Raw genomic sequence first — 288,358 nt, forward strand, 5'->3', positions numbered from 1 at the left:
GACCAGCCTGATCAACATGGTGAAACCCTGCCTTTACTAAAAATACAAAAAACTAGCCCGGCCTGGTGGCAGGTGCCTGTAATCCCAGCTACTTGGGAGGCTGAGGCAGGAGAATTGCTTGAACCCGGGAAGTGGAGGTTGCAGTGAGCACAAAATGCACCATTGCACTCCAGCGTGGGTGAAAGAGCAAGACTCTCTCAAAAAAAAAGAAAGAGAGAAACTCCATATTTTCTGTTCAATCTTTTTCTGAGCCTAAAACTACTCTAAAAATACGCTCATTAATTTTTTTAAAAAATGAAGGAAAATTATAATTCTAAATAAAATAAAATATTTTTTCAGGAAAAGGAGAAATTGCTATACTAGATTTTTAAAAAGCAGGCCCAAATACATGCTATTTATAGGTGATGCACTTTAAATAGATGCACAAAAATAAGTTGAGAGTACAAAGACGAAAAAAGACACCATGCAAACCAGTAAGATTTAGAAAGCTGCTGTGGCTAAAATTTACATCAAAAGACATTTCACAATAATAAATGAGCAATTCCTCGGAAAGATGTAGCTTCTTTTCTCTTCTTTACATGGGTGTTGATCACTAAAAAAAAAAAATTTCATCCCAAAATCCATGTCAGCATTGGCGGCTGGAGAGCTCTATCTGAGACAGCAAATTTGACTCAATATATAAAAATTAATAAATGCAACTCTCCACAATAACCAAATAAAAGAGAAAAATCAGATGCTCACCAAAGTAGATGCAAATGTTTGGCAAAATTCAATACCTGTTAACAAGTTTTAAAAATTCCACAAACTAGGAGCTTGGTACTCCTACACTTAGTTCGAACTGTGAGTGGGAAATTATAGCAACCAGAGCCTCATGAGGTCATGATGACTACACGATGATTGTTATGAATGAAAGTCTAGGTTGTCCCACCAGCCAAGCCATCTGAACCAACAGAGGTGCTAGCTAAAAAGGAGAGGAATTTAACACAGGGGAGAGGAGAATAATTCTAAAAATCAGTTATGGTGTTGGGATCAACAGCAGCAACAAGCACTATAGCTCATCCCAATAATGTTTATAAAATTTTTAAAGAACTTATGATGAATGAAGCTGTGGCAGGGTAGAGTAAATAATGTGAGATGCAAACTGCAAACTAACAGAGCAGTGCAAGGGGAGGGACAGTAATGGAAAATGCTCCTGTTATGCATAGATCCCATCCGATCACTTTCTCATTTCTGTTCTCCCTGATCGCAGTTTCTATAAATTTTTGCACCAATGGGCTACACCTGCAACCGGTCTTTGCCTATTTCCCTTAGGTTGCCAGAGCCACTTGTGCAGAGAACTAGAAGCGTCTGGACCTTACATTCCCACATCCCCATGCCTACACTGTCTCCTCATTTGGTCCTTCACACTTGAGAGAGAGCATGGCAGAATGAAGTCCAATCTTACCTGCTCAGGACAAACTCTGAGGTGCCATTTACACTCCATAGTTTCCTTACAGCATCAGGCTGAAGCTACTCTCCCCAAATTTTACTCTTGCTTGGATTCTTCCCTTTCCTTTCCTACTTCCCCCACTTCCTTTCTGGTTTCTCTAGAGAGCACTTCCCTTGCATAAGAGGAGATTCTGCTATGGGGACACCTAACCTAAAATATTTTGTTATAAGCCTCCATACCACCTTATATTTCTACTTAATATCACTCAACCGATGAGCAGTGATTTGTTCAAAGCCTATCTTCCCTGCTAGTTTGTAAACTGTGTAAGTAAAGGAACTGGGCTCTCTTGCCATCCCTAGTGTCTAAACTACTCTGTGGCACACAGATTCAAACCCATGTTGTATGATATACGAATGAAAACAAACCTAGAGTATCACAATTAATTAGGGGACTGGCAATATGTTTATGTTTTAAAAATAAACATTATTTGTTTCTTTTTAAATAAAAAGGGTTTTGTACATAAAAAATGCTTTATTGCTTTTAAGTGGATTTAGCACATTGACCTAACATAGATAAGCAAACAACAGCACTGAAAATAGAAATCCTTAGCAATCCACTTGTGATTTTTCAACCCCTCTGGGCACCTTTCTGTAACTATTATTTGTTTGTTCTCTATTTTCTAGAGTGATCAGTCTTTTTAAAAGACAAGACAGATTCAAAACAGAAGCAAAGTCAGTGGTAATTATAGCCATCACCAAAGTTATCCTAGGCATTCTTCTCCGTGGGTTCCATCCTTAAAGTTACAGTGAATTGTATGATGTTCAGAACACCTGATTATTTGAACAACATCAGCAGGGCACAACACATGATGTGAGCTTAAAATCACCACAGCTGCTGTTCACATCTGCTAAGCGGGGCCTCAGCAAATTGTTTGGGTCATTAGAGAGGTAAATTTAGAAAAGAAAACGTGTACATTACACACTGGGAGATCTTCATTGAAGAAGGAACTGACTGGTGAGTGCTCTCAGTCACCTAATGACATCAAATGGCTGCACGTAGCATTTCAGAATAACATGAAGGTAAAGAATACAGAAGAGATGAACAAATGAAAAAAAATCAGAGTCCATTTTCTACGTTAGCATGCCTAGAATTTTAACTACCAAACTGAACCAATTTGAATTCTTTGTTTTTAAAATCTTTTCTCAAGACCTCTTTTTCGTCTGTGAGCTGAATACACTTCATCCGATCTAAATGCCAATTTTAGGTTGTAACATGGAAAAAGACATGTGCATTAATCATGACAACTTTGCTCCACTTGTACCATCTTCCCTTCGGGAGCAAAAGAAACTTTTCTTAAGAGAAAATAAATTAGCCCCCCGCCATAAGTTGAAGTTCCCGGTAAGGAAAAAGTCAGTGTGCACTGTGCGTAGAGGTATCTTCACGAAGGCCTCATGCTAAACTTTTAGAGGTTGTTATGCCATCTGAGAAAAGAACAAAAACCATGTTTCACTTTATTCACTAAAGGAATAAATTGTTGGGATATTTTTTAACTCAATTACTAAATCTGTTTAACCATAAATGCAAATTCTTAAAAAATATGTATGTGTGTGTGTATATATATATATATACTTACTATTTTTGATAATTTAAAACTATAATTAAACTATATATATAAACACACATACATATACACACACACATGCACATATATACGACACATTTATTCCAAACTTTAGATGAAAAGTTTATTCACAACAGCAAATGCAAAAAGAAGGGGAAAATGCAGGTTGTTTTTTTTTTAATTTTGGTTTTGTTTTTATTGTGGTTGGCTTAGTATTTCCTTAATTCCCCTCCTGTGGCATGACAGTCATTTTTAACTCCTGCATGTATCGATACTACAGCTTTTTCAAAAATATTTAGGAAGCTTATAAAACTAATATGATATCATAGCTAATAGAGCTTAGTAAATTAGAAAAGCAAATAAGAGACTAAGGAAAAAAAGTAGGAATTCAGATACCAACCATGGAGGCCAGTCCTGATTATGTGACTGAACTTCTAACGTGGCCCTGGACTTCCTGACAGCGAGACAAAAGGCTGGTAAGTCTAAACACACCAAATGAAAGAAGAGGGAGAAAACCTCAGTATTTCCTCACATGAAACAACCGTTCTCCAATTATAAATTATATACTAAATTTTTCACTGGATTGCAGTTAAGAGACCTATTTTATCAGTGAAAATTACACTTGGCAACATTTTTGTAGCAAACATATGGTCATTTCATAAAATGGTACTTGATGAAATATTTAGTGTAATTTAGTGAAGGTGATTCTATAAGTCAAGTTTAGATGTTAAACTCTGGTATCTAATATGTTTTAATACAGTTTTAAATTATCAAAAGTAGTGAGTATCTCATTTTCCCTAAATGAAACTATTCTCAGTCAGGCTTTTGTAAAGAGGTGGATGATAGAAAAATTAGATCATACTCTCTGAACAGTGATTGAAACACACATTTCTATGCTGACTGTGCATTAAAGAAAGCTCCAAATGCTTTGTACACCAAATGAACAGGTGGATACATGGATCTTTTCTTGTTAACAGTTGATGAACAATCTATAATTCTCCTTTGGATGGGAATTTGTTAGCAAAGCCAATAATTTTGTAAGGAGAAAAATTACAAATCTGACCCAAAACTTTAATAAGCTATAAAGGTTGACAACCTCATTTAGTAAAAAGTAGTTTTGGCTTAGTACTCCTTTTTTAAGGTAAATGAATCTATAATGAGACCTGTGATCACAGCTCCTACTTCTATATGAAACTGAGGCAAGAGATGAGACTCAACTCCAGAAGCAGGCTCAGACAAGCAGCCAGATTGAGGACTAGCGAAAATAGAGGAGAGGGCAGAAGCAGCTTTCCAATCAGATGTGCCCACCCATCTGCCATGTCAATCTGTTATTGCCATGGCAACACCAGAGAGTTACCACCTCTTTCCATGGCAATGACCCAATGACCCAAAAGTTACTACTACATCCCTGGAAATTCCTGGATAAACTACCCCTTAATCTGAATGCAATTAAAAGTGGGTATAAATATGGCTGCAAAACTGCCCTGAGCTGCTACCATATGCCCATGGGGTAGCCCTGCTCTATAGGAGCAGTCAGGGAACTGTAACACTGCCTTTTCCATAAAGCTGTTTTCTTCTACCTACGACTTGCTCTTCTTTTACATATATATAATATATATGTTTATATAATACAGCTTTATGGAAGAAGCATACACACACACACATATGCACATACACACATGTCATGGAATACCACTTAGCCATAAAAAGGAATAAAATAATGGTATTTGCATCAACCTGGATGGAGTTGGAGACCATAATTCTAAGTGAAGTAACTCGGGAATTTAAAAAAAAAAAAATCTCTGTTCTCACTCATAAGTGGGAGCTAAGCTATGAGGAACGCAAAGGCATAAGAATAATATAATGGACTTTGGGGATATGGTGGGGAAGGGGAAGAAGGGGATGAGAGATTTAAAAAACTACACATTGGGTACAATGTACACTGCTCAGGTGATGGATGCACCAAAATCTCAGAAATCACACCTATAGAACTTAGTCATGTAATCAAATACCACCTGTTCACCAAAAACTATTAAAATAATAAAATAAATAAATAAACCAACAAAGAAATAGTGCAATTAAAACACAACTAGGAAATGAGAGAATGAAGAGCAAAGGCAAGAGACTGAGAGAAAGCACTGTGGGAACTTACGAATGCAGATTCTATTTCCCTTCATTTTCAGACTTTAAATAATCTTCTGCGAATTCTAAAAACGGAGACCATTGTATGAAAATATTATATTTTTTTTTTTTTTTTTTTTTTTTTGAGACAGAGTGTCGCTCTTGTTACCCAGGCTGGAGTGCAATAGCGCCATCTCGGCTCACCGCAACCTCCGTCTCCTGGGTTCAGGCAATTCTCCTGCCTCAGCCTCCTGAGTAGCTGGGATTACAGGCACGCGCCACCATGCCCAGCTAATTTTTGTATTTTTAGTAGAGACGGGGTTTCACCATGTTGACTAGGATGGTCTCGATCTCTTGACCTTGTGATCCACCCGCCTTGGCCTCCCAAAGTGCTGGGATTACAGGCTTGAGCCACCGCGCCCGGCCAGAAAATATTGTAATTTTAAAATCCATTTTCTTGCTGACAAATGCGGTAGGCAGCCTCTGTCATGGCTTCCAGTGATCTTCACTTCCTGGTATTTACACCCTGGTGTCATCTCCTCCCTTTGAGGAGATTTGAGGATGGCTTCAACCTAGTCAGTTTTTTTTTAAGCCACCAATATCCACAGCAACATAGATGAACCTCAAATATTTTACTCAATTATGTTGCACAAAATATGAATTCCCCAAACAGGCAAAATTAATCTGCAATGATAGAAATCAGAACATTGCTTAACTCTGAGGGTTTAAAAGATGTCTTCATTTGTTTGTACTGCTATAATAAAATGCCACAGACTGAGTAATTTGTATGAACAGAAACTTACTGGCTTACAGTTCTGGTGGCTCAGAAGTCCAGTATCAAGATGCTAACACTTGGCAATGACCTTCTTGCTGCATCATCACAAGGAAGAAGAGCAAAAGGGCAAGAGAGGGAGAAAGTGCATGACAGCATCAACCCATTCATGTCTTAATCACCTCCTAAAGGTCCCACTTCCTCATGTTGTTAGAAGGGCAAGTACATTTCAACATGAGCTTTTGAGGGAGCAAACATTCAAACTACAGCAAAGAGTATTGCCTGGGAAGAAGCAAGGCATGGCATAGCACCACCTGTGGAATGTTTCATGTATATTTGAAAAGCATATATATTCTGAAGTTGTTGGGTATAATATTCTATAAATGTCAACTAGGTCTGCATGTTTGATAATTGATAATGTTATTCAAGTTCTCGGTATCTTTATCTTCTTGTTCTAGCAACAACTGAAAGAAAATTGATAAAATTTCTAACAATAATTGTGGATTTGTCTGCTTCTTACTTTAGTTCTGCCATGATTTTTTCTTGGATTTTGAAATTCTACTTTGTTATACCCTATTAAGATTATGTCTTGTTACAAATTGGCTTTTCTCAATAAAATGACCATTTTTGTATGTGTTAGTAAAAAAAGTGATCTGCTGAATTCTAGCAAAATGTATTGTCCTCAAGGTCTCTAACTCGCTCTTCAGCAATGTCCTTTCTGCTGTATAGCAATGTATTTTTTAAACCAATGTTTTACTTCCATTACATAAAATTACTTTTAACAAATGCAGTATTTCCATCTTTCTGAGAATATATTCCATCTTCCTGAGAACATCTTAATTCTTTTTCTTAGTACATATTATTATCTTTGTTGAGTTTTGTGTTTCTGATTCATAGTCATGACTTTCCTAAAATGTTGAGTGATACTCTGTTACATACTCATTTTAGTAGTGAAATTTCCTTATCAGCCTTCTGTGTTTATTCCACAATGTGCTAGTACAAGAAATAGGACAGGCCAGGAATGGTGATTCACACCTGTAATCCCAGCACTTTGGGAGGCCAAGGTGGGCAGATCATGAGTTCAACAGATCGAAGACCATCCTGGCCAACATGGTGAAACCACATCACTACTAAAAGTACAAAAAAAAAAAAAAAGCTGGGTGTGGTAGTGCACGTCTATAGTCCCAGCTACTCAAGAGGCTGAGGCAGGAGAATCGCTTGAATCCAGGAGGCAGAGGTTGCAGTAAAGTAAGATTGCATCACTGCATTCCAGGCTGGCAACAGAGCAAGACAGACAGACAGACATAAAGAGAGAGAGAAAGAAAAGAAGGAAGAAAGAAAAAGGAAAGAAAAAGAAAGAAAGGAAAGGAGGAAGGAAGAAAAGGAAGAAAGAAAGAAAGAGAAACAAAGAAACGGAAAGAAAGAAGGAAAAGAAAAGAAAGAAAGGAGGGAGGGAGGGAGGGAGAGTCTGCTGGGCATGGGAAACTGTTAAGCCTCTTTAAGTGTAAAGGAGATGGAAGGACTAATTTCTAGTCAGGATGTGCCAGTAGCTAATGACCGGGGAACAAAGGATCCCTTTTCCCCTCGGTGTTACCAATTCTGAAAACTTTGCTGTTTCTCCAATTCAAATGTCCTTCTCTCCTCTGACTTCAGAGAATCTCTTTATTGTCATCTTCCTGAATCAAGGACAGAGCAGTTTATACAGGAATCAAAATGCCTGGGATATCACACAACGCATGTAACAAATTCTTCCTGGTTCCGAGCACCCTCCTAGCCATCTTCCTTTTTCAACAACATCCTTCATCATGTACTTTGAATTATCAATTTGTTCTTCATTCATATACTGTTTGTCTCCCTTCTTTCCAAAAGTCATCATAACTGCTGGCCTATGGAGCGCATTATTTCTTATGGTCTAGTGGGATTATGGTTTTATTTATTGAAATACTTTTTAAATTATTTTAAAGGTTTGAGGCAAGAGGAAGCTGCAGCAGGTACTCATCCTGCCATTTTGAAATGAAAGTTTCTTGTTTTCTCAGTGAGATGAAAACCAAATACAAAGAATTAAATAGTTGCAGGGATTTTGTTGGTAAAATATACTGTTCATATGTGAATATCAGAGCAATGTCTTCTTCCCCTCCATTCACACAATCACCATCTGTGACTGGCCATGAAAAAGCCTGTGGTAACCTGGATGATGTAAAAAGGACAGAACTTCATAGCATTTAACTGTGCAGCTAGAATTTCTTTACCCGGTAGTGACAGACCCTTCAGCCCTGATGTGATATTTCTTCCCCAGCCTAATAGTATAAAACTGCCCCAGACCATGAGGTCTGGGCTCCTATGTATTGGAGTACTTGCTATTATTCCTCATTCACTGTCAAGACCATTGAACTTTAAGGCAGCAATAAGAACCTTACAACAACTCAGCAATATAGTTGTTGTCTCTATACAGCATGTGAGAAAACAGTCTCAGTGAAGTTAAATTGCTCAAACTCACGAAGCTAATTATAAAGTCAAATGCCAAACTTGGCTGGCCCAAATTCTGCCTCTCTAAAGTCAAATGTTCTTCATTCAATCCCTTCCAAAGGGAACCAGAATGCCACTCCATCTCCCGGTATCCCATGTGAAAGTTTAAGATATGTGGAGGTTCCAGACAGAACCAACAGAACTCTTCACTTTATCACACACACTCTGTCTTTCTCTCTCCCCTTTCCCTCTCCCCCTCTTCCTCTCTCCCTTTCTCTGATGAGAATCCTGGCTGGGCACGGTAGCTCTCATGTGTAATCCCAGCACTTTGGGAGGTCAGTTTAAATATAATTCTAAAGCTGGTATTATAATAAATTATTTTCATAAAAATATTCATAGGATCACTTGAGCCCAGGAGTTCAAGACCAGCCTGAGCAACAGAGACCCCATCTCTATACAAAATAAAACAATTAGCCAGTGTGGTGGTTCTTGATGGTGGTCCCAGCTACTCAGGCTGAAGTGGGAGTATCACTTGAGCCTGGGAGGTTCTGGCTGCAGTGAGCCGTGATCACGCCATTGCACTTCAGCCTAGGCAACAGAGTTAGAGCTTGTTTAAAACAACAACAACAACAACAACAACAAAACCACACAAAAATAAAAATAAAAATAAAAATCATGCTTACTTAATACAGCATATTTTAAGATAGCTCCAGCCCAATGTGGTAACTCTTTTGTAAATTTGACTGTATTCACTCTGTAATTCCCACAAAAAAAAAAAAAGAAAAAAAAATCTTCATCATGTAAGAGGTTGAACCATATGAAATTACTGTTTTAATAATCCAAAAGTGGTCAAACATTGGCAATTTCCTATGGTTCAACCTGATACACTGTCTTTAATTGTTTAACAGGGTGGACAATTTTTATACTTTAGAAGGAACAGAATTAGGTGAAACCCTGTCTCTCCTAAAATACAAAAAACCAGCTGAGTGTGATGGTGTGTGCCTGTGGTCCCAGCTACTCAGGAGGCTGAGACAGGGGAATCGCTTGAAACTGAGAGGTGGAGGTTGCAGTGAGCTGAGATCACGCCACTGCACTCTAGCCTGGTGACAGAGCAAGACGCGGTATGAATTCCTCATATCAGTGCCCTGAGCTTTGTTGAGGATCTGCCTTGGTAAGCCAACTTGAGGTAGGCAGATCCTTTCCAGAATTAGATTCAAGTGTTTCTACTGGAGAAATCAGTTTGCCCCTGATATAGAGGTAGAATGAGGCAAGGAGAAGCTTACCACAGAGTGCAAATTCTGGAAATTTGTGGAAATCATTTGGATACTGCTTACTCAGATCAAGAAACTAGATGTTTGAGGTAATCCTGTCTTGATCTCAAGGATCAAAAAGCTCCAGGTAGCATCTCAGATACTGCTCTTCCGCGTACTTCTTCAGAGTAGTCCACACTATGAGTAAGGAACCAAAGCTGTGTTTACTCACATGGCAGTGATAAGCATTCATTAAACATCCATTGACCTAAGGAACATCACCCCAATTAGGCTGTCACTATTTTACTGGATATTATGTAAGATGATCTGAATTTCCTACGGTGCCATAAGCATGTGTTTGAAACTTGAAAGGCATTCATTTAAAAGCTCAGATTCTGATTGTCAATCAGCTTGAAGGCTGGTAAAAATATTCTGCCAAGATAGGTATATTAACCTTTGTCCCAGGTAAGATAAGATCATAAACTAATAACCTGGTCACATAAGGGAACAGTGCCACTCATTTTGATTGATAAATGTATTAGGCAATAGCAAGATTCAGGCACTGAGCTGTCCCTCTTCTCTGTCATTTAAAGTTGAGGCTAATAGTAAATGCAGAAAGCCTTATTCCACGATCTCATTAGTGACATCCAAGAGGTATGTGAATTCTCAGAGCATATTTGTGTGTGTGTTTTCCTGCTTATCTTAGTTACATGTATAAATTATACCTTTCTCAATAATGTATAAGTTTCTTAGATAAAGATGCCAAGTTTTCCATTTATTTGTTATTTCCCCTCCAAAATATTTCCTTCTAATGACTGTTTAAAAAAATAAGTTGATAATAATTGAATTGTTGAATTTTAATCTATATAAATTAAAAGACTAAGAGGATTTTATAACAGAAACATTTTAAAATATTTAAAATACCATTTGAAAGCTTTAACTACATCATAATAGACAATGGTACAAGTTGAGGAATATCTGAATATTTAATCCCTCATTATGAGCATATTTTAAAACATGCCTTTGGTTTATGTTTAAGATAATGAATCATCTGTATTACTATTATTACCACCATCACACAGGAGCATTAAGACATGTAATGACTATTACAAATGGACTCAATTTAGGAAAGATATTTTGAAGAAGACAAAAACACTGAGATTAAATAATTTATTACCATTGCTAAGATGAACACATATACTTAATACTCAATTTTATGCAGAACTTTAAAAAAATAGTTTTAATACAGTATCAAAATTTACACAAGTTTATTTTGTCAAAAGACCAGTGTCCCTTGTATTAGCTTCTGCAAGCTCTGCTGCAGGCACAAAAGCTTATTTTAAATGTCTTCGGAGTGTAGGAATACAACAATTTAAGAATGAAAGCTTTCCTAGGAAAGAAGGTGTAAATATAGCAAGCAATTTTCTTTTATAGAGTAATAATATTTTAAAATATAACATTTTAAAAGGGAAGCTTAAGTTGTAACCCAATTATGATAAAGAGATAATTCTACAGTAAATTAATTCATAAATATTTTCTGAAAATAGAGGGATGATTTTTCATCACAGTAACAATTTTGAAACTATAGCAAAACTCCTTCACATTCTCCTACTAGTGACAATTAATTCATTATGTAATGAGCCCATTTAAAACAACAACAGAGAATATCTGCTATGAATCAAATCTCAGAAATTTAGAACCTATCTGAAAACTGGGAATTGTTGCATTCCTACTTTTATAATGTTAAACTACCATAAAAACGTAGCATTCGGTCACAGGCCTCTTGCACATTCATACAAGAAACTATCATTGCATTTGAATAAACACAAAATACCTATCATAGCATTTCCAGTACACACATTCTAATATTATATATATATATATGTATATGTATACCAAAAATAAGAAATAAACTAAGCAAAGCTAGCACACCTCTTTTTCAAACCTCAAGCAATCTGAACAAGAGCTTTTAGCCTCAATAATGGACATGCGTCAGTATCATAAAATGTTAGATAGCTGCAATACGCAAAGAAAGCTTTTTTCATAAATGCAGTGCAATATTTTAAAGTTTACATAAAGTTTATTAAATATACAGCATGTCTAGAAACTAATTTGTAGAAATTGACATCTCACAGGTCGAAACACCTAGAAAAATTATGTTTGCTTGTTTTTTAGTTGAAATTGTTAATATTAACATCAACGGATACACTGAATGAATATGAAGGTTGGTATGCCCCAAGATGTGTCTTTATGAGAAACTCATTAAGATGAAAAAAACCACACCTTTATAATGATCAGTTGAAATAAATGGTACGCTCTGATAAGCACTCTACAAAGTCTTGCTATCCTTCTAGCTGGTAGGGAGAATTTACGTGGTATTTTTTAGCACCTCAGAAGTCAAAACAAAACTCCAGAAACTTAGTCTTATCTTGCATCTAAACTAATGATGCATCAGGAATTCGTATTTGGTTTGTCGACTGAAGTATTAAGAGGTAGATGCCTAATTCTCAGACTTGGGAAGCTGGAAAATACCTCTTCATATCTTCAATATGACATGGTAGAAAACTCCCACCATTAGCTGCAATGAGTCAGCTCTATCCAAACTACTGAGACTCCACTGAACTCTTAAAACTATGCAGGTTTCCCAATTACAATATTAGATCTGGGGCATTAAAAACACTTAGTTCTAATGAAAACACTGGTACCAAAATGGTGATTTTCAAAGCTACTCTGAGATTTTCAAAGCTACCTTGTTTGAGATTGACTGTTGTGGACATTGAGGTGAGAGACACAGAATATCAGCTTGAGGGGATAAGCAGTACTACAGGTTTTAGAGGGAAGATATGTGCAATGTACAATCACTTTACGTTTTTCCATAAGTCCAGGTTTGTGGAAACCCACTCTTTCCTTTTTCTTCTTCTTGTCATCTGTCTTTTTCTGGCAGTGGTGATCTCCTGTTTGAAAAACAATGCATCTCACATTGGTCCTTTGTACTGGTTTCCTGACAAATGTTGCCTAATTCCAGGACACGAACCTGCAGCATCTCCAAGTTTCCTCCACACAACCTTAAAAAAAAGAAGAAGGAGTGAGTATCTTACTTTTCCTCTTCTACACGGAGATTTGTGTTTTTTAATGGGAAATTAAGAGAGGAGCAAAGATGAAGTAAAGACAAGAGACAAAATATCCACATGAATGAGTTTAAACACAAAATAAAATGTGATGACAAGCTTCTTAAAACACAAGAATGGCTTAGTCGTTGGGACTACTACTCCTTGTCAGTAACCAGGGTCAAAATTTCAAAATGACATATTAATTCTAGTTACAGAAGTGGTCACCAACTCTGACTGCACACTAGGCACTTGAGGAACTCTTAAACAGTAACCCCCATCCTCTAAGATTCTGATTTCACAGGGATAAGTGAGGCACAGAGAACTGCATGCATTTTTTAAAAAGTTCTCAAAGTAATTCTAATGTGTAGCCAGAATTAAGAACACCTTAACAAGATCATCCTTGCTCCTATATCATATAGCCATAACAAAGGATATCAGTGTTTAATGTGCTGAGGAAAATAAAGGAGCTTTTGTTATTGAGCTATTTAAGTCCTGAAGTGGTAGTCTTAGGGCTACTAGTGAATTTCTCTGGCTTTTTCTACAGAGTGGGGTCACCAGTTGCCACAAATTAGCTATCAAGCAATATGATCTCTTGGATTTCCAAAACAGAAAGCATCCAAATGTAGGAAAATGACAAGAATCAATTCAAGAATCACTGAAAGAGATACAATTACAATATGTTAGAAGCTGGGCCACAAAGAGGGACAAAACGTGCAATCAAGAAAAATGTAAGCATAAAAGTAAAACTACTGAATTCACCAATAATATATCAATATACTAACACTGACTGTAATACACATATATGCACATGCATGTATGTGCACATGCAAGGTAACAGCCACAACCCTCCCAGATTATTTCAAGGACTATGACTATACTGACTGATTGCACAAAACTTTATAATACTCTAACATGAACACAAAACTAGTTAATTATAGTTAATTATAGTTAATAATAGTTAATTATTCATAAACTATTTCTTTTGTTTGGTTTCGTTTTTGCTTTTAAATAGAAGCAGACAAACCAATATCAGGGAAACCCAATACCACTCATATTAATACACAATATAGGGCTCTGTTTACCTTCATCTCTAAGCCAAAGGAACTATTAATCTCAATGTATCAGCATATACCATTCTATGGCATAAATATCATGTTGTATTCAAAAGGAGTTGAAGTTAGGGTTCTTAAATATCTAGAAAGGAATTATTAATATATAACAATGAATGGCTCAAGCTATACACAATAGAGTTAGGACAGTCTCATTTCTTAATTAATTGACAAGACATAAACATTGAATCAAGGAGACAAAGGATGCTACAGACTTTCTTTTTCTAGCCCTTAAATAGAATTACATCTATCCAGAAAGCTGAATGTGGTTTAGAAGCACAAGCTAGACTGAAGGACTTTACAAGGATCATAGACACCAGCATTAGATGGTTACAACTGAAAAGTGCAACTTCTCTTCAAATATTGAAATGTATAACATAATGAGCTTAACCCAGATATAACTATGTGGTGAACAATACTAAGGTTGACACAGGAGTAGTGACTTATTCACTAAAGAGGAGTAACAGGTGTGCGTTTGAGAATGCTGAGATGACTAAGTATTTCAACTGTCCTCAGGGAATTTACAAGAGCAAAACAGACAAATCTAAAATAAAACAATTACTCCACAAAGACAGATTTACTATTTCTTAGGGGGCATATATTTATTTCTGTAGCACAGTTTGGGACTAGAATAACTCACTGCATACTAACCCACATGACGGTAGTATGAATAATAATCCTCGTTGTGTAGATATCAAAAAAATCTTATCTCTAGAAGGAATACTAGAAACTACAGCAAAACTTCTATTGTCCCAAGTTCTTTTTGAGTCTCATAACCCATCACATATCATGAGAAAGCTTTATTTTTCTGTGACATTATTATGAAGGCATATAATTTCTCTACTAGAAACTAAGCCTTCATAATCTTCCCTTATCTATGAAACTGCTTTACAGTCTGCATTTTTATTTATTCTGTGGCATTTACTATGTGTTTTTGATCATATAATTTATAATGGTGACAATCTTATTTTTTAGTTATTTCCCAATATATAAAATTGCTTAAGAATCAGAATTGGATTTGTTTGCATTTTTTCCTCCAATTCTGAGGATCAAAGACAAAAGTAGACAGAAAATGTACGGATAGAGAACTTTTAAGGGTAAACAAGGAGGCTAAGCTTTTGGCTTTCTGTATCTTATATAGTGAAAAAGAAAAATAACACACTGTATGGTGTCTTTCAATTCATTTTTGAAAATGCAGGTAAACAAAAAGATCAACATAAAACTAATCAAAATCCAATCCAGTAATGGGTCTCTTACTGAGACTCAGATATGAATTTTCTAATGTCCAGAAATTGAAAGGAAGTAAAGGGAAAGGGAAAGAAGCAATCCTAGATGGTTTTTTTTTTGTTTGTTTCCACAGAAATTCTGGCATTAAGCACCGTGGAGATGGCCCCCTCTATAAGATACAGTGCTTTTCATTCTTTAGGAAAGAAAATGGAAGTCCCCAGATTTACCACACTTCAGGAAGTGGAGAGAAGTGGTCCTCAAAGGAAATCTTGATATACTCCTGACTTCACTATTCATTAGAAAATAGCTTGAGCAAGTAACGTAATTTCTGGATCTTAGTTTCTTCAAACATAGAATTTGAGTGTTTGGGTTTTTACCCAGGGGTTCATATCTGAATTGCCTGAGGTCTGATGTTAAACTCAGACATCTGAATTATGAAGGAGGTCCACATACTATTCTTTGGACAAACACTGGAGAATGACCTCTGGCCCCTTCTAGTGTGACAGTTTCTATTATCTAAACTTTCTCTCTCATTCCATAGCCAACATATGGGAAGCAACAAGCATTCCTAGGTATGTGGCTCACTTTTAAAAATTTATCTAAGGGAAATATTCAAATTGAAAATCTTAAGCACAGGTTGAAAAGCTACAGAAGGTGAATGGTGGTGCATTTAGGAAACATGACATCTAGAACTAGTGACCTTTTGAAAACAGACAACAGATATGCAGGGGAAAAAAAAAAACAAACAAATTAGAAAGGGTTGGAAGAGAAAAATTAGCCACAACACAGGCAAGCAAGAGACCAAAATCTCATTCCAGCACATAAAAAATGCCCAGGGCATTTATGTAACATTTACTGGATTCCAGAAACATCTCAAGGAGGTAGATGAGTAAGTGAGAATATCTGGTCCTAATTGATCTAAAGCTGAAGGGTATTTCCTGGCAATTTTCACATCCTGATAGGATAAAGAATATAAGGATAAAAGTATAATGTAAAGCCAATTAAAATCAGTGTTTAACATGATCAGTCCTTAACCATAATTTCTTGCATTTAACAGTGGCTTCCTCTATAATATTTAGATATTTAAAGCTTCACAATTTATATTCTTGATTAAATGATACATCTCATGAATATTACTCAAAATATTAAAATTTTGTCAGGGATTAATAGTAAAATTCAAGCCATATTAATGATTGTGTTGAATATGCATCATAAAAATAACTTTTTTTTTTTTTTTTACTGTGTTCTCTGACTTCATGGATTGATTTCTATTTGTCTACCCTCTTTTTTTTTATTTTTTAAATCTGAGACAGGGTCTCATTCTGAACCCAGGCTGGAGTGGAGTGGTCATTGCTGGAGAGGATCTTTGCTCATTGCAGCCTCAAACTCCTGGGCAAAAGCAATTTTCCCTCTTCAGCTTCCCAAAGTGCTGGGATTATAGGTGTGCACCACTGTGCCTAGCCTATCTTTTAGGTTCTCATCTAGCTAATCTCGACTTACTACATTCTGATCTTGGGTCAACAACTGAAAGCTAAAGATAATACTTTGCATGACATGAAGGACAAATATAAGATATATGAAGAACTAAGCAAAATTACCTAGTAAGGTGGTGATTTTTTCCAATAAGAGTTACAAGTAAATCTGAAGGTGGCTGTATTTTCTTTATCATAGGTTCTTAAACACTGATGTTTAATGAACTTTTTAGAAGTAGAAAAAAAGGAACCCATTTATTTTATCAAAATTAAAACACATTTAATTAAATTGAATATTTAGAAATGTTCATAGATTCTTCTGGAATACAGAATTGGCTGATCATCTCTGAATTGAATATTTTGTAACATGATTGTGTTAATAAAACTACAATAAAATATACTGAATATAAAAACAAGAGAAATTGGTTTTTCATATAAAAATGTAAAGGCATTTGGTCAGCATTTAAAAAATATTCATAAAACAACAGCTAAGCTACGATGTGGCTTTCAACACAGAATACACAATAAAGCACATTAAACTTACATTGCACATTTCTCTGACTATAGCTTTTTCTGTCTCACTAAGGTCATGTTCATACTCTTTACCCTGCTGACGATCTATAGTTTCCTGAACATCCAAGACCTGGATTTGTTGAAAAAAGAAAAGCAAATTTCACATGGAAAAAAGCTTGTTAGTTATGATAAAACCATCAAGGAGCTCCATGTTGTAAAACCTTTAGTTTTCTCCATGTCTGCATATCAGAGTGGATTAGTATATGGCAAAATATTTTTTAAATAGCTGATTGTTCTGAAATCTATTTGGAATGAATTCTATTTGATTTTAAAATGGCCATTAAAAGCAATCCATTGCATCACTCATAATCAATGGAATTCATTAATGTCTAAAATAAGTATATGCATTTACTTTGGTCATTAAGATAACCTCACTGTGTCAGCCATTTGGAGATAATCAGTAACTCTTGCTCCATGTAATGTTGGCCAATACAATTAACTACGTGCCAAATAGTCCAAATGATATGTAGACATGGCCTGTATAAAAGATGACTAAAAAAGATGATAGTGACAGGTGAAACTGGTCAAAACCCAGGAATATGCACTTAAGAACTACTGACCTCGCAGTTCTTGCCTGGACATGTTCCCAGTACCTGAGAAAAGGCATGTGGAGGTGGCTCTTTGACAGCATCAAAGAGAAGCACTGGCTCCTTATGGTGAAAATATTTGAACAACACTTTAAATATCTTTCATGAAAGCAAAACGTCTTGGAATAAAATGCCTTTTAAACAATTTTAGAAGTTTATGTTTCCACTTCTCTAAATTAGCCCAAAATAGGTTAAAAATAATATTCCTTTAAGAATATCTAAAGTTTCCTTGTGGCTACTTTTTATAGTAAAAAAGGAGAAAAAATTTTGGCTTTCTGTGCTGTTTGCTGTTTTTATCTATATCAGTTTATAAATCAAAGTGTTGAAGTAACACAGTAAACTAAGGCTTTTCCTAGAAGTTCCGATAGAATCCACACCAACTGCAACCCTGCTAAGCTAATTAACTCTATCATCATCATGGTCAATGTTGACGGTCACATCTAAAGGTGCTACCCGAGAATTTCCAACAATTGAGCCAAACTAAATGACTTAAGCATGAAGTAGGACCTTCATGTCATGTTCATAGACACTATCTGAGTCTAACTAGAGTTCAATCCTGTAATAAATAATCTGATCGCAAATGACTTTCATTAATTTGAAACTTCTAGCAATTATTACTATATAAATACCTCTTCTGAGTCCTGATACTCACCTCAGATTATGGTTAATTTACCTTCTTTACATATTTAGAGAAAATCACTGACTGTGCTTGGTGAATATTCATAGAAAACATAAAGTGCTCCTTGAGCAGGCTCATTTACCTAAGAATTTGATTTGTAATGCACCTCAGAGAAGTGTACTTCAAATCAGTTAATTTTTACTAAATGAAGTGAAGCTCCAATTAATAGTTATTATAAATTTCAAAACAGGAGAAATATAGTGTATTACAGATGTGCTAATTTCTTACAGTGATTTACATTCCCCCACAAACCATGACCAGAGATTTTCCAATGCCTAGAGTTTTCTATAAAATCTATCAGAAAGTGAGGGACTAAGAATAGACATATCTCATGATAAAAATCAGCTCCAGATAAGTATCTCTCAAAAGCAAAACATGTCAAGTGACCACAATTTCTTTTTCTTATATTGAAATCTTTTTTAAGATCCATTTTCCAAAAATGATGTTTGCACATGTTTCTGTGTCTTAACACAGTTAAATCCTGGAAACAAACATATTTTATATTTAAGGGGCCCCAGTTATCCAATAAAGATGTTTCAGTTGCTCAGTATGATTCAAGTGCCAACCGAGGACACTTATGTGTACTGAATATAACATAATAACTCCCTCTCTGGAGATACATTTATTTATTTATTTATAAGATGGAGTCTCAAACTGTCACCCAGGCTGGAGTGCAATGGTGCGATCTTGGCTCACTGCAACCTCTGCCTCCTGGGTTCAAGCAATTCTCCTGTCTCAGCCTCCAGCATAGCTGGGATTACAGGCACCTGCCACGCCCAGCTAATTTTTCATATTTTTAGTAGAGATGGAGTTTCACTATTGGCCAGGCTGGTCTCGAACTCCTAACCTCATGATCTGCCAGCCTTGGCCTCCCAGAGATAACATTTTATATGAAAATTAGAACTAAATTCAGAGAAAATTAAGAAGCTCTTCCTTGCCCTCCCCTTCTTTTTAAGTCACACTAACAGCTGCATTGAGAAATCTGGAAAAAATTTCAGTGTGACCCACTATGCTAATCTGATTCAAATAGCAATTGCCATTTAATAAGGCAACAGGCTGGAATGGCTTTCAAACAGTTTGAATAGGAGGACAAGTTGCTGCTTTCAGAGTGTGTATACAGGCTTTAATACTACAAGATTGAAGCCAATCTCTGTTCCATTTTCTGCTTATAAAATGCTTTTCAGATAGCTAGTGCCTGATTCATGCTACAGTTCATCCAAGTGCTGCCACAGAGACCAACATATTCAATCATCCATAAACCAACATTCATCAGAGGCAAAGCAGTGCCCCTCACACTGGCTGTGTCTTCCCAGGAATTCCTCTCAGTTGCTCACTTTGTGAATTATCCCAACAAAGACAGAAAATGCCAAGTGCATTGCCACTGGCCACTCACATGGTTGCCCTACCTTCCCTCATCAATAATCAGTATATGTTTAGGAAAAGCAAACTCATTTTATATAAGCTAACGAAAAATATGCTAAGGGAGCAAAATCTTTGCTAAAACTTAATTATCTCAAAATGAAATAAACACTTTGAAGTTCTCATCTATGTATTTGTTTTGTACACGCCACAGAAAGTGTGGCCCATTCTAAAAGAGAAGTGCATCTCAGTCTGATGATAAATCATTTTGAAACTGAAACAGTTTTAAGAAGAGTTGTGAAACTCACATGATAAAAGTAGAACTGAAACTCGCATGATAAAAGTAGCACTCTACCTGTTTTATGAGTCAGAGAGGTTTGACCAAAGTTACATATTAGAAATTATAGGCCAGGTGCGGTGGCTCAAGCCTGTAATCCCAGCACTTTGGGAGGCCGAGGCGGGTGGATCACGAGGTCAAGAGATCGAGACCATCCTGGTCAACATGGTGAAACCCCGTCTCTACTAAAAATACAAAAAATTAGCTGGGCATGGTGGCACATGCCTGTAATCCCAGCTACTCAGGAGGCTGAGACAGGAGAATTGCCTGAACCCAGGAGGCGGAGGTTGCAGTGAGCCGAGATCGCGCCATTGCACTCCAGCCTGGGTAACAAGAGCGAAACTCCGTCTCAAAAACAAACAAACAAACAACAAAAAACAAAAAACAAAAAACAAATTATAGATAGCTTTGGTAGACAGTGTTTCATACTTCAGAACTGATAAAATTTTAAGAAACTGTCTCGGTTTTTAAGATGATTTTTATTGCCTGCAATAGCTTCTTGTCTGAGATAGGTAAGTATTTATATTGTTTATTTATTATTAATTGTACTTATAATATTAATTTTTCATTAATTTTACTAATTGGAAAGCTCATTATTGGTAAAGAAAATATATGACAAATTTTAGGCAAATTTTTGTGAAATCACTGCAAAATGTGAAGAAAGACACAGAAGTAAATTAGCTTTATGTATAAGTCCATATATCTATTTTCTAGTCTTCTATAATGGAGCATTAACTGGAGTTTGAGAACCCAATTTCTACTTAGAAGAGGAAAGAGTAGGTTTTTACTTATTTTAATATTTGATTTAAGTTGTATAATGTACTTCAATTGCATCAAAAAAGAATAATGTGGTATCCTTCCTTATTCTGGCCAACTACTAACTCCCTATGTTTGAAGACATCCATGCTACAAACATTGCACATAAAATACCTATCACAATTTTTTACAAATATGGATATACATGCACAGACTTCAACTTCGATGCAGATAGATATGAATCACATTACTCAAAACAAAATGATAAAACTAGAGATTCAACCATAATAAGTACTCAAACTCACTGTCGGTTTAGAACAATTAAAATCATACTTCAAAAGTTAAGATTTAAAAAGTTACACCATAAGGAGTCAAAAAATAAAGTATCTATGGTTCAAGCAAGACTGTGAGGACTACTAGACTACAGCGAACAAGCCACAACACAACTGAAGCTCTGGAGAATGGTTGCACACAGTTGGTTACCTTAAGAGAATGTACCACAGGTTCAGGCTGCTGGGAAGGTGTGGCATGTCCACTGAAGCTAGCTGCGGAGTTGGGTGAACTGTTACTCCCATCAGCCCCTGATGACAACCTAAAAGAACCCTTAGTAGAAAATCAACAACTTTGTTATTAAAACAAAAGTCGTTTATGACTACAAAGATGTCATTCAATATTCAATTTCACTGCCAAATGAGAATTAGCCATTTTGGTACTTTTCCCTAGCCTATCCTACAATGCTATCAACCTGTTCATTGGATAACACGCTTGCTGCTTGACTAGCAAGGTAACATAATGAAAAGCGACCTCAAAACATTGCCAGATGCCATCTCTGACTTACAAAGAGAGCAATGCCCCACCCCCAAGGAACGGCCCTTAAACACATTTCAAGAATGATTTTTGAAACTCAGAGATACTCAAGAGTAGGAAATTCATGAGTTACTCCATAGCTGAGTTAAACATGCTCACTCAGCAAACCAAATGCCATATTCCATATGTCTCAGAATATGTAGACACATCACATTCTTGTGTTGGAGAAACTGTGCCTTTTACAAAACCCTTCTTTGAGGGAAAGACCTATAATAAAGCATTTTCCAAAAAGATTTATCCAAATTGAACATTTTCTTTGAAAACTGAAAACTGTTCTTTTCTGGTCTTTTTTAAAAACGAAAAACGCAATAGATACAAATTACGTATTTTTAGTTTACTGATTCTTCAACTTAATTGGTGAGAAACAAGAACCTGGACATGATTAATTTGACATGTGCAGGCCACATTCATCTGTACAAGAACTAGAAATTTCCCTAAGGATCTGTGCTTCTTCTAAAGGGTGCTTGAGGGAAGATTAATGAATCAACAAAGAAAAAGAGAGCATCAGTTGTCTACTCTCCTAGAAAAAGCAGTCAAACGGGAATTTTCCAAATCTATTTTTATGTAGGTCATTTCGCTATTAGAGAACCTGAGAGGTTTTTAATTTCTGGCTATCAGCCTATTTGCAGATGTTTTTCATGTCTAATTGATTAGTAATTGCTCCATTCAAGTTGATTCTATCAATCTAATATCTCAAAGAGGAGCCACTGAAGGTATATCATGTGAATTCATGAAGAGAGAAACAACTGTAGTTTGGAATATTAATTTGCAGAATCTCTCCATCACCCAGGCTGGAGTGCAGTGGCACAATCATTGCTTACTGCAGCCTTCAACTCCTGGGCTTGAACAATCCTCCCACCTCAGCCTCCTGAGTATCTGGGACAATAAGCATGTGCCATTATGCCTAGTGACATTTTGTCTTTTCCACAGAGACAGGGTCTCACTATGTTGCCCAGATTGGTCTTGAACTCCTGGCCTCAAGTGATCCTCCTGCCTCAGCCTCCCAAAGTACCGGGGCTTACAGGCATAAGCAATCATGCTCAGCCAAGAGTAATTTTATGCTGTGTATTTTAGAGATAAGAGGAGAAATCGGCACATAAAAATTATAGGTATAGATTACATGTAAACCATGCTTTATAAGGAAAGTGTATTATTATTAACTTAGTATTATTGCAGATTATTATTTTCACAATTTGGAAGATTTTCTCCCTATCTTTCTTGCTGTCCTATGTCCTCAAAATCTCCCCTTGTCACCTCATAAACTTACTGAGGCCACATTCTTTTCCCTGCTCAATCCAGTCAGGTCCTGCCCCCAGCCTCACTACCCAGCACGGAGAGGAAGCAATAGAATATAGCACGAAGTTGGCTTCCTCAGCTTCTGTTCTCCACTTCTACTAAAACTCAAATGTACAGCAGGTGATGAAACAGGATTGTCAATTAGAACAGCCCCAAGCCCCTCTGGGAAAACAAATTAAGTTTGTTTTCCTGTATTTGTAATCAAATCAGACACAATAATGCCTGATACACCTAACAGAAGGGAGATTATCTGAAGTTGAAGTTGAAGCTAGTCAAGGGACACAGCCTTCCCCCTACCCTCACATTTTGGAATCTTCTTCCTCTGTACTTCGGATCTTTTGGAATCAAATGGTTCTAACACTAAGGAAGTACAAAAGGAAGCTCCTCTTTCCTGAGTAACTCTGGTCCTCTACTCCTTTCCTCCTGGTGCCACTGTTATGACCTCTTTTCAAAAGACTTCTCAGATTTTACAGAATTCACTTCAAACCTCTTGTTTAGGATCCACCATTGCAGTGCCATATTTCCTCTGACTTGTAATCTAATTTAGAAGGCAGTAAACCTTCCCACTCTGAGCTACCTCCTTTCTGTTTTTACTTTCAAATCCTTTTCTGCCCACCCTTTCTGCTTCAAAGGTTCTCTTTCCAGATCTGGCAAAAAGACAAGCATATCAATAGTACCATCCTTTGGCTTGGACACGGGCCTCTATTGTTCAGGGCATTTTGCTTTAAGAAAACTTCTCAAATCAATGTTAACAATATCCTTAAATCAAATCATCTGAGCCATTTACCATTGTTTAAACTTAAACATTAAGTCCTGTTCTGGTCCTATCTATTCAGAAACAGACTTTTTTTTTTTTTTTTTTTTTTTTTTTTTAATGAAAGTAGTTTCCTTAAACAAACAAACAAACAGGGCTACAATAGTATCTTGCCTAGAGTATGCAGTGGGGGGAAATTCATCATTTAGGGTGAAGTTATACTTCAAACTGGCTTTGGGCCATGGACTAGAAATCAATCAGAAAGATCAAGGCTTACATTTTATTTTGTTTTTGTGAAGCCACAAAGGTAACCAAATGCCTGGTGAAGTTTAGTTCCAACAGATACTAAATAATTTTCTAGATTATAATAACAGAATGAAGCACCTCATTCTACTATATCTCATTTAGTACTATAACATAAATTGTTTGTTTTCTATGCACTTAGCAGAATCAGACCAATATTTGGAGAATTACGTAGGTTCAATTTACATGTACTCTTAGTTGACTAATACATTCTCACTGAATGATTTAAAAAAATATATGCTACTGAGCCAAACAGGGCATTTAAAAAGAGAAAAATCTTACTAAAACTGGAAATGTGATTTCCAGTTTGAGTGGCTTGTTTTCAGGCTACACATGATCACACAGTGCATGCATCACCTCTCAGTCAGTAGTCAATTTTAAAGGGCAAGGAGCACTTTTCTGAGCTGATCTAGAGACCTATGATTTTCAAGACCACTGATCTAAACTCCTTTTATCATGAAAGGTCCAGGGTTCCTTTGTTCTTCTCTCCTGTTCAGGGTTGCTCAACTTTCACCCCAAGATGTGGGGAGAAAAAAACACTTAAGACAACTGTTTAGGAGGTGAAAAATTCTACTCCCATCCTCCCTCCCCAGATTTAGACATACAACTTTCTTTCATGTATATGAACTTGTTTTCCAACCCCCCGTACAACTTTTTCTCTAGCAACAGAAGCCATCTGGTTATGCATAAGCAAATGCAGCCAGCTGACTCATCTTCACTCACCGGGAGAGTGGGCAGGCATCGTCCTATTCCTCGGCACCCTTGCCACCACTGCAAGACCCGCCGGGCTCTGGGCCCCCAGCCTTTCTCCATATTTGAGCTGTTTCTAGTTGGAGGTTGCCTTCTATTCTGGCTGGCCTTATATTTGGAACAATATGGTACAATCACTCAGAAAAATACTGTTTCCCAAGTCTCAAGAAAGCAGATAGAACATGAAGCTTAATGAAATGAACCACAATGACCACAATGGCAAGCTATAACATGCACCTGTAGCTAGGGAAAACATAAAAATAAAAATAAAAACAATCTAAAGTCCTGTATATTAGAGCTAATCCTGATTTAAGTTTCTGGTAAACATACAACTACATTATCAAGTCTATCAGAAAATAGATGATAAAGTCAAAATTACAAAAAAATTGAAGCTACTTAAACAACTTTATTTCATGGGTTTTACCTGCATAACATAGTATATTTTACCTGGATATTAAGCAGAAATAAAACTGTATAACTTCAGAACTAAACAAAATTCATTTGAAAATACAATTGGGAGCACTATGCCCTTTTATTAAAAAGTGTAATTTGGATATATATATATATTCAATAATACTCAGAAAATTGACACTGCATCAAATTTTTAACAAAATTTCTGCACATTGAAGAATATGTTATGAGCTGAAAGGTCATCACTGCATTAAAATAAATATTTTACATAGAAATCTACATAATTATCAAACTTTCTATTAATCAGTTAACTCTCAATTTTTTATACTTGTTAGAACTAGAGATGTCACATAATTGAAATGAAAAGAAAAAAATCCTTAATTTTAGCTTTTTTCATCACCAAACTGTATAATCCTATTAAAATAATCAGAAACAAAATAAACTTGTTAGAACATGATTTCTTCTCCTGTCAACTTTCACTAAGGCTAATAACTAAAAATATTATGTCCCAAGGAATAAGAAAATAGTTTTAATAATAATTTAAATTATGAAAAATCCACAAAATAATCCCAAAATTCTAGTGTCTAAATGTTAAGATTGACTTTAGAAGACTGAAAATAAGAACATAAAATTTTAGTTCTCATCAATTCATTTTCCTAGAAATTAGTGCTCTATATCAATAGTACTGGTCTAATTTTCACTCTAACTTTCACTCATTATGACTATTGGTCATTATGCCTTCTCTCATTATGTCTTCTCTTTCTCACTTCACTTACAAAACTCTTTTCTGAACCTATTAAATTGGCACCAGTTACCTATCAAGTAAATCACACATACTCTACTTCTCACATACACCAGAAGCAAGTATATATTTGCACTTGGATCATAATGATAATTTAATCATAGCAACATTAATTTGAACATTGCTCTTTTGATAATTATTCCATGCGTAGTGTCTAATTTGTTTCCATCATCAAAAGAATTATCTCCAAAAATTTATAACATAGTTCACAGCCTAATACTCACCTCCCATCCCAATCTGCATAGTTCTGTTTCTGAGATGATCATTAATATGTAATGCAAATTTTATAGTTATTTTTATAAATGAGGAGACCTAGTATCTGACCTTGATTCTTTCTATAACATGCATCTCTCAGATCTTATGCTTTTTGGATTTAATAACTGAGTAATACATATAGGAATTCTACTTTCACTCCTCCTTAATGTGTAACAAGGCGAAATCCCAATGCCTCTCCATTGTAACAAAGCTTATTATTATACCCATGAAATCTGAAGTAGCATCTATGCCCATTTAAAAGCCAAGTGGTAAGAGTATCATTTAACTACTATGTTGAGAATTCACAATAATTTCCCACTTTCAGAAAGTAGATAAAACAATAGCTATAATTTAAGTATTGTAAAAGTATTTAATATGTTCATTTAAAAACATATTAAATATATATTTTATAGTATTACTAATCTCACAAGGGGGACAATAAACAGGAGCCAGATCTTTGTGGAAGAATAAACTGATGATATAACCATTTTAAAGGAAAAATTACTCTTTTAGAACTAGGATTAATTAACTTTCTTGCCATGTTTGCATATATATATAGATATATAGATACAGATATAGATATAGATATAGATAGTTTTAATCCAAGTACATAATTAACTTTCTTGCCATGTTTGCACACACACACACACACACACACACACATATATATATATATATAGTTTTAATCCAAGTACATAGAAAAATGTGTTCTGGGCCAGCCATTGTCTTTGACCTTCAAATAAACTACATCAAAATTGTATTTATATACTAATGAAGGCTTAGTACTTCGCCAGGCCTACAACTGCCAATCATAATATTTTCTGAAGACAGTTTCATAAAACATAAGATGCCTTCCGTAACTCAGTCGTTGGACTTGTTTCTGGCAACTTTGGGGCTCAAAATCATAGAACTCAGATTCTGGCCACTAAGTGGGAGAACAATTCCAAAGAATCTTAAGATTGTCACTTTCTATTTTCTGAGGAATTTTGTTTTGCTTAGTTTTCTTTTCAGCAGTTTTCTTAAATTTCAAGTTTTTAAAAAAGAATTCCTGAATGACCCTAACACTCTCATTGTGTGGGAAGTAAATTATAGATTACTTACTATGTGGTAAGTACTCACAGAAATCATAAAAGAATGTGAAGAATTATGAATCACTGAGTCTCTTTAAGTTTCAAAATAACTGTACTATAGTCAATAGTTTTTATTCCTTGAAAACTCTGGAAACTTCTATAGAGGTAATAGCGTAGGGCTTTTCAGTAAATGAAGCATTTCCAAAATTTGTAAGGAGGGATTAAAAGTGAAAATCAAGTACTGATAGGAAGAAACGGGAAAATTCAAGCTGTACTTCTTACTCACCAGGCATCTCAACAAACTTCAGACACACATAAAGCTTCCTCTTGAAAGATGAATTTAAAAAGTCCCCAAGAACTATTTGTTGGGAATCTCAGTAATAATGAAAGTAAAAAGTGACCTATGTTTTTTTTTGTTTATTGCATTTTAGGTTTTGGGGTACATGTGATGAACATGCAAGATTGTTGCATAGGTACACACTTGGCAGTGTGGTTTGCTGCCTTCTGTCCCCTCACCTGTATCTGTCATTTCTCCCCATGCTATCTCTTCCCATCTCCCCACCCCCCCGCCCCTCCCCCATTTGACCTATGTTTTAAGCTAAGAAGAAGTCAGCCTGACTTGAAGACTTTTATCTTGCTGACTTTGAAAGGCATAAAGATGGGCAAATGAATTCTCACATGGGCATTTGCGTGGATTTGCATGAGAAGAGCCTTTAGTCCTCAGGACTTTCAGGGTCGGATTCTGGTTAGTTCTTCAAACTTCAACAGGGTATAAAATTCTCTTAAACACGAAATCAACATAAATTTTTCAACAACTATGTATGCAGCATTTTCTCTTCAAACTATGATGATTCTAATAATAAAAGTTCTCATCTATTTAAAGATGTACAAGGTCCTCTAAGACATTATAGTTTATCTTTTCCTTGTTACTCACAATGAGTTATACATGTAAATGAAGGAAATAAAAACCAATTTTGCAAAAAAAACAATTTCGCGGAAAAAAAAAAAAAGAAAAATAGACCCTTTAACTTTTTTACACTGACATTATGTTTCGTTTCTCAAATTTGGGTGAATTAATTAAGTGTTACTGTTCCTCAGAAATAATGAAAAATACTAAGAAATGTCCAATATTATATGTTATCTAAAATACATGAATCACAAAATGATGATCACTCAGAATTTGATACGTGATCTGTACAATAGATAAAATTGCCTAACAAAATAAAGCTTCTAGAAAAATCCTTTACAACTTTTTACTTAGTAATGAAGTCAAGGAAAGTTTTTAATTAGATGAAAATGCTTCCTAAAAAAGTTTTGTCTGCACTCTAGAAAAATGGAAAACAAATATACTGGGTTTCTTATTGAATATAAACATATGCATATATGTACATATGTACATAAATGTATGTGCATATATAAAAATATATATGCACTATATATGCATTTCCAATTGGCTAAATATCGTATTCAATAGAGTATTATTGTAGTTACATAAAATACTTTCTCACTTTGATATAAATCAGATGCAATGCACTCACAGCAAATTTGAGAGCCCAAGCCTCTCATTCACTATAGAAAGCCAACTATGGAAGCCTGAAGATTAATCAGCTAAAGTAATTTCCTGTTACTTAAAGATGCTTAATTTTTTGTAACTCCTGAACTTAGTTAAACTATCATACACTGCTTAATTCTGCATCACAATGTATGCCTAGTTTAAGAGGGAGGATAAATTCAGGTTTTCCCTTATTACAGGGGAAGGCAGATGCTTGCTTAATCTCATCAGGGAAATATTTTGTTCAGTTTGGGCAATCTTCATTCTGACATACTGTAAAACTGTCCTAGTACATAAACAGAACCTGTGATTAGAAGAGACTTTAAAGGTCACCTTGGCAAACCCTTTCCAAGAGATTCTTGTGCACAAGCTTAGAAATGCTGAGACCTTCTTGCCTTACTCTAATGATAATATTCAGTTGGTTATATCCAAAGAAAAGTACATTTTTCACTTAAATTAACTAAACAATCTATTCAATACTGATTTAAAATAAGTAATTTCCTGGATTTGTAGTCATTCATTTATTCACTTAACAAGCATTAACATAGTAACTATCAGGGGTGATACTGCATGCAAAGCCATGTAGATATCTATCAGAAGAAATTTTTGTTGAAAGAGAAACACAGTGAGTTCAAATCACAGACTCCAGTGTCACACTGCCTGAGTTTAAATTCTTGATCTGACTCTTACGAGCTGCATGACTTTGGACAAGCTATATGACCTTTCTGTGCCTTAGTTTTCTCATCTATAAACTGTGAGTAATAATGGTAAAATGGTATGGTCACTCTATGGGTTTGGAAACTTATATGAAAAGAACTCTTAAAATAGTATCTGGCCCATTTAAGTGCTCTATAAGCATTTGCTGTCATTATCATGAATGTTTTTGCTTTGCTTGTCAACATATTTTATAACTTGTCAATTTATGTCCACCTGTTTATTACTGAAAGTAGCAGTTCTCAATGGGGGTGGGGGTGATTTGGCCCCCAAGAGAAAACATCTGGCAAAAATGCCTGCAGACATTTTTACTTGTCAAGACTATGTAGTTTCTACTGGCATTTAGTGGGTAGAGACCAAGGATGTTGCAAAATATCTTAAAATGCACAAGACAGTCCCCTCACAAAGAAAGGATTATCTAGCCCAAAATGTCACTATAACTGAAGTTGAGAAACCCTGATTTAAAGAAAGAGAACTATGTTGGAAAACTGCAAAGCAAAATTTCAGGTGACAGCTGTGTGGCAGATTTTGCTTATGAGGACATGTTACCCATAGGATTTGGAGCTTGAAAGGATTTAGAAGGAAACTCCTTAAGCTTCAGTCCTCCAGTGGTCTAAGTATAAAGGCAGCCACATTTCCACCCCAAAATAAGAAATTACTCTAACAAAAGAAACAGAATTGAAAATACCCATATCATCCTTCTATAACAACACTGGCAGAAAGAGAATATACTGTGGGCAGGCACAGGGCAGTGGTCCAAAGAAAAGAGTTCTTGAGATAGAGACATATAGTATGCTAGAGTACCTTGAAAATCGTGACACCAATCCCACTTAGAGAATACAATCGGCAGAAGGGGCTCTGTGGAAATTATGGAGGATCATAAAGCTTCCTTAACAATTTGCTGTGCGAAGATTCTGCACTTAACTTTAGGCAGTCACATAAGAAAAGAATAAAATTGCCAGCAAATAAAAGTGGGGACCCTGACACATGAAACATCCCAGTGCCAATGAGAGCCTTATGAGATAATCACAGAAGATTAAATAGATGAAAACGTAAAAGGGAGATTAAATCATAAAAGATAAAAGAAGTAAGAAGTCTTCTCTCCAGCACATGGCGAAAGGTTGTAGCCTACATACAGACTCCTCAATGGGCAGAGGACTTCTTGAGGGCATGTTTTGACATAACAGCTCTCAATCACTAAGCTCCTACCACTACCACGTTAGGACTACCTTAAGCACTGTGCATTAAAAGATTACTAAAACTGGCTAATCTGAGCTCCTAAGATACTAACCGTGAGCATTCAAAATATAGAAATAATTCAAACATCTCAATAGCAAGAACAAATAACCCAACTGAAAAAGAGCAAAGGACTTGAATAAACATTTCGCAAAAGAAGACATACAAATAGCAAAGGGATATATACAAAACTTCTAAACAGTTCTAATCATGAAAAAAATGCAAATTAAAACTGCAATGAGATACCACTTCATGCCTTTTAAAATGACTATTATCAAAACGACAAAAGATGTGTTAGCAAGAATGTGGAAGGTGGAGAATCTTTGCACACTGCTGGTGGGAATGTAAATAACTATAGCTAATATAAAAAACAGTATGAAGTTTCCTCAAAAAATTACAAGTAGGACTACCATATGATTCAGCAATCCCACTACTGGATATACATTAAAATTAAACAAAATCAGTATGTCAAAGAGATATCTGTACTCCCATGTTAATTGCAGTATTAGTCATAATAGCCAAGAAACAGAAACAACATAAGTGTGTATGAATGGGTGAATAAAGAAATGTGCCATTCCATATACAATAGAATTCTAATCAGCCTTAAAAATGAAGGCAGTCCTGTCATTTGCCATAACATGGATGAACCTGGAGGACATTATGCTAAGTGGAGTAAGTCAGGCACCGAAAGATAAATACTGCGTTTATCATACTCATATTTGAAATCGTAAAAAAGTTGATCTCTACTTAGAAAGGAGAAGGGTGGTTACTAGGAGTTGTGGGGATTGGGAAGGAGGAAGAGATGTCCGCCAAAGGATAAAAAATTTCAGTTAGACAGGAGGAGTAATTTCAAGTGATCTACTGTACAGCTGGTGACTATATGTAATAATATATTGCATTCTTGAAAAATGCTAAGAAAGTAGAAGTCTTCTCACCCAAAAATGATAACTATATGAGGTGATGTATATGTTAATTAGTTTTATTAAATCTTTCCACAATATATATATTCTTTAAAACATCTTGTTGTACATGGTAAAGACACATAATTTTATCTATCAATGTAAAAAAAATTTTTTTAAGATACTAATTGCGGGCCTGGTGATGTTTTCAATAATTTATACCCCTGAGTGATTCTTCTTTCTTTGGGTCCCAGAAGTATCCTATACATAATAGCCAAGAAACAGAAATGACCTAAGTGTCCATAAATGGGTGAATAAAGGAAATGTGCCATCTATATACAATAGAATACTATTCAGCCTTAAAAACAAAGGAAATCCTGTTTTTAAGGCTGAATAAAAATTTGAAGGCTGCATAACATGGATGAACCTGCAGGACACTATGCTAAATGGAGTTCTATGCACTCATTCTTTAGCTCCTGGTTTGCAGAGAGATCCAGATGATCCTAGGGAGGATCAGTTTGGCTGGAATGGCTCAGCAACCTTCGAAGGAATTGGATTGGAAGCATGTTAATATTAATAACTGATACACATGAACCGCTACCCACCAGATTAACATCAGCTCTGTGCTCACTTGACCTTCTCCACTCCAGGTACATAACTGTGGCTACAACCAGCGCATAAAATTTGTATCTATCCTAATAAACAAATGAAAATAATATTAATTCACACATCCCTCATTTATTATGCCCAATAACGGCTGAGACTGATGTCTGGAGAGTCACAGTGGACGTGGTAAGCAGCTTCCATTCAGAGGACCTAAAATCTTGGGCTGCTGACACGTGCAGGAAAAGAAAATTAGTTCTATCTTCCTGTAGTAGAAGGATGTGAGGTCCAGAGTAACAAGAGCTGAGTCTGACATGACATGCAGCAGTCACATGGGGAATCTTCCACACTATAAGGAGGATTTGAAATTCTAAGTGGAGCCACAGATGTAACATGAACTGATTGGTGGTGGACAGATTGATCTGTTAATAATGTGGAGAATGATTTGGGTGGGGCCAGACTAGCTGAGATGAAGTTCCAATTATGGGATCAACAAAGCAGCTGAAGAGAAAAAAAATAGTACTTATTGCCTACACTGGAAAATAGCAGAAGAAATTAAAAGGGCAATATTGACCGATTAGACAGCAAGATCCTCTGAGCTTCAATGTCTATCGGAATGTAAGCGTCGAGGTTGAAGGAGTTATCCAGGATGACTCTCAGCTTTCTGGTTAGGTACTAGCTAAATGGTCATGCTATTAACCAGGATAGAAAATACCCTGGGAAGTAAAAGCTCTAACTCCTTCATCAGATTTTTAAAATCAAGATCAAAGAGATAATTAACAATGCAAAGCCCTGAAGCATTCTTCATCACAAATACCCTCCAAAAGGTTTTCTTCTGACATCTGAAATAGAAGTTTGCAAAATATTTAAATTTCAAATGATTTTAACTTCATGCAGTGCTTACTGTCTCACTGAAGAAAATATCTCTGCAAACAATAAAATGTTCTTAGAAGGAAAAGAAAATAATTTTGAACTATCTGTTACTCCAGGTAAAACATACATAGAAATATAGTTCCCAGAAAAAAAGTAATATGAAAGGAAAGTAATTGCAGAAGGTTAGCAGGATGCCTTTTTACAAAAATCACAAAGGGCAAACCCCAGGAAGAAAAGAATTAATGTCTTTTGAAAGGGCTAAGACAGCAAACACCTAGTGTCTCTGTAGCTAGAGTGACAGCAGACAAAGAATAACAATGAAGGCCTGGTTGAAAAAAAAGAAGACAGAGGCTGTTAAACAATACCTAGGAAACATAGGCAACTGGTTCTAGGCAATGAGCCTACGTGCTTAATACCTGACTTTTATTAACTATAAAACTCCCAGCGAGAAACTCTGAAATTCCTACAGAAGAAGACTGATACTTCTAAATTGTTTTTCAATCAGGCTGCTACTAAATAGTAAAAGGTTATGGCACTGTTGTTGAGAAGAACATATCTGAATACTTTCAGGTCTTGGGCTTATTTTTAAAGAGGGAGAAAACAAAAGCACAAGTAAGAGAGTGTAAGGGCATGAGACTGAATTGCCAGTATAGATGGAATGGCAAAGAAATAATGCTAATTAACGTTGCATCTGACTTGCAGACCAGAGCTGATTAAGGATTGTGTTAAACACCTCAGCATGCTATCAGGGCCCAGTGGAACACATGCACAGAGCTAGAACCCCAGGAACTAAACAATGACTTAAATATTTGCTGAGTCAACTAAGAAATATTCCACTGTGAGGCAGTGTTTGCTGCCCTGGTTTTGGCAAAAAGAAGGACCTTAAGTTCTTCGATGAGTCTTCCAGTATGTGAAACTCCCATGCGGAATGAGAAGGTCAAGACAAGAGGGAATCAAGAGAAGCAAGAAGAGTCAGCTTCGTAGAAGGACAGCTACCTGTCTCGGATACATATCAATAATACAAACAAGCACAGCTACCCATTAGGCTGTAGGTCCACCCATGCCACCTGCTGAAAGATCTTTCATGGAGCGTTAACAATGATCTTATGCTTAAATGTTTACAAAAGTGAGAGCAGCCAAAATGAATCCAGGCAGTGTAGCCTCTGCATACTTGGTAGTAATAAAATCTCCAGCAGAGAAAAATGAAATTCACCATCAGCAAAACCATTATCAAAGCACAAAAGAAAGCATAAACTCTTATCGTCACAAACAGCTCTTACTGGGAGGGAAGAAAATAAAGAGATTTAAAAAATATGTTTATCTGTGCCCTATCTTCTTACAAAAAAAATATGATGGAAAACAAAATTTATAGATTCAAAATATATATACACTCATTTAAGTGAATCATATTTAAACAGATAAGTCTAGGATATACAGAGGTAAAACAAAATATAAAGTATCTTTGCAGAGTTAGTCCATGAAGTAAGTTCCAAAATCATCCATACCTCCGGGATACTAAAAAAGCTAAATGGGGCTGGGAGCAGTGGCTCCACAACTGTAATCCCAGCACTTTGAGAGGCCAAGGCAGACAGATAACCTGAGGTCAGGAGTTCGAGACCAGCCTTGCCAACAGGGCAAAACCCAGTCTCCACTAAACAAAAAATACAAAAATTAGCCAGGTGTGGTAGCACATGCTTGTAATCCCAGATACTCGTGAGGCTGAAGGAGGAAAATCACCTGAACCCGGGCAGCAGAGGTTGCAGTGAGCTAAGATCACACCAGTACACGCCAGCCTGGGTGACAGAGTGAGACTCTACCTAAAAACAAAAAAAAAAAAAAAACAAAAACAAAAACAAACAAAAAAAAAGCTAATTGGGTCTCTCTTTGCAATCCACATTTGGCTCCTTTCTTCTTCTCTATCTTTAAATCTTGGGGTTCCCAGGATACAGTCCACAAACCTCTTTACTTTTTCTCTGAACATTCATTCACAGAAGTTCCCATTCGGTTCCCTAGTAAAATATATATATATTTCAGTCTTCCAAATTTTTTCTCCAGATCTGCTGTCCACCTGAGTTTGAGATGTACACATCCAACTCTATGTGGCATCTCCTTGTTGATGTCCGACACCTCAAACTGACTACGTCCAGAATAGAACTTGATTCCCCTGCACCTCGTAACCTGTTCCTCCCCGTCTTGCCTATCTCAATAAACAGTACCACCAATCATATGATTGCTGAGATCAAAATCCAAGGAGTCATCCTCAATTCTTCCCAGAGCTGCCACTGTGTACCACCCCATTCACTGCATAGTCTCTTAATAGTTCCTTCTGGGGCTGTCAGTGCCCAACCTATGGAGCCATACGCGGTCCCTTTTCTTTACAATCCACATCCCAGCACTCTTAGCTCTACTCGAAAACATGCTGTGACTCTAACCCCTCCTCACTATCTCCACTCCACCACTTAGTTCAAGCCACTGTCAGCTCTTAGACTACTAAGCTAGCTCCCTAATAAGTGTACCAACGTCCCCTCTCCGTTCTCTACCTTCTTCAATCTGGTCTCTACTCAATATGGAGAGTGATCCCTCAAAAATGTGAATTGATGATATCACATCCCTGCCCAAATCTTCCAATTGCCTTCCATCAACTCATATCCAAATCCACACGTTTGAGCTTGGTTAACAGAGCACACAGGGTCTTCCTGTTTCTCCAACTTCATCTCCTGTTATTGTCTACCTTACTCACTCTGTTCAAACCACATTGGCCTTGTTCCTGTTTCTGAAACATGTGCCTAGTTCATTCCTAATTAAGGCTTCTATCCTTGCTGTTCCCACTTACAGGAATACTCTTTTCTATGCCATACTTTTATTCAAGTCTCTTCAGAGGAGGGGCCTTTTCTAAATATTCTCCCACTCTAGTCACTCTCTTATTCTATGCCCTGCTTTTGTTTTGTTCATAGTGATTACCTTCTTTGGGTAATGTATTATGTATTTATGGTTTTGAAAATAATAATCTAGCTACTAAAATGTAGGCTGCATGAGACAAAGGCCTTAACTCCTTCATTCAAGACTGTATTCTCTAACAGTATATGTATATAAGAGATACTGAAAAAGGTTCAGGGGTAAAAGATTAAATGAATGGCCAATGAAGCCATCAGCCTTCCACGACCTACAGAAATTCTACTCGCTATTGTTAAGGGATGTTTTGCTTGTGCTAAGAAAAGCAGTGGAAGCCCACTGATTATCTACTCCTGAATAAATATTATTTATTCCAACAACAAATGTTAACATTTCTCATTCCAAATAGCAAGGTCACTGCTTCTGTCTAGCCTAATGAGGTTCTGTGGATAAAAAATAGTAGAGGTAACTGGAAGAAAAAATGGTTTCATCTCATCTCTCCATACAAATTTTGACCACAACTATTGTCACAAACTAAGACTTTTTGCTTAACACATTTTATTTTTTTTAAAGAATCTGAGTGATAGGAAGAAAATGGCCAAAATTTTGAGAGCATTACACAGGTAAAGGTAACCTTTAACACATACAGCCAAAACGTTCTGAAAAGGTAACAGAAAAGTTCTGAGTGACACAGTAAAGCTTTAGGAAAGGCAAAATTTTAAAGGAAACTTAAAAACTAGAAATTTTTCGAGATCCGACTTTCAAGATGGCCGCCTAAGAACAGCTCAGGACTTCAGCTCCCAGTGAAAGTGCAGAGGGTGAGTGGACGCCGCATTTCCAGACGAACTCTTATTGCCCACAGACCAGGAGATACCCAGGCAGAGGGGTCGCCAGCGTCGCAGTCCCAGCCGGTGCGGCTGTTTTGGCCCCCACGGGGCTGATTCCGCCCGCGCGGCTGCTGTGACCACTCCCTGTTGCTGCCGTTCTCCGTAAAAAAGCCACTGGTCTGGGAGCCCTCTTAGCTGCCGAGCAGAGCCTTGAGACGGCAGAATAGCCCATTCATCCGAAATAGCGAGTCAGGCCAGGAGATTCCTAGGCAAAAAATCCGCCAGGAGCCGGCGCCGCGGTTCGAGCCGACTCCGTGAGTCGCAGCATGGGAGATCCCGGCGCCTTTTCAACAAGCGACCGGAACGCGGGGTCGTTCAACTTAAAAGAAAAGACTCTGAGTCAGGGAGCCAGGTGATCAGGCTCGGTTGGTCCCACCCCTCCACCCCCAACAACAACGAAAACAAAAACAGTAATTGGAAACCCTCTGGGTTAAGCCCTTCAAATCAAGCACAGCTGAACCGGGACGGTCCGGCTCCGTGGGGGAGGGGCTTCCGCCATTACTGAGACTCTCCACCGCTACGGAGGCAGGCTGCCATTGCCGAGGCAACCCGCCGTTGCCGAGGCAACCTGCCACAACAGAGAGAGTCCGCCATAACAGAGGCGGGGCCACCATTGCCCAGACAGTTCTAACTACGCCCATATAAAAAGGACTACAGGGAAGAGCTCAGGGCAGCTGGGCGGAGCCCACAGCAGCTCAGCAAAGCCCCTGCGGGCAGGCAGAGGCTAGGCGTGCTGCTAGCTGGGCGGGTCCGACCTGAAAAAAAAAAATCAAAAAAGGCAGTAGTGCAACGGAAACTCATAAAGCTCCAACTCCCTGGGACAGAGACAGACAACAGGTGGATAAACCCACAAAAATGGGTAGAAACCAGCGTAAAAAGGATGAAAACTCCCGAAACCAGAACACCTCTCCTCCTAAAAGTGATCACAACTCCTCACCAGCAAGGGAACCAGACCGGATGGAGAAGGAGGGTGATGAAATGACAGAATCAGACTTCAGAAGATGGGTAGTAAGAAACTACAATGAGCTAAAAGAACATGTTCTAACCCATCGCAAAGAAAATAGGAACCTTGAAAAAAGATTGGACGAACTGCTGACGAGAATGGACAGCATAGAGAGGAGAATAAGTGAATTGATGGAGCTGAAAAACGCAACACGAGAACTTCGTGAAGCATGCACAAGCTTCAACAGCCGAATTGACCAAGCAGAAGAAAGGATATCAGAGGTCGAAGACCAACTCAATGAAATAAAAAGAGAAGGCAAGAACAGAGAAAAAAGCGCAAAAAGGAATGAACAAAATCTTCAAGAAATGTGGGACTATGTGAAAAGACCTAATCTACGTCTGATAGGGGTACCTGAATGTGATGAAGAGAATGAATCCAAGCTGGAAAATACTCTTCAGGATATTATCCAGGAAAACTTCCCCAACCTAGCAAGGCAGACCAATATTCAAATCCAGGAAATACAGAGAACACCACAGAGATATTCCTCAAGAAGAGCAACCCCAAGGCACATAATCGTCAGATTCACCAGGGTTGAAATGAAAGAGAAAATTCTAAGGGCAGCCAGAGAGAAAGGTCAGGTTACCCACAAAGGGAAGCTCATCAGACTCACAGCAGATCTCTCAGCAGAAACCCTACAAGCCAGAAGAGACTGGGGGCCAATATTCAACATCCTTAAAGAAAAGAACTTTCAACCCAGAATCTCCTATCCAGCCAAACTCAGCTTCATAAGTGAAGGAAAAATAAAATCCTTTGTGAACAAGCAAGCACTCAGAGATTTCATCACCACCAAACCTGCTCTACAAGAACTCCTGAAAGAGGCTCTACACATATAAAGGAACAACCAGTACCAGCCACTCCAAAAACACACCAAATGGTAAAAAAGCATCAACACAATCAAGAATCTGCATCAACTAACCAACAAAACAGCCAGGTAGCATCAAAATGACAGCATCAAATTCACACATAACAATACTATCCCTAAATGTCAATGGACTAAATGCCCCAATCAAAAGACACAGACTGGCAAATTGGATAAAAAGCCAAAACCCATCAGTGTGCTGTATCCAGGAAACCCATCTTACATGCAAGGATACACAAAGGCTCAAAATAAAGGGATGGAGGAAGATCTACCAAGCAAATGGAGAGCAAAAAAAGGCAGGAGTTGCAATTCTCATCTCTGATAAAATAGACTTTAAAGCAACAAAGATCAAAAGAGACAAAGAAGGACACTACATAATGGTAAAAGGATCACTGCAACAAGAAGAGCTAACGATCCTAAATATATATGCACCCAACACAGGAGCACCCAGATACATAAGGCAAGTTCTTAATGACTTACAAAGAGACTTAGACTCCCACACAATAATAGTGGGAGACTTTAACACCCCATTGTCAATATTAGACAGATCAACCAGACAGAAAATCAACAAGGATATCCAGGACCTGAACACAGACCTGGAACGAGCAAACCTAATAGACATTTACAGAACTCTCCACCCCAAATCCACAGAATATACATTCTTCTCAGCACCACATCACACCTACTCTAAAATTGACCACATAATTGGCAATAAATCACTCCTCAGCAAATGCAAAAGAACAGAAACCATAACAGTCTCTCAGACCACAGTGCAATCGAGTTAGAACTCAGAATGCAGAAACTAACTCAGAACCGCACAGCTTCATGGAAACTGAACAACTTGCTCTTGAATGTTGACTGGATAAACAATGAAATGAAGGCAGAAATAAAGATGTTCTTCGAAACCAATGAGAACGAAGACACAACATACCAGAATCTCTGGGACACATTTAAAGCAGTCTCTAGAGGAAAATATACAGCAATGAGTGCCCACATGAGAAGAAAGGAGAGATCTAAAATTGACACCCTATCATCAAAATTGAAAGAGCTAGAGGAGCAAGATCAAAAAAACTCAAAACCTAGCAGAAGACAGGAAATAACTAAGATCAGAGCAGAACTGAAGGAAATAGAGACACAAAAAACTCTTCAAAAAATCAATAAATCCAGGAGCTGGTTTTTTGAAAAGATCAACAAAATAGACCACTAGCCAGATTAATAAAAAAGAAAAGAGAGAATAACCAAATTGATGCAATAAAAAACGATAAAGGGGATATCACCACAGATTCCACAGAAATCCAAACCATCATCAGAGATTATTACAAACAACTCTATGCACATAAACTAGTAAATCTGGAAGAAATGGATAAATTCCTGGACACCTGCAACCTCCCAAGCCTAAACCTGGAAGAAGCCGAAACCCTGAATAGACCAATAACATGGTCTGAAGTCGAGGCAGCAATAAAGAGCCTACCACCCAAAAAAAGCCCAGGTCCAGATGGGTTCACAGCTGAATTCTACCAGACATACAAGGAGGAGCTGATACCATTCCTTCTGAAACTATTCCAGACAATCCAAAAAGAGGGAATCCTTCCCAAATCATTTTACAAGACAAACATCATCCTGATACCAAAACCCGGCAGAGACTCAACAAGAAAAGAAAATTTCAGGCCAATATCCATGATGAACATAGATGCAAAAATCTTCAATAAAATACTGGCAAACCGATTGCAACAGCATATCAAAAAGCTCATCCACCATGATCAAGTAGGATTCATCCCGGGGATGCAAGGCTGGTTCAACATACGCAAGTCCATAAACGTAATTCACCACATAAACAGAACCAAAGACAAAAACCACATGATTATCTCAATTGATGCAGAGAAGGCTTTTGACAAAATTCAACAACCCTTTATGCTAAAAACCCTCAATAAACTAGGTATTGACGGAACGTATCTCAAAACAATAAAAGCTATTTACGACAAACCAACAGCCAATATCATACTGAATGGGCAAAAACTGGAAGCATTCCCTTTGAAATCTGGCACTAGACAAGGATGCCCTCTCTCACCACTCCTATTCAATATAGTACTGGAAGTTCTAGCCAGAGCAATCAGGCAAGAAAAAGAAATAAAGGGTATCCAAATTGGAAAGGAGGAAATCAAACTGTCTCTATTTGCAGATGACATGATTGTATATCTGGAAGACCCCATCATCTCAGCCCAAAATCTCCTGAAACTGATAAACAACTTCAGCAAAGTCTCAGGATACAAAATCAACGTGCAAAAATCACAAGCATTCCTATACACCAGTAATAGACTTCAAGAGAGCCAAATCAAGAACGAACTGCCATTCACAATTGCTACAAAGAGAATAAAGTACCTAGGAATACAACTAACAAGGAACGTAAAGGACCTCTTCAAGGAGAACTACAAGCCATTGCTCAACGAAATAAGAGAGGATACAAACAGATGGAGAAACATTCCATGTTCATGGTTAGGAAGAATCAACATCGTGAAAATGGCCATACTGCCCAAAGTAATTTACAGATTCAACGCTATTCCCATCAAGCTACCAATGACCTTCTTCACAGAACTGGAAAAAAACACCTTAAACTTCATATGGAACCAAAAGAGAGCCCGCATAGCCAAGTCAATTCTAAGCAAAAAGAACAAAGCGGGAGGCATCACACTACCGGACTTCAAACTATACTACAAGGCTACAGTAATCAAAACAGCATGGTACTGGTACCAAAACAGAGATATAGACCAATGGAACAGAACAGAGGCCTCACAGGAAATACAACATACCCACAACCATCTGATCTTCGACAAACCTGACAAAAACAAGCAATGGGGAAAGGACTCCCTGTTTAATAAATGGTGTTGGGAAAACTGGCTAGCCATGTGCAGAAAGCAGAAACAGGACCCCTTCCTGACACCTTACACCAAAATTAACTCCAGATGGATTAAAGACTTAAACATCAGACCTAATACCATAAAAACCTTACAAGAAAATCTAGGCAAAACCATTCAGGACATAGGTGTAGGCAAGGACTTCATGACCAAAACGCCAAAAGCAATGGCAACAAAAGCCAAAATAGACAAATGGGATCTAATCAAACTCCACAGCTTCTGCACGGCAAAAGAAACAGTCAGTAGAGTGAATCGGCAACCAACAGAATGGGAAAAAATTTTTGCAGTCTACCCATCTGACAAGGGGCTGATATCCAGAATTTACAAAGAACTAAAGCAGATCTACAAGAAAAAAACAAACAAGCCCATTCAAAAATGGGCAAAGGATATGAACAGATACTTTACAAAAGAAGACATACAGGAGGCCAACAAACATATGAAAAAATGCTCATCATCACTGGTCATCAGAGAAATGCAAATCAAAACCACATTGAGATACCATCTCACACCAGTTAGAATGGCGATCATTAAAAAATCGGGAAACAACAGATGCTGGAGAGGATGTGGAGAAATAGGAACACTTTTACACTGTTGGTGGGAATGTAAATTAATTCAACCATTGTGGAAGACAGTGTGGCGATTCCTCAAGGACCTAAAAATAGAAATCCCATTTGACCCAGCAATCCCATTACTGGGTATATATCCAAAGGATTATAAATCATTCTACTACAAGGACACGTGCACACGAATGTTCATTGCAGCACTGTTTACAATAGCAAAGACCTGGAACCAACCCAAATGCCCAACGATGATAGAATGGATAGGGAAAATGTGGTACATATACACCATGGAATATTATGCAGCCATCAAAAACGATGAGTTCACGTCCTTTATAGGGACATGGATGAACCTGGAAACCATCATTCTCAGCAAACTGACACAAGAGCAGAAAATCAAACACCGTATATTCTCGCTCATAGGCGGGTGTTGAACAATGAGAACACATGGACACAGGGAGGGGAGCACTACACACTGGGGTCTGTTGGGGGGAAATGGGGGAGGGGCGGGGGGGTGGGGAGGTGGGAAGAGATAGCATGGGGAGAAATGACAGATACAGGTGAGGGGACAGAAGGCAGCAAAGCACACTGCCATGTGTGTACCTATGCAACAATCTTGCATGTTCATCACATGTACCCCAAAACCTAAAATGCAATTAAAAAAAAAGAAAAAAAAAAAAAAAAAAAAAAAACTAGAAATTTTTCCAATAGCATTATCCTGAAAAACAATCTGGTTAACCAGTAGTAAGCTCCCCAAGGCTGATTAGAGATGTCTTTTTTAAAAAAAGTGAAAAGCATTTTTGCTAACTCAAGAGAGAAATGACCCAGAGACTAATGAGCTCCATAAACCACTCACTGCCTGACCCTCAGCAAGTCACTTGTCCTCAACGCTAAAATGAAGAGACCTATCAATTAGCTTCACGTGGCAGTTGTAAAGGGAGACTAATAAGCCTGATTGCAAAACATTCTGAAAACATTAGGCGGTGCAGAGAGGCTTTGAAAATTGCCAGGTTGACATCAGTCACTGACCCAGCATTGAGAATGCATTTGGTTAATCTTTTTTTTAAAGTGTATTTTATTTTTAATTGACCAATAGTAATTATATGTATCTATAGCATACAGTGTGAACATCACATTGGCTAATCTTTTTAAGCTCTCTTCCACCATTTGGCTCTTCTCATGTCAGTCAGTCCTGGTGACAAGGGCAGGTAAGTAAGGATTCTTCTCACTTTCTTCTAAGTCTTGTCCTGACTCACAGAAAACATGCTGAAGATGTCAACTAGTCTTTGTTCTCTGTTCTTTCCAAAGCACCTTGCAGATCCCCAATGAATAGATGCTGCAGAAACAGCCAACTAAAAAACTTTTACTTTTCCTTTAAAAGAACACACACATATTGGCAAAAAATCACATATATGACAAAGGTCATGTGAAGGGAGAATATTAATATGAAGAACCTGAAAAATGCAGAATTCACTTACTTCCTACTTTTTTTCTGCTAGTTTCTCCTTTTTTCATGAAATGCCCTCACTTAAGAGAAAAGGGAGATTGATTTCTGACTCCTTCTTAGCCAGAAATGGTTTTCTTCATCCATCGGTAATCATAGATTTAGCATTTCACTTGTCTGAGAAGGTCTATATAGAAATTCATGTTCCTTTCAAGCTGCTGCCTAGGTGGTATCTATTTTAAAGATAAGTCTGTGCCATTTTAGGTTCTTACCAATTGCTCTAAAACATGTAAGAATTGCCAAGGCACAAGAGTAATATAATCAGTCGCTCATTAAAGGGCACCTACAGTCACCATAGATAAATGTTTCAGAAAAGTACCAATTTCCTATTCAATGATATCACAACAATTGTCCCTTCTATGTGGGAGGATCTTGCCTTTTCAAATAAAATGCAAGCATCCTGGTTTCCAAAAAGTTTTCAGCCTAAAGCTAAAAGATTTCTTAGGAAAAAAAAAAAAATACCTTGCCTCTTGCTCAACTACTACTCTGTTTCAATCACAGCACACTTTAAAACCCAGTACTGATAAGTCAGGGAAGGTTTTGGGATGACAGGACAAATAATTTGAACTGATGCCAATGTAAGTAGCAAATACTTATTGGGAAAGTATTTTTATAAAGTTTTTATGTACAAATGGAAGCTTATGTAACAATATGAGAGGTCAGTGTTTTAAAAAGACAGTAATGTAAAAGATAACCTGGAGTCACGGATGAATAAATTATTTTAGTGTCAAGCAGGGGTCAGCAAACTACTGCTAGAGTTAAATCCAGGCCACTGCCTATTTTGTAAATAAAGTTTTCTTCTAATAAAGCAACACCTGTTCATTTACATGTTCTCAATTGCTGTTTTCTGTTCTTCTCACACTACAATGGCAGGCGTGAGTAGCTGAAGCAGACCATATGGCCCATAAACATGAAAATATTTACTACCTGGTTCTTTGCTAAAAAAAGTTTGCCAACTCCTGGTATAGATAATAAAGAAGTCTTTCCAGATTGGAATAGTCTGGGACACTTCTGGAGAAGGAGAAAAGGTGCTTAAACAGAAGCTGTAAATGAACCAGACAATAAGTGATAAATAGACAAATGTTCTTTCCTGAGCAACTGTTTATTCAGAGGCTAGAAATTTCTTAAGATTTCTAAAAGGATAAGACCTCTTCATGCTGGATAAATCATTATTAAAGCAATGAAATTTCACGGTAAATATCAAAACAGATGGACTAGAAACTAAACCAAGCCTCTTGGCTAAATCTCCATTCAGACCCCAATACTACAACAGAGGTTTGTTTAGGCTGATGGTGGTGGAGGCAGTGGTGGGAGTGCTGTTTTCACAGCTATCTTGCTTCAAGAGATGCACGAGCGCCACGTGACAAGTCTGAGCAAAATAGGAATACTGGACCAGAGGTAACAGAAAATCTGGACATGAACCTTGCCTTACCCATTAATAGGTGACATTCCCTCACCTGCAAAACAGAATAACCATGGGGCGCCAGGGTCATAACGGGAGTCATCATCAAGATGGACTCAGTGCTGGGCCAGTATCCAGGACCCCAGCTGATACTCAGGATGTGGTTAGTGCTTGAGGCAGAAACAAAGCACCAGGTTGGAACTGGTAACACACTGGTCTCCATATTGTTCTCTGCACTGTCCACTGTCTGTAACCTGAGTTAGACCCAACTGTAAGGGTTAGAGACTCTTGTCAATAACCATCCTGCTCTGGCATAAGCTCTGTTTCTCACAGAAAGAAGGGTCCATTTGAGGCTGCAACCTCATCGCTTAAGAGAAAACAGCATAGCTAAAAATAAAATTTTTTTAAAAAGCGGAAATGGACACTATCCCTTCCATGACCTACAATGCCTCTCCTTGGGCCCTAAAGACTTAAAGTACTGAACACACACTGAAAACCCAGTAGGACTGATACCTTCAAAAAACATTAACACAAAAGATATATCTGAAATAAAAAGCATAGTTTAATAAGGCAATAAAAGTATTTAAAATCAGTGTGATAAAATATTTTCAAATATTTTAAAGACCAATCATTACTAATAAATTATTATGGCATCATCTGTAGCCATGAGAAACTACCCCAAAATACTTTTATCTAGAATTGAAAGATGTCTTACTATGCTCTCATGACTGATTCTTATAAATTTTATTAATATAAATATCCTGTGCATGGTGGGTATATAAGTGAACATTTGAGAGGCATCTACCCCTACTTGCTCTCATGCCTAGCTTGACTTCTTCAAGTGACAACAGCTCAGTATTACCAGTTTCCCTAACCCAGAGAATCCTCTCCAATAAAATTAGTGACCAGAAGTCTGCATGAGACACCTTATTCACAAGTGACTATTTAGGGCTCAATCTTAAACTGACCTCTCCAAAGTCCTTTATTTTTTTTCTTGAGATGGAGTCTTGTTCTGTCACCCAGGCTGGAGTGCAGTGGCTCAATCTCAGCTCACTACAACCTCCGCCTCCCAGTTTCAAGTGACTCTCCTGCCTCAGCCTCCCTAGTATCTGGGATTACAGGTGTCCACCACCATGCCTGGCTAATTTTTATACGTTTAGTAGAGATGGGGTTTCACCATGTTGGCCAGGCTGACCTGACCTCAGGTGATCCTCCTGCCTCGGTCTCCCAAATCCAAAGTCCTTTGCAATTGGCAAAGAACCTAGGCTACCATCACCAACTATCTGACCATTTAGAGAATTTACTAACAAAAGCATGTGAGTTTCACTGGTTAAAGAATCATGTATTAAAATGGGAGTGTGGTAGAAACAGGAGTAGAAAGTGAATGGGGCTGGTTCCAAACAAAAATTGCAAAAGACAAAGTTGATGAAGACCCCTTTGTTTAAAATGCTTTGTCGGAAATATTTCATCCACATTCTAACTGCAGCTTTTGTTAACTTTTGGCATTCAATACTTGCTAGGCACCCAAAAGCATTAACAACCAATCATTCTCACACAATTTAGTTGTGATCAAATTTACTCAGTTAGATTTACTTCTGAGTGTCCCTTTTATCTTTTCCTCTTATTTCCATAGTTATAGATATTAAATTTCATCACATATGAAAATGCTTCTATTTTAAAAATTACCCCCATTTGACATTAAGACATACCTGCCTTAGGTGTCACAAACAATTGATAGAGCTCGGCTATTTAAAAGCCTCCCTTCTTAGAGCCAGCTTTTATATAAGTCCAGAATGGCTCCCATCTGGTCCTGGGTTTATTAGTTATTTGTTATCTGTCAAACATTAGAACTCCTGCCTTGCAAGTTGTTCTATAGCACATGAGAGGCATTTTAGGTCATGAAAAGACAATACCCAATTCCTTTACTTGCTGTATACTACATTTGAGTCAGACTGACACTTCTTCTGTAATCTGTACATTTCTCAATCCAATCTTTTTCCTAACATAGTTGCTAAGAGCAATAGCTAAATTAATAAAACTAACGAAAATATAATCCAAGGGTTTTAAGTGAAGAGGTGAGCTGTATTATTTTACTCTTTTTTAAGTATAATAATTCAAAGGTTGCTTCTATACCACTAACCTATATTACAGAAGTTAAAAAAAAAATCGTGAAGAGAAAAAAATTCTGAAAGAGAGCTTCATTACTGTGTCTCAGTTAAGCATTCCTGAAATCAAAAATACCTGAGGTGAGTAAATTTCGGTGAGATACTACGAAGTTTGAGGACAAGGAGTTCTCCCAAATGGAAGAAATAGACTAGCGAGACATGTAAATTAAGGAGATTAGAGTGCTTTCAAGGGGAAGAAAAATTCTGAATAGACTTGTCTCTTGACCAATAGCAAGTATCCCTTTCCACCTCCATTTCCTAGGCTTACCACTGAACCCCTTATCTACTTTTCCTATGGGTTTGTGGCCTGGAATAGGGTAGAACCCAAGTAAGGTTAGGGGAATTTTCTCATCCCAGAGAATATTGGAAAACTTGGGTGCTCCAATCCTAGGAGCTGTGGGGAATGGTCAGAATATCACTGTGGCAGCCAGTCAACAGCCAAAGTCAGTCTCAGGAAGGGTGAAGTGTGGAAACCCACAGGACTAGACTTAAGACAGTAGGTGAAGACGTGTATACCTGATGGGGGAACAGCTCCCAAAAGCAGACTCATAGGGCCTGGGCCAATGGAGAACAATGTTATCATCTCTGTGACCCCAATCTGGGTTGGTGTGGCATGAGAAAACACAGTCCACTCAGTAACGCTATGTTTACAATTGCGGCTGGGCTATTGTTGAAAAGACTCCATTACTTATAGATGTTAGAATGCTTTGTAGAATTTTTAAATTCTAAAACAAACCCTAAATCATCTTCTAGAAGGAACTACTTACTAAGCCACTGAAGGCCCTTAAGTAGTGAAACAATTAAGCTAAAGCCTATAATTCATTTAATATGCTCTTTTTCTTCATCCTGCTTCTCCAGCACCATGTGTTTACATGCTAACAGGTTAGACAGGCTCAGCAGCACTCAACCTAAAAGATCATGTACAAGAGCTTCTTCTAAACTGTAAAAGCTAAACTCATTACTGTCTCATTGTGTGCCTCCTACAATTCTTTCATTATGTCAACAAGAAAATCTAAAGAAAGGCCTCATCCACTTCTTGGAGACTATTTCAGATGCTTCAGTCTACAGAATGAATCCAATAAATCAGGTATCCTTTGAAAAAAACATTTTCTTCCTCTGTATATTGTTCTTTATGTGCACCACAAGCACAGATGACTTTGATTTATATGCAGCTTCTCTTTCATTACTCTCCTCAGTGTAGCTACACTGCAAAAAACTAATGTGTGACACCTCATGCCTTTGTCGTCTCTTTGTCATAACAATTTATTTTGGCCAGTCTCAGAACTGAATTCTTGAAAAGTATGCTGCATTTTAAAATGAAGAATATCTATTGTTGGGCATAAATTAGACTTAGATAAAAGTTAATTTTTAGCATTTCCTATGTTAGCTTTCTCTTTTGTCATAATTTCTTAAATTCCCTCTGTGAAATGTTATGCCTCCTTTTATTGTATGCAATATGAGAAATGGCATGCCTTCATTTATTATCTACAATATGAGATATGTGGTCCCTTTAAAATATGCTTAAGTGTGATATTTTTTAAATTTTCACATTAGTTCATGAACTCAGGTGAGAATATCCTAAGTTCAGGTGACCTTTACCATTTATACTACCCTTTGAAAGGCATTTTCTTCTCAAAATAATGCCTAATAAATAACACCACATCTCTTGAAAATAATAAGACTGTTCCTAGTTTGGGGCTCTCTTTAAAATGTTGCATTGGATTTAAAGGACAGCTTGGTGATCCTCATCGGGTATCATAGAGAATATGGCAGTGCCAAGAGCTCTGCATTCCCTAGGTGATGACCTGCCATGATGGCTGTACCAGCATTCCATCTGCACTTCCTGTGGGCTCCTCTTCACCAACTGGATGCAGTCAATTCAATCTTCACTGTTTTTCTCTGTCTGTTCTTGAATAAACCGTCCTTCATTCTCAGACTTGCTAGCTTTGCAAATGTGTAAGACATGAGCCCAAGCCCTTACTTACACCTGGTCTCAGAATGTTCAGGGCTGAAAAGAACCACACTTAGGCATGAAGGAAACTTAGCTCTTTGGATCTAACCAGAGAGAAATCCACAAGCCTTTAAAACACTCATTTTATTTTTCAATATGTATATTGTTAGGGAAAACCAGTACTTTTATCTTCATTATATATGATTTTATATAAAGAATAGAAAGAAACATTAAGGGGACTGCATATTATCTCTCCAAATACACATAAAGCCAATACCGATTAGACTAATGTATAAGCTCACTATCTGTGTATCTGATATGATTTGAGCCTTAAACATACATGGCCATGACTGTATGTTATTTAAATAGATTTAATAGCTATCTAATGAAGTTTTATTAACTTTAGAATCCAGTGAGGTAGAGTAACCCCCCATGATGTAAGTAGGCATTTGTATATTAAAGACCCAATATGGTGTAAAGTTGTTGTTTTAAGGAATCTGAGTATCAAAATAAAAAGAACACACCTGTCTTGTGTATTCATTATACATAAATGCAAACTTTCTCTGGATAAATAGTCATAGATTTGCAGAGCTGAGTAGGACTTTCCATATCACCTGTGACAACTTTCTTTTATAGAAAAGCTATATAAGGCTTAGAGAAATTAGGGTTGTCTACCTGGTCTAACAGCTAATTAAAGACAGAGCCAGGCAAAGAACTATTTCTTGTAACCCCTATTCAGTGTTATTTCTAGAAATTCACAGTGCCTCTTTGAATTACTCTCAGAGTCCAAAGTCACTTCTGACTCCGTCTCAGCTTCCTAGACATGGCTCAGATATGTTTTGCTTATTTTTCATACAATGACAGCTTTCAAAATGTAATTTAAGAAAGTCTTGCCAGGCACATTGGCTAACTCCTGCAATACCAGCACTTTGGGAGGCCAAGGCAGGTAGATCACTTGAGGCCAGGAGTTCGAGACCAGGTGAGACCCCATCTCTACTAAAAATACAAAAATCCGTGGCAGCGCGCATCTGTAATCCCAGCTACTCGGGAGGCTGAGGCAGGAGAATCACTTGAACCCAGGAGGCAGAGGTTGCACTGAGCTGAGATTGTGCCACCGTACTCCAGCCTGGGCGATACAATGAGTTCCTGTCTCAAATAAAATAAAATAAAGAAAGAAAGTCTTAAATCACTTACGAATTTATTTACTTAAACCGTCTTATTGACAAAATAAGACGGTTTAAGTGAATATTTCTGATCTATATTATGTTTATATTTAGGCAACATAGATATTGCCTATATTATATTTATATTTGTCCACTTTATATGTAAAGGATATAGGTAATTACCAATCATTAGAAGGCACCAACTTTAATTATTAATGTGTCATGAACGTGTTCACTTTGCTGAGGCTACAGGAAAGAAAAGATCAAAAAGTAGAAGACTTTTAAATGAAAAGTGCCTAAATCCCATTGTAGGAAAGGTCTCTGAACCATAGAGGAGGGCAGCTTAGTTTAGATGCTTCTTTTCCATTAGTCAGAGAGGTAGTGACCTCCAACAGAAAATGGAGATCAAAATAAGACTGCTCTACTGGGAATCACAGCATCTTTACAAGCTTCCTAGAGGCCAAGATTTCATAATTTACTGCTTTTTTGGTATCTACATTTCAATGATATTTATATTTAATTTAATTAACTACATTTCACAAATTATACAATGTTTTCCACTTTCTGTGAGCCTGTTACCTTACCTTATTAGAAAACAGAAGACTGGATTACAAGTGCCCACCACCATGCCTGGCTAATTTTTTTATTTTTAGTAGAGATGGGGTTTCACCATGTTGGCCAAGCTGGTCTTGAACTCCTGACTGCAAGTGATCTGCCTGCCTCAACCCCCAAAGTGCTGGGATTACAGGTGTAAGCCACCATGTTTGAGAGGCTGAGGCAGGAGAATCACTGAAAATCCAGGAGGCAGAGGTTGCAGTGAGGCGAGATCACGTCACTGCACTCCAGCCTGGGGGACAGAGCGAGCCTCTGTCTCAAGAAAGAGAGAAAGAGAAGGAAGGAAGGAAAGAAGGATGGGAGGGAGGAAGGGAGGGAGGGAGGGAAGGAAAACAAGACTGTTTCATCTTTAACTTTTTATTTTTGGAATTATTTTGGATTTTTTTTAAGCAAAAGAAGAACAGAAAACCATTTCTACAAGTTCAAGGCAACATTAGTTTCTCTTATAATTCCCTTTTAATTTTTTAAAAAATATTCCTTAGTATTGCTTCTCATAAGTATCTACATTTCTAGTTGATATTACTATACAGTCAAACCTAAGACTGATGAAGTCCCATCATTTTTTGTGAAAAATTCTGTCAAGGGCAGGTAACAATAATGCTACATTTTTATGGCTATTACAAATCAAAAAATGTTTTGAATGTCACCTAGTGATAGAATTATTAATATAACAGTGTAGATATAAAAAGACAACACTGTTAAATATGAATTACTGATAACACAGTCCCAAATAGTTCAGTACCTTTTAAATCATTCTATTAATAAGTTTAATCAGCAGCATGGCCATATTTTGTTTTCATTTCTCTTCCATCTATATTCTCTCATTAGAATGAAGATTTTTCATCATGTATCAGAGATTCTCAAACAAGAACCCTCAGATATAAGGAAATCTCTGAAGAATGTTATGAACCCCCCTCACTTTGAGAGCCTCCACGTTGCCTTAGACCTTTTTCTTGTGAATTACACTCTCTCTGACATTTTTCTCTGACAAACTTTAGCTTTTCCCTTAATCCAGTCTCCATTTACTTAGGTTTCCCAGTATGATTTTTTCTCCATAAATTTATTTTTCATATCTAATTACCTCTTTTATTCCAACACACCCACACCACTTGTGCTGCTCCCATCTGTCCCCTGAAAGCTCTATTGAACTACACATAAAAGCCTTTTTCCTTTAATTACAAAAAGTATGGCAATTTAGAGAAAACAGTGCTCCATAAGCACTATTCATCTGGTGGAGTCCATTTTTTCCCAAGTATGACTCCAGCAGCAACCAATCCTTAATGGATTTAACTAATTTTTCCTATCAGTAGCATCCAGATTCTACGCAGGCTGGGCAACATAATTAGGGTTGCTCTTCATGAGAAAAAAAAAGTATAATCCTGCACAAGTTTCTCCTCAGGAGTGCCAGAATGGTAATTTCTATGCATATAACAGTTGAGGAATACCACCACTTGCTTTAAGGAGCCTGGAAAGCCTTACTCTGTGACAGTTTTGTACAACAGTTACAGATTTTTTTTTTTTTTCAGAGCAATTCCAACCCTAAAAGAGCCATATATCTTATGGCCCTATGAGACTAAAACAAACCAAAGGCAAAACAAAGTCAAAAAATGTGAAAAGGATAAAGAGGCAAAATGATTCATATCTAACTCCACAGCAAAAAAGGAAACACACATAAGGGGAATCATGTGTCTGCGAGAAGCCTCCCTTCTCTGCCCCCTTGCTGGTAATTCTGCATAAGCAGGGAGGTGAGGTAAGGGAGGCATCCAGAGATGTAATGCTGGACCTGCGGTGTGTTGCCATGGAAGTGAGAGCTTGATTTCTTTAGTTTCTACATAGGAACCCTTCTCAGCACTTCTGGCAACAGTGACAGGTTCTTTTCCTTTGTTCAGAGACTGCTCTGGCAACTGCCTTGCCTCTTTTCAAGGCAATGAAAGACTGCATTGCAAGGCCACATTGTAACCAAATTACTTGAGAGGGAGACTTTGCATTTCCCTTCCTAAAATTAGGAAGGGAATTTGTGTGTGCTAGCTCTACAGAAATAGAAACAGTTGCTGGAAAGGGCTCATTCAGGCGTGATCTGAGTTACTATGCCTTTCAAACAGGTTTGCAGAGCCACAGCCCATGTGCAGGTATATGACAGCAGACAGTGTGTCGGGTGCCTTTGTGGATTTGGAAACTGGCTTGCAAATGTTGGCTTCAAAAGATGGATGGTTTGTTCTGGGGAGGGTCTCGGGGACACAAGGAATATATACTGCTTTCCAAGCAGATTAGTTAGTGCCAGAGCATTTGATCAAAAAGAATAGATTTCCCAATAGGACTTTTAACAAATGTACTTAATTGACTTTGCAGCTACAGCAAGCTGCTTATTCACGTCTCTAGTCAAGTCTCTTTATGACACAAAATCCCAAGTCAGCACAAAATAGGTGAGAATAGTTTAATAATAATAATTTTACATCAGCTTTACATCTGAATAGTAACTGATGTCTTAAAGGGTAGCACTATTTATTTATAATAAAATCATCAGGTAGGTATCCTGTATTATCCATTTAAAGACATTTTCTAGTTTTAACAGACTTCACCGCAGATGCAGCACATAAACATATCAACTACGTCTGGATTAAAAAAATCTTTGTGACCATCAAGGCAAGAATAATGAAATGAGTAGAAAGAGCTAAGCAAGCTTTTTGAATTTGGGCTAAAAATCAAATTTTAATTTCAAAATTTCAATTTTCAAACCATTACTGTAACTTATAATTTCCCCCACCACCCTCCTTCAGTTTACTCTACAGCAAAAGGCCCCCTCTCACCACATTTTGTCAAGCATGAATTTTCCATGCAGAGGTGAGTATTTGTGTATATATAATAAACCTTTAGGATTCTCAAGTACTTTGGAGATGTGTCAGGGAGAAGACCCTGTAAAATGCAATTTTTTTCATTTATATTGTATACCACAGGGTTAAGAAAAATTGAACATTTCTTGTACAAGCAGGGATAAAATAAATGTCTAACAAATCTCACATGCCTAAGCAGATCCAATGTTAGTTTTTAAGATAAATGTTTAATAAAAACAAATTTGACAATAAGATAAAAATAGGTTAATTAGCTTAACTACACTGAATCATACTAATGATCTGAACCGATTAAGGGAGGCACTGTGCCTATGATGGAAAGAACATTGAATAGGGCCAGGGGCGGTGGCTCACCCCTATAATCCCAGCACTTTGGGAGGCCAAGGCGGGTGGATCAGGAGGTCAGGCATTCAAGACCAGCCTGGCCAACATAGTGAAACCCCATCTCTACTAAAAATACAAAAAGTTAGCTGGGCATAGTGGCATGTGCCTGTAATCCCAGCTACTCAGGAGGCTGAGGCAGGAGAACTGCTTGAAATGGGACCTGCTGGGAGGCGGAGGTTTCAGTGAGCCAAGATCACGCCACCGCCCTCCAGCCTGGGCTACAGAGTAAGACTCCATGTCAAAAAAACAAAACAAAACAAAACAAAACAAAACAACACTGACTAGGCCTACCTCTTATGTCTGACCTTAGTTAGCTGCCTGACAGGAGGATGTTCCTGACCTCTGTGAACCCAATAAACTTGACTAAAAGAGGAGGTTATCCTGTATGACATGTAAGGTTCTATCCAGCTCTGGAAATCGATGATTCTTTATATAGAGAAAGCCCGTATTTATTTGTAAGAACGTGTAGAAGATAGGCGTGTTCCTTTTTATTTTGATACAAAACTCCTTAAAACTACTTTACACCCTACTATGTCATCATTTTCAAACACCTACTTACATTATTGAGAGTGACACCATGTCACTGGATTCAAAAGTTAGGAAAATCTCATAGAGAGCAGCTACATTTGTTTAAATAACAAACAATTTTTGTTTGAGGCTCACATCACATCCCATATGCATGCGGTGGAACTGACGGCCAGTGTGAGCAGTTTAGCATTATGTGTATTATGTGTATTGTAAGAGATTATATGCAATTCTTTGAAAAATATTTAATTGTGATCTTTAAAAAATGTTTCCATTTGTTTATGTGCTCAGGAAGAATATCCAAAAGTTCAAGTGACTTTTAACTATCATTTGTGCTAACTTTTTTTTTTTTTTTTTTTGAGATGGAGTTTCGCTCTTGTTACCCAGGCTGGAATGCAATGGCGCGATCTCGGCTCACCGCAACCTCCGCCTCCTGGGTTCAGGCAATTCTCCTGCCTCAGCCTCCTGAGTAGCTGGGATTACAGGCACGCGCCACCATGCCCAGCTAATTTTTTTGTATTTTTAGTAGAGACGGGGTTTCACCATGTTGACCAGGTTGGTCTCGATCTCTCGACCTTGTGATCCACCCACCTCGACCTCCCAAAGTGCTGGGATTACAGGCTTGAGCCACCGCGCCCGGCCTGTGCTAACTTTTAAGAGGCATTTTCTTCTCAATAATAATACCTAGCACATAATACAGCATTTTCTAAAAATAATAAGACTAGTTCTTACCTTAGGACACCTTTGAAATGTGTTCACAAACTGGATTTAAAATACTGCTCAGTGATTCCTGTAGGACACAGTACACACCACGGCAGAGCACGGAGCTCTGCATTCACTGGGGTGACCTGCCGTGGTGGTGTACAGAAACTCCATCAGCACTTCCTGCCGGCTCCTCTTCACCACTGGATAAAACCAACTTAATCTTCACTGCCTTTATCTGTTCCTGAATAAAGAGCCCCTCATTCTGGGACTTGAAAACTTCACATATGTATAAAACATGGGCCCAACCTTTTATTTACACCTGAGCCCACAAAATATAAGAGCTGAGAAGAACCCCATCATTCACAAATGAAAAAACTGAGGTCTTTTCATCTAACCAGGGAGAAATCCCCAAGCATTTATTATACTCATCTTGTTTATTTTTAAATATTTACATTGCTAGGGCAAATTTGTGACTTTCTGTTCATTATACACAATCTTATATAAAGAATAAAAATGAGCACTGAGGAAGACTTCTTCCTCCAGGACAATGCTTTATGTAATTAGTCTAAACTCTAAACTAAAAGCAAAAAACCTGGCTACAGCTTCAAAAGGTATTTTATATACTTGGGATTCCAACTACCAATTCCTACTTCTGTTTATTCAAAGACAAATGGACACGCATTAATAAGCTTGGGAGTGATAAGGAATACCTTCTAATCAAGGCACAGCAAACAAACTCTTATAATGGAAAATCAAGAGTTCAAATACTGAGATTAATTTATGCTAGGATGTCAGCTTATCTCATCGAATTGACCTTGCAAATCAGCTAACATCATAGTTAGAAATAGTTTCTGTGGGGAAATCTCATGACACATTATTTATAATAGTATCAATAACATCTAAGAACAAGTAGTACAGGCAAATGCCTTTAATACCGCCTAAGTCTCAGTCTCCCACAAGAATTCTCTTTATATAATGCTCGCTGTTCTGAGATCCATTTATTGTGTTCCATCCTAGGGTCTTACCTACTGTCTGTGTTCATTTTAGCTTGTATTAATAGGAGTAATTGCAACTGGTACCTCTATTATGTCTCAGTAGTAAATGAAGGCACCACTCTCTGATACAGAAATTTAACAGAAATACTGCTTTTGAATTGATAAATCTGTTGCATTCTTTGCATATGTCCAATAGCATACTTCAAACAATGGGTTCTCTTTGCATTAAATTACTTTGACAAGTAAATAGCTGTTTAACTAAAACTAAAACATTGTTTTGCCATTTGTAACACTGCTGAAATCAGCAAGAATCTGGCATGGTATAACTGATACCATTTTTCTTTTGTAATGCTACTTATACTGATGGTGAACCCCACATCAATAACATCTTAGAATCGATAAAACATGATCTTTCTTAGCCATTTCTTGGAGAGAAAACAATGAAGCAAAACAAAATGAACCAAAACCTTCCTTGGTAGCAAAACAGTAATGTATTTAAAAGGATGTAACTGAACACTTTAAACTGGGTAGTTGTTTAATCTTGCTTAGTCTTAATTATGCAAGTACTAAGTATTCAAATATACATGCACATATCAACTATAAAGACTCTTCTGATTTTCTTTCAGGACTTCTAACACTCACTTTTATAGATTTTATAGATTTTTAAAAATCAACCTTGTCATCATTTTCACATTTGTTGTGCCTCTTTTATTTTTTGTTTAAGATGGCATACATACTATTATTTTGCTGTTTGATGTCAGCCTCAATTCCTTCTCAGAAGGAAACTAAGAAACAAAAATCATTTGGATTTTTGTTTCTATTTCTTTTACATTCCCAGTTGCCTGAGAAATGGCATAACCATGCATAATAAACTAACTATATTTTATAGGTTTCTTTGTAACAAGTAAGAAGTTAGACGTTTTTCAGTCAAGAGCCTTAGCACAGTCATACTGTGAATTTAAAATAAAAGGCAAAAAGGAACACAAAAAAATTTTAAAAGGAAAATAATGAAGAGCAAAGAAACAACAAACCCACCAGTAGTGTTTTATTTCATGACACAAATAACCTCTTTAGTCATCATGAATTTTAACACATGTACAGTTTGAGAAGAAAGAGAAATACAGAAGTCTACCTTTAACCTCAGCTTCTGTTACTTGTAGTCAACCAGGGCCCAAAAATATTGAATGGAACATTCCAGGAATAAACAAGTTTTAAACTGCAGGCTGTTTTCAGCAGCGGGATGAAATCTCATGCTGTCCTTGCTCCATCCCACCTGGGATGTATCTACACTGTCTACACTTCCTGTCTGTTAGTCACTTAACGGTCATCTCAATGATCAGACCAATGGTCACAGTAACTCAGTGCTTGTGTTCAAGTAACCCTTATTTTATTTAAGAGTATAAATAAGTTACTAATAATAACTTTGTTATTAGTGTTGTTAATCTCCTACCGTATCTAATTTATGAATTAAACTTTATCATATATACTTTTGTAGAGGAGAAAACACAGTATTGTAGGGATTGGTGCTACCCATGGTTTCAGGTATCCACTTGGGGTCTTAGAATGTATTCCTCTTGAAAAACAGGGTACAACTGCTATAGGTTTATTTCACTGAATCTCATGAGTTCTGGGCAGACTGTTGGCCAGTGGAAGAAAGAAAAAAGGCATTCTTACGTGCAGTATCTGATAGCGTAAATCATCATTAATGAGCAAACGTAGTTCAAAAACAAAACAAGATTAAAAAGACCTAAAATATCTTTCTAAAAGATCTTTGCATTAATGCTCAAATTTCTTCTCCTGATATATAACCAGTCTTTGATATTTTATTTAAACTACTGCTTACTAATGGTTTGTGGTATAATTTTCGCTTAGTCACTTATGAAATAGAAATAATCACCAGAATGTAGAAAGAACCCTAGTGACTAATTTCTTAGAAAACTTCTTGTGATAAATATTAAAATATATTGTTGTCCACATGCTTGGAAAGGAAACCAGCCTAGAATCAGATCTGTTCAACTCCTCAACAAAACATTTTCTGATAACCACCTCCACAAAAAACCAGCATCATTCTCATAAAGTTAACAGCCCATGGAAAGAATTTTATAAGTGAAATGTATGGGAAGACATTAAACATTGTGGAAAAAGTGTCACTTTAATAAGGGGAAAGAAATGAAGTCCCAAAGTAAAAACCGTCAATTACTGTCATCGCTTTATTGCACTGAAAGAGTTCAATTATACCGCAAAGAATTTTAGAATGTACTAATTTAATTAAAATGTGAAATATTCCAACTACCTATGGCTTTGGCTAGTTCAGAAATAAGCGAATTTTTGATTTAAATAAGAGTACCTTCCCTATATCCACAAACTACATGCATGATGTGTATGAGTAGTGCTATCAATGTGTCTTTATTTTTTACTTCTCATTATTTTATCCTTTTCCTTTGTTGTTCCTCTCAAAATTACTTCACATTCTCATTTCAGACATCTGCATCCTTTAGTAACACTTAGAAATCTGGGTAAGATGATGGCCATCATGGAACATAATCACACTCTACATTGATGAATGACTATTTACAAAATGAGTTCTATCATTTAAAAGAGAAAACGTCATCGAGCTTTTAAATTCCAAATAAAATGCTACAACTCAAATGGCACTGACTAGCTATGAGCTTCTGGAAGTCACCCACCTGGGGCAGCATGCGATTTTCTTCCTCCAGCTGTCTTACTCTTGCCTCCAGCTGCCTAACATAGGACAAGGTTGATTCTAAAATTAAAAAGAAAGAACTCACATTATACACACAGGTCTTGTTTGGTGCACTGTCAGGATATTTCTGGCTTGATTTATTCAAATCAGATAGTGACTATTTAGTCTGTTATTTAAAATAAGAAAAAAAATTATCTCCCAGAAAAACAAGAAGCCACTGAAACTACAAACAATTTTGAACAATTTTACGATGTTAAGAAATATTAGACATGATACAAACTGGCATATTTACAGGTGGTAGTACACACAATTGACAGATGATTAGTATTAAGATTCTATAAAGAACTCTTACAAACCAATAAGAAAAGACAAGTAAAGGTATGAAAAACATTTCTCAGAAGTGGAAACACACAAGACAAATAAACCTAAGAAAAGCAGTCCAACATCATTATTAATTAGTAAAATCACACATACTTAGAACAGGGCAAAAATCAGAATTCAAACCCAGATCTAATACCAAAATCCAGTCTCTCTACTGCTCAAAGTCCTTTTAGCTATTTCTAATCACTAAGAATTGAGGTATTTCAGAGGGAGACTTTTAAAAATATTTCTGAAATTTGATCCTCTTAAGATGGAACAAATCCCAAAGTCAAATCGTTTTTTATAAATCCTTCTTAAATATTTAGTATTTCCTCTTCTGAAATAAAGTGTATTGAGGTCAATTAAAAAAAAAGTATTAGAGAAAATTATAGGTGGTGAGACTGCGGGCTTTTGCACACCAACCAGCCTCAGAATAATAGCATCTTGAAGACAATCATACTTTCTTTTCTCCATATTTTGTACATTTTGAGTTGTCAATGAGTTGTTTCACATATACAAGGCTATTTTGTAATGTTAACTATAACCAAAATAAACTACAAAGCCCCATTTAAAAATAAATAAATAAAACAAAATTTTTCAAACATCCAGTTCCCTTTATTTCACCCAATAAAAATTTCAAGTCTTAAGAAAAATATTTGTCCTTTTCAAAAACCTATAGTAATTGACAGAAAAAACATTAAAGAGCTTTTTAGAGTTAGAATGAATTTTGACTGATTCTGGCTGACTGTGACAGAGATCCAAGTTTTTCACAAATTGTTACATAAACCAGGGGCAGACCTGAAATTGATTCTTGTTTTCATTTCTTCATGAGCTCAGGCATGTGCTGAAAGCTCAGAATCATTATCATGCTTAGTCTCTGTTCCATACTGAAACTCTAAAGTTTACAGCTTTATGTCAGGAAAAGGGGTCACAAGTCAAGAGTGAAGTTTTATTTCTACAAACAATCTGATAGTAACTCAGCTTCATTAAAGTGAAAATATTCAAAGTCATCACATAGTAACATAGTTGCAATTCATTCATTATAGAAGAACAAACATATTTCAGGTGCAGTGAAAGGTACATAGCAATAGAATTTCTCCAGAGCCCACTTCTGCTATATTAGTAGCTAGTCAAACATGAGCAGGACAGGAGAGGGCTCCCTCCAGCCCACCCACCAAGAATGTCAGGCAACCAACAGGCGATGGTCAGGTGGTTGCTAACTGTCTCTCTAAAACAATGATTAGTTGCAGCCACCACCACGGAAAGACTGTCTCCTAGTAGATAGAAAAAAAACCTGGTACTGGTGATCAGCAGTATCCCAATAAGATCTCTGGAGTTGGGTGAGTGGGCTCAAGCATGGGCTAAGTGGAAAAACAGCAGGTTTGACTGGTATATGACTTTCCTCTGGGAATGCTAGACTGCTAAGGGAAGAATGCCTAAGTGAGCTTGCATACATCTCCAGTAAACCCACTGCGCATGCTCCCCTCCCAAGTGCTAGCAGGTCACTGCACATACCGACAGCCCACCTCAAGGGAAGAATCAAGGGAGAAGGGACATGAGACTCCTGAAGCAGGCCAATGTATAAAATCCCAGGTCAAAAGATCAAACAGTGCACTAGATCTCTCAAGCTGCCCACCTGACCCTCTTCCAAGTGTACTTTCCTTCTTTTCATTCCAGCTCTAAAGCTTTTTAATAAATGTTCACTCCTGCTCTAAAACTTGCCTCAGTCTCTCCTTCTGCTTTACGCCCCTCAGTCAAATTATTTCTTCTCAGGAGGCAAGAACTGAGGCTGCTGCAGACTCATATGGTTTTGCTGTCAGTAACACTTCCATAGTTAATATTGAAGCAGAAGAACCTCTTCAGTGTTCATGTTCTTCAGCCTCAGACACATGAAAAGGGCAAGAAGCAATACAGTAGTGCACCTAAGTGTTTGGAGCCCCTAAGGATCCACAGTTAGAAAAATATTGATGCCCTGATCTTAAATGCATCATGAAAACACAATTGTTTTCATGTGGAAATAGTTTATATGAACCCAATCCCATATTTGTGACCTCCAAAGCAATGACCTAATATTTTCTTTTCTAAAATATATAATATCAGTCCTTAATTCATGAATACAACAATTAAGCTCATTTCTGACTAGTTTAGAGCAGGCCTATTTTCCAAAATTGTGTGCAGAAAGCCCCCATCCCTAACATTAACATGATGAACCATAGACCTCACAACATTGGAAAGGATTAGCTTTGAGCATTACTCATATAATAGAAACATAGGTAAAGAAAATTGAAGACATTTGCTAAAGCTATCCTCTCATTTTTTTAGCTTAATAAAATGTTAAAACTCTGTTTTGTGGACTCTTCCAAAGAGGGAAAAAAGTATGCAGCATAAATGAATAGCAAAGTTATTGATTTCATGAGTCTGCTTTACTCTTGCAAATGAATTAAGTGATTTGCAGATCATCAAGATGTGAATGTATATTGCCTGATTTACAATTTTGCAAGCCCTGCTCTTTCCTCTGGAAAAACAACCACTTGATAAGGCCATCCAAGTGAAAAGTTTATCAGCAATATTCTATTTAAACTACACAAAAATAAAGTTATTTTCTTTTTTGTTCACAATTTACACCTTATCTTTACTGCCCCTATGATGCACTATCTCTAAGGCTGTGATACTTAAAGCAGATGAAAAGACTGCACAGATTGATTCAGGTGATCTTTGAAAAATGCTATTGAATGGAATTTGTTTTAATTCAGTGAGTATCTTCTGTACCTTTATTTCTCTTTTCAAAATCTTTGCAGTTTATATATCTGGTGTTTTCACTAAGTCTCTACCTACATTATGAAAGTATTATGTCACTTCAGAAAAAAAAATGCGGCAAATTCTTGAGTTTGGAAAAATATTCTCTAACTCCCATCTTTAATGTTGAATTTCAATAGATCATGTCTATATCATTTTTCTAAAGCATTCACTGCAAATATGGTCTGGGACAAGAAGAGACAGAATATTTTTAAACAGGTGAAATAATGAAAAACAGCTTTACAGTGAAGGCAAGGGCAAAAACACTTTGAGTTCATTCATTCAACAAATATTTATTGTGTCACTGATTTGTGTCAGGCAGTGTTCTAGGGTTAGGATGAGGCCAGTTATTTCAAGCCTTAGTAAGTTTCTGAGAACCCACATTCCCTTTTAGATTACAAGTGTTTCAGAAGGTCCTATTAATTGTTTCAGGCTCTTAGCCTCTGTTGCAATTATTACTTAACAATTAATGGACACCCGAACAAAAATTCACTCTTCCTGGGGGTAAAACACAGGAAGAATATCTGATCTACATGTATAAATAAGAGTACTCAGGCTGTTTTGTTTTATTCAGAAAGAAACTGATTACACCATCCTTTAATGGGAGTGGAGTAGAAAAATACTTTTCTGGAATATACTGTGAGATCATCATTGGGTCCCCAAGTCCCTACAGGAAAATCCATTTAAAAAAAAAATCCAATCCCCCAACTGTGACATGAGAAAAAATGAAGAAATACTTGTTTAGTTAAAACCTTGGGATTTCAAGGTTTGTTACTGATCATAGGTCAGCTGAGCCTGACTAGTAGTGCATAACCAATAATTAGTTTTTTTTAATGTAAGCTATATTTTAAATAAAACAGAATAAAATAAAATATAGGAAACTTTTTTTATTGCATTTTAGGTTTGGGGGTACATGTGAATAACATGCGAGATTGTTGCATAGATACACACATGGCAGTGTGATTTGCTGTCTTCCTTCCCTTCACCTGTATCTGGCATTTCTTCCCATGCTATCTCTCCCCAACTCTTTTTTAAAAAGATACATCCAAGTCCACATCTGATAGTTAGTCATTAGGAAAAATTGATAGAATTTTCTCACAGTGTGAGGAAGAGAGGAAGAAAGCCTTTTGGATGCTGGAACACATTTGACCACATCCACTACGACCCCCTTCCCCATGCTGCTTTTTCCCGTTTTTTCCTTTTTCAAGGGTGTCAACTATAAAATAAGCCGATCTCCCTGTGCACTCAGGGGATGGGATGGACAGCTGCACCGAAGGGAAGTGTCTGACAAAAATTGGCATTCATTTTATTATAAAGTCATTAATAGAAAGCTGCATTTGAATGTACTACAATTTAAATTGAACATTACATTTTATGCCAGTAGCTGACAGCTTCACAAAACTGAGACTTTAGAATGCCATTTTGGCTTTTAGAACTAAGAATGAGGCTCCAAAAGAGCAACAAAAAAATAGCCAAATTCTCAGCTACAAAGTACATAAATATATAATGCACTATAAAAGGAGCCTATATTCAAGAAACTTATAAGCAGTTGGGGTATATAATAAGAGAGAAAAAAACAATATGGTAATTTGAAATTTAGTGCTAAATCCTGTTAAAGGGGAGCAAAGAAAAAAATCAACATTGGCAGTAGTTCTTATGAAGGAGAAACTCAAGCTTAAAATGCCTCAATAGAATTTTGATAGGCCAGAGAGATATGAGTGGAGCCACAGGTGGACCCGGGCCAGAAACCAAAAATGATCCTATTGTAAACACAGAAGGAAAGCAATCACGTGACGGAAAAGAAAGGGACATCGGGGTACAGGAAGAGAGGCCAGGTTATTTCCCACAGTCACGCACCTGAAAAAGCAAACATCAAATCATGGTAATCCAATAGTTATTTGCTTTAAACCTCCCAAAAGTTATATTGTTTCTCTTTCCACCCTGGGAAACCTATGGGCATCTAGACATTAGAAAAGTAAGGTGAAGCAAACAAAATTCTTGTGAAAATCCAATGACATCTTCAAGATGTTCTCTAGGTTAATCTCAGGCCCATTTTCAAAGGAGAAACCATTCTTTGAACCTACATGTAAAAGTTCACAGCATCTCTTACAAGAAAAACAAATTAAGAAACATTCATAAGAATTCCACTGAATTGCGCATCTTCTAAATTCCAATCTTAGAGGTAGAATGTACCTTACAGGTTTTCTTGTTTGTTTGTTTTTTGAGATGGAGTTTCACTCTTGTTGCCCAGGCTAGAATGCAATGGCGCAGTCTTGGTTCACTGCCTCTGCATCTTGGGTTTAAGTGTCTCCTGCCTCAGCCTCCCCAGCAGCTGGGATTACAGGCACTGCCACCAAGCCTAATTTTAGTGTTTTTAGTAGAGACGGGGTTTCACCATGTTGGCCAGGCTGGTCTTGAACTCCTGACCTCAGGTGATCTGCCTGCCTCGGTCTCCCAAAGTGCTGAGATTACAGGCAGTGGCATAAGCCACTGCGCCTGGCCCCTTACAGGTTTTCTAATTCAATTTGTGACACAATCCTCTGACTTATTTTGCAGATGAGAGAACTAAAACTTTGGTGGCTTGCAACTGTAATGCTGGCACTTTGGGAGGCTGAGATGGGCAGATCACCTGAGGTCAGGAGTTTGAGACTAGCCTGGCCAACATGGCGAAACCCTGTCTCTACTAAAAATACAAAAATTAGCTGGGCATGGTGGCACATGCCTGTAATCCTAGCTACTCAAGAGGCTAAGGCAGGAGAATTGCACCTGGGAGGTGAAGGTTACAGTGAGCTGTGTATAGGAGGAAAATTATCTGGAAGACTATAGTGGCCATGAATTTATAGATGTTAGTTTTTATGTGACCCTCTAACAATTAGTCTCTGTGTTGGCTCAATTGTTTATCCCCTTCAAAAATCATGTTGAAATTTGTCATTTTAATAGCATTAAGAGGTGGGGCCATTAAGAAGTAACTAGGCCATGAGGGCTCCACTCTCTTGAGTGGGACTGGTGCTGTTATAAAAAGATGTGTTTGGGCTTTGCCCAGTGGCTCACGCTTGTAATCCCAGAACTTTGGGAGGCTGAGGCAGATGGATCACCTGACATCAGGAGTTCGAGATCAGCCTGGCCAACATGGTGAAACCTCATCTCTACTGAAAATAGAAAAATTAGCCGGGCGTGGTGGCAGGCGCCCGTATTCCCAGCTACTCCGGAGGCTGAGGCAAAAGAATTGCTTGACCCCAGGAGGCGGAGGTTGCAGTGAGCTGAGATCGTACCACTGCAGTCCAGCCTGAGCAACAGAGCAAGATTCTGTCTCCAAAAAATAAAAATAAAAAAAAACCAAAACAGGTGAGTCTGGCCCCCTCTTGCTGTCTTACCTTCTGCCATGACATGGTGTAGCAAGAAAGCCCTCACTGAATACCAACTCCTTGATCTTGGACTCCTCAGCCTCTAGAACTGTGAGCCAATAAATTTCTGTTCACTATAAATCACTCAGTCTGTGATATTCTGTTATAGTAGGAAAAAGTGGACTAAGATAGTCTTTCTCAGCAAAACAGTCCAATAGCCACGTGTTTTCCAATTCATAGACAAACTTTTAATAAACCTCAAGCTCTAAAGACCTGACACTCATTCCATATGAATCCCACTATTCACAGACTTTTTCACATCCCTAAGGAAATTACTTCAGAACTGTACATTTTTTAAATTATTACTGTTCTGAAACAGTGTTTTTCTTTTTCAGGCAAGCAAAGGTCAGCCTCCTACTTAGAATCCATATTAACTCCACAAGTATAAGTGATTATATTTCTCAGTAAAATTTGATGCTTTTCTTATTTAAAAAAAAAAAAATCTTGTTGGAACTAGCACTTTCAGATTTGCCTGGATGTTTGATTCATATCACCTTATTAACAGAAATAGAATTTTTAATGGGGCTTTAATTGCCCTAAATAAGCTAAAATTGATATCAGATCTTGCTCTAGTCTACTATTTTTGAAGAAAATTCTACTTTTCTCAGAACCTTTTCTCTCTGCCCACCCACAAGAGATGAGAGTTATTTCCTGTCCCTTTCCTCCCATGCAGAAACCCTTTCAGTGGCCCAGAGCTCTTAACGCTGTCTCTGCCCACACATTCCCCGAGCCAGAAGTACTTTCCTCATTCTTCTCTGCCTAGTCAAAGACTGCCTATTCTTCCTTTCGTAAAATGAAAAATAGCTTTCCAATAATTAGAAATGCCAAAGATTGGAACATACTGCTTTGTACCCTAATGTGCTCATGTTGTTGGAGGTATTCAGAGAAAGCTCAGTGAGATTTTTGCAAAGCTCTCTACGTCTGTATACTGTTAGGCTGATCCCTTTAATTCTGAAGGCCAATAATTCTACAATATCAAATTCTCCCACTCTATGTGTCTGTTTCAATTTTCCTTTTCCTCAACTTGTTTTGTCATTGAATCACATACTGAATATCTGTCACTTCTCTACCTATTTCTTATAGTGTTGTTTTCAACGTTTGTCCCAAAATGCTACATGAAAATATTTCACTAACCCTCAAACACCCACCAGTTGTGTTCCCTGCAGGAGTTTAATGAATATTTGGTAATTTAATATTAAAACACTTCTTCACCCATTACTTATTATCTGCTATGTACCAGATATTGTTCTAGGTCCTGGGGACATAGTAGCAATAGGAATGATATGATCTGGGTGTTTATGGAGCCCATGTTCCAGTGGGGAGGACCAAAGCAGTAAAAAGCAAATAAGATATTTTATGAAGGTGATTTGTACAACAAAGACATCAAAACAAACCAAAGTACTAGGACAGATGACAGATTTGGGGAAGACAGCTACTTCAGGAAGCATGGTTTGTGAAGAACTCTCTCAGAGAGAGATCCACACGTGAATAAGCCAACTATGCAAAGATCTTGGAGAAGAGAGTTTTAGGCAGAAGGAAAGGCGGTGCTGAGAAGCACTTGCTGGGAAGACCCATATTCTGGAATCTAGTCATGGAGAAGGAAGTGACAGCAGCTTGAGATAAGAATCTGTTTGTCTTGTCACCTTCCTCCACTGCTGAAATTTTTAAAGACTTGTGCTCTTTTTGGATGTTTATACTTAGACCTAGTTTTAGATTCCTCAGATAGTACGCTTGCATTTTAACAAAAATTTTAGCATTATGCGTGGTTCCTCTCTCTCACACCCCACTTCCCTTCCATTGGGCAATTTTATTGACCCTACCTCCAAAATATCTTGAGAATCCAACCTCACAATAGTTTCCTGCAAGGGACCTGCTTCTATTCTTGCCTCCTCTTCCCCCAGGGCTATTTTCACTCACCGTCTATTCGGTCTATTCCAAACCCGTGGCTGCCAGAGTTTGGAATTTCTAAAATGCTAACTCTGATCACATCATTCTTTATTCCAACCCCTGCAGTAGCTTCACCATTTGGCTCCAAATTAAAGCCAACGTTCTTAAAAAGTCCATCAGCGCCCTGTGTGATCTGACTACCTGTTCTCTCTGTGACCTCAAGCTCTCATTCACTCTGCACCAGCCACAGGGCCTCCTTTCTGCTCCTGAACACCAGAGGTGTCTTCTTGCCTCAGGAGATTTGCCTTAGTTGTACCCTCTTCCTGGAATGCTCTTCCTCCAGACAGCTGTTCAGCTAACTTCCTCACCTCTTACAGGTCTTTGTCCAAATCACAAGTTCTCCCTGGGACTTGCCCAGTCCTCGCATTGATCCTGCCACCTGCCCCGCCTCCCCCAACTCCTGATCTGCTTTATCCTGCTGTACTACTGTACTACTTTATTTTCATCAAAATACTTCACCACCTTCTATTATACAAATTAGCTTGTTCATATGCTATGTGTATTACATAAGGTCTGTTTCTCCCTACCAAAATGTAAACTCCACAAGACAGGGATCTTTGTCTATCATGCTAAGTGACATAGTTGAGTGCCTAGAATAGTGTCTGGCACAATAAAATTCTACTGAATGAAGGAATCAACCAGTTATGTAGAAAGTCCCCTAAAAGAAATTATTTCATAGTACAGACCTATACTTTTCCATTATTTCAGGCAGAACAGGATTTGTATTTAAATGGGGCCTAATACCAATTCTGTAATGCCATTTGAAAATCACTCTGTGGAACATTAAACTGCGGATGGAAACTTTGGACAGGTTCTCAAATGATGTCAGATCCTATCATTTGTGGGTAATTTCAGTAAAAAGTCTGAAGTGTTCACCAGGCTCAAAAACATGGAGGAGGGAGAGAAGAGGGAGAGAGGGGGAAAAGGGGGGCAGTGAGAGAGGGGAAGAGAGACAGAGAGAGAAACAGCACCTGCTGGGGAGCGCTATGGCCTGAGTGCTGTGTCCCTCCAAAATACTTATGTTGAAACCTAACTCCCAAGGTGAGTGTATTAAGAGATGGAGCTCTTAAGAGGTGGCTAAGTCATGAGAGAATGGGATTAACACCTTTATAAAAGAGGCTTGCAGGAGACCTTTTCCCTTCACAGCAGGTGCTACCTATGAAGACTGGGCCTTCTCCAGACACCAAATCTGTGAGTGTCTTAGTCTTGGACTTTCCAACTTCCAAAACTGTAAGTAATAAATTTCTGTTGTTTATAAATTGATCAACCTAAGGTATTCTGTTGTATCAGCCTGAAAGGACTACACTGGGATGGCAAGGAGAGAGAGAGAGACACACGCAGAATTGGGTGCTGGGGAGTCTACACAATATGGACTATTTCTACTACTGAAGTCCTGGAATATAGTCTAAATGCCCCTCAGCTAGAAATCTGCTTAATTTTCTCTTTTGGTTACAAATGCCCAATGGAAGGAAGTTAAACTTCACCTGAACATCCGCCCCACCCACCTCCTATCCCAGCTCCCTGGAGGGGTCATGAGGGAGCAGGAGCAGGCACAGCTGTGAGCAATGCACGGGGCAGGTGCCAGTTAGACACTGACGGAGGGCTTTGCGGTGCCAGAGAGCAGCCTGAGGTGGGGGACAGTGGGCAGCTGTCTATATCAAAAGGGCATTTTTTTGTGAAGAGAAAACTCTGTAATTTCAAAGGAAAAGAAAAGCAGAGCTATGTGCTGTCCTGTATAACTATAACGAAGGCTGAAAATACTGAATCATTTTCTAAGATGGGTTTGATGTAAAAATCATGAGTGCTGTTCTTTTTTTTTTTTTTTTTTGAGACGGAGTTTCGCTCTTGTTACCCAGGCTGGAGTGCAATGGCGCGATCTCGGCTCACTGCAACCTCCTGGGCTCAGGCAATTCTCCTGCCTCAGCCTCCTGAGTAGCTGGGATTACAGGCATGCGCCACCACGCCCAGCTAGTTTTTTGTATTTTTAGTAGAGTCGGGGTTTCACCATGTTGACCAGGATGGTCTCGATCTCTCGACCTCATGATCCACCCGCCTCGGCCTCCCAAAGTGCTGGGATTACAGGCTTGAGCCACCACACTCGGCCCGAGTGCTGTTCTTTTACTGCCATGCGAGTGCTGTGTTTTTTGAAACAGCAGTGATTTTTGTTTTATTTAGTGTTTTCTATAAAAGAGTAAATAAGTGAACATCTAAAACTGATGGTTTGGGCATAAATCAATATAGAAACCAGAAAAAAATTATTAGGGTCTATGTATGTCCTAACTTTCGTACCAGAAAATAATCACCATAAATTTGTTCAACCTCCCAATGTTTGGAAAGCAGAGTTTTTTGGTGTTTTTTTTTTTTTTTTTGGTATGAATTTAAAAGGTACAAGTGCAGTTTTGTTAAATGGATATAATGCAGAGTGCTGAAGTCTGAGTTTTTAGTGTAACCATCACCCAAATAATGTATATTGTACTCATTAAGTAATTCGTTTTTAATTTTAAGTTCCGGGATACATATGCAGAACGTGCAGGTTTGTTACATAGGTATACATGTGCCATAAGGGTTTGCTGTACCTATTGACCTGTCATATTGGTGTTAAGCCCTGCATGCATTAGGTATTCCCATTAAGTAATTTATCACTCATCCCTTCTCCCACCCTCCTCTTCGCCCCAGTCTCCAGTGTTTATTATTATTCCGCACTCTGTCCATGTGTACACATTATTTAGCTTCCACTTCTAAGTGAGAACATGTAGTATTTCCCTTTCTGTTTCTGAATTATTCCATCAAGACAGTGGCCTCCAGTTCCATCCATGTTTCTGTGAAAGACATGGTTTCATTCTTTTTAAAGGATGAACAGTATTCTATTGTGTATATACATATACTCCATTTCCTTTATTCAATCATCCATTGACAGACACTTAGGTTGATTCCATATCTATGGTATTGTGAAATGTGCTACTATAAATATACAAATGTAGGTGTCTTTTTGACATAATGATCTCGTTTCCTTTGTGTAGATACCCAGTAGTGAGAGTGCTGGATCAAATGGTAGTTCTGTTATTTGTTCTCTGGGAAATTTCTATACAACTTTTCATAAAAGTTGCACTAATTTACATTCTCACAAACACTATTTAAGTGTTAAAATGGGGAGAAAAGGCATCTTGTCACATATGTGTTGTCATTCACCTATTTACTTGTTCCTTGGGAATTGGTACCTCGTGGTTTCAGCTTGCATTTCTCTCTCTCTATGAGTCAGGGACTCTATGTGGTGAAACTTTGCCTTTCAGTTCGTTTCCAAACTGCCCTATGACTAGTACAGTGCTATGTGCTAGAACATGTAAAATAATGGAAGAAAAGAAGGAGGGAGGGAAGCCCTCATCAGTCTATTACCAGATGCTACTGAAAGTTTTGTGCTCCCAGGACAGTTTGAAGCTGTTACTCAAGATGCAGTTAAATTTCTGCCCATAAAACACACAATAACAAGCAATCTAAACAGAAGCCTGGCTCAGAGGAACTTTTTAATGCCCTAAAATTGCCTAAACTTTTACTCTTCCCTTTGAAGGCATCAACCCCACAAAAGAGGTACTAAGTAAGTGGCAATAAATTGGGCTACAGAACTGGGGACTATATGAAAAATATTTCAATCTCTGAAGAGCTATTTAGCATGAACACCATTTTAACAGCTATTCAGGGTTAAAATATGTCTCACTTTCCACTATTACATTGCTGCTGTTATTGTCATTTCCCAGAGAAAATAACTGCCTTTTCCTAATGCCAGAGGATAAAAGTGTAATAAATGTAACAATTTTAATAAATGTAACAATTTTCTTTAATGTGTGTGGCCCTCTTATAAGTGCATCTAGTCAGTATTGTCAATGAATGCACAAGGAAGGAAACCAGTAACAAACAGGAAATCTGTAAAAAAACAATTTTTCAAAAGACAGCAAACCTATAAAAATGTTATTTTCTCTTAGAATTATGTGCATTTTATGCATATTTAGATGCTTTTAAAAGTCTATGTATGGATACCTTTTAGTTATACATTTCAGAAAGACAAAAGTAATTTTTATCAAATTATCCAGCAAATCATCATTACTTTGAACTTCATCAATTGGGAATTCATAAACAAATTCATTGAATTTAGCCAGAATATACTCTGTACTGGCTATAAAACAACAGATGGCAAAACAAACTCATACATAATGTAATAGTCGAGGAATGTTCCCTATACAAGAAAAGCAAAGTTTTCACATTTCACTTAACATCTATCTGTACACAAAGTGATTATTTCAGATAAATCCAATTAGTTTAGATAAACTCAATTTGAAAGCATATACTTTGAATTTTTTTGTACATTAGTATTTTTCATATATTTATCAACAAATACTTTGTAATTACTCTGTTAACATATATTTATTAAATATTAACTATGTGCTGGGGATACTCCATTGAAAAATAAGCAAACAGGGCTCTTCCAGGAACATTCTAGTAGGAAAAACAGACATATAAATAAGCACACCACTACCTACCCTGTATGCCCCACCACCACTTTAGCTTAGATCTACATTATCGGAGAGGATCTGGGGCATCCAAATTGAGACCTAAATATAAAGATTAGGGAATGAGCTTTCCAAGCAGCAAGAATAGAACTTGAAAAGTCCCCAAGATGGCAATGAGCCTGAGAGATTCAGAGAAGAGACAGAAGGCTGAAGTGGTCAACGTGAAGTGAAGGAAATGGAGGGAGAAGGGAGAAGACACGGAGGATGCAATTGTCTCCTCGAAAGGAGACAAGTCCTGGAGCATCAGTAAACTAACATAAGGAGCTTGGATTGTGTGCTGTTTACAGGAGGGACCCTTTGGGGAAGGGCGGATGTGGTGCACTGAGGCAACATAATCTGATTTGTATTTTAAAATGATCATTCTGGCTGCCCTATGGCACACAGAGAGAAGAGACACAAGAGTGGAGAGAGGATGACCACTGAAGGAGCTGCTGTGGGACCGGACCAAGAAATGACTGTGGGCTGTGCACGAGCCAGGGCAGTGGTGCAAAAAGTAGCCAGATTCAATATGTCGCCAGGAGGTAGAGCCAACAAAACGTATGTATAGTGGAGATGTAAGCCATTAAAGGGGGAAAAAAATCAAAGATTTTTCTATATTTTTGGCATGAACTAGGAGATGGTAACAATCATGCAATGGCTTGGAGAAGGAGCAGAATTGGGTTTTGAAAGCAAAAGTTCTATTTTGTTGATGTTAGGCTTAACATTTCCACCAGACAAGGAAGGGAGATACAGTGTAAGCAGTTACACACGTGGATCTGGAGCTCAGAGAAGAGACCTGCAGTCTTGGCTTAAATGTGAGGTCCACAGCGAAGAGCTGTTGAAGGAAAGTATGGGGATGGAGAAAGGGCTGATGACAGAAGTCAGGTGGAAGAGGCAGAGCTACAAAGCAGAAACCCTTCCCTAATTCATTTCTCCCATTCTTCCCAGCCTCGAGCCTCAGAAAGCTGAGCAAGTATCCAACCTCCCTCAAGAGACACAGACACAAATCTCCTATGTCTTCCACTTGGGTGCATTTCAGAGTTCTCTCTATCCTTCACTCTCACCTCTGTTCTGTTCCTAATTCCATCCCTCTCATTGTCTTGCTTATCCCCTGCTGCTTCCTTTTAGCATGCTTTTCTCATTCTTCTTCATTTGGGACCCCTTGCTCTTCAAGGGAAATTTTGGAAAGAGTGAATTATGCAGTGACTATGAATATGGGCTCTGTTAGACTTCCTGGGTTCAGATGACAGCTCTAACTCTTCCAGTTTGTAACTTTTAGCCAGTTTCTTAACCTTCCTATGCCTCAGTTTCTCATCTGATAAAGGGGATAATAACAGTAGCTTCCTTACTAGATTGTTGCAAGAATTAAATGAATTAATAATGAAAAGTTCTTTAAGCAAGAACTAGCACAGAGCAGGCATTCAGTAAATATTAGTCTAAATAGTCAAAGTGAGAGCTGGGCAACACTTAAAACTCTTTCTTTGCCTTACTCTACTCATCCCCAGTAATTATTGAATATTTCTCAGTACTTGCTCCTTGCCTTTCCTGATTTACGTCAAGGAGAGACAAAACTCTGTCCAAGAGTGCAGATATTTTATTTCATGTATTCCTATAGATCTCTGTGTTAAAGAACTGAGACATACTAACTGGGTGAACTATGCCATGTTGAATATTATGTCCACTAAAATTAGATTAATCATACTACGAAGACACTTTATGCTGGGATATCATTTGTCACAGCTTAAATTTTTTAAAAATTTAACAGCCATACTTATTTAGCATAAAAGGCAAATATGACAAATCTTTAGGAGCTATTCTAAATAACTGAACATATACACAAGGAAAGAAGAAGTTATTTTATCAGGGCACTGTAAGGGACCAAAGGCCAAATGCATACCCACAGCAGGAAGCGATTTTACCAGTTCAAACAGCTCTGGGTTGGAAGTGTTTCTGTTTTTGTTTTTAACTCAAGCTCTGTGACTGTCCAGGCATATTAACATCATTGAGTTTTAACTTTCAATAATCGAACATCAATACTGAAGTAGATGATCTTTCAGACTCTTTAACACTCACAATTCCCGGGTTACAATTGCCATGTATTTTGTAGTAAGCCTTATTAGTAATTTAACTGTTAAAGGAAGCTAAGATAGTCTTTCTAAAGGCATTTGTATATTGGGTTGCTACTCTTTCATTTCTTCATTAAACAAACATTTATGGAACATCTGCCATGTATAATGTAAGGCCTTGGGAAAGCAGAAAATATTTAAGACAATGTTACAATGTTCTGAGAAAAAGAGTAAAGAACACCCATGTGATAGATGTATACCAGTTCTGATTATGGCAGTTAAATATGCTTAGCTAAGGCTTGTTTATATTTCAAAACTCTTCTTTAAAAACACTTCCTTACAGATGTCTATCCTAAACTCTGTATACTTAAACTCTTTGCACTGAAAAAATTATCTGATTAAGAAAAAAATAATCCTTCACCTTAACCCTAGTATAAAGGAATATTACTTGACACCAGTAAGAATGAATTACTGAATGCTTGCAAAAAAAAAACCAGTCAAACAATTATGAAAGAACGACGTACCCTAAGAATTTTATTTGATAAAAGTATTCTAATAATGTATCAGTTAAAAAAAAAACTTTCAGTAGTAAAATTGAAATCAAAAATAAATCTCAAAAGTCCTCTTAAATCCAGCCAATACGGGGCAACCTAAATGTGTTCACCCAGTTCTTTATGATTTTTAATTTTAGAAACACTTCACAATAATGTGGAAGAGAAGAAAAGTTCTGGTCAGGAAAATTCCTGCTGACCTTGAAGTTCATTTGGCCTCTTCTGGTTTCACAAGGATTCCATCATTTTATCTTCCCTAAAGAGTTAGTAGGCAATAACAACTAGTCAATCTGGTCAAGCATGCAAATCAGATGACACAAAATAATGCTAATGACATTTATTTGATTTATTATGTATCAAGCACTTTGCCTAAAAGCACATGCATATTTTACATGTATTTAATCTTCACTGCAAAACTAAGAGGCAAGTATTACTATCCCCAACTTACTGATGCAAGACTGACAGCTTAGAGATGTTAAGTAATTCCTCAAAGTCACAAAGCTAGTAGGTTGCAATTCTGGAACTTAACCTGAGGTGTGCCCAGCAAAGCCCAATTCTGCAGCATTATAAATAGTCCTCACTGCTGAAGAACATAGACACTGCAGAGAGAGAAAGTAAAAGCCAATTAAGCAAATCTCAAAGAATTTGATCAGCACCAAGTCTGCTGGATTTAAATCCTCTTCTTATCATTATACTTTAATGCAACATTATCCCTTAGTTGATGCATTTGCTGAAGGAATGAAAACCATATTTTGCCTAAGACACAATAACTGCATCATCTCCTTGATGAATTCAGTGGTGCCTTCAAATAAAAACAAGAGTCAGCCAAAGTGAAGATGGCAAGTTTCAGTCAACAACCAAGCCATCCAAAGCAAAGTGCTTGGATCTGCTAAGTCATTAGTAGGTTTAATAAACACAGAGGTCACTCACAGTGGAATCTGCAAACAATTTCCCCAACTTTTTACAACCCACCTCTTAGAGGTAGACAGAAGAAAATGACAGACACAGGCAAAGTGCAGTTTCTTCTGGCTTGTAAATGTCTAATTTTAGTTTTCAAATGAGCTGCTTTCCTGAATCTCTCCTGGATTCTCTCTCTCTGGACAACTGAGGAGCCCAGGGAAGTGTTCACTCTGTTCAATTTAAAGTCATGGCTGTCGATACTGTTAACATTATTCCTGGTTGCTAACAAAACATAATTTGATGTATATCACCTAACAGAAGTCATCACAAACATTAGAACAGAAGTTGCTTATTCCCCACAAATGAATTATCTCAATGTACTATTTCTAAAGTAATCCATTCTTGTCCACAAACACTTAGGGACTCTGAGAATATATATCAATATGTATGCTACCTGAGAAACTGGGGTAAACACAATCAACTTCTACACCTAAAATAACTACAATCTTCAAATAATGATTTCTTAAGCTAACTACATCTCCATACAGCCTACAACTATACATATAATGACCAAAAGTATATTTTAAATTTATGCTGGCCATACAATGAATCTGTTAAATTCTGTTTTGCTTATACTAAATTTCAGATTGATTTTATATTATCACAGATATATTGTGTGCTATATTATAAAATGGCATTCTTAAATCATAATCTTTATTCACCCTCACAAAATACAAGAGTGTTTCTTTAACTTTCAAAGCAGATAAAATTGAAAATCATTAAATTTTCATGTTAGTTATCCCTTTTCAGTGCATGGTCATTTCAACTGTTTAGAGAAAACTTTAAATTATAAATGAAAAAGAAAAGTATAAATAAAAAGTGAAGAAACAAATAGAATAGACTATTATACCCATGTCCCATGGGGAAAGAACTGTGATTTATTCATGCTTGTAAGCCCAAGTCTGACACCAATATTTTACCCCAAAGAGTTGCTTAACTAAGGTGCATGCTTCTTGGACATAAAAATACTATCTTTGACTATTTTAAGAGTTAAAAATATCTTTGTAAAATTCAAGACTAGGAGAGCTGAAAGAAAATACAAGCAGTTGACTTTATGGAATAAACACAATTGCGAATAAAGTAAAAGTGCAAATAACAACAAAAACATTCCCCTTTAGAACACATTAAGATTATTTTTTAAAAGTCTACCTGGTCCCACATGGCTTGAGTGAGACATTCTAATTAAAAATAATAATAATTAAATGATGTTTTAATACACTTGGGAAAACTCCATTCTAATAAGATATCTCAGGGCATGCTGGGTGGAGGGAGGCTGGCCAGAGGAGTGTCTAGGGCTTGTATTTCTTTAATTAATAATTAACATTATTCTATCCTGGCTCCTCAGGGAGTATATAGCTATAGGGAGCATTACCACTGTAGAAAAAGAATTGTGAATCTATTTCCCCCTTGAGAAAGGACAAAGTCATGCAAGATTTTAAACAATGCAAGAAATGGAGGGTCTGCTAACAGAACTGTCTATAAATACACCCTTCTCCCCTCTGTTGGCAGCTCAGATTTCTGTCATTAGCACCAATGACCCAACTGGGGCTTCTGTTTGAGGCTACTGGCTTAGCAGATTTACTGACAAAGCCTTCTTAAATCATCATGTTATACACAGGACAAGATGAATTGTTTTTAATTTGTAGTTTATTCCTAAGACGTACCCAGGAACATTAAGATGGAATAAAGCAATAGGCCCATGGACCCTGTAAATTCAAATCCATGAAAAATGATGGACACCTCTTAAATTTACAAATGTATATATCTTTCCATAAATGACCATTTTAATGAACTGATCTATATACAGATTAATCTTCTTAGTCTAAATAACAATTTATTTGAAATGTATTCTCCTATTTGCTCTCTATGTGGGGGTGACTGAGAGGTCAATCTATCAACAAGAGACAACAACTTGTCATACCCTATCATTGCTATCAAGCTAAGAATTTAGTTCCTAATACATATGGAGAAAAATGAATTGCTTGGAAGGGGTACACATAATAAGTCTGAACCTACAGCTCCTCAATCTTGTTCTAGTAAGATTCAATCAGCCTTCTGTATAGAGGCTTAGAAAAATACCTGCTTTATGATAACTAACATGATTGTGTATTTGATAAGTTTGTAGGGAAGATTCAGAAGCTCAGCCAAATAACCCACATAAGCTTAGAGAAGGGTCTTCCCCAGCAAGAAGCATCAAAAAGGGAGGCATTTGGAACTTTCTCAAACCCACGGGGTCAGAAACTTTCTATCATTATCTTCTGTTCACTCAGACCTAAATAGCAAGCAGATGATAGAGTAGCACCAAACTTACCCTGAACACAAAATCTCCCTGGAGCACTAAGCCAGTCATCCTTGCATTGGTTAGATTCAGCCCCCATTTCCTATACCTTCAGAAGCTAAATTCTGTCTTGCTATTCAATATCTCTGCACCTGAGGTCTAAGTTGACTGCCTAGACATTTTGTGTGTGGTGTCCAGTGAATTATCCAGTCAATTTCCAAGACATTACACAGGGTCCTGTTCTGTGAAGCTTGGGTCTTTTACTGAACTTCAACTGCTGAAACTCAAATATCAGAGGTCTCTCTTAAGATGCATGTATAGCTGGTACATGCATAAAATGCAGTTTTAGTTGGTATCAATTCCTTATACATTCAGCGTCATTGTGCTATCAGCTATAACCATTGTTTATTTATTCTATTGTCTTTTCCATATGTTATAGTCTACTTTTATCAGAATCTAAAAACAGTGTGAAATATTTATTTACTTCAAAACAGCATTTACCAGGAGTTAATAAGTTCTTTTTGAAATTTTTTCTGGCGCTTAAGAGTTACCCTGTCTTTGCAAATATTCCCTTTATGCTACTTTAAAAATCAGCTCCTTGAAAACAATTATCTTGGTGTAGACTAACAGTTAGAAGCACAGATATGAACACTAGACTGCCTGGGTTTGACTCCTGTTTCTAGTACCTACTCTGTGACATTATTAAACTTCTGTGTCTCAGTTTTCTCATTTGAAAAATGGGTTAATAATAGTACCTACCCCATAAGGTTGTTGTACAGATTGAGTTGCTATGTGTAAATCACTGAAGACAGTTCCTGGCATGTAGCTCCTTCTAGCTATTTATTATTGCCTGCCTCCATTCTAGTGCTAACAACAGTTTTGATATCACCCGCTCCCCCCACGTTTCTGGCTTTCTTTAGTAGAGTTGGTTGCTTGCTTTACTCTACTCCTGCTCTAGCACCATGATGGCAGATCTAGGACTACGCTCATCATTGGTACAAAATCTTCTACCCGTGGCAGGTTCCTTCTTCAGACTAGCTTCCTATCCTTGGCTATCATGTGCTGCTGTGACACTCAGCCATCTATACTTGACACCAGCAAGAAAGGGCAGTTTTCAATGAATGCACTGACTACTGCGTGGAGCACTAAACATAAGCATTGGGAATCCAAAATGGAAGTAAACCAGATAAATACAAATTAAGAAGATTCAAAGGGAAATGAATGCCTTATGTTTTGGAGTGCCATTGAATAAATGACTGTGCACACAAATGTGTTCAATTTGTATCAGTAAACTAATTACACTCTAGCTGTTAATAAACATTTAAATTTGGCCAAAAAGGTCATCAATAAACAGCATATTCATTTATGCAATAAATATTTGAATGTTCTAGATATATAATGGAGAATAAAAGATAGGAAACAAGAAAATAAACAAAAATATTTGTAAATGCGTTAAGTACACTCAAGGAATGATTGCATGGTCAGGGTAGGCCTCGCTGAGAAAATGACAATTCAAATTGTTAACTAATGAATGAATGAAAACCAGCTGTGGTTAGAGGATGAGCATTCTAGACTGATGGGACAGCTCATGCATAGACCCTGCAGTGGGGATGAGCTTAGCACGACGGAGGAACTGAAAGACGGCCTTACTCATTAGGGTCTGGCCTATGAAACAAGAAGGGAAAAGGTCACACAGTGTTATAGGCCATGCCATAGAAGAACAGCGAAGTATTTTTCAAATAGTACAATAAGAAAGAAGAGTGTTAAACATTAAGTTTTTTTTTTTTTTTTTAAGTTTTATATCTGTCTCAAACCAGCTGGGTGATCAGGGTATGTGATTCCATCTCACTCTAAAACTCATATTAAGAATCTGTAGGAAGTGATGTATTAATAGGCACAGATAAGACAAGTTATACTGGCTTTAACATCCTGGACTATACAAAAGTGCTAAAAAAAAAAAAAAAAAAAAAAAAGCGGGGTGGGGTGTTTGAATAGATGTAATGCATACCAGATGTCAGCCTTTACTGCAAGAATAAAGAAGATAGGTTTGATTTTGGAAACTTTGTGGTAATCTGGTTAGTCAAAGAGAGAGTGAAGTGATCACAGGTAATCCCTCAACTTCATAAATAAAGGCTCCACTTGAGAATAGAGGTGGTGTGAATAGAAAAAATCGGAACTGGAGATTATTACATAGCAATAGGCAAGCAGTTTTGTGAACAACTTAGAGTTTAAAACACGATTTTCATTCCTTTTTCCAAACTAAAATGGAGATTTCTAAAAGTTTAAACTCCAAAGATTTGTTCAAGGGCATCCATCAAAATAATCTGTAGGGGAGCTTTGAAATAAGCACCTCTTTCCAGTCCCTTCTGAAAAACTCATTTCCAATTATGAATACAATTCTAATATTTCAGGTAAAATTTCCTCTTAATGAGGAAAAAGAAGAGTCTAGGGACAGATGAATTGAGTTGCCTGGCTAAGTATTTAATTTTCCACTTAGCTTTGCAAGACAAGAGAGACAGCCTTAGTTCATACATTAATATTTATGAAAAATGTTGTAATGTTTCATTTGGAGAGAAGATCTCAGAGAAATGCTATACTGGCAATGCCAGTGCAGACTTTTGGATCACTCCATACAAGTGTAGGTGTGTTCCTTAATACAGAAAGTAAACCTCCAATTAACATGGAATTTATTTTGTGAAAATATATTTACAGATAAATTGCTTAAATGGATAGCGAGGAAATCAGAGTAACTATACATTTGCATTAAAGTTTGCTGCTTGAAATAAAAACCTAAAATAATTGGTGCCTTCACGTCTTAACTGAATTGACTTGGCTATGAGAAATACAGGCCTTTAATGATAAGAAAAATCTCCCACTTTGCCATCTTCCATTTACAGGTGCATCGCTTATAACATGAGATAACCTTAGTTAATTTCCCAATATTTGAAGCTAAAATTTGTCCTCTGAATAGAAAGTCCACTTTAACAGAAAATAGAAGAAAAATCACAGCCCTGGTTTAGGAATTTTTTCTAGCCATGTATGATAAGACACATAAAAAGAAAAAGATATATAAAAAATCTCTGTGAGAACTATTGTTAATATTTTCAACTTAATGAATGTCAGTGATGACTGCTTACAATAAAAAAGTGACATGTTGCCATTTTGTGGCACAGAAGTGGGAAGCTTCAACCACACATTTATTTGGCAAATGTTTATGGGCACTCAACTATGTGTCTGTACAAAAATTAAAATTCTTAAGAGTATATTTAAGAGAACATCCTCTTACTAAAAAATTTCTCAACACCTTTTGCTTTATCCTCACAATAGTTATGGTCTCTATTCAACCGACAGGGCAGATGGGATCTAGCTAAGTGAACTGAGTTTTTTCAAGTACTAAGATCATGTCTACACCAGTAAACCACTTCGATGGCTTCCAAAGAATTGACCACTAAGCTTCAAAAATAACCTGTCAATTTTGTGAATAACAACGTTAAAAATAAATTCAGGTAAATCACTGGACTCTTCTCCCTATGCACTTAACAGGACCAAAATTCTTTTGTGTGGGTCCTCAAACCCAGTGTAAAACAGAACATTCTGAGGTTTTGTCTAAATTTATAAGAGAAAAAAGTCTAAGAGAGATATAAATTGGTTTTCCACTGATATGCAAAAATAGTTTATAGGAGAATTATATAAGCCAACTGTGTCCTGACAGAGATTAATAGTTAAAAGCTGTCCAAACCAAATGTTTTGCTGGGGCAGTTCCTCAGATGATTCCAAATGAAAAGTGCCAACATTTTATTTGAAATGTATAATCTCAGCTGTTAACTAACCCAAACCTCTATTTAAGTTATTTTAACAAATATGTCTCAGGGATAACCCTGACATTATGTTCCTTGCCAACATTCTATGTGAATCCAGGTGTCCCAACACCAAGCTGATCCCCTAGTCTAGCTGGCCTACAGAATTACACTAAGCTGGGAAAATTCTGACTTTCAAACTAAGCAGAGAAGTTGGAATTAGTTGTTCTCTCAGTTAGTCTAGTTATATACATTCTCACAGGTACTACATACCTACTTCCTGCCCCAAAGAGGAAATTCTCACTGTTATCCGTAATACGAAATGCACAGCCTAGCACATGGCAGAGTCTCAAATACATTTTATTTGAGAGGTTTGATGTGCTTGTGTGTGTTCATCCATGTAAACACCATTCTTTTGCAAAATTTGCAAATCCACCTATCTTTCAAGAGCTATCCTTTATAGCTTTCTATTTTGGCAGAGCCCCCACTGACTAAATCAGCCTGTAAGGGTCATTCCACCTCTGAATCATACCATACTTTCCCTCAATTCAATGGAATACCATACAGATTAACACTGAATCCCATTCCAATTGATTCCATATGCTGGTCTTACTTACTCAGTTACAGGCATTCCTTGAGGGCCATTTGGTTGATATCCCACAGTGTCTGGCACAATATTACACTCATGGTATAAACTGCATATGTACTTGCTATTTGAGTAAATATCTTCAGTCTCAAAATCATTACCATAACTTGATTCAACCACTAAAAAAGTCACTTTTATTTGCACCAAGTTTATTTTATAAAATCTTCCCATTCCCAAAAGGCGGGTGGGGGGATAGGGGAGCAAGCTGTTCTTTGGTTATTTATGCAAAATGAGGTCTGACAAAACAATTAGTATTTTTTTTCCTACTCTTGATAACAAAATGTTTAAACAGATTGTATGTAAGGAATTACCTCAGTCAACCTCATGGGAGGTGAAGTGAGATGGGCAGAACTCCAAAAGTTTATTTGTAAATGAGTTGTTCGGAAAGAGGAAAACACATTCCCAGTGGCAAAAATAATGCTCTATGTGGAGGTTAGTTTTCCAGAAGCCTATGACAGATGAAGCAAAGGGGGATGGGAGAAAGAGAAGTTCTTTTAGTAAGGGAATAGAAGCAGATATGGGGAGGCTGACTTTAAGACCAACACCAAGGCTCTGGGAGGGAAGGAGGAACAATTACAGACACACCCTTTCCTCTAAGTGATGATCTGGGAACCAGGAACCAGTGCTCCAGTGCTGGGAGACAGGAAACTCCAAACAGCAGCAGGGCAACACTATGACTCTTAAGAGGAAAGGGAGAAGGAAATACTAAGTTAAAGTTGTAGGAGGGGAACGAACCATCGGTAGCCACCCAACTGAACAGATCATTAGTGTATCAACAGCCTCATAAATGCATGGGTATGCTCAAATGGCAGGCATCTGAAAAATCAGTGAGTCCAGTCTTTTCCAGGCTATATTTCTTCCAATTCCAGAATCCCTCACCAAATCAACAGCTGTATCGGGGGAAGAAATATTCCATGGTCAATCAGTTTCAGAATTACTAGACTAAATAAAATCATAGTGGATCACTGGCTACTTTAAGATAATAATAAGCATTATAAATCTAGGCAATGTTGGGGGAACATATACTATTTTAACACAAAATGCTTTTTGGAAGGGAAAACTCTGTATAGGTCATAGCCTGCAAAATGCACATCAACCCACCCTTCTCATTCTACATATGAGGAAACTGAGGCCTAGAGAAGAAAAAAAAATTCCTAAAGATTGCAGGATTAGTATGTGGAAGAACTAGGAACCAGAAGTCAAAACTTCCCACTCTAGGTCAGTACTATCTCTTCTACACATCTGACTCCATCACATATCTGACTCCAGCACTGACCACAGGTTCACTTCTGCTAGGCAGCTATGCCTTAGCTCTGCCTTCTCTCCTGACAATCTTGAGGGCTGTTTCTGCCCTCCCACTATGGCTAAGTGTCCGAGCTCATTCAAGACTGCCCTTGACTCCTGTCCCTGGTCTATTCTATGTCATACTAGACCCAGTATCAACTCCTAGCTCACCTGGTCTCTGCAGGTTACCTGCTTCCAGAATCCCCATGACCACATGGCTGTTCACCAGCCAAAACTTCACCTATTGCCCTTAATGTTAACTACCTTCTTCCAACAACACTACCTCCTGATATCACATGCTCCCTGAACAGACTCAGCCCTGACTATCTGACTAGAATGCTTCTTATAGCTTCTCCTGAGTCCAAACAAAGTCCCTGCCCTCCCTGTGAGTACCTGGTACTCCCATCCTACCCCTGTTCCTTCTGCCGTCCACTGAGCTATTTGTTGCCACAGACAACATGTTCCAGTGCCTGTAGGACAACTTTATGCCACAGCATGTATCCATGGCAACCATTTGGGGCTGGCAAATAGAAGTAAAGTCCCTTGGCAAGTCCCCAAAGTTAGCTTAGCCACTAGATGATTTATTAGACCAGTGAATGTTTGGCAAAACTGAGTGTACAGGGCTCCAAATCCTCTTTGTTGCACCATGGTCTGCTGTGCAACGACATGGCATACAGCAAAAGCCTAGAAAAAGGGAGGTCCCAGGCTTGACCGGTCTAATGCAAAAATACTGCCCAAGAATGAAACAAATGAAGGTAGGATGCAAATCAAGCTATCAGTTCTCCATATTCCCACTTCAGATTCAATTAAATTTACTAAGGGCCTACAGTGTGCCAGGTGCTATAAAGAAATAGTTAATATTTCCTTATGAGGATAAGGAAATATTGCACACATGATATTTGCAGGCTAGTTGGGAAAGTAAAACTGAAATGTGTAAAAAGATAAATATTAAAGACTATTAAAAATAGAAGACAGAGTTATAACAAAAAAGAACATGATTAATTGCCAACTGTATTGTACAAACAGTATCAGCCATGAATGTTCAGGACATTACAATTCTTCATCTATAAACATAATAAAAAACTTTCAGGATGCAAATGGCAACAAGTTCATCTAATGCATCATCTATCCTTCCATAAAATGAGCATGTTAAGACCTAACAAACGTGAGAATTAAATAGACAGTGTATATAGAAGCATTTTAGAAACATAAAGTGCTCTCTAGCTAGTTATCCTGCTTTTGTATGTCAGTATTATAGATTAACAAGCCTATCCTTAATATACAAAACTAGAAGTATTATATCAAATCGGTTTTAAGATTTGTAAATGCTAAGATTTTCAAAATCAGAGACCAATTTACTTAGCACATAGTAGCCACTGAATAACTATCAAAAAATGAATGTTAAAATAAAAGTGCTGCACAGAAAGTACTTCCTTTTTGCCAATCCTCAAAAATCATTTTATAAAGTAGATACTTTCCTACTGGGACTGTACTGTAATTGGGTGTTTGTTTCTGACCAAGGATTTGATATTATAGCTGTCACAGATAAGATCTATAATGTCACAAAAGCAAAAATAAAATCATCATAAATCTTTATAATCATGTAAAATAGTAAAGTTTTTCTTCAAAACCTGTATTTATGGCCATCATGCATAGTGCATACTGATTATTTCAAGGGCCCTAATGCATCATAAATTGTAACTACCTCACAAAATACAACTTTACTGCATTATACATTCAAACCTAAACTACTGGAGTCACTATAATAAACATTAAACATTTAATTATTAATGATTTCTTGCATTTTTAGCACTGTCTCCAGGTGTTCAAACACAGTCCAAAAAATTCTGATATAGGTCACATTTTCTCCTGATAAATTTAGAGTGCAAACAGGCACTCTAAATCATTTCATAAACTGAGAGCTGCCCTTAGGGTGCTTGATAGATGTTTGCTGTTATTAATGATAGTGACAGTCATGTTCCTATACCTCAAAAATTAGTCTGTGAGTCACCATTTACTCAATGCTTCTCTTCATTTTTTCCTATCCTGTGCTTCACTCAAAGATAGAAAAGCAGATGTCCAGTATTACAGCCAAGCAGTGCCTCCTGGAAGCAAGTGCCCCTGACCCTCCTTATCTACTGCAGCCTGCAGTTTATCCGAACTTCCAAGTACAGCTTGTCTCCTCAAACTTTAATATGCATTCAAATCACCTGTGGATCTTGTTAAACTGTGATGTAAGTTCAGTAGGTCTGTGCTGGGATCTAACTCCTGCTGCTGCTGTTCCATAGACAACCCTTTGAGAAGCAGAAATAGAGTACTATGAAAGCCTGAATCCCTGCACCAATGGTGAGACCTTGAACAAGTTACACAGCCTTTAGAGCAGGTTTTACATCTGCAAAATGGAAATTATATTGCTACATTTGGGGGTATTATTATAAAGATAAATTAAACTCATAGAAAAGCTCTTAGCACAGTGCCTGAACACATGGTTAGATTCTAACTAAATGTTAGTTACTTTCTCTTCATTGCAAAGTCATTAAAAACAACAACGATTAACAGATCATTAGCTTAAGCTTTTAAAAGCAGTCTCAAAACAACTCTCACCAGAAAAGCTAAAAGCCACCAAAAGCCAAAATCCTATGTTTGAGCATTGACGGAAACTGTCAAATAAACAGCGTAAGGCATTGAGACCCGAGGAATGGTATGAATTATGCAGTGTTAATGAGGGCAGTAGGGAAACAGGAAGCAGTGGAAGAGGAAAGCTTCTCCAAATAATTGACTATAGAATTCAAGACATTAAAGTGTGTGTATTTCCCTCTCTCTCAGCCTTATCACCAGGGAACCAAGAATTCTAAAGAACTTTTAAAACTGGAACAAAATAAGAATCAAAATCACTACTTATAGTTTATGTCGTAAGTCAAAATACCAGCATGTACGAGTAATATATCCATGGAAAGGTCGAAGGACACTGTCATTGAACTAATGGGAAATGTGAATGTCAAAAGTCATGTTATGTATTTTCTCGCCAAAAGTCACGAGTATTGCAAGGATCAAGAGTTCCTTGATGGTGTGAATTCAAGACAGACAAATGGGCTCAAGTTCTGGGAAGAATAAGACTTAGCAGTCTTCATGGTTTCTGTCAATTCAGATCTACCAAACTGAAGTGGAAAATCAGATGGAACTACTCCTCCTTCCTGAAAAGCACATGCAGTTGTCCATATAACCTTGCTTCCATCTAGCATCCTGAAAGAATTCTGGGTGCTTTTTTTTCTTAACAGTACAGAGTGCTGTAGGCCTTATATAATTAGATGTCAGGGGAACAGCACTGACAACAGAAATTCCATTTTTCTTTTGTCATCTTTGGGGCACATTCTTAAATGGGCATTCTCAAATGCTGAAGTAGATCAAATTTTTTGTTGTTGTTTGCTTGACTGGTCTGGTCTGGACCAACTTGTTTCATAATACATAAACACACTGCAGTACAAGTTTGCTTAGGCCATGTTGTAAGTTGGAATAGAGGAAAGCCATTTTGTCTAAAGACATTATTTTGAAATGTCTTTCATATCCAAGATAAACACTGAGATTTCTTGTTGCTGCTAGTAGCTGCAACTGACAGGACTGAGTGCCAGAAAACTAAATTCCTGCAAGAATATGAGCCAACCTCCTCAGTATCCTAAGCTGGCCCTTAGTCAGTCAGAAACGGTCCTGTATTGGGGGACAGCTCTCCTGCTTAGACTTCCCCCTCGTCAAAATAAGCCAGCATTCACTCAGGTGCATCAGTGAACATGGTCATGGCATTTTACCTAAGGTATGTCCCTGTCTCACTGCAAACTCTAAGTGTGGGTTGAACAGTGGTTAAAAATGAAGACAGAAAATGGCTCTACCCCTGTCACAACTGGATGAGACCTGGAGAAAGTAATTTATTTAGATATTTCATTCCTCACATCTCATATGAAACAGGTAAAAGGTGAGGATGTGAATAGTATGACTCCTCTAGGGCCTTGTGCAAATATATAAAGGGCAAAGAACAGAAGAATAAGGAAAAATAATATTTTTCTCTCTTGGCCAAAGTGCACACTGTATTATAATCACTTAAGATGCAGCCATAAAAAGTCTGCACATGAAGCTGACATTCACCAACTATGCTGTGATGCAGCCAACCTCAAACCCCACTGCCAAAACCCCTGAGCATTCTCAAAGGCATTCAACTGTTTAGCACGCTTCCTTTTACATCCTCAGCACAACAGTCAAAGTCAATGACAATCTTTTACAGTGGGATATACAGTAGCTTCTTTATTTGTTCAAAAACCTTCCTAAAGCTGTTTTCTAAATGTGACTGTCCAAAAACGAACCATTACCAAGGAGATTCCTCTTCCCCAGTTCACTAATCTGTCCTAACTGCTCCAAACTTTATTTTAAAAATCACTTTTATTGTTCACCAAACACTACACACAATCTTGTCACATCTCACTTCAGGACCACCATTAGTTTCTGAGCAATATCTTATGCTGTGACATTAAATAAACTATCACTATACCATATAATATTTTAGAAACCTAGTCTGTAATGCCAACTAGGGTCTGTGAAGCTTTTATTATAATTAAGCTGGCAGTGTCATTTAAAGTGCTGCAAGCTGAAGTCCATAAAACATATTTATAAAACTGCTACTATCTGTGTAGCTGCCTATTAGATTTAAGAGCCAGCTCTGATGTCAAGAAATCTAATTTGAACAATCACAGAAAGGTCTCATATCACAAACTGATTATTTTCTCCTTGAACAAGAAATACCACTTTGGAATTTTACTCTATAGATGGTTACCCTTCTTGTGAGAAGTTTAATTCTTTTTACATAGAAATAATGCCCATGTTCCCATATGGCCAATATATATCATATTTAACTCTCATTATAGCAGAACTATTATATTAATAATGGCATTTTCCTATTATTTCTATAGAGAGCACAATCCCAAGTCCCAGTTGGGGAACTCTGGAAGCTAAAGAACCCACAGATCTCCCTTCCTCCAAAAGAGAGGCTTCTAGAAGGGCTGCCCCTCACTTTTCCCAGATCACCCTTGACAAAAGGTGCAACCTTCACCTTCTTTCTTCTTCATTCAACAGTGTAATTTACAAGGCCAGGATTCAATCCTAAGCCTATGTGACTCCAAAACCAGTCACTTTCTCTCTATTACAGTGCAGAGATCAAATGAGCCAGTGTATGCAGCAGATCTGCCCAAGGAGTCAGGCCAGGGGACTTTCAGTAAATATGTTTCCTTTCTTCCTCCTCATAAACAAATGTCATTTGGGTTGAAGTTTCCTCTTAAATTTCAGAAAATGTCAGTATCAAGAAGAAACAGAATCTTTCAACAAACACTCAAGGTTGGTATTATTAGGTCCTATTTTTCAGTTGAGGAAAACCAAAACTTATAGATATTGTGTTGTTGTTTTCCATGTCTGCCTGCATAGAAGGCAACAGAGCCAGATTTTGAACTTTAGTTCATCTGAATCCAAAAGAAAGCTCATCTTGCCACCTCCAACATTAAGTTGATCTAAGTTTAGCAGCTTCCTAAATAAATCCCACTCCCTCAAATGCATGCTGCATGGGTCCAGACTACTTGGATAAATCTATTGAGGAAAGTTCCTCCAACACTGTCTTCCATTTCAGTCCAAGATAGTTTGAGTGGGAGGAAGGGAGGGGTTCTTTCTATAGAGGCACAGACACTCAAAAAGTGGGTTTCAGAACAGAAACATTTTGACAAATATGAAATGTCTTATTTGATCAAATGTCTGAAAACGGTGAACTGTACTGGCTTCTTAACTAGTTTGAGGATGTATCAAGAGTTGCCTGAAATGGTTTGGTACTGTCAAATCACCAACTCTCCAGGTATTCTCCTTAAAGGTCAACTCATGCTATGAGAGTAAAAATAGGATGATATTGAGGTAAATGAACTTCAGATTAGAGTGACACATGTAAAACACACTTCCTAAAGACACTTAAGTGTTTACTGTTGACAACATATCATCATGGCTGTGTTCAGAAGGCCTTTCTTTTCTGCATTCTCATGCAGAGCCTAGCTCACTAAACGGCAGTAGACACTGCTCAAAGTACTCAGTCCTATCTATGTGTCATATCCACTTGTCCATACCCACCATCTTGCCTTGCCAAGTAAAACAACATAGCATGAGAAAAAGACGTGAATATTAAAGTCATGGAGACATGCGCTTTAATCCTGGTGCTGTCAATTTTCACGTACATTATTTTAGGCATCTTTAATTTCCCTGAGCCTCAGTTTCCTCACCTGTAAAATAAAGATAAGAATACCTTGTAGAATTACTAGAAGGATAAGAAATAACCAAATTAAATAACTGGCACAAAATAAACATTCAATCAATAATATGCTAATTATTACATCAATAAAGCAGCAAACCCAGTTCCATGTGTCAGAGTCACTCAATACATGAAAAAGGACCATTTACTCAACACAACTTATTAGTTCATTAAATTTCTACACTACCTCCCCTCACTGAGTTAGGCACTAGAGTTATTCCTGTCAATGAAGGGAAACTCCAAGGAGCTTGACTAAAACAACCTGATTGCACTGGGACTTGAACAGGGTTTTTTTTTTTTTTTTTTTTTTAAGCGTATATGATAATTTCTGTACTCCAGAATTAATATATTTCATCCTGACAAACTTTATCACTTTTTCTTGCTTTGCATACTTAAAAGCAGGAAATTCCTCTAACTGATAAGACTATATTGTGCAGGAAAATAACAAATGAGTTCAAAAACAGTTTATTCATAAGAAACAATTTCTTTATAAAGACTTGTATCTATTCAAAGCATAGGAACTAAATTATAAAGATAATCTCCTAGACTTTTCTGATTTGGGCTTCAGCTCCTAAATTTTCATAAAATGCTTAATCTTGTCTCTATCTAAAATTGGCAGAGGGTCACATAAATTTTGGATGAAGCAAAACTACTATTCTGAATTTTCAATCAATCATTCCAAAATAGGCTAAAATTTCCTGAACTAAAAAAAATGTCTTCCTAACATGGTAACAGCTAGAAAAAAAAAAATTAACTCATATCAGACAATAACCTTATCAAGTCTGGCAGTATCCTTCCAGGTTGTCTCATCCAGGAGGACAAGCATTGCATCTTTCACGCTGCTGTAACTCAACTTCTAGCTTACGCCTGGCAGGCAGGGGTTCAAAAAACAGCTATTCCCTAGCCACGTGATGGAAAAATTACTTGAAATTTTAGCATACCTAGAAGATCTCCAGATACGAACAGTATGGGTCGTTAACTGCATGAGGCTACTGTGTACAATAAACATCAGTAATAAAGCATTTAGAATTCATACTCATATGACATAACCACTTACACAACCATACATCCAAATGTCATTAATTGAGAAACCCCACATTTTTTCTGACATTTGGAACTATGATTGTATAAGTAGTTATATAATGTGAATTAAAATTTGAATATTTCCATAAAGCATTTTCAAGACAACTCAAAAATAGTTGTTGTTTAAAAAGATCTGGGCCGGGTGTGGTGGCTCAAACCTGTAATCCCAGCACTTTGGGAGGCCAAGGTGCACAGATCACCTGAGGTCTGGAGTTTGAGACCAGCCTGACCAACATGGTGAAACCCCATCTCTACTAAAAATACAAAACTTAGCTGACTGTGGTAGCAGACGTGTGTAATCCTAGCTACTTGGAGGCTGAGGCAGGAGGATTGCTTGAACCCGGTGGGCAGAGGTTGCAGTGAGCTGAGATTGCGCCACTGCACTCCAGCCTGGGTGACAGAGCAAGACTCCATCTCAAAAAAAAAAAAAAATCTGATACAGTGGAAGTCACACAGCACTTACAGTAAAAGGAGAGACAGGCACAGCCTTCCTATTATATTCATCACTGCAGCCGTTACACTTAGCATAGTTCTGGCACTTAGCAAGACTTAGTATGATATTTGTCAAGGCAATGAAAGAAGGAAGAGAGCAAGAGACAACAGAATCACTTCTTGGAATGAATTTATAGTTCAATTAAAAAGAAATGTGTCAATCTTCAAATTGTCATTTTGGGTACCTAATGTCATTATCTTGGAAGCAGAAGGACTTGATTATTAAATCAGCAATGCTGATTACACAATCAGAAGTACTCTGTACTGAATTAAATTCAGCAATTAATCAAAGCCAATGTGCCCACTTGTAAATATCAATATTGAATTTTAAGCACATAAACCAGCCAATCAATTAAACCAAGACCATGACTTTAATCAGCAAATGCTGAGATACAATTTGCTGGATTCTGCCTGTAATGAAACTTATGTCATTGTTGAAACCTAATCCTGCTGCCTGCAAGGCAAATATACAAATTATAAAATCTCTTGAAAACACTATTATCTATGGGCTGTGCCCTTGCCTTCTGAATAACCTCTCTGGCAGTAGAGGTTGCATACTACAGAGTCTTCCAACTTCAAACACAGAAGGATTATAGTGTTTAAAAGCACAGGAACAAAACGCTGCCCAAGTTCAAATCTCTACTTTACCACTTACTAGCTGTTTGACCTGGGGCGAGTTACTTAACCTCTCTGTGCTTCATTGTACTCATCAGTAAAATGGGGATGATAAATAATACTTACCTCACATGCTTGTTTAAAGATCAAATCAGTTTACGCAGTATTTGCTAAACTAACTGCTCAGTAAATACTAGCCATTACTAGTAAACATATGTATTCACCTCCATTTCTTAAAATGATCATGTATCAGTAGCATAATGTCCTAAATATAATCAGGACCACCACTATACTTTTCCATTTTCCTAACAATCCTGAAGATAATAACCCTCCCCTGCCAACCCTGCCTTTTTTTTGAGACAGAGTCTTGCTCTGTCACTCAGGCTGGAGTGCAGTGGTGTGATCTCAGCTCACTGCAACCTTCGCCTCCCACATTCAAGTGATTCTCCTATCTCAGCCTCCAGAGTAGCTGGGACTAAAAGTGCACACCACCAAGCTAGGCATTTTTTTAAATTTTATTTTTAGTAGAGATGGGATTTTGCTATGTTGGCCAGGATGGTCTCAAACTCCTGACCTCAGGTGATCCGCCTGCCCTAGCCTCCCTAAATGCTGGGATTACAGGTGTGAGCCACTGCACCCAGCCTAATCCCATACATTTTTATTGTAAGCATATTCAAAGGAGTATACTGAGGTCAGAAATTTTCTTTAAATATTTTGAAACTCTATCTCCCAGATTCCCCGATGGATACGAATTTAGAGAGTGAGTACTGGGTGAACACTATTTTTTGTACATTTACTATTCTAACATTTCTCAGTTTTACTTTCATCACAATATTATTGTAGGTGGTCCCACAGTTCTTCTCACAATTTCAATTTTCTATTCTGCCACTGGCACAGATGCTAATAAAATCACTTAGTGTTCTTTCACCTCATAATTAAGTCTACTTGGCCCAGTGAACTCTCACATAAATGTACCAGTGCTAGAGAAAATTTTTGATCCCACTGCACAAAAGTCAAATTTTTATGCATATCATATTCCTCAGATTTAAAATTCTACTCAGAATACATTTTCAGTGCCATTGTTCAGCATGAGAGCATTTCAAAAACACTATTTATGGGAAATGTCAGTTCTACGAATTCTCTGTAAGTCAAGAAACCCCAAATAACAGGTGCTATATCCAATTAAAACTACAGAGTCAAGGTCAACCTTATTGCAAGTGGCATTAGTCATGAAATGGCTTGGGATTTTAGTTAACATGCCATATTTCCTAGTAACAATGTACTTACAACAGCCTCATTCATAGATATGCAAGGAAAAATCACAATTGCCACCTAACTGAAATAACTTATGTAATTACTTTCATTTGATGAAAATCACTAGGACACAGAGATCCGACATCCACCCTTTCATCATTTTGTTCCAATCCTTATCTCTTTCACAGATCCTTCTGGCTTTACCTGATATGACGAACTTCCTCAGCTTTTAGTGTCAGTTCCCAAAAATGCCGATGCAGACTGTTAGCTCCTAACCAATTTCCATTAGGAGACACTCACATCAACCAACACATTGCTTGTCCATTAATGATCCAAAACATAACAGTATAAACTACCTGTTATACTTATCAAAAAGTTGATCCTTGCATTCACCAAGGACATTTCACAACCTTTATGGATACAATAATTTTCTACTCTCAATTAAAAAAATGTGTCTGGTAGTTTCTCATCTGCATTATAAACACAGCATCCATTCAGAGACAAAAACTAATGATTTAGTTCTCATAAGGACCAATTACTCATTCACCCAAGCCTTCTGCTCACAGCAATGACTATCCTTAGAATCCCTTTCCCGCTTAGTACCCTTTAGGAAATGCCTACTTATTCTATCAGGTTCAGGGTTCAAATCAAGTTCTTTTCTACCTGTGACAGTCCTTGCTCATCTTCCTCCATTTCTTCATGCAATATATACTGATTAAGAACTTAGTCCGTGCTGTATTGTGCCAGGAATTGAGAATACAAGAGAGAAAAATAACAACTGATGCCCTCTGGGTTCTCATAGTCCAGTATTATGTCTTTGACTATATTAGTTTTAACCATAAAATTATATACACTCTTTCATTTAATAATACATCATAACTATTTACTACATGCCATGACTGGGGATATACAGAGGAAAGAGACATATCCCCAGGCCTCAAAGAGCTCACTCCAAATCAAATACAGGGGATAGACAAGTTAATGAAGAATTGCAATGCAGTGAGATGGGTTTGTAAAAGATTCTCTCTGGGATAAGGATGAGGATGGAGAAATCAGCAAGTCCATTCAAAGAAGTCATGGCATGTAAAGAGATGAAGCGCTGACTTGGGGATCCAGAAACCTGGCTCGACCTGCTTCACGGAGCCAGGCATGACACTGAGCACATCACTGAACTACTTTCTCTGCTACTTGGTTTTCATAGCTAAAATGCCCTAATGAAGCCTGTTGATTTGCCTCACAGCGTAAACATGAACATCAAAGGAGAGGAAAAGGAAGAAATGGTGATTTACTAAGGGCCCATTCTCAATTCTTACACTAGACTGGCTACAGACAAGGAAATAAAAGAAAGGTGGAAAAGACCTTATGTAACATATACAAATACATATAACACATACACATAGTGACTCTGACTTAGATATTTTTTAAAATGAGCTGTATGTTGAAATCACAACATGAGGCTATGACTGGAAAGATGGTGTCTGGACAGATTAATTTCTATTCCATATCTCTGTGCTAAGCAAATAGTATAAAACCAAATATACTGTTCCCAAATGGTTTTCCTCCTATAATTATGTAGGTTCATTTTTCTGTTCCAAAATTCTAGAGATCATGCCCATTTCTGTCTTTGACAGGAGATAGAAAAAGAACTCATGTGGGCCAAATATTACATGTTACATGTTACAAGTGCTTTTCCCCTTGAGCTCAACTCCAGTAAATTTTTCTCTCAGAAGCCCCTCATTACAGCTTGCTTCATCTTACTCATACAAGTATCTCCTTCTACTACCCTAGCTGAAACAAATCTTTCACTTTAATGAGGCAGATAATCATTGATTGATTGACTGTTTGGAGATAGAGCTTGCTCTGTTGCTCAGGCTAGAGTGCAATGGTGCAATCTCAGCTCACTGCAACCTCTGCCTCCTGAGTCCAAGTGATACTCCTGCCTCAGCCACCCCGAGTAGCTGGGATTATAGGTGCCTGCCACCATGCCTGACTATTTTTTGTATTTTTAGTAGAGACAGGGTTTCACCTTGTTGGCCAGGATGGTCTCAAACTCCTGACCTCAAGTAGTCCACCCACCTCAGCCTCCCAAAGTGCTGGGATTATAGGCATGGGCCACTAAGCCTGGCCTGGTCTATCTATGATCCATATATATATATATATATATATATATATATACACACACATACACACACATATATACATACACACACATACACACACACACACACACATACATGCTCTAAGTTCTGGAATACATATGCAGGTTTGTTATATAGGTATATATGTGCCATGTTGGTTTCCTGCACCCATCAACCCATCATCTAGGTTTTAAGCCTTGCATGTATTAGGTATTTGTCCTAATGCTCTCCCTCCCCTTGCCTCCCACCCCTCAACAGGCCCTGCTGTGTGATGTTCCCCTCCCTGTGTCCATGTGTTCTCATTGTTCAACTCCCACTTATGAGTGAGAACATTCAGTGTTAGGTTTTCTGATCTTTTAAATTCTACCTTTTGTTAAGCATTTTTTTTTTTTTTTCAGATGGAATTTCACGTTGCCAGCCTGGAGTGCAATGGTGTGATCCTGGCTCGCTACAACCTCCGCCCCCTGGATTCAAGCAATTCTCCTACCTCAGCCTCCCGAGTAGCTGGGATTACAGGCACGTGCCACCATGCCTGGCTAATTTTTCTGTATTTTTAGTAGAGACGGGGTTTCACCATGTTGGCCAGGATGGTCTTGATCTCTTGACCTCGTGATCAGCCTGCCTTGGCCTCCCAAAGTGCTGGGATTACAGGGATGAGCCACTACACCCAGCCCTAAGCCATTCTTTATGCATAAAATGCCTCTTGCCTTAGTGCCTAGAACATTTCAGATTCTGCATTCTCTGTAAAGTTTTCCTCCAATATCCTAAACACTATGACCTTTCCCTTCTTACTTCCTATTCACTTAGTATTAATCACATGTTATTGAAAAAATAATTATTCATTCTTATTTACCTCTGTATCAGAATCACTGGAGGGGCACTTATAGAAAATATAGATTCTCAGATTTTAGCCTCAAAAATTGTGATTGAGATCATGGGGCCAAAATAGTTATATTTTAACCAGCACCTAGGTGATTCTGTCACAGATGGCAGGAAGGTCAGACTTTAAGAAATATTGCCTTATCACAAATCCATGTTATGACAGAACTCTGAACAATCACATATTCAAGGGCACATATAACATAAATTTACACATAAACAGACAAACATATTTAGTGACCACTGAGAGATTTGATCTGCTCCATAAATACTTCATACAACACAAATACTATTGTGATTAAGAAAAGGTTTTAGGGTAAAACTTTGTATTATTTCCATAAAAGAAGCATCCAAAACCTAGAAGTTGACTTTTTTTTTTAATACAGAATTTGAGGTGCAAATTTATTTTATTTGCAGCTTGGAAAGACTGCAAAAAGAAAGTGTAATATCACTCTTTCCATTCATCACTGCTTATAAAATAGAACTAGGGTTTCGCAATCCAGATTACTTAGATGATACTTAAGACTAAATTTGGGAATATGTGTTTGCAGGAAAAATAAATATGATTAAATGTGACTCAAAACAAATTTGTAAAGCAAGATTCATTGACCTTGCCAGGCAAACATCACAAAGGCAATCATGCTTAGTAAAAGCACTGTTCCCAAATGCGAGATTACAAAAGTAGGCCAGTCTCTCATATTGGCTTGTCATGCCCAAGATTCTACCTGTTTTTATCATGTGGGGTTATGCTGTATATACTTTGGACAGCTTCCTTAAATCCTCTGCGGGAGTCGGGGAGGAATGGGAAGGAAGAGTATAAATTCACTGAGTTTACAAACTCGAAGGTACTCCCTTCTTGAAAGTCAGGCAGCAGCATGCCTGGGCATACAATGGCATCCCTGTGTTTTCTGCTTCTGTGTTTCTCTTGCATCTAACTAGTGTCACTGGATCAGATTCTAGAGTAAGCTTCTTCTCTACAAACTGGGTTCAGCAAGAACCCTACGTGACTAAAATTGCACTTTTGGTGGAAGAAAGGGAGAGAGGGGATTATCAACTCACCAACATATATAGGTAAACTTACCAACAAATCAACATTAAATTGCCCTTGCTAATGACCTATATCGGAATCCATTCTTAGTATTCAAGAAACAATTTTTCCATGTTCATTCACTTATTCAACAAGTATTAATTTAGACCTACTTTGCATGGTACAGGATATTTACCCTGAAGGATCTAAAGTCCAACTCTATCCATTCTTTCCCCATAGGAGAGCTGCGTCCCTATCTTACTTCCCCAGTGTCTGAGGCTGTGCACTGATATCCTGACAGGTCAGCTCCTCTAGGTTTGGGAATCTCAGTTGCTTTGGAAGGGCCTCGTTTGCCTAGATCTAGGTGTACTGTCTGTTTCTGAATGCTGGCTGCCCCTCAGGCCACCTCTAGTATACACCGTTTTGACACCCAGATGCCTCCTGCTCACCTCCCACAATTTTCTCTCCTTTTCTAGACCAGGGCCTGCTACACATGGCAAAGCTCACATTACTTGCACAGTTGCTCACTTCCTATAGTTTTCCTTGGTAAAAACTCACTCTCCAGTCCATGTCAGACTTTTTCGGACAGTGATAAAAAGAAATGGATGGAGGGGAAGGTAAGCACCAGCTGATTTTCTAAGGACAGTAGCAGGGAATCACGGGTAATTTTACTTCAGGGATTTTATTTAATCTGTCTTTTAGCTTAAAATGACCTGTCCCTTACTTTACCCGGTTCCTTGATTCAGGATGTGTATTCACCAATGACAGCTCTTTCTAATGTAATTCCAGTAGCTGGAATGTCGTTTTCTGAGTCAGACTGTAACTGACCACCCTCCATTCCCCACATTTTCTTTCTCATGTTCAATGCTGCTCATCCAACCATCAGCCAACGTGCCAGGAAATCTGGTTTCAGTGGCAAAGCAAGGAAACAAAAGACGTCTGGGCTCCAGAACAGAGTACAGCCTCGGGATCCCAAGCAGAGATTATAAATTTTAATTCTCTTATTACAGCACAGATGCATCCAGGCAAGAACAATAGAAAAGACTAATCAAGGAAGAAATCAGCAGGGGGCATCTATACAGTAGATCACCGACAGCACTCTAAACTTAGCAAAGCCAAGGCTAATAGCCTCCTCAAATCCTCTTATCTCATTAAAGATGTCCTGAAAACAAGCTACCCAAGAATGTTGCTGCAGTTATCACAGTTACCAAATTGGTAGGCAATATTCTTTAAGTGCACTGGGCCAGGAGCTGAGGATTTCCTGTGTACCCTTTACTCTTCCAGATCAAGTGCAGCTGTAAGAGGAGTAAGAGCGGATGTAACAGAAATAAATAATGCATGAGAACTACTGATGAGGAAAGCTTTATTCAGGCCTGCCACGCTAATGCATGCCTAAACCCTGCATTTGCTACAAGGTGACTAGATTTGCTACCCTGTGTGTCCCAAATGGTAATGAGAATGACAGGTTTGAAGGAGAAGCTGTACCTTTGATCCTGTCCTTAGCCTCTCTCCGGCTGTTATTGCCCACCATGTGTCTCAACCCCCTCCTAGGCCTCTGCCCTCCAGACTCTTGAAATTTGTCTAGCTAATAAAATCACAGCATTTCAAAGGCCACAAAAGTAAACAGAAGTGGTATGCATGGTCAAATACGTCCTCTAACAGTAACAGCCCAAATTTCAAACTTCCTATCACTGTCTCTCCTAATTCCTACCTATTCTCTGATCTCTAGATGAGTGATGTCATTACAAACCATTTTAAGTGATCTCTTAGATTTTAGCAGCTAGAAAAGTTTTAAAACATCAAACCTAGAAAAGGGATCGTAATTCCCATCTATTCTCCAATCTTTAGATTAGTGATGTCATCACAAACCATTTTAAGTGATCTCCTGATTCCAGTTACCCTAGAAAAAAGATTTTTAAAAATTGAAACTAGAAAAGGGATAGTAAGTTTAAAACATTTCCTAAATTCATCAGATGCTCAGGGAATGCATGATACCACATACATCACAAAGGTGTTTTTTAAGAACTTCTTGACTAAAATTTAGCTGAGCCCTGACACAGAATTTAGGATCTAAATACTCATTGACAGTGTTAAAATGTTCCTTTAACCAATGCTGGAACAAGATCACTTTTTTCCCATAATACAGCCTACAATTTGGTTGAAATGAGGGCTCCCCTTCATTTAAATTACTTTCCAATCTGAAATTCCATGTTGCTTCCTAGGCAGTGCAGGGGTATGTCTAGAATTTATTCACCCAGAACCTTCACTTCTGCAATTATCTTATATCAAACTCAGAGTATTGGGCATCATTTTGGTCTTACACATTCCCTCTCCTGCTGCCACTTCTCAACCAGTGCTATTCTATCAGCTTCAAATGACTTGAAAAAACCTCCTTGGCACAAACTGCCAATCAGCCAGTGCATCCACTAAAGCAGAATCATTTCTCAACGTAACATCGACCCCAGGAGGTTCGTTGGCTATGCAAGATGGTTCTGATGCCTGGGGCATGACCTCATAAATCTCTTCTGCAGTCTGTGTGGGATGGCACTGCCAGGAATAACAGCTGTAACCATTTGCAGAGATGAATATGTCATTGATGGCATATCATGGTGTCTCGAACATGGAACAGGTTGGAAGAAACTACCACTTCACAACCCTGTCTACACCCCTGCACACTGCCAGTGGTTGGTGGCAAGCTCCAGCTAACCATCTGCCAAATACCACCCACTTTGGCCAAATGGCCTGAAGACGAATGAAGCCCTATACCCAGTTCCACACCAATATCCAAGTCCCCAACATCACCTCACACGGCAAGCTCACCTGGATTTAATGACCAAATACTTTGTCCACTGCCTTTTGTTATTAAACTTCACTGATCTTACTGAGGAAAAGGCTTTCCTTTGCCCTTCAGGACTCATAACTTAATACAGAAAATCTACAGTGAAGGGCTCCTTTCCATGGCACTGCACTGTGATTCCACTTGATATGTAGCATCATTCGGTCAGTGAACTCTTGACTACTAAAAAGCTACGTCACAAATGTTCCAACTCTTGGCCCCAAACCTTGAACAATCAAATATACATGCTCTGGAAACAGAAAAAATATAGTTATTTCACATAAAGGACACACAATAAAAATAAAATAAGCTTGTACAAAGACCAGTATCCAAAGAGCCTAAGAGAAAGATGTGGTTTTCAAAGCACAGCGCTAGGAAACAGGTACTGCCTCCCTGCTGTTCTGAGTAAGTTTCCCCAACTCATGCACAGTCCTCTTAGCATACCAGTAAGAATCCGTATCATAGAAGCAACCTTGCTCTTGGCTTGCCTCTCATTTCCTCTGATCATTTTAGTGCCACTGTGGGAAGCATTTGTAATGCACTTACAGACGCAGGCCCCTACCTCTCAATGAATAAGTATTTCCTCAGTAAATTCCACTGAGAGCACACTCCAGAAAAAGCAGTGCTTACAAAACATCTCATGTTCATTTTTCAGAATTCAGAATGAAATGACTAACCCCTGATATACAATAAAAATGATTAAATGCAAATACTACTGAGCCTGTATAATAAATATTTCATACACTAATGTCTTCAAAAGTGTTATTTCATTTTTACTGCTTTTCTATATGGTGTTATTCTATTTTAGTACATGGAGTGAAATAATCTTCCATGAAAAAAGTAGGCATTTCTGGCCCATTTTAAATAAGCAAATAGATAATTATTATGCTATTAATTTGCTATGTAAATTGTTTAAATTGCTAACTCTTTCCTCTTTCCATTATTATAGGCAGTTCACTTCTTCTCAAGGAAAATGGAAAATTCCCTCTCAAACTGTTTCTTCCCTCACACCCCAGATGAACAACACAGGTGCTCTGTCTTCTGTAAAACAGGCCAGAATCCTGAAGAAAGCCCTTCTGTATAATGCCTGCCTAATGTGCATTAAATATCAAAAGCCACCAAAATTCCTTTCCCTACTTGAGAAAGGAAAAAAGCACTGGTTAGAGATCACCTCCAAATAAGTAAGAAATAATAGGGTGCTTAGTGAAGGTTCAGCTGTCTTTTCCGTCTGCAGGCTTAGGTATGCTTCAAAAGGTTCTCTTCTCATTTTCATTTGCTGTTTATGGAAAAGGGAAAGAAGAAAACTATCATATTCCAGGAACTTCTCAGTAGGTATGTTATAAATAGTTTTTAAGTTATTTCATAACATTCTGGCACAGCAGGGCAAAAAGAAACGCTTCTGAACTATTAATGACTCTTTGGGATACACCTTTACCACAGGTGCTGTTACAATAGCAAAAAAGGGCACCCAGGCCATCAGACACATATTTAGAAGCGTCTATAAGTGGGAAATATTGAGGAAGGGAATAAAAAGAGGCAATGAAAGCTATACCCATGAGATCCTGCCAGAGTGCTAAAGTTCCTGATGTCATTTTCACATAGAGGAAAGGAAAATTACTGCCTGTCGATTTCACATTTTTAAAATCAACTTCTTTTTTTCATTTTCAGGACTGCATGCCTCCTTTTTGTATATATAAGAAAGATGTCAATACTTACAGACTTAATTAGAAAGCCATAGAAAAACCTGTCAGCTAGATTTGCAGAATCCTGATACAGAAGTCCTCAGGCACACAGTACCTGGGTAGTGATACTGGTAGCTTTGCACCTCACCTTCTCACCTGGCCTTTGCCTGAAGCCAGAAGCTGATATAATAGGTGAGGGAGGGAGATTCTCCCAGGCATTTCCTTTTCAGTCTATACTCCAAGGAGTTTCCTGACACCAGATAATGATGCTAACGCTCAAGAGAAGTCATTAAACAGATACAACCTTCTTAATTTGCAGAGAAATAATCTGGAACAATAGTGAGTGGCAGAAACTCACACTCCTAGAGAGAGAGGCCATTTCTTTTTGCAGGAGCCAAGCACTTGCCATGCACACCCACACCTATTGTCAGCCCTCTGAGGGCCCTGACACGTGAACTCCAGTAGTACCTTTTCACTAAGAGGTCAACCTTCTTTCCACTAGTCATGCGGAAGCTCATTTGCTGCATCACAACAGTGTAAAGCTATTAATATTATTAATCAGTTATATTTGTGCCATAGGCAAAATCTGTCCATTTGTGAAGAAGTCAATTTACCATGGAAGATCATGGTGTAGTCAACACAATGGAAACCTTGATTTAAGTCCCACCTCAAAAAAAGAATAAAAATGCTGCTATAAAATTCAAAAACACTCATCTTAAAAACTGTGAGCAAAAAATGAATACTTAAAGGTCCAATTAGTATACTGATTGAATTGACCTCTTTCTTTGAAACTCTAAGACAAGATCTTTTTGGGGATTGGGGAGGGGGCATTTAGGGATGTGTCTGATTCGTTAAAATTTTTAAAAATCCAAAACTACTGGTCCATTCAATGAAAATATAAGCAGAAAAATACATAGCAACTAAAATCTGATATAATTCTTTAGCAATTTGGTTGCCATAAACACAATGTTTTGAATCTTATACCAGATAATGCAGACAATTCAGTGACTTGAGTTTACACTATCATGTATTTAGTCCTCAGAATTGCCAAAATCACGGTCATAATAATCATTGCTGCTTACTAACACCACCAACCCATCCTGGGTATTTCAGGGAGCTAACTATTAGAGGTACTGGCTTTAGTAGTCACCATGTTCTACTTTGCACCTAAAGCTCTCTTCAAAGTACCAAGACTTACAGCGGACTGAGTTTTAAAGGTGATATTTTTCTGGAAGTTCTCCCCTATAATCCAGCAATCCAGAAACATTATCACTTTTTCATACATAAATCTCTAAGTTCCGACGCTGTTTAGGCAAAGTGTTTTATCTGTCACTGTCAGTCAGTTCCTACATAATCATAGAGGAAATGACTGAAAAAAGATGCAAATCAAATTGTCAACTCTGAATAGAGTTATATGCTTGAGATGGACAAGGAAATAAACTAATTCCAAGAGGCCACTCTTAGACCAAGAAGGTCAGTGAGTGCCTAACACAGGCCTTAACCATTCCTACAGAATGAATACAGATGCCATGACTTGGAAAACTGATTTTTTTAAAATGTTAAGTTCTGGTATATATGTGCAGGACGTGCAGGTTTGTTACATAGGTAAACGTGTGCCAAGGTGGTGTGGTGCACCTATCAACCCATCACCTAGGTATTAAGCCCAGCATACATCAGCTACTCATCCTGATGTTCTACTTCCCCTGGTCCCTCCACAGGCTCCAGTATGTATTGTTCCCCTTCTTGTGTCCATGTGTTCTCACTGTCCATCTCCTGCTTGTAAGTGAGAACATGCGGTGTTTGGTTTTCTGTTCCTGCGTTAGTTTGCTGAGGATAATGGCTTCCAGCTCCATCCATATCCCTGCAAAGGACATGTTCTCGTTCCTTTTTATGGATGCACAATATTCCATGGAGTATATGTACCACATTTTCTTTATCTAGTCTATCACTGATGGGGATTTGGGTTGATGCCATGTCTTTGCTATTGTAAATAGTGCTGCAATAAACATAAGTGTGCATGTACCTTTATAGTAGAATGACTTACATTCCTTTGGGCATATACCTAGTAATGGGATTGCAGGGTCAAATGGTATTTCTGGTTCCAAATCTTTGAGGAACTGCCAAAGTGTCTTCCAAATGTTTCAACTAATTGACATTTCCACCAACAGTGTAAAAGTGTTCCTATTTGTCCACAGCCTTGCCAGCATCTGTTACTTTTTGAGTTTTTAATAATCGCCATTCCAACTGGCATGAGATGGTATCTCATTGTGGTTTTGATTTTAATTTCTCTAACGACCAGTGATGTTGGGCTTTTTTTCATGTGCTTGTCAGCTGCATATATGTCTTTTTTTGGTAAGTGTCTGTTCATGTCCTTTGCCTACTTTTTGATGAAGTTGTTTTTTTTCTTGTAAATTTGTTTAAGTTTCTTATAGATTCCAAATATTAGATCTTTGTCAGATGGATAGATTGCAAAAATTTTCTCTCATTCTGTAAGTTGTCTGTTCACTCTGATGATAGTTTCTTTGGCTGTACAGAAGCTCTTTAGTTTAATTAGATCCCACTGGTCAATTTTTGCCTGTGTTGCCATTGCTTTTGGTGTTTTTGCCTTGAAATCTTTGCCTATGCCTATATCCTAAATGGTATTGTCTAGATTTTCTTCTAGGGTTTTTATAGTTTTGGGTTTTACATTTAAGGCTTTAATCCATCTTGAGTTAATTTTTGTATACAGTGTAAGGAAGGCATCCAGTTTCAATTTTCTGCATATGGCTAGCCAATGGGAAACTGATTTTAAAGGCCTATCTTTGGTATAACTTTGGCTTTTCTCCACATGGAATCCTCCAGCCTTGAATGTTGTAACAGGTACATCTGGTAGGCAGCTAATGGGACCTAATATATGCCACAGATGTTGACTCCCCTTCTATCAAAGCTGCCAGCCAGTACCCAGTGGGTATGAGCCCTGACTCTGGTCTTCTCCAGCCGGGGGTAGCCTGGTCCACTCATTGCCCTGCACTGTACACCTGCTCTAATTTCTATGTGTACATAGAAAAGCTGAAATAGTGTTCTAAAGCCCCCTTTATTTCTCCCAAGTTGGCTATCCATTGGGTTTAGACGATTATCTTCTCTATTTGAAAACCTAGGGTAACTGATGCCAATATAGGTTTGCACACTACCTCATGTTCAGCTCTTTTTCATAAGCAATATCATAAATGTTACTGATGGGCCATAATGAAATAGAATGGTACTGAGCCAGGAACAAAAATCCTGCCCTCAATGACAGCCACAGCGCCTTCACGGCCCCTGAGAAAATATACGTACAAGTGATATATCCAAGGGTTTCTTGTCCCAGTGTAAGCCAAAATGAATCATATAGAGTAATTTATTTATTTAATTTTTATTGCCTAAGTGAGAGGCAGGTACGAGTGGCCTATAACACCAAAAGTGGGCAAAACTAATTTCTTGTCTCCCATCCTACTTTAACTGAGTAACACATCACTCTCCTCTTTTCAGGAGACTGAGAGAGGGTTGTGGAAGGCAGAGGGGTCTATAGGTCCCTGTGAAGACCAAAACTGAAAGGTTTGGACCAAAACGAAATATGAGAAAATGTGTATCCTTTGTCAAGGTGAAAATTATGCTGCAACTCAAAATGTGCCTGTGCTGCAATAATACATGTTTTAATTCAGGCATTTGTTTTACTGAGATATATATCTCAAATACGCCTGCCTAATCCCCTCTATCTGCCTCTTTAAATACCACCCTAGTGCAAGCTAGCCATTTATCACCTGGGCCTGCACCAGCCTCCCAATGGGCTGTCCACTTCCACTCTTTCTGGCTACAATTCTCTCTTCAGAAGTCAGCATGAGCATTCTCACAGGTAAATCATGTTATGTCCTCCCTCTCACTTAACTCGACAAAGATTTCCCATTTTTCTTTGAGTAAAAACCAAACATGTAACTCAGCCTGCAGGGTCTTACATGTTCTACCTACATTTCCAACCTCATTTCATGCTATACGTCCCTTTGTCTACAAAGCTCCCAACACATCCGGCTCAGATAGCCCACCAAACATTCTTTCCTACCAGGGTTTTTGTACTTACTGATCTCTCTGATCTTCTCCCACATTTTCAAGGGAACAGTATCTTCCCGTCCTTTAGATCTTCAGCTCAAACATCTTCTACTCAGGGAGGCCTTTTCTGATTGCCCTAGGCATAGTAGCCCCCACCGTGCTATTTTCTCTGCAGCCACTGTTACTTACTTCACAGCACTTACCACTGGCTGTTTTCACTAATGGTATATTCAGTCCTTTATGCATTCATCTCACTCTCTGATGCTGTCTTGTCCACCCCAGTGCCCAGCACAGTGCCTGTCTCCTAGTAGAGGACCCCATCAGTACTTGTTGATTGACTAACAGATGAGTAAATGAGAACCCACAATATGGCTGGATCCATCTATGCATTTTTTGGGGTCACTAAGCCTCTACTCAAAGATTCAGACATCAATGTCTTTTTTTCTTTTTTTTTTTTCTTTTTTTTTTTTTGAGACGGAGTTTCATCCTTGTTACCCAGGCTGGAGTGCAATGGCACGATCTCGGCTCACCGCAACCTCCGCCTCCTGGGTTCAGGCAATTCTCCTGCCTCAGCCTCCTGAGTAGCTGGGATTACAGGCACGCACCACCATGCCCAGCTGATTTTTTTGTATTTTTAGTAGAGACGGGGTTTCACCATGTTGACTGGGATGGTCTCGATCTCTTGACCTTGTGATCCACCCGCCTCGTCCTCCCAAAGTGCTGGGATTACAGGCTTGAGCCACCGCGCCCGGCCCGACATCAAAGTCTTATTTCTCCCATTATTCTACTTATACTCCTCAGTATTTGTCTCTAAATGAGAAATGAATACATTTACATTTTATAAAAACCAGAGTTTCACAATTCATCATCAATTGTGTTAACAGCAACTGCCATATAACTCACAACATAAATTCTTCAAATAATCCCCCAAAAGAGTTACACGATCGAATGAACCTGGAAAATACTACACATTTGTTCTTTTTCTTGTTTTGCCTTAAAAATTCAGTGTGTATTAGTATATTAAAGACTCCAAAAGAATTACAGTAAGAAAACCTGACTTTGTTTTAAGCCAAGATTTTCCATACCCCTGACCAAAAAAAAACAAAAAAACAAAAAAAAATTCTACTAATGCCAAGTAACATCCCTACAAACTAGTATACCTCAAAATACACTTTGGAAACAATTTGCTAGATAAATGTATAGAGGAAAATGCTAAATGTAGTTTTCTTGAGAGACATCCTTTTGGTTCACAGTAAAGAAGCTGGTGATACAATGTGAAACACTAACAATGACAATTAAAAATCTATTATCTATAAACAAGGGGTTGATTACATGATTTCAGAATTATCTATACTATTTGCTTCTTCTGCCTGTCTTCCAGACAGTTAAATGTTCACCATTAGTGATGTTATTAACTATGGATTCAACAAATAGCTAAGTTTGAAACACTGAAACAGCAAAATTTCACCATGGACACAAATATAATTCATTTGCCATGTAGAGAGACACAAAATCAGGTATATTTAATAACTTATAAACACAGGAAATGGCAAAAAGAAAAACCTGTTCTTTCCCACCCCCATGACTACAGATGATAGGTCTTCATAGGGCCCCTCCTACCAAAACCAGGAAAAAAAGCAGACTGAAAAAACAGATGCCATGTTAGTATTAGCAAAAAAGTTACACCTCTATCATTTACATGGATTACACAGGTAATAATTAAGAACCAAAATTGCCAGGATGACAGAAAAATAACAGCTTAAATCTAAGACTGATCGTTGAGTGATTACAGACATAGAGATTGAGGATTCACTACAATTGACATGTCAGCAGTGATGCAAGAATAAGAGAAAAGAATTATAGATGGATTTAGCTAGAATAGGGCAGAGCAGAAAAGCAGACTGTGGAATAACTCAGAACCAGATAATAGCAGGAAATGAGGGTCTGGCTTGAACCGGGACAATCAACACCTCAACCTCTCTGGGATAAGGTCTGACTCATAGCCTAGTACCAGAGACAAGTTCTTCAATTTGATCTGCAGTTGAAATATAAATTATTAAGTATTAAAATAGAAAGCATCTGATAAAAGATATTGTACTTCACTGATAGCATGTTCTTATAAGACTAGAATGTCCTGGTGGGTTTGTACTACCTTCAAAAATAGCAAAACCATTAAATTAAGCCTCATTAGTTGAAAATTCATGTTGATTCAGGCAACAGAGATGAAGTTTACATACTCTGCAAAAAGTAAATGGAAAGCAGATGAATACTGGAAAGAAAATGGTAGGGATGACAACTGAGGTCTTTACAAAACCTGGTCCATGCCTACATCTCTGCCCCATCTCTCATAATCTCCCATGCTCCCTCTCCCACTGTTGTACCCTGTACTCCAAGCATACTAAACTATGCAGAGTCCCAAGTGTGTCACTCTCTCTCATGCTGCTCCCCCTAGTTATAGTGTCCTTCTACCACCTACATCACCCCCTTTGCCCAACTAAATCCTACTCATTTTTCAAGACTTGGCTCAGATGCCTTTCATGAGCTCCTCTTCAACCTGACCTGGGTTAACTGTATCCCCTAGTGCTCATACAATTGTATCAGAATACTTATACTATGTTGGATGATCTATTTTCCTGACAACTTATTTGCCAGGCCTATATCTCCATGTCTGTTATGCTGAATGGTAGACAATAACTGATAAATATAGGTAGAATAAATAAATGCATTTAAAAATCCATATGCAAAGAAGAGTGAGGAAAAAAGAGTGGTAATCTGACTATGAAGTCAGTTGATAATAAGAACATCATGGGTCCTATATTGCCTACTGGCTTATGAACCTGCATACTTTCCTTTGGCATGCTAACTATAGCTTGGGCAGTTCTCCCTGTACCCTGGAACTGGGGTCAGCACTCCAGGCCCCTGTCTCATCCTAGTGCTTCTTAGGCCACCTCTGCTTACACTACTGAAATTCTGACCCCCATGTTAGTGAAACCATCAGCAACTAAAGAGTCATAAGGCTCTCCATACACAGACCTTTAAAAATAATTATCACTTCTCCACGGCAGAGAGCAGATGTGATTTCTCACCCCAATACAAGTCATTTGAACCATTAATGTAGACACTGACTCACACATTTTCAAGGTTCACTGACTAGGAAAATGGTGTTAATTTTGGTGCTCTGGTCTTAGGTTGTATAATTTAGGCACAATCAGATTTGTTTTTTTAAAACATATTGATTTAACTTTAATGATGATGGGGTGGGGGGCAGGAGGCAGCAACAGGGCCCCAGGAGATGAAAGGCAGTTGTCTATTGGTGTGTTGGAAAATACACCACTAAACTTGGATCTGGAAATGTCATTTTCATGCTGAATTAAAGGTAAACATAATTATGTCTAACACATCAAAAGTAACTAATTAAACATACTCTTTGAGGCTAAAATATGCAGGCAGACATAACTAATTTTAACTTCATAATAACTTCATTATTTATGAAACGTCAATCAAAAACATTAAACTAGTTTGTATTTATAAGAAGAGCTTAAAAACTGACAGTGATTTCCATTGTAATTCATTCCTGGTTTTCTGCTTTGGGAAATATACAAGTGTCTGATGATCTTGATGCTAAGAAAAAAAAAAAAGAACAAAAGGAAATTTTAAGTAAGGTGTGGTGGGAAGTAAAAATGAGGCTTTGTGAATAATGATTGAAGATGATGAATGATAAATTTGCCACAAATAAAAATGCTGGGATTGTGACCAGGTAGAAAACTATTCATCACACAAATTTGAAGACCTCTGTCTACTCCATCTCTCTGTGATGAATAATGAGCATGGCATTAGTGCTCCTACTCAGTTGTGTGGAATAAACTGTCAATCATCCCAAGAAGCATGGGTTCAGGGGTGAAGGTGACGCCAGGCTCTGTAAAGGAGCCTCTGAGAAGGACTAGATGGAAAGAGACCCCAAAGCTTCCCCAGAAGGTTTCTGCTATGATTTAAAACACCCTATGGCAGCTCTCTGTGGAAGAGACAAAACTCAAAAACAATATGAAAGGAACTTCAAAGGCCTACAGTCCTGCTCTAAACAGGGGAAAATTTTCACACTCCCAAAAGTAGTTCACATTTATATGCACAGAATGCTATATGCTGGGTGCTACAATGTCCCATTTCCTAAAATCAGGCAAACTGTGAAAAGAGGAAGAATTTGAAAACGGTAAAGTGAGAAAATAAAGGAGAAAGAATTGGCTTAGAGCCAAGAAAGAAGAGTTCTGTAAACACTGGCTCTGAAAGGCTGTTTGGTGTAGATCTGATAGAAAAAGAAAGTGGAATGACAGAGAATCAACCATACAACTCTAATACACATTCCACAAGGAATGTGACTTCACATTCAGGTCACAACAGGGTTATTGTAACTGGGACTGTCTGTCCTCCTGTCGTAAACAACTAGAAAGTAGGTGGAATACTCGCCTGTTTTCAAACACTGGACAACAAGCAATGGAAGATAAGTAATTGTTGAGAGAAGAGAAACTGTCAAGATGTTTTCCCTGGTTTTCTGTTTGAGGACACTTTCCAGATTGTGGCACAGGAAAGTGAAGCTCAATTAGAGAACTATGTCCCTGAGCTGAGGAGATGGAAATTGAAGCTCACAGCATCTGAAGCAACCAGAATGTATAGGGCAGAGTACTGGAAATGAGATGGTTCCACAGAAGGAAACAGGGCACTTAAAAGTTAGCTTGAAGGTCTCCCATGAGTCTTTGACAAAAGTCTGGGGAACAAAAGTGAAGAGTGACACTCGTCATCCTAGCAGAAAGTAACTGCTGCAAGGCTGGGAGATGAACAAAGCTACCAGATGTCATAACTACGCTGAGAGACATGGGAACCCTGGTTCAGTCAGAGTGGAGAGACCTCAAACACATCAGCATCCAATTCAAACCACAAAAAGGACACCCCTTGGAGAAAATACCTCTCCCTAAAGTAAAGGTCATGTCCTGGACTAAGCACAAAACTTAAAATAAAGCCAACCTAAGGGGGAATAAAACCAAGGCCAACAGGATCAAGAAAACCCACCAGTAATCTAACTGCTTTCCAGAAGAAAATTCAATTTACTTTCAAAGAACACAACATACCCCAGATTCCCTACAAGGAATAATCCCTGATGTTCAGTTTACAATAAAAAATTAACAAGTCATGCAAAAAGTAGGAATATGTGACTTATAATAAATAAAAATAAGCAACAATACAGAAACCAAGAGATGACCCAGATGTAAAAATGGGTGGATGGGATTATAACATAGTTGTTATGAATATGTTCAAGGGCTGAAAGGAAAATATGGACATATTAATGAACATATAGAGAAATCTCAGCAGAGATATGAAATATATAAAAGAAAGCCTTTTCTAGTAGTAAAAAGTAATATAAAAAATTTAGCAAGTAGTTCTAGTAGCAGATTGGAGACTAAAGCATAGGGAATCAATGAGCTGGAAGACAATTCAATAGAAATTATCCAATCTGAAGAATATAGATAAAAGCATTTTTTAAAATTAAAAAAAAAAGAGCCTCAGGGAAGAGAGGCTTCACTGAGGCTTTTTAAAATGAGTTATTCAATAATACTAAGTGGTCTAATATGTGCAACTGTTAGCTGACAGAAAAAGAAAAAAGAGAATGAAATAGACAAATATTTGAAGAAATAAAAGCTGAATATTTTCCAATATGATCTATGGAAAACATCTAAAAACATTTACCTATAGATCCATAAAAGCTCAATGAACTACAAAGAGAGAAAAAAAATTACAACTAGGCACGTAATGCCAAACTGCTAAAAATCAAAGATGTAGAAAAAAGTCATAAAAGCAAATTGAGAAAAACACATGCATTAACTACAGCGAAATGATTATTCAAATTACAGCTGGCTTCTCATCAGAAATAATGGAGCCAAACAACAATAAAACATCGTTATATTGTGGGGAGTGGGGGGGGGGGCGGGGAACTGTCAACTCAAAATACTATACCCAGTAAATATATCCTTCAAATCTGAGGGTGAAAAAGACATTTGCAAAGATAACAAAATCTAAGGAGATTTCTCTCCAACATACCTGTACTACAAAAAGAAATTTCCTCAGACTGAAGACAAATGATAAAAGCCCAACACTCATAGGAAGCAAAGAAAAGCACTGGAAATAATAAATACGTGGGTAAATATAAAAAGCAACCTTTTTTTCTTAACTTCATTAAAAGAAAACTTTTAAAGGCAAAACAATATTACACAATAGGGTTTATGACGCATATAGAAGTAAAATGCCTGACATAACAGAAAAGATAAGGGTAGTAAAATATAATTATATAATCAAAAATTCTTAAACATTAAGTATACAATATAAATTCTAAGACTGTGATAAATTTAGTATGCATACTGTAATTCTAAGAGCAATGATTTCATAAATATAAACCATTAATGCTATAAATATTAAATTTACATTAAATGAATCTAAGTATTAGATTGCATTAAAATGAAGCAAAGAAAAGAGACAAAAAAAAAAAAAAGAGAGAGAAGAAAAATAAGATGGAACAAATAGAAACCAAATTGTAAAAAGCTGGACCTCAACTCAACCATATGGATAAGAACACTTAATAGAAATATACTCAGCTGGGCCAGGTGCAGTGGCTCACACCTGTTATCCTAGCACTTTGGGAGGCCGTGATGGGTGGATCCCCTGAGGTCAGGAGTTTAAGACCAGCCTGACCAACATGGAGAAACCTCATCTCTACTAAAGACTTAAAATTAGCTGGGTGTGGTGGTGGGTGCCTGGAATCTCAGCTACTTGGGAGGCTGAGGCAGGACAATCACTTGAAACCAGGAGGTAGAGGTTGCAGTGAGCCAAAATCATGACATTGCGCTCCAGCCTGGGCAACAAGAGTGAAATTCTGAAATTCTGTCTCAAAAAAGAAAAGAAAAGAAATGTACTTGGCTGGGGCAATGGCTCATGCCTGTAATCCCAGCACTTTGGGAGGCTGAGGTGGGCAGACTACCTGAGGTCAGGAGTTCAAGACCAGTCTGGCCAACATGGTGAAACCCCGCCTCTCATAAAAATACAAAAAATTAGTCAGGCATGGTAGCATGTGCCTATAATCCCAGCTACTCAGAAGGCTGAGACAGGAGAATTGCTTGAACCAGGGAGGTGGAGGTTGCAGTGAGCCAAGATCACGCCACTGCACTCTAGCCTGGGTGACAGAGCGAGACTCCATCTCAAAATAAATAAATAAATAAATAAATAAATAAATAAATAGATAGATGAAAAGTAAATGAGGAGATTTCATATTATTAAAATACATAGACACAAAACAATCCAACTCAAAACATCAGCCTTTCCTTGTAGAAATGGATACAATTACCGTTTTTAAATATATTTGACCTAAAATTGTTGAAATAATCTTAACAACAACAAAATGTGGAGGACTCACACTATTTGATTTCAGGCCTTACTATAAAGCTACAGTTATCAAGAAAGTGTTGTATTAATGTAAGGAAAGACAAACATAACAATTGAATCTAGAAAAAGATCCACACATATATAACCAATTGATCTTTGACAAAGATGCCAAGGTATTCAATGGGGAAAAGAACAGTCTTTTCATCTTTTCAACAAATTGTACCTCAACATCCATACAAAAAAAAAAAAACTCTCAAAACTTTCCTCACATGGTAATAATAGCAAATGGATCACAGACCTAAAGATCTAAAATAATAAAGGTTGTAGTTAAACACAGAGGGAATAACATTTGCAATCTTGGAGTTCTCAAAGATTTCTTAGGATGCAACAAGTACAACCACAAAATGTTTAAATGGATATACTGAGCCTCATCAAAATTAAGGACTCTTCGTCATCTAAACGCTACTAAGAAAACAACAGGTCAAGCTACAGATTGAGAGAAAATAATCTTATTCACTGTTATGTATACATATTTGACAAATTATGTATATATCTTTGAAAAAAATCCTTGATTACAGAATATATAAAAAACTCTAACTCAATGAAAAAGATGAATGAATATCTAATCAAAAAAGGCAAAATGCAGGAATGGATACTTCACTAAAAAAGATTACAAGTGGCTGATATGCACACTATAAAGTGTTAAACTTCATTATTCATCAGAAAAATACAAACAAAACCTGTAGGACACTGTTATATACCCACTAGAATGGCAAAAATAAAAAAGCCTCACAATACCAAATGTGTATGAGGATACGGAACAACTGGAATTTTCAAACACTTATGATGGGAGCATAAGATGATATAACCACTTTCAGAAATTATCTGGCAGTTTTATATAAAGTTCAACACACACCTACCCTATGACTTGCAAGTCTATTCCTAGGTACTCATCCAGAAGAAATGAAAATATAATATCCACAGAAAGACTTGTATGTACATGACTTTATTCAGAATAGCCAAAAGCTAGAAACAACCCAAGTCCCATCAACAAAACCATATATAAATAAAATGTTATATTTATATATTTGAATAGAAAAGATATCTTTTAAGAAGAATGAACAGATAATATATGCAACAACATGGCTTAATCTCAAAGCCATTATGTTCGGTGAAAGAATCCAGATACAAAAGTAAATACTGTATGCTTCTACTTATTTTAAGCTCAAGAACAGGCAAAACTAATGTATGATGATATAAATAAGAATAGTGGTCACCTAAGTGGTTTACAGATTTACTGCAAGAGGGTAAAAAGGCAACAGAAATGTTCTAAATCCTTATTTAAGTATTGGTTACGTGGACATAGTGTTGCCAAAATTCATCAAATCATATACTCACAATATATGCATTTCACTCTGCTTAAAATTTCAACCAAAAAAGAAGAATCTAGGATTTCTAGTGGCTCCAACATCCTATGAATATTAATTTCTAATGTCAAAGGATAATATGAAGTTTAGGGGTGAAACTAGTCAACAATATAACTTTACTAACTTATAGTACTACTTCCTCACCAAAAGTTTGTGAGGGAGAGAGAAAGAATGGGCCAGAAATAAATTCTCTGTTAGATGTATGTGCTAACATCATTGCCTCCCATCTCCATCTCATTGTTAAATACTATCTCTCTAACATTAAACAATAAGGGATTCTCTCAGTGGCTGGATCCCAACTCATCACTGTTGGCAAACTATTAATCCTTTGATCTTTAAGCATCACATTCTTGTTGACTAAGAAATGGATCACCCAAAACCATGAAGAATTTTCTTAAGATGGAGTCTTACTCTGTCGCCCAGGATGAAGTGCAGTGGTGTGATCTCAGCTCACTGCAATCTCCACCTCCGAGATTCAAGCAATTCTCCTGCACCAGCCTCCCAAGTAGCTGGGACTACAGGCATGTGCCACCACACCCAGCTAATTTTTTGTGTTTTTTGTAAAGACAGGGTTTCATCGTGTTAGCCAGGATGGTCTCCGTCTCCTGACCTTCTGATCTGCCTGCCTTGGCCTCCCAAAGTGCTGGGGTTACAGGTGTGAGCCACCGTGCCTGACCTTGAAGCCTTTTCAAACACAGGTAAACTGAACTTGAGATTTCTTTAAATAAGATCTAAATTGCTCTTATAATGGATGAACAAGCCAAGGTCCATAAAGGGTAATGATTCTAGCTGAGCTGCATAACCTTGAAGTAAAGAAGGAAGGGCTGTGTCCAGCTGACCCACAGAGAACCAACTGTAGAAGCTAGGCCAGCACAAGTGCATGAACCATCAAATTCTGTGGAACTCAAAAGTGATACAGGAAGTGGAAAGGTTCTAAGGGAGACAGACGCCATATGTTAAGTGAATGCATGCCTTGTGTTTCGGGGTCGGGGCGGGTGAGGATAGCATGTAGTTCACAAGGAATTTTAAAATGGCATATTCCCTTTGAATTTCTTATTTTTTCAGGTTTTAGATTTAAGGATTAGGCAATTTTGCTCCATGGGAAATAACCTGTAGTTACAGCACCAATGTTCTTAAAATCAGTGTACTGAAAAGAAGTCTGCCCTCACATGTTTATTGCAGCACTTTTCACAATATCCAAGATAGGAAATTAACCTCACTTCTATCAGTGAATGAATAAAGAAAACAGGTATATATACCCAATGGAATATTACTCGGTCATTAAAAAGATTTCATTCTGTATTTGCAGCAACCGGAATGAATCTGGACGACATTATAGTAAGTGAAATAACACAGGCCCAGAAAAATAAATACCACATAATCTCATTCATATGTGACATCTAAAAAAGTTGATCTCATAGAAGAACACAATACAATGATAGTTACCAGAAGCTTGGGTGTTAGAGGAGAGAGGGAAAAGAGATGTTGATCAAAGGATATATAATTATAGTTAAAATAAGAGAAATATTTTTAAAATATGCAGAATACGCAAGTTTATAGTGGTGGATAGTAGAGAGGTGACTGCCTGGAGCTGGAGGTAAAGGGGAGAGATAGGTGGTGGGAGGAGGAGAAACTAGGAATGACTATTAATGGTTATGGAGGTTCTCTGGGGGTTACGAATATGTTTTAAAATTGTGTGGTGGTTGTACAACTCTGAACAAACTGGAAACCTTTGGAGTATATATTTTAAGTCGGTGAACTGTATAATATGTGAATAATAACTCCATAAAACTTTTTTTTTTTAAGCCTGTCCAGGGCTTTGGAAATGCAATGCAAATTCCCAAAGACCTTGAGAAGGTAATACTGGCCACACACCTAAACTGAGTCTTCCAGAAGGTCGACTTTCTAGTTCACAGCCCATTAAGCTTCATGCTAACAGGGGTACAGACACAGACCAGAAGAGAGGGGACAACAGAGTACAGAGCCTCCAAACGTTCTCTGGCAAATCACAGCTGGCCTTGGGCCATCCCAAGAATGTTGATCCTTGGCAGCAGTTTCATCAGCTGAGAAGGAGATGGTTTGTTCCTTCCCCCTCGTGACTCCTGCTGATCCCTAACATACACACTAAAGGACAAAGAAACCTAGAGAAATGAGTAAAATAAGAAAGCAGACCAGGGCTGGGCACAGCGGCTCAGGCCTGTAATCCCAGCACTTTGGAAGGTCGAGGCAGGAGGATCACTTCAAGTCAAGAGTTCGTGACCAGCCTGGCTAACATGATGAAACCCCATTTCTACTAAAAATACAAAAATTAGCCAGGCTTGGTGATGGGCACCTGTAATCCCAGCTACTTGGCAAGCTGAGGCAGGAGAATCACTTGAACCCAGGAAGCAGAGGTTGCAGTGAGATAAGATTATGCTACTGCACTTTAGCCTGGGTGACAGAGTGAGACGAGACTCCATCTCAAAAAAAAAAAAAAAAAAAAAAAAAAAAAAAGAAAAATAAAAGAAAGAGAGAGGGAGGGAGGGAAGGAAGGGAGGAAGGGAGGAAGGGAGGAAGGGAGGAAGGGAAGATGGGAAGAAGGGAAGGAGGGAGGGAAGGCAGGCAGGCAGGCAGGCAGGCAGGCAGGCAGGCAGGCAGGCAGGCAAGCAGGCAGGCAAGCAAGCAAGCAGACTGGGTTACTCCCATGCCAAATCCTTCAGACTGAGTTGAGAAAGACAAAATGATAAGGTGATCCTTAAGCCACATATCAGATTGAAATATTCAGCTGGACAAGACAGAATTGGGCTTTGTTATGCAACTAAAAGTGACCGGAAAGCTCTGAGATATACCAGAGGTATCATTAAAACATAGCAAAAAGCAATTCAGCATGGCACAGTTGAAGGTTGTAATGTGGAATAAATAAAACCATCTTATGTTATGCACCCAGACCCATTCAGACTAAAAGCAAAACAAAACCCAGTCCATTTATGAGGAAATCATTTTCTTGATTTTATTCTTGAAAAAGGGGAAGTGAGTGAAGAAAATACCCAAACCAATACAGAGTATCTAGACACTCTGGAATGGGGGAAAGACACCGAAGACACGCAGGTTCTAATGACATTTGTATATCGACAGTCACCTACTTGCTACTTGCATCTCTAGCCAGTACTAATGTCCTAAGCTCTAGGCCAACATATTCAACTGCAAGGTCTTTGAAGGTATAGCCTCCCCGGCGTCATCTCCCACATGCTCACACTGGCTTTCCTAATCCCACCCACGCCAAGCTGCCTGGACCCAGTGCCCTCTGTTGCTTTCCATGCATGCCGCTCTGTTGGTCCAATACGTCCCTTCACAATGTCTTTGTCTGAATTACTCCAGCTTATCTTCCCAAACTCAGCACAAGGGTCTCCACCTTTTACAACCTAGGGGAGATAAGTGCTTCTCTCACTATATCATGGCATATCAAAGAAGAAAACATCAAGGGGTCGCTCCTTAGGAGATTCTTGTGTGTAAGGACTGGAGCCTCATCCTACTCACGTTAGCATTCCTTATTCTGAGCAGAGTGCCTTGTATAGAGGGTGCTTAGGAAATGTTAGAGGAAGGAGTAAGTGAATTTACCAACGACGATAAGAAGTCTGTCAAGGATGACTTTCAGAAAATTCTGAAATGTAATGTTTGAAGCAACCATCAAATAGCAAGCCGAAGTTGGGGTACTGACCTATAACTTTAAACAAGCCATGTGATTTTTTATGCTTCCGTGTCTCCAATGTCAAATGGAAAGAAAAAGGAATTTCTAAACGTTTCTTTTCAGCTTTAAAATTCTATGATTATGTGTCCAGGCAAGATCTCTATGGAAAGGAGTTTAATTTAAAGAAGAGAAGAAAATGAAGGACATTTTGGGTTTTCTATGCCCATAGAGTTTTCAGGAGAAAAACAACCAAAATCTGTTCTAAATGGCTTAATCATGCCTGTAAAATGATAGGCCAGGCAAGATGATTCTTAAATTTTCCCTCCTTTACCACTTCTTAATTATTAGAAAACAGACATAAAAGGCACAGGTAGATGCTTCCCATCAGGAAAGACAAGGAGAAATTTTCCCAAAGAATTGCCAGCTTGGTACCCAGGATCCAGTTTCCCCATTTAAGCTGCTGAGCTATTGTGAAAGGATTTAAAAAGTCATCAAAGGAAAAAAAAGTATCAAAAAGAGAAGACTGTGTGGTCTCAGAGAGTCCCAACAACTCAAAGCAGTTTAGAACTGGCCTTCTCTTAGAGAATTAGGAGACTACGTTCTCTGCTCCTCAGACTGTGTAGTAATTCTAAGGACACCCTAGTGTCCTTAATTAGCACTGGCTAGACGCTGAAAACAAAGTTCACTGCTGGAACAGATGATGCTTGACTAAGCCATCACTCACTGGTTTGCATTTGCAATCCAGATGTGCACCAACCTTCAAGCTAAAATATAGCAAACCCCATGACACAAATTTACCTATCTAACAAACCTGCACTTGTACCCCAAACTTAAAAGTTAAAAAAAATACACTCACTGTGTTAGTCTGTTTTCACACTGCTGATAAAGACATATCCAAGACTGAGCAATTTATAAAAGCAAGAGGTTTGTTAGACTTAAGAGTTCCAGGTGGCAGGGGAGGCCTCACAATCATGGCGGAAGGTGAAGGAGAATCTGAGGCAGAACAGAGACAGAAAGTAGAGAGGTGATCACCCGGAGCCATGGGATGAAGGGGAGGCACATCTCACATGACGGCAGCAAGAGAGAGAATGAGAGCCAAGCTAAACGGGATTCCCCTTACGAAATCATCAGATTTCATGAGACTTATTCACTATCACAAGAAGGGCGCCGGAAAGACCCGCTCCCATGATTCAATCACCTCCCACCAGTTCCTCCTACAACACGTGGGAACTGTGTGAGTTATAATTCAAGATGCAATTTGGGTGGGGATACAGTCAAGCTATATCACTCACCAAAGCATAAAATCCACCCTGGACCATGCTAGCCAGTCATCTTCAGAAAGTAGTGGTCCAGGAGCCAGTAAGCAAAATAAAAAGCACTCAAAAATATGTTTCTAGGTCCATAACTTGTTAAGCAATACTTAAATTGCCATATTCCTGGGAATAATTTTATATTTATACTCAGAATTTCCAGTAAGAAAAAAAAATGGTAAGTTTCTAAATTACCTAACAGGAACATAAGGAGGGGAGATGCCCTAAATGTATTTCGTATGATACAAAATTCTCTCAAAGCTACCAATCTGAGTAAATTGATGAACTGTGCAAGAGTATACAGGGACGTATATGTCTACAAAATATTACATCAAGCAGTCAGCACTCTAAAGCCAGATTAAAACTGGAACATTACATGGACCCCTGTATTCAGGCTCAGTGTTGGTCAACAGTAGAAAGCTTTGTCCTAATTTCCATTTTTAACTCTTCCGTATAATGTAAATATAGGATGTGGACAAACAGCCAAAAAGTGAAAATTTATTTAACAAAATGAGTATATGGTCTATACGATGTTAAACAGCTGGTATAACTGATTTCTCTTTAAATGGCACCTATACCAGTGATGATCTATTTCACAGTGAAACAATTCTAACTCTAACTTCTAGCTATACTGAGTTGCTGTATTTACCAAGAGAGGCATTCTACCAAGGACTACAAATACAGGTTGCTATATTAATGCCGCCATGTATCTGGGGATCCAGGCATTCAAGGCCAGCAGGCCTGATATAAAGACTGAGGGCTTATATTAATATAACAGATTCATGGTGCGTTTAAGCAGATTGCTATGAACTGAGTCATTCCCCTCAACCCCCATCACCAACAACAAAAAATTCATTGGTTGAAGCCCTAGCTCCCAATGTGGTTGGTATTTAGAGACAGGGCCTTTGGGAGTTAATCAAATTTAGATGAGGTCATGAGGATGGTGCCCTCATGATGAATTTAGTGGCCTTGTCAGAATGGACACCAGAGAGCTTGCTGCCTCCCTCTTAACCCACACACACCAAGAAGGCCATGTGAGGACACAGCAAGAGGGTACCATCTGTAATCCACAGAGAGACCCCTCACCAGACACTGACCTGATGGCACCCTTGATCTTGGATTTCCAGACTCTGGAATTGTGAGAAATAAAGTCTTATTACTTAAGCCCCACAGTCTACAGTATTTTGTTATAGCAGCCACAGCAGACTAAGACATAGGTTGTGCTTAATAGATTGTGATGGCCAACTTCATGTGTCAATTTGGCTAGATTATAGTGCCCAGTCACCTGGTGAAACACTACTCTAGACGCTGCTGTGAAGGTATTTGTGAATGTAATAGACACTGACAATCCATAGATTTTAAGTGAAGCAGATTACCCTCCACAATGTGTGTGGGCCTTATCTAGTCAGTTGAAAGCCCAAAGAGCAAAGACTGAGGTTTCCTGAAAAGGAAGCAATTCTCCCTTAGGACTGCAACACAGAAACCCCAACTGAGCCTCCAGCCTGTTGTCCTACCCTGAGGATTTTGAACTCAAAACACTAATTGTTATAGATGTAACATCATCCTAAATTACTTTTCAACATTACTTTTCAACATTAACCATTGCCTAAATTTATGGCCTGCCAGCCAGCCCTAAAAGTTTCAAACGTGTCAGCTCCCACAAGCATTTCTTAAAATCAAACTCTCTCTCTTACCATATATATAACACACACACTTACATACACACATATATACACACATACTATTGGTTCGACTTCTCTGTAGAACCCTACTACACAGGTTAAGCAGAACGGTATCAAAGAAACATGGGATAGACAATGCCTGGGACCGATTGTCAGGGCAGGGATAAAGAAAATGATGCAGAGATATTTCATGAATTATCTATAAGGGTGGGTAGTTTTGCAGAGTTCACTAGTATAGAATAGCTATTTTATACTTATCAACTGATTTAGTACCACTCCCATCCTACAAATACAGTTAAATTAACATGTTTAGTATTGTCTACTATGATCATGTTTACTTTTTATATCATCTTTGTGCTTTCCATAGAGATAACAACTGCCCAGTTGGCATAGTTTGTAATTCATTTTTCTTTAATCTTGCCATCAGATATGCCTTATGCCTGAAAAACGACTTTTCTTCACAATGAACAAATATCAGATGTTCTATAAGCTCCAATTTTTCTCTGGCATCCCTCCTCACGGTTACCTCTATGTCTCCCTAACCCCCAACCCCAGTTCTGCTACATAGCTGTCATCCTGGGACTTCCCCTTTCCTTTCTATAGTATTTTTTTTTTCTTCTGGAACCCATGTTCTTTTTTCTTGGTTCCCCTATTCATTTTGCAGGGTCACATCCTCCAGTAATCTTCCAAGAAGGTTATATGAAAGGTACATTTTAAAATATAATTAATCTCATACTTGATTGATCATTTTCTTGCATATGAAATTTAAGTCAAAAAGTTTTAAAGGCATCGTTCCTTTGTTTTCTAAAATCCAGTGTTACTATTATAAAGTCTAACTCCAATTTATTTTCTGTTTGCTTCCTTTTTTCCCATCATTGGAACACTGCAATAGTATTCCTTGAGCTAGGCTTTCCCCTCCCATATACTGAGGGGCTCGGCACACCAGTTAGAAACACATGTCTTTCAGTTTTGAGAATTTTAAAATATTCTTTCTATGTTAATTTCCTGCCCCCCATTCTTGTGGCCCCTTTCTAGAATTCACATTAGATCTGAACCTCAGGGATTGATCTCCTAGTTTTGTTATCTTTGATACCATATTTTCTACATCTTTGCTTTTAGTTTACTTTCTAAGAGTGCTATCTTCCAAACTTTCCTTTGAATTTTTTTTTTTTGCTATATACTGTTTTATTTAGAAGACCTCTTACCTGTTACTTAATGATTCTTTTTAGTTTATAAATGTAACATCATCCTAAATCTAAGAAATTCAGAACGGTTATCTTAACATATTCTTCATTTCCTCTCTCTCTTTTTTTTTTCCAATTTGTCATGTTTTTCTGTCTTTCATGTTGAAAGCCTTCTTCAAATACCTTGTAATATTGGCCTACATGTTCACATTTACAAGTTGAGGCACTGAAATTCTCCTTGCAAGGTTAGAAAATACAGGCTGAGCATGATGCCTTGGAGACTTCACCAAAAAGCAGTCATAAAAAAAAGGCCTTTTTTTGAAAGACTCTCAGATGTAAGGATTTGGAAAACTTTTTATCAAAGAATCATTCTTTCTCAAGATGCTAATTACTCTGCTCTCCTGCCTGCCGTGAACCTTCTGTGTAGATTTACTGAATCTTCTGGTTTTCAGCCCTGTAATTTACTTTTACTCTCTGCCATATATGATGTCCCTGAGTGTGGAGCTTCCCAATTAAGGTCTTCAAAGAACAAACCTCAGTTCTTCTATGAGAAAAGCATGGGAGGCATTGGGGAGAATATCACATGACCATGTTACATTAGGTGGAGAAAGGCCAAGGATTCCAAAACTCCCTGCTCCTATGACCCTTCTGAATAAATGCATTTGGGGAGTGTTCAGACCTGCCTGCTGCCTCTGTAAAACACACTACTTACAAGACCATTAGGAGTTCTGAAATATTAATCTTGCTTCTGGCTTACATCCCCCTCTGTGGGATGGCAGGTAACACTTTCCTCTGTTTTGCTAAGTTTGTTACAACTCCTTTTTCTGCTTTTCACCTTGTTAAACTTTATGGACACCTATTACCCACTGATACCACCTATCCTATATTCTTTTGCCTTAGGGATTAATACTTATTATTAACACATAACTTTACTCTTGTCTGGGAGTTATTTAGGTGGAGATGGAAAGGAGTTGAAAACAAGAAGTGTTGAGGATGCTGGGAAGATGGCCGCCTAAGAACAGCTCAGGACCTCGGCTCCCAGTGAAAGTGCAGAGGGTGAGTGGACGCCGCATTTCCAGACGAATTTTTATTGCCCACAGACCAGGAGATTCCCAGGCAGAGGGGTCGCAAGTGCCGCTGTTCCGGCCTGTGCGGCTGTTTTGGCCCCCACGGGGCTGATTCGGCCCACGCGGCTGCTGTGACCACGCCCTGTCGCAGCTGTTCTCCGTACAAAAGCCCCTGGTCTGGGAGCCCTCTTAGCTGGCGATCGGAGCCCTGAGACGGCAGAGTTGCCCATTCATCTGAAATAGCGAGCCAGGCCAGGAGATTCCTAGGCAAAAAATCCGCCAGGAGCCAGCGCCGCTGTTTGAGCCGACTCAGTGAGTCGCAGCACAGGGAGATCCCGGCGCCTTTTCAACATGCGACTGGAACGCAGGGTCGTTCAACTTAAAAAATAAAAAAAAGACTTTGAGTCAGGGAGCCAGGTGATCAGGCTCGGTTGGTCCCACCCCCAACCCTCAACAACAAAGACAACAAACAGTGATTGAAAACTCTCTGGGTTGAGTGTTCCACAGCAAGCACAGCTGAACCCAGGACGGTCCTGCTCTGTAGGGGAGGGGCGTCGGCCATTACCGAGACTCCACCACTACAAAGGCAGACCACTGTTGCTGAGGCAACCCACCGTTGCTGAGGCAACCTGCCACAACAGAGAGAGTCCGCCATAACAGAGGCGGGGCCACCGTTGCCGAGACAGTTCTAACTATGCCCATATAAACAGGACTGCAGGGAAGAGCACAGGGCAGCTGGGCAGAGCCCACAGCAGCTCAGCAAAGCCTCTGCGGGCAGACAGTGGCTAGGCGTGCTGCTAGCTGGGCGGGGCAGACCTGAAAGAAAAATCAAAAAAGGCAGTAGTGCAATGGAAACTCATAAAGCCCCAACTCCCTGGGACAGAGCACCTGGGAACAAAAAGCTGTTTATGAGTTCAGCTGCAGCAGACCTAAACGTACCTGCCCAGCAGCTCTGAATGAACAACAAAGCTCACAGCTCAGGACTTAAGCCCCAATAAAAGATAGACTGTCTCCTCAAGTAGCTCCCTGACCCCCATAGATCCAAAGAGTCACCTCATAAAGGAGAGAATGGACTGACAGTTGGCAAGCATCCTTCAGGGACAAAGATAGTGGAAGAGGAAACTGGTAGCAACCCTTACTGTTCTGCAGCTGCTGCAGGTGATCCCCAGGCAAGCAGGGCCTGGAGAGGCCCTCAGCAGTACTACAGCAGAGGGGTCAGACTGTTAGAAGGAAAGCTTAAAAAAAAAAAAAAAGAAGTAACTTCAGCATCCACAAACTAGAAGTTCACTCAGAGACCCAATCTGAAGGACAGTAACTACAAAGACAACAGGTGGATAAACCCACAAAAATGGGAAGAAACCAGTGCAAAAAGGATGAAAACTCCCGAAACCAGAACACCTCTCCTCCTAAAAGGGATCACAACTCCTCACCAGCAAGGGAACCAGACCGGATGGAGAAGGAGGGTGATGAAATGACAGAATCAGACTTCAGAAGGTGGATAGTAAGAAACTACAGTGAGCTAAAAGAACATGTTCTAACCCCATGCAAAGAAACTAGAAACCTTGAAAAAAGATTGGACGAAATGCTAACGAGAATGGACAACATAGAGAGGATTATAAGTGAATTGATACAGCTGAAAAACATAACACAACAACTTCACGAAGCATGCACAAGTTTCAACAGCCAAATTCACCAAGCAGAAGAAAGGATATCAGAGGTCAAAGATCAACTCAATGAAATAAAAAGAAAAGGCAAGAACAGAGAAAAAAGCGCAAAAAGGAATGAACAAAATCTTCAAGAAATGTGGGACTATGTGAAAAGACCTAATCTACGTCTGATAGGTGTACCTGAATGTGATGAAGAGAATGAATCCAAGCTGGAAAATACTCTTCAGGATATTATCCAGGAAAACTTCCCCAACCTAGCAAGGCAGGCCAATATTCAAATACAGGAAATACAGAGAACACCACAAAGATATTCCTCAAGAAGAGCAACCCCAAGGCACATAATCATCAGATTCACCAGGGTGAACAAACAAGCCCATTCAAAAATGGGCAAAGGATATGAACAGACACTTTACAAAAGAAGACATACAGGAGGCCAACAAACATATGAAAAAATGCTCATCATCACTAGTCATTAGAGAAATGCAAATCAAAACCACATTGAGATACCATCTCACACCAGTTAGAATGGCAATCATTAAAAAAACTGGAAACAACAGATGCTGGAGAGGATGTGGAGAAATAGGCACACTTTTACACTGTTGGTGGGAATGTAAATTAATTCAACCATGTGGAAGACAGTGTGGCGATTCCTCAATGACCTAAAAATAGAAATCCCATTTGACCCAGCAATCCCATTACTGGGTATATGTCCAAAGGATTATAAATCATTATACTATAAGGACACATGCACACAAATGTTCATTGCAGCACTGTTTACAATAGCAAAGACCTGGAACCAACCCAAATGCCCATCGATGATAGACTGGATAGGGAAAATGTGGTACATATACACCATGGAATATTATGCAGCCATCAAAAACGATGAGTTCGCATCCTTTGTAGGGACATGGATGAACCTGGAAACCATCATTCTCAGCAAACTGACACAAGAGCAGAAAATCAAACACCACATGTTCTCACTCATAGGCGGGTGTTGAACAATGAGAACACATGGACACAGGGAGCGGAGCACTACACACTGGGGTCCGTTGGGGGTAAATGGGGGAGGGGCGGGGGAGTGGAGAGGTAAGAAGAGAGAGCATGGGGAGAAATGACAGATACAGGTGAGGGGCAGCAAACCACTCTGCCATGTGTGTACCTATGCAACAATCTTGCATGTTCTTCACATGTACCCCAAAACCTAAAATGTAATAAAAATAAAAAGAAGTGTTAAAACACTATGTCTTTTTAAGCAAAGGGACCAAGATTGTCGTCTTAGTCTCACAAACAGAGCTGAGCAAACATATTTGGAAATGAACATTCCTCACTACTCACCTCCTTTAGCTTCCAACCAAGGTATTTTATCTTTAGTCAGAAATTGAAAGGCTGAAAGGAAGCTCACACATTCAAACAGTATAAGAATTCAGCCTCTATCCTTTACCTCATCAATGCCATAATTTGCCAAAGACAGGGACAGAAAGCCACTGACATGAATAGCCAAATTCTGATATATTTCTGCCCCTGAGCTTACTCTAAGCAAACAGTACCTGACTTAGCTTCCCGACCTGGTGCTTCTCTCCTGCTCAGAAACAGAGGAAATGATTGCCCTTGTCTGTGCCTCGCCTCCCATCAGGCATGGACAGTTGTTCAGCAACAGAGACCTACTAATTGAGCCAAGCCTTTGGGATATAATGATGGATCAGGAGGAGCTTGACAGGGAAGAAAAAAGCCAAAATGACCTAATACGCTAGCCTGTCAATTTATGAGGCAACCACAGAATCTCTGTCCTGAAACTCACCCGCATACCTCTGACACCTGCTGGGTAGGTCCTGTGAGCCCAAAGCAAGCAGCTTGCATCACACAGACAGGGAACAGCTCTGGCTCACACACAATGCCCCCTACCTCCAATTAGTTCTTTTGCTTTCTGGACTCTGAGTCCAGCCAACCTAGCCAATGACAGTTGTTAGCCCCTCTTCACTACAGTTTAGCTGCCTGGATCCAATTCCTCACTCATCTAAACACACATGCTATATACCAGGCATCCCCAAACTTTTTACACAGGGGACCAGTTCACTGTCCCTCAGACCATTGGAGGGCAGCCACATACTGTGCTCCTCTCACTGACCACCAATGAAAGAGGTGCCCCTTCCTGAAGTGCGGTGGTTGGGGGGGGCAGATAAATGGCCTCAGGGGGCCACATGCAGCCCTTGGGCCGTAATTTGGGGACCCCTGCTATATACTAACCCTTCCCCTGTGTTCTGTTTGCTGGTAATTCATTACTCAAATTATTCTGATCCCTACAGAAGACCAAAATCTACAGCCCCACATAACTGACCCACATCTAACCCCTGCATCATAACTCCTGTTTATTAAATACTACAGGAGAAGTGACATAGTGTACTAGTAGCACATTAGATACTGTGGCCAGACAGATTTGGGTTCAATTGTAGTTCTGCCACTTACAAGCTGTGGGACACTGGACAAGCCACTGCACTTCTTTGAGCTTATTTCCCTGATCTGGAAAATGAAGATAATATAAAACCTAATTCAAAAGCTGTTAGGATTTGAAGAAATAATACAACAACTAGTAACTAACACAGTGCATGAAACACTTGATTATGTATTAGCTCCTCCCACTGAAGGTGACTTGAACTAGTGATAAATGTAGTGGTTTTCCATGGTGGACTTCACAAACTGCCTATGAAGCAACACATGGACCTTGTCTGCCTTGAGTTCCTAAATTAAACACCTTTGTCTTTATCGCTGACTGCTTTTAAATCAGTCAGCCTTCAACTGCACATGCAAAGCCAAACTTTGAGAGACACAGCAATATCCAATGTCACCTTCAAAATAAAAATATGTATATTTAGAAAGAGGGTTTATTAAAATTAATTTGAACTTGTAAAAAGAACTACAAAATGACTCCTCTAGATTTAACAGTTCTTGACTTAAACAGAAAAAGCAGTTAAGCTCAGAGGTACACAGTAATTTACATAATATTGCAGATACCCACAGTAATTTACATAATATTGCATCTATTACTTTTCATTCCAGCGTTTAAATGAAAATATTAAGATACTATTTAACTCAAACCTTTTCTTTGGCATTTTATGATCACATTTCCTTTGAAAATCTGGCTAGTGGTAACATTCTACCTGACTAGCTATCCAGAACTCTTTATTTAAAAAATCAGCTTTCAAAGATATCTAGCGATCTTTTTTCTTTTTAGGTATTTTTCTTTGCTATCAAGTATGAAATTATAATAATAATATTTTTTAAATTAATGCTAATTTTTCCATAATTCTTGAAAACTTACCAATTGCCATTTGCTAAGATAAATCATCAAAACTCTCTGGATTCTACCACTAATTAGTCTAAAAGAAAGGTGCAAATCAACAATCCAGACTGACATAAACACATATATACATTCACCCACCAAGATCTTAATTTCTACAATGAAATAAAAACAGGTAACATGTACTTAACAGACTATTTCTATGTAAAATGAATCTGACACTCACTTAGCCTGGCAATGCCACTACTGTGAGAAAGCATTTAGCAGACAGGACTTGTAATAGCAGAACAACCGACAGCTGTGCATGCTCCGTGTTGAGTATAAAAAAAAAGTCACCAGCAAAGCTAATGTGAATGGAAAATATAATAGTGCTGTTTATGGGAATGGATCATCTGAAATAACACAAGAGAGGAAATGGATGTTAACTCTACCTCATGTCCAGAATCAGCCTAATATCTGCATATGCTCACTTAAAAAAATGGAAGGCTTTTGTAGTGAGGGGGTGATGGTGCTAATGGGAGAAGTCAGACAGCACCAATTAAAAACAGAGGATTTTAAAGCATATGCTTAACTTATGACAACTGAATGTGAGCCTGAGAGATGAAGTTGCTGGTGAGGGAAAGTGCCATATCCTTTCTCTGGAGAATTTGATGAGTCCTCAATACATGTTAACAAAGACAAATTTACTGTAAAGATAATGAAGCTTAAACCTTGGGACCTGCAGTTGTAAGGGCCTCTTCCAAGAACATAGGAGGAGCCCTAGCAATGTCTTCACAGACTTACGTTTTTGTAAATCCTGAGAAAATGAAATCTATTACCACTATCATTAAGATTGCTTCCTTCCACTCCAACTTTTCCTACACACACACACACACACACACACACACACACACACACACACACACTCAAAGAGTACAGTAGTGTGCTTGGGCATTTTGGGAGCCAGCTAAAGAGCAGCAGAGCTGGGAGTACATTTAACTGGGAATGACTGGGATATTTTTATGTGACCCAGGTAGGGTAGGTTATTGCTATGGGTCCTGGTGGAGGATGCTCCTACCACTTAATGTCCCAATTCCCCTTGAGTTGTGACCCAAAGATGCAGGGCCAGAGAATGTAAAATAAGTGTGGCCTACGTTATTTAGCAACAAGAAGGAATGAGGTAAGAAAGGAGAAAACAAGGCCTGATATAAGTGTTCACAGCCAGAAACTAGCCTATGGAAGAGTGTTCCAAATCTTACAAAAAGATAAGTAAGTGAAAGAAACGTGATAATTTTCCAAATTTGACAGGAAGCCTAAAAAATGTACATGGCATTACTAATAAAAGCTAAAATTTTCTAAACCAACAATAACAAAAAGAAGCTCAATCAATATTGTCAAAGGGAAGACTGTATTATCTTTCTATTCTATGAAATATTAGAAAAATCTTTATTGTATGAAATGATCAAAGAGTATGCAGCCAAAAATGTTTTTTTGTTTAAAAAAAAAGGACAATAGAGGTAATTTTTAAAAACATTATACAATCTTCCTAGATATTCTGTGATAATGATGTCAGTTTTTGGAAGATCTGTAATTTATTGTGATTTCTTTTCTAATTTACTTGTAACTTTGTCATTTTTTCTTTAAGAGGTCCTCCAAAACTTTATGTTTCAAGCCCCATGAAACCTGAATCTGCCTCTGCAGATCCTCATAGATTCTTGTCTTCAATATTCCGTAAGATAATTGATTCCCATTTCCTGACATATATGTGAAAGCCTTAAAAACCTAGAAACTTGACCTGTTTGTTAACAGCTCATGTAAATTTTCCAAAACTATAGAATACATTAATCTGAGAAGTATTCAAAGCATAATTTGATCTAAAATTTTCTTTCATTTATAAATAAAGCTTAGGGGCATCACTTAATCATCACTCAAAAGAACATGAACATGGAAAGTCTATGAGATTTGTCCTTGAAATAGCTTTTTAGGAAAAATTGTTGATATAGCTTTTCTGAGCCTAAAAAACTTCACACCAAACATATCTAGGTCTAACACCACTACCCAAATTCTAGGCAGAAGTTCAAAATAGTCTTGAATTACATTGAATTCCACTCTCCAGTGTTCCCAATGCAATATGGGTCCCTTTGGCAGTCCTCGGAGGTTAACTGTATAAAACATAGCCAGATTCATGCTACATGAGGGCCACGTGCATTCAGTAAACCTTCTCAAAAGACTCCAGGGCTCACTGTGGTTGCCAGCATGCCAAGGCTATATTGGCGCTCCACATTCATCCCATCTGGTCCCAGTCAGAATGAACTCAAGGGTCTGTGTACTATATCGAGTATACCAGTTGCCTTTTTAAATAAGAATTTTTAAAAACATGAATAAAATCATAGTTATTTAAGTGTGCACCATATATAAAAAGGCAATGAGCATTTGAAACACTATCATTCCCAACATATTTAATCAGTCTTTTCAGAGATCCTAGTTGTGTTGGGGTTGGGGGGGAGGATCAGAAATAGCAGTACTGGTTGTTAAAGAGATCTGCCCAGGGAGCTGGCTTGAAATCTATTCCTCAGCCTTGGCTAGGGATGGTGAGAACTGGAAAACTGGCAAGAGAGAGGGGTCTGGGGGGTGGAAGAGGAGGAGTTAATTGCTATTTTTAGGGCCGGTGAAAATTGTTCCATTTTAGAACAGCATCTATTTCTCAGTTGGAAATATCACAAACCAAACCCAAGAACATATTTCATTGTCCATAATTACATACTACACTATCCCTACATTGTATATTTTTTTTAAAAAAGATCAAGCTGTCTTCATTTGCGCAAGCACATGGACACTCACAAATAGAAAAACCACAAATATATTGCTCTCAGTAGGGAATGGGTCTGACAGCTACTCACTTTTTCTCCAAAGCAAACCACACCACCTAACTTGAATGTTAATAGTTTCAGCCTTAATTCACTGCTAATGTACTTTAAGCATTTTCATTTGAACAACTTGCTAATATTCCTTTTCAATAAAGTGGACAGAACTAAGGATCAGGTCTATAAGTGGGCAACAATAGATGCCACAGGGAGGCAAAGGGATAGAGAAACTCAAATAACAGTAATCTGGAAGCTGATATCCCATGTCAGACTCTCAGTAAAACCATAAACCATAAATCTGCAAAACCCAAGGCTTTCTTCAATTCAATTCACATAAATCACAGTGGATCTTTTTTGGAGGAAGAAGATTATCGGGCAGGGGGTTATTTTAAATTGACCAATAATTGTATACATTTATTGGGTACAATGTGATGTTTTGACACATGTATGCATTGTGGAATAATCAAATCAGGCTAATAACAAATCAGTCACCTCTGATACTGATCATTTCTTTTTCCTGAGAATCCATCGTTTCAGCTATTTGGTTTGCTTTTATTAAATACAGACTTTTGCTATGTTGCCCAGGCTGGATTCAAACCCCTGGGCTAAAGCAATCCTCCCATCTCAGCATTCTGAGAAGTTGGGACTATAGGGGCACACCAGTACAACAGATTCTTTCAGCTAGTTTGAAATATATAATATATCAGTATTAATTATAGTCCCCATGCTATGTAATAGAGCACTATAACCTATTTCTCCCAACTGAAACTTTGTACCCTTTGACTGACATTTCCCCTTTCTCCACCCATATCCTGCAACTCTCACACCCCATACCCTTTGGTAACCACCATTTTACTCTCTATGTCTATGCTATCTACTTGCTCACATGTAAGTGACATCATACAATATGTGGCTTATTTCATTTAACATAATGTCCTCTAGGTTCATTCACTATGTGGCAAAAGACAGAATTTCCTACTTTTTAAAGACTGAATAGTACGCCATTGTGCAGATATTTCATATTTTAAAAATTAAGTCATCCACTGTTGGACACTTAGATTGATTCCATATTTTGGCTACTGTGAATAGTGATGTGATAAATATGAGAGTGCAGATATCTCTTCAAAATACTGGTTTCATTTTCTTTGGATTTACACCTAATAGTGAGACTGCTGGATCAAAGGGTGATTCTATTTTTCATTTTTTGAGGAACCTCCACACCGTTTTCCATCATGTCTGTACTAATTTACAATACTGCCAACCACATGCAAGTGTTCCTTTTCTCTGCACCCTCACCAACATTTTTTTATTTTTAATCTTTTTGATAATAGCCAATATAGCAGGTATGAGGTGACATCTCACTTTGGTTTTAATTTGCATTTCTCTGATGGTTAGAGATATTTAGCATTTTTTCACATATCTGTTGGCCATTTGTGTATCTTCTTTTGAGAATGTCTATTCAGGTCCTTTGCCCTTTTTTAAATAGGGTTATTTGCTTTCTTGTTATGAAGTAGTTTTAATTCCATATGTATTTTAAATATTAGCACAGTTAATCTTAACAAGTCACTCTGTCAAGAAGACAGGTAGAACTCTGCATAGAAGAGATTACTCCAGTTTGTTCAACTATAGGCAACTTAGACACATCTGGCAAAGTGGCGTTTGAAAGACAGTTTTATTCCTTTCTCTGGTTTGTCTTTCCTCTTTCAATGCCTTTTCCTTTTTCCCTTTCCCTCTTCCTATTCCTTCCCTAAGGCTTGTGAATGCCAGGAGCATACATGAGCAAAGTCTAGCACCACAGGTCATAAAGTCACATTGTAGTATGTACTAGGGAAAAAATAAAGTCAGGTAAGGGGCAGAGGTAACCTGGAGGGGTGGGGGGGTGTTGTTACTGTATTATTTTATACAGGCAAGTCCAGGTAGGTCTTCTTAAAAGTGTGACATTTTGCCAGAGACATGAATCATGGAAGTACCTGCAGGCGCAAGGCAGAGCAACAGACAATTCTTCTTCCAGTGTGGCCTAGGGAAGCCAAAATATTGGACACCCCTGACCTAGGGAATGAATGGAGATAGAACAAGGAAGAAGGCTAAGGACTAAAACCCCAGGTAACCCAGTGTTAGGGTGTGTAAGCTGGAGGAGATAAACGGAAATCAGTAAAGAAGTCTGGGAAGGAGTCCTGCATAAATTATCCTATTTGCCCCACCGTAAAAGGAGAATGAATCAACTTGCAGTTCCTAAGAGCCATGCTCTCTACTATAGGAAGAAGGCTGCTCAAGTATCTACATCATCCCACTCATCTTTCAGTCTAGCACATATTCTTCTTCTATACACAGACACAGACTCTCAAGAACACACACTCACACACACCCCCTCACACCCAGCTTGCACATCCACAAGACCAGCCCAACATACAGCTAGAGTGCAAACTTGGGAGGACATTCTTGGAAACATCCTGGCCAGTGATGTGAGCAGGCAGGCAGAGAGGGGGCGTGGAATGGAAACTCACTCTGGAAGTTTGAGGCTCTGTCTCAATTCAGTTACACAGAATGTCTTCCCAAAGGGAGCAAAAGGCAAAAATAAATTGTTCTACTTGTCTCCAAACATTCACTCAAGTTTTAAAGAAGAATGAATTTCTTATTCAAGTTTTATGACTTATGAACCCTATCTAGAAGCTCTCTGAATGTGTATGGGCAGTGCAAAACAAAGAACTCCATGGCATCATCTCTCCTTATGCATCAGGATCACAGCAATCCTAAGGGTGCTGGGCTCTCTGCAGGAACTCCATCCTCAGGATTATACTGTATTTCTACATGATGTCACAGTGCCCAAGAAAGGTCAAGTTTTACACAATCTAATTAAGTACTTTCACTTGCTTTGTGCTGCTTGCAGTATTTCTAGTGCCTTTCCAAACTAAGTATTCATTTATTCCTAACCGGTCTCTTTGTTAATCAATCCTTTAAAAGAGGTTTTGAAAAAAAAGTGTTCTCTGAGGCACCCCTTACTTTTGAAGCAATGGAACTGAAGCTGTAGTTGTATTTTGCCAAACTAATGGAGTAATCCAGTGGGAAGAGAAGTGGGCAAACCAAATGCCCTGATTACGTATATGTGGCTGAATACTTATATTTTCTATATGTGAGCTGTTGTGCTGGCATTATATGGACATTTTCTATTTCAAAGAGCTTGCCTGTGATGGCTCTTTCAGAAAGCAGAATCTTGAGAAGCAAGAGACAGCAATACTCTGCCTTAAACTGACTTTGAGCATGAGGTCTGACCCTGCTGTGGTATCTCATAAATACAACTGCCACTTTCTATGAGATAACACAGAGAATTTAATGAAACCTAGCAATATGTGGATGGTTTATTGATAGCTACCACTGGTCATGAGCATCTCCCAGTGAGGTCAAGACAACCCTTGATTACCTGGGGACACTTGAGTCACACCAGCTTATCCAGAAGCACCTACTCTCCCAATCCAGGGTTTCTCATGCAGAAAACCCTTAGGAGCCAAGGAAATCTGGGCAGAAGTCCATTTGTATTAGACTGAAAAAGAAAAATATCCGGCAATTAGTTAGAGAAAGAACTGAGTATTTATGAGGGAACCTTATTATTCTGTTTGCAGTAAATTCCCAGAACATCTGATGTACTCCTATTCATACTAAAATAACAATAAGAAATTTTGAAACCAGGCCGGGTGTGGTGGCTCAAGCCTGTAATCCCAGCACTTTGGGAGGCCGAGGCGCGTGGATCACGAGGTCGAGAGATCGAGACCATCCTGGTCAACATGGTGAAACCCCGTCTCTACTAAAAATACAAAAAATTAGCTGGGCATGGTGGCGCGTGCCTGTAATCCCAGCTACTCAGGAGGCTGAGGCAGAAGAATTGCCTGAACCCAGGAGGCAGAGGTTGCGGTGAGCCGAGATCGAGCCATTGCACTCCAGCCTGGGTAACAAGAGCGAAACTCCGTCTCAAAAAAAAAAGAAATTTTGAAACCATAATAAATTCTGAATAATTACCCCTTCATTATCCATACCTCAATTAAGGCTTAAGTAGAAAAAATAAGCTTAACCTTTAGAAGGGGTAATAACTTAGCCATAGGAGACTGAATGTTTCAGTCTGACCTCTCAAATTTCCTCAACAATCCTAAAAATCTCACCACCTGAAATTGGGCTCAGGTAGTGTCTCTTAACTGAAAATACTCCAAAGCCCTATAACACATCCTATGGCAGATGTTTGCTACTTATTGGATGAACGAAGGAATAGCTCATTTCATTAGCTCTTTCACTGTGGCCCACCTGGACACTGGATCCTAAGAAGGTGGTTGAGGAAGAAGGGCACCAAAACCTGGCTTAGGCTGGGCCTCTGGGCCGTTGAGAGCTAAAGTGTAATGAGTGCAGGCTATCATGAAAGGGTATGTGAAGAGTGCTCCAAAATCTCACTTTACCTACAACACAGTTTGCACCCTCTAACCAGCCTCCAGGTCAGTTCTTACTGTGCCCACTGTGTCCCACCCTCCGCAGCACTGAGGTGATGCATCTTCAAGTCACTAGCCTTGTTTCTTCTTTAGGAACAGCAAATGTACTGCTAGCCTATTCTCATTTCATCAGATGGTTAAGTCCTTAAAGACAGAGACCATGCCATGCATATGTTTGCATTCTTGACAGTATCCAACATCATATTTTGCATATATTGGATGTTCACTCAGTAAACTTCAGGTAAATGAACTAAGATGACGCACACATCATGGGACTACAACCAAAGTGATACTACCACGGTGCGATGTATGTTCAATTTCAGACTGGCTTAAATGAGATCAATCTTAGCATATGAATTTGGTTAACTGTGATGTGTAAATGTTCAAAATGGCAACAGGGCTGTGCCAGAATCACTGTGGATGTAATATACATTCAAATACATTGGTGATGTTCACATAGCACCAATAAAGTGAAAAGAAGACAACACCTGGGCTTATAAACTGCCTATTTTATAGCACTGCTTCTCTCTATAAGGCATAGAGTCTCTCTATAAGAAAGGCATCATGGTTTTCAAAGTGCTACCACAGTTTCTTTCACATTTGCCCTATGAGGGAGGTTTCATTATCCCCATTTAAGAGATGAGAAAGCTACATCTCCAAGAGGCTTTGTAAATTTCCCAAGATCACCCAGGGAAAAGTGATCCAGGATGCAAACTCAGGGGTCCTGATGCCTGTTCAGTACTACATCAACTTCATGACCAAATCGGTTTTCATGTCTTTAAAAGAACCCGCTAAATTTCCACAGGATGATTTTGTAATGCCAATGCATATTTTGAAAATTATTATTTTTTGTGAAGGCAAGATCTATAAGAAATAGGAGATTTAATAATCAAAGGTTAAACTCCCTGAAGCAATTCAGAGACAATTCAGGCTAAATAAGGTAGTTAGCCAACAAACAGAATCATTATAAATGGCTAAAAGAGGATATATTTTTATGTGTCTAAATGACCTTTGCCTTTATTAAGGATATTAAGATAACCTGAACAAGGTTGTGTGAACATGTATGTACCAGACACATATACATTCTGAACAAGGTTGTGTGAACATGTATGTACCAGACACATATACATTCTGAACAAGGTTGTGTGAACATGTATGTACCAGACACATATACATTCTGAACAAGGTTGTGTGAACATGTATGTACCAGACACATACACATTCTGAACAAGGTCGTGTTAACATTTATGTACCAGACACATATACATTCTGAACAAGGTTGTGTGAACATGTATGTACTAGACACATATACATTCTACAGCCAAAGAAGTCTATACCAACTCCAGGCAACGTCACCCCAAATGATCCTTTCTGGCAGCAACGCCTAGTGAATGTCTTGAATGCAATGGGACTATTAATGCAGCCCTGCCCTGCTCAATAGGCTCAACTATGGAGCTAAATCACATCGCTACTCCTGCAGGCAAAGAGCTATCATGACATTAGAGCAGCTAAAAAAAAAAAAAAACTGGACAAATTTATCATGTTTATGTAAGCCCAGGTTTGAATAAATTTGTTCCACTAAAGTTTTATTTCAAGCATGATTTATATTATGGACAGTTGCAAACATCTTGAAAAGAACACTGATCAAAGGAAAGATTCTTGTGGTTCTCTGTCAGATTCTTTTTACTCCCACCGTTACACCAATTCTAGCTGAGATCCCTGGGAAAGCCAAGCTCAACAAAACCAATACTCCAGCAGGATACCAATGGTATTTCAGGGATAGAATGCATTTGTCTGGGTTTTTGCCCATTTTCCAGTAACACTGTGGACCTACACTACCTGCTCAGCCTCCAAGATGCATACTGATTTTCACATTGGTATTTCTCTGGTTCCCATCAGCCTTCCCTGCTCTTTAACCACCTGGTTCCCGTCAGATCTTACTTCTCTTTTATGGTCTTAAATGCTAGTCTGGTTGCTAAACTCACTACCTTAAGTACCTTGAGTAAATCCGCCTATACAAATATGACAGCACTTTAGCAGGATTTCCAAGAAGTCTCAGCAACATAGATTCATAAGGAAATGGCCCACTTGAGTTTGGTGAAGATGATCCGGCTATCAAACTGGCCCTTAAGATGAGTAATGAGAAATTTAGCCTTCGGTGTCCAGAAAGGCAAGAAGAAACCAAGTCTGACATTTGCCATCATCAGTACCAGTACTGAAAAGGCCCAATTTGGAAAGAATGGCAAAGAACTTCTTGCTTTTAAGTCCATTAAGGGCAGGATTTTGGCTAATGGCTAAATTTCTAGTCCTTGGAGAAACGGTTCTGGGACCATCTAGGAAGGTGACAGCTCCAGTCACACAGGCAGAGTTTCAAGTGGGCCCAGACTCAAGGAGAAACATTAAGCTGAAGTTGAAGCAGATGCCTTCCAAAAATGCCAAGAGGATCAAGTGAAGGCTACAACTTCATGGACATCCAAGGACCTGACACAGGAGTGCAGAAGCAGAACTAATTCCACCTTCACCCACCATGGACTAGAAGCTCCCAATGGGCACATTCCCTGTCCTACTCAGTATGGCCAGGGATTGGACAGGCCTGAGCCCAGAGAGGGAGGCACAGGAGCAAAAGGCTGGGATATGGTGCTGGGGAAGGCAGGGCCCACTGGCTCCTTGGTCACAGCTTTCTCTCGTGTCTCCTCTACTCTTTACTATATGAAGAACTTACTTCCAATAGGTCAACCTCTAGGAGTGTGGAGGATGAAGCAATCAGTGCATATGATCCTGTCCATGAAAAAATCAGCCTTATCCAAAAACAATGTCAACAGTGTACTCCCTACCATTCTAGGCTCTCTGTTTCTGTCAAGTTCCTTCCTCTTTCCATCCTTAGTACATGATAACCCCAACTGGTCAGCACAGCATGTCCCCTCAGTTGACAATTATGGCAGGAAAAAGTCATAACCTAAGGCATTATAACCATATGACATCCTACCTCACCTGGGCCTTCAAGGTGGTCCTACCAGTTACCATTATTTTATTCATCTCATGTTAAGTCACCCAGCCTTCAGCAATTATCCTAAACCTTCTCAAAAGCCTTAGCTCCACATCTTACCCACCTACTCACTCTCAGCAGAGGACTTCGTTCCACATTTTACAGAGAAGATTGAAGAAATCCAACTAAAAGTCCTCCATATTTCCTTCCATTCTACTTTAAAATCTCTCTACTTCAGTTTCTTTCTCATTTCTGAAGAAGAAATGTCCCCTCTCCTCACCAAGCCAAACCCAGACCTGATGTCTTTCCCTCTTGCCTTTGCAAAGACCTTTATCAGGTAACTTGTTTCTCTCATAATTCAGTCTAAATTATGTGTGCTAACTTCATCTCTGCCACAATTATATTCTGGTCTCTCCTGTTTTAGATTTTGCTTTGCTTTTCTAACTATCATCCCATTCTACCAAAATTCTGCATGAGAGAGTCTAAATTGGGATTCCAAAGAGTTTCATCCCAGGCCAACTCTGGCAGAATCTGGCAGACTCTCTCCATAATTCTCTGTGGAGAAGGACTCAGGCCAAGTTCGGGTCATGTAGGATAATGCAGACAAGCCAAGCTCAGGCCATGTCAGACAATGATGAGGGGTGGCGAGGTGTGGCAAGGAGAGTGTGGCCTATCTGCTTACATCAAAAAATACACTGTCTTCCCTTTTACACCACCCTCTTATCCCATAACTTCCTACGCCCTGGCTTTGAGTAGGACATAATTAATAAATCAACAGACATTTTCTTATTCTTTGTTCTTTTCAATACCCTCCTTTTTCAAACTCTTTGTTCCATTGGCTTCTACACCACAGCACCAGCTTCATTCTTCTTCTTCATCTTCTCCTACAGCCATGCTTACCTGCAGGTTTACTGGGGGATCTTGTTCTCCATCCCCTACATCCTCACACTTCCTCTTCAGAAGCCAATTCACTCCTTCAATGTCATGTACACAGCTACCAAGTCAACATCTCAAAGGAGAGTATCTGATAAATCCTAACATGGCTATGATTTAAGAAAGTATAAATCCAAACCTATTATAATAGCTGATTAAAGAAGAGCTCTTACTGCTGATGTTTTATTTCTGTTGGTGAAAAGGGTGTCAACATCTTATCACCATCTTCATTACCTTTCTCTTCCTCTCCATGAGTTGCTAATATAGAAAGATTTGGAATCTACAACATCTTTTATATCTTCTCCTCCATGTCTGGTTCAAAGAGGGACCCTCCTTGTTCAGATCCACATAGTTTCTCATGCATAACATCACAATAACTTCCTAACTCATCTCCCTACCTTCGGCATCCGTCCTCTAATCTGCCTTGTATATACCTGAATAAACACCTGATGAGTTTCTTTAAAATGTTTTCTTATCTCTCGCCTCCACTCGAAAGAGTATCAAAACTCCTTACACAACCACCTAAGACCTCCACAATATGCCCCAACCTACCTGCTTCCCAGATGTTTTTCATGTAACTTCTTCCCCACTACCCCTTGCTAGACTACGTGACTCCACAAGCCTAGCTTCTCCCATCTCTCACGTTTTCCTCCATTGTTTTCAGCCCCTCATCGTATGCTCACCACTAGCCCATCATTTTCCTCTTTCACTATTCTACCATAACATGGGTTCATCTCAGAATTTTGGTTTCACTTCAAATACTATCTTCTTCATGAAAGTTTTCCTGATCCTGAATGGTTTTGCCTAGATTTTCTTCTAAGGTTTTTATGGTATTAGGTCTGATGTTTAAGTCTTTAATCCATCTGGAGTTAATTTTGGTGTAAGGTGTCAGGAAGGGGTCCTGTTTCTGCTTTCTGCACATGGCTAGCCAGTTTTCCCAACACCATTTATTAAACAGGGAGTCCTTTCCCCATTGCTTGTTTTTGTCAGGTTTGTCGAAGATCAGATGGTTGTGGGTATGTTGTATTTCCTGTGAGGCCTCTGTTCTGTTCCATTGGTCTATATCTCTGTTTTGGTACCAGTACCATGCTGTTTTGATTACTGTAGCCTTGTAGTATAGTTTGAAGTCCGGTAGTGTGATGCCTCCCGCTTTGTTCTTTTTGCTTAGAATTGACTTGGCTATGCGGGCTCTCTTTTGGTTCCATATGAAGTTTAAGGTGTTTTTTTCCAGTTCTGTGAAGAAGGTCATTGGTAGCTTGATGGGAATAGCATTGAATCTGTAAATTACTTTGGGCAGTATGGCCATTTTCACGATGTTGATTCTTCCTAACCATGAACATGGAATGTTTCTCCATCTGTTTGTATCCTCTCTTATTTCGTTGAGCAATGGCTTGTAGTTCTCCTTGAAGAGGTCCTTTACGTTCCTTGTTAGTTGTATTCCTAGGTACTTTATTCTCTTTGTAGCAATTGTGAATGGCAGTTCGTTCTTGATTTGGCTCTCTTGAAGTCTATTACTGGTGTATAGGAATGCTTGTGATTTTTGCACGTTGATTTTGTATCCTGAGACTTTGCTGAAGTTGTTTATCAGTTTCAGGAGATTTTGGGCTGAGATGATGGGGTCTTCCAGATATACAATCATGTCATCTGCAAATAGAGACAATTTGATTTCCTCCTTTCCAATTTGGATACCCTTTATTTCTTTTTCTTGCCTGATTGCTCTGGCTAGAACTTCCAGTACTATATTGAATAGGAGTGGTGAGAGAGGGCATCCTTGTCTAGTGCCAGATTTCAAAGGGAATGCTTCCAGTTTTTGCCCATTCAGTATGATATTGGCTGTTGGTTTGTCGTAAATAGCTTTTATTGTTTTGAGATACGTTCCGTCAATACCTAGTTTATTGAGGGTTTTTAGCATAAAGGGTTGTTGAATTTTGTCAAAAGCCTTCTCTGCATCAATCGAGATAATCATGTGGTTTTTGTCTTTGGTTCTGTTTATGTGGTGAATTACGTTTATGGACTTGCGTATGTTGAACCAGCCTTGCATCCCCGGGATGAATCCTACTTGATCATGGTGGATGAGCTTTTTGATATGCTGTTGCAATCGGTTTGCCAGTATTTTATTGAAGATTTTTGCATCTATGTTCATCATGGATATTGGCCTGAAATTTTCTTTTCTTGTTGAGTCTCTGCCGGGTTTTGGTATCAGGATGATGTTTGTCTCGTAAAATGATTTGGGAAGGATTCCCTCTTTTTGGATTGTCTGGAATAGTTTCAGAAGGAATGGTATCAGCTCCTCCTTGTATGTCTGGTAGAATTCAGCTGTGAACCCATCTGGACCTGGGCTTTTTTTGGGTGGTAGGCTCTTTATTGCTGCCTCGACTTCAGACCATGTTATTGGTCTATTCAGGGTTTCGGCTTCTTCCAGGTTTAGGCTTGGGAGGTTGCAGGTGTCCAGGAATTTATCCATTTCTTCCAGGTTTACTAGTTTATGTGCATAGAGTTGTTTGTAATAATCTCTGATGATGGTTTGGATTTCTATGGAATCTGTGGTGATATCCCCTTTATCGTTTTTTATTGCATCAATTTGGTTATTCTCTCTTTTCTTTTTTATTAATCTGGCTAGTGGTCTGTCTATTTTGTTGATCTTTTCAAAAAACCAGCTCCTGGATTTATTGATTTTTTGAAGAGTTTTTTGTGTCTCTATTTCCTTCAGTTCTGCTCTGATCTTAGTTATTTCCTGTCTTCTGCTAGGTTTTGAGTTTTTTTGATCTTGCTCCTCTAGCTCTTTCAATTTTGATGATAGGGTGTAAACCATTCAGGACATAGGTGTAGGCAAGGACTTCATGACCAAAACGCCAAAAGCAATGGCAACAAAAGCCAAAATAGACAAATGGGACCTAATCAAACTCCACAGCTTCTGCACGGCAAAAGAAACAGTCAGTAGAGTGAATCGGCAACCAACAGAATGGGAAAAAATTTTTGCAGTCTACCCATCTGACAAGGGGCTGATATCCAGAATTTACAAAGAACTAAAGCAGATCTACAAGAAAAAAACAAACAAGCCCATTCAAAAACGGGCAAAGGATATGAACAGATACTTTACAAAAGAAGACATACAGGAGGCCAACAAACATATGAAAAAATGCTCATCATCACTGGTCATCAGAGAAATGCAAATCAAAACCACATTGAGATACCATCTCACACCAGTTAGAATGGCGATCATTAAAAAATCGGGAAACAACAGATGCTGGAGAGGATGTGGAGAAATAGGAACACTTTTACACTGTTGGTGGGAATGTAAATTAATTCAACCATTGTGGAAGACAGTGTGGCGATTCCTCAAGGACTTAAAAATAGAAATCCCATTTGACCCAGCAATCCCATTACTGGGTATATATCCAAAGGATTATAAATCATTCTACTACAAGGACACGTGCACACGAATGTTCATTGCAGCACTGTTTACAATAGCAAAGACCTGGAACCAACCCAAATGCCCAACGATGATAGACTGGATAGGGAAAATGTGGTACATATACACCATGGAATATTATGCAGCCATCAAAAACGATGAGTTCACGTCCTTTATAGGGACATGGATGAACCTGGAAACCATCATTCTCAGCAAACTGACACAAGAGCAGAAAATCAAACACCGTATATTCTCGCTCATAGGCGGGTGTTGAACAATGAGAACACATGGACACAGGGAGGGGAGCACTACACACTGGGGTCTGTTGGGGGGAAATGGGGGAGGGGCGGGGGGTGGGGAGGTGGGAAGAGATAGCATGGGGAGAAATGACAGATACAGGTGAGGGGACGGAAGGCAGCAAAGCACACTGCCATGTGTGTACCTATGCAACAATCTTGCATGTTCATCACATGTACCCCAAAACCTAAAATGCAATAAAAAAAAAAAAAAAGAAGAAAGTTTTCCTGATCCTTTAACTGAAAATAGTGCCTTCATTCTTTGAACTCCTACAGTACATTGGGCCCCACTGTGACATCCATCACATTCTGGACTGCATTATAACTAACTAATGCCTTGCCACCAACTCCCCAACACACATACATCTGTGGTACTCTTAGGATACCTTATGTCAAGGACTGAAACTAACTTAAGTTTGTGCTTTCAGAATGTTCACACCATAGCATCTTGCACACAGAAGGTAGTCACTAAATGTTTTACAAACTCAATCAAAGCAAACTGAGGTCTGTCATACAATGAGCCATGGGAAGCTTCAGTTACCGGGTATTCATGGCATCAGAAGGGCAGTACTATAGGGACTTCAGTTGAATGTTTCCCCTACAAACAAGCTCTTTCCCTTTCCCTCTGAAACATGTTTGACAACTTGAATCTGTTTGAGATTACTACCAGATATTTTTAAAACCTTCAAGCACAAAATGAAAAATAAATGCTCCTCATTCAGAAACACTTTACAATTGGTGCCTGATTTATTTGTTAATTGTTTCAGATGAGACTACAGGGCTGTTCGGTCTTTTCATAACTTCTAAAGTCACAGGGAAATTACCAAATGTAAGTGGCAGTCATTCACACCACTTAGACACTGGGACAGAAAGGTTACATTTATCTGCCTGGGCAATGGAGTCAAATCCAGTGAAACAATACATAAGTCAACTGCAGGGCTCCTGAATTAGGATAAAAAGGGCCTGTCCTACTTTGAACTTTTACAGTGAACAAAGAAGACCTAATCCCCTAAAAAACATCTGAGTTAAAAATTAATACTGATGAGTATAATTCATTCCTTCCTTATGCATGAGCTATTTTAGTGAGTTACTTTATAATTGAATTTTCTTTAGGTGATTCACACCTAGACTGACAGGTTTTAAACTGATAACACTGATCAATAGGCCACCAAGGACACATTGTGCCCACTTAATAAATAGTAATAAAAAGCAAGTTTCTGACATCTGAAAGATAGTCTCATTCATTAATTCTCATACACTATCCTAAAAGGTGCCTTGACTCTGCTTAAAAAGATGTGTAATCAATTCTAGCCAGGAGGTTCATTTTATATTCCCAAAGAAATAACATAATAACCAATGCACAATCACAGAAAACTACAACAATTACTGTTGTTTTAAATTTTCCAACAATATCTCTTTCATTAGGTCCTCTGAATATGATCTATAATCAAGGCATATCTGAATTCTGAGCTTGTTTTGAGCTAACTTGAATTTGTAGTCCTGCTAATTTACTGCATATTTCAGGATTATGAACAGTTAACCTCTAGGGATCTTGAATTCTACACAGGGTATGTACATGTGTTCATCTCTCCTATCAACCCATTCATGACCTCAAATATTTCTTTGTTTCTTCATACTCTCCTCCCATCTATTGCTCCTACCTCTAAGAAGGAAATGTGACTCCTTGTTACCAAAGGTAACCTTTTATTTCTTCCATTCTTGTTTCTTCTAAATCTTATTTTTCCTGTGTTCATTCTCTCTTTGATTCTGTACCTATCATCATGTTTGCGATTTACTCTCTTCTATCCCTCATAAAACAAACAACAACTCTGACCCATGACTTTAACAGTCTCACACGATTCCAACCTTTCTGTCTCCTTCCTAGAAGATCCTCAGTAACCTCCTTGATTCCCAATCCAATGACCTGGTCTTATTCTCCAACTTCTTTAACATGTAGGGCATTTGACACAGCTGGGCCCTCCTTCCTTCTGAAACACCCCTTACCATGGCTGTCCAAACTCCCTATCACTATCCTTTGCTCCTCTTCTGTCTCCTCTGATCATTCTTTTCTCTCCTGGTGCCAGCTTGTGTTCCCCAAGGTACAGCTCTAACCATCTTTTGTCTCTCCTTTAGTTTCACTCATCACCCTATTTGTACTACCCTCAAGTACCCTTCCCTTAGCCCCTCATCTGGCAAAATCTAGTCCTGTATTTCTACCTGGCTGTTGGACATCTTCTCCTAGCTAACATCCCAGACTAAATATGACTTCAAACACATTTATCACCCCGTCTATCAAAAGCCTCTATCCCTTCCTTAACCTTATGAATGGTTCCTTAATTCTGCCATTCACCTAGGAGCTAAAGGCTAACTCCCGCTTTTTGACTACCTCTTCTTCTTCACCACTCACATTTCAGCAGCCAACAAGTCATTCTGGTACATCATTTGCATAGTCATTGATATGCTTTATTTCTTCCACATAGCCATAATCATCACTTCAGTAAGTGCTATTGTAATCTCTTACAGAAAACTATACCACCCAGTTCCATGCCGTGAGGTGGGGTCATGCGATCAGTCTGGCCAATGGACCATGGGCAGAAGGAATATGGGTCACTTAGATGGAAACAGAGAAGAGCAAGGAGGAGTAACTCCATGTCTTTTCCTGTGTCACACCAACAGCAATGCTCAGAGAGGGAAACCTCCGTCAACGGGTGTCCAGGAACAGCTATAAAGAACAGAACCTCCTCACCAAGCTACATCATTCATGTAGTGAAAGGAAGAAGCAAACCTTTGTGATGCTAAGACCCTGGACTCGGGGGGTTCATGTGTTCTTCATACATAACCCAGCCTGCTTTTACCCTTGCACTGTCAAGCAGCTCCATCAGACAAAATGCTCTTCTCTCCATCCTCTCTTGCCCAAGTGATACTATTCTTCTTTCAACTTAATGATCACTTCTTCAGGGAAGCCTCTGCTGATGTCCCTGGCTAGCTCCAATCCCCTACTTGTATGCTGTCATGACACCATATATTTTTCCCTTATGCTACACATCAGTGTTATTTATTTGATGATTCTTTGATTAATGTCCATCTCCTTTTCTAGCCATAGGTTCCATGAGATCAGGGACACCATGCTTATTTTAATTTACCATTAAAACCCAGTCCCAAACAGCAAAAAGAAAGAAATGAATAAACACTTGTGAACCAAGTCAATGTTGCTCATTTTTTGTTTCTGCAATGTCTAACACAGTGCTTGGCGAAATACTTGGTTTTTCACATGAATTAATTAATCAACATGGCACTATCACACACAATAGATATTGGAATAAATGTCTTTTCTTTATTTAACTGTTTCAGGATGGGGGCAACATTTTTATCCTTGATACTACTGCTACCACCACCAGCCCCAAAAAAACAAGGAGACAGCATCAATAACATCTACACAGCATCACCAAAGAAACAGCTGGGAACCCTCTGAGAATGTTAAGAGAACTTTCTGAACTACAAATAGGAGCTAGGTATTAATCCTTTTACCACCAAATTCAACAGCCTTTCTCATTTCTTCATATACCTGAACAATTACTCCAGGTAACCCTGCCTGCTAAGAGGGAAAATACACATAAACTACACATTGAAAGACATATGTGTATGTGCATATATATGTATGTGTGTGTGGGTGTGTGTGCGCGCGCGCGCGTGCACAAAAGTATCCTCCTGAAGAGCAGAGTTGAGGGAAATAAGCACGGGGATACATGAGTAAATGCGGAACTTTCATTTAATACTCAAATGTACCAATCATGACTCATAGCCATCAAAGTCAATGTTCGCTTAGATAGGCACAAAACCAATCACACCTGTCCTTTGTTCCAAATCTACATTCTACAGAGACATTTTATTTAATCTAGCAGACAATCTCAGCAACTGGCATCACCATTCTTTCATGTTTCCAAGCAGGAACTTAGAAATCATCCTTGACACTTCTTCCTGTTGGTTTCTATGGCAAATCCATTAATAAGTCCTACCAATCTTTGCTCTGAAACATCTCTTAAATCCACTGTCTTTTATGCATTGCTACCATCAGCCTTGACTAAGCCACCTCCTCACCAGCTTAGAATATTCCAATAACTTCCTAAATAGTGTTCTCTTATTCACCCTGACGTCTATTCAATTGTTCTCCACCCTCAAGCCAGAGTGATCACTTTCAAATTCAAATTTAATTCTCCCCTCCCCAACTCAACTAGGAACCTTTCTCCTTCCAACCCACTCTGATCTTCTTGTTCTTTACCTGCTTCCTGCTCCCCTGTCCCACGGGATCTCTTGCCTGGAAACTCTTCCCTTGATCTTCCCCCTAGCTCCTGCCCTACTCATTCTTCAGCTCTCAGCTCAGGAAATACTTTCCTCAAGAAGTCTTTTCTGGTCTCTGTACTAGATAAAAATCTCTAAACCAGCTTATGGTGCTATAAGTTTCAATCACCATTTATCCTTGATAGGGGTAGGGACTTGAGGAAAATACAAGGGGGCTTCTGTGTGCTTGTGAAATTCTGTTTCTTAATGTGAGTGAAAGCTACACAGGAGTGCTGAGTTTGTGCAAGTTCCATGAGCTATACACCTATAATAAGCATACTCTTTTGTATGTATATTTTACTTTTTGGTTTTTTTTTTTTTTTTTTTTTTGAGATGGAGTCTTGTATTGTCACCCAGACTGGTGTGCAGTGGCGCAATCTCGACTTACTGCAACCTACGCCTCCCAATTCAAGCAATTCTCCTGCCTCAGCCTCCCAAGTAATACAAAAGGCTTTTAAAAGTACCCAGAGCATCCTGATTACAGTGCAATTCTCCTTTTACATACCATGCATTTTCACAGCTGCAATTTAACATTATTTGATTAATGTCTGACACTTCCCCGTGAGACCATAAGCTCCACAGAAGCAGGCTGAGTTTCCTCACCATTGACCCTACAATGCCTGGCCTAGTTAAGTACTTAAAAAATAGTTAATGAGACCAGATACAGTGGTTCACACCTGTAATCACAGCACTTTGGGAGGCCAAGGCGGCTGGATCACGAGGTCAAGCATTTGAGACCAGCCTGGCCAACATAGCGGAACCCCGTCTCTACTAAAAATACAAAAAATTAGCCAGGTGTGGTTGCGAGTGCTTGTAATCCCAGCTACATGGGAGGCTGAGGCAAGAGAATCGCTTGAACCTGGGAGGCAGAGGTTGCAGTGAGCCAAGATCATACCATTGTACTCCAGCCTGGGCGACAGTGTGACTCTCCATCTCAAAAAAAAAACAAAAAAAAACAAAAAAATACTTGATAGAGCCAGAGAAACTATGAGGGGATGAAGCCCACCGAGCAATAAACGACTAGGTTAAAGTGAATAGCACAGACTATATGACAAAAAAAACTATGGCCACCATCTCCCCTACTATGGGCATTCCACTTGTTTGGGTTTCTTTTCACTGCCAGTGCCCATCCTGGGGTAGTACAGCAGAGGCTCTTCATCCTAAAAAGAGCAAGCACCACGATGCTCAAAAACGAAAAAAAAAAAAAATCAATAAAACGACCAAAGGGAGAGTACGCAAGGAATCCCAATAATGAGAACAGGAACAGCAAGAAGAGGCAGTGCAGGTAATATGATACAAACAAGATTTCTTAGTGGAGAAGGAAATATTTCTTAGTGGAGAAGGAAAATTAAACAGCAGAACCCACAGAAAATAAGCACGTGTGAAAGAAAGTGTCAAGACTAAATAGCAACCAAACTGGCAAAGCCACTATTCCCATAGGAAAACTTCCCACATGAAATCCACCAACATTTTCCCAAAGAGCAGCCCTTATTTTCCACTCATATGGGTTCAATATTTTCAAATAATACAGCCATGTATTCAACAAATACTCATTAAGCACCAAATATATACTAGGCACTGGGCAAACTTGGGCTCACAAAGCATTTGCTACCTACTGGAGAAAGCAAAGCCCTTAAGACCCGGCTGCCTAAAGAAAGGTCTAAACAAGTGACCCATGCCCTTTGTTTACCCAAAGTTTACCAACACATTGTTGCAATATTATTTAGAGGTCCCAGGACATACCCTTGGGGGAGGAAAGGATTGATGAAACATACAGTAGAGATAACATTAGATGATAAAGTATCAGGACAGAAACATACAAAATGAATGGAAAACATACACACACAAAAGAGAAAACTAAACTAAAACAGAAAGAGAGTCAATAGAAAGGAACTTGAATGAAAGACAAAATAGCACAGAAAAGAGGTCAGATAAGAGTATTGGAATATGACAAGAAAGAAAAAAAAAAGATTACATTTACAATAAGATACCAATGTGTTTAGAGTCTTTCTAATCTTCTTCTAATATTCCTTTATGTGCTCTGGTCCAATAGATCAACTCTAGCAATGACAAATGATAACCCAATGAACAGAGACTTGATTGTTTATTAACCAAATACCTCAATTTGGGGAAGTGTTTTGATATTTTTTCAAGAAGCACACATTAGCAACTTGAATCACATTTCAATCCTTCCTATAATATATCCACTTCTTAAAACTCAAAAGAGAAATTGCCACCCGCTGCTTCTCAGGAAACCCAAAATGTTCTGCCTCTATGTTCTTCTACTCTCCCAACTCTCTCTCTCATTCAGCTTTTTCCCTAGGTAAGCCGACTATCATGGAGATGTCACTGTTAGTCCTAACTTCTTCTCCAGGCCTGGTTTGTATCATTTTGTCCTTGATAAGCTAGTAAACAGTATCTTTTTCAACAACATTCAAGCAGACAGTTTACTTTGTTTTCTAACTTCAAACTAAGAATATTTTCCAAAGGTTGCAGAGACGCAGACTTGGGTATGTCAGAATAATTGTAAAACTCCACTGTAGTTCTTGTGCCAATTACAGAATAGGGTCCAGGACACATTTTTATTGCTCATGCTTAGAAAAGCACTCCAACTTAAAATCTTACGATATTTTAAGTGGGCTTACGAAAAATTAAACAGGCATTAAACTCTTAAATGAATTAACACCTGCTTCCAAATGCTTCCTGCTGTCCCCAAATGCCCTTCCCTCTCACAATAACCTCACTGCTCTTGCTTACATGTTTTAGAGAAGTAAAACCTACAAGTACACAGACATCATCTACAAAACCCCTGCCTGCCCTTCATGGCTACTGGCACAACTGAAGGCATTTACCATTTCAAGATCCTCAAAAACAAAGGCAATGCAAAGAATGAGGCAATGAAGCTATTTAAATACAGCTATGGCAGGGCCTGGCAATGTTACAGCAAATTAAATTTTAATGAGACACAGAAAATGCTGAACCTTCAGAAAGTTTATCAGAGGAAGGGGCATCTGAAGGACACAAATGCCCCAGGGCCCAGGTGTAGACACAGAGGAATAACTACATGCCAGGACCACTCAAGGTCAAGAATTTGCAAAGTACACAGATCCAGATGTGGGGAGACCAGCCCCTCTGCAAATTTGCTGGCTTTTACTTAGAAGGCAAAGCAAATTGATAAAAAGCTACTTCTTCAAGGCTCAGAGAAAAACAAAATTAACAAAGTCAAATTTCTGTGTCAATGAAAGATGCTGTATACACACAAGTAGCTGATCTAAATAAAGCTGCTGACCAATGACCCAGTGACTTCAAAGCTTCCAGTGTGTCTTCTGGGGCTGTTCTTCAAGAACAGAGTCATATATGGGCCCTGTATGAGATTGTTTCCATGCTCTTGTTCAGATTCACTCTACCCTCCTGCTCTGTACCCCAGAAGGCTACATCAAACCAGCTTCCCCTGCCTTCTAGCATCTCAATGGGCTTGGCCAATAAGTGTCCCTGGCAAGGGATGGAAATAAAGAGAGAAAGGAAAAGAGGTTTCCTCCCCTTTCCCCCTTTCCCAAAACCAGGCTATGGTTTGGCATTGGTGCATCCCTCTACCTAAGGCAGAGCTCATGTCTGGTGGTCCTGCTCCTATAGTGACAGCCTCTTCCTTACCTTGTTCCAGCAGCTCTGATCTATATGAGTTATAGCAATGAACTGTCCAGATCTCTAGCTTCCCACTGGGCCCAGTCACTGGTGAGCATCTGCAGGATACTAGACAGAAGGAAGAGCAGAAGGTCCTGGTATTTATTCCTGGACTTCCTCCCTCCAGTGTCATCTTGGGCTGCCTGCATTCATTCCTTGAATGCAGCCCCACCCTAACCTTTCCAAGAGTCCCATCTATTCTTGCCAATACAGTCACTTCTCTGATATGATCTTTAGGACAATTATGATAGCTAAGGGTATGGATTTTGGCATCAGACTATCTGACATAAATTCTCATTTTTTTCTAATCAATATTCATGTGACCTTGGCCTGTAACCTTTCCCCTCAAGGCTTCCTCACCACAAGGATCCTAATGAAACCCAATTCAGACGAGTGTCCTGACGATTAGATCATATATGTGGCACTCAGCTCAGCCCTGCCAGTAAAGTGTTTGATAAAAGTGAACTACTATTATCTCCACTGTTCTTTACAAAGACCATACCCTAACTCCTCACTCTGACTTCCACTATTGCCTGAAATTGCTACATTTGTGTTGTGCCTCTGCCTTGTCAGAAGCCACTTGTTAAAACAGAAATACCCCAGGCAGGACTGAGTTGACTGTCACAGTGGGAGCCCTAGGATGCTAGAGAATTTGAGTAGAAACTGCGGTCTCCAGAGATAGGCCAGCCACAAGGCAGAGAAGACAGCACAGGAGGGGAGGTGGGCAGTCACCAAGGGCCTGTCTGCTTCCCTGTCTCTGTGAGGTCAGACCATACTGGTACAAAAAGCATCTGAGTCCTTGGAGCACACCGTTCCACTTGGCACCTGGTTACGATGCCAGGGCTCCCGCACAACAGAAGTAATCAAGGCTGGAGACCCAAGCTAGGAAGACCTTTCCAGGGCTAGCCAACCCCAAAATATACCATTCACCCTAAATCTATCACCCTTCCTGCTGGCTGGCAGAACGTTCTTCCTCTAGGGCCAATGTTTCCATGGAATATTCAGAAAGCAGAAGCATTTATCACAATGATATATACTAACTTCCAGAAATTGAGACACCTAGAAACAGCCATCTAAGTAATATCACTTGTATCCCCTGTCACTTTCTGAAATGATCCAGAGAGAGAGAAAGATATAGTTCTGTGGCTCTGAGCAGAGCAGGTAAAGCATGGGTACCCCTGACAAGTCTCCCTGCTTCCCAGTGCATTCTGGAGCGTTTTGATAGTACTCTATCTTTTCTGGAATGGCTTGGGCCTCTCCAAATAGCTTATAATACCAGCAAAATATTGGCCCCAATTTCAATATCCTCAAATTTTCTACTTGTTTACTTGAATCAATGTATTCCTTTCTTTGTCCTGTGATCCAAAAGAGAGAATTAAACAACGTTATATTTTATAAAACTGTACTAGAAGGAAAAATATATCATCTTCTGTGTCCCTCTCATCCCCTATATTTTTGCAGGTTTATGTTTTTTCATGGTCTAGTCTTTTCCATTTCACATTTTTATCAAAGTACAAAGAAGCCACTTTCATCAGTTGCCATCAAAATAAGACACAGTTTAGAAACACTCAAACGAAACACTTCAACTTTAAACAAGGTGGCTTCAAGGACCCCATTTTGGTCTGTGAGCTCCTATTGCATTAAAAGCCTAAATGGTCTCAATGAACAAAAGGAGGAAAACACTCCAAATACTTTAAGATTGCAGAAGAACCTCCTCTGAAAACTACCAGTTGCATGATGTATACAGGGGGAAAATTGCAGAAGGAAAATATATCTTCCAGGTGTGTTTCTTCTTTCCCCCAGGAATAAAAAAAAAAAATGAACCTGTCATATCCCATGTCTGTTATCCAGATAAGTATTAATATAAATTACAAATTTCTCTTTACTCACTGTCACTGGATATGAGTGGGTTACTATTACTCTTATCAAGCAACATATTTTCACTGCAACCCAGTATCAAGAGAGTCCCAGTGACCAAGGTGTTCTGGTCACCTTCAAATTACCCCACTAATGTGGGGCAGTCACTCTCTTTACACATAACCAGGACAGTTTTGGTTCTTGGGCAGAACCTGCACTATAGCACAAACACATTTTGAGAGGACATGATTTAGTGTGCAGCACATCTGAATCTTCATAATAAAAGTATCATTGAGTGGAAATCTTACAAATTTTCATAGGAAAATGTTGAAAATTATAATAATCACAACTCCTTCAAGAACTTCACACATACTTGGATTACAAGGATGATTGGAATGAATTGTCCTTTCTCAAATAAATATTTTTTCAAACAATGAAGTCAGAAGTAAAAACTCCTGAAACCATCAACCTCTGAAAACAGAACAGGGCAGAAACCTATCCAACAAGTAAATTTTAGCTTTTTTTTTTTTTTTTTAAAGAAAAGATCAGTAAGTCTATCTGTGCAATGGAAAGTAAGATGCTCAAATCTAAGCTAATTATTCTACCATGTTCTGAGTCCCCTCTTCTTCTGTGTTCTCCTTCCTTCATTACTGACACTGACTCTACCATCTTGTGACTGTACTAAGTTGTGTTTTTTTTATTTTCAGAATATAACACCAATATACAAAAATTAATTGTACTTCTTTATACTAGCAATTAACAATCTAAAAATGAAATTAAGAAAACAATTACATTTACAAAGAAATTAAAAATAAAATACTGGAAATAAATATAGTAAGTGCAAAATGTGTGCACTGAAAACCACAAAACATTGTTGAAAGAAATTAAAGATGACCTAAATAAATGAAAAGACATTCCATGTTCATGGATCAGAAGATTTGATATTGTTAATATGACAATATTCCAAAAATGATATATAGATTCAATACAATCTACAGCAAAATCCAGCTTGATTCTTTTGTAGAAATTGACAAGCTAATCCTAAAATGTATATGGAAATCCAAACAATTCAGAATAACCAAAATAATCTTCAAAAAAGAAGAACAAAGTGGACTCACGCTTCCCAACTTCAAGACTTACTACAAAGCTACAATAATCAAGACAGTGTAATGTTAGCATAAGAATAAACATATAGATCAATGAAATATAATTGAAAGTCAGAAATAAAACCCTATCATTTACGCTATGATTTTCAACAACAATGTCAAGGCAATTCAATGGGGAAAGAACAGTCTTTTCAACAAATAGTGCCAGAACAACTGGGTATCCACAAACAAAAGAATCAAGTTGAACGCTACCTCATATCTTATACAAAAGTTAACTCAAAGTGGACCACAGACCTTAAAAGTAATAGGTAAAACTACAAAACTTTTAGAAGAAAACACAGACACAACACTTTATGACTTTGGATTATGCAGTGTTTTATTTTTAGATATGACACCAAAAGCATAAGTAAAGAAAAACTGGGCTTCATCAAAAAGTTTTTATGCTTCAAAGGACATTATCAAGAATGTAGTAAAACAACCCACAGAATGATCAAAAGTATTTGCAAGTCATATTTGATAAGCAACTTATATTTAGATTATATAAAATATCTTTTATAAGTCAAACAATAGAGACAAATAACTTGTCTTAGTACATTTTCAGCTGCTATAACAGAATACTGAGATGCAGTAATTTATAAAGAATAAAAATTTATTCATGCCAGTTCTGAAAACTGGGAGGTCCAAGATCAAGGAGATGGCATTTGGTCCAGTGAAGGCCTTCTTAAAACATCCACACACGGCAGAAGGCAGAAGGGCAAATTGGCCAAAAGCTATATGAAGTCTTTTTTATAAGGGCCTTAATAGCCTCATGGCTTACTCACCTCTTAGAGACCCCACCTCCCAATACCATCACATTGGCCACACCTGAACTTTGGAAAGGATGTATTCAAACCAAAGCACAACCCAATTTAAAAATAGGCAGGAAGAGAAAGGCAGAGCAAAATGGCCAAATAGAAGCCTCCACCAGTGGTCCCCTTGCAAGAACATCAAATATGACAACTATCTATGCAAAAAAGCAACTTTATAAGAACCAAAAATCAAGTGAGCAATCACAGTACCTGATTTTAATTTAATATCACTGAAAGAGGCACTGAAGAAGATCGGAAAGACAGTCTTGAATTGCTGAGGCCACCCACTTCTCCATCCCCTGTGGCATGAGGACAGAATCTGTGCACTTGCGGGAGGGAAAGCGAGCAATTGTGGGATTTTTTGTAAGAATTCAGTGCTGCCAACACTGGGCAGAACTCAGCTCGTGCCCATACAGGGAGCATTCAGACCAGACCTAGAAAGAGGGGAATTACCCTATCCCAGCTGCTGGAACTTGAGTTTCAGCAAGCCTCACCACTGCAGGGTAAAGTGCTCTGGGGTTCTAAATAAACTTGAAAGGCTGTCTAAACCACAAGGACTGCAACTCTTAGGCATGTCCTAGTGCTGTGCTGGGCTCATAGCCAGTGGACTTGTGGGGCACATGACCTAGTGAGACCATCCAGGGTGGCTTAGGGAGTGCTTCTGTCACCCATCTACAAGCATAGGCAGCACAGCTTGCAGCTCCAAAAGAGGTTGCTCCCTTCTGCTTGAGGAGAGACGGAAGAGTAAAGAGGATCTTGTTCTGAAACCTGGATACAAGCTCAGCCACAGTGGGCATCAGGCAGAGTCATAAGGTCCCAATTCCAGGCCCTAGCTTTCAAATAACATTTCTATACACACCCTTGCTCAAAAGGGAACCCACTGCTTGAAAGCAAAGACTCAATCCTGACAAGATTCATCGCTTGCTGACTGAAGACGCCCTTGGGCCCTGAATAGTTAGCAGCGGTAACCAAGTAGTATATACTGTGGACCTTGGGTGAAACTCCGATGTGTTGGCTTCGGGTGTGACCCAGCATACCCACGCAATATTCAGATTGCAGAGAGCATTCTTCCTTCTTCTTAAGAAAGGAAACAGAAAAATAGAGGAGACTTTGTCTTGCAGCCTGGGTAGTAGTTTGGCCACAGTAGGGGAGAGCACCCAGCAGGCCCTTAGGGTCCCCAATTCCAGGCTCTGGCTTTTGGAGGGCATGTCTGTACCCTACACTGGGCCAGAAGGGAGCCTAAGTCACTGAAGGGAGAGTCCCAGGCCTAGTAGTATTCAGCACAAGTTGACTAGAAAAGCACTTGGACCTTAAGTGAATGTCACTGGTACCCTGGCAGTACTTCCCATGGGCCTGCAGTGGTGGTGGGCATGAAAAGAGAGTCCTCTGCTGGGGCAAAGGGAGGCAAGAGTGGGGAAAACATTGTCTTGTGGTTTCAGTGCCAGTTTAGCTGCAGAATAGAGCACCAGGTAGATTTCTGTGGTTTCCAACTCCAGGCCCTGGTTTCTGGACATCTCTGAACCTGCCTAGAGCCCAAGGGAATTTACTGCCATAAAGGGAAAGACACAAGAATGGCTGAATTTACTATCTGCTGACTGTAGAGCCCTAGTGTCTTAACTGAACATAGGCAGGAGACAGGTAGTGTTTATAATGGGCCTTAGGCAAGACCCAGTGCTGTTCTGGCTTTAGTCAAGAAAGAGAGGGAGACTCTATTTGTTGGAGACAAAGTAAGGGAGGAAAACAAAGATACCTGCCTGGTAATCCATAGAATTATTCTAGAACTTATCCAGGACCCCAAGGCAATACCTCTATGAGTCTGCAAGAACTATGCTGTTATGGGACTTGGGGTGTCCTCTAATGCAGACACAGTTGCAGTGACCAAAATCTTAGATCACAGCACCAACCTATCTTCAAATACCTGGAAAGCCTTCCTAAGAATAGGTACAAACAAATTCAGACAGTGAAGACTACAATAAATATCTAACTCCTCAATGCCCAGAAATCAATGAATATCTACAAACATCAAGATCCTGCAGGAAAACATAACCTCACTGAACGAACTAATAAGGAACCAGGGGCCAATCCTGGAAAGATGCAGACACGTGACCTTTCAGACAGATTATTCAAAATAGCTGTTTTCAAAAAACTTGAAAAAATTCAAGATAACAGATAATTCAAAATTCTATCAAATAAATTAACAAAAAAATTGAAATAAATAAAAAGGATCAGGCAGAAATTCTGGAATTTAAAAATACAACTGGCATACTGAAGAATGCATCAGAGTCTCTTAATAGCAGAATTAATCAAGGAGTAAAAAGAACCAGCAAGCTGGAAGACAAGTTATTTGAAAATACACAGAAGAAACAAAAGAAGAAAATGAAGTACACCTACAACATCTGGAAAGTAGCTTCAAAATGGCAAATGTAAGAGTTATTGGCCTTAAAGAGGAGGTACAGAAACAAACAAGGGTAGAACGTTTATTCAAAGGGATAATAAGAGAAATTCCCAAACATTGACAAAGATGACAATAGTCAAGTAGAAGAAGGTTATAGAACACCAAGCAGATTTAGCCCAAAGAAGATTACTTCAAGGCATTTAATAACTAAATACCCAAAGATCATGTATAAAGAAAAGATCCTAAAAGCATCAAAAGAAAATGGGGAGAAATGACAGATACAGGCGAGGGGATGGAAGACAGAAAACCACACTGCCATGTGTGTACCTATGCAACAATCTTGCATGTTCTTCACATGTACCCCAAAACCTAAAATGCAATAAAAAAATAAAATTAAATTAAAATTAAAAAAATAAACAAATAACATACAAAGGACAGTCTTCTTAATAAATTGTGCTGGGAAACCTGGATATCAATAGGCAGAAGAATAAAACTAGACCCCAATCTTTCACCATTTTCAAAAATCGTACCAAAATGAATTAAAAACTTAAATCGAATACCTCAAACTTTAAAACTACTAGCAGAAAACACTGAAGGAATTCTCCAGAACACTGGACTAGCTAAAGATTTCCTGAGGAATGGCCTACTAGCACAGGTACCCAAAGCAAAAATGGACAGACCAGATCACATCAAGTTAGAAAGCTTCTGAATGGTGAATGAATCGACAAAATAAAGAGACAATCTGTAGAATGGGAGAAAATATTTGCAAACTACCCATCTGGTAAAATTATACATTGAATTGTAATTTCCAGTGTTGGAAGTGGGGACTGGGGGGAGGTGTTCAGATCACAGGGACAGAACCCTCATAAATGGCTTAAGCCATTCCCTTGGTGAAAAGTGAAATCTCACTCTGAGTTCACATAAGATCTGGTTATTTAAAAGTGTGGAGCATCTTCCCCCACAACTCTCTCTCTCGCTCCATTCCCACCATGCTTTTAGGATCTTTGATATCCAGTTTTCCCAGCACAATTTATTAAGAAGAGATAGCTGCACTCCCATGTTTAATGCACTACTATTCACAATAGTCAAGATTTGGAAACAATCTGAGTCTCCATCAAAAGACAAATGGATGAAAAAAAATGTGATGTATACCATGGAGTACTATTCAGCCATCAAAAAGAATGAGATCTTGCCATTTGCAAGAACATGGATGGAAATGGATGTTGAGAAACATTAAGTTTACCCTGCCCCCATGGTTCCTTTGTGGAGGGTACCTTTTAGATTATAATTACTGGTAGGCGGGTAACAGCTGCCTACTTGGTATATTCTTGCATTATGAGTAAATGTAGAGCACCTGTGTATTAATAAGAATCACCTGTCTAAGAGCAAATAAATACATGGATGAGAATCAGCTCCAGGCCTTCAGCCTAAAAAGCCAGGGGCCCCCAAACTACGGCCTGCAGGCCACATGCAGCCCCCTGAGGCCATTTATCCGGCCCCCGCTGCACTTCAGGAAGGGGTACCTCTTTCATTGGTGGTCAGTGATGCGGATGCATCCTGTGCTCCTGGAGTACTGTATGTGGCCCCGCAAAGCGCGGCATTGCTCATGTACAGTACTACTTCCAGTGATGCAGGACGCACGCGTCACGGCTCTGGAAGCACGTCATATGACACACATCCGGTCTGCGGCTGCCATGTCCCACATCACCAGAAGCAGTGTGAAATAACAGCAGAAGTAGGAAGAAAGGCAAAGCACTATAACCATTACTGCACAGTACAATGGCCCCCATACTCCCCCAACAACATAATGGCCCCTATAACCTCCCTTTGCCCAAAAGTCTCTCCCCACATTACTACACACCGTGTTTCCCCTATTATAAGACCCTGTCTTATATTAATTTTACACCCAAAAGACAGGGGCTGTCTTACTTTTAGGAGGTGTCTTATAATAGGGGAAACATGCAGCAGGGGGCTTCCACAGAAGAGGCCCACCGCTGCTGCAGATGTCCAGGACGCTGTATACACAGTGTCACTCGCTGATCACTGCCATCCCTGTATACAGCACTGGAGGCGGTGCTGGGCCTATGACACTGTATACCACTGTCTGGGATAGTGGAGGCAGCAGCGCTGGCTGTGAAGGGTGTCACACCTTGCATAGTCTGGCCCTCCAACGGTCTGAGGGACAGTGAACTGGCCCCCTGTGTAAAAAGTTTGGGGACCCCTGCTAAAAAGCTGTTAGCCCCTGATGCTCTCAGGCTGTTGTTGGTCCCCTGGATAGATCCACTCGGTTGTTCTATCTGGGTGTCTGCCTCTCAATTCTTTCAGCGCTGCCTGGGTGGGGGTCTCCCAAACAAGCTGGTACTTGGAAATAAGCCAGGCACAGAAAGACAAACTTCACATTCTCACTTATTTTGTGGGAGCTGAAAGTTCAAACAATTGAAATCATGGAGATAGAGAGTAGAACAATGGGTATCAGAGGCCCAGAAAGGCAATGGGGGACATGGAGAGGGAAAAGTGGGGATGGTTAATGAGCACAAAAAAAATAGGAAGAACGACTAAGATCTAGTATTTGCTAGCACGACAGGGCAACTACAGTCAATAATTCAATTGTATATGTTTAAAAACCTAAAAAAGTATAATTGGATTGTTTGTAACACAAAAGGCCCACATAATACTGCAAGAGTCCATTTGTATGATATGTAAAGAATAGACAAATCCATACAGACAGAAAGTGTTACTGGCAGAGGGTACTGAATACAAGTCATCCAGGTTCTTGGCATTTTGAACAAAGAATTGGACAAAACACACAAAGAATGAAGAATGAAGTGAAAAATGAAGTAAGGAAAGCACTTATTTACTGAAACAAAAGTACATTCCACAGAGTGAGAGCAGGCTTGAGCAGGTGGCTCAAGAGTGCTGGTTACAGAATTTTCTGGGGTTTAAATATCCTTTAGAGGTTTCCCATTAGTTATCTGGTTACACCTTATGTAAATAAAGACTTGCCCCATGACCAATTTGATTGCTTGCAGGAGGCAACCAATCAGAGGCTGAAGTGAACTAACAAAGTTACACCCTATGCAAATGAAGACTTAAAAGTAGATTAGTGGGTTGCTGGGAACTACAGGAAGGGGAAACAGGGAGCAACTGAATGGGTATGATGTTTCTTTTTGGAATGATGAAAATTACTGAATTAAATAGCAGTGATCATTGTGCAACTTGGTGAATATACTTAAAACTACTGAATTGTAGATGGGTGAATTTTAGGACATGTGCATTACATCTCAATTATACCCCAAGTTTGAAAAAAAATTTTAAACTTGGGAGGTATACAGATCTTTTAAGTATGTAAAGCTTGGTAATCCTCAAGCAATTTCATTGTAAACTTACCATGAAGCAGATATAAATATATAAAATTACAAGTTAAAAAAAAAGATCTCAAGTTATAATGAGCTTTAAAAGTATGATTTCAGAAGACTTTCAAGGGAATTCTCCCACAAAATTATCACATCATATCTCCTGTGACTGCCACTGGAAGGATCTGGACAATATCCTCACTGAATGAGGACAGAACATGCCTTTTTAAAACTCCGATTCCCAGAAATAATCTTTAATTTGGTCTGAAAAATCAAACTCAGTAACTGTTGATGAACCCCTTTAGCAAAGCAAAACTCACTCCCAGAAACACTGTTCAATGAATTTTCATCATAAAAATGAACACTGCCAATTCATTTCCCAAGTAAGTAATATGCCTCAGTGTAGGACAGAGTTCTTTTACAAGGCTCCAGATCCGAACCTAAGTGATTCAAACTGAAATGCACTTGGCTACTTCCCAGCTACATGCAATTTGCTACAATGTTATTTTAAAGAGAAAATAGGAAGAAGCCAGATTAACCCTACAGAGAGTCATCTGTTAGCAACCACGAGGCTTTATCAGCCAGGTTTCATAAGCACACCATTTTATGCGCTCTTTCTTTGGGTCTTCATCATCCAGCAGTGTCTCTCTCCTGCCCACCACTTTTAAACAAACAATAGTATGACATGTACCTTGAGCATAAGGACATTTAATTATCCTTTTTCTGACCCAAACAAGCTGACTGTGCAAACTCTGCAATCATATAACGGCCTTGACATCTGGCTGATTAAAATGACAGTGAAATGTCTGCTTAGGGAACCTCAAAAGCATACTCCTCTCTCTTCTACATTTTAAATTTCAGTGCACTTGGAAGAGGAAATCTCTCTTCTCTTTTCAAGCTTCTTTGCATTTATTTTCAGCTACCAAAGAAATTCTTAATTATAAGGATTCTTTATACTCTTGAATAAGTACTGAGCATATCAGTATGACGCTACCTCTCATAAAGGTAACATAAAATTTTAAAGAGATATAAAGGAATTAAATAATATTTTTCAAAGTCTATCACAGAGCCATAGAACTAAAGTTATATATGAAACCTATCAAATGGCTCAATGCTCTGTAAAAAATTAGTAAGATAAGATTGGTTTTATGTAGACTGGGCCCATATTTCAAAAGTAGTATGAGTTTTTTTACTCTTACATAGTGGTCTTATAGTAGAAAAATAATCAGTTCTTTGGCAAGAAAAAGTATCAGTGACTATGTTAACAAACTTAAGTTTTACAATTTAGTCACTCTGAATAACTTAGGATCCTCATAAAGACAAAGTTTCCAAATAACTTTCAAGATCTTTATTATATTCTAAATGTTTGATTCGTACAATGTCCAACAAATGAAAATATATGGGCTACACAGACTGTGCTAGGAATAAGCCATAAATAGGATATGTTTGTTTTTTATCTAAAAAAAAAATGAACATTGAGGGTCTTTTTTTTTTTTTTTTTTTTAGACAGAGTCTTGCTCTTGTTGCCCAGGGTGTAGTGCACTGGCATCATCTCGGCTCACTGAAACCTCTGCCTCCCAGGTTCAAGTGATTCTCCTGCCTAAGCCTCCCAAGTAGCTAGGATTACAGGTGCCTGCCACCATGCTCAGCTAATTTTTTTACATTTAGTAGATACAGGGTTTTGCCATGTTGGCCAGGCTGGTCTCCAACTGCTGACCACAGATGATCCGCCTGCTTTGGCCTTCCAAAGTGTTGGGACTATAGGTGTGAGCCACCATGCCTGCTACCCTCTGGCAGCATGCATAGTGGAAAAAGCAGAGATGAATAATATAGTCAGGCAGACCAGGGGTTGAAGTCCAGAGTTTTCATGAACTAACTGTGTATGAATTTGGGAAAGTCACTGGGAAAGCTTCAATTCTCAGCTTTCAACTCTGTAATGTGGAGATAGTATCTACCTTTCAAAGTTACCACAAGGATGCAACAAGAAGAGAAACATTTCATGCAAAACACAGCACATGGCACTACACAAAGCCATCAATCCCTATTAGACCATTCATAATAGGCATCCCACAATATCCTTCTCTTCATTGACAAAAGAAATTACACTTTATTCAGCATTTAATCATAGCTAACTTTGTTCTCTCTCTCTCCTTAATTTAATGGTTAGGGTTGGATGGCATCACAGTTAAGAGCTCCAGCAAAAAGATGATGAGATTTGAGTTCGAATCCTAGCTCTACTGCATACTCCTTAATGGATTTAGACCAAATTTCTTAACCTCTCAAATTCAGTTTCCTTGACCATAAAATAGGGCTAATAAAGTACTTACTTCCTTTAATGGGTTGTTATGGGGCTTAAATAAGACCTTCATGTAAGCTGCTTAACAAAGTGCTTGACATACATTGGTGATTACTGTTACTACTTAGCAGGATTCTTAACCTATTTTTTTCTTCTGAATTCATGTACAAATCTTCTGAATCTCCACTATGTTACATGAAAGCAACATCAAGACAGATACTGACACCTGCTTTCTGCCTCCTGTACCCAACCTTCCCAACCAAATAAGCTGTGCCTGCCTGTTATGTAATTATAACTGTAATAAGGATAATCTTGGTGAATGACTTATAGATTACCTGTACTCTCTAAGACATGCCAGTAATCTAAAGAGGATATCTGACTTCGGTGGAAGTGCATGAACTATATCTGAGTGAGTGACTCTCCACACTGCTCAAGCTTTGCAGTTAGCCATCTTTGTAAAGCTATCAGATTCCAGGTCTATCCTCAGAGACAATCCCAACATAAGAAAAATGCCGAAATAAGCATCATTCAGAAATGCCCTTTTGCATCAAATCAGCATTTTGCACAAATTAGTAACCAACTGAAATACATTTTGATGAGCCATGTAAAAAAGAAATTCATAGGAAAGCTGGACAAAACAGAAAAGAATACAACAGAATCATCATTCTTATAGGGGAGGGGCCCTACCTTACTACTTCCCTGAAAGACGATCTAACACCTTTTTGCTAACTCTGCATCATTTGGTTATTCAGACATAAGACTAGGAATAGGATAATGGGGATATGAGAGACCTGACAAATTTGTGCAAATGTGAGGCCAAAATGATGAAGCAGCCATTTACAAAGAGAAAAGGACTCAGGCAGGAGATCTGGATTCTCATCATGCCTCCATTAGGTAAGTCTGATGCTTATTTAATCTTGCCTGTCCTGAATTATCACCCCTTGATACTCTGCAGGACACTTATACATTTTGAAAGGAAATATGTAAAATGTGGGTGGAGAGTTAATAAAACGGAAAAATGAATTCTCATGAAAGGTTAACAAGTGTGAGGTCTCACACTTCCTCTACCCTTCATTAGTTGCTGTTCCTCTTCCCTGTGCAGCAAATCCTCTCATCTCCTCTTTCATTATTAGCTGTACCTGAATTCCACCTTGTGAAGAAGGCCAACTCAGAAAAGGATTACAGAAGCCAGGCATAGGTCATGCCTTGTCATCTCTCCCAGTTTCCCGGCTGCCTCAAGTCTCTCAGCATTCTGATCTGTCAGGCACATGCCCTAACCTTTTCCAGTGGCCATGATTGTGTTGCTCCTCTGCTCAAATACAGGGAGCAGCTTCCTACTGCCTTCCTCACACCAGCCATAGTAGCTATTATAGAGTGCTCACTAGGTACCAGGTACTGCACAGGGACTTTTCCTTCATTATTCCCAATACTTACAATGACACTGGAAGTAAGCTGTTACTATTCTGTTATTGTATTATTATTATTATTATTATTATTATTATTATTATTTGAGATGGAGTCTTGCACTGCTGCCCAGGCTGGAGTGCAGTGGTGCTATCTCGACTCACTGCAACCTCTGCTTCCTGGGTTCAAGTGATTTTCCTGCCTCAGCCTCCCGAGTAGCTGGGATTACAGGTGCCTGCCATCATGCCCAGCTAATTTTTTGTATCTTTAGTAAAGATGGGGTTTCACCATGTTGACCAGGCTGGTCTCAAACTCCTGATCCCATGATTCACCTGCCTTGACCTCCCAAAGTGCTGGGATTACAATCATGAGCCACATCGCCCAGCCATATTATTATTCTTAATGTTATTCAAACACTATATTTGGTCACAACTGTGTTTTCAGCCTTTTTTCTAGCATCATTCCTTGAACCCCACCAAAATGAACATCTCACTCTTTTCTATTCACACTTTGAATTTCTTTCCCTTTGGTCCCTTGCTAGTTGGTGGCTTTCCCTCCAGCAGGAATGTACCCCCTTTTCAAAGCCGATCTCAGACACATATCCTCCACCAGGACTTCTCTTAGACAAAAAGAGAAGAGAATCTGTCTTGTCCAGCTTTTCTTAGCCAGAAGAGACCTCACACTTCTTGATTTCTTATGAGAATCCATTTTTATTTTTTATTAACTTTCCACCCACATTTTACACATTTCCTTTCAAAATGTAAACCTTCTCTAATTATTTAAGATCCCTTTGGTACCATCTGTATGGGACTTAACACTGAAGTTTGTGCGACTCTTTTTCCTCTGCTCGGCTGCCCATTTTCAGGAGACTGAGTATTATGAGACTGATGCCTGTGCTCCGCATCAGGTACACCATACACATCGGCTGCAGGAAAGTCTTATCGACGGACGGAAACTGGAAAGAAAACTGAAATCTATTTTTATTGTCTTATAAATTCTGCTTCTCTCATTGATTGTTTATTTTAGTCTGTTCCCTAATTTACCTTTTTCATTCATGGGCAAAAACCAATATCAAAGTAAGCCTCCTACAGTATTCAATTATTTTTCAAGGTACATCTAATGGCTATTTAATCAGGGATCTGGTTGGTCCAACAGTAAGTATATAGAAAACTACTTATGCTTTCTATAGTCATATCATCCTGAATGCACTGGATCTCACTAGAAGCTAAGCAGGGTCAGGCCTGGTTAGTACTTGGATGGGAGAAAACCACCTATGCCTACTTTGTTAACAATTCCAACTAATGAGATTATCCACTTTTCATTTAGACAAGCTTGCAGATTAGGAATAAGTATTTAGTTTCACAGTTTTCTCTCACCACATTGCACATCACTGAAGAAGGCATTTCAAATAATTCACTGATGGTATTTTTAGCTTTTTCATAGGTCTCCATGGAAATTTAATGGAAACTAATGACCCTAAAACCTTACATCTGTTTTGATTAGTTTCTGATTTTAGTAAACTGTCTTTCACAACCCGAGATGAACTCATTTATACTCAGGCTTATAGGTATATGGAACATCTACTAAGAAGCTATCTCTATCAGAAGAGATGACAAAAACTATTCACCTTTCATAATGCGGTAATTATTATTCAACAAATAATTAAAACATAGTGTCTTCTCTAAAGTCAGCAAATAGGCAAGACAAGAAAAGAATGTGTAAACACTCAGGTAAAGGAAGATGAATACATAATCAAGGAGTAAGAACAACTAAATCGATTCTGAATATCTTAAGAAAGGTCTGCGGGGGCTCTGCAGAACATGCACACTTGAAAGGGAAATGAAACCCAGAAAGGAAAAAGAAAGGTAGGATAAATAATGAGTGACTGATGTGAAGTAGGTACATTTGAGAAAAAGATGAGGAGTTGCAAGATGAATCAAGATGGGAATAAACATGAAGTACAACGGACAATGAAAATATGGGGTGGTGTAATTTTTTAATCATAAAGAGAATTTGCAGCCAAGACATCTTGAAGTGACAAGAGCAGCTACTGAGAAATGAAAAGCTAGGCAAACTCAAAATGAGTCAGTTCAATTCAAGGGCTATTCACTGAGGTTCTGCTCAGGACAAGGCACCATGCTAAGAGCTGCTGAGCAGATCCTGCCCTACAAAGAGACGCTGCCCTCCAGAAGCCCAAAGAAATGACAAAAACAAAGTTAGCACTGCACCCATGATACATGGCATGATCGAGATAACTGTCAAAAGAGAAGCAGCCAGATAGTGAAGAGAAGAAAGTGAAAGCCTAAGGTTCCTGGTTTCACTCTCTAGTGAAAGCAGTGATGCAGCACTGCATGTTAACACAACCCATGGACAGGTATCCTCTGAATATTTTAAATGCTGATGAATAACAGCAACAAATAAAAGATGTTCTAGCAAGCCATTTAGTCTTTTCAAATGTCTTCATAACTGAGCATTTAGAAAAATTTTATCCTTCAAGAAGTTTAAAAATTATGCTTGAGAAGCAACCAAGCCCTTGCATTTCTAATTTGATTATTCATCAGCCAACATTTTCCCCTTTTTGACAGAAATTAGGGAACATCTTTATCTACCCAGACTGCAAAATAGGACTCAACAAAATGGAATCAATTCAAGTAAGCATTAGTGATTAAAAGAAAGAAGAGAAATACAAGGCCTTTCCCTCAAGGAGATTTCAGAGGCTGCAATTCAGGGTTTGGTTATGGAAGCCATTCTCAGATTTACTAATATAATATATGAGTCCTACCATAAAATCTTTTACAGTGAGAGTCAGCAAATAATAGCCCTTGGGCTAAATCCCAATCTGTTACCTGTTTTTGTACAGCCCACAGACTAAGAATGGTTAAAAAAAATTTTAAATATTTTATGATGCAAAATATATAAAATTCCAATTTCAGTGTACATAAATTTTATTGGAACAGTCATATCCATTCATTTATATATTGTTTATTATTTCTTATCACTATAATAATGGAGTTGGGTAGTTACAATGAAGACCTTTTGGCCCTGCAAAGCCAGCCTAATATTTACTGACTAATTTGAGCATGCCATGATTTCTCAATACAAAGGTTTAGCATGTATTCCCTCTGCCATTCTTCAAAGGATGAGACAAGGAAGGTATGTAGTCTCATCTTTATGAAACAAGCTCTGGAGTAAGAAAGACAGTGTTCCGGCTGGGTGCAATGGTTCACAACTGTAATCTCAGCACTTTGGGAGGCTAGGCGGGCAGATCACCTGACCAACATGTATAAACCCTGTCTCTATTAAAAATACAAAATTAGCCAGGTGTGGTGATGCATGCCTGTAATCCCAGCTACTTGGGAGGCTGAGGCCGGAGAATCGCTTGAACCCGGGAGGCAGAGGTTGTGGTGAGCCAAGATCATGCCACTGCACTCCAGCCTAGGCAACAAGAGCAAAACTCCATCTCAAAAAAAAACAAAAACAAAAAACGAGCAGTGTTGCAGTCCTGACCCCTCAGTCTCAATTTCCTTGCCTACCTGGGAAAGTACATACTATCAAACCACACCAACCAATCAGTAGCCCACGTCTACCAGGAGCTGGACAGGCTGGTGACTTCTTGATCTTGTATTCTTAGCTCACATATAAGCCTTTCTTCTTTCACAGTCATGTTTCTGAGATATTTATATTTACACAACACAAAAGGCATTGGCCATACAATGACACAGACAACTAAATCCTGGACCACAAACCAACAATTTTGCTGAAGTCAGTCATTCTTAATGCCTTCTAAAAATCACAGATCCCTTTGAGTATAAACATTCAGCCATTCATTCATTCAACAAATGTTGATAGAGCTCTTACAATATGCCAGGCACACGCCACAGACAATAGAGAGTACTGAACAACTGACATTCTATAGAAGAATTGGAAAATAAAGACAAATGTATCTCCTTATATGCATTCGTATATGCATGGTGAATTGATAATAAATAAACATGAAAAATACCAGAAAAGTGCTTTCTGAAGAAGTGAGAGTTAAGCTTCAATCTGAATGACAGTAAGAGACAGTCCTGCAGAGGTGAACAAATAGGTTCTCAGGCAGAGGTACTACTTAATGCAGACAGGCCTTACAGAGGAAAGGCTCGGTGTGTTTTGGAAGAAGAAATGAGGACAATGTAGGCTGGGGCACCGCAGACAAGGCAGAACCCTCTAGGGGAAGGTGAGGAAATTGTGATATTATTGTAAGTCACTCCATTAAGTTTTAATAAAGGTAGTGAGTGATCCAATGTGATATGTTATATAGAGACAAAAGAGGGGCAGTTGGGAGACTAGAAACTAAATGAAATTGTACAAGGAAGAACAATGGTGAACACTGCACTAGAGTAGTTACAATGAAGATGGAGAAATATGGGAATGACCTCGATGTGGAGTGGTAAAGGAATCTGTATTAGATGATCCTCATGCTGCCATGAAAAAATGCCAGAGGCTGGGTAACTTATAAAAAGATGTTCAATTGACTCACAGTTCCACGTGGCTAGAGGCCTCAGGAAACTTACAATCATGGTGGAAGGCACCTCTTCACAGGATGGCAGGAGAAAGAATGGGTGCCAGCAGGGGAACTGCCAGAGACTGATAAAACCATCAGATCTTGTGAGGCTCACTATCACAATAACAGCATGGAGGAAACTGCCCCCATGATTCAATTACCTCCACCTGGTCTTGCCCTTGACATGTGGGAATTATTACAATTCTAGGTGAGATTTGGGTGCGGACACAGAGCCAAACCATATCAAAATACAAGGAATCAAAGGCAACTAGGACATATTTGGCTTGAAAAATTGAGTGGTGCCATTTTCTAACATCAGCAGTCTCGGCGGGGAAAGTAGCTAAGGGGAAGAAATCCAGGGTCTGGTTTTGGGAATGTTACATTTCAGATGCCAATTAGACATCCTAGTAGTAATGGTGACTAGGCAGCAGGTGTTCACTCAATGTCTTATGGAAAAACCATGGCTATAGGTTCAGATGTGGAAGTCATCTGTATTAACTTAGAATTTAAAGCCATGGACCAGATGGAATTACGTAAAATGCAAGAAGAAAAGAAAGATGCATATAAGGTAGCCCTGGGACCTTCAAATACTGAGAAGTGAAGCAGAGGAGTAAGACCAAGTCCAAGAGAAAAAAACAGCCAAAGAAGGCAAAGGGAGCATGATATCATGAACACCAAGAGACGAAAAGTTACCAGGAGAGAATGCCCATCCCTGTCCAATGCTGTGAGTAGTTGAATAGGAGAGTTGTACCCTCTGGCTCACTGTGGAGCCGTCTCAGTAAAGTGGGGGCAACTGAAGAGCTACTGGAGTAGGATGAGGCAAGAACACATAGTGAGAAGTAAAAACAGTAACTACAAGCATCCTTCATGAGGCTCAGAATCTTTTTCCTAGAATAGTAATGTACACTAATACATGCAACATCAAAAATTACAGTTGATTACATTATAGAGAGACCAATCAAAAGCCATGAACTCCCTAAGGCTTTTAGGCACCCCATTAAAAAACCTTGGTCTAAAGCAGTCGTCCCCAAACTATGGCCTGCAAGCCGCATGTGGCCCCCTGAGGCCATTTATCCAGCCCCCCACCGCACTTCAGGAAGGGGCACCTCTTTCATTGGTGGTCAGTGAGAGGAGCACAGTATGTGGTGGCCCTCCAACGGTCTGAGGGACAGTGAACTGGCCCCCTGTGTAAAAAGTTTGGGGACGCCTGGTCTACAGTTAAAAAAAAAATACTGCCAAGGCTAAGTTCTTTTACCCAACTGACCCATTCTTAAGACTGAAGCCAAGAGTCATTTCAAAATGCCTCCTGTATTGCCTATGAAGTACTTTCCTTTAAGAATGTGTCTCTTTTCCACAAAATGGAATTACCTGATTCAGAACCCATAAACTTAATTACAATGAGTTGAGTCTGCTTGACTCCAGCTGTTTCAGTGGTTTCTGTAAGCGACACTGTTAGAATGAGGAGGTTGTGCAAGAGCCAGGCTCCTGAAAGGCTGTCTGTATTAAAAGGCTGCAGTACCTTATCCTGCCACCACCTTGCTTTTCTTTCCATCTCAGGCTAGGGACACTATAATTTGCATAAGGTGTTTTACTATGAAAGCAATTAAGATGATTTTATTCTTCCAGATTCTTCCATGAGAGACTCTGGTGTCATGCTAGTTGAATGAGCAGCCAGAATATCTTATCATCAGATTCTACAGAGTCAGAATTTCATAAAGACAAAGCAGGAACTAATTTTTTTATATCTCCAGCTTTCCCCTAAATCTCATACCTTTTAGTATAAGGGAAATATTCCAGACTCTATGTAGGCCAAGTGTACTGCATTTTTTTTGTTTGTTTTGTTTTTGATGGAGTCTCGCTCTGCCACCAGGCTGGAGTGCAGTGGTGCAATCTGAGCTCACTGCAATCTCTGCCTCCTTGCCCTGCCTCAGCCTCCCAAGTAGCTGCGACTACAGGCACACACCACCACACCCAGCTATATTTTTGTATTTCAGTAGGAACAGGGTTTTATCATGTTTGCCAGGATGGTCTCCATCTCCCAGGATGGTCTCAATCTCCTGACCTCACGATCCTTCTGCCTTGGCCTCCCAACGTGCTGGGATTACAGACATGAGCCACCGAGCCTGGCCAGTGTAGTGCATTTTTTAAAGCAATACTGAGATACTGAGATGTGAGTAACATACAAGCAGAGCTTATGGGGACTTACACTTTGCAGCTCATTTAAGCACCTAAGGGGACCCTCAGTAGCAAAAGAGTAAGACAAAAGTAGAATCTGAACCTGAAATAATTCTTTCTTCTAATTTCCTCCAGCATTTACCTACTAGAGTTTTCCAGAGGGCCGGTGCCAGAGCCAAGGTCATGAACCGGATGACAGACACCATCCCTGCACTCACGGGGGCTCAGACGAGAAACAAGTAAAAGCAAAAAAACGAGAGAAATTTTCAAATGAGAAATTCTGTTATTTTGAAAAGAATAATCAAACAAGGGTCAGAACAGAGAAGCTTTTTTAAAAATGGATGATCACAAGAGGACTCTCGGAGGCGGTAACGTGTGAACTGAGACCTCAGTGACAAGGAGGATCAGCCATGGCCAGATGTGAGGAAGAGCGTTCAATTTACATTTTTAAAACCACATATCCAACATAGAGCTCAAAACCACAGGAAAATAACCTGGGCTCTGCAGTTTAGCAGCAGTATTTCTAATAGCAGGAAAATAAATATGAACTCCTGGGATTGCCTATAAAAGGGAATGAGTCATTACCTCTTTTATGATGTTTTCAGTGACTAATTAAGAGAGTAGGGAACACAAAAAAATAACTGTTTGTGCTTTTACTGCCTGTTTCCAGGAATTACATCATCTGCCCAAGGTATCTGTCCCTAGAGTAAGTCTATGCTCCTAAATTATCAGTCATCAGTTACCAATATCATAAGCAAAGAAGAGTTTAGTTAAATTAGTGTCAATAATTGTGCAGGTTTCATCTAGCCTCAAGAAAATGTTCAAAACACAGAAAATGCAAGTAAAACATGAGATACAAAGACTACGGAATATGCTGGGCTTGATGCTGCCAAATACCTTTTACTGCTGATTCTGACTGTAAATTACCCCCTGCCCACAACTGACCCAGCAATACTTACTCAAGCATAATTTTACTGAATCATTAATATTTGTATCAACCTCACTAAGATTCTCTGACAACTGCATAAAGAAGCAAATTTTCCCAGTGAAATATGACAGACAAAATTCACCTATATCTTGCTTATGCGAAAGCAAAATTAGCTCAAGGTGAAAGAAAGTCATATTAATTCCCTAGTGAGAACCCATTTGTTGGAGCTGATTCATCTTTGCCTCAGATAAAACACAAAGACAGTGTAGGCTCTTTGTGACTAATTTGTACTTTATATCGTTTTAAGAAATTGATCATTTTTCATGTTTCATTCAAAAATATTTAGACATACAGATCTGACTATTTGTGACTGTGCTTCAGTATGGTTCTATTATCTTTAAAGACAAATAGACCAAACAAAAAAACTATGGTCACCTAGAGCAAAAATCAGAGGTCCGTGATACCACCACGTATGCCTCTCCTTTTTCTCTTTTTCTTTTTCTCCTTTCCTTTTCAGTTCTCTTAACTTTTTATCTCTTCATGCCAATAGCCCATGCTTGCTACAGTTCCAAAGTCCTACAAAACCTTGAAGAACTAAGATCTAAAATGGTGGGCAATCACTGACCCATAGCTTTTGCCATAATTACAACCAACAGTGTTACTCATCTTGCCTTAAAAATACTTAAAGTCCTTTATGAAAAACAAAGAAAACATTACACATGTCCAAAAACTTAGCAAAGAAAAAATAAAATGCACAATTAACAGTACAAATTCACAGACATAAGTCTACATCTTAATCACACATAATTAAGCTCCTCATAAGCTAATAGGGTAAGGGGAAAAAACATTAGAAGTAAAATGGCAAATGAAGCTTTGTATATACTCATTGAAGAGAAAACAACATTTCCAAAGGGACTAGGTCCTAAACTCTGCTGGTAAAAGTAACCACGTCACAGCAATCATGGACTTTGGTGGAAAAATCCTGTTGTTGACTTGGTTTTTCATAAAAAAGGCCCGTAAGCAGGCAGAAGTTCAGAGAATCTTCAAAAGACTTTGCAAGCACAGGTATCCAGTTCCTGTGTTTCAACTGTGTATTTGGAAAATCTTAATGAGAAGGCTTGTTATTTAAATGTATTATTGTCCAACGAATAGAATTTTCGAAGGTTGACAAAAACATATCTCAACTCGACTTTGAAATTTAATATGGTCAGGTATAGTGGAAATAAAGGGGACAAAGAGGAGGAAGAAAGACAACGTGTAGAGTTTTAAGTTATTGCATGAAAACAGTAACACCAGCAATAATAAAAGCAAATATTCATTGTACACTTACTATGTGCCAGCTAGTAGTACCTCATTTAATCCTGAAAACAATCTTATAAGATGGGTACTATCATTATCCTCAGGTTACAGATAAGGAAATTAAGGTACAGAAAAGTGAGGAGACTTGCCCATATCACAGAGCTTGTATGTGACGGAGCCAGAAAATAATGCTGGACTGGCTGACTTCACAAAGGAAGTTCTCAGAGTTACTCTCTGATGCCCAATGAGTGAACATTAGTCTTCAGCTCTATTCTGTGCCATGTCCTTGAAAAAAGTATTGAAATCTTTCAATAACTCAGTCATTTCTGTGATTGTGAAATACGACTGATCTGTCTTATAAGTCACAGTATATGCTCACAACAGAGTGGTAAGTACTATGCAGAGGGCACTGGTGTACAAATTATGGAACCTCTCACAGTGCCTGAAATCTAGGTGAGCATCATTGGACAAGGGCAAACGGACCATTAACAAACCTCATTACAAGTCCACAGAGCATTGTGAAACTGGCCTCAGAGGCTGTGAACTCTGACAGGAGACAGAGGCTGGACCAGCATCCAATCACTATAAACACACAGCTATTTAAATATACTGAAAAAATGGGGGTGGTTCCATGTGTCAAACAATGGCTATAAATAATTCCAGGAAGGCTTCCTGAAGAAAGAGGGTCTGTGGGCTATAATATTTCAGTAAGGGAATATTCCTCCACACACAGGTAGACTGGACAATACTTCACAGCATAAACCTGAGCTCCAGACGTGCTAGCTATATAGTGCAAATGGACAAAAACCAATTCCCACTTAGAACATTTCTTAGAAGACAAACATAAGAAAGATATTGCTGCCATGGTCCATTTCTCTTCTGCTCAAGGCTATTTTTCCACAACTAATAAAATCATTTAATAAAAAAGCATAAAATCTTGAATTATTTTTAAAATCTGAAAACATGTATCCTTCCCGCTGTTGCCAAGCAACACACTTCAGCTATGATACGATCTGAGACCTTGATTAACAGTCTCAGTTGTATAGAAAGGATATAGAAATAGGATATCTTGATTGCAGAAAGAGACTTTTAAAAATAAATAAATGCAAGAAGAGAGAATGGAAAGAAATAGAACTCATATCAAATCAGTGGGTTCTTACATTAGAAACAACAAACTAATTTTGTTGGTTGGCTTTCAGAAGCCTGACTAACAATAAAAGAGGATTGTATGCGGCTACCCAAATTACTAAAGACATGAAGGCAGAAAAATTTCACTCTTTCCACATTAGCTAAAATTATTTTGAGTTATTGAATGGTTTTCACTAACTTTTACCCCTTTCTCAGAATAAAGGGTGCTGAAATTTGTCTATTGGAATTACTCAGGATGCATCCCCCCTCCTTATTCCTGGAACAAAGGAAAAACAGCAACACTCAGTTACAAAATTCTTAAGTTGCAGATCTAGTCCATCCTAAAATCCATCTACTTGTACTAGGAACTCCGATTTCCAAACTGTGGCAGAAATGTGAGTGAGATATTTTAAATGTGTGACTAGCATGGCCATTGAATTCCTTAATCCTATGAAGCCAATGGAAAGAGTGGGAGGGTCGGGGAATGGTTGCCATTACTACATTTGGGAGACATAAAGATAAAGATGTAACAAAACACAAGTAAGAGATGAAATTCATAATATCAAGGTTAACACCACCAAATGTAGTGAAGTTAAAATGCAGGAATTGGGAAAATATGATTTAAAAGGTTCACTTGCGAAAAATTATGCAGTTTTAGTTGAAAAGAAATTTAATAGGAAAAAAATATGACATAGTTTGCTAAAAAGCCTTTTAGAAAATGACCAAATGCTTACTAAGTGCTGGATATTGTGGTAAGTGCTTTCAATCTTAGTAACAGTTATTTGGGACAGGTATCCACCCTCTCATGCATTCAAAATATAATCAATGAGTATCTACTATGATCCAGGCACTGTACTAAGAACTAGGTAACCAATGGTAAGCAAAGCAAAACAGATACAGTCCTTGCCCCCACAACATCTATTATTGAGAGAAGCTCCAACGTTTATTATCTTTATCTTACAGATAAGGAAATTAAGGCACATCAAGTAAATTTCTCACATATCAAGTAAATGGCTGGCTTGGAATTTTAACTCAAGTCCATTTGACTCCAAAGCCTAGAGTCTTAACCACAGTCCATTAAACAGGCCCTGAATTCAAGAGGTGATAATCCCATTGTACTTTGCAATGATATCATACTTGGAAAACTGTGTTCAGTTCTATGTGACACATTTTAAGAGAGGCACAGGGTTCCTCTCCATATATTTTAATGTGTCGAGCAGGAAAATGAAATATCTGGAAAAATATGAGGAATTCTCCTGGCTCTTTAACCAGAAGAGAAGAGTTAGCTGGAAACACATAAGCATCTTTATATAACAGAAGGATTTTTACATAGAAAAAGCATGAGATTTACTCTATGCAGCCTTGAGACAAGAGGAGGATCAAGGAGAGAAAATAATGGAGAGGGAGAAGCAGGTAGCAAGATGGACATCCCATGTTAATGAGTCAGAAGATTTAATATTGTTAGGATGGCAATACTCTTCAAATGCATCTACAGAGTCAATGCAATCCCTTTCAAAATCCCAATGCCAGTTTTGCAGATGTACAAGTCTATACTAGAAAACATATGGAAATTCAGGAGACCCAGAAAAAAACAAAATAACCTTGGAGGGGAACAAAATTAAAAGACTCATATTTCCTGATTTCAAAAATTACCACACAGGTACAGTAATAAAGACACTCTGGTACTGGCATAAGGAGAGGCATACAGGTAAATGGAATGGAATAAAGAGTCAGACATAAACCCTTATATTTATGGTTAATAATTTTTGACATGTGTCCCAAAACCATTCAATCGGGAGCAAACAGTGTTTTCAATAAATGGTGCCAGGACAATGGGATATCCACACACAAACAAATAAATTTGCACCTCATTAAAAAAAAATGAATGAATGAAAATGGATCATAAACCTAAATATAATAATTAAAACTATAAATATCTTAGAAGAAATAATAGGTATATATCTTTATAAACTTGGGTGAAGCAATGGTTTCTGAGATATGACTTTAAAAGCATGACAATAAAAGAAAAAATAGACTTCATCAAAATTAAAAGCTTTTGTGCTTCTAAGGACACTATCAAGAAAATGAAAAGACAACCCACAGAATGAGAAACAACTATTTGTACATCATATATCTGATAAGGGACTTATATCTAAAACATAAAGAGCATTTATAACTCAATAACAAAGAGATAAACCAATTAAAAATGGGGGAAAGACTTGAATAGACATTTCTCCAAAGAATATACAAATAACCAATAACACATGAAAGAATGCTCAACATCATTAATCATCAAAGAAATAAAAATCAAAACCACAATGAGATAACACTTAACATCCACTAGGAAGGTTATAATAAAAAGACAAACAATAGCAAGTATTGGCAAGAATGTGGAGAAAGTGGAACCCTCATGCATTGCTGGTGAGAGTGTAAAATGGTACAACCACTTTGGAAAACAACTAGCAGTTTCTCAAAATATTAAACACAGATCATATGGCTGCCAAATGTTGACATTCCACTCCTACGTATTTATCTAAGAAATATAAAAACATTTGTACAAAACTGTTTGTATCTGTAATAGCAATATTCATAACAACCAAAAGTGAAAGTAACCTACATGTTCATCAATCAATGAATGGATTTTTTCAGATACAGTATATGCATAAAATTTATCAGTCCCTGGTGAAAAGAAATGAGGTACTGATAAACGCTAAAGATAGATAAACCTTGAAAATAATGTATTAAATGAGTGAACACAGTCACATAAGACCATATAGCATCTTATCCCACTTATATGAAATAATCCATAATAGAAAAATTGATAGAGACAGAAAGTAGTGTAGTGGTTTTTTTGTTTGTTTGTTTGTTTTTTGAGACAGAGTCTCACTTTGTAGCCAGTCACCAGGCTGGAGTGTAGTGGGGCAGGATCTTGGCTCACTGCAATCACCACCTCCCAGGGAAAGCAATTCTCCTGCCTCAGCCTCCCTAGTAGCTGGGACTACAGGCACGTGCCACCATGCCCAGCTAATTTTTGTATTTTAGTAGAGACAGGGTTTCACCATGTTGGCCAGGGTGGTCTCGATCTCTTGACCTTATGATCTGCTTGCCTTGGCCTCCCAAAGTGCTAGAATTACAGGCATGAGCCATCACACCTGGCTAGAATAGTGGTTTCTTTGAGATTGTGAAGGAAGTTGAAAAATAACTACTAATGGGTATGGGGTTAAATGCAAATGATACTTTGGGGAGATAAAAATCTTCTAAAGTCACTTGTGGTGATAGTTGTACAACTCTGAATATATACTAAAAGTCACTGAACTGTACACTTTAAACAGGTGAATTTTATGATATGTGAATTATATCTTAATAAAGATATAAAGTGAAGAAAGGGAGAGGAGAAGGAAAGAGGGAAGTAGAGAAAGCCAGTCAGCAGCCTAAAGGTGCCATCAGACAGCTGAAGTGGATCACAGAGCATTATTTAGGGAAATGGAAAGACTTGATCCCTCATATCTTTTCAAATCTCCAATGTAGCCATTCCAGGTATGTGTATGTTGCCTGAATATTCTGTGCCAAGAAAACAGATTTACAAAGACATTAACCCTCCATGGTGTAATGACCCATAATGGGTTCCCTAATAGCTGGAGGGCCTGTACTTCTCCTTCCCTGACTAGGTCCAGAAATTCATTCTTCTATGAAAGTGAAAAATTCCAGCCCAGTGGGTCTAACAGGAAATATCCTCTTTGCATGACTGCACATGAAAATGTGAAGCTTTTCTATTTCAGATGCTTTCTAAGTCTTTTGTCTAAGATACGGCATAATGGGTTATTTCATTAATTTTAAAAGTTGGAAATCACTTTTATGTAGATCAAAAAATTATGCTATATACATTAAATATGTACAATGTCAATTAAATTTTTTAATTTGGGAATCATTTTTAAAATGATATATATAAGCAAAGACTTTTTCTCAGTGTCTACACTGTAATTCTCACAGAAACCAATGCAAAACGCATCACCTAGATTTTCTAGTTTTGCTTTATTCTTTAAATCATAGTGCTATGGTTAGAATATGTCCCCCATAGTTCATGTGTTGGGAACTTAACCCCCAAAGCAATAGTGTAAAGATACGGGGCTTTTAAGAGATGATAGATTTTTGAGGGTGATGTGCTCATGAATGGATTAAGAATATGATCATGAGAGTGGGTTAATTATAAAAGGGGGGAGTTTGGGCCAGTTTCCTCTGTCTTGTGCACTTGCTTCCATTTCCCACCCTTCCACCCTTTTAGTACGGAATGAGCCTTGCCAGATACCAATGCCACACTCTTGAACACCCCGGTCTTCAGAAGTGTAAGAAATAAATTTTTGTTGTGGTATTCTGTTACAATAGTAGAAAACAAGACAACATATGTAGTAAGAAATTGAAAACACTTTAAAATTTAAATGTGAAGTGAGAACTTTATAACCTAACAAATTCATTCTAGATTTTTATGATTGTTTTCAAATATTTCACTATTTTCTTTACTATCTCTAATTTGACAGCAATTATCATGATATGAATTACCTTTACTGAATCTTTCCATATCAGTTGATTTACTTTTCATAGAAAAATAACTCTTGTGTTGCAATTATAGTTCATCAGCTACATATTATTTCATTATATTACAAAATTACAGTAATAACGGCAAGTGATATAAATAGGTTTGGGAATACATACCGTTAACTCTTAGTAAGCAAAATTCGACTCAGGAGAAAAGTGTGCAAACATAATAGAGAATATCTCCTTAGCTGCAAGTATTATGAGGTCTATGGGCATCAGTCAGTATGTTTTACAGAAAAAAATAGAAAGTATCAGTTAATCTCTTAAGTAGGTTAAATGGAAGCTGTTTAAGTGCACATCTACTACACAGTAAGTGTATATATGGTATAAAACTTCATGATGGGACCAAAATGCATTGGCAGTTGATAATTTTAAATTCCAAGAGGAATTTAAAATTGTACACAGGCTGATTCTATTTTTGAGTAGCCATCTATGAACCCAAATCCACTTAAGACATTTCTACATGGCTCATCTCTTATTCATAAGCTAGTGCTTGCTATTGGGATACTAGGAAATGAAGTCAGAAAAGCAAACAACCACATAAAACACCAAGAAAATCAGGACATTCAGCACAGACTTTTTTACAAAATGGAAATTTGTTTCGAAAAAAGGATGTTGTCCAATCCAGTGGGCCAAATGTGGTAGTGACAGGGAGCAGAGCTGGAGGCTCTCATGGGAATAGAGAGGCCATTTAATAGCCAATCAAGAGAGCCTACATCCTTGACCACTGGCGTATTTTTTTCTCTAGATTTATGGAACATTTTATTACATGCTATTTTTGGTAATGAGGAGACAAAAGAGAACGTATCAAAGAGGATATCAATGGAGATTAACTTGTATCCGTATTTTGTAGGTTAAGCCAGTCTTACTTAGCTTTTAGACAATGCATTTGTGGCTTTGTCCTATCATTAAGCACACTGACATTACCGATGTCTGATCTTCCAGAATGTCATTTCATTACTGAAAAGAAATAATGAAGCACAAAGCTTCCTTTCTCAGAGATGTCTGACCTGCTAAACTGCAATTTAAGGAACACTGAGTGATAAAATTTCTGGAGAACAAAGAACCACTCCCTGTATGTGGTTTTCTGCCCTCATTCTGTGAAAGTACAATTGTCTTTCTTTAGAAACATTATAAAGGTAAACTGTTTCAAAAGCTTAATGACAGCTTACTGAATTTCTATAAATAATCACATCTTGTTCTCTGATGTTAATAATTTAGCATTTTGTCCTTATATAACACAAGCATGACTTCATTTAAAAAAACCCTAAAATATCTATTCAGCATGTGTAGTATACCTGATTTAACAGCCTTTTAAGGAAAGAATAGAATAGTGCACTGGAGTGAAGGAGTTTAAAATTAAGTAGAAAGCAAAATCAAAAGAGATTATAGAAGGGAATATTTGTTCCTTTACTAACAAATATACTCATATGCAAGAAAGAATATTCCAAGAACACTAACATCTCAGAATTCCCTGAATAGAGCTTGACTTCTAACGACCATGCATGGATGCTGTTCCCGCTACCCCAATGACCTTCCTTGTCTTCTCTACCTGGCAAATCCCATTTGTCTCTAGATTTAACTCAGTTGTCACCTTAGTGAAGCTCTCCTTCTTGCCCATATGGTTGGTCACCTCCTACTCCTTATTCCCACAGATCAGTGCACTTATTTCTATTACATTTACCACACTGAATTGTCATTGTTTCTGAATCTGTCATTTTTATTGTATTTCAGTCTCATGAAAACAAGGACAATGTCTAAGTTTTATCTGCTCCAGGGTCTGGCAGTAAGCATGATATGCCCACGGTCAATGGGCAACTATATCATAAAATGCATGAAATAGAAAAAGGAAAAGGAAAATGTTTGGTAATAGGGGACAAAGTGAAGTTAACATATTGTTTAAGTGAAGTGGAAGAACATTGTGCATTCACTTTCTTGGGTAAAAGGTATACACATAGATCTCTAAAAGCATGGAGGAGGGTAAGCATCCAGGAGTGAAACTTGTAAAGCAAATAGGAAGGAGAGCACTCCAGGCAGAGGAAATAGGCAAGCACATAATATATTGAATAGCTGAAAGGCAAAGGAAAGATGGGATTTGTAGGGACTTTACAAGCAGTTTGTCATTGCAGCAGGATAAAGCAGGCAGGGGTTCAAAATGAGCCTAGACACTTAACAGCGGTTGCATTTCATTGTACGTCAATGGTAACTCAATACAACTGATTTTAAAATGCAAGATCATGTAATATTTTTAATGCCGTCTTGTCTACTGTTCTGAAAGTGTCCTCTAAGCTGGCATTTGTTTCTTTGTATTTCTGGTAAATTGTTTCTCCACAATTATACTGTAAGGGTTCTGGAGGGAAAATACTGTATTACTCATCTTTGCATCTCGTATGGCACCTAATGCAACACATAGCACACTGCAGGCACTCTATACTATTGTTTTTGGTAGTGGACTTAAGGGGCCCAGGAAAAGAAAGTGTGTGAAGTGTGTGTGTGTGTGTGTGTGTGTACATGCACCAATACATGTCAGTGTGAAGACAAAAATATTATATACAAAAGTAAACAACCAATCTCTAATATGCATGATCATCTCAGTTAATTCAATAAAAAATGGAGGAAGACCTTGGAGAACTCAGAGCTTCACAGTTTGGAAGACATCTCACAGACTAAACATGTAAGTAATGAATGCTAATGCATATCTTTATAGATTAATACAATGATTTTCTCACATTTTATGTGTAAAACTTTTAAGATGTGAGTCATTAATTGCTCAAGAGATCAAATACTACCTCAGAAAAATTTAGTTTAAAAAATCTATAGTCTCTCCTTGCTCAGCCTCTTCAACAAGTTGGTACCATAGGGAAAAAAGTGGGAATTGTACCAGATGAAAGAAACTTAACGGACATCATCACTAGATGACGATAGCGTGGTCTCGGATAGAATCCTGACTGGTCAAACAAGTTCTAAAGGATATGTGGGGGACAAATGTTAAATTTTACATATGGACCAGGTAATAAGATGTGAATTTATTGACATGGTGGTGACTGTTAACTTTAAAAGAAGACTACAAAACAGCATGTAGAGTATGATCTTATTTTGGTTCATAAAAGCATATGTATATAGAAAGGAATATAAAACATGTACAATAGGCTATTAATAATGGTTATATCTAGGTGTTTGGAAGATAGTGTTTGCCTCTTGTCTGAGTGGTTGGATGATGGTGTTTTCATCTTGAATTTTACGTGTTTTTTTCTAATTTGCTATAACGTATGTCTATTACTATTTAAATAAATATTTTTATTTAAAAAATTAGAGAACTACATAACTTATTCTTTCTTTTAGATGTATAGTTCTGCTTTACAATATTGTAGATTACAGTTTCCATTTTCAAGTTTGTTTTAAACTCTTTCTCATAAATAAGAAAAGGATATTTATCATTGTTTATCTGCAGTCACAAGGTATGATAGATTTGCTGACATTACTTAAGAGCATTTTAACTGAGGAAAATTTTGTGTTGCTATAGTTTATTCTTATTTCCTGTTGTTTTTGTTTTGGTTTCTGAGCATGATTTTTCACACAAGATGTTGTATCAGACAAGGTACCATATGTCGCCAAACCTCAGCAGGAGCAACTCAGAGTCTGTAAAACCAATTTAATGATGCTTTTCCATAAACTGACTTCCCTATGATCATTAAAATATGCACATATTTTAAGAAACCTATAACCAGGCAAACCTAATTAAGAAAGAGATAATTATGAGTAACAAAAAGACTGGCAAATCACATTCATAGATGTATATTTGAATGTTTGCCATGATTTTCATGTACAATTAATATAATAACTGTATCATAGGCTTTAATTCCTACATAATTAAGGCATACTACATTAAGCTCTTAGAAAGAAAATCAGTATTTTGGGCATTTTGCTTTTATTTCATATAGAAAAAGAATTTTCCTTCCATTCCAGATAGTTACGTCTTAAAAAAAAAAGCACCTTATCAACGCTGGCTCTTTTTACATGACATCAACATATATGGATTAAAAAAATGAAATACGTCAATTATCTACTTATTTCGTCTGCCTAACACAACACTCATTTTAAAGCACCAAAAAAGTATGTCATGACTTCCAGTTAAAAATGGCTAAGCAAAGGAATTCCCCTCTTTAAAAACCAATAAAAAATAAACCAAAAAATTAAAGACGGAAGAAACTTACACAGTGATGTAACAACTATGATGCAAACTACGAAGGCACACCTAAACAATGGAAGGTGCTGTTACTACATCCACCTCCTCAGACATCAGGGGAAACAAGTGTCCCTAAGAGCTCAAGACAGATTAGGCTTCCAGAGGGAGAGGCCTATCCCATAATTAGGGAGTCCCAGAGGCATATGTCTGAGGACAAGAGGACTAGGTGATAGTCACAGGGATTATATCTGGTGGCAATAAAGACACAGAAAAAGTCACAGAATGTCATGGGAGAGACAGATAAAACTTAAGCCTTTTTTTACATCCTCATTTGTATTACCTCTAACCTAACCTTTGAGGGTGAGTCTGACAGAGGAAAAGCAGCAAGATCATGAGATTACAAAGTCAGCCTTTGACACTGGCAGTTTTGCTGGGCATGACATCACCTGTTAAAGGCTAAATGCTAAGGCAACACAAACCCACGGGGCAAAGAAAATGCAACCATTGGTTGCCTTGAACAAAAGCCAAAACTGAAACTTCAGAATGCCCGAGTTCACATTCCCTTGGCCCCATGAGCAAAAGATGAAGAACATAACAAAAAGAAAAGCACAATGAAACAGGAAAAAATTTCAGGCAAATAGTTCTCCATGACCAAAGGAATTTTAGCTAGAAAAGCTCATAAAAGGAGAAACAAGTTTTTTAAAAAAGATAAAAATAATGTGGCAAAGTTCAAATAAAGAAGTAAAATAAAAAACTGAAATGAAAAAATGTATTAGAAGAAGAAATAAATGAAATGAATACAACTAAACTCACAATTAAAACAAGGTAGACAGGATACAGTCATCAAAATGGGAGGTTAAGGGGAAAAAAAGACAACAAATATACATAATCGGTGTTTTAGAAGAAGAAAAAGAATTAATGTGGATAAACATTCAAATATATAATAGGCTTCATTGGTGATCAGGAAGAAACAAAACCTAAATGAAACACTAGATTACACTCATAATATTGGCAAAAAAAAATTTTAAGTTGTACAATAGTGGTTGTTGGTGAGCACATAGAACAAGGAGTTTCAGCCACAGCTAGTGAGAATGAAATTTGGAATATCCATTCTAGAACATGCATCCATTTATTTAGTAAAGCTGAAGATAGACACATTGCTATGACCCTGTAATGCCACTTCAAGGTACACATGCTTAGATGCACAAGTATGCACATGGGAAAATCATGGTAGCTTTTTGAGCAATTCCAAAAGTACACATTTTGTGGAATATTACCAATGGGATACTATATATCAGGAGTCAGCAAATGTTTCCATATAGAGTCAGACAGTAAATAAATATTTCAGGCTTTAAAAGTCTATGATCTCTGCTGCAAATATTCAACTCTGACACTGTAGTGCACATGAAGCAACAGCGAATAAATACATCAATGTACATAGCTGTGTTCCAATTACACTTTATTTATGGACAATGAAGTTTAAATGTCACAATTTTCACATGTCACAAAATATTACTTTTCTTTACATCTTTTCCAACCCATTAAAAGTGTAAAAACCATTCTCAACTTACAAGTCATGTAAAAACGGGCAACAGGCTAGACGTGAAATACTGGCCATAGTTTACCAACCCATGCTATAAAGCAGTATAAAAATGTATAAAGCACAGCTATCTGTGGAAGATTAATATATCTTCAAACATAAGACTGGGTTATTTTAAAAAGTGATTAAGTTCAAAGAGAATATAATCTAAAGAAGAAAAACCATGATGTCAATTGACATGGAAAAGGATTTGACAAAATCCAATATCCAGTTTGATCAAAAAAAAAAAAAAAAAAAAAACTGTTAACAAACTAGGACTAGAAGGGAACTTCCTCAGCTCGGTTTTTCAAAAATCTATAGTTAACATGACATTTAATAGTGAGAAACTGGATGCCTTCTCCCTAAGATTCAGAACAAGACAAGAATGTCCTCTCCCACCATTCCTGTTCAACACCATATTGAAAGTCTCACTAGTATAAGAAGACAATAAAAGCAAATAAGTATTATAAAACTGGAAAGCAAGAAATAACACTAACTTTACTGGCAGATGACATGATTACCTATGTAGAAAATCTCAAAGAACTGACAAAAAAAAAAACAAGCCAACAACAACAAGAAAACCTCCTGGAACTGAAAGGACACAAGATTAACATACAAAACATATACTGCCTTCTACACACCAGCAAAAAACAATTGGAATTTGAAATGTAAAAAATATAATTTATGGTATCACCAAAAAAAAGATATAAAATACTTAGATATAAACCCAGTATAATTGGTCTATATGTGGTAAACTACAAAACTCTGATAAAAGAAATCAAAGATGACCTAAATAAACAGAGATATGAGACATTCTGTGTTCATGGATTGGAAGACTCAATATTGTTAAGAGATCAATTCTTCCCAACTTGATCTGTAGGTTTAATGGAATTTTAATCAAAATTCCAGCAAGCTGCTTTATAAATCTCAGCAAACTGATTCTAAAGTTTAAGTGGGAGGACAAAAGATCCAGAATAGCCAACGCAATACAGAAGAACAAATTTGGAGAAATCACACAACCCAATTTCTATAATTACTCCAAACTACAGTAATCAAGACAGTGTGGAATCAGTGAACGAACACACACATATGTCTATGAAACAGAATACAGAGCACAGAAATAGACCCACACAAATACAGTCAATTGATCTTTAACACAGAAGTAAAGTCAATTCAATAAAGTCCTTTCAACAAATGGTGCTGGGATAATTGGATATCCACCTGTACCCCTCATCCCTCAAAACACACACACACACACACACACACACACACACACACACACACACACACACAATTATTGTAGACATTGACATCTTTTAAAAGAACTAATTCAAGAAATTGATACCTAAATGCAAAATCTTTCATAGATTATTAGCATCCTGGCAAAGTCTTTCAAATACATGACCACTGATCCTCATCTACAGTTTCCAAGTGGTGGGGTAATCAATGAAAAATCCTAATAATTCAACATAGATTTTTTTATGTAGCACTTATTGTCTACAGGTATCAATCTAAATGCTTTACATACATTGACTATTGACTCTCTCCATACTCATTTCATATCCCTATGAAGTAGGAATCATCACGTCCTCTTCTTACAAATGAGATAACTGAGGACCAAAGAGGTTATATAACTTGTCTAATCTCATAGATGTAGCAAGTGGATAAGCCAAGATTTAAACCAAGTCTGGCCCCAGATCCCATACTCTTAACATATTTTATATACTAATGTCAACTCTTTCCTTGGAAGGCTGTATTTATCCATATAGTCTTGTCTCAGTAGAGTGTTCAAGATCACCACCTACTATCAGCCAAACCTGGTCCCCAATGTCTCTCCAGCCTTACTGAACACGTCTGCTGCCATATCTTGATCCTCTACTGATCTGCTATATCCTGCTGCTGACTATATATCTTCCTTCCCAAAATTACAATTCACTATACAGGGTTACCCTACCAAAACTGTGCCATCTATAATCATGTCACATTTACGAAAGGGGGGTATTTTTGGTTGTTCTATTTTCAGTTACTAGACTTTGGTCCTTCTATGCCTGAATTGAGGCAAGGGAGAAAAGAAAATCACTTAAACAGCAACTTTTTCTGCTTGAAATAAATATTCTTTAATATCCAGCCATTAAAAGTGCATTAGTCTCTTTTCGAGGGGTTCCAAGAGTGCACAATAATAAAAATTTTAAGAGGCAGTTCAATCCCTGCTTGGCCTAGATCCTAGTCTGGGGATTCAAGCAAAAGTCATCTATCTCCACTTTTCCCCCAACTTGCTAGAAAAATGCAGAACAACCTCTTAGAACAACTCTTTTTGTTTGAAATATAGATAATTTTTTCTTTGACTTGGTAAAGAACCTGCTCCCAGTTACAGACAAATCTGAACTCTTCATAAAACAAGATCGTGGGTCACAATAGCTGCAGTACCACCTTGCCACTCAAGCCATTCTGAACCTGTATTTATAAAGTGTGAGATAATACAGATTAATTTCACGTATTGACCTAATACTCTAATAGCAGGCAAAAGGGGTCCAAGGACTAAGTGAGCTTAATATTATGCAATTCTGGACACACTGAAAGCTTGTTTAAGTGCATAATTCTTCTTTTATAAATAATAGTAACCAAGGTGATCCTTCTGAAAGCTGTTAAAGCTGACATAAAAATATGGAACCCTAACCAAGACTACAGTCAGTTGAGAGCCCTTCATGTCTCATTTCTTGGATTTTGGTATGTTATATCTTCCTTACAGAGTTAACAATAATTACCTTGCATATGAGGTTTATTGGCTTCTAAGTTGCTGAGATTTCAATGACAATATAAGGAGCTAAGAGATAAAAGAGATGGCTAGCTAATTGTAAAACAAATCTAAGTTAAGCATACTATTATTTCCTCTTTGGAGGGAGCAAGGGATCTACACTTTACCAATATGGTAAGGTTTTGAGAAGTGAGGTAAGGTGTCTCCAATGACATGAAGCTTAGGAAGAAACCAGAACCAGAATCTGTATAGGGTGTGTGTGGCTCCAAAGCTTATGTCCCTCTCACTATACCAGGTGACTTCTGATAGAACTTTTGTGAAACTTCTGGCTGCACACTGAGGGCACTCAGAAATGTGTCACCAGTGTAGGTACATGCATAGGAAGTTTTTTTTTTTTTGTTTTTTTTTTTTTTAACATTCACCAATGAGGATTGTATTTAAGACTTTCTACTTTTGAAATATACACAAATACATAATCAAGATACATAAATTTTAGATAAAGCTCTTTCATAGTTTTCCTCCCAAGTATATATGTCTTCTCTTTCAGTGTGGAAAGCACAGGAAGTGATGCATTCTCCCTGTCAACTACTAAGCCTAAGGGTCTTCTCTCCCATTATGAATACTCTCTGAACACTACCATTAAGCAACAGTAATTTTCAAATGAGTTCATGGGTTTCAATCAGTCAGCATTCCATAAACATTTATGAAGAGCCCTACTTATGTTAATCCAAGCATTGGGATATGCAGACAAAAGGATAGTTTCTACTTTCAAAAAATCTGAATTAGAATTGGGAAGACACACAGTAAACAAACTACTATACTGGGATAAATGCTATGGAATGCCAGAAAAACTCAAAGACGAGGCCTTTAGCACACCGTGAAAATGGCAGAATACCAGCAAAGGCTTCCAGTATAGAATTTGGCCAAGCATATCTGGCAAGTACTCAGAAGCAAGCAGCCAGTTATGACCAGAGCAACTTGGGGTGTGAATGTGTTAGAGGATATGGAAGCAATTTGGATATAAGGTCTAAGAGCTGAGTCCAGATACTGTAGGCCCTCCTGTGTCATGTACCAAAAGACATTGAGTTTTATGCAGAGGCACAGAGATGCCACTGCTGGGCTTGTGACCAGAGAATTGGCATGAACCAGGAGGTTTTAGGAAGATTGCTCTAAAGTGGAGAACAGTTTGGAATGGGGGAGATACTAGAGATAAGGAGAACATCAAGGTAGGTTCCCTAATCCTGGAAGTCCCAAGTGAAAAATTATGTGGACCTAGGCTGATTATCTGTGTCTCAGTAACAGGGGATAGAGGACAGATAGGAGTATCTTGGAGAATAAATTGCCCAAATTTGTTGGCATTCTAGGATAATGCATAAAGAAGAATCTGGAATAACACATAGTATTCCAACCAGGGAAATTTTGATGCCTTCTCTCAAAGAAGGGTTTGGTAAAAGGGAAAAGGAATATCATTAGCTTTAGTTATTTTTCCTTAATTAAAAAAAAATCTGATTGCTTTATTTCTAACATTCCTAGTAGTGTAGCACTACTAAATAAGATTCCATTAGTTACAATGATATTGATAACACCTATGGGATATTTTTAGAATAACAGTCAAGCAAATGGCTTGGTCCATACTCCCCAGAATAAAGAAATGCAGCAGGAAACGCACATAACCAAGAGTAAGAAATAAGGAAATAAATATATGAATAGGAGAACACATTTTTGCAAGTGCACATACAAGACAAGACCAAAATGAGCATGACTCATACCTCAGTGGATTTACCTTCTTCAGCCAAAAATCATACTCAGTTTCCTACAGGAAGTTTGCACTGTAAGTCCATGCTGCCTCCCACTCTTTCCCCAAAGGGAACATTCAGATTTATCCTCCTCATGAACACTGACAAAAGACAAACCCTAACTAGAATTTAGAATTTGTCTAAATTTAGAAGAAACAAGGAAGAACAGTGATCTCTAACTCAAATGTTTTCGACAACGGTCAGATAACAGAAGTTGGTAAAGCAGCCTGGACGCAATGTAATGGGGAGTGGTGAAGACTACAGCAAATGAGCTCATGCTTGTCCCCCACGTCAGTGGTTTTAAAACACAGTTGCAAACCCGTGTCACTCAGCTAATCAAGAAGAGTTGTCTATGACCACTCTGCTTGCATCTTGGTGGGCTTATGACTACTTCAACCAATACAGTACAAGACATAGCACACTATGACTTCTGAGACTAGGTTCTAAAATGCCAGGTGGCTTTTGCCTTGTTCTTCTAGGATACTTGCCCTTGGATCACTAAGCCACACTGTAGGAGCCCTGACTATCCTGTGGCTGCCATGCTGCAGAAGATACATGGAGAGAACACACAGAAATTCTCGAATCTGCACCGAAATTCAAGGGATGCTCAAGTAACTCCAAGCCATCCCAGCCCAGGCATATGACATGTGAGTAAAGATAACTCCAGATGGTCCCAGCCCCCAGAATAAATATCTCCTCAGCAGAAGCCCCAGACAATGTGGAGGAGAAACAAACCATCCCTACTATGCCTTGTCCAAATTCCTGATTCACAGAATCTATGAACATAATGAAAGACTGATGTTTCACAACACTAAGTGTTGAGATGGGTCGTCACATAAAAGTAGAAGGCCAGGACACCTCCACTAAAGAGGCGGACACTGTGCTGTTCCCACAGACTGCTGCCACGTGGCAATGCTCGGCCAGTGTTAGGTGACCTTCCAGTTTACCAAAGGAAAACAGACACAGATTTGTATATGAATTTTCCAACTGTCAAAACACCACTTGGGCCAAATAAAACATGATTGTGACGGTATTTGGCCCTTGGACCATGGTTGCAACTGCTCATGTAGTAAGCAGATTATCTGGAGTCAGGTATGTGCCTTCACAGAGAGCTACTTCCAAAGAGCACACAGTCAGTGGTTCAGACCACCTCACCATTATGACTCTGCACCACACGGGCTTTTGTTGTTGCTTTTCTTTAGATAACGTTAGGCAAGAATCAGCTCTAGTGAGGACTGAGATATTTCCAAAAACATTCCAGCATTTGCTCTAGTTGTATATCTCTAATGGATTTTAAGGTCCATTTTCTAACACCTTGAAGTCATGATGATGATAACAGACATCAATAGACAGTAAGTTTGGAAGTCATAAATATAAGCTCAAGGGGCATGCCTCGAAACTATGACCTAGAAAGCAGGAATTCCATTGTTGAATAAAAAGTGACCCTTATACATAACAACAACTCAGCAAAATATAAATATATAAATGAATGAAAAATAACCATCTCAACAAATCATCGATTTTACTTTCCCTTACACTGTATTTTGGCATCTCCACAAAGTCAAAATCATGACCTAACTCAGGTCCCCTTAAGTCTTAAACCAATGTAAATTTTTAACACTGTAAAACAGAAACTACAAATTCCCCCAAGTTCTGATTACCAGTGCAGACTATTCATACAACTAGCTCATTATAATTCACTATCAATCAAAACCTTTGCCCCAACGTATTAAACAACAACAAAAAAGCCATTCTCTTTGAACAATTCAGGAGAAAGTTTTGCATACAAGTCAACATTTAGTGCTGAAAGAAAAAGGGGGAAAAAAAAAAAAGAACAGACTTGTATTTGCAGTCTGTTTTCCCCAAATATCAACCAGGCCTAAATTAATCTTCTTGTAAATGACTAGGATTCTATTTGTTTGTCTGTTTGTTTTAATTTCCTTTATAAGGAACACAGAAAAGAAGTCACATGAGACTCTGGAAGAATGTTTACTTTCAAAGAGGTTGTGTAACAAATTAGCATTCTATTTACTTTCTGTGAAATCACTGTACCATAGCCATCTGTACTAGTGAGCTAGATATAAATTATGATATCAAGATTGAATATTTAAAAAGACTTGGAAATGTACTCAGGCAGCAAATTCAAATCCACCACCAGGCCTTCAGAGCAGGGTGGCTCAAAATAGCCACATTTGACACCATGACCAAAAGATTCCTTCCTTTCCTTTTGGGCTGCCTGAGTTAGACCAGACCCTGTATGCACAAAGATATCCTTGAGAAAAGTGAAGGTTGCCTGCTTCCCCTTAGCTGGATTATAAATGAAGAGTTTTTGAGTACTGATGTGGGGTACCAAGGAAATTGTGTTTTCTACAGTATTTATAAATGCATGCTAAAGACCATGATGTGCTAAGAATTTACAAGAGATGAAACATCCCGAGATGAATCCCAGGTTGCCAGCTCTTCGAATAAAACTTATAATATTCCCTTTACCGTGTCTGCCCTTTACCACATGTGCTGGGTGAGCCTAAAAGAGGAAAAGGAAGAGAAAGCTTGATTAAAAAAAAATTCTGAAGGCTATAAAATCACTGTGAAAGCTTCTCTCTCTAGTCAAGCTAGTTTTAAGACATATTTGACCCTATGGCAGGCAAGTGGTTCACCATTCACCAAGCGCCCAATAAATTATCTCAAGATCCTGCTCACCAAACCAGGAACTTCTTGATTTACATCAACACAGAATTCCAGGAGATGTGACTACAAGAAATAAAAGATACTGTGTTGTAACCTACATCACTACTTTAAAATACTCTGCTGCAGTGGAACTGTATCTTCAGTGGGTTACCAAAGTCAAATCAGTTGATGTATATATCTGGATGTGTGTGCAATGGGTGATAGTGAGAGACTGTGCTAAATAAAACAAAACTTCATTGTATCAACAAAATAAGAAATTTAGTTTCTTCTGGGCTAATGAAATTTGGTATCTTGAATACTATAAAAACCAGTCCTTAAGAAAAAATATAACATATTCTTAAAAGAACCTCAGAATTGAAAGCAGAAATGCAACTAAGAAACCTAAAACTTGAACTTGCCATTTTTGAACGGCAATCCACTGATGTCACAATAAAAGTCATATTTATCTAATTAAGTCAATAAAACATGAATTATGTCCAAATAGTTCCAGCATGAAAAATGGAGGTTCAAACAGGAAAAGGCTGAGTTGGTGGATTCAAATATAAATATTATGTTTCTTAACAAAAGTTTATTATTTCTTATAGTAACCATTCAATATTATCAGCACCTCAGCAGCTATAGGTAGAAGATACCAAGAGCTTGGTTTTCTTTAAAGAATTTATATTTTGTTTCCTTTACAGCCCCAGAAGGCATGATGAAATAAAGAACAGATGGTGGACATGAAGGAGGAAAAACTGAAGGTCAAAGTTTTCAAAGATATACCAGTTTACATATCTATCTCTGAAAAACAAAAGTCCTATGCCTGTAAATTAACTTGACTATATGTTTTTCACAACACACCTGTAACTGTAGCTGAAATCATATGACAACAAGAATCAAAAAATAATGTCATCTGGGACCATCCATTTACTGATCTAGAAATCTGTCTGAAGTGTCCAAAATGTTTGCCTCTTTTGGTGTCACTGGGTAACACCAGAGGTTTTCAAGTCAGCTTTGTTCAATTAAGAGCTCAAGCAGAAATGGGAACAAATAAACTGTTCAAATGTAGAGTTGCTTCAGTTGAAGGTGGAGCTGTTCCTGGGATGAATGGGGTGGCAGAGCCTGCCTACTCCTCCCTATGCACTCCCAACTGCCCGAAGGAGGCTCCACAGACCTTCCAGGGCTCAATGGAGCACAGTGTGAAAACAATCTGAGACTTAAGATAGAACAACACAACAAGCTAAAGCGAGGTCAAAATACTCAAGTGGAAAAACATCAAAATAAATGAAATGTAAAAGCTAAATTAATTTTACTATACTAGACTAGCCAAAGGGTCCACAAGGTTGCAAGATTATTTGTCTACTTTTATTGTTTAAACAAAATTAGCTTATTGATTTTCACTTAGCAGATATTAGAATATTTCTGCCTCCCAGGCAACTAGGTCCTATTTTCCCCAAAAACCATTACATCTTCATTGTTGACTCAGAAGATATTAGTCAGAAGATGGATTTTAACTGATGACTTCTTCATTGTAAAAATTATCCAGTAATTCAGCATAAACTTTACTAGAAAAATAAAATAACTGAAAAGGGATTAAATGATGGCACAAATCCGGGAACATAAAGCCCTCAAGCACTGATCACTGTAAAACCTCTTTGTTAAGGAACCCTTAATGCTATGGCTTGAATATGTTCCCCAAAGTTTACATGTTAGAAACGTAATTCCCAATTCAGCAGTGTGGGAGGTGGGGCCTAATAAGAGGTGATTAGGTCCTGAGGGCTCTGGCTTCATGAATGGATTAAGAGCATCATCAAGGGACCGTGTTAGTTATCAAGAGAATGGGCCTGTTATAGAAGCAAGTTTGGCTCCCTCTTGCTTGCTTGCATTCTTGTGCCCTCTTGCCCTCTTGCCTTCTACCATGGGATGATGCTGCTGCTTCTTTTCTTCCTTTTTTTTTTTTTTTTTTTTGAGATGGAGTTTTACTCTTGTTGCCCAGGCTGGATTGCAATAGCGTGATCTTGGCTCACTGCAACCTCCGCTTCCTGGGTTCAAGCGATTCTCCTGACTCGGCCTCCCTAGTAGCTGGGATTATAGTGCCCACCATCACACCCAGCTAATTTTTTTTGTATTTTTAGTAGAGAGGGGGTTTCACCATGTTGGTAAGGCTAGTCTTGAACTCCTGACCTCAGGTGATCCACCCTCCTCGGCCTCCCAAAGTGCTGGGATTACAGGCATGAGCCACCGCATCTAGCCTATTTGCTTCTTAACCACACATCTTTATTGTTATTTACCTCCTCCCATGGACATGTCAGAGCATGAACACTTCACACAATACCTACTACCAAGCTGTACCCACATGGAATACACAATAAATATCTGTTAAATAAATGAGTATGTGTTTATTCTCAATCTCTCATCTACACACGGAACAGTGCAGAGAAATACAAGCAGATGAGATACAAGCAGAATCTGGTTTCCTACTGCCGACATCCATGAGTCTTATCAGCTCATGCTTCCCATTATTGCCTTTTATGTTTCTTTTACTATGTTGTTTATCTCTGGACACACTCTGAATTAGCCTTTAATTTGTTGTAATAAATCTCTATTATCCCTGACATTAATTAGTATGACTAATTAATCAACACAATGATTTATAATGAAATTGCCATAGATTTTGCCCTTCCCTTCAGTTAATGCAACCCTCCCCATTTCACTGAAGAGCCTTACTCCAAACTAGTTCAAGTATCAGCTGTAAAGTAATAGAAGTAAAGTGCCAAAGAAAAAAGAAAATGTCTTTGTCTTTTGCCCAAAGTTTCCAGGAAAAAAATCATCAAAACCCATTTAAATGGGACATAACTAAAACATACAAAGAGCCTGGTGCCACTGTTTTGTCACTAGATTACTCTCTTCCAAACTTGAATTGATAAGCCATACTCTCTCATCCAGTACAAAGACAGTGAAGAGAACTAAGAAAATCAAGTCTACAATGGAGAAGAAAGGAAAATCCTTCTCTGATTTTCCAGAGCCCTATCCTACTAAGGAACGTGAAGAAATACGAGAGAGTAGACATAGAATGCACATGTTATACACATGGCCAGTCCATCTGTAGTCTGCCGTCTGAGACCTGACCAAGCAAAAGAAAGCTACTATCCACAAATTTTAGAAGTACACAAATTACAAATCACAAGTCACTTCTGCTATAGTCTCTTTAGCTCCCTGTTTCCCAAGAGGTGTTCAGACTCATCACTGTGGTGCTTCAAAGAACATGTGGTTTATTCTGATATGGCTAGATGAATTGCTGCAATCCTGGCAGGTTGCCAGCCAGGCACAGGAACGCAGAGAGAATTTAGAACAATGGTTCTTTATAGGTCATGCCATGCATGGTGAACTTTCCACCTATACATAGAATTTTTGTCAGAACAAACACATCCTCATTGTTCCATGTCAGAAGTCCAGGTGCAGGTGCACAACCCCTGGAGGAAGTCAGGTGAGTAGCAAGTAGGGAGAGGAGCCACCAGTCCAAGCCAATTAGACATACAGGTGAATGAGTCTCCTTTCTTCCTTTCCTGGTAAGAGGAAGGACAAGAAGCTGGAGGCAGCATGGAATGTGGTTTCTGGCTTCTTCACCCAGAACCTGCCTAAGTAAAACTGCGTTAACAGTGTGGCTTCTATTAACATACAAACCCATGTGAAATTAGACTTTCTATGATGGCTGGGATTAAAAAAATAAAGTCTTAAAACATGTTCAGCACTATAACTGGACTTTGTGTTCCACTGCAGAATCCAAACACTTCATTATAGGTTTTCATTCCAAAACAATGAGGAGTCATGTAAGAATACAATGTTATTATTATTTCTTTGGAGAAGATTGCCCTTTACTAAATATATGTAATTTTTTATTTTAAAAGTTTAAAGGATCTTCTTTCGTGAAATTATGATGTTAGCAAATGATTATTTTAACATCTATACCTAATGAAGTAATAAGTTGGCAATTCCAGGTTTATTCTCAGGTTTTATTTACCTGTGAAATCTAAATTCTGGTACTACTGACTCAGAAAATCTCTATTCCAAGCCCCTTGCCTAATGGATAAATATTTTGCCCACAGAGGCTGATAGTATACTAAAGGCCATATAGCAAGAAAGTGGCAAAGCCATTTCCGAATCTAAAACTCCAGCTGGGTAGGTGTGCCATCATCAAGCCCTTTAGAAAGTTGGTGCATTACATCATTCTTTTTAAACTCCATGGGAATTTAAGTCAATTATTTTAAAGTGTTTTAAATATATTTTTTAAATGTCACTTTTATTCATAATTAAAATAGAATATATCTAAAGAAGGTTTATAAAATTGTTTTTCATTGTTTTTTATTGTAAAGCTGTAAATAAAGCTTAGATGCCATATGCCAATTCAAGGTAACACATATTTCCTTAACATATGGGTGAAAGTCCACAGGGATACTCAAAATGTAAAGATAACTACATATGCTTTGCTAACAGAAATAATCAAACCAGCTTAGCTCTCTTTTTCAAATGAATGTCTATTGTATACCTGGCTGTACAGACTCTAGCAAAAATTGTTTCATTGAAGACAGATTTATGTGCTAGGCCAATAAACCCCAAAGTGGGCAACTTTGAGACTGCAATGGGAAAAAAGCCAAAGAAATTAAAGATGAAAACCACATGGTACATAGTTTGAGAGTAAGGGACTGAAGACTTGATCTCCATTTAAGTGCTAAAGAGATACACACACACACATACACACACACACACACACACACACAGATGCACACACGCACACACACAGAATTTTCAAGCCTGTTCTTCCACAGATTTTGAAAAGCTTGATTCCAAACTCCTTCTCATGAAAGTCAGTATACTAGGGGAGCTATTCATGGCAAACCACCTGGATAATGTTTATTCCTAGACCTCAAATTGATCATAATTATAAATGTACTCTCTTCATAAGTGTCCTCATATGTAAAATAAGCATCTAAATTCAGACACATTCTCCCATGACTCCATAACCAGAGTAATTCTGGTCAGCTTTTCTAACAGTGAAGAGGACTGCCCTGCCAATCAACATAGACCATTTACAACAAGCACAGCCGAACAGATTCTTTTAAATTCTTCATAGCATCCCCCTCAAAAACTGATGTCTCTCAATTGCCTTTGTCTGTTATCCTCACTCTCTCTTCCTTACTATAAGTTGACTCTTACCTCACTTTCCTGTTAAATCACATCTAATCCATCATCTGCAGATACGACTAATGACTTGCCTTTCAGGGTCTTATTATTCTGTTTGGGTGGATGGGTGAATTGGTACTTACTGTCCAGGGAAACAGAAGAGATGCTGAATTAATGAGCTTGGTTAATTTGAATTCGCAAGAGTAGTTCAACAGACCAGGCTGCTATGAACAAAAATCTGCAACTCAGGTATTTTGACCTTTTAAATGCCATCAAAAAGGGAATGTAAGTGTACTTTACTTCTGCCTATAGTAGCATAAATCAAAATAACTGGCTTAATTAGTTTTGTTTGCAGTAAGCTGAGTTATTAAAAACACAACTCCTCGAGAGCAGTTGGTGCTGCCATCTGGCCCATCCCTTTGCTCCTGGTCTCTTTCCCTTCTGTTTCTTGCATTCCAGAAACCAACACTTCTCCAGACACACAACACTTTGGCTGTGAATACAAGTGGCTATGTAAGGACCACACCTTAGTCTTAGTCAGACCGTCTTCTCAAGAATGTTTATCTGGAAGGAATATGGCCTTGGGGTGAGGAGAGCCTGTGTGGAAGGAAGATAGGTGCAAGATATATAAGTATCAATGTATTTTCTCATGTAAAGGAAGGTTTAATACTGTTAATGTAGCATGTGACTGTTCCTCGTTGTGTTGTGACTATTATGCATAGGGAGTAAAGGGCTATAATTAGTATATTAAGTCCTATAAGCATGATGATGATGTTTGATCAGGAAAATGGAGCTATGGTTATAAAGAGTTCCCATATTAGATTAATGGTTGGGGGTAAGGCAAGGTTAGTGAGATTTGTTAGATGTCATCAAAAAGCCATTAGTCGAAGTAGTGGCAGCAGAAAAAGATACTAAAGTTGCTGGACTTCCAGGTTAGGAATAGGAATACTCCTTCCATTAAAAATGCATTTTGGTAGTTGTCCATCCAGCTGTAAACTGTGTGTCCTATCTGGCTGAATCAGAGGTTTCCAGGCAATAGATCTGAGCTCACCTAATAGATCACCGGGTCTTCTTTGGTACTTTTCTAAGCCAGAGGCTAGTGATACTCATCTTATCTCACACTCTTGCCACTGCACATCTCTAGTTATCTGGGATTTCCAATAACAATTGAGAAAAACAGGTTTATTATTCCATTTAGGGTCCTTATCATTAACATTACCTCTACTTCAAGTGGCCTCTACATCTAGAATAAATGTCTTCTTTATAAAACTGACTCCGTACCCTGGGAGTAAGCTTGATAGTTTCTAGTCCTCTACTAACTGTCATCTGGCCTTGGACAATTCACTAACCTTCTTTGGAAGTCAATTGTTTCATTCAGAACATGGGAGGGTTGCGTATATCACAGCTCTATCAGAGTATATATATATGGCTTTAAGTTCTGTGATTCTCTGAAGTTCTAAAGTAAATGCAGCTACATTGTCCTTATTTCTTCCTATTCTTTAGCATTTATATATATATATATATATATATATATATATTCTCAACTGAATAAATAACTATATCAGTAAATGCATATACATAAATAGGCATGTACATATTCACTACCAATTGGGTTTTGTCTTTCCTACTGATAAGAAAACACGCAAAAGCAATTCATGCATTTTAACATTTTTTAAGAACCAGCAATTCGGGGCACTTAGAAAGTTATAGCTATATACAGCCCAGATCAGGGATTTCCCTAGAAGCCAAAAAGTCCCTCAATAATTAGGAGAAAGATGAGAGGACTTTTCACTTTTCTTTATACTCGAGATTAGAAGGCAAAATTCTTCGTTTAATGCAATGTTGACTGTATCTCACTAGACCTCACTAGAAAAAAGCTAACTCACTCAGGGAATATCAGAGACCACTGTCAAGTGCCTGATCTTCCAAAGTTAATCTAAACATTCTACCCCTCAACCATACCAGCAGGCCAAACTGGCGCTATAAATATTTTGTTTGCCAGATTTAAAAATGTTTGAAGGATTCACTTTCCTTCATATGGCTAAAATGAAGGTGAAGGAGGTATAAAAAGAAGTCATTCACTATCTTTAAATGTAATGCACTTAAAGTTCTGAAATATACATACAAGAACACCAAATGGAGTGTGTGTGTGTGTGTGTGTGTGTGTGTGTGTGTGCATGTGTGTGTGGAGAGATGAAATAAATGAAATATAGTTTTTGAACAATTATGTACCAAATCCACTCTTTTTCCCTTAGATATGTCCTGTCTCATAAAGAAACCTACAGAAGGCCTAAAGAACTAAGAACTTTTAAATAAACAAATTAAAACGATTATATATAATTCATCCAGTAATTGAATATGTGCCTAATTTTGATCCAGAGCCAGGACGAGGTCCCAAGACTTCTTGTATTCTTCCATAATTATTTGAGACAAAAATTCCGTAATACACATAATTTTTATTATGTAAAAATGGTAAATGAACAGCCATCTGTGAATAACCCAATTATTGCCTTTTATCTTTGGAACAACAAACCAGTATTGCCCTTATAAAGATGACAATGTAACCTGCTACTCCTCTGCCATTTTCCCTTTTCAAAAACACCTCTTCTGCCTCTCTACTGCTAAAGGATCCTCTATCTGAGAAAGAGCACAGGTTCTTTCTATTGGAAACACTTGAATGGAACTCTCAAGAGAAAGCAATTTACTTCAGGAGCAACAGTAACTTGAACCTCACTCTTTTGCAGATTAGAGCCTTATAAATTAGAGCTGAGATTTCATGTCTGTATTCTCAAGTGTCCCATGGTCTACTCTTGATATTGAATCTCAAATTTCCTAGCACTCTTAAAAATCAGCCCATTTCAGAACATGAAACTATTACTATGTCCCAGAATCAAATTCAAAATAAACATTTTTTCTAAATATGCTTAATGCTCACCATAAATACTATGTATTAAAATACTATCAAGGGTAACCTGGTTATACCAACGTATCCAAGAAGCAAATGTTTGAGTTGATAATATTATAGAAGCATAGTGCCTCATTTATCTGAAATATAATCAAGACTCAGAAAACAAGCAAAAATGAACCTTGAAAAGCCAAAATACCTATGGCATGTGGACTATGCACTGAAGCTCATGTAGTTTACTCTTAGAAGGACACCTCATGATCATTTATCCTTATTTTAAACACATTTCTAAGCAGGGCAGTTATCTGCATGCCCAAGCTATGACCAGCCATTGGAAACATCAGAAAAGAATTTAGAAACATTGAGAAAATGAGTTAAAGTCAGGCCCGCTGAGGTCAGGAAAGAGTGCACTGACATCATCACAGTTCTAGAAGTGACTAGAAATCTATTTTTAGGAGATTTTAAAAATAATATTCATACAGAGCCATTTAATGTAGGAATCCACAGTTCCATCTCTAACCATCAAAAGTAAGTCATGAAGTCTCTGATGATAAATTTCAGCCTGGAAAACTTAACTCCAATCACAGATACACTGGCCCAAAGTTGCTACACAAGTAAAACATTATAATTATCTATTTTCTTAAAGCTTTGGCAAACTTTGACTTTACACTCTTATTTCTGACCAGTGGAGCTCAACTAAGATCCCTATACCCATGCCTCATTACTGCGACTTAACTGTATAACCCTACACATTTTGTATTTGTATTGCATTCATTTATTCATGTACTTAGGCATTTGTATTCATGTATCTGTATTCACTTGACACTTGTGAAAAGCTGTGACCTGATGAAATAACTCACCATAGCTTACCACTTCCTGACGTCGTTCCCACCTATTTCAGGTAAAATGAAATGATAAATGCATCATTAATTCAACGGTCACATTTTTTTCTATTATATCTTTTGAAAAGTTGCAAGGAGCCAGAAGATATAAACATTTCACTGGTTTCAACTGAATCTAAATAACAGGATTATAATCAGCTGAAAGAGATTCTTGGTTTACTTTTTGGCAGCAACTAGTTTATGTGACGGGATGCCAGACACTTTTGAACATTAGCTTGACCAAAGAGAAATCAACTGAATGTTTGGCATTGTGCAGATGCAATATTAAAGTGACAGAAATGTATGTAAACATATGTATACACATATATACACAATGTTGGCAGACAGATGGGTGAGCTTAAGAAAAAGATGAAAATGACCCTCCAGATTTAAATTACATTTATAGCATTGTGCTATCGTTGGCAGACTTGAAAACCTTACATTGTGTTAGAAAATATCTTTCTAAGCCACCTAGGTTTTCCAATAGTTTGCCTCTGAGATATTCTGCAATATTCTTAAACAAACTACATTTTCAATATTAAGCTTTCTATATCATTAAGTCAAAATGTATTCTATGATAAATGTAATATGCTTTGCAAATGCAAGCATGGTATAATAAATTAATTTTATCAAAACCTTAAATCAATGTCTCATCAAAGGCATATCAGGTTACCAAATTACAGTACTCAAGTTTGAGGAAAAAAAAGCCATTATTTACTTCTTTAACCATCTGTCAGTTCACACAATAGAAAATGCACACAGAGAGACTCAATTAAAACCAGTTCTGGTATTCCATAACTGCAACTGTTAAAATTTTTCTCCCAGGAGACACTCAATTTCTATTGTCCAAATTCATTCTTAAGTGATGTTCTGACTTTTCTTAAGCAAAATAAAAGATTTATGAGAGCAATTATTCATGCTATAATGCACATGACTCAATTTACAGACAATCCTGCTGCAGAGAAATACTGCTGGGGTCTTCCACACGCAGGTTATCTGACCCCTCATAGACAAGGCCACTTTGTGTTATCAACATTTTTTGTTTACTCATGAATAACCTCAACAGAGGATAAGGAGCTGTCCTAAGACTCAGGGCGAAACCTATAAAGTGGGAGATTTGAAACACAATATTCTCTTGCAGGAAATACGCATTAGCATTGCAAGCAGTGCACCATGTCATAAATAGGTTAGAAACTCAAGTGCTCTTCTTTTTCTATTTGGATGTGAAGGCTTTAAAAAGTAAAGCAGTCATAAACCTCTCATATGCCAGAGTTTCCACCAAACAACTCCATCCATCAAAAAATTTTTAAAAAAATTTTTAAACATATTTTTAACCCATATCCTAATATAGTTTGTTAGTAGACAACTTTAGTCTAGAATGGAGTGCAGTTTTATGGTAACAGTTGGGGTCCATCCTTCTCAGTTCTGGAGTTAAGCAAAGGAAGAAGAGAAGCTAGCTTTTCTTCCTCCCAGGAAACTTGAGTGTTTAAAACCTCCACTCACAGCAACCCATCTAAAGCAAAAATTTGAGGGCAATGGTTATCAACTGGTCTGCTCATTAGAATCACCTGAGGAGCTCTTTTTGCAACGTGCCCAAGTCCAGCACCAGACCAACTCAATTTGCATCTCTGAGTGCAGTGCGGGGCTCAGCCACCTGTATTTTTTCAAAGCTATCACAGTGATTTTAATCTGCAACCAGACTGAAAACCACTGCTCTAAAGCAATGGTTTTGAACCAGTGGCATTCTGTTTACCCTCCACCCTGAAACACCGACAGTGTCTGGAGACATTTTTTATTATCACAACTAGGGGGGATGCTCAGGGGGGGATGCTCAGAGGTAAAGCCCAGGGATCCTACTAAAATGCGTAAGGCAGCACCTCACAACAAAGAATTATCTGGTCCAAAATAATGATAGTGTAGCTGTAAAGAAACCCTGAACTAAAAGAAGAGTTGTTGAGAGAAACAGCCTGCTCTTTCAATCTTGAGAGATACCCTCACAAAACAAGAAAAGAATCAACAGGAAGCTTTCAGGAGGAAGGCTTACAACCCTGAAACTCTATTCAGCAAGACCAAAGTAGTTCTAAATGGACCCTGTTCAATGCAAGTGAATGATTTCCTCATGCTTGCTCTCATTAGCTAGAGTGATGCTTGAGAAGGGCACAATGCTACTGTTCACTGAAACTTGCTCCAACAAGGCAAAGGGAATCAGACCCACCAGGATGATTAAACAATTCCTCTTTTTTTTTTTTTTTTGGAAGAAGAAAAAAGATAATTAAGAGTACCGTTTCATTGTCTATTGTTCCTTCTCATTTGCCAGTAACCAGCAATATGTGTTTCTAGAATTAAAATCAAACTATTTTCACTATTTTTTCTTCTGCATTCACTATATCTGGTGAGGGAACTACTTGTAAGGATCTCTGATCATCAGAATTTTCTTCATCTTGAAGGGCAATAACAAACTGAGCTATTGCTAGAAGAACCTAAATCATCCAAGACATCCTGACCTGAGCTAAATAGTTACCTGTTTACCTGCCAGCTAGGATCTGGAAGCAAAACTCCTTCCTTACATTGTGGAAGGAAACACTTTCACCTAAGAAAATTCCATTCACCCTTGAATGTCAATGGAATCAAGTAAGGGGAACCCCCATTCTCAATACTTGAGGCTGTCAGTTTAAAAACATTTATAGATAGCAGTGGTTATTCAATTACTTAATTTACAAATCTGAAATAAGCAACTTGAATGAATGGACAAATGCATTAATGTCTAGATGTGATAAGTGTTGAATCTACTTCCTATTTGAAAACGGAACTCTACACAAACTAGAAGGAATCATTGAACAATAACTTCTAAAGAATTAAATGCATTCTTGAGAAGTTTGTGTAGTTTGGAGGTTTAAAAGTTTCATTTGTTTTTGCTTTTGTTGTTTTCTAAACACCTACTAATTAAGAAATTACTATACAGACTTAAGATGTTTTTAAGAGAGGAAAATAGCTAAAATTTATCTTTGTATTCCCCCCAAAAAAACTCTTCAATGCGTTCAACTATTTCATCCGCTGAGTTTGTAATTATAAGCACAAGTAGATTAACAAATGCTCAAGGCATAGTCAACTAAAATAGCAATCTTTTTCACTAATGTTCTCTCAGTATGCATATGTGTGTGTTTTGGGAGGGAATGCATATCTTTACAGGTAGGACAATTTCCTGCCAATGTATATTTCATTTCTGTTTCAGTTTGCCATAATGTACACATACTTCCCATTTGTTTTTACCTGCTTTTCGTTCACGTAAAAACATGCAAGTGCTTATCCTAAACACTCATATTTCACACCAACCCCAAGCAGAATGACTCTGGAAATGAGTCAGCAAATCTGAAATTCTGAATTAACCTTGATACTGCTTCCTATCTATTTACACACCAATGATTTGAACAAACTGTGTAAGGATTTAAAAATATGGAAAAGCAGGTCTTACCATCCATATCAAAAATTAATTTGTAACAGCAGGATAAATACAAATACCAATGCCCATGTTTATAGGCTGATGATCCATAAACATCTCATTGTGCCACTTCATTTTCCAATTAATTACTGAAATTAAAATGCAATGCAAATGCACTGCAAATATACTCTGAGGATATCAACTGTCGGCATAAGATTGGTCACTTAAGAATGAGAAAACTTGAAGTAGACAAGATTTGAACTACAATATCATTCTATTAAATCAGTTTTAACTAAATTAAATTGTTAAATTTTAAGAAACAATTACCTGCCCCACTAAGTCTATCTGTACCAGGCAATAAGTTACGATGTACTGTCATCTTTACCAGGAGATACACCTTACTTACTATGCAAGGCATTGTTTAAAAGCTGCATCTAAAAACTTGTCTTAGAAGTCAAGTCATACGTTGATTAAACTAGAGGAGTTCTTTAGACAAAGGAGCCCTTTGGTAAATATAAATTGTTTTTTTAAGTGAACCATTTGCCCCTAATATTTTCTTTTTAGTTTAAGAGAAAGTTTCCTTATAATGGTGCACATATTTACTTCTCAAGCTTATTAAAAAGTAATCAAGAAATGGAAAAATCATTAACTTTACCTTCCCATGACTCCATTATTCCCCCTCCAAATACAAGCTTCATGGCCATTGACCAATCTCATGATAGTAACATAACCAAACTTTCTTTTTGAATGACTTGCATCTCTTATACAGAATTGGGTAGCCATGAGTGTCTATAGCAATAGGGTGGGGGTGGGGGGCAGCATCTCCACAGCTCTTGGCAAGAGTTAGTGAAGGTTCAACCTTGGAAAGGCACCAGCCAGGAAGCCTCAACACAACAGGTGAATTGGCTTCTCTGGGCCTCCACCTCCCAACAATAAAGCAGTAGCCTCCCATGTTTCCAAACTTTTTATTTCCATTTGTACCTAAAAGACCATTGTTTGCATTTGAAGTCAAGTTTCAGGAGTCAATTTTCAGCACTATGAGAAAAGGATTAGGATAAAATGGAATCCAACAGGTAAATCCCCAAATACAATATTGAAAATTTACCTTTCTTGTCACTGCTAAAACTGGCAGCCTCCTCCATTACTGCTTGGAGTTGGCTGCAGACTCCAGAGCACCTTTCAAATAAAGCAAAAACCCTCAGATATCTTCAATTAAAAAAAAACCTCCACTGTTTATAAAATCAACCATTTTAGCTCCAACTCAACCATAGGTAACAGAAAAGGATGATGGAGTTTTTTTGGTTTTTATTCTTTAAGAAATGATTTTTTTCTCTCTTAAGTTCGAAGTGGTTTCAGATCCAACATCCAGAAAATTAAGCCTCTTCCAAAAGGTTTAAAAGCCTAGGTTCAGCACTGCCTCAGCAAGTGTAATAGATGTTATGCTTTAGAAACCAAAAGAGTGTCCAAACACATCTGTGCATTTTAAAAAGGTACATTCAACCAACCAGGAAAGATGTCTCCTGCAATGGAAAACAACGTATTATTCGGAATGTTTAAGGGAGTTTGGTGATGGTGTTAGTGTGTTTTGAGTGAGTAAAAAAGCAATTGGTTGATGTATTTTGAATGCAAAGAAATTTCACAGATTCTGACCCCCAACACAATGGAAAAAAAATCCTCATGGAAAAGTCAGGCATATTTATAGGCATTTGGGCAAACCAGCATCAAGCCTGTTTAGGAACATCATATTTCTTTTCCAATGTTATTGGTTTTTCCTAAGAAATATTCATTTCTTCTCGTACATAACCTATTAACTGAATTCAAAAACCTTTTGGCAACCATTCCACAAACAAGCCGTAGTAGGAAACAACACACCACTAAGAAAATGCTCAGGTTTAAGATGAAAGACTCTTAGAATGGTTCTATTTTTTTATCTCCAATACCACAGATTTCACCTTGACAACTCAGGGTCCTAAAGAGTTACTGTTCCTCTCCCTCCCACAACCCCTCATCCCCAACCTTCTTCAGGCTGAGTGACAACTGCATAAAATAAAAACAGATGGAGGAGAAGAACCCGACATCATGATTTTGGGTCCAACGTTTGCTCCTTCCCCACACCCACTCCCTAGCCAGCACCTGCACTCTCACACATGGCTGGAAAGCCTGTAATCATTCATAACTATCTGCTGAGTTTCCCAGCCCAAGCAGCACCCCAGCACGTACTGACCCACCGTTCATGCCACTGTAGACATTGCGGTGATGGGGTGACCCGTCCTCCTGCGCCTGCCGTCTGAGGGTGCCCTCCCTGCTGCCTCCGCCGCTGCCTCCACCTCCTCCACCGCCGCCTCCGTGTTTGTGATCAGGGCTCCCTCCATAATGTTGTTTGAGGTGCTCCGGGCTGGTGCCCCTGGCTCTGGGGAGATGCTCTAGGCTCCCCCCGAGGGCGTGTTTCTGAAGATGCTCCGGGCTCCCGCCACTGTGCCGGGCATGTTCAGGACTGCTGCCTGACCGGTGCTTCTGGAAGTGCTCCGGGCTCCCACCCAGCACGTGCTTAGGCAGCGTTTCGGGGCTGCTCCCTGGATGCGGGTGCCTTTGCTGTTCGGGACTGCCCTTGCACAAGGGTTTGTGGTGCTCCGGGCTAGGTCCTTTGAGTGCTTTGGGGTGGTCTGGGGTCCCGCAGGCCCTGGGTTTCTGTGGATGCTCAGGGCTGGCGCTCCTGTGCTTGGCATGCTCCGGGCTGCCCTCGCTCCGGGGCTTCTGCAGGTGCTCCGGGCTGCCACTGCTCGCATGGTGCTTGTGGTGGTCTGGACTGTCAGTGCTGCCGGTGCTGGAGGTGCTGCTGCCATCACCCACATCCCGCACGTAGGGCGCGGTGGAGGCCGTGAGTTGGCACAGGCTGGCCTGGCTGTCAATGGAGCAGCGACTGCCGGCGCAACCTGCACCCTTCTCTTCATCCAGCAGCACGCAGAGCTCCTTGAGCTCCATGTTCTCCTTCACCACTTCCTCCTGCTTCACCTCCAGCTCTTTCAGCTTCTGCAGGTATAAGGCCACTTCCTTGTGCATCACCCCGGCAGTGTAGCGACCCAGTCTCTGCCACTCCCGGGACACCCTCTTGCCTTTCTGCCGGTCATCATCCAGGAAGCAACAGAGATCCCTCAGTTCCTGGTTGTCCTCCTGGAGTTTCTGGTTGATATCCTGAAAAGAGAGACACAACCATTTAAGGTAGGTATGCATCTGAGGTGCCAGCAGGCTAGACTTCCTGGAAAGGGAGAGAGCCTGGAACTGGTGAATTATCTGTGAGGTTAGGGGAAGAGGTGAGGGAGGAGCAGGAAGCTGAAGATTTGTAGCTGTTCATCAAAATTAAACTAACTTAAGTATCAGTTCTATCCCTGCACAATACTTTACTTGCATTCTGTCATCTAATTTGTACAAAAACATTTAGGCGATAATAATTATTATGGCTTTTTACAGAAGAGGAAACCGGACCTCACAAAATTGCACTTGTCCAATGTCATCCAGTCGGTAGTTAGGGAGCAACCAGTCAATTAACAAGAAATCAGTCACTAGAAAAAACAAGGCTCCCCTGCCCCACCCCCAAGAAAGAATACTAACTGCTTGTGACCTGTGAAATGCTTATAAGCCCTGAGACAACAGACCTTTCAACAGCGCAAACAGCAAGAACTGCTCAGATCTTCAGCCTGGCATGGAATGTGCAGCCCCAATTCCCTGTAGGGAAAAGCACAATTGCCCTCTAGTGGCATTTCCACCCTGCACATCGAGCCCCTACTTGCCACACCCACCTGGACATCTCCCAGGCGTCTCTCACTTATCTCTAGCCACCTGAACCTTAACTTAAGAAACCACTCTCCCCAGACTGCACCTCTCAGCAAATCCCACCTCTTTCTGTTCCATTGTTCTTCATATGAACCTGGTCATCCCCGCCATCTCCTTCTCCTTCAACCTTCCATTTCAAAACCAAACAAAGCTTTGGAACTCTACCTCCAAAATTTAATTCATCTTGTCATTCCCATGTTTGAAATCCTTTAATCTCATGTCCCTTAGGATACAATGGCCACTTCGTATCCTTTAAGTCTCACAAGACCCAAGATGCATTGACTTAGCCTATTTCTCCTGCATGAATGATGATTCATTTGTTCATTCACAAATATTCAGTAAGCATCCATTACTATGCTGGGTACCAGTCCAGGTGGTAGGAATATATCAGTGGACACAGCAAAGACCCTGACATCCTACAGCTTTTATTGTTATGGGAAAAACTGGAAAACACATACACACACACACACACACACACACACACACACACACACACACACCCCATAACATCATGCAGGGAAAAGTTCTGGAAAGAAAACTGAAGCAGTTAAAGAATACTTTTTTTTCAAGAAAAGAGACCTCTACAGAGAAGGGAAACATTTGAGCAGAGACCTGGGTGGAATGAAGGAACCAACATTTGAGTGAAGACGAACCCAGGCAGAGAGACAGCAAGTATAAAAACTCTGAGAGCAAGCGTGAGAGCAATAGCTCAATATAGGGAGGTCAGCGTGCCTAAAGAACAGAGAGCAAGTCAACAGACGTGGGAAAGGGGGGTTGAGGGGCATCAGAACCCAGAATATGCAGGGCATGGTCAGCCACAGGAAAGGCTTTGGGTTGTCAGAGAGCTGAGGATAGAGGAGTGACATTACGTGATTCCTTTGGTAAGAAATCTCTATAGAGGTGTGGAAAACACACTGGCTTGGGTAGGGGAGGAAAGAAGGGAGGGTCAGCATAAAAGGGAAGCTGCAAGATCAACAAGGAGGCTCCTGCACTGGTCCAAGTAGAGGCAGATGATGGTGGCTTGGACATGTGGTAGCAGTAGAGAAAGTGGAAGCAGCCCTCCCCGTCATGCACTGAGGCCACATTTCAGGTCCTCAAAGGGCAAAGCCTTTCCCTGTTCCACCTGGAATGCCCTCCCCAGCCTACACAACCATCCAGTCTCATTTTATAAGTTACTTCCCCCTAGAAGCCATACTATAGAAGGTCCACCTCCAATCTATGGTCTACCATCATCCCTCAGACTTACTACAAAACTTGTAAGCACAAATGCGTGAGTGTAATCATTCATTCTAGACTCCATCTTCTCTAGAGTCACAACAACAGAAGAAACGTAGTCTAGAATGAATGGCCTATTTACTTCTCTAATTGTCTATTACTCATCTATTTACTTCTGTGTATCCAGAACACAGCAATCCCAGTGTAGACACCTGAAACCAAGGAATTTTTTAAATGACTAGTGGAGTTTCTGCCTATTCTCTACTTATGAATGCAGTCAAGGAGCCAGTATTTCCTTGAAGAACCGTCATTTGGTAAGGATGAAATAGGGGCAGCTACAGGGCTGCTACCTAAGATTTCTCTGCTTCAAAAAGCCTCTAAATCTCTGGTCTTGAGATGCCATCATCCAATCCAGAACTAGAGGTACTCAGAAAGGGGACTGAATTTCCTCAGACTCAGGTTGATTCCAACACTGCCCCTAACTTGGACTAAGAAACAAGTTATGAAACACCTGTCAACCACATCCTCCACTTCCTGACAGTCATGGGAGTGAACGTTGGGACTTAGGAAGAAGCTTATGCAGCATGAACATAAAGATGGCAACAACAGAAACTGGGGGCTACTGGGAGGGAGGAAGAGAGGTTAAGGGTTAAAAAACTATTGGATACTATGCTCAATACCTGGCTGATGGGATTAATCATACTGAAAACCTCAGCATCACACAGTGTACCCAGGTAACATACCTGCACACCAGCTGGGCACTGTGGCTCACACCTATAATCCAAACTATTTGGGAGGCTGAGTTAAGGGGATCATTTGAGGTCAGGAGTTCAAGACAAGCCTGGCCAATGTGGTAAAACCTGTCTCTACTAAAAATACAAAAAGTAGCCAGGCGTGGTGGTATGTGCCTGTAACTCAGGAGGCTGAAGCAGAAGAATTGCTTGAAGCTGGGAGGCAGAGGTTGCAGTGAGCCAAGATGAAGATATACTCCAGCCTGGGCAACAGAGTGAGATCTTGTCAAAAAAAAAAAAAAAAAAAAAAAAGAAAAGAAAACCACCAAAAATAACCCCTGCATGTTTTGCCTCTTCTGTTTATCAATCCCCATCACCTCCCCTTTGCATGGGAAAATGAATACACCCCTCAGCCAGGTCGCCAGACCTGAAAACCTCTTCACCTTTAGCTGTCAGCTAATTATGAGCTGTGATTTTGTCTGTGCATTTCAACTAGAAAATATCATCTTCTACCCCATACAAACCTAAGAGGAGATATTACTCTGAGAAGTTTCCCCTGGCACAGAACAGCACCATGGATGGATGGATGGATGGATGGATGGATGGATGGATGGATGGATGAAGTAACTTTCTCACTCACTGCTTAAGGCCTGTATCACACTCTAGCTAGAATAATCACTGGGCATCATTTTTTTCTCCTTTCTAATGTGGACATCTTAGCTTCTGGAAGGCAGGGTCTATTCCAAAAGTCTTTCTTTGAATATGCGACACATCTGGCATGATGCCTGGCATATAGTGGACACTCAATATGTGTTTATGGACTGATCGATGAAATAAAGGCTCAAGCCTCTGGCCAAAACAGGCTACAGCTACAGCTACTGAGAAGAATTCCCCTTATTGTTTTCAGCAAGCACTAGGTATGTCAGAGTCTACAAGGATAAGAGAATAAACTATCCCTTGATACTGATGCTTTACAGGAAATCAGAAGCTGTGGATATTTGGAGAAAACAACACTAAACAAAATTAATCTAAGCTCCAAAAAGCATTCAACATTTAGTTTAATCCTGGCATTTAAAAGAAAGCTCAAGTCATGTTCTCTTTCATCTAAATAAATTTTCAACTGAAAATATTTCCCTTTGACTGTTCTACAGCTATTCCTGATTTCTCTAGAGCTGGAAAGTAAACAGGACTGGTTCTACCCTGGGCTTCACGGAGTTAATGCCTTTTCCAAAGGGAGTGAAACATAACAGTTCTTAGCACTCCAGATGGTGGAGATAGGAGTGGGTATTGGCCCACTCCCTTTTCTCTATCACAGTTCCTTCTTTCTATTATTAGTTTTCTTGAGAATATTATTTACTATCCAGTTCTGAGCTATTTCCTTCGCCTTCTGATGAACAGCTAAGCAACCAGCTTCATAATAACCTTGTGAACCAGCTTCTTCAAATCTGCCTCATTAAGACTTGGGCTTTCTTTTGCAAAGCACTAGGTGTCCTTTTAACATTGCCACAGGCCACCAGATATTATCCAAGTATCTAAATGGACTTTTAAAAGTTTAAGACTACTTTGTTGCACACCAACCAAAATTCCAAATTATGCCTGAAGACTATGAAGTACTATATCTTCAGATAAATAATTGTTTTAATTTGTTATTTTGCTTCATTGCAGAGCAGGGTGGTGGGCAGGTGGGTGGTTAGGTTAGGAATCAAAGAGGGAAATTAATGCAATGCAGAAAACAAATCTATAGAGATTCACCCCCATATCAGTCCCTAACTGGTCAGAGCAGCCTGAAGTGTTGGTACATGCTCAGCAGTCCAAAGACATGGTTCTCAGGAATCCAGTTCCTTCCAACATAACCCTAACTGGAATCTCCCTTTCCCACCCCTTTCAAGCAAAGAATGTCAACTCACCAAAAGGAAAGGAAAGCGGGCCTATTTTGAACACTTTTTGTGTGACCTTGAGAAAGCTAGCTAACCTCACTGGGGCTTCTTCATCTATGGTATATTTCGTCCTCATAAAACCTCACATGGAATTAAAGTCCCCATGAGTAGATGAGAAAACTGAGGGACAGAGAGTTTAACAGTTTGCCAAAGCTGCCCAAATTGTCAGAATCCAAATCCTTTATCTTTCTACTTCTCAGGGCCCCTACACAGCCCTGCCCCCCTAAATATTTAAACAAAAACGAGTCAATCAGGGCTAGGACCCAGCCACAGGCCCCTGAAAGCAAAGAACTAATGCTGCCATCTCCTGTGTCCATAGCTACAATAACATCTTGTAGCCTTAAAAATATTTAGATGCCGGCCGGGCGCGGTGGCTCAAGCCTGTAATCCCAGCACTTTGGGAGGCCGAGGCGGGTGGATCACGAGGTCGAGAGATCGAGACCATCCTGGTCAACATGGTGAAACCCCGTCTCTACTAAAAATACAAAAAATTAGCTGGGCATGGTGGCACGTGCCTGTAATCCCAGCTACTCAGGAGGCTGAGGCAGGAGAATTACCTGAACCCAGGAGGCGGAGGTTGCAGTGAGCCGAGATCGCGCCATTGCACTCCAGCCTGGGTAACAACAGAGAAACTCCGTCTCAAAAAAAAAAAAAAAAAAAAAAAAAAAAAAAAAAAAAAAAAAAATTTAGATGCAATTTCAAAGTCAGCACATAGAAAGAGACATCAAAAAAAAGTATTATGGTCTTCATTGCCCTATATTTCTAGTTCTCAATTAAGAGTGCCAAGCCATCAGATGCCCCCCCTTAACAAAAAAAGATTTCTTCTTTTCTTCCAGTTAAGCCAAAATAACTAAATGTACCTATCATTTATTCAGTCAACCACATTTATGGATTACTACTGTGTCCAAGAAAGCTCTGAGCCAAAATAGAGAAGGGAGAAGGCTGGCCTCTCCAAAGAGTAAAAACACAGCACACTCGGGGGTGAGCCAGGAGCCTGGGAGTCTACTCCTTGCAGCTGCCCAGGGATGACATGAGAAGAGTAGAGGCTGCATCAAAAAGCAACCTGCCCCCATCATTTCTGAACTTGATAAGGAAGTAGACTGGAAAGTCATTTAATGCCAGGTCATAAATCTAGATCACAAGGAGACTTTCCTACTTGGGTGTAAGTGCCTTTAGCTGGCCTAATAGCTACTTTTCTACGTGAAGCTACTGGAATGAAGCCCAGGCACTCCACCAACCCACTCTACCATCCCCCTCCCCTACCCAAACATAGACCCTCACACACAGTCAATCCACACAACCACAAGGAACTTTCAAGTGTTTCTGAGCTATTATGTTGATGCTCCATACTATTAAAACATGTAATAGTAACTCTTCCAACTCTTCTAAATCACACTATAGTTCAAACCATGGAAGAAGCTCAAATTAGAGGGTGACAAACTAATGTAATGTCCCCTTGTCCAGCTTTCCCTAAGAAACCCAGATCTTGGAGACACACAGCCATAGATTTTTATGTCCTCTCCTGATAACAGTAACTACCATTTTATAATCAAGTATTAAACCTTCCCCTATATAAAAATAACTTGTCATAACACCCTCAGAAATAGTTATCATTGCATTGTATTGATGAATAAAATGAGGATCTGAGTACGTAATTACCCAAGCTCAACCTCCTGGCAAATGAGGTTTTTAGAATTCAAACCCACCTGAGATCATCTTCCTAACTACACCAGCCTGCCTCTATTCCCCAAAGAACCTGGTACTTAATAAATACTGTTAGTAATGAATTCAATCAAAGGGAGAGAGAGCAAGCCTTGGGATTTTTCTGAATGTGGGAACCTCCCACCTGCACCCACTCTAGGGACTACATGACATTGAGTTCCAGCCTCAGGAGAGGGCCATCTCCACCTGAACTGGGCCCAGCACACAGGTGGGCCTCCGGCATTCCACCCTTCTCACTCTTCCCTTGCCCCAGAATCCCCGAGATGGAGCACTGAAGCAATTCAGGAAGAGCATCTACTGCCTGATATGTGGGGGTGGGAGTGGAGAGGGGAAAAGAACAGCGTGTGCCTTCGGGAATTTGCTCCCTGAAGTCCCCGCAGTGATTTCGTTTGTGTCTGGCTTCCTATAAACAAAGCAGAACAATGAGAGGAAGGAATACCAGGAGGCACCAGCGCTAGCTGGAAGGAGAGGAAGTTTGCGGTGCTCGCCAGCAGGGCGGTTCCCGGCCACCCGTCTGCTGCAGCCGGGCAGGCACACTGCTCGCAGACCAGGTGCTCTCCAAGGAGAAAAGAAAGTTAGTGGGTTTGGGGGGCATTTCCTCTCTTTTCCTAAAAGAGGGTGGCAGGGGGGGCTGGCTTAAAAAGAAAGCAGCACTGACCTACCCTTGGGGTACCCTTTCAAAACCCTGCTCCTTCCAATGCTGAGTCCTTTCGCTCCTCCCCTTTTTCCCAGTCAACCTGGGGGGTTAACTGGGAAGGGCAGTAAGGCAACTCCAAGCGACGCCTTCCAAACTCGGGAAGAAGGAAAGCACAGGAGTTGGTAGAAGACGTGAAGGCAAAGCTTGAGCACCTATGTACCCGGTGACACAAGACGGGTCTGAGGGTGGCGCCCGCTGCTTCTCCCAGGCGCCCCGCCAGCCGCTCTCCCTAACAGTGGCGCCCTTTCCTCGCCCTCTGCCCGCCCAAGAGCTGCTGGTCCAGGGCAGCCGCATCCCCAACTCTCCAAGGCGAAGATCCCCTGGACTCACCCCCTTACTAGCCTTTCCCCTCACTGACTGAAACCCGGCTCCCCAAGCACTGATTTTCCAGCCTCCCTGAAAAATGAAAGGTTCGCGGGCCCTTCACCTCCCTCCCTGCTCTCTAGCGTCCTCCGCGTGCGTGCCTCCTGCCGCAGTGCACCTCGAACAGCCAGACACGAGCGCGCACAGGGGAGAGGAGGGGAGCAGATGCCTCCAAAGTTTGGAAAAGTTTCACAGGGGCTGGGGACTAGGGGCAGGGGATGCCGACCGGGAGAAGAGTAGGATCACCTGTTGAGGGAGGGAGGGAAAGTTTGCCTGGCCCCGCCTCGCCGGGGCACCCAGCTCCCCGCTGCGCCGCGCCTCCCCGCCCGGCCTGCGCTCACCTTGAGGCCGCGGATCTCGCCGAGGTGCAGCTGCAGGCGGCGGTTCACCTCGCGGATGAGGTTGCTGTGGTCCAGCATCGCGCTCACCTTCTCGGCCTCGGCGCGCCGCAGGCTGCGGATCAACTCCTCCTTGCTCCACTGCAGCAGCTCCTCGTCCGACACTTTGGACAGGTCGTCCACGGGCGCGGCAGCGGACGAGCCGGCCGGGGCTGGGGAACAACTTTCCGCCGCCGCCGCCGCCGCCGCCGCGCCTCCGGCCGCCTTAGACATGGTATCCACGCGGTGGCAGGTGCGAGTGGGCGGAAGAGGCGAGGCGACTCCCGAAGGCGCGGGCGCGGCGGGGCCGCCTCCGCCCACACCCCTGTGCGCTCCGGCGAGTCAGCGACACCGCCCAGGGGCCGCTGGGTTGGGGCGGCGGGGGTCGCGCTGGGTGGCCATCCTACCTCGCCATCCCTGCGCGCGCGCCCGCGCTCCCCCAGAGCCCGGCAGCCACCCGCGCACTGCTGCGGAGGCCCGTCCCAACTCCGCGCAAGTCCATGGTGAGGGGCGCTGGGAAGCCCGGGGCCGACGCGGGAAAGCCTCGGGGACGGCGGAGGGCTGCACCCCAGTTCCTCTGCCCTCTCCTTCGCCCGGAGCCGAGACTGTCGCCCCTCGCACTCTCTGCCTCGCACACAGGCGCGCACGCACACGCACTTTCCTCCCCCTTGCCCAGCTGCAGCCCCCGGCTTCTCCCCTCTCCTAGCTGAGGAGGGCGCACCGGGCCCCGCGGCGCCTCCCTGGCTGCTCTAGCGACGCCGCCGCCGCGGCTGCCCGAAGGCTGCTGCGCTCCTCCTGCCGCCTTCGCTGCGCCGGCGGCCGCTCTTAGGATGCTCCGGGAAGCCTTCGATTTGCAGAGCAGAGTCGAGAAGGGGTGGAGGGTGGGGGACCGGCTAGAGGAGGAGCCTGGAGCTGGGGCCACCCGTCACCGCAGCAGCTCCCGCGTGGGCCGGACGCAGCTGCCACTCGACCGCTGCCCGGGTCCCCGAGGTGCGCTCCCCGCTATCCTGCCCGGGAGGGCTGGGGGCGCGGCTCCTTCTGCGCCCCAGCGCGGGTGGGGCTGGAATGGGGAGGTGTGGAGCCGTGGCCGCCGGGCTTTAGGAGGCTCGCGCGCGCCACCGTGTGGCGGAAAAAGCTCCCTCCTTTGCCCTCTGCACACCCGGCTTGTCACCAGGCAGGGGAAACAGCTGCTGACCCAAATGCGAGGTGCTCAGTATTTGGAGGGATCAGGGATCAGGAAAGATGGAGTAGGGGAGCAGGAGCTGAAAAATAGCCAGCTATTTGCAGTTTGGAGAATGGGAGGTGAAGCAAATGGCAAAAACGGGGGTCGGGGGAGCTTAGGAAATTCCAAATGGTCTGAAAAGAGGGGAAAGAGGCATCAGGGCACTGCTCTTTAGGGACTACTCATCCCCACCCCCCACCTTCACCCTCACCTCCCCCCTAGGCCTTTGTCTTTTCTAAAAATCCACTACTTTATGAAAAAGCTTCACGAGAAGGTACTGGATCTTTTAAATTTTTTATTTGAAAATATCAAAGCCTTTAGGTGAAAATAAAATACCTTCATCTCCTGCTTCCTGAGACCTGGATTTTAAGGTCAGCACAGTCACCTTCCCTCCCAGCAAAGCAAGCCCCCTCAGGCAAGCTGAAATGCCAGCCAAGGAGATTTCCATTTTCTTCTATGCCGCAGGCTGCCAGGCGATTACTGGGTCGGCTTTTTTATGATGGTTATTTCTGGAAGGAGGAAGTCTGAGTCCCTGGCTTCTATCTTTGGGCTATCCTCTTGTAAAGTTGGGTGGAATCTTCTCTTGACTGAAAACATGCCTTTTGCCTAAAGAGGTGGATGCCCTTGACCCTGGCGTGTTATTTCCAGGGGGAACAGGGCCGGAAAATTGCAAGGATCTATCCCCACCAGGTTTCAGTTAACCAGGGTGCAGCGGGAATAATCTCTATCTGGTAGGATGAGAATCCAAATCAGTCCCTTCACCCGCCAGTCGGTTTGTGTCCCCTGTTAGGGACACTGAGACCTGGCTCCCAGGAGAGGCAAGGAAAGGCGATACTGCTTACCTGTGACCAAGTTGGCCTTAACATGCCCCTCTGCTTGACTAAACTTTAGACAGGTTTCTTCCTAACTGGAGGCCACTGACCTTCCTTTTCTCAGAGCATTTGCTTGAGCAAACTTCCATTGATAAATGTTTCCTCTGACCCTTTGACGTGTAAATCTCTCAGCCTCCTGCTGGGTTTTACAGCCTAGGAATGCCTTTCTCAGGGATCTGTGAGGCATCCCTTTGCAATGTAATCATCCAGGAAAATAGGGTCCCTATCTCCCAGTCTTTGTGGAGAGGAGGAACCTAACTTTAATATGTTCCAATTAGGAAACACAAATGGGCTCATTACGTTGACCAGCCTCCCACCCTAATCTCCTCCACTGCTCTTCTACTAGCTCCTCTCCTCCTGTTTCAGTGGAGCTGACTCTCCCTCCCTTTCTTTCTTCCCTATTAAAAAAGTCTTGAATAAATCCCCCTTGCCTGTTTAAGTATATTGGATGCAATTTTTCTTTGACATTTCCAAGGGGCTCTCATGCCCACAGAAGGCTCTGCTCAATACAGTTTCTAAGACCAGTTTTGTCACAGAAAGGGAAAATGAAAGTCAGAAAAAGATAAGTCCTATCTCTGTTCCTCGTTCTTGTCCTAGAACAAAATCATCCGACCTTACTGGCCCTGGGGCAGCTAATGATAGGATATCCATGAAGTGCTTGATCGAGGCACCCTACAGAAATACAACCTTATTATTACTGATACTACATATTATATTGGGCAGCCTCTTGTCTAGAAATAGGATCGAGGACTTCTGTTTATTCCTCCATCACTGGTTCCTCAAGAGTCCTATTCTAACATGAAACAGCCAGCCCCCTTCTCTGCTAACTCTCTCTGATCAGTTAACACCTAATAGATATGACAAGTCAGAAAGCTGGCTGAGAGAAGAAATTAGACTTGGGAGGACAAGGAAGAAGGAGAGGAAAAAACAAATCTCCTCAAATTATATACACTGGCTTACAGTTGAGCTAGATCACCTTAAGGTTTTGATGTTTCTAATTTTGGTCATTGATTCAGAATAATAATTTCTGCATGAATGAATAATGTTGCTTCATGTTGCTAAGGTCATGTATGGTGTCAGGAGCTTCACTTGACTGCTAAAAACAGAAACTCATAAAACAGCCACTTTAAAAAAGTCATTTATTTTTTCTCACCTACCTGGTATGCTAAAGCGAGACAGCTGAGGGCTGGTATGGTGTCTTTGTGAAGTCGTCAAAAAATTAGGCTCCTTCTCTCTGCTCAGTCCTCTTTGGCGTGATTGCCTTGTGTCCATAACATGGCTGCTGGAACTCTAGCCATCCAGCTACATGTAAGGCAGGGAGAAGATAATGACAACCACAAAGGGGCACATGCCCCTTTAAAAAGCTTTCCTGGTAGCCAGGCATGGTGGCTCACGCCTGCAATCCTAGCACTTTGGGAAGCTGAGGTGGGTGGATCATTTGAGGTCAGGAGTTCAAGACCAGCCTGGCCAATGGTGAAACCCCATCTCTACTAAAAATACAAGAATTCACTGAGTGTGATGGCATGCGTCTAATCCCAGCTACTCGAGAGGCTGAGGCGGAAGAATCTCTTGAGCCTGATAGGCAGAGGTTGCTATGAGCCAAAATTGTTCCACTGCACTCCAGTCTGGGTGACAGAGTGAGACCCTGTCTCAAAAAAAAAAAAAAAAAAAAAAAAAAGTTTTCTGGTAATTGACCCAGTGAATTTCATTTATGTTCTAATAAGCAGAGTTTACCATATGATCACCACCCAGCTGTAAGGGAAGCTAGGACATTTTTTTAAGTTGGGTATATTAATGTCACAAGCAAAATTAGAGTTGTTTTAATAAGAAAGAATAAAATAGATATTAGGTAGGCAACTAACAGTTTCTTATGCAAACTTTGGCAGTTTCTTATGCAATCTGAACTCTGAGTAAGCTAAATGGAGGGTTCTGAAAACCAGCCACAAATGACCCTGTCTTTAGTCCTGATGGTGTTATATCATATGATTTTTTTGAATCAACTCTATTTCATCCCAGCTTACTGCTGTCCAGCCTAGGCTCTCATTAAGTCTCAACTGAGCCTCCTCACTGGTCCCTTACAGCATCACCTTTCTCAAATCTGCTTTCCACACAACTTCCGAAGTGAATCACCTCAAGTCAAGTCTAGCTGCTTCACCCCTGAGATAGACTGAATTCTTGCTCATAATTTTTCACAACCTCCCTATAAAATTAATTAACACCACCCTCCACCATGTTACATTGCAGCGCCTCCCCTACAGGGGGCAGCTTTTCTACTATCCCCACTGGTATTGGAAATCATATTGCAAGCATGTGACTTGCTGTACTAAGGCATCTGTGTGCACCTGACAATGTACCCCTTCTCTGAAGAGGTCTCAAAAAGCTTTTGGCTGCCCACTCACCCATCTGTATTTTCCATGCTTCACTAGGAGAAGAGCTTAACCTTGAGTAACTGCTGTTCCTTCAGTCTAAAGACCTGCAGCGTGAAGCAGAGACATGCTCACAGACTCACAGAACTGTGTGTGAGAATACATGACTGTTGTTTAAGCCACTGACTTTTGGGGAGATGTATTGTGCAGCATTACTAATGCAAGAGTTAGCAGATACAACTCCCTTGACTAAATCCCTTTGGTGGCATCTCAGCACCTTTCTGTGGAGTGAAGCTACATTTCTTAGCAGATCGTATAAGATAAGCACAGTCTGATGCTTACCTACTTTTTCAGCTCCACCTTCTATCATACATTGCCTCATATTTCATACTTGTTCAGTTCTAAACTGCGTCTAGCTCCCTGTCAGCATTCAGTATACGTCTGTGCTATACTGATGCTCTTTTCTCATGCATGAAATGCCTTCCTTGCCTTTACCTTCTGAATAACTTCCCACCAGATCCTTCAATAGGCACCATCTACTCCAGATCCTGGCATTAGCCCTCATTTCCCTGGCAGAGGCAAGGGTGAGTGTCCCTCTCCACTCCCATAACCTCCACTGCATACCTCTAGTGCAGTACCTAAAATAGAATGCAGAATTATATGAAATATAAGCAGAGGCTCAGGCTAATCCAGTCCAATCCCAACAAAAGGGTTTAGCTCTAGCTAGAATTTAATAATCTCTTTTCTGCTTTCTCCAAACCATGCAGATTTTTGTCATGCTCTATAGAACTGCTTGGTGCCATGAGGGATGCTATTGAGGACATTGCTCATGATGTCCCATAATGCCTTATAAAGACTGCATCTAATCCCTGTGGTTCTTTGGGGTAACTACCTAATTATCATCCTACGGACACTGAATTTTGCAATTAGTTATGTATTTCTCTTTGCACTGGCTTCTAGGAATTCAGGTCTAAATTTTTGGGCCATCTTTACTAATTTAGACAAAACTTAGCAAATATAATTTGCTGACTAACCTGACTTCCATCAATTTCTTACTTTCAGATTTCTCCCTCAGAATTTCTTATTTTTAACCTTGTGTACATATATCTTGGCAAGTTACTGCTGACATTTTTAGTAAGGCAGAAAAGAGAGGAAGGGAAGGAGGAAGGTACAGAGGAAGGGAAGGAGGAAGGGAGGGACTAAAGGGGAACAAGGGTCTTGCTTCAATTATAGACCCTATAATGTTTTCTGTCTCTCGTTTACTTTGGTGTCTGCTTTGGCTCGAACATGTGTCCCTCCAAGATTCATGTGTTGGAACTTAAACCTTAAGGTGATGGTATTAAGAGGGGGCCTTGGGAAAGCAACTAGGTTATCAGAGTTCTGCCATCATGGATAGGATTAATGCCCTTATGAAAGAACTTGAGACAGCAAGTTTGTCCCTTTGTGCCCACCCTTCTCTTCCACCAGGTGAGAGCACAGCATCTATCCCTTTTTTCCCCTCTTGCCTTTCCACCATGTGAGGACACAGTAAGAGGAGTCATCTGTGAAGCAGAGAGTGAGTCTTCACCAGCCACTGAATCTACTAGACTCTTGATCTTGGACTTCCCAGCCCCAAGAACTATGAAACATACATTTCTAATATTTATAAAGTACCCAGTCTAAGATATTTTCTTATAGCAGAAGAGAAAGACTAAGATAATGTCTTTTTCCTCTCTTAGCTCCTAAGCTCCCTGAAGACAAGGTCTACTTCCTAACACAGAGTTAGCATTCAGTAAATACAGGAGGGAAGGAGGAAAGGAAGAAGGGAAGGGAGAACAAGTTTTCCAAGGGCCTTCATTCAGATTTTTTGAAATTCCCTCTTGTTTGGGATGGGTCACCACCCAAACACATACACAAAACTTCTTCCTTTTGAAAATAGCATCACTGTTTAGTATATGTTATTTTGGAAATTAGAAGAGTGGTATGTCGTTCAGAAAAAAATTTTTAATATTTCAAAATTGTTTAAGTGTAGGATAATATGATGCTTAGCCTCAAATCTCTGCAAAAATGCACTTCAGGCAATAGTTTATTTGCTGTTGATGCCAGACGTAAGTGATCATACTATATGAACAAGGCTGAGGTTTACCTCATTGTTCTGTGTTGCATCAGATAACACAGGCAGCCATTGAACAACTTATGTTGCTCTGTCAAGAACCAATTTCCCAGGCAATTCCTCAGAACTCAATAGAAGTACATCCGATTTTAGCTTTGTTACCTAATTCTGAGTTGAGATACAGAGAACACAGCCATTGTGTGGCGCTAGTAAGTAGCTGGGAATTCCCCCAAAATAACAGAAACCTCTGATGGTGATGTCACTAATGGATGCCTCCAAAGACACTTTCACTGTGAGCTACTCCCAAAGTGCTTCATCTGGCCCTACAAACTGAACATTTAGGAGCTTGCTGCCCTCTATCCTGTTTTGTTCCCCCAAGTACTATGGCAGAAACGGCCAGGGAAGGGTTTATCTAACCACCAGGAGTACCCAAAGAAGAGAAGTCCAGCCAGCCTGCCTCTCAGATTGATGAGATGCCAGGTGTCTTTTGGCTCATGGAAACAGCTGTTTTGCCCCCTCTCCAACCGAAGACTCACAGTTATACTCTGTTGGTAGGTTAAAGCATGCATTCCAGAGAGAAAAGCCTAAAGCAGAGGGTACTTTACGAGCCTGTATCTTCTGTTGTTTGTAAAGAAAATTGGCATATCTCTGTGTAATCATTCCTAGACCAATAATGCTCTCTCTACTATTCACCTTCCTCCACATCGCTACTGCATTAGACCCTCAATCTTGGCTGCATATTGGAATTACCTGGGGAGTTTAAGATGGCCCCTCACTAGATTTAGTTCATCTGGGGTGCAGTCTGGACACTGGGTATTTCAAAACTCTCTATGTGATTCTAATATGCAGCAATTTGAGAATTACTATTGTGGATAGTATAGAACACCACCCTGTAGAAATATAATACAAGCCACACATGTAATTTTAAACTAACAGTTGCATTTAAAAAGCAAAAAATAAAGTGATACTAATTTTAATAATATATTTTATTAACCTAATATATCTAAAATGTTATTTCAACATGTAATCAACATAAACATTACTGAGAAATTTGCACTTTTGTATTATGACTTCAAAATGGAGTGTGTAGTTTACACTTACAACACATCTCAATTCAGACCAGCCACATTTCAAGTGCTTAATAGCTACATGTGACTAGTGGCTGCCATATTGCACAGCATAGCTAGAGACTATTTGGGGGGGTGAGTGGCAAAATGAGGATGGCACCTGTAGTGGACTGAATAATGCCCTCCACCCAAAAGGTACCTACTACCAACTCATCCGTAGAACCTGTGACTGTTACCATGTATAGCAAAAAAGGACTTAGCAGGTGTGATTACGTTAGGTATCTTAAAATAGTGAGCTTCCCTTAGCTTATCCAGATAGGCCCAAAATGCAATTGTATGTTTCCTTATCCAGGAGGGCCCAAAATGCAGTTGCATGTTTCTTTATAAGCAGGAGATTTCACAAAGAAGAGGAGAAGGCAAAACCACAGAGGTAAAGACTGGAGAGATGTGGCTGCAAGTCAGGGAACGCTCGCTGCCACTATATCCTGGAAGACTCAAGGAATGCACTCTCCTTAGAGACTGCAGAGAAAACCTAGCCCTTCTGTCCTTGACTGGAGCCTCATAAGACTCATTTCAGACTTCAGGCTGCATGTGAGAGAATAAATTTCTGTTGTTATAAGCCACAAAGTTTGTGTCCACAATGAGAAACTAATATAGCACCATTTACAAGAAAGCACTACATTTTTATCTGTATTATTATAGTTATTGCAGTCTTTCTTACTTTATACCTGGCAGATGATACTGATTTTCTTTTTAGAGGGCAGGGATCTGTCTTATTCATGAAGGAACTCTCTGCTTCATCTGGGAACTCAAGTGTTTGCCATAGGAGCACAGTAAAAGTTGTTCAAATGTATCTGAAGCTCCGTCTCTGGGGTATCTGTATTCTGGTGTGCATATAGGGAAAGCACAGAGGGAAAGCTGCTTCCTGAAGATCTCCATATGGAAGAGCTACAGAGCACAAACAACCCACACAGCCATTGTAACGCCTGCCTGCCTGGTCACCTGTGTGTTTGAGAGGGCATAACCCCAAGAGTAGTGAAGGGAAGAAAATGCTAAAAAGCAGGGGCTGCCTAAGAGGTCTGACTTGCAAGGCAAACTCCCAGCAGACCTGGCCGGCTTCTGCTTGTCCCAGTGCAATTCCACCCCTATTGGATCTGGAATTTTTCAGTCCCTTTCCTAAGATTCCTGAAATAGACATAATGAAGAGCCTCAGAAGTGAAAATGCCTCTTCACACATTTGCTCAAGAAGATTACTTTTCTCCTAACACAGAAATCAGCTGGCTTGAGGATGTGCAAGTTTGATTAGGGAGTCTGCCCTTGCCTATTTCTCAAAGAGTTCAGACCCTGACAGAATCAGTATCACCCTTAGGATATTTGCTTCAAATGCCCGCCATATAATCAAAAGTTATAGATGATAAACCAAAAGTTGAGGTACACTCACTGCCTTTCAAAACAAAACCTTGCAAAGGGCCATGGTCATTTTGTGATTGAACAAGAACTATCATGGATGAGGCACATCATCTCATGGAACGATCTATGGAACAAACATTATTATTCTATTTTGCAGAAGAGGAATCTGAGGCTCAGGCCAGACTGATGCAGCTAACGTTGAGTGGTGTCCTGGTGACCCTTCATCAGAATAGGCAGGAGTGCTTTGAGAACTACAGGTGGCTCTTGGGACATTGACCTCCTTGGCAGCCTCTTAAGGAGTGGCAAAGGAGGTCCTCAGCGGCATATGCAGTGAGATCCAAGTTTTAGGCATCCAGAGTGTGGCAAGCCAAGAATGAGAACAGGTTCTGAAGGTGACAGAAAAGGAGTCTCTATGTTTTTGCCACCTGGGAAAGGAGTCCTAATTGTAGAATAATTTTCATAGAAGGGAGTCATAACTTGACTCTGGTTTCTCTGGTTGCATCTTCAGAAGTTCCCAAAACATGCTCTTTCCCACTCAGGGTTGTTCACATGTGATGCTCTGTGCCTAAGCACCACTACGCTGCTAGATAATTCCTGCACCTTTATGTCTCAGCCTTAAGAGCATTGCCCCAGAGATACTATCACCAACCAACTTATCTAAAGTACCTACTTCAGACCCTTGCCAATAACAGTATTTTTTTTTCTCAGTTCCCACTGTTCCCTCTGGTGGCAGAGCCTTTGATTAAAAGTGCACATAGCTATGGAATGGGGTTTTGCTGGAAAAGGTGACCTTCTTCCAATTTCATATCAACTTCTGGCTCCTTAAATAGTAGGTTGGCAGTAAGGCAAGGAAGTTGTTTTCCCATTTCTCACTGAGCAGAGTGTGAATATTTCCATATGGATTTTCTATTGTTAATGTTATTCTGATTCTTTGTTTTAAAATAAAAATTTGGAATGTACACGACAAAAAATAAAGTACCTACTTCATCTTGAGTTCAACACCTTGTCTGTTTCCTTCATACCACTTATCACTTGCAGTTATTTTCCATTTTGCTCGCTCATATTCTCCTTGCAGCTGTGGAGGGCCTGAGGGGAAGAGCTGTGTTTGTGTTATGCCTGACCTGTTCTAGGTCCTCAGTAACTATTTTATTGAATAGATGGATTGCAGGTTTTGAATATTTGCTGATCAGCATTTGCTGAGCTCCTGACCATACTGTGCTTTATCCCAGTACAAATTCCCTGCAGGAACTCTGATTCCATTGGTGAGGAGTGAGATCCTGGAAATGCGTAACTGAAGGCTGCTTCTGATGCAGTCAGTAGAACATGTGGGACCCCTGTACCTTCCTCCTTCAGACAATCTTTATTTGTTCTCTTCACAGTGGGAGTCATGGCAGCAACAATAATTCACATATTCATTTCTGGGTCTTTGGGGTGCCAGAGAGCATCCTATGAATCCCATTTGCATTTATGCCATTTTTCTACCCAGCAGAATGCATGAATGAGATTTTAGGGCTACTGTTACCACCTATACACTGTGAGTAAACACCCCCAAGGAAGATGGAGAGACAAAGGCCACCACAATCTTTGGGGAGTATTCAGGGGAGCCAAGGACTTCAGCTTTCTGGAAGACTCTAAGTTCCTTAGAACCTAAAAGCAGCATATATGCTCTGGAAGCTTACAGAAGAAGCTAGACCACCTAAAGGTGGCTAAATCAACGTGACATAGGCTTCAGTGAGGGGAAACCAACTTTAACAACACTTTTAGCAATAGTTGGAGAATGAAGCTAGAAATGGCAGCAGTAGGGAGCAGGGGCCCTAGCCACATGGAGGTGGCATCAAATAAAAGAGCAGGAAAGAAATGGAGTACCTGAGAAGTGAACTTTACTCGGGGCCCTAACTATGTGGCCTGTGTTCCGTGGACTGGCAGCATCAGCTTCACTAAAGACCATTTTACAAATTCAGAATCTCCATCTCCACTGCCTGGAACTACCAAATGGAATCTGCCTTTTACAAGATCTCCAGATGATTGGCAATCACATCAGAGTTTAGCAAGCACTGACATAAACCAGTGCCAAATAGAGGCTTGGTGAACTAGAGAAAAATCTTTTAAAATTCAGGAAATTTCTTAGCTTGGGGGAAATTCTACTATGAACTTATCCAAACCTCAATCACATGCAAGGGTAATGGGATGGGGACACAAACCCCTGTCTCATTTCTGATCATCTCAGCTCCTCGAGGAGAGGATAAGCTCATTAGAGTGAGGAAGTGTTCATTACGCTTCTCGTTCTCACAGAGTGCAGCCTTGTGAACAGGAATTGGAAATTTGGTAAGCAGTGACAGGACAAGTAAAGATACAACTGAAGAGTTGACTGAGATCTGCTTCTGCCATTTTCTCCTAAACATTCTTTGCCCAGGACTTCAGCCACCCCTCCTAAGATGATATGTGAGTATGAAGATCACAGAACTTTAGAAAATGGATCCCGTTTTCCCTTTGATCCTGTTTAGGATGTTACTTTAATCTGCATTAAGTGCCCCACAGGGAAGATTACATAACAGTGCAAGAAATTGTAAAACCAATTTGGATAGCAGCTGAAAGCAAAACAAAAACAAAACATTGGTTCTCTGGTTCATTGGCTTTCATCTTCTCCCTAGGGCGAGAAGAATTCTCCAGCGCCTCATAACATCACTGCTGCTCCTTCACCACCTGTTGTGGATGAACACCAATGACAATTCTTACTGAGGGGCCATATGTCATGTACTGCAAACGTGACCTCACATTTAGCCTCTGTTGCCAGAATCTGTGTGATATCACAGTGCCCTGAGTTTGTGCAGTTTTCGTGGTTTTTTTGTTGTTGTTGTTGTTAAAGAAAATTGATGAACAAAATGGTCCATTTGTGTTCACAGTTATTGGGATGCCTCTGTTTATCCAGAGATGTGAGTGTGTATGTACATTTTTAATGTGTGGATTCTTGCCTTTATAGCAATTAGAAGAGAGAAGGTCTTGGACAGGGAGAGTAAAACACATGGTGAAAATATATAATTACATGCCCATTTTCTCAGGAAAAAAATTAAAATACATACCGGCCAGGATATCCAGTGCTTTTTCTTTAAGAAAGTATGCTCCAGAGCCAACGATTCTATTTTTTCCAAGAAGTGAGATGTTTAGAAAGAGGGCTTTCATGTTTTGATGACTCATGTCAGGCCTGTAGGTCAGGATGGAAAGAACCCAGAAACCTGGGCAACCACTTAACTAGAGAAGAAATCCAAACTCTTGTCACCACCTGGCCAGGGGTACATCCAAGTGTCACCTCTGCAGCTCTGTTTTCACACCTTTAAAATGAGAATAACAAGTGTCAGTCATAACTCTTTGTATCAAAACAGTGAGAGGAACGTGTTTTGAAAAGTACCAATTGCCGCACTGAAATGCAATGTGTATTTCTTTACAGAGGTCACTCGTCCTTACCTTGCTATCTTTCTCCAACCAGCAAAGGTATTCCAAGGATTCATCACTAATTAACAGAGGAACAAAAGCCCTTAGTTGCTTCCGTCACGCTGAAGTTCCAAGAATCACCCATATTACATAAGTCGTGCTAAGACCTAGAGCTTCAAACAACAGTCAAACCCTATGCTACACTGGAGTAAAGAGGGATATAATATTCTAAGGTGTAGTAACTGGCCCCCTTCCCCATTCCTGTATCCCCAACTCCCCAGTTACTGCTACAGGCTTAAGTAATCCATAGGGAGCCTTTGGGTGAATTGGCAAAAGGCACCCCTTCCTCAGGTGGTATCTCAAGTAGTGTGTTAGTCTGCATTCTCCTGAGAAACAAAAGTAATAGGATACACATACACACACACACACACACACACACACAGAGAGAGAGAGAGAAAGAGAGAGAGAGAGAGAGAGAGAGAGAGATTTATTATAAGTAATTGATTCATGCCATTACAGAGGCTGAGAACACCCAAAATTTGTGGTCAGCAAGCTGAAGACTCAGAAAGTCCAAGGTATGATTCTAGTCTGGATCTTAAGGTCTGAGAACCAGAAAAGTCAATGGTGTAAGTTCCAGTGCAAATACAAAAGCAGAAGGCCAATGCCCCAGCATGAGGAAACCGAGACCACGAATTCTCCCTTCCTCTGCCTTTTTTGTTCTAGTCAGGTCTTCAATGGATTGGATGAGGCATACCCATTTTAAGAAGGACAATTGGCTTTATTCAACCTTCAGATGTTAATCTTATTGAGAAACATCCTCACAGACACACCCACAATAATTAGCCAAGTATCTGGGCATACACTGTAGCCCAGTCAAATTAACACATGAAATTAACCATCATAAGTACAATATATGGAGAGCTACAGCTGTACTCCAGCCCCCACCTGCCTTGGCTAGATACCATACACAAACACACATCATGGCCCTGCCTACTATCTACATTGCAAACTGCTCTAAAAAATGGCCTTCTGTCCTCTAGAATCAGGTACCCTAGAACCCTGTCTTTGTGGCTCATTCAACTCATTGTATCCTCCGTCAGTACCATCAGAGGTTCTGAACTGATCATGGTTTTGGGCTTCATATACTACCTAAAGATACCACCAGCAAATGTTATTTTACTTTACAAATTGTTAGAATGCAGCTACCTTTTAATTTTTTACCTGTGGCTCCCCAGACAAGCACCTGATTTAAGTGACTAACATAAGTAAGGGCTATAATACTGAACCCTTCTGTTCAGTGGAAGCAGCACAGATGTCCCTGGACCAGTGGGTCTGAGCAACACATTCAGTCTCCTCTGGGTGAGGAATGAGAGAACAAAATCAAAAAAGAAAAACATCGGGAAGAAGACAAAAGGAATCCATAATGCAAGGAATGATGTAAATGAACAGGGAGATAAACAGAAATAACAACTGAGAAAGCATTCAGTGAGCACTGTGTCCCAGAAATGACATTTGTGCAGAAGTATAGCAAACAGAATGAATCACTGTTTCCCAGCCACAGACACGGTGCTCTCAAGTTCAACACATGTGCAACAATTAGGGGCGGAATGTGCAGTGCCTGGAGAAGAGCGGTGTAGGGCTGGCATTAGAAAACAAACAAAACCTACTTTTATTATTTCTCAACAAAAAGGAGAGGTAGAGGAGAGGCATATAAAATTTCCCATATAAGTTTCACATGTATGCTGTACAAATGTATCACAAAGTCAAGGGTTGGAATAAATGGCAGTTCCAAGTGGGTAAAAAAAGGTTCAGATGCTATTGGCTAGGAAATATAAACAATGCAACCAGGGAAATCTGAGGGAATAGAGTTCTTGCTATGGTAACAGGTTTAGAAACCAAACATGACTCTGATGTGGAAATGCAATTTTTCATGCTAGAAAAATAAGCATAAAGTGCCTTGCCTTAAAATATATACTTTCAGTGCTCATTCCTGAGATCTGAAAATCTGGAAATGAATCACAGACCCAAGGAGGCAGAAGCTTTGAGACTGATGAGTGGTAGGTGATTTTTCACACAAAGGGTATGGAATTCTGGCCTTTTTACTGCCAAATGGATAAGATAGCTGTCATAGGCAGATGTTTTTTGCTGCTAAATCAACAGCTAGTCTTGCAGAAACTGAGCTTAACCATAGTAATTGGGAAACCCAATTTCAGACCAGCTCGTCCAGCAGAAATTGTGGATGAAGCTCCCAAATTCCCTTAATATTTGAGCCTCCACTTAGAGTACCTGGACCTCAGTATCCAAATAAGGCATGTCATTGCCCCTGTTATTCTCACCAGTCCAGTTTCCTTGGCATGGTAACATAAGCATAATCCCCCTTCATCAACATACTTGTATGTCCAATGTGCATCTGAAACCTAACCCATCCAAACCTGGGCTCCTAATAGTCTCCCAAACTTGTTCTCTCTGCTGTCTTGTCCATCTCAGCAAATAGCAACTACATTCTTCCAGTTGCACAGACCAAACACCATGAAGTCACCCTCTCTCTCTTATACTCCTCATCATGTCATCTGTAATTATATTGGTTCTACCTTCAAAATACATCCAGAGTTTGATTGTTTCATACCCTTTCTACTGCTGTCACCCTGATGCAAGCCACCACAATCTTTTTCCTGGATGATTATTGTAGCTTCCTAACTACACACCCGGCTTCTTTGCCACCTGCCAGCTTATTCTAAGCATAGGTAAAATATAAGTAAGATCATATCACTCCAATATGCAAAACTCGACGATGTCCTCCATCTCAAAATGAAAGCAAAATTTTACATAATGACCTAAAAGGGTTTGCGCTATCTCTTTTCCCACACCTCTAGTACTTGCCTGACCTTATCTCTGCTACTTTCTCCCTGTTCACTCTGCCTCAGACACATTGACTTTGTCCCTTTTCCTTTAATATCACAAACTCAGTCCTTCCTCAGGTCTTACTGCTGGGACAGGACTTACTGCTTCCTCTGCTTAGAATACTTTTGCCCCAGGTATCTTACCTCATCACTTCCTTCAGCTTTTAAGGTCTCAACTTAAACATCTCCCTAAAGGCTTCTCTGGACATGTTACTTGAAATGTAATACCCTTGCCAGTACTTCCAAACCTTATCCCAATATAGATTGGCAGAGAGAAGGAGCGGGGTGGTTCCTCCCAATAGTCCCAGGGTGGAAGTCTATCTAAGGTTCTGCCAGATTATAGCTGCACAGTCTGGAACATGTGACCTCCTAGCCAGAGAAGGAGGGAAGAGAGCTTGGAGGTGTCACACTAGCTAGTGAAAAGGCATCAATTTAAAATTAGCCTTTAGGCCAGGAGTGGTGGCTCACGCCTGCAATCCCAACACTTTGGGAGGCCAAGGCAGGCAGATCACCTGAGGTCAGGAGTTCAAGACCAGACTGGCCAACATGGAGAAACCCCCGTCTCTACTAAAAATATAAAAAAATTAGCCAGGCATGGTGGCGGGCACCTGTAATCCCAGCTACTTAGGAGGCTGAGAAAGGAGAATCACTTGAACCTGGGAGGAGGAGGTTGCAGTGAGCCAAGATCTCACCACTGCACTCCATTCTGGGTGACAGAGCAAGACTTCATCTCAAAAATAAAATAAAATTAGCCTTTAGACCAATAAGACATCCTTCTATATACTATGTTCTGATCTAGGCCCAAAGTGAAGTCGATAAATAGTCAACAATAATATATAATTTTTTAAATCAACTTGACAAGCATAAAAAATTGTAACACTGTGTTAGGAAAGGTATGAAGAAAGAAGCACTTTCAAATGGATAGGAATATAAAATAGCACATCTTTCTGAAAAGCAGTGTTTATTGATATTCACAAAAATATAGCCTTTAACCCAGGACTTCCACTTTTAGGAATTTATCATAAGAAAAATAATATATATACAATCACATATATCAAATGGTTTGGGCCAATATTACTTGACATAACAGAAAATTACAAGTAACACAAATGTTCAGCAACAAGGATTTGTTAAATAAATTATGGTGTATCTATAGGATAGAATTTTATTTCATTAATACATAATAATAAAATTAAATGTTTATGATATATTACTAAGCAAATATAGCATTCTAAAATATGCCATATAATCCTAATTTTGATGATAGGAAAGATATACACTAAAATGTTAGTAACAGTTATCTCTAAGTTAATATAGTCAATGAATATAAGTGATTCTGGTCTATTGTTGGTATGTATTTAATTGGAAAAATACTATAATAAAAACAGTAATATTCCAGATTATAATTCCATCTATTATATTAAGTTTCCAAGGCATGAAAAAATTATTTCCATGCTAAATTTTTTTTAATTTCTTTATTTTTTAGAGACAGGGTCTCACTCTGTCACCTAGGCTGGAGGTGTTAATCCAAAAGCAGCCTATTTCATTTAAAACTGCATCACCAAACCCAATAAAAAGTTAGCAGACTCAGTGATAGCAAAACTTTCATGCTTCCTTTTTGTCAGTAACTATTATCCCTGCTAAAAGGTTATTAATTAAGCAAAATATGACAGCAATGGAAACTGTCTGTCCAACATTTCAGTTAGAAGGGGCTACTATGAATAACCCTATTGCAAATGGTAGAGTGAGGACAGCGGTTCCCACAAGTGTGGTATTGTAAGTAATTTCCATGTAAAATTTTACTTGCCAAGATATAGAATTCCCCTTCAAGGGTCTATGAAGTTCCTTGGTTTTATTTTCCCAAACAAAGAAACCTCTGGGTTATAGGCATCTTACTCACTTTGATTAGCTGGCAGAATTTGCAACATAATTGCCCAGAACTAGCATATTGATTCTCATTTTTATGTTACCCATCCTTTTTTGTTTTTCCCCAAGCTGCAGAAGATTATCAGTTGATTCACAGGAATAAGCATGGTTAGTCTAAAGTGTAGGCAAAAAGGCTTAAAAATAATTAAAATGAGACTAGGATTTAATGACAAATGCATGATAAGATTTGGAGCAAAATTTTTTTCTCCAGTCCTCATTTTTGGTAAAAACTAATTATGAATAAACTTCAGTCTTATACTTAGCCTAAATATTTGCATGAGTGCAGTAAAAATGGTTATTTTTACATAGGCCTTTTGGATTGGCTTTGATGAAATTCTGTTCCACAAGGAATTTCAAATAAGACTTTTAAAGCCAATAAGATCTAATATTTAAAACTATATTATATAGATTACTTGATCTACCATGTACAACCTATAAGACCAGATGTCTTTAAGCGCAGCTATTATTTTGAAAATTAATTATCAATTCTGATGTCTTGCCTTTTTAAAAAATAATAACCCTATCTGGATCTATAACTTCTATGATATCCCCTTACTCAATCAGCAGACATGAAGCTATCCTTTATATCACATATTGCTATTAAATGAATGTTTGAGTCCCCCCAAATACATATGTTGAACCCCTAACCCCCAACATGATTGTATTTGGAGATAAGGCCTTTAAGGAATTAAAGTTAAATGAGGCCATAGGGGTGGGATTTTGATCCAGTAGCATTAGTGACCTTATAAGAAAAGATATCAGAGAACTGACTAGCTCTCCACATGGACAAGTAAAAGAGGTCATGTAAACACACAGCAAGAAGGCATCTGTCAACAAGCCAGAAAAAGAGCCCTCACCAAAAACCAAATCAACTAGAACCTTAATCTTGCACTTTTGGCCTCCAGACTTATGAAAAATAAATTTTTGTTGTTTAAGCCATCTAGTTGTTATGGTATTTTGTTACTATAGCAGACTGGACTGCCAAACATAATTTATATATTTGTTTGGTACTTATTCTGTACCAAACAAAATTGATTAAGTTATTAATTGATTCGATTCTACTATCTAGACTTTGAATGTATTCTTCAAATCTGCGGCACTCATGTTATCATTCTCCACTCCTAAGTAAATGGTAGACTTTATTAACTGATCATAATGCTCTTTCCTACTGAATCTAATCAGCATCCTAATCAGCTACGAACAATTGATAGAGCTAGATATTTAAGTTAAAATCCATTTCCCATTCCTGTATTAGACTAAAAACTAATTGAGTGCTTGTATACTATCTTATTTCTTTTTTATACCCTGTAACACTTCACATGATAGAAACTCAGTAAATATTTACTGAATTTAACAAACTGAATTTCGAGTATAAACCTTGTTTAAAGAAAGTTCCCCACACAAGAACTTTGAGTCATGAGACAACATAAACTTGTTTTGATTCTACACAAATACATAAGAAAGAAAGCATCATATGTTTAACTTGGAACTTTCATCAAACATGAATAATGAGCAATAGTAATGATTTGAATAATAATTCATAACAATAATTCATAATTTATAATAAATGGTATATTATGCACCATTATGTATTAACTTCAAAGCTAGAAGATTCAAGGACACAAAGAAGTGGAAAGCCCAGCCTCTTGCATTGAGGAATTCTCTTATCTAGTTGAGATATTAGACTTCCACTCATAAAAATTCTACTCACAATACAAGCAGAGAGTGACAAGTGTCACTGCCAAGTGAATGGTTTTGACAATAGGACCATAAGTGTTTGGAGGAAGGAGAAGATTCTTCCTTAAAGCCAAAAGGAAATTCAATAGGTGAACCAATTCCTGAAGAGTTCAATTCTTCTTCCTCTATTGTCTTTTCTTTCTTTTCTTCTTTTCTTTTCTTTTTTTTTTTTTTTAAGACAGAGTCTTGCTCTGTCACCCAGGCTGGAGTGCAGTGGTGCTATCTTGGCTCACTGCCACCTCCACTTCCTGAATTTAAGCAGTTCTCCTGCCTCAGCCTCCTGTGTAGCTGAGATTACAGGAGTACACCACCACACCCATCTAATTTTTGTATTTTTCGCTGAGACGGATAGGGTTTTGCCATGTTTGTCAGGCTGGTCTTAAACTCCTGGCCTCAAGTGATCCACCCATCTCAGCTTCCCAGAGTGCTGGGATTACAGGTGTCAGCCACCTTGCCCGGCTACTTCCTCTATTTTCTAAACCAAGGGCCCCTGTGGTTTCTGTTGATCTATAAAATTAGCTATGGGGACAATCATTGCATATGCACCAAAGAGCTGCATACTGTCTTATGCTGACCTGCCCTATTATATGCAAAGAAGATGGAGGAGAATGATTTTCTAGATCCTTGACAAGCCAGGATGCAACTCCCCTTTGGTGACTCAGTATCTTGCAATCAAGGTCTTACCATTCTGATTTATAATGTTCTTGTCCACAATGGCAACACTTAACAGCAGAAAAAACATGAGGCTCCAAAACCACCTGAAAAGTAACAAACTGGTAGATTTCCTACCCTGAGACAGGAACCTCTTAGGGCTACATCTGCCTTGCTCAGTTAAGTCAAGAGAGTAGAACTCAAACTTTTAACTAAGTCATAATTTGGCCTTGATGGACTAGTGGTAACGAATCATCATTACTATAAAAATTACCAAGAAAACAGCCTATAGCACATCACAGGGTAAGCAATAAGCAAATCAGCAGCACATCTCATTAATGGAGATATTTATTAGCATTTGATTACAGAGAGATTCTAAATCATTTGGGGTTTCTGTCAAAAAGTCTTTTCCAAGTGGAAACTAGATGAAGAAGTCAAAATCATAAGCTTCCCGTGCATGAAGACTCAAACTACCCTTTAAGAACCTGGAACTCACACCCAGTGGCAGACTGGAGTTTTCAGGGTAGTTCACTAGAGTAGACACTAGGAATCACGTCTCTGATTATTTTTTCCTTAGCAGTCATTCAGTTTATTTATAGAAAGAGATAAAAGAAAATAAATATCCTCAAACCATGCTGGGTGCCATAAAGAGATATCACCTATTTGCCTCTAAATTAAAACACCTGCACACAGACACACATACATGCAAAGTCTTGTTTTCAAGAAGCACAACCACACCCTCCCTCCCATCCCCCTTACCGTCAACCCCACTGCCCTAGGACACCTTGTTTCCAGGATAGGAGAAATCCAGAATCTGGCCGATGAAGCAGTTTGTTTTGTGTGAAACCCACATATTTTTAAGAATGGGAATTAAAGTGACTTCATTTTTGAGAAGAGCTGGGAATTTGTAGAGCTTTCCATGCTTAAGAAAGAGTAACATCTGTATGACCAAGTTACTCACTGTATCCAAATATTAATAAACACCTGCAACAGCACTAAAGACAGAAATATTGCAAAAGGGGAGAAAAAGGTGTGAAGGCTAGCCCGCTTTTCCTTATTTTGGGGAAGGTAAATAGGCATGTGACTCTTTTTGGCTCTTCCCCCTGCCTCTGCCAGCCTACATGTGGGCACAGAGCCAGCAGCAAGACTGGTAAGAGCACGTGTCCAGTCTCTCCATTGTCAGCTTTCCTTTCCATCACCTGCTCACTTGGAGCAATCATTGTGTGAGTGGTTTACTAACACTTCTCAAAAGACAAATCCCTGGAGGAATCCCCAACAGGTGATGAGTTATTTGGCTGGAGTTTCAGAGATGAGAGAAAGAAAGAAAAGAAGAAAGAGGAAGAAAAACTAACATTGTTGAGCTCCTAGGAAATGCCAGATATGTTATATATTCTATTTAGTTCCAGCAATCAAATCTGAGATACTGGATTCATCTGAGATCTACGTCTAAATCCCAGCTCAGCCTCTTGCTAGCTATGCAACCTTGTCCTCTCTGGAGGTCAGTGGTCTCATCTGTAAAGTGGGGTTGCTAGTAATAATAGTAATCTTCCAGGTTTATAGAGAAGATTACCTGATATCATGAATATAAGTACTTAATGTAATAAACAGTAGCCACAATTTATCAAAGATTAGCTCCATTTTATACACGAAGTGTATGATTCAGAAGGTGATAAAACCAGAACATGGCATATTTGGCATGTTTCCTCCTGGGATGATGATTCACTAATTCAAAACGTTATACATGAATCATATGGTTTTTAAATGTGTCTCTATACATTTAAGCATTTGTTGTTATTATATGCCCTTCATAATCACATGAAACAATGATCCTTGAAGGTGGCTTTCAGATTCTACATGTCAGTCCCTGCTCCAGGCCATTCTAGTGGTTGGGAATGAGAACTTAGCTAGCTGCAGGCTCCATGGAGCTCCTCTGTGCCAGGCCCGGGCTCACCTGATTCCTTCCTCCACCTCCCTTTCGGATGGGTTCCCCTGGACTTGCTTTCTCAAACTCCTGGCCTGTATGTCAGCATCCCTGCTGCTCTCCTTCGGATGGGATCCTTACCCATAGATCTTGCGGTAGGGGCAGTAATTCTTCCCAAATATTGTACTTCCTCTCCTACATTTAGACCCCTTAAAGTTAAAGGATCACCTTACTAGTTCTAGCCAATAAAACGTGGCCAGAAGTGAATTGTATCACCTTTGCACTGAGGCAATGAAAAGTCCATACTGGATTCTCCAATCTTAGTTCTCCTCTTGTAGAGTGTTAAGTGCACATGACCCAGATGGTGCAAATACTAAAATGGTAGCGCCTTGGTTAGCATGGGTCCCTCAGGGACTGTGGAGCAGATTATCACCCCATACCACACTGGATACTTTGTATAAGAAGTAAACTTACATTTTGTTATAACATTGATTTAGGGGCTGTGTTATTATAGCATAATTTAGCGTATCCTAATTTATATAAAGTTCAATCTCTGCATATAAATTATGACTGGGCTCTTGCCCTTGACCACCTCTCCAAGATCCTATACTGGCTCTCATTTTGCCTCCATGAGTTCAGCATGCTCTGCAGCAAGTACAGAACCTGAAGTTCTAGTCACCTCTCAGAGGTTAATCATTTGAATTTCTCTTTCCCTTTTCTCCCCCAAATGCTATCTCAACCTCAAGGTTAATCTTGGAGATTAACGAAGTCAACAGAATAAAATTGGAAATTTTCAGCCTGACCAGGAGGAGTCACTGGAGCAAGGAAGGTGAAAGAAGAGAAAGAGCTGACATTCTAGAGATCAGGAGTAAGGGTGCTAGTTCTGAAGGGGTTGGTCAGAAGTAGGGTCCAAGTCAGAGTCTTGGATCCAAGGGCTTCAAGATGGAAAGATGAGGCAAAAGGAAAAGTAAGTCATGATCCTGGTCCTGACTGGAAGTCCTGGCCAATTTCCTCTATCCCTGGTTGATATGCACCATTCACCTGTCTGGGGCCAGTAGGTAGGTATGCAGACATAACTCTGGCTAGATTCAAGAGCCAGGTGTCTACTAACACAGGAGCACCAGCCAACTCTGCTGCTCTGAGAGGTCTGTTAAATCCTATCATGTTTAAAATATACAGGACAACTTGATTTAACCCATGTTCTCTAGTGAGGGGCTCTTCCTTTCTCCAAAACTCCAGCAACTCACACATCTCTCACCAATAGAAACCAACCCAACATGCTTAATAACTTGTTTCGTATTCTAAATGCTTACAATCTTATTCACTGTGTGGTAACTTCCCCAGGATAAGCACAGAGCTAACTGAGGAGCTCGTTGACTCTTTTCTCAAGCCAAACAAGATGTTCACATTACCTTTAACATTCAACTTTGTGACCAGATTATCTGATTTGGCTATGAAAGCACTAATCATATCTTACACCCCAAAATAACATACAAAATCAATCTGCAGTGGAAAAGTTGATTGAGATTATTAAATATTAATGATTCTTTTTTATCTTTTCATTTAAAAATTCATTATTCCTCATTTGCTCTGTATTCAAAGCTGAACTATAGAAAATGTATCTCTGAATTTACAAGGCTATATCCAGTGATATTTACAAGATAAATCTTCACATCATGCACCGAATATTCAATGAGAAACAACACATTGCTGGGTAGCTCCTCTATTATTGATACCCTGCATAACTGGAGTGATTGTAAATCTTTGCATATAGATCAAATTAAGTTTGTGATTAAATTTAAGATTGAAAACCCCTTCTATTTCAAGTCTCAAGAAGGAGAAGAGACATTGTCACCAAAGATCTTTCTAAAGTATAAACCAAGCCAAATGCTTTTTTGATGAAAGAACACTAACTTCATCTATAGAGAGAGTTTCACATCACTAAAATTCACCTGACTATATTTAAGAACAGATTCCATTGTTCATTTCCTTTACTCTGCACAAATATTCCGTTCATCTCTAACAACATAATACAGCTTATTTCTGCTGATATTGGGGGAAGCAAGAGTTTATGAAAATGTATGCATTTAAAATCTAAAATTTTAAGATGTCTTTATATCCCAAGCCACTTTTTTAATACAAAGAAGGTGCTACCATTAGGACCTGTGGAGGAGGTGATTTCCATTTGATTTTATTGTGCTTTTCAGATGACATAAAAGTTGTAGTTGATGTCTTTGGTACATTGGATGGCCAATAGATGACTAAACAGACAAACCAAGTTGAAATGAATACACTAACCAAAAAGGATGCCCCATTCCAGGTTTCCTAACTGTAGGTGATTCTACTCATAAGAAACTTCCGAGGATGCTGTTCCTAGAAGGAGGGGTATGAGAACCCCAGAACCAATTAAGGGAGCCGGTTTTATAAAAGGATACACAAGTACCCCATTGTCCAGGACCCTTGAACAGGCATTGTCACTCCCTGGCTCACCTCTCTACTCCAGTGACGTCTTGCTGCCAATGCCTGTAACTCTGCCTACTGGCTTTCCTCTGCCAGTGAGGGCATACTTGACTGCCCCCAGTGCAAGCTGAAAGTGCTAGAGACTTAATGCTTTTGGGAGAACCCCTCAGACAATGAGAGCTGGGGATTTGGTCACCAGATCATATCTTATTTGCCTCTCAGATAAGGTAATACTGAGGCATGTTCTATACTCCCTACTAGAGTTCCCCAGAGGGCTGAGCTTCTGCTGCATAGTAGTAACTAATTTGACTCATTATTTTTTACTGGCTTCCTTCACTTTTCTATTTTTACTTCTCAACTCCCATGCTGATGTTTCCTAGGATCAACTCCCAAATAAACTACTTACAGTTTCATTCTTGCCTAGGGGTCTATTTCTGGAGGAATTCAAACAAAGGCATATCTTTTGTGCTTTGGGGGGTTCAGAAAGAAACCCCATCTGACTTCTATTGATGGATTCCTAGACAGAGTAGAGGCAGTGATTCTGGGTCCATAAGATGGTGGAATGTGTTCTGATCCCCACTCTTAGTTGCTGCAGACACCTGAGGTGGTAACTGCATGTGGGAAAAGATTAATAGTAAGACTTCTAGCCTCAGAGCCCAGGTATAAGCAGCATGGCCAAGATTAACCTAAGGGAGTCAGATCATACTCCCCAAGGGTTGCAGCAGGAAGAACAGGATTCTATCACCTTCCCTTCACAGCAAGGGCCCAGCACTGCACTTCCATGAGCAACATCCTTTGGTGACAGAAGCATCAGCTACTGTAGTCAGTTATCCCACTGATGCTTCAAGAGGTTATAAAGGTTGGAGCAAATTCTTTTTTGGACTGTGGAAGCTCTTAGGGCTGTGCTATCCAATATAGTAGCCATGGCCAAACATGCACACATGGCTATTTAAGTCCATTTCCTAGGCACTAACCACACTTTAAGTGCTCACTGGCCACATGCACCTATGATCATGGCAGAAAGTCCTATTGGACAGGCCTCCCTGGAGTTATGGGGCTGTTCAGGAAGAGAGAGATTCTCCAGAAAGAAGGACATACTAAAATCCTGACAATAAAGGATAAGAGGTCCTAAGACAGTCATTTTAAAAATAAAAATATATGCCTGTATTTATACTGTAAGTTTGTAAACAGTTCATATTAAGGTTAGAATTACAGAATTAGTAAAGGGAGTGTAGAAATTATATAGGCCAATCTCCTGATCTGATGTTTTACAAGCTTACCTAAAAATAAAATGAATATCCTATGATCACTGGGAGAAGTAGTGCATAAATTCTAAGGGAATTATAAAAACTCTGTTTTAGTGACAGATACAGAGGTTAATTTTAGCTGGAGCCAATAACTTCAGGAAGGAAGTAGCATCTTCAATAAGCTTGAAGTAGATGTAGTATTTCAAAAGGTAGAAAAGTATAGGGAGGAGGGACACTGAGGATGAAGACAGAGGTAAGAAAACAGAAGTCATGTCCAAGGAAAGTTTGTTAGTCCTGTCTCTGTAGTGAACAGTAAGGATGGGCCAGTGGGCTGGGGCCATTACAAGGAAACCAAGAGAGTAAAATGGAGTCTCCTTCCCAGAACAAAGCCAGACCTAAAGACACTTTCTGGGGAGATCAGATCACTTTTCCCATTTATCCCCTGCCCCTTGGCGGCCTATTGGTAAGGCTACAAAAGTGATTTCTCATCATGAGATTCTCCTCCTCAAGAGTTCTGATTATCTATGCCCTCAGGCACAGCTCCTGTCTAAAATTCTGCAGGTCTTGAGACTAAGTCTGAGGAACTACATGAAGATGGTGCTTCTGCTCCTCCACTCATACAAAGCCAGCAGAACAGGCTGCTGTTTCTACGGTGTGATTTCAGAAGGAGAATACTCTGTTAGGATGCTCTGTTGCCACTCCTACCTGACACCTTATAAAATGGCAAATAAAAGAACCCCAACTCCAAACTAGCTTAAGCAAAAGGAAGATTGGTTGATGAGATTCTGGGGTAGATCCATAAAATCAAAGAAAGAGTTTGTCACTCAAGCCCTGAGCAGGACAGGGAGGGCATCACTGAAGATTTTAGGGGAAACGGGGACTTGCACATCCCGTGGGCTCTCTCAGCCCCACTTTCATGCTGTTCTCCCTGGGGTGTTCCTCATTCTATGTGGACATGGCACCATGACTACAAACTGAGCTTAAAAACTCACAGGGAAGAGCTCATGGGCCATCTCTGGACTCCATCACTGTATCTAGGAAACTAGGAATGTGTAAAAGGACGACAGTCCTCATTTAGATCATATGACTAGGATTGGAGGGGGAACAGCAGTTTCACCCAAAAGAAGGGGCAAGAAGGAAAAGACAGAACTTGACTCAGAGATGACCAGTAGGGGAAATCACTGTGGTCAGCCACCTGAATTGGAATACAGGGTACAGTGAGCACCATGAACAGACTTTTGAGGAAAAGAGGGGCAAGAGATTTTCCAACAGATTCCCATGCTAGGTCTCACTGTGCCAGACTACCATTCCAAGAGGCACAGGAAGCCTGATGATAGCCAAACCATGTCTTTCTCCCACTCAACTCCAGACACATAACCTCTAGGGTGCAGTGAAGACTACAGGACAATTGTCCCTAACTTAGGAAACCTACCCATAAAATCCAAAGCACAGAACTCTTCTGCAAGAACCATGCTGCCATCCAAAGCAAAGCTAAGCTCCTCTCCTATATTAGTTTCAGGATATTTTTCAGGCATTCTTTCCATCTTGTATTAAACTAGTACATTTTTTAGAATATGAATAATTTTTAAAATGCAAAATGTTTCAGTGTGATGAATGGCATTATATTTTAAGACACACATGTGCTAAAACTAAGGGTGACCCAAAAATGAGAAACCCACCACAGGAGACAGTCTTCATCGCTGGAGACTGGCATTCAAACCACGTGTGGTATCTGGTGACGGTTGTTCACAGCAGAGAGCTGGAGGTGTTACTGACCTTTCTGTGGCATCTACAAGGGTTTACCACATTTTCTCAAGCACAAATGCATCTCTGCACAGAGTATGAAACTTTCAAAGTCTTTTGGAGAAAAGAGCCTTTCTCAGCTGAATCTGCAGATTAAGAGGGTGCTCATTAAATAAGAAAGGAGCAGGCATCCCCTCTTTTCAGGAAGGTCAAATAAATCACCCCTGGCCTTCAAATAGAGATAAGGGATCCCTTGTGCAGATTTTTCACAGCCTATATGAGCTTTGAATGCCATTGCCAACTGCTAGCCTTATGGTTTCTACACTGGCCAAATCCAATTGAAAATTTGGTATAAACTCTTACCCAGACTTCAAATCTTGTCCTAATGTCTTCTTTCTCAGGCCCTGCATGTAGTCCCAAAGCCTGGCAATTCTTCCCCCTAGATCTTTCTTGGCTTCACCTTTTATCACATGCACGTGCACTGGCATGTCTTTAATACCCAGACTGCAGACTAGCAAACTACAGCCTAAAAGCCAAATATGACCCACCACCTATTTTGGGTAAATAAAATTTTGCTGGAACACAACCATATTCATTCATTTCTGTATTGTCTATGGCTGCTTTCACACTGTAACAGCAAAGTTGAGTGGTTGAGCCAGATTGCTGGACACTCAAAGCCAAAAATATGTGCTATCCAGCCCTTTACGGAAAATGTTTGCCAATGCCTGTCTAAGACTGTTGCAACACATCTGTCCAGCCTTAACTTCTTTCTAGTTCTCCCTACTTTTTATAATATTCCCTACTCAAAACTCTATTCTGAATTACCAATGAAGCATTTCAGCCACACACAGGCACACCCTGTTTAAAATGTGTAAAAAGTTCCTCACAGCACTTAGAATAAATTCCCAGTACTCTGGCTCTAGGTGATGGAATGGCTTCAACTTCTGACACTGCATCCCTCCTAAATCACTATACTCCAGCCTCACTGGTCTTTCTCATTTCCTTCAGGCATCAGAACCTTCCCCTTCCAGGGCCTTGCAACTACTGCTCTCTTTTCATGCAATGTTCTTCCCTACCCACCTTCATCTGGCCACCACCTCTCATCCTTCAGATCTCCATTTCAATGTCACCTTCTCGGAGATGAGTCTACCCTTTCTCAGGAAGATTGCTGTCACTCTGTTCTTCCCTAGCACCCTGTTCTTTTTATTCATAGGAAGAAATTAAACCTTATTTGTTTGCTTCCTGGATTATTGTCTTTCTCACTGATCATAATCTTGATCAGAATCATTCCAGGAGGCCAAGGCTTGTGTGTCCCTTTTATCCGCCACTCCACATCCAGCCCTTAGGAAATAGTAAGCACTCAAAACATATTTTTGTGAATGAGTGATCTTCCATTCATTCCCAAATATTTATTCTTTGGCATGACAATCAGGCTGTCTCCTATTTTCCAGTCCTAATTGTATGCCTCATTGCAGGTAAACTGAGATAACCATCATTTTGCAAATACACACTGCACTTTTTTATTTCTGAACTTTCCTTGTCCCACCCCAATCCCACATCTTGTACCATTTTTGCTTAGGAAGATCTTTCCCTTCCAGGCTTAGTTCAAACAATTATACTAGGAAACTGTATTTTAATGAAAATAGTTTGAATAGTGTAAAAATATATATTTTATAAGGATGCTTCCTAAACAGTCTTCTTTATAATTTGATGCCCTCATGTCCAATTATTCCAATAAAAGCAATTCTGTGTGAGCCAGGGTATGATGCATTTCAAGTCTGATTCTCCAATAGGATTAATTTAAGGATCAATTTTAAAGTGCGGACGGATAGATTATCAGGGGTGTCCAATCTTTTGGATTCCCTGGGCCACACCGGAAGAAGAATTGTCTTGGGCCACACGTAAAATACACTAACACTAACAATAGCTGATGAGCTTTCAAAAAATTCCAAAAAAAACCTCATACTGTTTTAAGAAAGTTTATGAATTGTGTTGGGCTGCATTCAAAGCCATCCTGGGCCACATGTGACCCGTGGACCATGGGTTGGATAAGCTTGGATTACACAGTCTTCAGGTTGTCTTTTGCTAATGTTGTTTTGCTCAACTCCAATTTTGAAAGTGGGTATGGGTATAAATGAATACTGAAAGGTACTCATATTCTATGTTTCAGTTAAATGGAGCAAAACAGGATTGACAACTGTGTGTGAAATCTGAGGAGCCTGACTGATACTCATGCTTATAAGTAAGGCCACTCACTCACTTTCAGTGGTAAGAAAGGGTATCTTTATGTCAGTCATGATGAGACACTGTGCCCAGGATAAACCAACCTATCTACTGAAAGCATTTTTAGTTCATAATAATAAAACATTATTCACATAAAAGAGAATGTTTCAGTGTCTACTGCCTGTTGCTTGAGGGTCTAGATCCAGTTTATAAAAAGTGAAAGCAACATATTCCAAAAAATGCTAAAAAGAAATGAAGCCACAACACGTCTGTTGTGTGTGCCTGTCCCCTCCTTTGTTTTATACATAATGAATGTAGCCTCAGATTTTAATTGCTTCCAAACTGCTTACTCAGAATGAATTTCTTGTTGGTTGGAACTCCTAGAACTTTTTTATATTGCTGCTAATCCACATCTTTCTGTAACTTACTTATGCAGTTGTTATATTAGGACCCAAGTATAGGAAGGAATATAAAGACACTAGTACATACATACCCAAATTTGCTTCTCCATCCTTGGCTTTATGTCAAGTGTAAATTTTGTAGGTATAGTTTCCATGGCTTTATTCAAGCCATTTAGGACTCTGGTTAAACCCAACAAGGGCCAAAGTAGCTTCAGTAGACCTCTAACTGTTCCAGTTAACATTCATTATCACCCAGTACCCTGAACAAGCTGTTTGCCCTCACATCTTGTTTTTTGACATAAAAACATTAAACAAACAGTTCTGGACTCCTATTACGTACCAGGACACTTGGTAGGTACTAAGGATTCAACAATTTAAAAGTGGAGAAAAGCCCATTTCTAACCTCATGAAGTTTATAGTAAGGCCACAAGGATACCTAATAAGAGGTAACATTTATTGAATTAGGCACTGTATGTATATTATGTTATTTAATCCTCAAAAACAGAAAGAAAAAGAAAAACCCTGAAGAAGTTACCATGGCTTATATAGATGGAAACTGAAGCGTAACTTGACCAAAAACACACCTCTAGGTAGCGGGGAGGTAGGATTCAAACCCAGATGTCTGGCTCCAAAATCAATATACTTAATACTTCTATTTAAGACCACCATGCTTATCTGCATAGGTTGAGTACCTCTTAACTCAGAGAAGCACAGTTCAAATGGACTACAACTCATACAATCTCACATACCAGTCTGAAACCCGGAAGCACCACCATATTGCCTTGACCTGTGATGTTTCTACTCTTGTCCAGGTAAAAATAAAACACAAAGATGGAAGGAGATGAAATGGAAAAATTCCTAGAACAACACAAACTACTAATATCTACTCGAAAAAAAAATAGAAAATCTGAGTAGACTTTTATAATAAACAAATAAGATGGACTTATTTTAAAACTGCCCACAAGGAAAAGTCCAAGACCAGATGTCTTCACTGGTGAATTCTATGAAATATTTTTTGAAGCATTAATACCAACTCTTCCAAAGGAGAGAACACTTTCCAAATTATTGTACAAGACCAAAAGCAGAAGCAATAAAAAAATAAACTAGACATCTTTTGTATTGCAGACGATACCATCGAGAAAGTGAATAGGCAACACACAGAATGGGAGAAAATATTTACAAATTGTAATAAAAAGATAAGTAACCCAATTCAAAAATGAACACAGAATTTCAATAGATATGATCCCAAAGAAAACATACAAATGGACAACAGGCTTACAAAAAGATGCTCGATATCATTATCAACCAGGAAAAAGCAAATGAAAACCACAAATAAAATATTACTTCATACCCACTAGGATGGTTATATCAAAAAGACAGACAATAACAAGTATTGGTGAAGATGTGGAGTATTTGGAATCATCATATGTTTCTGTTTGGAATATAAAATAGTATGACCACTTTGGAAAACAGTCTGGCAGTTTCTGAAAAGATTAAATAGAAAATTACCCAGCAATCCCAGTTCTAGGTATATACTTATGAGAAATGAAAGCCTGTGTCCACACTCAAACATGTACACAAATGTTTACAGCAACATTATTCATAATAGCCTAAAAGTAAAAGCAACCCAAAGACCTATCAATGGATGAATAGATAAATAATAATATGTCCAGATAGTGGAATGTTATTTATAAATCAAAGAAATAGAGGACTGAGTGGATCAGCTCACACCTGTAATCTTAGCACTTTCAAAGGCCAAGGCAAGAGGGTTGCTTGAGGCCAGGAGTTTGAGACAAGCCTGGGCAATGTTGCAAAACCCCATCTCTACCAGAAAGAAAGGGAAAAAAGCTAGATATGCTGTCCTAGATATTTGGAAAGATGAGGTGGGAGGAACACTTGAGCACAGGAGTTCAAAGTTACAGTGAGCTATGATTGTGCCACTGCACTCAGCCTGGGTGACAGAGCTGTGCACTGTCTCTTTAAAAAAAAAAAAAGTTGGGAGGGGGGAAGAAATAAATGGAATAGTAATCCATAACACAACATTGATGAACCTTGAAAACTTCATGCTGAGTGAGAAAAGCCAGTCATTAAGGATCACATATTATACAACTGTATGATTCCATTTATATAAGATGCCCAGATTAGGCAAATCCACAGGGACAGAAAGTAGATTGGTGGTTGCCTAGGGCTGGAGAAAGTGTGGGGAAATGGGCAGTGATGGCAAATGAATCAGGTTTCTTTTGGGGTTGACAAAAATGTTCTAAAATTGTGATAATCATTGCACAACCACTTGAATATACTAAAAACAAACTGTAGATTGTAAATGGGTGAGTGTATGATACATGAATTATACTTCAATAAAGTTCTTACCAAAATGATGGAGGAAGGGAGAGAACATTCTTTTTAAATATGGAATATTAATTAAACCACTCATTTATGTCTCTTGAAAATCTCAATAAAATGGTGATAAAAAATTTTAGAAGGCACAATCCGACATGTAGAAATAATAGAGAAGAAGAGACTACAGCAAAGGGAAGATGTCAACACAATTTTGGAAGCTGGAAAGAAGATGCATAAGTAACACAGTGATCTAACAGACCTGGGGAAGCTGAAGCCTGTGGGGGATGACAAGAGGGAGGCCTAGTTGCACTGCAAAAAGCTCTAGGAAGTTTCCAAAATTAGGAGCATTAGCTGCTTGTGAAGGCCAGGGTATGGGATGAGGCTGAAAATACAAGTGCTGGTTGAAAGTTTACGTGAGATGGAGTTAAATACCCCTTCTAGACCCATGGAGCTGGATTTTATGTTCCACCCTCACCCCACTGCCTCAGCTAGGGACAGGTGGTTTTTTTGTTTTTTTCTGCAAAAGCCAGGCCTCAGACTCTGGGCTGAGGAGTTGGGCTCTGGACTCAGGGACCAAAGGCACAGATGAGGAAGAGGTAAGATGGTCAACTGAAAACAAGAAAATTCAATCAAATGTTATGTATTGAAAAGTAAAGTATTAGAAATCTCATCAAAAGTAAAACAAAATGACAAAAAGATAGGAAATAAGAGAGCAAAAAAATGAAGAAAATTGGAGGATAAAGACAAATGGTCAAACATCAGGATGGCAAGAGTTCCAGGGAAGGAGGGGGTGGTGTGGAAAATGAGATCAGAGAACATGCAGGGAAACTATTATAAAAGAAATCATGCAAGAAAATTTCTCAGAACTTAGAAGAATGTGTTTCTAAAATAGAAAGGACCTGCCAGATGTCCTGCAAAATGCCCATCATTGTGAAATTTCATAACACTCACTGGGCTTCTGGAAAACAGTTCCTTCAAGGTTCTGAAGGAAATTCTGTTGAGCACAGAATTCTATACTTAGCAAAATCATTAGTCAAGTGTGAGGGTAGAATATAGACAAGAAACAGAAAGTCATATAATCCAAGAAGCCGGGGATAAAACCCAGAAGTGAACCACCAAATTCTGAGAATGATAGTGAGGGGAGCTTCTGGGTAACAGCCAGGCTTCAGGCCGAGAGAAAGGTCAGAACAGGTTGGAAGCAAGGTAGGAGGATTCCAAAAGATACATCTCAAAGTTGACAAGTTGGGGTGGTGGCGTTGGGAAGTGCAAGAGATTACTTGAAGTGATTATCTTACAGAGGGGTGTTTTCAGCCTTAAGGAGTTTATGGATGGGCTATTCAAATAAACAGAAATGGTTCATAGCTCTAGGAAAAAACAAAGAACACTATAGGAAAAGATGGGTAAATTTAAACGTATGTAATTATAATTGTTGGGTCCTTCCAAGGAAACTGGTAAATCATTTTCTTATTTCTCACCCAAGTTTTAAACAAATTGGCAAATAAATTAGAAAATTTAGATGAAGGACAAAATCTCTCCCTTATTTCTCTCAGTGATAAAGGTTTCACTAGCTTCCACCATGTGAGGTTAGAGTAAGATGATGGCTGGCTGTTAGGAAGTGGACCCTCACCAGAACTCCAAATCTGCCAGTGCCTTGATCTTGGACTTCCCAACCTCTAGAACTGTGAGAAATAAATTTCTGTTGTCCATTAAACAGAAAAAGGCATATTTGACTGATGTAGTTTAGGCATGAGAGCCAAATAAGTCTTGAATCCCAGAATTAGGCAGATTCTTACTCCTCCCTCAATGCCCCCATCCCCCACCCAAGCCAAGACAGGGCTGGACCTTCTCTGCCTAGATGGAGCAGCAAGGAATACTCTTCCATTGCTACTAAACAGCTTCCAGAGGGCAGAAGGAAAAAGGGCTGATCAAAATTCACTGAGCAGATTAAGCTACTCTTCCTACTCTAGAGAGAAGCAAATGAATTAATGAGTAAAGGCATAGAGAGATCATGGAAATGTTTAGCAGAAGAAATCCCACGTCATAGAAGAAAATATCATGAGTTCCCTCTTGACATTAGTGATGCAAATATGAAGTGTGATCTTACTATAAATAATAATATAATGAGAGGGCAGAGAATGTAGGCATTTATGATAGTGGTAGCATACGAGTTAAATCCTCATCTTCAGAGCAGAAACTCAATAGTTAAAATGGAAAATCAAGAAATGATAGTAATATATATTATTTGGCAATATGTAGCCAAAAAATAGCGAAAAACAACTAGCTATAAGAGTTGAAAGTGGAAGCCATGAGAAGGAAGGAGTCTGAGGTGGGAAGATGTGAAGCAGGGACCTCCTGCCCATTGGATATTAAAACCTATTTGTAGTGCTGTTGGATTTTGAAAACTTTGGATTTGATCTCCAAACTAGATCTCATGTGAATTCACTCATAATACAAAATTGCCAATATTTGCCAGTTTGTGGCCTCAAAAATGGCAATTTCATAGGGTTCATATAGTTTAGCCTAAAATTTTAACAAGGTTAATTTTTAAAAACCTTTGTAATGCAAGGAAAAGGAGCTCAGTCCTTGGGATACCTTCTCTGCTTCCTTTCTCACTAGCTGATGTGCCTCCCTGGGGCACCTTATCTTTACTAACAAGCCCATACCTCTCTGTTTCCACAGCATTGCAATCATCAGTGACCTGTCTTCCCTCCACTGGTTGAGATTACATTGAGGGGATGCCCTGTTTATTGTCCCAGCGTGCCCACCACAGCAGCAGGCACAGAGTAGGACGTCAGCATTTTCTGAATGAGTAAATGATGGCATAGTTACAAACCCTCATTGGGTGCTTGGATTGATGGCTTCCATTCCCAGGTGTTTATTATACAATAACCTTTTAAGACTCAGAGTTCTTCCCCTATTATATTAGGATTTTATCCAGCATCTACACCAAGCTCACTAACTTGCAGTGTGTAGAATCTGCTCTATTCTCTCACTCCCACTCGCTCACTCTCTCTTTTAAGAAAATTTTCAAAAGAGAAACGTATTTTCTCATTCCTGGATTTGCAGCCCCTTGCCATGGCTCACAGTGCAAGTTCTCTCAGAAGCTGAGGTATTCTGTATCTGCACCAGGAGGACTGACCTCTCGTAGGAACTCTGGAGGCCGAGTAATTGAGCGGCTCGGCTCTCAAGCTCCGGATCAGATGGCCTGAGACTGAACTGCATTCTGCCTTCCTTTCCCCTTGTTATGGGGAATGTAATATAAACAAATACTTTCACCTCTCTATGTCTGAGGTTCCTAATATCTAAATAAGATAGTGCCTAAAACCGTAAAGTTACAGTATAGATTAAATGAGATAATATAGGTAGAATATTGAATGCAGGAAGCATTCTAACATGTAGCTGTTACTAACTGATACGGCTTTTTTTCAGTCTGAACTTCCATTCCCTTTTATCATTTGTTCTAAGCTTTCAATTCGAAGATCATTCTTTATTGCAAAAAATGAAGATGAACAGAAGTAGAGGAATTCATTTATGTTATTGGTCAGCATGCAAGAATCGCTTCAAGTAAGCAGGTCTGTTCCCCACCCCTCTTGTGGGGATTACTCCAAAAATAATTTTATGGGTTTTGTTGCCCTGAGTATTTCTTACAAGCTCATGGAAATGAGAGACTATATAATACTGTTCTCATAAGCCTTCCTCTTATCTCTGGCCAAGCACTCCTTCCTGTCTCTTTTCTAAGTATCCGCTGGAACTCAGAGTTTATCAGAGAGAAACCTATGTAGCCACCCTGGTTTACCTAAACACCCATTTAAGTACTCCTTATGTTAGGCTGTTCTTGCATTGCTATAAAGGAACACATGAGACTGGGTAATTTATAAAGAAAAGAGGTCTCATTGACTCACAGTTCTGCAGGCTGTACAAGAAGCATGGCAGATGCTTGGCTTCTGGGGAGGCCTCAGGGAGTTTATAATTATGGTAGAAGGCAAAGGAGGAGCTGACATATCATACGGTGGGAGTAGCAGCAAGAGAGAGGGTGGTCGGTGTCACACACTTTTATTTATTTTATTATTTATTTATTGAGACCGAGTCTCACTCTGTCACCCAGGCTCATGCTTTTAAACAACTAGATATCGCGTGAATTCAGTCATCACCAAGAAGATGGCACTAAGCCATTCCTGAGGGATATACCCCCATGATTCAGACTCCTCCCACCAGTCCCCACCTCCAACACTGGGATTACATCTCAACCTGAGGTTTGGCAGGGACATAGATCCAAACCATATCACTCTTTATTGGCTGTATTTGCAATTGTGGAGTCAGAGTACTGTGGATTTGAGAGCTCCCCATCCTTCCTGCATGCTCTTCATTCTAAGTGCCAGCTTTGCTCTAAATGCTAGAACCCAGGTCTATGCCTCACCAATCCCAGCTTTCCTCCCTGGATATTCGTGCTTTGGGATACCATGGTCACTTCTCATAATGTTCTTCCCACTCATCACCCTCTCTTGGTTAGAATTAGATCTAAAGCAGCAGTTCTGCTGGTTACTTTCTAAATAAGCAGGTAAATAGCAACTAAATCAGAGAAAACCCTATTGATATGAAGGTGTCTGTGGGGACTTATGGTACAAATGAATAAGCATCACTTCCCATACAAAGGAGCAATGCTAATGATGAGGCTTTCTAACAGTCTGTCTAGCCAGCCAGTGTTGTGTTTGGCTCTGGATGACTTCTCGGTGACCCTTATAATGTTTTGCCAAATGGTTACTTCATCAAAGTGAGGAACATCTTGGTGAGGAGAGAACAGAAATGTCCGCATTACCTAACTGGAGAGAGTTGATGAATCCCTTCTCCTCTCTGAGCCCCTGTTTCTCATCTGTAACTTCAGGGTGTTGAACTGGGTGATCTCAAAGGTCTCAGCCATTTGAAAGTTTTAGGATTTTAAGTATGGACTGAGGGTTTCTTCTGGTAGCCAGTGTCTGCCCTAGTGTGAAAACAAAGTAGAGTATCAAAGAAGCATATCAGAGTTCAAAAAAGTTTTCTAGTCTTAAGCAAAATGTCAATTTCCCATATTTTTTCATATTTTCTTTTATGTCATATTCATCATGTATTTTGCAATGAGAATGTCCATCTGTTTTTAATCAATTGTCTATTTCCCCAGTAGATGGCACCACATTACAACTTTCAATTACTTTCTGACTACAAACTCAGTACAACCAGCCCAGAAAAATCAATGCCGACTAAAGAGAATGTGGGAGTATTTATTTATCGAAAACAGATAAATAAGCGGAAATTAATACTGGGCATGCACCTAAAAGATGCATCAATTTTTCTAAAATTTAACCTAGAAAAAATTTTAGAAAAATCAATGGATCTTTTAGGTGAATGCCTAACATAGTTGGGAAAATTTAAATTTAAACTAGGTTCTAAAATAAGGTATAAGAAAGTAATTAGAATGTTTTTATGCAAACATGTCAGATTACCATGTGTTAGCCTGAGTGCTACCCTTCAAAAATGACAAATGTTTGAGATTATGGATGATCAAGTTGATTCATTTACATTGCTATTTTTAAAAAGATTTAGGAAACCATTTTCGGAAAAAAAAACTCCCAGAATCAGTTTTCGGCCTGTATGAGAAAACCTGCCTCAATGCCTCCTTTTTTGACAATTCCTCCCCTATAGCATCCACTTTCTTGATAATTCTCACATTCAAGAAAGTTTTTCCCTTCTTAGAAAGGCTACTTCCAAATATTCTATACTCAATGAAGTTTGGCCATCCATTTTTAAGTATTTTGGAAAGAACAGAACTCAGTGACTTATTACTGTAGTTTCAGCCCATGTGCTCTGTCTCTGCTGGCTTCCTTTGCCATGATGAGTAAAGCATGGCCGATGTTATAGGTTAATTAATTCTGATACACTGGCAAGCAAGGAAGCCCATCACTGAGATGAGAACAGACTCTAGCATTGGGAATTATGAGCCCTAACAAATTTGAATTTACCTTCTGAGAAAAGTAAGAAGGTGAGCAAATATCTTGACAATCTCTCGTGAAGAACTAGCCCCTGCTTCAAGCCTGGCGGTGAGTTAGAAACGCCAGTCCTATCTATACAAGGTCCAGGATTGGTCTTTACTGCCCTTAGCCCAGAAGCAGAGTTCCTGGGACAGAAGTACCTACCTGATATCCTTGGAGCAAGAAAGAATTGCCCTCTAATCATTACCTGAATGCATTCTTATTCCCCTACTGGAAGGAAAGTCCTGCCCTGAACTGTTCCTCAGGTGAATCCACCCTTGTTCTTTAAACATTACCAGCACTCCCTCTATGTTCAGTGCACTGAGGGAATGCACAAACATGCAACACCCAGCCCAAACGGTAGTCCCATCGCACATCTAATTCACCTGTCCTTCACTGCTCTCATCTCCTCACATGTTGAGTTCCATGACCTTTATACTCCCGCTCCTGAAATCTACCTCAAGCCCTGCTTACTGTGATGACCTTCCTTTCCCACTAATGCTAGATCCCATATGCTTCTGAGTTTGAGTACCCTGGCTTCTCCAAATAAGAGACGGGCCTCCACAGCCCCTATCCCTACCTTTCCTAGCTCCCTGATCTCTACTGGGAGAAAGCATCAACATCTGGCTCTGATCCTCTCACTTCTCACAGCTGAGAACTTGAAAGGTAGAGAACATCAGTGAGTTTGGGATTATACTGTAAAGCCACTGGGCTGAATTAACTCTGAAGATCAGTTGCATGATTGTGTAGATTTCTAGTTACATAAGCAATTTAATTTCCTAGTTGTCTAATCCAGTTTGAATTGGGTATTCAGTGACTTGCTTCTTCAACTCCCTCTGGTGGTAGAAGCCTCACCCACGGGCCACCACACAAAGCTGGAGCTCTGAAGATCTGCTGGTTTATAGGCACAGCTTAGTGGCTTCCCAGCATGATAATGCATGTTTTAATTGTAGGGGAACTATGCCATCTGACTCCCAGATTGGGATTCCTTGGGGAAGTCTTCACTAAATCTGAATGACTTTGATTTTAACCTCTAATAGGTTTTCTCCACAGCCTGAAAATCCTCAGTCATGAGAACTTGCAAAACACGATGACAATGATAATTCAGTCAACAGCCTATACTTCCATAGTACTATTTAAGTTTTTCTTTTTCCTAATATTTACTGAATATTTACTATGTCCTTGCCCCTGTTTTAAGTGCCTTTCTTATATTACCTTTTATAATACTTAAAATAACTCCATGAAGTTGATATAATTATTCCCATTCTTTAGAAGGAAAGATTGTCATATGGCTTCTCATATGTTCCAACCCAGAGAGAGAATAACAAATACTCATCTCTCAGATTCATCCACACAAGTCTGTGTATCAGATGAGCCTATTGGGCCCAGAGAGAGGCATCAGGCTTACTTCAGTGGCCCGGGCAGTTTTTTTTTTGTTTTGTTTTTTTTTTTTTCAGGAGATAAAGCACCAAGAGGATTGTTAGACCTATCAGAAAAATATAACCCAGATTCACTCAGAAATCTGAAATCTGAACATTTAGGAGTTTCATTGGTAACATATGAGTAAGAGCCAGCCTCCAAACACACAAGATTACAGAAGAGAAAGGATCTAGAGATGCACATGACATCTGAGATAGGCCAATTGTGATCTTGCAATAGGGTGACCCACTGTCCCCGTTTGCCTAGGGCTTTCCCAGGCTGCAGACTTTCGGTGCTAATGACAGGAAGGTATTCAGCCTTAGCCTTGACCCCACACCTAATCCACTCCCCAGGTATTTAGCTGGGCAATATTGGCCTCTCCTATGGGGAGTCAGGCCTGAGATTTAGGACATCTAAAACTTAGTACTAACTGTTCAGCCTCATATGCCTCATTTTTTGCAGATTAAAATACCAGTAATCCCTTCCCTTAACTCCCTCCTAGGATATTTGGACTCCTCAAAGCAATTTTGTAAGTCCCTGAGGAAGACGTTGTGATCCTAAGAACCTCTTTCTACACAACATTGCCCTGGACTGTGTTTACCAATAGGCCCCATGGTTTCAAATTCAAAAACAAGGCCAGGCACAGTGGCTCACACCTGTAATCTCTGCACTTCGGGAGACTGAGGCAGGTGGATCACTTGAAGTCAGGAGTTCGAGACCAGCCTGGCCAACATGATGAAACCCCACTCTACTAAAAATACAAAAAATTAGCTGGGCATGGTGGTAGGCACCTGTTATCCCAGCTACTCAGGAGGCTGAGGCAGGATAATCACTTGAACTCAAGAGGTAGAGGTTGCAGTAAGCTGAAATAATGCCACTGCACTCCAACCTGGACAACAAGAGCAAAATTTCGTCTCAAAAAAAAAAAAAAATAGGATAGATGCGGTGGCTCATACCTGTAATCCCAGTACTTTGGGAGGCCAAGGTGGGCAGATCCCCTGAGGTCAGAAATTCGAGACCAGCATAGACAACATGTTGAAACTTTTCTCTACTAAAAATACAAAAATTAGCTGGATGTAGTGGTGCACGCCTGTAATCCCAGCTACTTGGGAGGCTGAGGCACGAGAATTGCTTGAACCTGGGAGATGGAGGTTGCAGTGAGCTGAAATCGCACCACTGCCCTCCAGCCTGGGTGACTGAGTGTAAGATGCCATTGCAAAATAAAAACAAAAAAGCAGACAATGCTGACACAGACAAGCAAAGCAACGAGAAGGATTTAGGTAAATAGTTGGAGTTGTTTTTAAAAAGTACTGTTTAAAACTGCTTTCCAGACTTGAATTATATTCATAATTCTAGTCTAGACCCAACCAGTAGTACAGCATTAAGAAACTACCAAAAAAAAAAAAACCGTCATTGGGTATTTTTTTTAAATGATGACCATTGGTATTCCAAGACACACAGGTAGTGGAGACATCACTATGTAGGAAATTGCTAAAGAGGTCCAAGCAATTCCGGTTTTCTACTTTCAGTAAAAACAATCCTTGTCTCTTGCTCAGCATTTTCCCCAGAAGCATCTGAGTCAGCCCTTTGGTTCCCTAGAGGTCTGGCTTTGTTCTGGTGCTCGCATTCTGAGGTTCAGAGATAGGCATCCCAATGGGAAGGGTCCATATTCAAGCGATAAGACAAGCTTTCTAATTAAACACTCTTTATATGCTCTGATGCCTCTTTCATTTCTTCTGCCTCCCAAATTTTATCTCTCTAGGATAAAATGCATTCAATCTTTTTAAATAAAGAACATCTGCTTAACCCTGCCCAAAAGAAACTTCTACTGCCCTATTTATTTTAATAGCCATGTGATCTACAATGAACATTGAACCGCAGAAATTAAACAGAGGAAATCTCTCCCCAGTCATGCTTTATCCATTAAACACGTGTGAATCTACGATGATCTCGGCTTTCCTTGTGCACAATGACTAATTGAGTTTGAGACAGTGATTGTCAAAAGCTGAAAAAGGGATGATTTATGCTATGGATATTTTTAATTTCTGACATCCCCAGCTTTAGAGGGAATAAAAGAAGTTGTTACTGTATTAGGATTGTGACAACAGGCAGTTTCTAACAATGGAATTACCTTCCTTCAACTAGCCAGTCTATTAATTGAAAGCATCGAGTTTCTATCTTTGCTTTCACCTGCTGTTCCTGGGCAGATGATCCTGCAGATTTTCCATTTGCATTTATTTCAGCTGTAACATTTATTACATTCCCATTTATCCTTCCCTGAGATCTTATTGATGCTGCCACTGGGAACCATGGCAATAAGTGATAGCTTCAGTGAAGAACCAGCTGCCAGACCTGACCCACTGTTCAGATGATGTATCCCCCAGCCTGGCCCCTCTCTGAGGCAGCAACTCAGATACATCCTGGTTACCCACAGAGGAATCGCATTTCCAGCCCATAACTTGATTACCGTTGCTTTCACTTGAGACTGCAAAATGGCAGTAGGTGAATGAAAATTTCAGGCTGATGTATGTGAACTGGGTTTATAATACTGCCCTCTTGAAAAAATAAACACAAAAGGAGAGAAGGGTGGAGCTGGGGAGGTAAGACAGACTTATAATTGTTTTAATAAATGCAGGATGCACAAGTCAGAACTGAGTCTATGTCAACCTGTAAGCCTTAGAAATAGCAATAACATGTAAATGCTGAATTCTGGTGACTACACATTTGCTTGACTGCTTTATCACAGGAGTGATGTAATCAACTAACAAGGTCTGAGACCCTAGCATAGATCACAATGCAGAGACGTCTGCCTTTTTGTGACATTGGTTCCTCGAATCTTCTGCTTCCCCTGGAAATTGCCTCCGATGGATCCAGGTATATCATCACAGTGCTGGCAGTTGCAGTTTCCTCTCAGCTCCACTGCTCTCCTGCAATCAGTCCCGCCTCAGGTAACACTGCCAGGGCAGCCTCTTGCCAGCTTACCCTCCTGCTCCTCTGATCCATCTCATGGGCCTGCCCTTCTCCACTCCCCGCCTGAGTTGGTGCTCACAGTCCAGAACACTGACTCGTGCAAGGTTTTCTGATAACACAGTTAGAAGGGCCTTCAGTGATGTGCATGGAAATGGACGCAAAATGCTCCCAAGCCCAGGAGTGAGGAATTCAAAGGACAGGCATTCACATCTCAGGGCAACCATGGAAAATACAGTCGTTTTTATCTCACCTCCTGTCTCTTTCATGTTCTACCCTGCCTGTCCCTTACTGGGGGTCCAGTATCTTCCAACTGCCTACACAGTTTTACAGCCCCTCTCAATATTGTTTGCTTCCCCATGAAGGGCCTCATTCTTTTCTCTTTCCCCAACAACCTGGCTCAGGGCATCCACCAGCAAGAATCATGCATAGAGCAAATGGTGGCTCTCAGCTGTAAGAGATAGAAACCCAACTCAAATACAAAAGGAATTCAGATAGATGAGAAGTTGAAGGGGCAAACTAACTCCAGGAATAGCTGGATCCAGGGGCTTAACAGTGTCTTCAGAAATCCCTCAATTTCTAAGCCTTTCTGGTCTTGGCTTCATTTTAAGGTACAATCTCCCTATGTGATGGCAAAGAGAGCCACCAGCAGCTCTGCGTTTACCTAATCCTTACAGCTTGTGGTTCTAGTGAAACAAGAGCATCCATTTCCACAATAATTCCAATAAAAATCTTAGGGCAAGCTCTGGTTGGCCTAACTTAATCATGTATCATCTCTCAAACATTTACTATAGCCAGGTGGCCTGTGTATTCTAATTAGTTAGCATTGGGTCATATATCTACCCTAAGACACATGGGATGGGATTCCTGCTGGAAATAGGGGTTTTATGACCAGAAGGAGAAAGATTGACAGGCATGCTGGACAAACACAACTATAGTTATGATAACAGTCCATTACATAGATTAAAATGCCTCTGCCCAGATTAATAGGTCTGAGAAATTTCCGGCATTAGTAACAAGAGAGTAGGAATCAGGAATCATTCTTATCATGTTTCTTAAATGTGGCTATTGAACTTCCTCAAAATATAACTGTTAAAATCTCAGTGGACTGACACAGGAACAGAAAACCAAACATCACATGTTCTCACTCAGAAGTGGGTGTTGAACAATGAGAATACATGGACACAGTTGGGGGAACATCACAAACTAGCCTGTTGAGAGGTGGGGGTACTAGGGGAGGGATAGCAGGGGATGGGGAGATTGCAGAAGGATGACGTTAAGAGAAATACCTAATATAGTTGATGGGATAGATGCAGCAAACCACCAAGGCACGTGTATACCTATGTAACAAACCTGCATGTTCTGCACATGGACCCCAAAACTTAAAGTATAATAAAAAAGAAAAGAAAATGCTGCAACAATTAAAAAAAGATTTAAAAAATTATAATAATGTGTGGAATATTCATATTAAAATTATCCCTGCTAAGGCATCATTCCCTAAAGCAATGGTGTTTAAATTTGATTTTAAGCTCCAGGACTTTAATCAAATAAATTATATGTAAAATTCCAATACACAGAATGGATAAAAGTGAGTGGCTCTATTGGCAGCCTAGGGCTGGAGGTTATGAAGAGTAGAGGGGCAGACACAGACGGGATCTCAGCCCTGTCTCACTTGATGGCCCCTTGGGTACGTCCCTGGAACTCCTGGGGCTCCTGAGAGAACAGTTTGGAAACAATAGATCTGGCTTCTCGGCACACCAGGCTCTTTACTGTAAATGTTAGCTAAATCTACCTAATTCCGTTTTCTTACCATAACCAAATGTGAGGGAGATAATCTAAAATAATAAGTCTATTAAGACACTATATTGAAATAACAGTAATCCCAGAAGAAAATTACTTACATCACAACCTGAAGTCAGATCAATATTTTGATTTATCCACATTGGCCACTTCAAGCCATTGGCTATGTGAATATTCAAATTTTAACTGTAATCATAAATTTTCTGTTCTAAACTTTACATTAGTTTTACGCTATGTGTATCTTCCTCCCTTATTCTCTCTCTTCTCCTTCCACCACTAAGTAAACACTTGTAATATCCTGTCTTGTATCATTTCTACCGTTCTACATCTTACTTTATGCTTGCATAAACATATATAGACATATATACACATCTATGGGGGCAGTGGTATGTTTCTTTTATACATGTAAAATTATTATACAGTAGATAATCTTTCTACATATTACCTTTCTCATTGAAGAATTCTCTGTGGAAATCCCCTCTGCTGAAGCACTAGAGAACTAATTTATTCTTTAATATAGCGATATAATAGTCCATAGTATGGATATCCCAAAATGTATTCAACCATTTCCTACCAATAGGTATTCAGATTAGTTCCATTTAAAAAATTTGTTTTATTATTATAAACAATATAGCAACAAACATTTTTGTATATATATCTTTAGATACTGGTGACTTTATTCCCAGGTATAAGATGGCTAGGTCAAAAGATACGTACATTTAAAATTTTGACATTACTGAATTTCTTTATTAAAAAGTCATAATTCAAATTTTGCAAGCAATGATTAAAAGTGCCTTTTCTCCATATGCCTGCCAGCACTGGGTATTCTCATTGTAAGTTTTTACATTTTACATAATTCTTTATAATGGACATCTTTATGATGGGTACAATTGGCTTTCCACTGTTACTTTCATTGGCCGTTCCTTCCCTGCTAGTAAGACTGAGCATTCTTTCATTGCAATGGGAATTCTGATTTCTTTTTTGGGGGGAACTGCCAATTCATATCCTTTGCTCATTCTTCTATTGGGTTGTATTTTTAAAGGTAATTTTGTTAGACCACTTCTATATTATAGATTTTCTTTTCTGTAGGGGTTCATTTGACTCAAAAACTTATTTATACATTAAAAAGGAGAGTTGAGAACAAACACAGTATACAATGAACTCTATGGACTTTATATAGCTTATTAATTAAACTCTAATATAAGTACATGATTAATGTTATGGACTAAATATTTGTGTCCCTCCAAAATTCATATGCGGAAACTTAACCCCCAATGTGATGGTGTTAGGGGGTGGGGCCTGGGTGGAGTCCTAATTAGGGAAAGGGAGTCAAGCTGGTGGGAACAGGGGAATGCAAAAAATAAAAGCAAATAAGCTGTGAGTTTGCCTTTCTTCATGGTCCAAAACACACAGCCCTCCTGTGCAAATAACCCACAATCTTCCTGTGCCCAGCTATCACCAGAGCCTTCACTGATAGAAAAATGCAAGTTAGCTCACCGCAACCTTGACATTATCAGTACTGCACAAAGCCCCCTTCAGCACAGAGCACAAGCACCATTCTATAAAATCCCCAGCAAGCCTTTGTCGCTTTGCCATTAGCTCCTCTCTTGCTAACTTGCCTGTTGCTTCCTTGCAACTTATTTTCATACTTTCTCTAATAAATTTGCCTTTCTTTATCTACAACTGTCTTGGTAAATTATTCTTACCGCCCTCATGATACCAGCCTAAGATAGTCACTGCTCACCCACAATAGGGCCTTTGGAAAGTACTTACGTCATGAGGATGAGGCTCTCTTGAATGAGATTAGAGACCCAGAGAACTCCCTCAAACTCCTGTGCCTTGTGAGGACACAGTGAGTAAATAACTATCTGCAACCTGAAAGAGAGTCCTCACTACAACCTGACCATGTTGGTACCCTGATCCTGAACTCCCAGCCTCCAGAATATGAGAAATAAATTTCTGTTGTTTATAAGCCACCAGTCTCTAGTTATTTAATAGCCTTAACTGACTAAGGCAATCCATGAACTAAATAATATTTAGACAGCTCTGCCACGTGGTTTAGGAGTTAACTACCAACTCCTTGCAGGAAGGGTTCTGATAAATCCTTAGCAAGAAGCACCACTGGGTGGTGGGCAGGGGATCGTTCCAGCACCAGTCCCTGGAGAGCTATGTTCATACAATGTCTCTGACTGAGGTACTTTCATCTTGCTCTCAGGAATCACAGGAAATGTGTGAGAAAAAGCTCCGAGAAGGCCAGGCATGGTGGCTCATGCCTGTAATCCCAACACTTTGGGAGGCTGAGGTGGGCAGATCACTTGAGGTCAGGAGTTCGAGACCAGCCTGGACAACATAGTGAAACCCCATCTCTACTAAAAAAGGCAAAAACTAGCTGGGTGTGGTGGTGGATGTCTATAATCCCAGCTACTTAGGAGGCTGAGGCACGAGAATCGCTTGAACCTGGGAGGCAGGGGTTGCAGTGAGCCAAGGGAAAAAAAGAAGTCTTAAAGAAACTTCATGACCCAAGGTCCAGTGATCTGTAAGTTTATTCAGAGGCAGCTTGGCCAAGAGCTGGGGCACGGGAAAAGAGAATATTTAACATACTTGTCTGTCACACATAAAATGGACACTTCAGCATGGCATTGATGTATCTATGGAAATTTTAAGATTTTTCAGTCAGTAGAGACATGCAACAGACTCTAACTCTGAAAGCTCAGAAACATCACTATACTTTTCCTATGATAAGTGAATCAACAACTGTTCAGTACTTAAACTTGGCAGGTCTCAACCTAGATCTTCAACTTTCCTTCTTATTAATTCTCCTCACAGCCTTGTAAGTAGCAATTATTATGCCAACTCAGTTGAGAAACCAAGTCTCAGAAGGGTTACACAGCCTTCCCAAAGCCACACACCTGGGTATTTAAGTGGTAAAGTTCAATTCTAACTGCTTATTCCTAAACCAGTGCTCTTACCTGTGCTCATTAGAAACTCCACACATGGGATAGAATATTTACTGAAAAGAAGCAGGACACAAAATTGCATATACCTAATATGATACTGCCTATTTTCAAATATAAATGCATGATTAAAAGATTAACAGGGAATATATGAAAGCATTAATATATCACCCAGTTTGGTGAAATTATAATGGTTATGATGATAATAATAGCTAAAATCTAAGTGCTTACTACATTTAGGCACTAAGGACGTTACCTAAGTTCTCTCATTAAATCCTCAGAACAACCACTTGGGGTAGCCACAATTATTTGTCTCCATTTTACAGAAGAGGAAATAGTACATGACTTGTGCAAAGTCACACAGCTTATGAGTTCTGGGCTCAAAATCTCCAAAAATCTCCATGAACTAAAAATAATATTTAGACAGCCCTGCCATGAGGTTCAGCAGTTAACTACCAACATAATACTACACTCATAAAAATACACTATATAACAATACACTCCAGCACTTTTCACAAATAAATGGACGTGTGCTTATTTTTTAATCAGACAACAAATTAATGATTGAAATAAAATCAAATCTGGAACCAAATTTTCTTCCATGTGTGGTAATTCAGCAGGACATGGGAGCCTCTTGGGCTGGCCCATTGTCTACCATAAAAGTTAATCTGGACTGTAAGGCTGTTCATCCTCTCCCTAGCCAAGTGCCTTCAAGGACACACTACCCTGCAGTCATTGTCCCCAGCCAGCAGAAGCACCTTCTTTCATTTCATAGCAGTTCAGCTCATGCCCACCCTGGGTACACATGCCGGGTGTTCTGCCTCAGAACCAGGTCTCTAAGACAGGAACCCAACCACTGTAGATTTGACCTAACCTTCCTATTTTCCAAGACTCTGACTTTTTGTCTGCCTTTTTTCCATCCCTATCTTGCTACCAAGTCTCTGGTTTACCTAGAGGCAGAACCTGCAATGCTCATTCTTAAGTAGCCTTCTAAGGATGGGCTGTCAAGGTGCAGAAATCACAGCCACAGCTTAAAAATTAGCAGAAAACGTTCCATCAATACCTAGTTTATTGAGAGTTTTTAGCATGAAGGGCTGTTGAAATTTATCGAAGGCCTTCTCTGCATCTATTGAGATGATCATGTGGTTTTTGTCTTAGGTTCTTTTTATGCAATGGATTACATTTATGGATTTGTGTATGTTGAACCAGCCTTGCATCCCTGGGATGAAGCCTACTTGGTCGTGATGGATAAGCTTCTTGATGTGCTATTGCAATCTGTTTGCCAGTATTTTATTGAAGATTTTTGCATCGATGTTTGTCATGGATATTGGCCTGAAGTTTTCTTTTTTAGTTGAGTCTCTGCCTAGTTTTGGTATCAGGATAATGTCAGTCTCATAAAATGAGTTAGGGCACAAACTGGACCCCTGCCTGTCACCTTACACTAAAATTAACTACAGATGGACCAAAGATTTAAATATAAAATATAACACCATAAAAACACTAGAAGAAAATGTAGGCAAAACCATCCAGGACATAGGCATAGGCAAGGACATCATGACTAAAACATCAAAAGCAATGGCAATACAAGTCAGGATAGACAAATGGGATCTAATGAAACTCCAGATCTTCTGTACAGCAAAAGTAACCATCATTAGTGTGAATCAGCAACCAACAGAATGGGAAAAAATTTTTGCAATCTACCCATCTGACAAAGGGCCAATATCCAGAATCTAGAAAGAACTAAAACAGATATACAAGTAAAAAACAAACAACTCCATTCAAATGTGGGTGAAGGATAGGAACAGACACTTTTCAAAAGAAGACAATTATGAGGCCAACAAACATATGAAAAAAATGCTCATCATCACTGGTCATTAGAGAAATACAAATCAAAACCACACTGAGATATCATCTCATGCCAGTTAGAATGGCGATCATTAAAAAATCAGGAGACAACAGATGCTGGAGAGGATTTGGAGAAATAGGAATACTCTTACACAGTTGGTGGGAGTGTAAATTAGTTCAACCATTGTGGAAGACAGTGTGGCAATTTCTCAAGGATCTAGAAATAGAAATTCCATTTGACCCAGCAATCCCACTATTGGGTATATACCCAAAGAACTATAAATCGTTCTACTATAAAGACACATGCACATGTATGTTCATTGCAGCCCTGTGTACAATAGCAAAGACCTGGAACCAACCCAAATGCCCATCGATGATAGACTGGACAGGGAAAATGTGGCACATATACACCATGGAATATTATGCAGCCATAAAAAACGATGCGTTCATGTCCTTTGTAGGAACTTGGATGAATCTGGAAACCATCATTCTCAGCAAACTGACCCAAGAACAGAAAACCAAGCACCATATGTTCTCACTCATAGGTGGGTGTTGAACGAGAACACGTAGACTCAGGGAGAGGAGCATCACACACAGGGGACAGTTGGGGGGGTAGGGGAGAGACAGTGGGGATGGGGAGGGAGAGGAGGGTGGGGAGGGATAACATGGGGAGAAATGCCAGATATAGTATGCACCTAAAGTAAAATAAATAAATTTTTAAAAAATTAGCAGAAAACAAGGCAAAGTCGATCAGCTACTCAGGTTGTGCCTGCCTTCTGAACTCAGGACTATACCCTGACAGAGGCCCCAGCACCTCCTGGCTCTGTCAAGCTCCCTATAATGTGTCTGCTCCAATAGCAGGTGGCAGGTAAGTGATCCAAAGTAACTGCCTCCTCCCTTGTTCCATCATTGACAACAGCAATCCTCAGTGTCTTCAACTGAACACTAGGCTGATTGTGACTCCCTGACACACTCAGTGCTGTACTTTAAGGTAAGCAACCCTGAGAATAGAACCTCTGCATCCAAGGTGGAGTGGGGCTGACACCCACTCTGCCAGCCTGCTCAGTGGGCCCACAATTGTTCTCGGCCTGCAGCTTCCTTCTCATGGGAACTGGTTAGTCCATCTAGAGCCTGCGTGTGGTCATCTGGGTGTCAGAGGTGGCCAGTCCAGAGAAGTCAACATAAATTCAAAACCTATTAATTCTTTTCTTTGGTGACTATGAACTCTCTCTTGCTTGTTTCAGGGAAGTAGAGTGTATAATCCTCAAACAGCTTTCCTTACAACAGTAGTGTCTGTTGAGATGCTAATATGTTACATAGTAGGGAAAAATGCCTGTTATTAAATGAGTTTGGAAAACTCTGCCTCCATGACTTTTAGATTCACAGTTCACTTATGAATCTCCAAGGTCTATGAAATCCTGCAGTAAAGAAACCTGCTTACCTGGGCTTTATCTAGTGATACCCAAATTTCCTTGGTTACACAGCTCACCCCTTACTCCCCTAGAACATCCATAGACCTCATGTTGGACATGCTTGTTCCCAGAATCTAGCTGGGAAAATCTCAAGGGCCTGAGAGTGAGGAGGCCTGGGTGATGATCCAGGTATGCCTCTGGCCAGCTTCTCATCAGTCCCTCTTCTGAGCCTCAGTTTCTTCATCTGGAAAATGGGAGTTAGATTATGTTAATTTTCAAACTACTCCTGAAGGAACCCACAGTGTCCATGAATCTGCCTTAGGAGCTTTCTCAAGGGATAAACGGGAAAAGAGAATCAGCTCGAAGCTCTCCAGACCCCTTCAGCTCCAACTGTCATGACAAAGCTCCTTGTAAGAGGTCCTTTAAAAATTTTCTTTTCGGAGGGAAGGAAGAGGGACAGGGATGGAAGAGGAAAAGAGGAATGTGTTCCCCTGATACTGTTCCCAGCCCCTTGCCTGACTCTTCCGGTTTGGACATCAATGTAACCACCCACCTACCCCTGCCTGTGACTCCTGCCGACCAAAGGCTGGATGTGACACTAACACTCTAATACCACAACCAAATCACTAATTCTCAAAGTGGAGCATGTAGACTCCCCAGCTGCTTCTTAGAATTTTTAATCCTGGGCTCTATCTCAGACATATGGAATCAGAACTGTGGGCGGCAGGACCGGACAATCTGAATGTTAACAAAGGCCCCAGGTGACTCTTAGGTACTCTAAAATTACTCCCCAGATTTTAGGAGCTGGGAAATTTCTATCACACTAGGCAATTGACTCCCTCTTACGGAAAGGTTTACTCCTCTGTCAGAGTGGTAGAATGCAGGGATATCCGCTACTACAGATGATATATGGGTGCAAAGCAAATCTCACAAGCATGTCCAGGAAAACCACAGGTGAGGCCTGGAGACAAGGGTCCAAAACTGATTGTTAGAAAAGGAAAGTCTGCAGTGAACGTAGGAAGCTAAAGTGCTGCAGCAAAGGGAGCTGGAGCTGGAGAAGTGAAACTCAAACGATGGAGGGCCCCAATGCCAAAACTAGAGAAAGTCTGTGTAAATTTCAGTGATACAGGTCAATGCTGAGCTGGGTGTTGTCTTGTCTTTATATAACTTGCTCTGGCTGGGTATTTATGTGTCACTAGCTTATGTTTGCAGAAGCAGAACAAATCTATGAGATGTCAGGAAGGCAGCAGATGCAGGTAACCGGCAGGTTCTAGAATTAGAAAGAAAGAATTGTTTTCCTTCTTTACACCTTCCCCAGAAAGGCAAACTACACGAGTAGGCACTTGGAAAATACAAGTGGTTTTTTGAAATGACTCCTCTGTCATCCCCAAGCCTCACCATAGAGGTTATGAGGTAGGCTGCCCCCAGATCACCCCACAGGGACACTGGGGCTTGCAATCTGATTTTCAAGTCAGCACAGGGCTGCTAATTCCTCTCCTGTCTCTATGAGTGCTAAAACATCTCCTTCTTAGCACTCAAAACAGTGTAGCATCTTAAAAGGAAATCTTCTCTCTGTCCTTTTGAAAGCTAAACAATGGCAGTCAGATGGAATCCAGTTAACAAAGAACAGTTTAAGAGCCTTTCTGGGTTCTTGATCTTCTGCCTGAGCTGAAGGAAAATCAAGATGCAATAATCAAGGAGAGTCTCTAAATACTAGCTTCTGGTTTCTCTCCAAAAACCCTTAAGCAGCAGATTCTGTCTTCTCTACCTTAGTGATCTCAGTGGCCTGAGACTTCTGTCACTCCTTCCTCTGTCACATAAAGAACGTTACTAAGGCAGTCCGGAGTGGCATCAGACATACCTGGTGTTGGATCCCAGCCCTGCAGTTCACTCAGCAGATTAGGTCACTTTCAAAATAAAGGGTTGGTAAGCATTGATAAGGCGTGATAAGCATCCTCATTTACATTGGAGGCAATCATAAGTTACACTGCATAAGATCATTAGCAGGATTCAATGATGCAGTGACTAAGCAGTCCTTAGCCCTGGGCTTTGTGCACATTCATCTTTTTATTTCATTTTTATTACATGCTGCAGTCCTCTAACAAGGCACTTCCAAATCCATTTAGCAGATAGAGTTCAAAACCCTCCTAGCTGGTCAGAATTTGCTGAACTGACTTGACAGATCAGGAGAAGACAAAGAACCTGTGCGAAGTGAAATGCAGGAACTCACATTTGTCCTATAAATTAAGGAGAGCATGGAGAGCGTGGATCTGAAGGAGACTCAGTTGTTCCTTCTTTTTTATTCTGCTGAAACGTGTGACACAAAGTAAAAGACCAAAACAAAACAAAACAATTTTCCTCATTAACAGAAAAAAGTACATATAGAATTCCAGGACAGATACTAGAAGGAAATACAGAAAGGAAGCAGAAAGTTCCTAAAAAGGCACTCACCCGAACTTCCTTCCCAGGGATGGGCCATTTTCTAACATCCTCAGGTCACAATCTCACTCCTTGTACTTCTCTTTGTCCTGACAATCTCCTTTGTCTGAAAGCTTCTGGTTCTGAAAGTTTAATGTGTCTCAGAATCACCTGGAGGGCCTGTTAAAATACAGGATTTCTGGGCCCCACCCACAGTTTCTGATTAAGGAGTTGAGGAGAGGAGCCTGAAAATTTGCAGAGCCTAAATTCCTGGTGCCGCTGCTGCTGGCCCAGGACATTTTGAGCAGCAATGGTCGAACTCCACCCCTTATAAGTTACTTAACCTTTTTTTGAGTTTCAGGCACCTCATATATAAACTGGAGCTAAGAACGCCTACCTCTTGGAATTCTTGTGAAGGTTAAATGGGTTACTCCTCATAAAGCACTTAAAATCATCTCTTGCATTCATGAAGCCCTCAATAAATGTGGCCTATAAAAGCTGTAATCCCAGAGAAGGGGCTGCAACAAGGATGCATGTTGCTGTGAAATCCTCCATGCTTGCTTATAGAACTCATACGGCTCCTCATAGGATTGAGAAAGACAGAAACAATGCATGTAAATTGTTTAGGATACCTGACAATAAAAGGCTCCAAAAAAAATTCTTGTTGTTTTTCTTAGTACAGCTTGGAAGGATGCGGTCATGAGCTCAAAGAGGTACTCTCGCTCTATATCCCGTAATTCATAAGGGGCAAGACTGGGATTTGAACCTTCTAAGCCATTTGACTGCAGAGCCCATCCTCTTTACCACCCCAAACATAGCAAATATATTTAATCTTCCACACATCCCATCCAGTAACAGCTGCCTGAAGCACAGAATTCTGACACGTAAATATTCTGGCTTAAAAGGAAGGATTGTTGGAATTGATTGGAAATGTCTAGCTGCTACAGACAGGAGTGTCAAAACATAAAACAGATTTTGCTGCCCCTGCACTTTGCTATAGCACACAGATGGTGTAAGGGTTTCCTAGTTTTACGAAAGATTATATGTAAATATACACAAATCAGGTGAATGCTCCCAGGAGTTGTTACTGATTTCAGATCTGCAGTCCAGCTTTCCTCCCCCGCTGTAATTTAATTTTGCATGGTATTTCAGTGTACACAAGTGAAGGCAAATAGTTATGTGACTAAGCCACATCTGTAGGTGATCCAAAACCATTCTTCTTTGGTTTTAGAGTTCCAGCAGGACTATAACATTTTAAAACTGTTCACTAGCCTATCTGGCATGATTGATAGATACTCTAGCAAGGTTCTGGACAGTATAGATTTAAAAAGGTAAGAGATATTCCATCTCCAAGTAAAACCTGAAAAAACAAAACTTCATCCATCTGGAGAGGACTCCTGATTGTGTGAAGGTATTTTCTAATTCCGTTAAGCCAATAGTCCTCAAACTTCAGTGCACAAGAAAATGGACATGAGGAAATGTGTTATAAAACACAGATTACTAGGTCCCCACGTGAGACATTCTAATCCAAAGAGTCATAGATGGAGCATGGTAATCTGCATTTTAAAAAGAAAACACCAGGGTTTAGGACTATACGTGGGAAGCCTTGCCTTAGGCAATGCTATGGAATAGTTGTTCACCCTGCTTTTTCAATAGAAGGAAACCTCTTCCACCCAAAAAGTTTGGCCCAACAATCCCATTACTGAGTATATGCCCAAAGAAATATAAATCATTCTGCCATCAAGACACATGCCCATGAATGTTCATTGCAGCAGTATTCACAATAGCAAAGACATGGACTCAACCTAAATGCCCATCTGTGCCAGATTGGATAAAGAAAACATGGCACATATAAACCATGGAATACTGTACAGCCAAAAAGAAGAACAAAGTCATGTTTTTTTGTGGGAATGTGAATGGAGCTGGAGACCATTGTCCTAAGCAAACTAACACAGGAACAGAAAACTAAATGCCATATGTTCTCACTTAAAAGTGGGAGTTAAGCAATGAGAACTCATGGACACAGAGAGAACAACAGATGTGGGGGTCTACTTGAGGGTGGAGGGTAGGAGATTTAAAAAATAACTCTATTGAGTACTAGGCTTGGTACCTGGGTGATGAAATAATCTGCAGAACAAACCCCCGCAACATGAGTTTACCTACGTAACAAACCTGCACATGTAACCCTGAACCTAAAACAAAAGATAAAAAATAAATTTCTCAGACAATGGTTGAGAAAACATAGGATGGCAAAAAACTACAATGAATGTTGTAATGGTTATAGACAAATGTGTATTTTACTTACCACAATAGTGTGTATACTGGTATTTGGGAAACCCATATTAGAAACTCCCTGTAAGAGATGGTGTTTAATCTGTCTATATATAAAGCTCAGTGCACAAATGGATTTGAAATCTTTTGCAGATAATTCTGAAACCTTTCCTCCACACCATCATTCACCTTAGGGGTCGAGGAAAAGGAAAGTCATATCCATCAAACACTTACTCTGTGGGAGCAGTAGACCCATATTGACTGCTCTACATAGACATATTCACTTAAAACCAGGAATGCGACTGCTTTTGAGCCAGGAGATGGAAATTCAACTCCAGAGGTGGGGCTGAGACATCAGACCAAATAGATAACTAGCTAAAACACGGATGGGGTAGAAGTAGCTTTCTGTAAGATAGGGCCAGCAGTGGGCCATGCCAGTGTACCATTGCCATGCCAACGACTGGGAGTTCCTGCCCCTTTCCATGGCAATGACCCAAGACCCTTTGGCTAGAAATTTATGCATAAACTGCCCCTTAATCTACATGTAACAAACAGTAGGTATAAATATGACTGTAGAATGGCCCTGAGCTGCTACCCTTGGCCAACTAGGCAGGCCTGCTCTGCAGGAGCAGTCATGGAGCTATCACATTGCTACATCTGTAACACTGCTGCTTCCATAAAGCTATTTTCTTCTACCTCTGGCTTGCCCTTGAATTTTTTTCTTGGAAAAGGCCAAGAACTCTCATAGGCTAAGCCCATTTTGGGCTCACTTGCCCAGCATCATTTTCTTCCATCATCTATACCAATAGAGTACAAATTCAAATTTGATTAACAAATTCTCATTTTACTATAAATGAGATGTCTTATATTATCATTCCAGTTTTTATGTTTTTGGTGACTAAAATTCACATTTGTAAGTAACATTGAATCAAAAACATGTTGAGAATCTCCTGTGAGCAAAGTATTTTGCTAAATACCACAAAGACCTCATCAGAATTAGTTTGGGTTTGAGTGCAGGGGATTCTTATCATTAAAAAGGTATTTGCTTGGACACATTTTTTTTGGTTTCTATTCTGTTTTCTAGATTTAAAACCTCTCAACTTTAGAAACAGAGACTGTTCTTCCTCAATAATGAGTTACTGGGTTCTTTTGTTTTTTGTTTAATTTTGTTTTGTTTTTGAGACACACTTTTACTCTGTTGCCCGGACTGGAATAGAGTGGCACAATCTCAGCTCACTACAACCTCTACACCCCAGGTTCAAGTGATCCTCCTTCGTCAGCCTCCAAGTAGCTGGGACTACAGGCACATGCCACCACACCCGGCTAATATTTGTCTTTTAGTAGAGACAGGGTTTTGCCATTTTGGCCAGGCTGCTCTCGAACTCCAGACCTCAAGTGATCTGCCTGCCTGGGCCTCCCAAAGTGCTGAGATTACAGGTGTGAGTCACTTTGCCAAGCTAAGAGTTACTGAGTTCTAACAGATATGAGTTAAATAAGATTATAAACCCAATTGCTTTTTGTGTAAACTCACACCCAAATTACCTTGAGTTCCCTGAGAAACCTCTGAGTAGATAATGGGAGATGCTGGTCTAGAATTCACCATTTTCATAGAAAATCTACAAAGCACATGTGAACAATAAGGAAAGAAATGAACATAACACCACAATTATCAATAAACAAAGAGTGTTTGTTCAGCAACATAGTCCTGCCTGCCATTGAAGAACTGGCTTGACTTTACTACGGATTTGATATTTTCATAAATAGTAACAATACGAACTTGGACTGACAAAAGCCCCAACTTACCAACACAAGGACCAAAGCATTCCGAAAGTGGCTTAACCAACTCAGTTCTGATCGTTTCTAGCTGGGTAATGCTCAGCTTTAAAACCATCAGGCTCATAGATGATGTACTTGTAGTTCATTAAGAAATGTTTGGAGGGGAATGAGAAAGGAGAAAATGAGAGCTGCTTCATTGGGAGAATTTTTTTTCATGCTATTTGTCTTTGTGACACCAAGGAGAAGCGCAAGGAGATTCAGCAGCTGCATTTAGTTTGTAATGACCTTTCACCTTGGTTGATCTCTGACCTGGCTGTTTTCAATCACACAGACACGGAAGCTCAAAGCTCCACCAGGAGATGTTCCAGGAGGCAGTTTTTCTTCGTAGTGCAGTTAGAGGGAGAGGTTGAAAATAAAATTTCTTCAGCAAGACAAATTGCTCCTGTGCTTTAGCTGACAAAGGGTTAACAGAACTTCAGGTCCAGTTTCCTGCTCAGCTGTTCAATTGCTCCAGGCCAGGGACATATTTGAAGGAGAGGGCTGTAACCAGGGGCCTCATTTTTCAAAGGCCTGTCAGAAAGCTAGTCCACTGAATGAGTTTATACAGAAACCAGGAATTGAGTCTGTTTCCCAGATTCGAATGACCTGGACCCTATTGACTTATCCCTCAGCAGGGATTATCTAGTTGTTGGCTACCACAGTCCTCCCATCTGTTAATAGATTGTTTCCCAAGATAAGCACACCATATACAAGGGGTGTGTGGTGTGGAGAATGTGTGTGCATTATTTTAGAGCAGGGCTTCTCCAATTTGAGCATGCATCCGAATCACCCAGAGGGTTTCTTAAAACCATAGATTGCTAAATCCGCTGTTAACATTCTGTTTTATTAGATCTGAGTGGGGTCTGAGAATCTGCATTTCTAACAATTTTCAAGTGACGCTGAGCCTGCTAGTCTGAACGCTACTTTGTGAGAACTATTGTCCTAAAATAAACCTTCTGCTGTCAGCTTTCTGCTTTAATAATTACACTGAAGCACGCACCAGCATAATAAATATTTTTATTTTATGTTCTAAAAATGCCAATATATTACTGTTATTAACATCTACTTTGAGTACCTATTGAACCCAGTGCTATCAACTCTCTGAGGCAGGCGTTATTGCCCAATTAAGGGCTGGTCCAGCATGCTCTTAATTACTTTACTACATTCTTAACACATAATGAACAACCAATCAAAATTAAACAACCTACAAGTATTTTTTATCAATATCTCTATCCTAATAAAATATGTACTTGTACTCTCAGTGGAAGAGTATAACCTTTCTCCTTTCAGTACTTAAAAACAAACATATATATATTTGTTTTTCCATATATATATATATATATATATATATGGAATATGGCAAAATCAACTAACCAACAAATGTAGTCTGAGTTATCCCTGGATGCCTGAGGACCATGGACATGCCAGCTCCCTGACCCAGTGAACCTGAAACAATCAAAGAATAGTCTAAAATCAGTGTGACTGTCAAATATGAGTTCCATAAGATATTTTGTACGATATTGACAGACAGGAGGGATAGGTGGAAAAGATAACATGGCACCAAAACAATGATCTAGAGCATTGGTTCTCAAGCTTTCCAAGCACCAGAGTTACCTGGAGGCTTGTTGAAGCACACACAGCTGCCTCCCAGTTTCTGATTTAGCAGGTCTGGGGTGAAGCCCAGGAATGTGCATTTCTAACAATGTCTCTAGCAATTTTAAAGCTGCTGGTCCAAGGACCAAGCTTTAAGAAGCATTTTTTTGGCCAGGCATGGTGGCTCACGCTTGTAATCCCAGCACTTTGGGAGGCCAAGGCGGACAGAGCATGAGGTCAGGAGTTTAAGACCATCCTGACCAACATGGTGAAACCCCATCTCTACTAAAACTACAAAAATTAGCTGGGTGTGCTGGTGCACACCTGTAATCCCAGCTACTCAGGAGGCTGAGGCAGGAGAATCACTTGAACCTGGGAGGTGGAGGTTGCAGTGAGCCAAGATTGTGCCATTGCACTCCAGCCTGGCGACAGAGCAAGACTCCAATTCAAAAAAAAAAAAAAAAGAACAATTGTTTTAGAACTAGACTTCCCATATTAACTAAGCATCTCTGATCCATCTGTTATTCACTGATTCAACAGGCATTGCTTGAGTGCCTACAATATGGGAAGCATCTTTCTAGCTCCGAGAATAAAGCAGTAACCCAGCTAGACAAACTGTCTACCCTCACAGAACTCACTATTTAGGAGGGGCAATAGGCCAAAAAATTTTAAATATACAATGTAACAAATGATCTAAAGAAAGGCAGAATAAAAGTGAGCAGATGGATGGATGCTGTTTTAGATAGTGTGATTACCTCTTTGGGGAGCAGAGAAGTCTGAACAGGGTATGGAGCAAGCCAATGAAGATATCTAGGTGAAGAGAGTTATAAAGAGGAATTAGCAAATGCAAAGACCCTGGGGAGGAAAAGTTGTCGTTGTGTTCCAGGAATAGCAAGGAGACTGGTAGCAGGAGAATGTGCAAGAGGGAAAGTGTTGGCAGGTAAGATTGAGATTTAAGAGTAATCTGCATTTTTTTTTTTTTGAGGTGGAGTTTTGCTTTTGTTGCCCAGACTGTAGTGCAATGGTGCCATCTCAGCTCACTGCAACCTCTACCTCCCGGGTTCAAGTGATTCTCCTGCCTCAGCCTCCCAAGTAGCTGGGATTACAGGCACCCACCACCACGCCGGGCTAGTTTTTTGTATTTTTAGTAGACATGGGGTTTCACTATGTTGGCCAGGCTGGTCTCAAACTCCTGACATCAGGTAATCCACCCACCTCAGCCTCCCAAAGGGCTGGGATTACAGGTGTGAGCTACCACACATGACCATAATCTTCATTTTTAAAAAGCTCCCCAGGAGATTCCAATTTAGAGTTCGGGCTGGGAATAACATCTCGATGCTCTTATTTCTGAAGCTCATTCAACTTTTCTCAATTCTTAACTCTTTGAGTGTGTGATCTGTGAGTAGACACATCCCTAGAGCATACAACAAAGACTACATCCTCATAGGGTAAGGTTTATTGGGCAAGCCCAAAGACTGGAGTTTTCATGGTTTTTATTCAAAGAAATTGTTTCTCTCTTAAACAAGAGACTGAGCCAAGCTTATATATTGAATGAAGTAATGAATAAGAAGGACTGAATCCTGTAAGGAAGGGGCAGCTCTTGGTGACAGATAAGATAATGAAGGCAGGCTGAGTATGGTGGCTCACCTCTGTAATCCCAGCACTTTGGGAGGCAGAGGTGGGCAGATCACCTGAGGTCAGGAGTTCAAGACCAGCCCGGCCAACCTGGCAAAACCCTGTCTCTACTAAAAATCAAAAACTTAGCTTGGCATGGTGGTGTGTGCCTATAGTCCCAGCTACTTGTAGGCTAAGACAGGAGAATCACTTGAACCTGGGAGGTGGAGGTTGCAGTGAGCCAAGATCACACCACTTTACTCCAACCTGGGCAACAGGTGAGACTCAATCTAAAACAACAACAACAAGAAGATATGAAAGGCAAAGAAGGAAGAATGGATATACATGGCCATAAAAAGGTTTTTAGAGAAGCAATGAAATATACATGGGGCAACAATGAGTTGAGTTTCATATATAAGTCTATGTGAATCAAATTGAAGAGGGTGTGAGTGTGTGTGTGTGTGTGTGTGTGTGTATGTGTGTGTGTGTTGGAGAGTGGGAGATGGCAAGACATGGGAAAAAGGTCATGGCTGAAGACAAACAGAAGGCAAATGAAGCCCCCAAATTAAATAAGTTCCCTGAAAAATTAGTGTGCAGAGTAGAGAATGCAAGATGAGGACTAAGCCCCAGTGGGGAGAAATGTTGAGGGGCTGAAAAAAAGATACAGAATCAACAGCAAAGTACCAGAAAAATATAAGATCCTACCAGCCTATTACCCCTAATTATTGTTTCTAACAGAGCTTCAGCAAACACAAAATTGGCAAAGGTCAGTTCTCCTGTCTTTCAAACATACAGGTATGTAACAGCTGGCTTTATAAAAATAATCTCTTATTACGGGCAACACTTTATCCCATAAATAAGTCAGACTCAATTATTTTGTATCAAAACTATATCTTAGCTTTTAACTAGCACAACTGCCAATACTCAGAGTCACACAGTATGAATCACTATGTGCTCCTTCCTACACTTCTAATTTCCTGCTAAGGACACAGTGCTGAATAGGGTCATTAGTCTGAATTAGAAATACTGGGACCTGCCCTGCACTTTACTTACTAACACTGTGTGGCAGAGCTGCATGTGTGGGGGTTTTGCTTTCTATACTGCTCTGAGAAAGAGGTGGCGCCAGGGAAGATGCTGAACTCGTTTTAATATTTAAGCCCTTTTTAAGTCCAGATGCCATTTGGGCATCTTATACTGGGCTTTCAAATTCTTGCTCTTCATTTCACTGTTTGTACTGGAGCTGTTGTCAAATGACAAGCTTTGCTCAGGCAGGCCCTGTCTGGAAGCCTAGAAGGCTCACCTTCTTTAGAAGGCTAAAATAATGTGCCCCCTTGTTAAAAAAGGAAGACATGTATTTTTCTAGCCTGATTGACATAACTTAATGGATGTTCATTGGTCATGCCATGGAGGGGAGAATCTGAATGGAGCAGGGGCACCTGCAAAGCGGTTAGTTCAATAAGTCTCCCTTTTACCATTGTGTGCTGACTTCAGAGGAAATACAATAAATGGCCCTTGGAAAAACGTAACTGCAAAGCCATCACTTTATAGCTTTCAGGCATTTATTTCATGTACATTAATTACTTACTATGTGGACTGGGAAAATAAATAGAAAACAGGTTTATTAATTTACCTAGTTTTGGACCTGATAAAAATTTTGACAGAATTGTTGGGGCTAAGGGGAGTTCAGGATTATCTTCAGAGGTACACGAGCCTTGTTATACTTTCCACCAAAAGAGGGCCTCTCTTGGCCTTCCCTGCTCCACTCCTACCTCTGATTGATCACAGCCCTTACTGCTAATAGTGCTACTAGTAGAAACTGGCTAGGAATAAAAGTGGGACCCACAAGGGTTGGATAAAATCCCCAGTTGGCTGGCCTGTTAGAGTCTGTCTGCAGGTGCAGCCCCCAGTCTTCTGAGGATGTCATTAAAGGAAAACAGCTGCATTTCCTTAAGTTCATTCTGGAAGTCTCTCCCAGATTCAGAATGCAGAGCTGAAGGAAATGTAGGTCTGAGCTGAGGGTCATGTATTTGTCTGTCCTTTCTGCTGGGCTCTGCTACACCATTCTGGAGCCCTCAGAAACTGGGAGGATTGGGGTCTCAGATTTTCTCTACTACTTGTGCATGAAAATTCTTCTCTTTCTGACTGATCTCCTGTCTCTCCACACCCCCTTCTATGGTACTGGGTGGTGGTGTCCTTAAAACAGCCCCACCTGCAGCTTTGCCCAGAACCTCCTGAGCTGGCCAGCATCCCACTGCCCCTTCCTCATGCCCCACATCCTCCTGAGTGACCTAGAATTGACTGTATGTAGCCAATCACTTTGGAGCATTGGGCTTTGGGGGTTTTGTTGCTACTTTAGGGCTATGGAAAACTTGAGTAATTTTCAGCGGTCACAAACCCCAGGATCCCTAGTCAGTGTAATTGTAAGTCAATCACTTCCTTCTAACTCTGCTTCCACTTCCCTTTGGGCTGGCAAAATCATTATCATGGTTTCTTTCTCTCCTCAGTTGGCCATTTGTATAAGCCATTTACCTTGCTGCTCATGAATCTTCTCAACTGAATATTATTTGGGAGTGATTTTACTTATTTATTTAACTCAGAATTGCAGAATGCCTGTCACTGATTTTCCTGCCTTCAACAGCCTAGGGCTGTCTTCTGTTTTTCTAACTGTAAGTACATGGACAGATGATCCCCAGGAGAAACCTTTGTGTGGAACAGCCTGGAGGGTCCCCCAACCTGCAGCCGTTAGCCCACCAGAAGCCTGGCTTGGAGACCCCCACGATCCAACAAGGCTAGAAAAAGCAGCACTCTCTCTTCTAAGGAGTCACTGGGGCAAGGCCAAGACATAGGGGAATTTGTGTGTATGGGGAAGCGTGAAGAACCCCTTCCAAAAAGGTCCAAGCTCGCCTCACTACACTAACAGGAAAAAAAGGAAAATGAAAATGCCCCTTGAGTCAGATACAGCAGTCCCGTATATAGGATGGTTATCCATTCATTCATTCATTCATTTAACTTTTTGTAGAGATTAGGGTCTCGCTGTGTAGCCCGGGCTGGTCTTGAACTCCTGGCCTCAAGCAATCCTCCTGCCTCAACCTCCCAAAGTTCTGGGATTACAGGTATGAGCCACTGTACCCGTCCAGCATGGTTATTTGTGATACTAAGTTTTGTTGAGCCAGAATAAAGGAGGTTACTAAATTGTCCGAAGACACTCCCTAATCTCTCACTTTCTCCCAGTTCCATCAGTGATCCCAACACCCAGCCCTGCAGACAGTGTTCACATTTAGGCTTTTCATGTGGTGGAGTGGGGTTCCTGCCTCTGCTTAAATCCAGGCCACAGAGCTCAGAATCTTTATCCCTGGAATGCCCCTCCAACTCTGATACTTTAAAATTTCCCTAGTGACATGCATTTCCAATGTTCCAAGATTGCAGGCTTCCTTACCTGCAAAGACGGATTAATTTGGAGCCAGATTCACTGTCTATTCCTGAGCCTATTCACATACTTCTGAAGCCTCCTGCATTTTTAATTATGTAATTTAGCTGCTGTCAGCATGTCCGCAACCATTTCTCATCCTCCTTCCTTTAGCATTTTATAACATAGCAGCAATTCCCTAAAGAGGACATCAATATAATGGCATCATGTGGTGGAAGAATGTGGTCACAGAGTCGATGGGGCCTGGGTTCAAATCCCAAGGCAGCAACTTACTGGCTGCATGGCCTTGGGCAAGATATTCAATCTCCCTAAATTCTAGTGTCTTTCACTTCAGGTCATAGTTGTGAGGATTAAATAAGATAACGAACAGAAATACTTATCCTGGATCTAGAATAGCACCGTTCAATAGATACAAAATGTGAGCCACATATGTGATTTTAAATTTCTATTAGCTACACTTTTTTAAAAAGGAAAAGAAACCGATGACATTAATTTTATTTATAGGTTTTATATAGCCCAACCATATTGAAATATTATTGTAACATGTCACCAATATAAAAATATAAATGAGGTATTTTAAATTCCTTTTGTTATACTAAATCTTTGAAATCATATGTATTTGATACAGTACATCTCAATGCAGACTAGGCACATGCTAAGTGTAAAATAGCCTCATGTAGATAGTGGCCAAAATATGGGACAGTGAGGGCACAAAGCATTCTAGTTATGAAGTACCTGTAAAGGCAAGTTCCCTTCACTAAGATGCTGTCTTTCCATGCTTTGGAGTTTGGGCCTATTTGAAAATGAAACTCTGAAGTCAGATTTAGCCTCAGTGCTAAAAGGCTGCGTTTGAAAGTTTCTATGATGTCCTCTTTCCGCAGGAAAGCAAACAATTTGGTGCCCAGCTATACTTCAGTACAGAGTTCTAAGGATTTTCACCTATCCTGCTATTAGCCAGACAGACAGATGCTGCTACCATCCTGATTTCTAGGAATTCTATACCTCAGAGTATCAGGGGCCCTTAGTAGTCTAACCTAATCTCTCATCAAATGCTTCAGCACTTTAATACTCAAGCTAATCCCTCAGCCTCTTCTTGAATGTTCCTAGGGATGGGCAGCTCATCATGCTCCTGGGAATGCCTGCTCCATTTCAGATGGCTTTGGTCATAGTAAAATTCTTCTTTAGATGAGATTTATCTTCTCTCCATCTTCTACCCGTTGGTTCTAATACCAACCTCTGGGGAGATACAGAGCAAGTCAGAGCCATCATCTGTGTGACAATCTCAGTGGAATTTGAAGTAGGCTCTCAAATACCCTCTAATTCCCTTTGTGTCTAGGATAAACAGCTCCAGTTACTTCCATGTTTGCTTATATGACAGTCATTGAGTAATTGTTCATGTCCTTTGCAAAGAGCAGCCCCAGAATTAAGCATGGGGTGTGCGGTGTGGACTTTGAAGACGAACATTTCTGTTTAGAGGTGGCTCTACCACCACTGCCACTTTCACCACAGCCACACCATATCCTAAGCACTGGGTGGCAAGGAGGTTTTCAGCCCAGATGAGGCTCTGCACACAGCAGCCCAGCTCAGAAGACAACTTAGGGGCTCTGCTCCACCTGGATGCTGAGCCTCCTCCACCAACTAGCCGGGGCAGTCACCCTGGCATTTCTCCTTTCCCAGCTGATATGGTTTGAATCCGTGTCCCTGTCCAAATCTCACATCAAATTATAATCCCCAATGTTAGAGGTGGAGCCTGGTGGGAGGTGACTGGATCATGGGAGCAGATTTTCCCCTCAGTACTGTGTCGCAAGAGTGAGTTCTCATGATATCTGGTTATTTTAAAAGTGTGTAGCACCTCCCCTGCTCTCTTTCCTTCCTGCTCTGGCCATGTAAAACATATGTGCTTCCCCTTCGCCTTCCGCCATGATTGAAAGTTTCCTGAGGCCTCCTGGAAGCCAAACAGATGCATCCATGCTTTCCGTATGGCCTGCAGAACCATGAGCCAATTAAACATCTTTATTTTTTATAAATTACCCACTCTCAGATTTTTTTAATAGCAAAGCAAGAATGGACTAGTACACCAGCTTGGGGTCAAAGAGCACCCAGAGCTCCAGTACCACCTCTCCTCCCACATGCCACAGTCTGTGAGCCACTCCCAGCCTCTTCATGGCTTCGTACATAGAAGCAGTTACCTAGAGATGCTTTAGGTTGTCTTTCTCTGGGGGATTAGTGTTATTCCTTCTGTGCCCCTCTGACAGTGGGAAAGACGTTGGCCAGCTTTCCCTGAATGTGATATGAAAACTCCTGGAGCCACAGATTTGTGTCCCTCTTTAGGGTCTCTAGATGTTTCTCTGCCATTAGTTAAATTCACATCAAACTCCCAGTAACACTTGGTTCAAAGGAGTAGGGTAGGCTATGCATGGTGATGTTGGGCAGGGCCAAACACAAGTCTCCAGAGATGTGCAAGGAAAGGAGCAGCTGCAAGGGAAGATTAAGCTCAGCTTTGCTCCCATAGATCAATAAATCAATCAATCTTTATTGAACTCCTCTTCCCACACATGCTCATTAGCCAGCTCAGACCCAAGAGTGGCAGTCTGAGATGTGAGGGGGAGGGGAAGGCCTCTAGCCAAAATATTTCACCTCACAAAGGTCAGTTTTCCTGTAGGGTCATTAGCTAATTCATACTAAGGTGGTAATGACTTATCAGCTTTCATTCTTTCTAAAGGGACTCCAACCAGGGGTGAGCTCTGAGAACTGATAAGGGGGCCTGGGTGGAGACCACCTAACAGAATAAAGGATGGAGAAATAGATGCTAAATGCAATTTCCTCTATCTTGTCATTTTCTCTAGGGCTTGGGATGCTGAATATTAATTAGGGTGGGAACAGAAGGTAGGAGCAGGAGCTCTGGTGACAGCACTGCTTTCATTTCATTTCCTAGCTCTTCCCTCGCCAAATGGGATGTGCAGCTAATCACTCAGTTTCTCAAGACCCTGTCCTCTCACTAGGAAAGCAGAAGTGTCCACCAGTTGAGTTGTGAGGATAAAGCACTTCATACAGCTCTCAGTTTCAAGATAAAATGTGCTGGTTGCTGGTGCACAATGAATTCAACACAGAGGCCAACAAGAGCTATGACCCTCCAAAAAGAAAATGGATGGTAGCTCTTCCTCAGGCCTTCACCCTTCCTGTCATCCAGGCCTCATTTGGTGGCCTTATATGACACCAGCATTTGTAAAGTTGTCCAAGCCCTTTTGATATTCATTCCTACTCATTTCTACAACCCTTAAATTACCTCCTAATTAATGAATATGACAAGTTTATTGTTATGAAATCACTTCCCTGTCAAGGTGATCTTCCTAGCTAAGAGATTTGGGATTTGGTAACCAAGCTATTTTTCTTTTCCTTTTGGTTTTTAATTATAGATTCACCACATGTCCTAGCTCCAGCTTTTCCCTCAGCAGAACATGAAGCCTGTCTTTATGTCACAGTCTTGCCTGCTACACATTACTCCTTCCCTCCGTTCTTTCCTTCTTCCCTTCTTTTCTTCCTTCCCTTCCTCCCTCCCTCCCTCCCTCCCTCCCTCCTTCCTTCTTTCCTTCCTTTCTTCCCTCCCTCTGTCCTTCCATCCCTCCTTCCTTCCTTCCTTCCTTCCTTCCTTTGGCAGATATTTATTGGGTTCCCTCTATGTAGTGCTGATAAGGGCAGAATTACAAAGACAGTCTCTGGACTCATAGTCATTACATACTAGTAGGCAAAGATAGACAAGAAATAAGTAAGCAACCAAATGAATAAAATAATTCCAGTATAAAGTTAAGTGTAAATAGGTGTAATGGAGAAAACAAATAAGAGGCTGAGGTGAAGACTACTAGAGAGAAGGTCAGCAATATCAAGCAAGAGTCCTCTCAGGTGAGAAAGAGCTCAGAATGAGATGCTGAGGCACAGAGAGACAACTGGGGTGACTAAAGCCTAGTGAGCTGGTTAGGGAGGGAAAGCAAGAAGCCAGAGAGTGAAGAGGAGGCTAGGGCCACACCACACAGAGCTTTGTAGCCCATCATATGAAGTTTGAGCCTTATTTTAAATGCTATTTTGCTGAGAAGCTATTGAAAGGTTTTGATTGTGGCAGCAACATAATCTAGTATGTCTTTTGAGAGATGACCTTGCATCAAGTGGATAATAGGTTGGGTCTGGGAAGGCAGATTGTAAATTCAGACACTGCTGCTTTAATCTAAATGAGAAATGGTGGTGGCCTAGACCAGTGGAATGAAGTAGAGAGATTCCAGACACATTATTGACAGGACCAGCTGATAGATTGGATATATGGAGTAGGATAAGGGAAAGAATTACCACCAATGACTCCTGGGCTTCTCTGTGGCGTAATTGGATCAACATACAGAGGTGTCATTATTAAGATAGGAAAGACACAAAGCAGGCGGTAGCAAAGAACCAACTTCCTATTTTCAAACACATTAGTTTTGTGATGTCTGTGAGTTGTGAAGTGTCAAATAGATGGATGGATTTGTGGTCCTGGAACTCACAAACCTGACCAGAGATAAATTTGGAAGTCATAGCAAAAAAAAAAAAAAAAAAAAAAAAATTGACTTTTAATCCGGGGGATCAGTTTGATTACCTCTCTTCTGCCAAGCATTTCAGTTCCGCTCCTGTAGACATAATGCAGTGCCATGACATTTGTTGTATAGCCATGAAGTCTAGACTCAAGGATTTCCAGGTCTGACCAGGCAGTCCCAGAAAGCAACTGTTTATCTAAGGACGACTGAGAGAAACAGTAGCACCTGCTATTTCCTGTGGAACCTCACCCTCTGATTCAATTCTAAGAAACCCTGCTCATTGCCCTGTATTATTCTGGAAGGAGTTGTTTTTCTCCCAAAGCTCATTGCAAGTATTGCATGTATCATTTGACAAAATAGCCATCTCAGTACATATTCAAGCAAATATTCGTTCTTTGTTTAAAGTGGAGGTAAATGCCCATTTTTATCTTAACTCCAGCACCATCGCCTTTTGTGTGGATAAATTCATTTTCTGTCACTCCTGGCTTTTGAGACAAACATATTTTGGGTATTGCATGTGCTTGCAGCTAGGACATCAAGTGACGGTATTGCAGGACAGGTGAGTCACCAAAATGGGGCTTAGCCTGGGAGGGTTCTTGGCTTCACCCAGGAAGGAATTCAAGGATGAACTGATGGTGTTAGACTCTGTTATTGAATAGTACTGCTGCTAGTGGAATAGTGTGAACTCATAAGCAGTGCACACAGAGTCAGCAATGAAGGGGCTGTTGGCAACTGTATTTATGCTCATGTAAACCCACTTTCAATTAGAAGCAAACTAAGGTGTAGGCCAATGCAAATTGAGGGGCAGTTTATTTAGAACTTCCTAAGAAAGGGGCAGTAACTTTCAGGTCCTTGCCATGGAAAGGGGTAATAACTTCTGGGTCTTTGCCATGGCATTTGTAAATTGTCATAGCACTGGTGGGAGTGTCTTGTGTTAATGGGCAATGAGGGCAGCTAGGGATCACTTTTGTCATCATCTGCTGATTCCTGCCAGTTTCTTCACTTTATCCTGTCTGGACCAAATCTTGTTTTGGTCAGCAGAGTTGTGACCAGAAAAAAACACCTGCAGGCCTCCTATCTCACAAGACAATATAAAGTGTGATAAACATAAGAAAAGACAAAAACAAAGAGATTAGAGCATCTTTTACCCTCAGAATACATCCCTAGAGGACCCAGATTTTCACAATGATTCTAGTGAGTGAAGGGCTCCAAAAATCATCAGCTACCAGAAAACAGAAAAGTTGCTTATGATATCCAGGTTTTTCAAACTTTTATATTTCTCCCATTTAAGAAACTAAACAAGAGTTGGATTTTCTCCCTTCTTGTATGTCTAGAATTGACTCTTAAACAAAATTTAATAAAATTTATATTTTGTACTTTGTTAAATATTTCTAGAAAGTAGGAGATTTTGGGAAACACGTACTTTGAACAAAAATCACTATACTATTAAACATTTGCATGGTGTTAAAATGTTTTCCATATACAATTACAAAAATTATTTGCTAACTCCTACCCTCAGTCTAAGGAGAATCAAATAAAACCATCAGCATATGTCATGCCAGCAACTTTTTCTGCTTTGAACTACTCTAGGGAACTTGAATTTGCATGCTAAAGTAAATGAAACAACTTGATTGTATTTGCTGAAACAATCCATTACTGAGCATCATTTGAGAGGCCACAAAATTTAGCACATGTAATAGAAATGGATAACATCCTTCTAACTGTGAGAGCATTGAGGAGATTGAGAAAACACTGAGTATTATGATGAATTGAGATCTCATAAATGAAACTGGTTAATTTTCTTACCAATTATCTTGCTATTACTTGAATACAGTTTAAATACCATATAAGTCTTAAGTCTTTGCATCTTCCTTATGAATATGTTGCTATTTGTCTTAGAAAGATTTAACTCTGTGTTTCTTTGCATCTTCTCAATCAGTTTGATAGTTTTATTGTTAGCTTCTGACATCAAAACTATTGTTAGATAGGCAAACTGCTTAATCTATGGAGAAAATTCCCAGTATTTGATGATTTAAATTTTAATTTAAAAGTTTCTCATATATTTGTATTCTAGTTAACATAGAAAGAAAATATGTGCTAAAGGGAGGTTTCTTAATCTTTCTCTGTGCAGGTACATGGACTTAAACTTGCAAAAACTAGAAACACTGACTTCACAGAAAGCACACAAAGCCTACAAAGAAGCCCAGAAATTAGAGTAGGATCAGAAAATTTACAAGTCATAGTAAAGAAACACTTGATGGCATGGTGTCAGCTTTCTATGTAGATGCCAGTGTCCACCTTGATTATCTACATATCCCTTTTGCCATCTTGGCTTCTGTCAGAAATATCAGTTAGGAAATAATAATCAAAACATGCAGGTGCAACATAATTCTGGCCTTTTTGTTTTAATTCAATTGGGAAGATTGTTTTTTCATAATCACTGAAGAAGGAAGCATACTGTCTGAAAGATTTTTTTAGCTTTTTTTTTTTTTAACTTGAAGAAACTTTTCTTACAAGTCCTTCTTTACTTCTTGACACAAAACATCTTAACAAGAATGTGAATTCAATGTTAAGCCAAAGATAAAATTATGAAAAAAGAGTGTTATGAAAAGGAAAACTGAAGACTTTTGGAAACATAATAAAAATCAAAGCAGTATCATGGAAGAAACAGCAAAAAAATTAGAAGAGCAAGAAACAGAATAAGCACCATTGATAACAAAATTACACAGAAAAACAAGTTTCAGCTACTTAGGATACAGGCAGATTTAAGGAGATAAAGCAATGAGAAAAAAGATAATTGATATGAAAGATACAAGAACATTTATATTATTGAAATAGCCTAATAGATAATATATTCTAATATATTAATAATAGCTATATATTAATAGTTAATACATTAAAAAATATAATACAAACAAATGTAGCTGAATTAAAGGAAATGTTTTTAAATTATATATAGTGGAAAAGAACATGTGCTATGAGAAAATTTAATGCAAGATTCTCTGTACCAAGACAGATCCTAGTCAAGCTCCTGAATTTCAGGGATAAAATTATTTCAGGCATTTGGACAGAAAAAGCAAATAACACAAAAAGGGTTAAAATCAGGCTGTCCTAGACTTTTCCACAGTGTTAGCCAATCTATAAGACAATGGAACGATTGTTCTGAGGTGAAAATAGAATGACCCAATAATGTCATACCCAAGACGGCAATCAAGTATAAAAGCATTAGGCATTATGAACAAGGAAAGGACTAAAGGAACATACTAACATGAGCTTGTCTAAAAACAAACAGATGACGAAAACTTGCCAAATCATTTTAATAAAAATTAAAACAGAGACGGTATGTGACTTTTAAAAAAACAATAATTCAATCCACTTAAATACTGCCTGTTTAGCATACAAAAATTATAATTACAGAACAAAATATAATGTTATAAACCTAAACAATGTATCAAAATAATAAAAATTGTAAAAGTTGGAGGTGATGAGAGAGAAAATGTGAAGATGTGGAAAAAAGGTCATGGCTTTTTTCTCTTTCATAGCAGGAAGTAAATTTAAAATGTTGAAAATTAAAATATAGTCCTTTAAAAGTCTTGATTCTAACACCAATATTTATCGTGTTTTCTTAACTATAGAAAGCATTTTTACAAAATAATATTTCTTGATACTAGGCAATATCAATTTGAAGTTTAATAATACCTTTAGCCTTGCTTCTATAAGTTCAAGTAAAATCAAATTTAATACATTTTACTTCAAAATACATAAAATTACGATTTTATGAATATAATCATAAGCTATTTTTAATTTTAAAGACTGGAAGGAAATATACCAGTATATTAATAATGGTTCATTTTGAGTAATGGACATAGAGATTATTGTAGTTTCATCTTTATTCTTTTCTATAATTTTTAAAATTTCTTAAAAAAAAAGCAAGAGTTAAAACTGGACCAAGTCTATCTGAGAAGGAGTTTTTCGCAGATTTTCCTGATCTAGTTCTTTGTGAATTTTTGTATTAGGAAGCTAGGGAGTGGGAAGGCTCAC

General features: G+C 39.2%; 2 protein-coding genes across 7 annotated transcripts; both read right to left on the minus strand.

Moving 5' to 3' along the window:
- Window positions 1-10,815: 10,815 nt before the first annotated feature.
- CCDC85A (coiled-coil domain containing 85A) lies at window positions 10,816-217,262 on the minus strand. 6 transcript variants are annotated; one of them, XM_010333584.3, is made up of 7 exons: window positions 216,179-216,950; window positions 207,570-208,533; window positions 59,309-59,385; window positions 24,812-24,946; window positions 21,352-21,471; window positions 17,122-17,220; window positions 10,816-12,724 (listed from the first exon to the last, which is right to left on the minus strand). In XM_010333584.3, exons 1-7 carry the CDS (start codon window positions 216,446-216,448, stop codon window positions 12,635-12,637), a joined length of 1,755 nt encoding a protein of 584 aa, XP_010331886.2. In that variant the 5' UTR covers window positions 216,449-216,950; the 3' UTR covers window positions 10,816-12,634. The 6 variants fall into 6 exon arrangements, with proteins under 6 accessions (XP_010331886.2, XP_039319660.1, XP_039319665.1 ...); XM_039463726.2 differs by lacking the exon at window positions 17,122-17,220 and having other exon boundaries at window positions 216,179-217,262; XM_039463731.2 differs by lacking the exon at window positions 24,812-24,946.
- On the minus strand, window positions 216,618-217,136 carry LOC104650578 (uncharacterized; the record flags this gene model as incomplete). Its single annotated transcript, XM_010333734.1, has 1 exon — window positions 216,618-217,136. A coding segment is annotated over one exon (519 nt), but the record flags the coding sequence as incomplete, so codon positions are not given.
- Window positions 217,263-288,358: the final 71,096 nt, after the last annotated feature.

The sequence above is a fragment of the Saimiri boliviensis genome, chromosome 1 (genome assembly GCF_048565385.1).
Source record: "Saimiri boliviensis isolate mSaiBol1 chromosome 1, mSaiBol1.pri, whole genome shotgun sequence".
Classification (NCBI taxonomy): Eukaryota; Metazoa; Chordata; class Mammalia; order Primates; family Cebidae; genus Saimiri; species Saimiri boliviensis.

Coding starts and splice junctions, on each gene's coding strand:
- CCDC85A (XM_010333584.3), bottom strand. CDS start 216,448: ATGTCTAAGGCGGCCGGAGGCGCGGCGGCGGCGGCGGCGGCGGCGGAA. Junction 24,947..59,308: donor AAAATCGCATGCTGCCCCAG/GTGGGTGACTTC, acceptor TCCAAATATAAG/GCCAGCCAGAATAGAAGGCA. Junction 17,221..21,351: donor CTGTGGTACATTCTCTTAAG/GTAACCAACTGT, acceptor CAACAAATCCAG/GTCTTGGATGTTCAGGAAAC.